The sequence below is a fragment of the Marmota monax genome, unplaced genomic scaffold (assembly GCF_021218885.2).
Source record: "Marmota monax isolate L192 unplaced genomic scaffold, Marmota_monax_Labrador192_F-V1.1 WCK01_AAM20220418_F8-fsc00045, whole genome shotgun sequence".
In the NCBI taxonomy this organism is placed as follows: Eukaryota; Metazoa; Chordata; class Mammalia; order Rodentia; family Sciuridae; genus Marmota; species Marmota monax.
In genome coordinates this window covers 3,604,327-3,892,684 of record NW_026692132.1, presented here as the reverse complement: position 1 = coordinate 3,892,684, position 288,358 = coordinate 3,604,327, and the positions used below count along the sequence as shown (strand labels likewise).

The window sequence follows — 288,358 nt, the reverse complement described above, 5'->3', positions numbered from 1 at the left end:
CATCACTACTATCTAATTACATAATATTTTCACTTCTCCACAAAGAACCCACTACCTGTTGGTGGTCACTCCTTACATGAGCACCAGCCAACCACCAATCTGCTTTTCTGCACATTCCTTATAAATGAGATCCATAAAATGTATGGTCTTCCATTCTCTATCTTTTTTCACTTTTTAAGTGTATTCAAGGTTGTATGTAGCATGTATCAGGACTTCATTGCTATTTTTGGTAATCATCTCTTCACTTTTATACATAGTTTTATTAACTAAGTATGAATACCTAAACAAGATAATTTCCTTTTGTCTCTTTTTATAATTGTGGTAAAATAACCATAAGACAAATTTATCATTCTGATCCTTTTAAAGTGCATAATTCAGTGGTATTAAGTTCATTGGTATTGTTTTGCATTCCATTGCCACTATCCATACCTAGAACCTTTTTACCACCTTTAATGAAACTCTGTGTCCTGTTAACAACAATGACTTTCCATTCTCCCTTCCTCCTATCCTCTGCCACCCACCTTTCTAGTTACTTCATTAAAGTGTTTTTGTTTGTTTGTTTGTTTGTTTTGTTTTGTTTTGCTTTTGATACCAGGATTGAACCCAGGGGCAGATAACCACTGAGCCACATCCCCAGCCATTTTTATTTATTATTTTGAGACAAGGTCTTGCTAAATTTCTTAGGGCTTCACTAAGGTGCTGACGCTGGCTTTGAACTTGCAGTCTTCCTTCCTTAGTCTTCTGAGCCTCTGGGCATACAGGTGTGAGCCACCGCTCCCAATCTTTCATTTAAGTGAAATCATACAATGTTTGTCCTAATCTTTCATTTAAGTGAAATCATACAATGTTTGTCCGTTTGTGGTTGGCTTATTTCATTTAGCATAATGTCTTCAAGTTTCATCCATGTTGTAGAACACGTCAGAATTTCCCATTGTAGGGTATATACTACATTTTGTTTATACTTTCCTTTGTTGGTGAACATTTGGGCTGCTTCCACTTTTGGGCTGTGGTGAAGAGTGGTATTCTGTAAAAACACTGGTATCTGTTGAGTCCCTGTTTGCAATTTTCTTGGGCCTATGTCTATTGATAAAATTTCTGGATCATATGGCACATTCTCACTTAATTTTTTGAGGAACCATCAAACTTTTCCAAAGCTGCCTTTCTCTGAGGCACAAAAGCTTTTAAATTTTGCTAAGTCTTATTGGTATATTCTCTTTTTTTTTCTTTTTAGTTGTAGATGGACAAATACCTTTATTTTGTTTATTTATTTTTATGGTGCTGAGGATCAAACCCAGGGCCCCACATATGCTAAGGCAAGCGCTCTATCACTAAGCCGCAACCTCAGCCCTATTATTTGTCTAGTCTTTCTCTTATTGTCTGTGTTTTTGGTGTCATTTCCAACAAATCATTGTCAGATACAATGTCATGATTTCTCTATGTTTTAGTCTAAGTGTTTTATAATTTGAAACCTTAGGTCTCTGATCCACTTTTATTTGATTTTTGCAAATAGTGGTAAGCAAGGATCCAACTCTATTCTTTTGCATGTGGATATTCAGTCTCCCCAGTACAATTTATGGAAAAGATTGCCTTATCCCCATTGAATGATCTTAGAACTCTTATTGAAAATGGTTTGACCATATATGTGAGGTTTTATTTCTGGTCTTTCGATTCTGTCCCACTGGTCTGTATATCTGTCTTCATGCCAGTGCCACAGAGTTTGGATTATTACTGTAGCTATGTAGCAAAATTTGAAATCAGGTAGTTTGAATCATTCAATTTTATTATTTTTAGAGATTGTATTAGCTATTTAGGGATCTAGGAGGTTCCCTATGAATTTTAGGAGAGTTATCTATTACTGCAAAAAATGTGTTGGGGATTTTGAATCATAGATTGCTTGGGTTATCTGTACAATGTTTAATAGGAGTGGTGAAACAGGCATCCTTGTCTGATTCCTGATTTAAGAAGAAATGCTTTCAGTCTCTAGTCACTGAATACGACTCCATGTGTTATACTAATAAAACATAAATGTTGAAGGAATTTCTATTCCTATTTTTTTGAGTGTTTTTTAAATCATGGAAGAATGTGGAACTGTGTCAAATGACTGAGATAATCATTTGGGGTTTTTCCCTTTGTTTTGTTTTGTTATTGCATTGGTTCATTTTTGTTTGCTGAAATCATCCTTGCATTCCAGGAATAAATCCCACTTGGTCATGATGAGTAATTTTTTAAACACAGAAGAATTTGAGTTTTTTTTAAATTGTTCTATCCTTACTCTAAATAAGGGATACCAATCTGTACATTTTTGTCTGGCTCTTGTGGTCTCCTAGAATGAATTGGGAAGAGTTTCCTCCTATTCATTTGTTTTTGAAAATCTTGTAAAGGATTGGTGTTAATTATTCTTTAAATGTTTTATAGAAATCAGTAGGGAAGCTATCTAGTCCAGGAATTTTCTTTGTTGCGAGATTTGTGATTATGAATTCAGTCTTAATAGTTATAGGTCTATTCAGATTTTTCTTATTTCTTCATAATTCGGTCTAGGTTTTGTGTTTGTGGGAATTTTTCTGTTTCATCTAGATTACTCAGTTTGTTGGTACATAATTGTCCATAGTTTTCTCCTATAATCTTTCATTTCTGATTTGAGTGATTTGAGTCTTCCTTTTTTCTTAGTCAATCTAGGTGAAGGTTTGTCAATTTTTTTGATATCTTCAAAGAGGATTAGGTCTGGAGATTGAGGTACCATCTACAGAAGAAAAATTATAGTAATAATGATGACTGCAGGGACCATTTATTGAATCTTTTACCTGGAACTGTGTATATACAACATGTGCATTAATTCATGTCCTACATTTTTTAGATGCACATTATGGCCCTCATTTTCTCACTGAGAAAACGAAGGCTCAGAAATGGCATGTGGTCTGCCCAGCTACCCAGCCAGCAAGACAGAGCAAGGACTTAAAAACAGATTTTCTGATTTCAAATTCCAGCCTCTTATAGGAGGAAGGTGCAACCAATAGGATTTTCCTTCTGTCACCAGTGTGCTCAGGCTCAGCCTTGCATATCACTTAGGCATTATGTGCTAAAATTCAAAGTAGGGGAAAAAACCTGACCATCCCCTCAGTGTGTGAGATGTGTGGGATTTGGGGGCTGGTCAGAGGAAAGATGTGACCACTTGGTGGCAGTAGCATGCACAGGCTTTATTCAGGCAGTGCTTTGACAGGTCTGCCTGTTGGGGAAATCCCTGACAACGTGAAACTCTCTGGGAGAGGCAACAGTGCAGGGGCCACCATCCAGAAGAGGAGGAAGGTACAGAAGATCTCATGGAAGGGGCTTACATGTCTAGGTGATGTGGAGGTGCAGCCTAGCAGAGTCTCTGGGTTAGAGAGCTCAGAAGGACTGCTTGGGATCTTCATAGTAATGGGGTGGGTCTTATTTATGCTGGTAGATGTTGGGTGAAGCTTCCTGAGGTAGGTGAAGCTGACAGACCCTAAATGGCTAGAAGGCTCTATATGGACTGTGTTTGAATCATTGACATGTAAACATTTTAGTTTAGTTCCAGTGGACTTTCGAGCTCACGGGTCTAAGCCTGTGTGAAGAAGTGTCTTTGGCTCATTTGTATTACACTCAGGGAACTTGAATCCCCAGGAGAGGATAAGGCCAACATAATAGGCCACAGAAACTCATCCACGGTTGAATCAGCCCTGTCATCCAGGGGTCCTTAGGAAAGGAAATATGTATCCTCCAGAGACCACTAAAAATGTAGAAATTACACAATTCTGAATAAAAATGCCAAGAAATTTAAGCAATAACTTTTAGTCAGAGTCTTGCCAGTAAAAAGTAAACAAACAGTGTCATTGATTAGGAGATTATTTTTCTCTCTCCCAGTGCATTTGCTTGATGGAACTTTATGACTGGCCAACTCTTTTTTTTTCCCTTTATTTTTTGAGATGCCAAAGATTGAACCCAGGGCATCATGCATGCTGGGAGAGCACTCTACCACTGAGATACAGTGCCAGCCCACAAAAGGCCAACATTCTATCTCTGCATGTACAAGGGAACTCATAATAAATAATCATAGCAGCTGACACGTACTCACCCTTACTCTGTGCTAGGTGCTATGCTTCTTAGAGTGGGATCTGTGGGTTGGTGCTGAAACCATTTTTAAATGGTTCATGATTATAAGTGCACAGGTTTAGAATAAGCATTTAAACATTTTTCTTAGCAATTTGATATTGCTGCAACCTCCAAGGGTGTGATAATCGCTCTGGTATTTTATTTATTTTTTTATCCTTAAAAAAAATCTGACCAAGTTTGAAAAATAACAGTAAACAAAAATTTGACATTAAGGTCCGACTAGTTTGAGGAGTTCTGTTCTATGATGTTATTTCCATTTTACCAACAAGGAAACAGAGGTACAAAGAGATGAAATACTTGTCCCAGGTTACAAAATTAAGAAGTAAATGCTGGGATTTGGATCTTGGTGATCAGACTTCATGATCTGATGTCAGGGACCATGCCACAAGCCCTCAGATGCTGTCTCTCACCCCATTCATAGACATTTGGCCTCTGGTTGTGGTTGTAGCAGCTTTTAGCAGAGACCTCCATCTAATGACTCCTAGATAGACAGGGGCAGCTGACCTAGTCCTGGCACCAAGGTGGAAGACTGGGGCATAGGTATTTGTGTTAATAATCACTTGTGTCCTGAAAGCCAGGGGTTCTGAGCCACAGAAATGAGAGTTTCAGCACAATGCACTAATTACCGTGGTTTCACAGCTGTGATCAATTCACATTTTCTCACTTTGTGCTCAGGCCTGGTCTGTGGGGACTAATGTGAAGAGGTGTAAAAATAAGTTCTGTTTCCAGCCAGATTAATTACAGGTCCTGCTAAGGCCCCAGTGTAGATTGCCTGGGATGCAAGATTGATGGGCTTAGCCGCAGGTCCAGCTGAAGGCAGGCCACACTGGCTGACCCAAGGCTGCTGAAGGACTTGCAACTGAAGCCAGAGAGGCAGCCCGACCTGCCCAGCACCCAGCCTTGACTCATACTGCAGTGTCCTCTTGATAGCTGCCCCTTCCTTTCCCACCATCCGGCTCAGAGATGTGCTGAAACAGTGTCTGTAAAATGACTATGATAGGATGCAGGATGTAGGAGATGTTCAACAAAAGGTAATCATAATGTTGTTGATAGTGTTCTTTATTTTTAGTTATTAATATTTTACACATTTGCCTCCTGTTAAAACCTGAGTTCTTTGAGAGCAGGGACTTTTCTTATTTCTTTCCTCATGGGGTTCTAACATTAGGCTAGGCACTCTATAGATGCTTGGTAAATGCTTTCTGAATGAATAAGTTGGTTGATTTAATTGGCTCCTATTAGCACTGTTTCCTCCTTATCACTAATCCATTTTACTTATTACTGGTGTCCTTCACCATAATATTCATCTCCTGTGAATGAATAGTTCTCAGGTGGGCTTGTTCTGCTGTTCTGAGAATGTAGCTTCAAGTCCTCTTGTGAAGAAAACCATCTTTCGGTATAGCGATGCCCATTCCTACCATGCTTATTCATTCACACAATTCAGTCAGTAATCACAAAGAAGCTATTTGGATTAGGCACTGGGTTAGTAACTGGGGCTACAGCTGAGAAGGACATAGGCCCTGTGTTCAGGTTGTGTTCTGACTGGAGTGAGGGAAGTGACCCAAACCCAGGCTTGAGAGTTTGGGGGAGAGGCCAAAGCAAAGATGCGCACACACCACTGGATGAACTGGAGGAGGTGAGGGAAGAGGTGGAGGAGGGCAGGAGCCAGAACATAACGTCTGGTAAGGAATTTGAACTGCTGGGACAAAGGAAAAGCCTGGATTTGCAGGGGTTGGGATAGGGATCATGGAGTGGGAAGCATGCAGAGAAGTTGAGAGGTAGACACCATCAGATCTGCACTGTAGACAGCTTTCATTGCAAAATGGGGGAGGGACTGAAAGGAGGAATCCTGGAGGTCATACACAAATTTTGAAGGGTCAGATTTTGGTGAACTGGGTTTACTTAAACAGAAAGATTGAAAACCTGGCATCCTCTTTGTTTCTATGGTCAGAATTATAACAGGTTCATTTGAACTGTACAAACGGTTGCACAAACCCTGATCTACAAACTGCTTAAATTATGTATGTCAATACTCCAATATGGCACTGTGTATTTCATAATGTGGAGAAGAAAGGAGGCATTATGGGCGACACACACACATACACAACACACACACGCACACGTGTGTGTGTGTGTTTAAAGGAGGTCTCTTTTTATGCAGTAGAATAAGACAGTGGATTTGCTGCTTTCAATTAGCCAAAGAAGCAGACCAGAGTGGGAGCAGTGGTGAAAAGGTGATCAAGCTAGTGAAATATTGAACATTGGAGCTTTCTGAGAGTCAGATGTCTGTGAGACAAAGGGCAATGGCTAACAGAACTCCTGGAACCGAGAAGGCACTGTGGACATCTGCATCTGTGTTAGGGCAGAGCAGAAGTCTGTGTGCATGCCTTGGATGCATGATTTCCCAAGCTGCTAAATGAATTATGAAGTTAAGAAACAACACCTCTGAGAAATAGCTCAAGAGATTTGTTCATTTTGCCTGGAGATAGCAGAGGCACAGGTGGTGGGGCAGGGGGCAGCTGGGGCATGTTTATAGCCTTCTGTGTGAAGAGAGAGATTATGGGTGACTGTGACTGATGTAAATCAGGTTTTCTGTTCCTGCTGACAAGAGGGGATCAACATACTAAAATACAATTGTTGGAATGAATGATTTTATTTTCCAAAACGGAAGGTGTTGCTAGGAACTTGAGGTGGGGGTGGGGATCCTTCAGGGACATCCCAAGGAAAAAACAGGGATGTTGAGACTCACTTTTGAAGAACAGGGATCCCTCTCCCTGATGGGATGTGTAGTGGGATCTGGCAGGAGTAGTGACCACAGAACCTATTCCTGGGCTCTGAGAGGTCAAAATGAACCAGACCACCTTGCAACAACATTGCCCTTCTAGAAGCTCCAGGAAAACAGCAGCCCCAGGCAGACAGAGGGCCTCAGATTGGAGGTTTGGTCCAATTGAGAATCCAAACTACTAACAAGAGGAGCTAAGATGTGCCAAGGACTAACTTTCTGCCAAGCACTGAGCATCTGCCCTGCCTTATTTCATTAATTCCTGACAACAACCTTGTGGTAAATACTAGTAATCATTTTACATGTGAAGAAACTGAGACTTAGGTAAGGAAAGTAGCTTATTCAATCCTACTAAGGTAAACATATATGGGGATTTTGTAACCCTCAGCTCGAGTCTCCTCCCAGGCTTGGGCAGCTCTGGTATGAGTGCTAATCATGTTTCCCACCTTTCCCTGGTCTAGGGGGTAGACGAGCAACCAGTCTGGATAAGCAAACTCTCCTCCCTGGGCTTCTAGAGAGAGAGAGATCCATGGGGAAAATGGTGGGAGAGGATTCACTCCAGCAGCAGCTCCAGGATAAGATGACATCGGGGCCATCCTGGCTCCTGTCCTACCTGATTCCAGAGCCACTATCCAGCATCCGTCTAATAAATTTTGTTTGGGTTAAAGTTAACCAGAATTGGTTTCTGTCACTTGTGACCATTGAACCCTGACTGACACAATCACAGGCTGGCAAGCAGAGGTCTTGGATTCCGGCAGCTGGCCCCACAGCTTGCCCTCTTAACAGCCCCAGGCGGTCTCAGGGGCAGTGACTGCTGTAGAGCCACTCTTGTGGAAACTTCACCATGGAAGGAAGGACTGAAAGAGCTGAGGAGGCACTGAAAGTTGGCCGATGAGAGCCACTGCAGCTCTTCCCAATGAAGTGCACCAAGAGCAAAGAATCCTAGTTTCCAAGTGACGTGCTCACCATTCCAGCTGTATTTACATCTTCTGAGTGAAGCACAGAGGGGTAGACTTGGTCCTACCTCTTGATGGCTGTGGTGTGCTCAAGTAAACAGTTTTCCTCCTAGCATGGTCCCTGGAAGCCATACCCCATGGTCCACCCTTTCCCAGGACTTGACTCTGATTTTCTCTCTGTACAGCCCCCTTTGGCTTCTATGCTCTCTCCCTCCTGCTCTTAGAAGGGCCTGATACTGATCAGGTAAGTTGTGAGGTGGTGCAGCTCCCTGCTCAGCAGCTTCTTCTCCGTCATTCATCCTGGAATAGTTCCCAGGTAAGGGAATGCAAAGTTTCATGAACAGGTGAGAGAGCACATGGCTACAGTCGGGGGCTGCAGCCACACCTGTGTGGAGGCTGGCCTGTGCTCTGCTCACAATGGCTGCCTCCAAGCACTTATTCTCCGCTTACATTGGCTTCTTTGATTCCTTTGAGATAGTTCTGCCCAGTTGGGCAGATCTGCTGTACATCAAGCCAATTTGGTCAGGAAAATGTCAGCCTGATCATTTCCAATCTGGTATGCTTCCTTACTCAATGTGAGATTCTTCCATCTGACTGAATTTTTTCCTATTTTTTCTGGCTTATTATACAGTTCTTTGGCCTATTTCTTGGGTACCAGACCTCCTGGAGTCCTGCATTCAGTGTCCCAGGAAGCCAGCAAAAAGAAGATAGGGGGGGAAAAAAAGCAAAGAATGTGTGTGATTTTTGTGAACTCATTCAGCAATGTGGAAGACATTAGTTTTCAGTTACTTTAAACTTGAAAAGCAAAATAAATACTAATGGTCCGAAGCAATCAATTTATTAATCCTATGATGACTTTTCATTTGATACACAGCAGAATTGATTATATTTTGTTTTTTTTTTTTGAATAAATGAAAAATACACATGGTTCACAAACCAATAATTATAAAAACTTATACAGAGACAATTTTCCTTTCCAACTTTACTTCTCATCTGTCCTGCTCTGTAAATAATCACAATTTGAATGTTTTTCGATGACCAAAGCCTTTCAAACCAATATGTTATCTTCCCCTAAGCTTAGTTTTAACCTACAGATTCAAACAAAGAAACTATTTTCTCACATTAGCTTTTGAGATGAATCCTGCCTTAAAAATAACGGAAAGTGTATGATAAGTCACTGAGGCCGTGTTGCCATCTTTAAAGTTCTTGTCTCTGGTGGTTTTTCTCTTTGTTTTGTTTTTGTTTTTCAGCCAGACTCCCCTTCGACTTCAGATGGCCTACTTAGTATTGTGTCTCAAAATCCCAGAGAGATTTGTTGAGTATCAATTTGAATCTTAAGGCCCACCTAATCAATGATAAATACATGTAAAAACATATTCCCAATGTCAATCAAGTGTTAAAAGCACCAAGAAGAAGCATCAAGAAGAATCCCTGGCCAGTCATGCTTTCTCTCCCAATTGATTGTGGTTTTTTTTTTTTTGTTGTTGTTGTGGATGTTGTTTTTTTGGTACCAGGAATTGAACCTAGTGGTGCTTAACCACTGAGCAACATCCTCAGCCCTATTTATTTATTTTTGATTGTTTAGAGACAGAGTCTTGCTAAGTTGCTTAGGATCTCACTTGTTGCTGAGGCTGGCTTTGAACTCATGATCTTCCTGCCTCAGCCTCCGGAGCTGCTGGGATTACAGGCTTATAGACATGAGCCACTGCCTGATTGTGTTCTTTTAGACTAAAATCAGGGAAATGGCAGGGGGTAATGGTGCTCTTTGGGAAAAGCATGCAACTCAAATCAACAACTATGCACCAAGCAAAACAACATGTCAGGTCCTGAGAAGAGAAAAATAGTTTTAAGGTTATTATAAACCTTGGTGCTTTGGCTCAGGGTAACATCTGGAAGAGAAGGGAGAGAGAGAATATTCTGGAACAAGAGCAATAGGAAGAACAGTTTTAAATTCTGGCTGCTCATTAGAATCACCTAGGGGAGATTTTAAAAACTAATGGTCTCTGAGCTTCACATCCTAGAGATTCTGGATTCTGATTTAGTTGACCTGGAGTGAAGCCCAGGTATGACTCTGTTTTAATATTGTTTCTAGGTGATTCTACTGTGTAGCCTGGTAATGAACTCTAAGACTGTTAGAGTTTAAAATATTTACATTGAATTGCATTGAGGTGCAAAAGCACAGGATTACAACTTGTATACCGTAGGCTTTACATTGTAACATCAGTTTACTCTCAGAATAAACTGAACAATAACAATGGGTCTCCCCTGAGGGATCTGGATAAAGACATCTACTGAAGATGTGAGTGTGACTACATAGCCTACTAAAATAAGCAGTGCAGAGCCCAGACCTCTGACAGTTTGGCCAGTATAATTTAGATAGTTCTACATTTGTGGCTATTCTCCTCTGATTTCTCTCCCTGTTCTTCTCTGTAAAGTGATCATTAACTTCTCTTTCCAGCTCAGAACACTTCTATCCAGAGCTTTCAGCAGTTTAGAGAAGACACTACTTCCCAACTTGATCTCAAGGTTACATTATGCTTGGAGAGTCACAATGAGGAGAAAGTGGATAACTTTTTAAATCCAATGTTTCCTAAACTCATTTGACCACAGAACATTTCTGTGTTTACAGGAGTGAATAAATATTTATTGTTGATTTAAGCCACTGTATTTTAGGTTTATTTGGCAATATGTAACTAATACACTTAAGAGATTTTACTTTTGGGTCTCAGTTTCCTTATCTGTAAAGTGGATATGACTGTGCCATCTGACAATGTCAGGAAAACAGTATTCTAAAGTATAGACAATAATAGGTGGGTGGGTTCTGATTCCCAGCAACACACACACACACACACACACACACACACTCATGGTGGGTTCTTTAAAGGCTTGCTTTTTTATATCTCTCAAGAGTCTCTTTTGGGGCTTTTTGCCAACGGTCTCTCCCTGCTACGTTCATCCTACAGACAAGCCTGGGGCCTGACCACTTGCATATATCATGTGCTTGAGAGCTGGAACACCCTGGTTGGTATGCCAGGCCTTGAGGCTCTTGTCTTGCCAGGTAAATGTAGGTGGAGATCTCAGGTGATAGAGATGTCTTAGTGCTTCAGGGGACTTACTACTCAAAAATCCTATAGTTCCCACTTTTTTTGTCATTTAATTATTTTAATCATGGTATCGAAATTTGTATATTGAAAATGTGCAAACAGATATAAAAAACATTGAGAACTACCGCTATAGATTAAACTTTCAACAAAAAGAAAGAGATCATACCCATGGGACACAGCACTGAAGGAAATCTTTTAGGTTGACACTGAAGTTTAATTGCCAAAGAATCTGGTCTAAATCCAGCAAATTCTATCATAAGCAAGTCTGTGTGCTGTTTGTCCACAATTGTATCCTCTGAAATAAAGATATATTTTCAGTGTTACCTATTCTGATCTTTGAAATCAGGATTAGCACTACTTAATTTTCTTCTTCTCCTCTCCTCCTCCTCCTCCTCCTCCTCCTCCTCATCCTTCTTTTTAAAGGAGGAAAGAAAGATTTATTTTGGGTGAAGTTTTCAAAGTTTCAGTTCACGGTAGCTTTGTCCCCTTGCTTCAGGTCTTTGGCAGGGCAGAACATCATGGTGGAAAGGATGTGGTAGATTAGACCTGCTGACTTCAGGGCTGCAGTTGTAGCTCAGTGGTAGAGCACTTATCTAGCACAGGTTAGGTACTGGGTTTGATCCTCAGCACCACATTAAAGAAATAAAATAAAGGTACTGTGTCCATCTACAACTAAAATTAAACAAAGAATCAATTCATGAGGAACAGGGAGGAAGGGAGAGGGGGAAGAGAGAGAGAGAGAGAGAGAGAGAGAGAGAGAGAGAGAGAGAAACACACACTTTTCAAAGACACTTTCCCAGTGCCTACTTCTTCCAACTAGGCCTTACTTCCTGAAGTTTCCAACACCTCCTGATAGAAGCGCCACCAACTTGGGATCATGTCTTCAACACATGAAACTTTTGGAGACATTCCTGATCCAAACTAAGATTTTCTTAACTAAGAATAGATTTTAAATTCTATCAAAATGCTTCCCTAGTATCTATGATAATACTTGTATTTTTCTATTTATGTAAATCAATGGAGTATCTTTCCTACTAGTGACCCATCTTTGCATTCTTAGCATAAAGTCCACTTGGGCACTTTTTGAAAAACTCTCAAGTCTCTCCATTTTTCTCTGTCCTCAAGGCTGCCACCCTCGGCCAGGTCATCATTATTTCTTGCCTGAACTATTACAACAGCTTTCTGCTTGGTCTTCAGTTTCTGGATTTATCCCCTCTGCCTGAAATTGTGCCATAATGTTGAAGTTAGAGTAATTTTCCTAAAGTTTAAGTTGAGTCATGCTACTTCTCTGTTCCAAAATATTTATGATAATTTATAAGACATTGCAAAACCTCATGTCTATTTACCACTTCTGTCCCACCTCCTCACAATATCTATTTACAGTCCCAAATGTGCTAATATCTTTCTAGTGTCTTGAGCTTTGCACATAATTTTCCCTTTGCTTTAGGTCACGTCACATCTGAAATACCAACAGAACACCACCACCATGAAAACAAACAAACAAACAAACAAACAAACTCATAACTCTCTCACCCCAGATTGGCTGTGGCTGCATAAAATCTCATCATTACCAACTGGAAATAGCCCAGAGTTTAATAGATATTTTCTCCTGTTAAATTGCAGATAATTGGCATGGGATCAGTAGGAGAGGTTTGGGGAGTTGCACAGAAATTTGGTGTTGAGGCATTGAAGACCTTACGATCTGTGTCATTTTTCAACCCATTCTAATGAATTGGGGCTGTGTGACAAAAGCAGGTAGAAGTGGAGGAAAAAGACCTGATTAGAAATCTGGAATCCAAGAGTGAACCCATGGACTACCACCTAACTTGGACTCTTCTTCTGAGCTCCAGACCCAGACAGCCAGTTACCAACTGGATATCTCCACCTGCATGTCCTACAGGTACCTCAGACTCCCCATACCCATAATAAGACTCGGCATGGGCTCTCCCAAGACTTATCCTCTGGTATTTCCTATCCCTATGAATTAAATTGGGACATAAACCACCTAGAGCCAGAAACCTAGATGCTACCCTATGCTTACCTCTAAACCTCAGACACAGGTTACTGAATCCTGTACTTCCCACATGTTAATTCTCTTCCCACTCATCTTTCCCTTTCCATATGCACCACTCCTGCCTTGATTCTGATGATCAACATCACCTTCCTATACCACCACTATCTGAGTTTCCCAAGAGTTTCTCAGCTTCCAGTGAACCTTTGACTGTATGCTCCCATAATGATCTTTGGAAAGTGCAAAACTTTCCTGATTAAAATCCCTCCATGACTTCTCTAGTATGTAAGAGTGAGTCCCAAATTCTTGCCATCACAGAGGAATCCTGACACTGGGCTCTGCTCTCCTCAGCTCTCTCACCTTTGTCCTGTATTCTACTTACACCCACAATCTGGATGTGATAAGCTCCATGCTCCTGTACCATTTATGCATCAGGCAACAAGGTGCCCCATCCCAAGTGCCTATCTCATACCACCCTTTCCAGGCAGAGGCCTCAAAAGTTCTCTCTCACCAGGTGTTCCACCCACCCACAAAGGCACCTTAAAGCCTTAAAAGATCTCCTAAGACTCAGTTCAAACGAAGTCTTACAAAAACCTTTTCTGATCACCACTACGTCTTTTCCTCTTTGGATAAGTATTTTTATTTAGTGGGTGTTCCCTATTTTAGCATTGACTGGCTGACTGGGGTAGGAGTGTGGGGGATAGGGTTGAGCCTGTAGGTAACAATATGAAAACTCTGCAGAAATCACCAGTGGAAGGGAGTCTGATTTAGGATTAACTCTACTTTGAATTTGGCACCAACACTTTGGCCCTTGGCCTACACAGAACTGGAGCAAAGCAGGAGATGAGACTGTTGGCTGAAATAAATCAGTCTGAAGGATAATAAAGGGTGGTAGACATGGTCTGGAATCTTCCAACCTTAGTGCTTTTTGCTTTAGTGTTTTGGGCAATCTCATTGAGAATGTGAATGTGTGTGCGGGGTGGCTATAGAGAGAAAGAGACAGACTTCTGAGCTAAAGGAGGGGAGAGAAGAAGAGCAGATGCTCTGGGTGGGAAGAGGAAAGGAGCTATCAAAACTCTTTACCAGCCTTCTTGACATTAGGGTTTACCCCTCCTGGAACCACCATTCTAGAATCCTACTTCCAGATTGCTTAGGAAAGCACAGGAGTGAAGGTGAGGCTGGGGGTGGGGTACACCCACACTTCCTGCCTCCAGCCATTTACCCAAGACACAGTGACCACAGATCCATTTCCCTGCCACAGACACCCTATCTTGCCCACAAATGGGAGAAATTGAACATAAAAAATAAACCCTGCGTGCAGCCAAATCCCTCCGCAGACTGGGAGGGAGTCCAGGGAAGCCACAGCTGGGTGCGCTTGCTCATTTTGTTCCCTGGGATTTGCTCCTATAGCGCCAGGGGTGCTTTCCAAGAGACCACATTTTGATTGAACCAATTCAAAAAGGAGTTAACTTCTCCTGAAGAGTTTCACATAATTGGAAACATGCATTCTGGCAAAGACAGATGGAGAAATTCTTGGTACAACTCCAGCAAAAGGCCAATCTATCAAGCGTGGTGGGACAGACAAAGGCTGCTTCACTGGAGCCTAGGAATTGAAACAGGAGGACGCATCATCCCTGGCCCCACCTGTGGGTGCACAGGTAGCCTGAGTAGCACTGGAGGGAAAGGAAGGAGAGAGATTTATAAATAAAAGGAGCAGGAAGGACCAACAAAATAGAATCATTTTCCTTGAAGCCGTAACAAGCTTTTTTTCCAGTGAGAAATGCAACTCAGACAGGTGTCATGTCAACTAACAGCTTAGCATCATGCTCAGGTGTCTGGATGATAAATGTTTGGTTCACAGTGTGTGTGGTGGGGGACAGAAGATGCGTTCTTTCTGCCACTTTCCATTGCATTTCTTAGCTCCCGGAAACCTAGATAGAGCTGTCATAGTGGTCATAAAAATTATTTATAAAATATGCCTAGCATAGTTTCTGGCACTCTATGTTTAAAGGACAACCTTGCAAGTAACTTTTGATGGCTTGAATTCCTCCTAATATTGATAAATCTTGTTGGCTAACTAATGAAGGGAGAGGAGACACCATCAGATCAAACATTCAAGGTCCCTGGGCCATTTTGTTCAGTAACCTCTGTGACCCTCAGCTGGTCTGGGGCTCTCAGTGGGGACATCTGGGTGTGCTTGCTGCCTGGGATGCTCCCTTGATGTTCTGCTTGGCCTGCTCTTCCAGGCTCCTGACCTCATCCTCAGAGCTCTGGCTGAGTCTCCCCAGGTCCCTATCTCTGTCCTCTGACCCTAACTAGACTGCTCCCTGTTTCCAAAGACTTGGGTGTTTTTATTCACTGCTTTCTTTGACTCCTCCCTTCCCCTGGATTTGCAAAAAGCTTCTAGGAATTATTATGATGACTCAATTTCTGTTGAAACAGAAAGTTCTCCAGTAGCAGCCTGCTGTTTGCAGCACAACTTCATTCCCAAATTTGAGAGAGTTTTTATAGTGGTGAAGAGAAAGGCTTTGGGACTCTCAGGCTTGAAGATCTAATTGTGGCTCAGTCACTCACTGGCTAAATGACTTTGGACAAGTGACTTAACTTTGAACTTTAGTTTCTTCAACTCTAAAGTAAGAACAACAACAACAACACAAAACCAACCTCATAGTATTATCATGAAGATTTAATGAGGATCTAGCATTGGGAAATGTTTAGTAAATGGTCGTCATGATAAAAAGGGACATTCATATCTATATACATATAGATATCCTATAGGCATATCTATAATTATATCCTCCATTCATCCTCCAATGCTTGTCTTTATCCCTGGTCATAGAAGGTTAGAAAACACTTAAAAATCCTGTTATTCTGTGGGTACCTGGCTTCTAATGCTGGAACAGCTTCTACCTAGCTGAATGACCCTCATGTAGCTGGTTGTCTGGGTATTTCCATAAGGTTTGTGCTTAAAATAGTCATTCATGAGAAACTGAGAGAGAAAGAGAGCACTGCGCTGGGGGAGGCAGGTATCTGGAAGCTCTATGAGTTTCACACATGTCAAGAATGAACGATGGGATCATTACAGAAAACAGTATGGAGGCTCCCCACAAAGTACAAATAGAACTACCCTGTGATATAGCAATCCCACTACTGAGCGTATATCCAAAGGAAAGGAAGTCAGTATATCAATGAGATATCTGCACTCCCATGTTTATTGTGGCAATATTTGCAGTAACCAAGATATGAAATAAGCCTATGTATCCTTCACTGGATGAATGGGTAAAGAAAATGTGGTAAATATTATATACATAATGAAATATTATTGAACCATAAAAAGGAATATCATCCTGTTATTTGGAGCAACTTGGATGGAACTGGAGGACATTATGTTAAGTAAAATATATCAGGCACAGAAAGACAGATTCTGCATGTTCTTACTTCTATGTGGAAGCTTAAACACTTGATCTTAAGGAAATAGAGAGTAGAATAGTGGTCACTAGTGTTTGGGAAAAATAGGAGGGAGGGGCATGGAGATAATGATTAATGGGTACAGGGATGCCGTTGGATAGGGGGAACAACTTTTAATGCTCTGTTGCATAGTAGCATAGCTATGGATAACAATTAATTGTATAATTCAAAATGGCTAGTAGAGAGGATTGTGAATGTTCCCAAAACAAAGAAATAACAAATGTATGAAGTAATGGATGTGCCAATTACCCTGATCTAATTATTACACATTGCATATATGCATTATACATATGCGCAACTTACAATGAAATATTACACTATACACCAAAAATATGTACAATTTTAATTAAACTTTTTAAATATTATAAAAGAATGCTCTGTGGGAAAGAATGAGGAGGGGTCCCCTTTTTGTCCTCTAGCTTCTTTGGCCACAGCAATCACGTGGACGACTGGAGAGGGGCCTTTCCAATCTGCTTTTCCCTCTGTGAGCCTGAGACTGATGCCAATCTGAGTCTGGTTGTTTCTTCAGAATTCCCTACTTTTGTCCACATGGTGGACTTCCCAGATAAAAGCAGGGACCTCTGTGGCCCAGGGAGCCAGACGTGTGCTGTGCATGGGCTCTTGCCACTTAGATCAGGCCCCGTGGCTGTAGTCATATTGTTTAAACATTCACACCCCAGAAAACACAGCTGGGATGCAGGGACAGTGCGATCCAGAAGATCATGAACTAAAAGAAAGGAGGGGAGCGAGTGTGTGTATCCAGATGTGCTGTGTGCCTGGCATTGAGCTCGAAGTTTTACGTAGACTCTGACCCCATTGACATTCTACCACAGCACTGTGACATAAGCACTATAACTGGTCTTAGGGTAGTGATGAAGAAAATAAGGCTGAGAGCTTAACTGATTTACCCAAGGTCACCCAACTAGCAAGTCTTGGTGACAGGATTTGAATTTAAGTCTTTCCAAAGTCACAGTTTAAGCACTGAACCATATGAGGCATCCTGGAGAGATTCAATTCTCTCAACTATCTTGTCAAGTGTAGGCATCATTATCCTTATTTTACTATTGAGAGAATAAGACTCAAAGACTTTTCCCAGGATTCCCAGCAAGGATTTGAATCTGAGTCCCTCTTGTGAGAGTAGTCCCTCCTTCCCCCATGGATCCAGGCAGGGCTGGCAGGGCTTCTCCCAGAGCATGCACAATTGGAATTTTGTGGTCTTTGCATGGCTGAAAACTTAATCATTTTCAAAACCACTGACAACTTCTGTCCATTTACAAAAAGAAAATCAACATCATGTGCAAGCATAAAATTTGTGAGGGATTTGTTTAATCTGGTACTATAGAAAGAGAGCCATTTCATCTGACTGAAAATATGAAAAGCATTTTGCATATAAGCAAATAAAAGCTTCATGAGTGCACTGGTAATTATGCGATTCCAAATTTATAGTTCTTGGGTCTCATTGGATGAAATGTGAAGTAGGAAAGCAAACTTGTTAGATCATGACACATTAGAAGAGGAATGTGGACTATTTATTAAGGAAACAGGCCATGATGAAATAGCTAGGGGTGTGATAGTTGAGGATGAGAGTAAAAATTTTGAGCAAACACTAGCCTTACTTTCTTGTTATATCCATTAACATCTGTCACAAAAGGTCAAGGGAGCCAGAAAATTAGCACACAAAAAATAAGTAATGAACCCAGGTGGAAGAGAGCAGGGGAACCAAGCCAGAGGACAATGTAAAATTCCTCTAGAGTGTCAGGAAGTCTTTCTTTTCAATAGGTATGGGCAAGGGCTGAGAGTCAATGGGAGCCATTCCCCAGGCAAATATGACACATATAAAGCAGCACTATGAAGGCCCTGAAAAGATGGATTTTCACCAATGCCTCTGTTTGAGACTGATGGAGAACAATTTCAAGCCTGTGTGTTTGCATCATTGCACTCTTACCATTTAAGAAATATAATTTCAAAACTCCTTTTAAAGTGATTAAGTTCTATCTGATTTACTTTTAGTTAATACATTTTAAATAAACAGGAGCTCATTTATACTAAACTTGGGAAGCCAGGTGATAGGATTACTCTGAGCAGTACCCCCAGGTAGCTCTTCAAGTACCCCAGCCATTTCATTTGCTGCTGTCCCAGCTTCAAGAAGCAGAGAGAGAGACAAGCGACTCACATTGTACCCTGTCCAAAATTGTGACCTATGTGAGTGTGCCAAAGGGCTGTGTTCTATGCCACTAAATTTGGTGGGTTTGTCACGAACAATAGATAACCAGAGCATTGTGGAGTCTCTTAAATTTTAAGTGCAACACTTAATTCAAGATTTTAAAATAATAGCTCATTTTAAAATTGGATGATTTGGCTTTTTGATATTGAGTTATTTGAGTTCCTTACATATTCTGGACGTTGTCACCTTGTCAGGTGCATAGTTTGCAAATATTTTCTTCCATTCTCTTCACTCCATGGATTCTTTCCTTTGCTGTGCAGAAGGTTTTTACTTGGATGTAATCCCATTGGTCTATTTTTGCTTTTGTTATCGGTGCTTTTGAGGTCTTACCGCCAACTTTCTTGCCCAAACCAATGTCATAAAACATTTCCCTCATGCAGTAGTTTCATAGTTAGGGGTCTTACATTTAAGCATAAGTAAGTTTCAATTTTCTACATGTGAATATCCAGTTTTCTCAGCACCATGTATTAAAGAGACTGACCTTTTCACAATATATTGGTGCTGATGCCAAAATCATTTGGCTATAAATGTGTGAATTTTTTTCTGGGCCTATTCTATTCTATTGGACTGTGTGTCTGTTTTCATGCCAGTACCATGCTGTTTTTGTTACCATAGCTTTGTAGTATATTTTGAAGTCAGTGTGATGCCTTCAGTTTTGTTCTTTTTACTCCAGATTGGTTTGGCTGTTCATAGCCTTTTGTGATCTCTTATGAATTTTAAGATTGTTTATTTTTCTATTTCTGTGATGAAGAATTTCCAGAGATTGCACTAAGTCTTAGATTTCTTTAAATAGTATAGACAATTTGGGTGGGGGGTACTGGGAATTTAACCCAGTAGTGCTTTACACCTGAGCCCACACCCACAGCCCTTGTTATTTTATTTTTTATTTTGAGATGGAGCCTTGAAAAGTTGCTCAGGTCTCACTAAATTTCTGAGGCTGGCCTCAAGTTTGGGATCCCCCTGTCTCAGCTTCCCGAGTTGGGATTATGGGCATGAGCCACGGAGTCCTGATGAGTAGTGTAGACAAGTTAACAATATTAATTCTTCCAATCCTAGAAAATGGGATTTGCAGGGTGTGGTGACACAAATCTGTAATCCCAGAAATTCCTTAAGAGGCAGGGGGATCACAAGTTTAAGATTAGCACCTTAGCAACTTAGTGAGATCCTGTCTCAAAATAAAAAATGAAAAGCACTGGGGATGTAGTTCAGTGGTTGAGTACCCTGAATTCAATCCCCAATACTTAAAAAAGTGGGGAGAGGGGTTGCCGCAAGGGGTGTCATTCTATTTATTGTGTCCTCTTCAATTTCTTTTATCGATGTTTTAAAGTTTTGATTGCAGAGCTCTTACACCTCCTTGGTTAAATTTATTCCTAGGTATTTTACCTTATTTTTTGGTAGTTATTATAAATGTAATTGCTTTCTTGTTTTATTTTTAGAGAGTTCATTATTGGCATATAGAAATGCTAATGATTTTTTTCCCACAAATGAATAAAATGCTTATTTTTTAATTCAAATCTGGATATTGAAGTGAAAGTTATTTATTTATTTTTTTTCCTGTGGTGCTGGGGATTGAACCCAGTGTCTTGTGCATGCTAGGCAAGCACTTACCACTGAGCCACAACCCCAGCCTGTGAAAGTTATTGTTGATATTTTATTTCCTTAACTATATTACACTATTCTTCTTCTTCTTATTATTATTATTATCAGTTATAATTGGCAAAGAACTCAGGCCACTCACAAACACATTGAATACCAGAGCAAGAAAAGATCTGATCATTCAGTCTTCTTGTTTAATTATTTTATTATTATTATTTGTTCTACTTAGTTGTTCAAGACAGTAGAATGCAAGAAATGCTACTGATATTTTATGTTGATTTTATAACCTTCATTTTACTGAATTCTTGTATTAGTTCTGATCTTTTTTTTTTTTGAGTGTCTGAGAATTTCTCTATATAGAATTATGTCAGTGGCAAACAGGGACAATATGGTTTTCTCCATTCTAAAATAGAAGACTTTTATTTTTTTGTTTTCCCTAATTTCTCTGGCTAGTACTTTCAGTATAAAAACTGGTGGAAATGTTTTATTGAACAGTAGAGTGACTACAGTTAACAAGAATATATTGCATGTACCAAAACATCTATCTAGAAGTGAGGATTTTTAATGTTCTTACCACAAAGACATTACAAATATTTGAAATAGTGAATATGATAATTATCCTAATTGGATCATTATACATTTATTTGTGTATGGAAACATCATGTTGTACCCCATGAATAATACATAATTATTATGTATCAATTAAAAATGAAACAAAACTAAAATAACAATAGCAACAACAGCAATACTACTTGTTAGCCAATACTGTGCCAGCCAAAAAAATTACTAAGTTTGTTTCATAGGATGCCAGTTTAGAGAAATTACAAATGGTAGATGGTTGGTACAAATGAACCTAAAGAGAACCATCATGGAGGGCAGAGATTTCTTTGTGGAGAAGTGGCAGACACAATGCTTGGTAAAATACTTAGAATTATGGCATATTTTCAAAAGTGAACATTAAAGGAATGAAGGTTGAGAGGCCAGTGACATCAAACCAGCCTGGAATAGTTTGGCCTCTCATCACTATATTCTTAAGCCTTTTGGATCCTATTCAAGAAAATTGCTGATAGCTATTTTTAATCCATGAGTAGCAAGCAAATATTTTCTCCTTGCAGGAAACCTTAGTCTGGAGAGTCCCATTTGTTTCATCCTTACCTGGAAGCATATATGCACTGAGTTTTCCCAGGTTGAGTTGTGAAAAAAACATTATAATAGTCAGGGAAGAGGCAGAGATCATAAGGACTACAGCCAGGTAGCACTTGGAATCTGTGTAAACAGAGCTGTGGACTCAGAAGGCATAGCAGATTCCTGAACAGGCACGCTCTGCTGACTGTATGGGCAGCTTGTTTCCAGTCACTCCTAGGATTGTGAAATCCATGTATAGGAGATTGCCCATCAGTTATAATTAGCAAAGAACTCAGGCCATTCACAAACACATTGAATACCAGAGAAAGAAAAGATCTTATCATTCAGTCTTCTTGTTTTATAGACTGGGAGAGAAAGAACCAGAGAATAAAGTCCTGCCCAAGGTCACTGTAGTTAGTGAATGATTGGAACTGAACTCAGCTTGCCTGACTTTGATTGTGTAACCTACACATTTTTCTACATTTTCTCTAACTTTCTGTTTGATTTCTGTTTTCAGTTCATAGTTATATGCTTCTTCATGATTTTAATAATATGTGAAAACAGTATAGTTTTCTCAAAAGTCTGATTTTTTTCTAAACCACAACTTTTGGCTCCTTTTTATACAATACTATCTGTATAGGACAGACATAGGAATGTCTTATGTGGCATTCTTAGGTTTCATTGTCTCTGGGGAGTGGGGGCAGGCTTATGTAGTCATGTTTGCTTCACAAGAACCACTTTGCTTTTAATCCACTTTCTTTTAAAAATTATATATATATATATATATATTAGTCGATGATGGACCTTTATTTAATTTATTTATTTACATGTGGTGCTGAGAATCAAACCCAATGCCTCACATGTGCTAGGCAAGTGCTCTACCACTGAGCCACAACCCCAGCCCTCAATCCACTTTTTAAAAAATGGTGTCATTTTTTAAATACTTTTGTTTATTTATTTATTTATTTATTTATATATGGTGCTGGGGATAAAACCCAGTGCCTCACACATGCTAGGCAATCATTCTACCACTGAGCCACAACCCCAGCCCCTCAATCCATTTTAACTGATAACTTATTTGACCCAGGACAGTTAGTCCACCAGTTGGGTAGAAATCAGGAATTCATTCTCAAAACTTGTTACCAAGAGACACATGGCTGCATGACAATGAGCACTTGAATTAAAAAGTTATGTAGAGTAACAGTTATTATTATTATTATTATTATTATTATTAGCTATGTGAAACTTGAAACAGTCAGACTTAGTCTGCCTCAAAAAGGAGGTGGGGAACACACAATAAGAGGGTGGGGAGGGAAGAATAGAAGTTCATTAGATTAGACAAAAAATGAAGGGAAGGGGGCAATGAATAGGAAAGACAGTAAAATGAATTGGACATAACTTTCCTGTGTTCGTATATGAATACATGACCAGTGTAACTCCACATCATGTATAACCACAGGAATGGGAAGTTATACTCCATGTATGTATAACATGCCAAAATACCCTCTACTGTCATGGATATCTAAAAAGAACAAAAAAAGAACAAATAAAAAAAAAAGAGGAGATGTGGAAGAGGAAGATCAAACCTGAGGGGTAAAGCTAGCATGAGACAAAGATCATGTGACTCAGAGTAGGCAAAGGAAAGCCCAGCTGTCCCATTGAGGCTCCACAATACTAACTCTATGCTTTTGGGGCCTGGATGATCACCTCTCTACTCAAACCAGCTGTTTGTAAAAACCAACTGAACCATAATTCAAAGCGTATTTTCTCAATAGTGTTCAACCTAACAGTGGAGATAAATTATGTTATTGGATACCTATAGATTCTAATATGACAAGTCTGAAAAGATACTGGAAGTGTGTGTGTGTGTGTGTGTTTTCATACATTTACTTAGGCTAATGATGTCCATCTCATTCCACCACCTTTCCCATCCCCATGTCCCCCCCTTTGCCTCCCTCCCCTTTGCCCCATCTAAATTTTTTCCATTTCTCCCACACTCCCCCCACCCTCAAATGGATAGGCATCCACATATCAAAGAAAACATTCAGCATCTGTTTTTTTTTGGGGGGATTGGCTTACTTCACTTAGCATGATTTCTCCAACTCTGTCCATTTATCTGCAAATGCCACGATTTTATTCCCTTTTAATGCTGAGTAACATTCCATTATGTATATATACCACAGTTTCTTTATCCATTCATCTATTGAAGGGCATCAAGTTTGGTTCCATAATTTAGCTATTGTGAATTGTGCTGCTATAAACATTGATGTGGCTGTGTCCCTATAGTGTGCTGTTTTTAAGTCCTTTGGGTATAAACCAAAGAGTGGGATAGCTGGGTCAAATGGTGGTTTCATTCCAAGTTTTTCAAGGAATTTCCATACTGCTTTCCATATTGGCTGCACCAATTTGTAGTCCCACCAGCACTGTATGAGTGTGCCTTTTCCCCCACATCCATTGCCAACACTTATTGTTTATATTCTTAATAGCTGCCATTCTGACTGGAGTGGGATGAAATCTTAGAGCAATTTTGATTTGCATTTCTCTAGTTGCTAGAGATGTTGAACACTTTTTTAATATATTTGTTGATTCACTGTATATTATCTTATAAGAAGGGTCTGTTCAGTTCCTTGGTTCATTTATTGGTTGGGTTATTTGCTTTTCTGGTGTTAAGTTTTTTGAGTTCCTTATATATCCTAGAGATTAGTGCTTGTGGTAAAATTTGCTCCCATTCTGTAGGCTTTCTGTTTATCTCACTGATTATGTCTTTTGCTGAGAAGAAGCTTTTTAGTTTGAATCCATTCCATTTATTGATTCTTGATTTTATTTCTTACACTAGAGGAATCTTGTTAAGGAAGTCAAGGCCTAATCCAACATGATGGAGATTTGGGTCTATTTTTTCTTCTATTATGTGCAGAGTCTCTGGTCTAATACCTACGCCTTTGATCCACTTTGAGTTGAGTTTTGTGCATGGTGAGAGATAGGAGTTTAGTTTCATTTTGCTGCATATGGATTTCCAACAAAATCCATTTGTTGAAGGGCTATCTTTTCTCCAATGTATGTTTTTGACACCTTTGTCTAGTATGAGATAACTTTATTTATATGGGTTAGTCTCTGTGTCCTCTATTCTGTACCATTGGTCTGTAAGTTTAATTTGGTGTCAGTACTATGCTATTTTTGTTACGATTGCTCAGTAGTATATTTAAGGTCTGGTACAGTGATACCTTCTGCTTCACTCTTCTTGCTAAGGATTGTTTTGTCTATTCTGGGTCTCTTATTTTTCCAAATGAATTTCATGATTGCTTTTTCTATTTCTATGAGGAATGTAATTGGGATTTTGCATTTCTGTACATCAGTGACAAGTCCTCTGAAAGAGAAACTAGGAAAACTAACCCATTTACAGTAGCCTCAAAAAACAAACAACCAACCTTGGGAATCAATTTAAAGAAAGACCTCTACAATGAAAACTACTAAAGAATGAAATTAAAAAAGACCTTGGAATGATCTCCCTTGTTCTTGGATAGGCAGAATTAATATTGTCAAAATGACCATACTACCAAAAGCACTGCATTGATTTAATGCAATTCCAATAAAAATCCCAGTGACATTCCTCATAGAAATAGAAAAGGCAATCATGGATGGTATATTTTTAAAGACCTCCCTTCACAATTCAGCCCAGATCCAGAATATTGTCCTGCCTAGGAAGAATATCCTCACCCCCTGCAGCTACATCACCTCCTGCCTGCCTCCTTACTGTCACCCCTCCCCAAGTCCTGCCTCAGAGCTTAGGTTCTTGACACTCAGATATTGCTGCCAAATCTTTCTCCTTCCAGCGAGAGACTTTGTCTAAAATACAGGACTAAGTACAATGGGATCCCCTAGGGATATCCTTGATGGGGGAGGGGGAGACTCTATCTCCTGCTGCCAGTTGTATGTGCCCCCTCCCCTCAAGCTACAGCCTAGAGTAAAAATGACCAGGGTCAGGAGAAGGATTGCTAGGAGACTACAGTATGATTATTGATGTCCTTTTCTAATGTGTTTTCTGTTACTATATAAAGCACTTGAAATTTGGTAATTTATAAAGAAAAGAGATTTATTTTCTTAGGGTTCTGAATGCTTGGAAGTCTAAGGTCAAGGGGCTTCCCCTGATTAGACTCCTTTACTGGTGGGGACTCTCCGCAGAGTCCCCAGGTGGCACAGGGCAGCACATGGCAAGACAGAGCAAGCATGGCAGAGACACTAGATTTTACTGCAAAGCCACTTCCTTAACAACCCATTAATCCAAGAACAGATTAATCCACTTATGAGGACAAAACCCTCATAATCCAATCACTGCCAAAAGGTCAAAAACCTTCAAATACCATTAACATATGATTTTAGGGATTCAGTTTCCAACACATGAATTATAGGGAACCAACATTCAAACCATAGGACCCAGAAGGAGCCTCTGGGACAGCCTGGGGGATAGAGAAGCAGAGGATGATTGACAGGTGAGAGCAGAGAGGGAGGAGCCACAGCCTGTGATAGGGCCAGCCTGGGGAAGGAAGACTATAGTGAAGATAGAGGACTCAGGAAAGACCTGGAATAGAGATGCTTTGTAGAGAAGAGGAGAGGAAGGACAGTGCCTCACGTGATGGATGCCTTTGGTCCTACAGGCCAGTAGCTTCCAAATGTGTTTGAACTGTAAGTCAGAAAAACCTTTTACTTCACAACCCAGAAAATACACATCCACATCCTATCTGAAAACAGGTTTCACAGGGTAGTACTTAGTCTTATTGCATGTGAAGCACTGATATTCTATTCTATTCTATTCTATTCTCTCTGTGTGTTTTCTAACATTTTTTTCAGTTGTAGGTGGAAAGAATACCTTTATTTTATTTATTTATATGTAGTGCTGAGGATCGAACCCAGTGCCTCACACATGCTAGGAAAGCATTCTACCACTGAGCCACAACCCCAGCTTCTTCAATATTTCCTTTTGAAAAAATTAAATCCACAAAATATAAAAGAGGGAAAAATCAAAATCCATATACTCTTCATTTAGATTCACCAACTTTCAACATTTACCACATTTGTGCATACTGTGTGAATATAGTATACACATACTTGTATATAAGTGTATACATGTACAACACATACACAAACAATTCCTGCTAGTCACAGTAACAGTATTTCATAAAGCCATAGCAAACATGAATTAGGAGAATGTGGAACCTTGCTCCTAAGGGAGAAGCAAGGTTGGATTCCCATGAACCTCTTGCTCATGTTTTTCTTAATCTTGTTTTATATGTTTTGTATTTAAGGACATCTTACTTGATATGTATTGTTGGTTCATTAACACTGGGTCCATGGTCAACAGCACTATAATTTATGCCTGAACTAAACAAATCTAGCACATATATTTTCTCCATGAGCACATCAGCCTTTTTGCACGTGGAGACCCTAGACAGTACTTCAGCACTGTGCTTGAGATTATTCTAAACAACAAAATCATCAAATAAAACACAAAAATGCCAGCAAACAAACAATACAGCATGGCAGTACACAGACCATGAAAAGAACACTTACTTATAGTGTGAAACAAGACAGCAGAGAGTTGGTCACCTTGTGATCTCACCTGGGAACACACACACTAGTAACTTCAATTTCTCACTGCTCCATGCTATGCATGTCTGTGAATGACCACCGAAGCACCATAAATCTTGATTTGAGAAGTAAAATTTGAAAATACAATTTAGCAAGTAAGCAAATCTGCATATACAGAATCTGTATATATATATATATATATATATATATATATATATATATATATATATATATATGAAAGTTGTAGACACTGTATGTCTTGTGTCTTCACCCCAAATGTGTCTCTCTCTTTTTTTTGGGGGGGGTGTGGGCGGTTGCGGTAGTGGGGATTGAACTCAGGGGCACTTGACCACTGAGTCACATCCCCAGCCCTATTTTTTTTAATATATTTTTTTAATTGTTGAGAGGCCTTTATTGTTATTTATTTATATGTGGTGCTAAGAATCAAACCCAGTGCCTCACACATGCCAGGTAAGTGTGCTGCTATTGCTGAGCCCCAGCCCCAGTCTCCCCAGCCCTATTTTGTATTTTATTTAGAGAAAGTGTCTCACTGAGTTCCCTAGCACTTTGCTTTTGCTGAGGCTGGCTTTGAACTTGCAATCCTCCTGCCTCAGTCTCCTGAGCCACTGGGATTGCAGGCATGCACCACTGAGCCCAGCCTGAATGTGTGTCTCTTAAGAATAAGGAACATTCTCCAAAACAACTACAGTACCCTTATGCCACCCAGGAAAAGCAACCTTCATCGAATAGTATCATCTAATGCGTAGTTTATATTGAAACTTCTCCAATTTTCCTCAAAAATTTTAAAGAGATATGTTTTAGGGGGCTGGAATTGAACTGAGATTCACTCACACATTGCAATTAGTTATGTCTCTTTGATATTTTTTTTAAATATTTTTTTGAACTTTCTTTTATTTATTTATATGCCTAGTGTCTCACACATGCTAGGTGAGCGCTCTACCACTGAGCCACAACCCCAGCCCCATCTTTGGTCTTCTTTAACTTGTGATGTCTCCTCCCTTTTTGTAATAATGATGCTGACACATGTGTAGAGTTCAAGCCAGTTGTGTTTCAGAATGTCTCAGATCCTAGATTCACCTGGTTGCTTCTTTGTGATCCTATTATGTTGAAGTATTTTTGTGGGATTAGAGCACAGGTGAGTTGCCTGAAAGGAGAAGGCTTATGTCCCTCTGCTGGTAATGCCACACTTGATTCCCTGCTCTAGGTGATGTGGAGGCAGTGCTGTCTGGAGGCAGTGTGTTTGCCGCCAGAGACAGGAGATATGAGGAAGGAATGTCTTCCTCCCAAGGGGGCCTACATTTGCCCTGGAGTCTTTCTCTTGCCAAGAGCATGAAGAAACCAAGTGTCAGTGTCCTGGGGCCTAATTTTAATTTTCAGTGAAATTAGGATAAAGTTCCTTTAAGCTTGGTATAATTTATCTTAAGCCCTGGGCTTGACATTGAAGCATTCTAAATGCTTAGGAAATTGTTGTGAATAATAACTAAAGGCAGAATAGCTAACGCCTGACATAGCTTTTTTTCTTTGCCATCGCCACTGGATGATTTAATATTTAATATGATTGTGGTCAAACCAAGTCTGAACGTAGCAAGCCCCTAGCATTTCTAGCACTACAGCCAGGTGGCCAGGAGCCCAAAGTGATATAAGTGCGGTTACTCACCAGCCGCCAGAGTAACCTTTAGGGCTAGCTGGACTCACAGGCACAGCTTAGCGTTTCCTAACAATGATCTGTAATACATTTGGGAAGGCTGCCTGAATCGCCCGATTAGATCATCTTTTCTAAGGGGCCTCGATATAGAAATGCTGCCAACGGCTTTGGCAGAGCCCCGCAGAGCACCCTTCACTTAACACGTCATCTCCCACTCTCAGGCTCTCTTCTGATCCTCAAGGCAGCACCATACTGAATCCTGAGCAAAATCCCTCGTCCCATCTGCAGATAGGAAAATGGAGGCTCATTGAAGTTAAGCGGCTTGGGCAAAGTCACAAAACCATTAAATTGTTGCCATGCACCCCAGACCTTGACTTTCCACTCAGGTACCTTTTCTATTGTGGCTTTTGGAGTTAAGCAGGAGCTGGGGTGGGAAATGCCCCTACAGCCATTGCCAACTGTGTTTTTGTGTTGGATTCCAGAAGCACTTGTCTGGTGAGAGAGGGTCTGGGGGTGCAGAACGAAGCAGAAGCACCCACTAAATACATTCCGTGAAGTCAAAGGAGCCTTCTCCACTTGTCCCCTGCAAGTGGCCCCATAGCTTGGGGGTTAAGACTACAAGCTTAGAATTCAACTGACACTGGAAACCCAGCTCTGCCTTTTACTAATGTGAGGCCTTGAGCAGGTTTAACTTTCGAGCTGTAAACCTTCCCATCTGTAAAATATAGAACACCATAGAAACTACCTCTAGGTTTTTTTCTTCTTCTTTATTCAGATCAATTTATTATACGTAAAGTACCTAAATCAGTAATTAGCCCTTTATAACTACTAATATGCAATGTACTTAGCACTTAGTGGGCGGGTATTTACCCTGTGATGGTGCTGAGACATTTTCACACACAGTGGCTATTTGCAGATGATGTCATTGAGGACTACAAACATTTTATGACAGAATCTCTAAGAGCCTAAAAACTTCCCAAGCACAGAAGCCCGTGATCTGCACTTACTTCTATGATGTGCTCCATGGGCTGTTATTGCATTGTGCCTTCAGGAGTGGATTGAGGCAAGTGCTGGGTAAACAGAGGTAAGAGATGTGTTTCCAGCCCTTGTGATACTTACAGTCTGCCTAGGGCTGGCAGGTGGGGATGAGGTATAAAAATCCATGCATAAAAGATAAAAGCCTGGTGTGGTGACACTGAGAACATGGAGAGAATAGGGGATGGAGGGAAATAAGAACCAGGACAGCAGAGCAAGACCTGACAGAGAAGGTGGACTTACACAGCAGTCCTGGGTTTATATGAAAAACCTTCTTCTTGCTGACCAGGTACAAGAGAGTCAACTCCTAGTGACAGGGTTCAAATTGGTATGACTTCAGAGGAACCCCCTGCCCCAGGCCCTCCTGGGTGGGTGTTACCCTGTGCTCACTATAGTTTCCACAGAGGTTCCAGGCAAGTGTTAGAGTCAGGCTTTACATAGGTCAGGGCAGCTCTGTCCTTCTATTTCTCTGTCTGCCCATCTAATTGTCTGCTCAATTACCCATCTGTTTGTCCATCTATGCACACATCTGTTCATTTTTCTATCCACCTCTTCATTTTTCTGTGTGTATTCATCCATCCATTCATCCATAGTGCAATCGTCCATCTGTCTGCCATCTCTCTGTGCATTCACTTGTCTTTTTTTTTCCATGTTTCTGTTTCTACTTCATTCCATAAAATATTTAGAGGATCACAGGAAACACATACTCTCTGTCTCCCTCTTCTCTCTCTCTCTCTCTCTCTCTCTCTCTCTCTCTCTCTCTCATAATCACACACGAAGATGTGTGAGGTCAACAAGTGGAGAATTGGAAGAGGGAAATAAAACTTAGACTATGTCGGAAAGATATAACTGAGCCACAAAATTTGTGTCCTTTGTGTGTTTTTACAGTTATCTTCTTTGAAGTAGAGACAATCTACCTCTTGTCCAAGGCAATAAAACCTTTTCTTGTTCTCAGTTCAAAAAAGACTTTATCTCATGAGACTTCCTTCAGGTTCAGGGGAGAGGCAGCAGTCTGGTAGTTTCATATGATGATTTCTCAGTCATACTGCATAGAGTTCGAACCCTGCATCCACCAATCATCAATTGCATAGCCTTGTATAAATCACTGAGTCAGTCTGGGCCTCATTTGCCTTTTCTGTACAAATGGGATAAGTGAAGTACCTGGCCTCAAATTGCTCAAGCAAAGATTAACTGAAATTGTGTGTACCCAGAATCTTGCAAGGTGTGGGATATATAATTAGCTGTCAATGTATGTAGCATTTGTTATTAAATTTAAATAGGTTTTGAAAAAAAAATCTCTTTAATGTGATTACACATTTGCATTTGCTTAGCTTCTGCATGTAGAACCATGGGGAGAGTCAAGACCAGGACAGCCGTGATCAGGACAGTGCTAGCCAGCCCTGACAGGCAGAGAAGACGCTCTCATTCCCCACTTTCCTGTTGATTACCAATCTGCTTTTCTATGCCCCCAAGGTCCAGTCATCATGGGGGTGGGAGGAGTTGGTCAAACTGCTCTGACCCCTTGGCCCCAGCTGGAAAGTAGAGATTAAATAAGCTGCTGAGATTCACCTATCTTCCCTGCAGTCATCCCTTTGCACTTAAGGATGATTAATTGCATTGAAGGGCAAGTATGCATCCTTCCCCTTGGCTGAGATTCCCTCTATCCCAGAAGCCCCTTATAGCTGACAATATTTCACTCTTAACCTTGCAGTCTGTCTGGGCCTGATTTGCATCCACAAAGTCTATATGTCACAAATATAAGTTGAACCATCTCTCCTTAGAGATAGAGGGGTATAAGGCTGAGGACAAGCAGGAGGTGTTGTGGCTTATTCAATCTGAAAGCAAGAGTCTGTGACTTGGTTGTGATTGCACATATTTCTGTGTGAGGGAGAATAGGGAGAGAATCAAACCATTCTGCTTTGTTTTTACTTTTAAGTATCGTACAAATGGTCTCTGGAATCCCCTGGCAGCTGGTGGACTTTGATTCTGCAAGCAATGAATTATATCCTCCAGTTGTGAGTAGAATTACAAATATCTTCAAGATGTTCTTTGCTTTGAGAAAGAGCAGCCAAGTCATGCTGGCTCTGTGGGATGCCTCCATCTAAAGAGCACAGCATCTCTCTCTCCAGAAGGGAAATGGGAAATGGGGAGAAGACTGTGGGGAGCAGGCACCCACAATCCAGAGACCAGAGAGAAGTATGATTTAGTGACACAGCCTGGGCCAAGCATGGGGTAGGCAGGGATGGGAAGTCTCTGCAGATAAAATCCACTCAAATTAGTGTCTGAGGAGCAGCTGCTTGGTCAGGAGCACTAGGTAGAATTGAAACTGCTTTTTGAAGCTCCCTCATCTCAGAAGCAAATATTTACCAAGTACCTACAATGTAGGAATAGATAGCCAAGAATTTGTAGTTATCAGTGCAAGACCCAAGCTTATGCAGGCTTCCAACAGATCAAATATTCATTTATTTATTCATGTGTCAAAAATTTACTAAGGATAAGATCCCTAAACAGATGCTAATATTGAATAACACTGTTAATTTCTATGGTTTGAAGAACTCGCACAATTGAGGCTGGTGTTCACCTGGGTTTCCAGAGTACTGTTTCCTACTTCTGTTGAGTATCCACCATGTTATTTTGAGGCTGGTTATGATATGACCATTTGGGATTCATCTTTCCATTAATCTATGAAAAACCCAGGGCAAAGATTGAGTTTTGTTTATCTGGCATCACAATGCCTTTTCTCTCTTTAGCAATTTTCCTGGCTTGGTTAAATAGTAGCACTTAATACAGTTTGCTCAGTGAGTAAAAGGAAGTTGACTTTTCTTTGTCTCTGTCTATGAGGTCAAGTAGAGGCAAGATAAAGCAGTGTAGGTGAATCACTGAACATTTGCGTTTGACTTTTTTTTTTTTTTTTTTGTACCAGTGATTGAACTCAGAGGCACTTGGCCACTGAGCCATATCTCCAGCCCTATTTTTGTGTTTTTTTTAAGAGACAGGGTCTCACTGAGTTGCTTAGCACCTCGCTTTTGCTGAGGCTGGCTTTGAACTCACTATCCTCCTACCTCAGCCTCCTGATCTGCTGGTATTACAGGTGTATGCAAAAGCCCTGGCATTTGCATTTGACTTTGACACCCAGAGTTTTAATAGGCTGCATCTCCTTCCTGTAGCTGTATTGGACCCTACTTCTCACCCCCTAGCTAGATTTTACCTCTTATCTCTTAGCACCTGTTTGGGAAGAAAGGGGAAGGGGCCATGAATTCTGCAGTTGATGATGAGGTTGTCTCAGCAAGCGTTTATTGACTCAAACCTTGGGTCCACATTGTGCTGGTTACTATTAGGCTAAGAGAAGTGGCTTTTTTTTTTTTTTTGACACTAGTTCTTGGTTCTTGTGTGTTGAATTCTTAAGCTGGGCCTGGCATCTTCATCTGAGCCTCAGTGCAATATTTTGAAGCATGTTCAACCAGTGTTGTTGAGGAAATTCCATCTTCCTGGTACAGTTGAGAGTAGTGTGAAAAAGGGTTAAAGAAAGATATTTGGTTGGGGAAGAAAACCAAAGGGAAAGGTGGCTGGTAAGATAGTCAGGTCTTATATGTTTCAATATTCTCTCCTTGATGAGAAAGGAATCTGACTTTTATTGGCAAAACAAAAACTAAACAAAAAGATGCAGTTTTCTGTGTAAACTAACATTCTTCCCTGCCAGGGAATGGTGTGAAGACTGGTCATTTTTATTGTTAGCTATGCTAATTATTTTTATATTGCTCCAGTGTTGGGCAGCCTTTCTCACATGATAGCAGTGTTTCTTTTTTTAAAAAAAAATTTAACATAATAATTGCACATAGCACAGTGTATTATTTCAATACATATATACATTATGCACACAGCAGTGTTTCTTAAGCAGGTATCTATAAGCTGGATTTCAAAATATTTTTATTTTTGGTGATAAATAGATGGTTCCAAGTCTTTATTGCTCTCTATAGAATTACATGTGCACTCTCATGGTCAGGTAACCTCTCACAAGAGGGGAATCCCCTCCCTCCTATGTTGAGGTTGGCCGTGTGCTTTCTTACTTGTAAATTAGCTTCTAGGTTTGCCCTGAAGAATAAAGATGATGTCTAGAAACATCTAGTAAGAAGAACACCTCACAGTCAAATCAGTGGGGCATGCTAAGGAACACTAGGTACCTGTAAGAAATAATGAGTATGAAGAGATTTGTCTGAGTATTTAAAAAAGGTATCTACTTACTAACTAAACAATTTCTAAAAACAATAAAATTTCACCAAACACATTTAATATGTGAAATTTCATAATTTGCTATATGAAAATAAAAATAGGGAAATATGTGTAAACACACACATGCATATACTTAAGTGGTCTGGGTCATTCTCTCTGAAAATTCACCCAATGGTTATAGACAAGTGAGCACAAATGGTAGATTAAAATATGGGCTTTCTTCATTTGGTCCCAGTTTTTAGGAACCTTATACAGAGTAAGTATTTTGTCATTTTGGTGTTGAAATTTGTTTTCATGAGACCCATCTACTCCATTTCATGCTCAACTGAAGCAATAGATCTGTTATAAACATGGAGGAAATCTTGACTCTGTTGGATGGACCAAGAGACTTTGACTTTTCAACGTGTTGCGGTCCTAAGGAATTTTTAAAAGGTTACCTCATGACCCAGGATGACTACTGAAAAATGTGATCTTACAGTTCACGTTCTAGGCAAGAAAGAGGAAGGAAGGAAGGAGAAATGGGACTCACTTCAAATGCTTTCCCAGCAGCTTTACCCAATGACTAGCTTTTATGTCACTGGTCACACCTAACTTCAAGGAGATTGGGGAATATGATCCTTTAGCAGGTATACTGTGATCCAGAATAGAATTGAAGTTCTATGAATTTGGAAGAAAGGTGGAATGAATGTTGGGGAAGCAAATACCAGTCTCTGCCATGATTTTTTGCCTTATGAGCTGACTTTAAAACCCGATCTTGCCAATGTAACTTAGAGGTCTTCATGTCTTCCTGGGCTGCATCTGATTTCTTGGTTTCTGGAAGGCACAGGTAGGTGTTGACCTTAGTTAATCCAGAATACACTAGAAGTCTGAGCTTGCTCTGCAGTTTGGATGAAGAAAATCTGGGCCTAAGGCCTCTTGCTTTATAGTGGAAGAAAGCAAGTATGGCAGTGATAGTTTCTCAGGGTAAGAAGAGTAGAAACAGGATGGGGGCGGGAAGGAAGAGGTTCATTGGAGGCAGGGGTAGGTAGGGTTTTTGGCATTGTGGATAACCAGTGGTGAGTTCTGGGAGCCTTCTGTCAATGGTGTGCCAGAAAATGTTGACCCAGCTGTACCTGTCCTCAGTCTATATCCATAGGACTTAAAAACAGCATACTACTGGGACACAGCCACATCAATGTTTATAGCAGCACAATTCACAATTGTTCTAATTTAATCAATGTATGGAACCAACCTAGATGTCCTTTAATAGATAAATGGATAAAAAATTGGCATATATACACAAAGGAATATTACTCAGCAATAAAAGAGAATAAAATCATGGCATTTGAAGGTAAATGGATGGAGTTAGAGAATATAATGCTAAATGAAGTTAGCCAATCCCAAAAAACCAAATGCCGAATGTTTTCTGTGATATCAGGAGGCTGATTCATGGTGGGATAGGGTGGGGAGCATGGGAAGAATAGACAAACTCTAGATAGGGCAGAGGGGTTGGAGGGGAAGGAATAGGGCATGGGGTTATTAATGATGGTGGAATGTGATGGTCATTATTATCCAAAGTACGTGTATGAAGACATGAATTGATATGAATATACTTTGTATACAACCAGAGATGTGAAAAATTGTGCTCTATATGAGTAATAAGAATTGTAGGGGGCTAGGGTTGTGGCTCAGTGGTAGAGCGCTCGCCTAACACATGCGAGGCCCTGGGTTTGATCCTCAGCACCACATATAAATAAATAAATAAAATAAAAGATATTGTGTACAACTACAACTAAAAAATAAATATTTAAGAAAACAAACAAACAAAAAAGAATTGTAATGCATTCTGCTGTCATATATAAGTAAAAAGATTCTAAAAAAATGTTTTAAGAGTACACGGCCCTCTTATGAAGTAGGTGTTTTTCCTGTTCTGAAGAGCTTTTCTGCCCATATGTAAAATGTGTCCTTGTTACATCAACTACTGGAATTAGCCCACTTCCTTTTATCCAATTTACCACTCTAGTCTGCTTTTGGTCTGATCTTTTCTTAGAGTTATCCTGAGAAAATATATGCTGAGAAAATAAGCAGACAAGTATGCAAAGACCCATGACTATGAACATTTTTTGGTGGTGCTGAGGATTGAGCCCAGTGCAGAAGTATAAATGCGTTCAATGGAGTATTGTTCAGAAAGTAAAAAAATTGGACCCAACCTAAATGTTCTAAATGTCCCTCAATAGCATATCCGGTAAATTTGAAATAGCCATCTAAAGAATACTATGGGGCCCAGAGCAGTGGTGCATACCTGTAATCCCAGCAGCTCAGGAGGCTGAGGCAGGAGGATTGGGAGCTAAAAGCAAGGCCCTAATCAACTCAAGAAGACCCTAAATAAAATACAATAAAGGGCTGTGGATGTGGCTCAGTGTTTAAGCAAATCCCTGGGTTCAATCCCCGGTACCAAAAATGAAAAGAATACTATGGGGTCATTAAAGAAAAAGACAATAATAATATGCTCACTGGCATAAAATGAGTTCTGTAATAAGTGAAGAGGGTCACAAGTCACCCATTTATAGTAGCCCTCATTTATATAAAATGTTAAAAAATTTATGCATATTTATGTATAGAGCAATGTCACAAAGGATGTGTTCTAAAATGTTTGAAACAATGACTTTCTTTTACAATATTTTATTCTTTCTTATGTTTTCCTATATTGCTTGATCATGATAATAGCATATTATCTTTGCAATTGGAAGAAATTAGTGATTTTCATTTAGGAAAAGATACTCATAAAGAAACAACTGGAAGGAAACCCTCAATGACCACATTTTTATGTTGGGATTATAGATTTTTTCCCTCAGATTTTCTATAGAGTGATTATGATATTTATAATTGGAAAAATGAATAAAACTAATTCTAAGAGGATAACAGCGATTGCTTTCTAAAAGAAGATTATAGATGCATTTGTGTCCATAATCTTATATCTACAAACTGTGTATCTGATCAAGTCAACAGTGGGGTAGGCAGGGATGGGAAATGATTATAAAAGAATGTTCATTTACAAATCAAGGAGTGAAGAGAAGCCTTATAGGTCATTTCCTATCAATGCAGGGACCCTCCTTTGCATATCCATCAGAGGGATGGTCTTTCATTGACCAGTTAGAGCAGCCAGCAAGCTCCAAACCATGGAAGTCTGCTAAGATTTTTGTCAAATAGCTCTACTTATTAGAAAGTCCCCGGTTGTGCTGATCTCTAGTCTGTCTCCTTGAAACTTGTACTTATTGTCCCTCATTTTATTCTGTGAGGTAACAAGAGGCAGGTCTCTTCTGCCACTGCTGAGGGCCCAGTCAGAGGCTCTCAGACTGCCCTGTGAAAGTCAGGTTTACTGGAGGTGCCTCTCGACACTTGTTTAGAACTGTGCCTTTAAAAAGCAAGGCGGGCACTTCAGCTCAGGCCTGGCTCAGCCAGAACCTAATAGGAATTTTGCTTCTCTGGACCTGGTCCTGCCTCATTGTCTACAGCGGTTACTCAGTCCCTGCCAGATCTGCTACCTAGGTTCTCCAGGAGCTGTGGCTTTCCAGTTTGACACTGTAGCATCCTGCCAACTCTGAGCAGTGATAGTTTTCCAATAAATTCTTCTTTCTGCTTCAGTTAGTAGAAGTTGGCTTCTGTTGTTTGCAATCACAGAGCCCTGGCTGGTTCACATAGCATGACCTCCTCTTTATTACCAAAAGTATCACACTGATGGCTCGCATTAAGATTTTCATCATTCAAACCTGTCCTTACCCGCTCTACCTCAGTTTCTTTATACTGAAGCTGTTACTAAGCCAGATCTCACTAACTTGTACAAGTGAAGGTGATCTTTTGCTTTTTGGGGGGTGGGTGGGTGGGTACTGGGGATTGAACTCAGGGGCACTCAACCACTGAGCCACATCCCTAACCCTATTTTTGTATTTAGAGACAGGGTCCCACTGAGTTGCTTAGGGCCTTGCATTTACTGAGGCTGGCTTTGAACTTGCAATCCTCCTGCCTCCCCCTCCTGAGTGCTGGGATTATAGGCATGTGCCAGTGTGCCCGATTTGGTGATCTTTTACTTTTAACCTTTATCTGATCCATTAAATTTAATTTTGTAGGTCTGATTAATTGTTGCTGAGGTTAACTTTTTTTTTTTTTGTACCAGAGACTGAATCCAGGGGTGCTTAACCACTGAGTTATATCCCTAGCCCTTTTTTATTTTGAGACAGTGTCTCACTAAATTGCTAAATTGCTTAGCACTTTACTAATTTTCTGAGGCTGGCTTTGAACTGTGATCCTCCTACCTTAGCCTCCAAAGCCATGGAATTACAGGTGTTTGCTGTCGAGCCCTTATACAGACATATTTTTAAATACTTTAATAAACAACTCTTCATTAGTTATTAAAGCACTTGGTATTGTAGATGACCTTTGGGGTCATACTAACATAGATGACTTTGGGGTCAAATCCTGACTTTAAGCTGGAAAACCACATGTATATTGCATAAACTCCCTGAAAGCCAGTTTTCTCATCCATTAAATGGGGATGATAATTATACCTATTTTATAGACTTGCTGTGAGGATTGTTTTAGGTATGTAAATTGTTCAGGGCAGTATCTGATCTGTAGTAAGCACTAAACAAGCATTAAATGTTAGTTCCTTTCCTCTTTCTGAGGCTAATGGAAAAGGGCAGGTGTCGATAATGGCAGACAGAGGTGGGGAGGAAGCCAAATCAGAGTTGTATTCCCAACTGGTGCTCTGAATTCTATCACCACAGAGAAGAGCCCGCAACTGAGAAAGTGCACATGAGCAGAGGGCAGGGAGTAAAACAGCTGGAAGCATTCATGGCAAAACAACCCAACATAGCAGGTAACCCAATACAGTCCAAGGAGCTGCGAGTCTTGCAAACTGGAGACCAAGAGAAGAAAACACATTTTATGGTCCTGGAAGGAAATGCAAATGGGACAACAAATCACCACGCCAGAGTAAGCCGGCTTTTCCTGCATCCCTGCCTCTTCCCAGCCCCTGGGTTTGTCTATTGCAGGTTGTATCTTTCTTATTCCTTTCCATCTTTACTCAGGTTTTGTCTGGAAACCAGAGAAATGGGATAATGCATATTTCTCTTAGAAAAATCTTCATTCTCAGCACATCACTCTGTGCTTTTGGAAATGCTATGGTTCGAATGACTGCCTCCTTCAAAGCAGGTGTTAAAATTTAATGGCCAATGTGATGTTATTCACTGGTGGGTCCTTTAAGAGGTGATTGTGTCCCAAAGACTCCTCCCTCAGGAATGGGATTGAACCCTAATAAGAAGGCTTTAGGGCGTGGGATTGCTGGTGTTCTCTTGCCCTTCTGTTGTGGTGTGAGGACATAGCAAGAAGCCTCCCCGGTTGCTGGTGCCTTGATTTTGGACTTCCTAGACTCCAGAACTGTGAGGAAATGCCCTTCTACTCTTTCAGTTACCCAGTCTCGAGTACTTTGTCATAATAGGACAAAAAATAGACGAGGATGCAGGGAATGTATAAATTGTGGCAATCTTACAGAGTTGAGGGCAGAAACAGAGGCTTTGGAGGTAACTCATTGCTTTAGGTGGAGAAGTCTAAAAGCTGTTCCTGGTGAGTCTAGTTATATTTTACCTCAAATACCACACTTCATTCTTCACTTTCCTCGTTTCCACTCTCTCCCCACTCCAGTGACTTCCAGTCTTATTTTTCTGAGATATAATTAAAATTGTATCATTTCCTCTGCTCCAAAACATCCAATAGCTCCCCCTGTGAACTCAAAATTAAAGACCAGTTTCTCAACTCAGCCTTTAAGAAACTGCCATAATTTTACCCCGACCCATCTTTCTAATCTTTCAACTGATTTTTCTGCTGCTTCCAGTCCTGCAGGCTGATTGCTGCATCCCTATACCCACCTCCATGTTTATTGATCTCACATTGGTTCCTTTCAATACACTGTTCCCTCCACCCTTCCACTCCCACGGGTCCCAATTTTCCCATCCTCCATGGGCTACTTCAAATTGCTTTCTAGAACCTTCCTGGATCTACATACCTTTCTTCCCTAGCTGGATATGACTATTCAATTTTATTTAAGAAATTATTGAGCTTGGTAGATGTGAAGAAGACAAAAGAGAAAAATGCAGGGTCTCTGTCAGCACCCACTCAGGCAGGAAGACGGGCACAAACAACAAACCTCAAACCATGGTGACAAATGAGATGCCAGTAATGAGAACAAGGCCCTGTGGGGCCACCAGGGAGGCACCAGCATCTCTGGCTTCTAACTTGTCTCTGGTTCTACTCTTGCCACCCCATCCCCCAACTTCAAAATTCCTTCTCCACACAGCAGCCAGAATGCTAAAACAGGGAATGTTTCTTCCCTAGTTGATCCCCAGAGCCTGGCCACCGGGGAAAATCTACACTTACCATCCTGACTTCTAAGGCCTTTAGAACCAGCTATTCCCATATTTTTTGGAACATTTTAGACCTTCTCAGCTTCATTATCTGCCTGTTTTTATTCTGCTCCTTAATTAGGTTAAATGCTTCCCTTTTTAAAAAATTTCTTTTTAGTTATATACAACACCAGGATACACCCTGACATAATCATAAAATCATGGAATACAACCCGTGCCAGTTCAAATGTTTCTCTTCTTGAGACTTTGAACCCTTTCCCTCTTTCACATCCAATGCTTTCGCTTGTCATTTAGGCATCAGTCTACCACCTGCTTGGCAAGCACTTCTCTGACCCATCCAGCCTCGGTCAGCTATCCAACCACTCTCAGGAATGTTATCATTGGCATTTTTCCTACTTGGCTGTTGCTCATCTGTTTCGGATCCATCAAGGCAGAGGCCACGCTGTATTGTTCACAGCTGCAGCCTCAGTACTCCAAGGGAACAGGGCAGAGCTCAGAGGAGACCCTTGGCAAATGTTTGATGAATGAATGAATGCCCGGAAGATTTTATGGAAGTGTGGAGAGTGGGAGTTCATCAGTGCTGGGAAGGGTATCTTGAGCACAGGGAGCAGACAAATGAGAAGGAATAAAAAGGAGAATGAGTAGACAGCATCTGCACTTCTAGCTGTGGTATTTGGCTCACTTGGCTGGAATGGGCTATTCCCCAAAGAACAAGTTTCTGAGGGCAGGGGACTTGTCTATTTTGCTCACCACTGAATCTTCAATGTCCTGGCCCAGCATGGGTTTTCAGTATGTACTTAATGAATAAATAAGAGTTTAGAAGGAAAAGCAAGAGGAAGCAAGTTTGGAAAGACAGTGTGAAGCTTTATTGTTAAGGGCCTTGCTATGTTGAGCAAAGGAATTTGTATTTTCTATAAAAAGATGGGGAGTCATTGAAGGTTTTTCTTCTGTTTAGTTTTTAAAATCATAATTATGTATTTACTTTTTAACTTTAAGATTGAATAGATTCCTAAGAGGTTGTGAAGAAAGGTATAGTGAAGTCCCCTGTGCCCTTTAATCATCCTTTCTCAATGTTTGTATCTTATACAACCATCACACAATATCAAAACCAAGAAATTGACATTAGTAAATTATGAAACTTAGATCTCACCAGTTTATATACATTAATCTCTCTCTCTCTCTCACAAGATTCCCTTGTTTTTACCCCCTTGTAGGCACATCCATCTCTCCAATCCTAATGCTTGGCAACTAATAATCTGTCCTTCATCTAACTAGGTTATTTCATGATAGCTTCATAAAAGAAATCATGCAATATGTATCCTTTTGAGATTGACTTTTTTCCCTAGTCAGCACAACTTCCTTGGGCTTCATCCAAGTTGTGGTGTCTACCAGGAATCTGTTCCTTTCTGTGACAGAGTAGCATTCCATGGTTTGGATACCTACAGTTTGTTCAGCAACTCACTATTTATTTTTAATTTTATTAATTTTATTTTTTAAATTCTTTTTAGTTATACATGACAGTAGAATGTGTTTTAATGCATAAATACCTGGAGTATAACCTCCCATTCTTGATAACCACTCACTATTTAAAGGTTATTTGGGTAGTTTCCAGAAGATTTTAAATCAAAATGGAATAGCATACTGAATTTTATTCTCTAAGAGGAAAATTTTAGTGACTGGGAGAAGAGGAATTGGATTAAAGTTGGAGTTAGCTTAAAGAAGAGAGAGGCAATGGTCATTTCAATAATACAATAGAGAGGAAGACTAGAACTAAGGAAATAACAATGAAATGGAGAAGAGGTAATTAATTTAAAAAGATCCTGAAGTAAAATTGACAGAAATATGTTGGTGATGGATTTGATATAGAAACTAAGGGAGAATTCAGAAGTCTGTTCAACTATTCTGGTTTGGGTAACTGTAAAATTTGTGATGCTACAAACTATTATATGGCGAGGGGAGAATGAGTCCAATTTTGGGTACTTAGAGTTTGATTGATATGCCTTGCTAGAGATCCAAGTTAAAGTGTCCAGTGGCTCAAGAGGGCATTCTGGGAAGAAATGGAATAATGGAGCGTCCAGAATACAAGGACTATTTGAATGCATATGAGATGGTTGAGATAGTCCAAGGAGTGACAGAAAGCTTAGCAGAGGGTTGAGAATACCAACATTTAAAGCTATCAAGACATCAAATGGGGAAAGTCGTTATGGGATATTTGTGTGATCAATCTCAGTAGACTGAAGCATGGAGGAAAGATGAGGTAATAAAGGAGAGATGAAATAGAGGCATAATGTGCATTTTAATAAGCTTGGCAACAAAGGTAGAGAGTGTTGGGTGGGACAAAATCTGTGGTACTCCTCAGGAGCCCCATAGCACTTGGTGCTTCTGTGACCATGGGCATACACACTAATCCATCAAGTTTCTCCCTTCTGTGATTCCATACATGATACTGAGATTGGTCCAAATTACTCACCATCCTGGGAATAGTCAAGGACTTGCTTTAGAACGGTGAGAAGTGAGAGTGTATGAACTAAGGACATGCTACTGAATGAAGAGAGGGAAGGTGAGGAGCAGAGGGGCTGGAGTAAGTGATGGAGCAAGGCCCTGAGGAAGGAGAGTAAATGGAGAGGTCAGTCTGAGAGGAAGTATGTTTCTTTCCTCTGAATCAGAATTGGGTCAGGATGGGGAGAGATGATGGCAGTTGGGATGTAGGATTGGATTGAAGCTGAGGTCACACTTATCTCAGTGATGTAGAAGGTCATTGCAGCTAAAAGCAAAAAAGGTAGGGGCTGTTGATTGTTCAATGGCAGAAAGATTCAGAGCAATCCTGTTTCTCTCCAGTACTGGTTACCACCTGCCATATTATAATATCAGCTTGCCTTTTGGCTATCTTTTTTCTCATTAGGATATAAACTCTATGTAGGCAAATTGTTTTGTTCATTCTGTATTCCCAGCACTTGTAATAATACCTGGGACATAGTAGGACTCAATGAGTTTTTTTTTTATATATTTTAAAATGCTTTATTTTTGTAATTTAGGGTTTTTTTCATTTGTTTTACTTTTATCTATATTTATTGTTTTTTTGTGATGCTGAGGATTGAATCCAGGGCTTCCTATGTGTTAGACAAGTGCTCTGCCCCTGAGCTACATCTCAGCCCCCTCTGTGAATATGTATTGAGTGGAGAGGAAGAATGAATGAGGAGCAAAATGACTAGCGAGGGTTCTGGCTGGGCCAGCTGTGGTTGTGAATAATCCTCTCTCCCCTGATCTTGCCCTCTCACCTGTGCTTGTCTCTTGCTGCCTTGTACCTAAGTTATTTGAAGTCAGACTTTGTCTCCTGTCCTGCACCGAACACTCTTTGGGGTCAAGTCTGCAACTGACCCGTCCTGGTGGATAAACAACATAGTAGGTGCTCAAGAATTATTGGCTGAATAAATGGCTATGTGAATGGAAAGCTAAGTGGCTATGGAGTTACAAAATCCATTTTGTGTTACATTAAAATCCAGCTTCTTATGACTTCTACACATTAGTTGAAATTTTGCAGTTTAGAATAAACAAGGCCATTTCTCCCACCCTTAGGCAAACTTTCAAGTATTTGAATGGTGATGGGTGGGGGTGTCTTCTCATACTTTGTCTTAGGTAAAGACCTGTGAGTCTTGTGACCATCCTCAAAAGATCAGTTTCCAAATTCTCTGATGTCTCTCTGGGATAGGAAACCCTGGCCCCAGGGTTGTTTGGATACCAGCAAACTATAGTTCAGTGGGGAACCCCAGCATCTTGGTCTATAAACATATGTGGGTACAGCCTGAAGCCCTGTTTTTATTATCCCTTCCTAAAGTTTTTAAAGTCATCTTCTCTGTGAGGCCTACTGAACCTTAAAATTGGGAGCCAATCTGTCATTGGAGCTGACTTCTATTCTAACAATGAGTACATCTTCCTTGCCCAAAATGACCAGTGACCCTGAGTGTGTTAAACCAGCCGCACTCTGGAGATGTGCTCTATTCTTTTTTTGGAAGATGAACTAGCAAGTTCCTCTGGTATTCTTCCTCTGTGTTTTAACAGATGAAGATAATAAATAAGGGGTCACTCTATCCCTGAGGTAAAGGGAAGAAAAAAGTAGTCTTTTCAGCACCACTATGTGAAAAGGGTTTTTGGTTGATTTTTCTTTTCTTTTTCTTTCTTTCTTTTTTTTTTTTTTTTTTTTTTGCTGAAATTCTTTACTGCCTTCACCCCTTAGGTGCAGGCTATTTGGGGGAGTTCATTAGCTCAAGTTTCAGGTTTCACTAAAAGGAGAAGAAACTGGCCTACTAGGACCAAGCTTATGACCCTGTAGCTAGCTCAGCAGGGTCGATTTTCTAATTTAGTGAGATAAAATTAACATGCAATAAAATATATAGATCTCAAGTGTTAAGTTCAAAGGGTTCCGGCTGTCGTGAACACTTATATAACCATTTTCCCAAACAAAATGAAGAGAATATTTACTGAAGTTACCTTGAAGTAAGTTACCTTGTGCCCTTTCCAATTTATTTCTTCTACCTACTTTGACTTTTATTAAGTAGATTAGTATTTCCTATTTTTTGCACTTCATATAAATGGAATCCTACAGTGTGTACTTTTGGGGGCCTATCTTTTGCTCAACATAATGTGTTTTAGATTCTACCATATTGTTGTATGTATTAGTGATTTATCCATTTTATTTATTTTTATTAGTTCTAATCAGTTATATATGATAGTAGAAAGCTCTTCAATTCACTGTACACATTGTACACAATGGAGCAGGATTTTTCACTTCTCTGGTTGTACATGAAGTAGAGTCACACCATTCATGCAATCATACATATACCTAGGGTAATGTCCTCTCATTCCACCATCTTTCCTACCCCTTTGCCCCCTCCTCCTCTCCCTTTTGCCCCATTCAAAGTTTCTCCACTCATCCCATGCCCCCCCCCCCGCCGCCCATATTATGGATTAGCATTCACTTATCAGAGAAAAACATTCAGTGCCTGTGTTTTTGAGATTGACTTATTTCACTTAGCATGATATTCTCCAACTCCATCCATTTACCTGCAAATGCCATAATTTTATTCTCTTTTAATGCTGAGTAATATTCCATTGTATATATGTACCACAGATTCTTTATCCATTAATCTATTGAAGGACATCTAGGTTGATTCCACAGTTTAGCTATTGTGAATTGTGCTGCTATAAATATTGATGTGGCTGTGTCACTGCAGTGTGCTGTTTTTAGGTCCTTATGGTATAAACCAAGGAGTGGGATAGCTGGGTCAAATGGTGGTTCCATTCCAAGTTTTCTAAGGAATCTCCATATTACTTTCCATAATGGTCGAACCAATTTGCAGTCCCACCAGCAATGTATGAGTGTACCTTTTTCCCCACATCCTCACCAACATTTATTGTTACTTGTATTCTGGCAATTGCCATTCTGACTGAAGTGAGATGGAATCCTAGTATAGTTTTAATTTGCATTTCTCTAATTCCTAGAGATGTTGAACATTTTTTAATATATTTGTCAACAATTCATATTTCTTCTTTTGGAAATGTCTGTTCAGTTCCTTAGTCCATTTGATTGAGTTACCTTTTTGTGTGTGTGTGTGTGTGTGTGTGTGTATGTGTATGTTGTGTTCTTTGTATATCCTGGAGATTGGTGCCCTATCTGAGGTGTAGGTGGCAAAGATTTTCTCCCATTCTGTAGGTGTGAAGCAACTTTTTAGTTTGATGCCAACCCATTTATTGACTCTTGATTTTACTTCTTGTGCTTTAGGAATCTTGTTAAGGAAGTCAGTTCCTGAGCTGATATGTTGGAGTGTTGGGCCTACATTTTTTTCTAGTATGTGCTGCAGTGAATCTTTATGTACAAAAATTCATTTCTGCTAAGTAGGTATGTAGAGAAAATATATATTTATAAGAAATTGTCAAAACCTTTTCCAAAGTTAATGTAGTATTTTATATCTTGACCTGGCAATGTATGAGCACTCCAGTTGTTCCATATCCTTTAGAGATTTTTAGAGGTGTCAGTCTTTCAACTTTTAGCCATTCTAGTAGGTATATAATGTGATCTCACTGTGGTTTTCATTTGCATTTTCTTATTTAATCATGTTAAGCATTTCTCAAGTGTTTACTAGCCATGTGCCTCTCCCCTTTGTGAAGTGTACTTTCAGGTCTTTTACCTATTTTGTAAACTGGATTGCTTGTCTTTGTGCTTGATTTGTAGGATTTCTTTATTTTGGATTGGTTGAGTATGTGCTATATATACTTTCCTCCCAGTCTGTGGCCTATCTACTCATCATCTTAATGGTATTATTTGATGAGACATGTTTAATTTTGATGATAATTTATCATTTTCTTTCATGGGTAGTACTGGTTGATCTGTTTTCAGACACAAGACAGCAGGTCTGAGATCCCCAAAGAACTTTGGAATAACTGGGAAATGAATAGGTGTTAGAACTGTACATTATAAGTGCACAAGAACCCTGCAGCTTGGTGCCTTGACACAAGGATAGTGAATAATCAAGATTTAAATCTAGTCCTGCCTCAGTTATTTACTAGCTGAGTGACCAGTTTATTTACCTGTAAGGTGTGGGCAATCATCCATGTCATAATGGGTTTTGAAAAATAATATGAATAAACTAACAACTATAAGGTGCTAACAGATGATCATGGTTTTTGTAATATTAGTGAAGACCACTTTTATTATCATCAACCCTACATTATCCTCTTCATGTTATTTAATCCCTCCTCCTCCCCAACCCTCAATCCTGAGTGTTACATTTTTCTTGGGGGACAGGCAGGTAGGAAAGATTACAAAACTCAAACCCTCTCTTCTCACTTTTTTTTTTTTTGCATTTCTAGAAATATATCCTTGAGTTGTATTAGTCCCATGAAACAGTATTCCAGGCATTGATCTCTTCGTAGTGGGAAGTCCACATGAGAGTCTGAGGGATTGGCAGCTGAATGGAACACAGAACAAAGTCCTGAGCAAATACCAAAGGCATGCCTCCTTTTTACCTCTAATGGCTATTTTTGTTATCCCTCCATATCCCAATTTGAACATACTTTTCCAACAAAAACCTTATGTAAATGATTATATGTAGTTTATTTTTTTAGGAGCCAGACCTTATTTTCCCACAAGTCAGCATACTAAGTTCATGAATTACACACAATGGAAATGCTATGATACTGCCAGTAGACTGTGCAGTTTTATTTGGCTTTTTCTTTTAGTGTTGAAAAATTTGTGGGCATCTGTGTTCCTATCTCTGAGAAACCCAAGCACTTGGGAACCACTGAAGGGCAGTCCCTGATCTCTCCATTAATATCTTTGTGAAAAGCTACCTGGGGGCAAACTTTTTATTTATTTATTTATTTATTTTGCCTCAAATCAGACTGCCTTCTTGGAAAGAACAAAGGAAGCAAGCAAGAAATCTTTTTATAAAGTAAATTATCAGTTTATGGTGAGTCTGGTCTGTTTTCCAAGGTTGGGATACTTAGAAAACACCTCCATGGGGTCTTGGGGTTCTTTAGACACAGGATGTTAGGCTAGTGTACATGCCACAGCTCACCATGCTGCTGCCCCTAGTCAAACCTGGAGACCCAGTGAAGGTGTTAACCCCAGAAGTTTCCCCACAGGGGAAAACTGCCATCTTTCCTGGGCTGGGCCTGTTAACTCAGGGCTCTTCATTATTCCCTTTGGGAGGATGCTTATGAAGATAAAAGCTAAGGAGGTCAACACTCTTGTCTTTGGCATCTCCTGCATTGACAGAAGAGTGAAAAAACTCTGGACCAAGTATGCAAACTCAAGCCCTGTCTCCACCCCCAGGATGGGCCCTCCGGAGCCTATGAGGGCATGTGGCCTGCCTGCCAGAGACCCTTCTTACTGGGAGAGAGGAAATGACGTTGGCTGTGGGAGGTGGGCAGGCGAAGCTCCTCACATGGCTACAGCATCACTAAACAATGAGTCCAGCAAACAAAGGGTGTTAAAGGAAATGACAAGATTCTTAAGGCTTCAAAGCAGGAATGGTTTTCTGTGTGTATCTGAGAGGAGAGGTAGGAGGTGGGGGGTGGGGGTGGGCAGACAGCAAAGATAAGAAGCTAGTGGCTGAGTGTTGTATTACAAAGCTGAAAGGGAGAAGTGGAGAAACTAGGAACTCGTACCAGAAAGATCAGAGGAAGCCAGTATTATGCAATATGCCTGTTGCAGACAGACAGGCGGCTCTGGCCCTTCATCTTTCTTAACCTCAGATTCTGAGAAAGCCTTTGTTGTAGGCTGGTCAGTCACATGCTGGCACGGGCTTGGGCGAATGTCAAAGCCTTGGCAGGTCCACTGTGGACAGGGGAGCCCGGGAGTCTTTTCCAGGTTAGGGAACTAACAGTCCCCATCCTATTTATCAGCTACCTGAAATTACCCCCATTCTGTTGCCCCCACTCTCCAAACTACCTCATGCAGAGGAAGGACAGTGGGAAGGTAGGGCTGCTCCGGCTCTGTAAAGGGAACATGCAGGGCCCCAACTGGCCCCATCCAGACTCATGCCACCCAGAGCCAAGTGAAAAGTGAAAACTGCCCACCAGACAGTTCTGTCTACATGACTGTAAGTTGACCAGTTGTTGAGGTTGGTGCCAAGAGATCTTTTAACTGAGACCAGCTACTTGGACAATGTGCGTAGCCCACACTGGACACCACATGGAGGGAAGGTAAAGCCTCGTGGATGGAAGAAAATTCCTCAGACCTCGATGGAGTCAAACTTCACTGTCCTTGGGAGACTGAGCACTGTTTCTGTGTGTCCTGGTAATAAAGGACCAATGTTTTTGTCCACTGCCACAGCTCTGGGTATGAATGACCTCAGTGTATATTCATGGATGGAAGACACTGCAGAAGACAGACAAATAACACAGTGCTGTCCTTACAACTAAGAGGATGAGAAGCCAAAGCAGAATAGGTACAGATCCTAGGGAAGGGAGCATTTGGCATTTGAGAAATGCGTTGAGAAAGCCAGTCTTTGGCTCACTACCTGGACATGGCTTAACCTGGTGTTGGGTTCTAAGTAAGCATCCAATGACCAGCTTCTCAGGTCGGCCAATGCCAGGGATGGACGGGGGCTGTGGAGAAAACACGACAAACGCCCTGCTGCCTAACTGTGGAGCTTTTGCCAAATGTGGCCTCTTGGGGTCATTTGAGCTTGGCCTGTGACTCTCTCAGGTCACATCAAACAGATCTGATTTTAGATATTTTTAAATCTTTTGACAAAACCTGGAGGCAACAAAAAGAAAAAAGACCACAAGTGCATAAAATATCAGATGAACCCTCCCTGACCCGTGTACATGGAGGGCTTTTCACTCTGTGGCAGGCCCCTGTTCTTCACATAGCCACATGCTCTTGCTCTAGGTGCCCTCAGTGCTGGCTGCCTGGACTTCTGACCTGACATTTCACCACCACGCTTGGCTCCTGTCACTCCCCTCTCTCTTCTGTGCTTTAGTTTTCTCCTTAGCACTTCTTATCATCTACTCTAAATATCCCCAATTGTCTCCTTGATTGTCTGCTGTGCCCACTACAATGTAGCCTCCAGGAGGGCAAGGAGGACAGGGATGTCCCTGGGCCTGTGGGCCCAGTAAGGACAGCACCTGACAGTGAGAGATCTCACATATTTGTGGAAAAAATAAATGCTTTCTGTCAGGTGAGTAGGTCTTTCCATTTTACAGATGAGGCAACTGAGGCAGAGTGTATTTATGCTCCTGGCCCCCAATGTTTTAAGAAACCCCCTTCCAATGACTAGGTTTGGGGTGGGCAGGAAGCTGTGCTTTCTAATGAAAAACTGTCCTCAAGTTTGCTAAGCAACCTTATCTCTGAGAGGTGGTCAAATGTGTATTTATGCCAATTGATACTCAGGATGCTCTTCTTTATGCTGCTGGTAGGGTAGATCCTGACTGGTTTTCGGATGTTGCACCACCCCGCATACCTGGAAAAAGAAAAAAAAAAAAACCTGCCTGACCATAGCAGAGCACATAATTCTTTTTATTCATTGTCAGATTCAGTTTTTGGTTAATTTATTTGTTTAAAATCTTGCATTAGCTATATTGATCCAAAATTTTGTTATTTGGTACTGTCTTTGTTTAGAATTTATATCAGGGTAGTACTAGTTTCATAAAATGACTTAAGAAAGTTCTTTACCTGTTATCTGGAAGAGATCATATAAAATTGGTCTTAGTTTCATCAGAGGATTCTAATGTTTAAAGAGAAACTATCTGGAAATAGAAGATTTTTTTCTTCATGAGCTTTAAATTTTGATTTTAGTTAGTTCAAAAGTCCTATAATTGTTAAACAATCTGTTTCATCTTGGTGGAGTGTCGGTAATTTGTAGTTTTTGAGGAATTGTTCCATCTCTCAGCTTGTCAAACGTGTAAATATGAAATTTCTCGATATTCTCTTATTACCCTCTTAATGGCTGCAGGATCTGTACTGGTGTCCTGTGTTTTATTTCTGATGTTAGTGACTTGTGCTTGCACGTGTGTGCTGTCATCAGCCTTGCTAAAGGTTTACCAATCTTTTTTTCTTGAGTGAAGTAAACTTTTTCCCCCTTTATTTTCTTGTGTTTAGTTTCATTGATTTCTGCTCTGATCTTCATTATTCCCTGTTGCTTGCTTTGAATTTATTTTTTTCTAATTCCTTTAAGCAGAAACTTAGGCTTTTGGTTTGAGGTTCTTCCTCTTTTTAAATGCAAGCACTTAGTGTTATAAAATTTTCTCTCAGTTGCCTTAGAAGCATCCCACATATTTTAATCTGTTTCATTTTTATTTAGTTCTTTGAGTTAAAAAAAAAAAGTCTTTTGTAACTGCCTCTTGATGGTATTGAGTTCTATTTTCTTACTGGTTTTTGTCTAGTTCTATCAGTTATTGGGAGGAATGTTGAGGTCTCTAATTATGGCTGGAGTTGTCTAGTTCTCATTTCAGTTGTATAATTATTTTGCTTTGCTTATGTTGAGGCTCAGTTTGCGTATAGACATTTACACATTTATGGTGATTGCGTCTTCCTGGTGGATTGATCATTTTATTGTCATATACTGTCTCTTTCTGTCTTCAGCAATTTTCTTTGCTTTGAGGCCTGCCTTAACCAATTTTAACACAGCCACTCCTGCTTTCTTTTGGTTAATGTTTGCATAGTATGTATTTTTCAACGTCCATCCTTTTCCTATTACCTGTGTCGTTGAGTTTGAAGTGAGTTTCCTGTAGACAGGGCATAGTGAACTAGGTGTTTTTGCTTTTCTTCTTCTTTCCACTCCCTGCCAATTTGTCTTTGTCAATCTGTCTTTTGGTCAGTGCACGCAGGTCATTTACATTTAGAGCAATCTTGATATGTTAAAGCTTATATATGCCATCATATCATTTCCTGGTTTTTTTCCCCTCTAGTTTTGTTCCTGTTTCCCATTTTTGCCTTTCTGTGACTTATTTAAACTTTTTTTAATATTTATTTTTTAGCTTTAGGTGGACACAATATCTTTATTTTATTTTTATGTGGTGCTAAGGATCGAATCCAGTGCCCCACGCATGCAAGGCGAGTGCACTATTACTTGAGCCATATCCCCAGCCCCTAAACTTTTTTTTTTATAGGTTTCATCTTGATTTATTTCTGGAGTCTTAGAGAAATAAACTAACAATATAGTTTATAGTAGTTGCTATGGACATTATAATATATACATGTATCATATCCTACTGGTCTCAGCATTTGCCACTTTGAAGTTTAGATTACTTTGTGTGTGTATGTGTGCAGGGGTACCAGGATTGAACACAAGGGCACTTAACCACTGAGCCACATCCTCAGCCCTTTTTAAATTTTAGTTAGAGACAGGGTGTTGCTAACTTGCTTAGGACCTCACTTTGAACTTGCAACCCTCCTGCCTCAGCCTCCTGAGCTGCTGGATTATAGGTATGTACCACCATGCCGGGCTTGGATCACTTTCATTTAGGATTCTTTGTTTCTCACTTTTATTATAATTTTATTATTATTATTTTATTTTTTCAACTGATGCATAAAAACATAAAAATTACACATAATAATGGGTGCCATGTAATTTCTCAATATGTTTACACATTGTGTAATATTTAAATTGAGTTAAACATCTTCTAAACCTGTGTTGTGGGGCACACTTGGAATCACAGTGATTCAGGAGGCTGAGAAGGAAGAACTGCAAGTTCAAGCCCAACCTTGGAAACTTAGTGGGACTCTTGTCTTAAAAAATGAAAAGAACAAGGGACTGGTAATGTAGCTCAATGGCAAGGTGCCCCTAGGTTCAATCCTCAGTGGAAAAAAAAAATCTTATTGTTATCTATGGTCACCCTACTGTGAAATACCACACCAAAGCTTCTTACTCTGTCACTTAGTACCTATCAATCAACTTCTCTCCATCTTTCCCTTTTTCTTATTCTTCCCCAGCATCTGGCAACCACCATTCTATTCTCAATTTCTAGGAGGAAATCTCTTTTATATTCCACATATGAGTGAGATTATGCAGTACCTGTTGTTCTGTTCCTAGTGTATTTCATTTAACATGATGGTCCACTTCCATTTAGTTGTCACAAATGACAATTTCATTCTTTTATATGACTGAATATTATTCCATTGTGAATGTGGAACACATTTTCTTTAACCAGTCATCAACTGATGGACACTTAAGTTGATTAAATATCTTGGCTCTTGTGAATAGTCCACAGTAAACATGGGAGTGCAGATGTCTTTTCAATATACTGACCTCATTTCTTCAGGATATATAGCCAATAGTGGGATTGCTATACTAATTTACATTTCTACCAACAGTGTGCAAGGGCTTCCTTTTTCTATATCTTCACTAGCATTTATATTTTATCTTTTTTGTAATAGCCATTCTTACTGGAAGTGGGTGATACCTCATTGTGGTTTTGATTTGCATTTCCCTGGTGATTAGTGATGTTGAACATTTTTTCATGTATCTGTTGGCCATTGTGTGTTTTCCTAGAAGTGTCTACTTAGATATATTGCCCATTTTTTAAACTGAATTATTGTTTTTTAAAAAATATTATTTTTTATAATTTTATTTTATTTTTATGTGGTGTTGAGGATCAAACCCAGCACCTTGCACATGCTAGGCAAGCACTCTACCACTGAGCAACAACCTCAAACCATTAACTGAATTATTGTTTTGCAATTTAGTTTGAGTTCATTATGTCTTCAAGATATTAACCTCCTGTCAAACATATGTTTGCAAACATTTTCTCCCATTCTGTAGGTTTGTTTCTTATATGCTTTGATTCTTTTTGATGTAGAAGCTTTTCAGTTTCAATGAAATCTCATTTGTCTCTTTTTGTTTCCTGTGCATTTAGGGTCTTGTTCAAAATATCCTCTCTCATTCCAAAGTCCAGACGCATATTCCCTATATTTTCTTCCAGTGTTTCATTGCTTCATGTCTTAAATTTAAATTTTCAATATGTTTTCAGTTGATTTTTGTAACTGCTGAGATTGGAACTTAGAAGCACATTTCCCAAGTACTATCTATTGAAAGGAATGTCCTTTCTCAAATGCATGTTCTTAGCACTTTTGCCAAAGGTATTTTTCTGTTCTATTGCATTATATGTCTGTTTTTATGTCAAGAACATGCTATTTTGTTTACAATGGTTTTGTAGTATGTATTTTTTAAGTCAGGTAATATGATATCTCCGGTTTTCGTTTTCTTTTCTTTGTTGTGCTAGGGATAAATCCAGGGCCTAGCACATGCTAAAACTGAGTTACATCTCTAACCCCAGCTTTCTTCTTTTTGCACAAGGTTGCTTTGGCTAATTTTGGATCTTTTGTGTTTCCAGAGGTGTAGGATTTTCTTTTCCAGTTCTATGAAGAATATCCTTGGTATTTTGATGGGGATTGTATTCAATTGATAATTTGCTTTGGGATGTATGGACTTTTTTTTTTTTTTTTTGGTACTGGGTATTGAACCCAAGGATACTTAACCACTGAATGACATCCCCAGCAATTTTAATTTTTATTTTAAGACAGGGTCTTGCCAAGTTGCTTCAGGCCTTGCTAAATTTCTGAGGCTGGCTTTTAACTTGTGATCCTCCTGCTTCAGCCTCCAGACCCACTGCCACCATGCCCAGCTAGATATTTTTAACAATATTATTTCTTCCAATTCATGAATACTGATGTCTTTCCATTGTCTTGTGACTTCTTAAATTTGTTTATTTTTTAATTAAAAAATTTTGTTATATATGACAATAGAATTCATTACAATTTATATTACACATATAGAGCACAATTTTTCATCTGTCTGGTTGTACACAAAGTAGAATCACATCCTTCGAGTCTTCATACATGTACTTAGTGTAATGATGGCCATCTCATTCCACTGTCTTTCCTACCCCTGTGGCAGCTATTCAGAATACAAACAACAATAAATGTTGGTGAGGATGTGGGGGAAAAGGCACACTCATACATTGCTAGTGGGACTGCAAATTGGTACAGTATGGAAATCAGTATGGAGAATCCTTGGAAAACTAGGAACGGAACCACATTTGACCCAGCTATCCTACTCCTCAGTCTATACCCAAAGGACTTTTTTTTTTTTTTTTTAAATCAGTTTTGTCACTTCCATCGCATAGAACTTCATTTCTGTGGTGGTAGGTTTATTTGCTGGTAAGTGGATGGAACTGGAGACTTTCATGCTAAGTAAGTCAGACCCAGAAAGCCAAAGGTCAGATGTTTTCCCTGATATTTGAAGCTACACCAAAATAAGGCAGAAAAAAATCTGTGTGTTTGTGTATGTGTGTGTCAATTCCTTGAGAATAGAAATCAGTTGAGTAGAAGAAGGAAGTTGAGGTAGGAGGAGGAGGGATGGGACAGGGAAGAACAGTGGAATGAATCTGACCTCATTTTCCTATGTACATACATGAATATACCACAGTGAATATCACCTTCATGTACACCTACAATATACTAATTAAAAAAAAAAAACTACAAATAGAAGATTAGTATAAGGAAGGGAACAGTGGTAGGGAGGAAGGGAGACTGTTATGGTTTGGATGTAAGGTATTCCCTAAAAGCTCACATGTGAAACAGTGAAAGAAGGTTTGGAGGAGAAATGATTGGGTTTTGAGTCTTAACCCAATCATTGAATTAATCCCAATAAGATTATCTGAGTGATAACTGAAGTAGTAGGATGTGGCTAGAGAAGGTAGGAATTGGGGGAATGGCTTTGGGGTATATATTTGTGTCTGGCAAGTGGAGATCTCTCTCTGCATTCTGATCACCAGGTGAGTTGCTTCCCTCTGCGACACTCTTCTGCCATGATGTTCTGCTTCACTACAAAAACCCTGTGGAATGGAGCTGGCCTTCTATGGACTAAGACCTCTGAAACCATGAGCCCTCAAACTTTTCCTTCCTGATATGTTCTGGTTGGGTTCTTTTGGTCACAGCAGTGAAAAAGTTTACTAACACAGAGACAAAGAGTGTTTGGGATTGAATTAGAACAAATTATAGACCATACTTGTATAATTATGTCAAAATGAGCCCTAATATTATGTATAACTAAAATAGACTAATAAAGAATTATTGTGAATGGGCTTCCTTTCACAATTTCTTCCTCAATAATCTCATTATCAGCATTATCAGTAGCACTGTGAAAAATAAAAATTATTATGTTAATTTTTGTATCTTATAAATATCAATTCTAATTTTCTTTCAGTGCAGACTTTAGTTTTTTTTTAAAATATAGAATAATGTCCTCTGCAAACAGGAATGATTTAACTTCCTCCCTTCCTACTTGTGTGCCTTTCATTTCTTTCTCCTGCCTGCATGCACTGGTGAAGACTTCCAGAACTATTTTAAGTAAGTGTTGTGAGAGGGCACATCTTGCAAAAAAGCTTTTTCTTTTCATTCATGATATTGGCTGTGGGTTTGTTATCTATAGTCTCTTGTCACATTGAAACATATTCCTCTAATTAGGTTTTCTTTGTGTGTGTGTGTGTGTGTTTAGTTTTTGGTTTCCTTTCCAGTTTTTTATTGGTACATTATAGTTGTATATTATGATGGGATTTGCTGTTGAATTACTGAGGGTTTTTAAAATGAGTAATGGATTGTGAATTTTATCAAATGCCTTTTTGAATCTATTGAGATAATTGTGATTTTTCATTTTCTTGATGTGATGCGTTGTGTTTATTGATTAACATATATTGAACCATCCTTGCATCCCTGGGATAAATCCCACTTGATCACAGTGAATGATCTTTTTGATATGCTGGTTATTTTGATCTGCTAGTAATTTTATTGAGAATTTTTGCATCTATATTTATTAGAGAAACAGTCTATAGTTTTCTTTTGTGTCCTTGTTTGGTTTTGATATCAGGGTAATGTTTGCCTCCTAAAATGAGTTTGGAAGAATTCCCTCCCTTTCACTTTTTGCAACAGTTTGAGAAGAATGGTTACGAGTTTTTCCTTAATAGTTTGATGGAATTCTGGGAAGCTATCTGGTCCTGTACTTTTGTTTGGAGTCTTTTATTACTGATTCAGTCTTACTATTTGTCATTGGTCTGTTTAGTTTTTTGGTTTCATGGTTTGATTTTGGTAGATTACGCATGTCCAAAAGTTTATCTGTTTCTTCTGGGTTTTACAATTTGTTGGCATGTATTTGTTTTTAATAGTCTCTAATGATCCTTTATCTTTCTGTGTTGTTAGTTGTAATGTCTCCTTTTTTATTTCTAATTTTATTTGGGTCTCTTTTTCTTAGCCTACCTAAAGATTTGTTGATTTATTTATCTTTTAAAACAAGTAACACTTTGTTTCATTGGTATTTTTCATTTTTGATTTTGGTATCAAATTCTGCTGTGATGTCATTTCTTATAATTTTGAATTTGATTTGCTTTTGATTTTTATATATCCTTAAGATTTATCATTAGGTTGGTTGTTTGAAAAAAATTTAATATATTTAATTGGTATAAAATTTCCTTAGTATTGCTTTTGTTGCATCCTGTAAGCTTTGGTATGTATCTTTTTTCATTTCTTTCAACAAATTTTAAAACATCCTTTTTGATTTCTTCAATCACCCACTGTTTGTTTAGTAACATGTTAAATCTACATGGATTTATACCATTTCTGAAATTTCTTTTTTTTTTCCTAGTTTTATTCCATTGTGGTCAGAGTTGATGCATAATATTTTTATTTTTTTTGAAACTTATTTTATGCAATAATATATGGTCTATTCTGGAGAACATCCCATGTATGATGAAACAAATATATAAGCTATTGGGTTCTGAAATGTTCTATAAATGTCTAAGTCCATTTGATTTATTATGTGATTCCTTTCTTTTTTTGGTGGGGAAAATCTAGATGATCTATTGATGAAACTTAATTATATATCAATGAAATACAGTGTGATATTTCCAAACATGCATACAGCATGCATCGATCAAATCCACAACTCCTAGTCTCTAGTAGTCACTATTCTACTTACAGATTGTTTTTTTTTTTTTTTTGATTCCACAAGAGAATGTCTTTTTTTGTCTGGATTATTTCATTGAACATAATGTCTTTTACTTCCATCCATTTTGCTGCAAATGACAGGGTTTCATTCTGTTTTATAGCAGAATAATACTCCATTGCATATATATATATATATATATATATATATATATATATATATATATATATATATACTTTTAATATATATTATATATGTTATATATAATATATATACTTTTAATCATTTATTTGATAGGCACCTAGGTTAATTCCATATCTTTGCTATTGTGAATAGTACTGCAACAAATACAGACATATAGGTATCTCTTTGGTGTGTTATGGTTTAAATGTGAGGTGTCCCTCCAAAGCTCATGTATGACACAATGAAAGAATGTTTAGAGGAGAAATGATTGGGTTGTGAGAGTCTTAACCCAATCAATGAAATAATCCCCTGATAGGGATTAACTGATTGATAACTGAAGTAGTAGGGTATGGCTGGAGGAGGTGGAAATTGGGGGCATGGCTTTGGGTTATATATTTGTATCTGGAAAGTGGAATCTCTTGAGAGATCTTTCTGATTACAATGTGAGCTGCTATCCTTTGCAACACTCTTCCACCATAATGTTCAGTCTCACCTAAAGCCCAGAAGAATGGATTCTGCTGTCTATAGATTGAGACCTCTTAAACTGTGAGCCCTAAAATAATCCTTTTCTCCTTTACAGTTGTTTTGGTTGGCTCTTTCAGTCAGAGCAGCAAAAGAGCTGACTAAAACAGTATGCTTTTTCATTTCCTTTGGATATATACCCAGATATGAGACATATGGATCATATGATAGCTCCAGTTTTACTTAAGAACCATAATGGCTTTACTAAATTACCAGCAACAACATATAAAAGTTCCCTTTTCTCCAAACCTTTCTCAGTATGTTATTTAATTTTTGTGATATTAGTCATCTGGAGTGAGAGGGTATGTCATTGTAGTTTTGATTTGTACTTATCTGATGGCTAATTATATTGACACATTCTTTTGTGTATTTGTCAGCATTATTCTTTTTTTTGAGATGTGTTTATTCAGATCATATGTACACTTTTGAATTGGATTACGGATTTCTTTTAAGAATTTGGCATCCTTATATATACTGGATATTAGCCCTCTGTCAGATGTATAGTTGGCAAATGTTTTCTCCCATTATGTAGCTTGTCTATTTGTTGTTTGTTGTCTTTGCTGTGCAGATTTGTAGGCTGTCAATTTTTGCTTTTGTTTCTTGTGTATTTGAGGTTGTGTCCAGAAAATCACTGACTTTAGCAATGTCTTGAAATGTTTCCCCACATGTTCTTCTGGTAATTTCAGTTCTGACATTTAGGTATTTGAACCATTTTTGAATTGTTTTTTGTATAAGATGAATGATAGGGGTTTGTTTTAATTAAGTCTGAATGTGGACATTTATAATTTTCCCAAAACAATTTATTAAAGAGGCTGTACTTTCTCCAGTGCATAATTTGGGTAACTTATTCGAGAACTAGTTGGCTGTAGACGTTTGGGTTTATTTTTTGGATCTCCACCCTTTTTTATTGGTCTGTTTTTATGCCAATACCATGCTATTTTGATTACTATGGCTCTTAGTATGTTTTGAAATCAAGTTTTTTTTTTTTAATGCATCCAGTGTTGTCCTTTTTGCTCAAGGGTCTTTTGTGCTTTCACATAAATTTAGAGTTGTCTTCTAGTTCTGTGAAGAATGTCATTGGTATTGCTTTGAGTAGTGTAGGCATATTAACATTAATCTTTCCAATCCAAGAACATGGGAGGTACTTCTTTTTCTTGGCTAAGTTTATTCCTAGGTGTTTTTTTTTGTTTGTTTGCTTTTTTTGAAGTAAAACTGCTGTCATAATTTCTCAGGAAATTTATTATATAATTCATTATATAAAAGCTACTGATTTTTAAAATTTTTGTACCCAGCTATTTTACTGAATTTGTCAGTCCTAATAGTCTTTGGCTTTTTCTGAATATACAATCATGTCATTTGCAAACAGAGCTAAATTGACTTCCTCCCTTCCTATTTGTATGCCTCCCCCCTGCCCATTTCTCTGAAAATTTGAGTCTCAAACTTTCAGTTCTAAATCCGATCTTGTCAGGTCTTTTGGTCACAGCAATGACAAAGCTGATTAAAATACATTATTATGGGAGAAGTATTATCTCTATTTTAAGGTAGAATGGAAGGGAAACAACCTGGTATCAGATTAGGGTTTCAGCTGAAGGTGTCTACTAAACAAGAGATATTATAAGTATTAAATAAAATATTACATATACTTATTATCAATACATGCAAGCAACAGTGCCATTTTTTTTATGTAGCCTTATTTTCCCCTTAGTTGTTTAAAGACAGAAAACATTTCTTTTTTAATCTCTATCACCAAGGTCTATGTTATGGTTTGGATGTGAGGTATCTCCCAAAGGGTATTGTGATACAATGCAAAAAGTTTCAGAGAAGAAATAGTTGGGTCACAGAAGTCTTAACCCAATAAGTGAATTAATCTTCTGATGGGATTGAGTGGTAACTGAAGCAGCATGTGGGGTATGGCTGGAGGTGAGGGCGTATCTGGCAAGCAAAGATCTTTCACTTTGCTTCCTGATCATCATGTGAGCTGCTCTCCTCCACTGAACTCTTCCACCATGGTGTTCCACCTCACCTTAAGCCCTGAGGAATGAAGTCTGCTGTGGATTAAGATCTCTGAAACTGTGAGCCCCCAAATAAACTTTTCCTACCCTATAGTTGTTCTGGGCAGATCCTTTTGTCACAGTGGTGAAAAAGCTGACCAAGACAGTCTAGAATAGCATGTAGCAATAAAAACTTAATTGCCTGAATAGCATTTTTACATTTTACCACTTGTTTTCCCTTACCATTATCTTTCAATTTTTTTTTGGAGCCCCCTGTGATTCAGTTTCTTGTTTGTATTATCTCATCTAAAATTTTCCTTCTACTCATTTACAGTGCCACCAACCATTAAGCTTCTCTGTATTCATGCATTTTAATGACTTTCTGCTAACCATTCATCCCATTTTGGGCAAAGGTATTAAATATTTTTATTCCTGAAAATTTTAGGCATTAACAATAGTAGTTACTGTGAGCTGCAGAGAAAGGGGTATTTCTTTCTTTTTTTTAAATAATTTTTTTTTAAAATATTTATTTATTTATTTATTTATTTTTTAGTTTTTGGCAGACACAACATCTTTGTTTGTATGTGGTGCTGAGGATCGAACCCGGGCCACGCGCATGCCAGGCGAGCGCGCTACCACTTGAGCCACATCCCCAGCCCCATAAAGGGGTATTTCTTGATGGCATCCATTTTATTTGCTCATGCTATTTCATACTTTCAGCCAGTTCATTCACTTCTTATCAAGAGGTCACAAGTTCTAAATTTGATTCCAAGTTATTACAATGTAAAATCAAGCCTAAATGAAAACAATTACCATTTAAATCCTTATGTCTATAAACCTGCATCTTATAAAATGTAAGATTAAACTACAGAAGATATATTTTCTTTGCCTTGATGACAATGTTAGGAAACACTTTGAACTGTGTGAAAATATATTTTTTTCTTTGCTGTACAATGAGAACAAATTAAAGGATAGTCATTTAATACCATTGAGACACATATATATGTATGTGTGTGTACACACACACACACACACACACTCAACCCCCTTCAGGGGGATTTTAAAGATAAATTTTCCAAATTACACCTCCAAGCCTTCTACCAATTCTGCCATAACCTCTGACATTATGCAAAACTGAAGCTCAAGGAGTTCATTGTATTAAAAAAAAAAAAAAGTTGGGCTGGAGTTGTGGCTCAGTGGTAGAGTACTTGCCTAGAATGTGTGAGGCACTGGGTTCAATCCTCAGTGCCACATAAAAATAAATAAAGGTATTGTGTCCATCTAAAAAACTAAAAACATTTAAAAACAATTAAAAATATATACTGAAAAAATTAGAAAGCAATTGAATGCAATGTTTAACGGTAACTCAGAAGCCGAACAGGATTAACTAAGGGCAGGCAACATGGAACTCATGAGCACTCTTCATTTCAGCAGGAAATCTTCATAACTAGAATAGATATTAAAGGAAGTGAACATTTTACCCAACTTTATTATTCAGGGAATAGAACTTGTTTACTAACAGTATCTTGGTGATGAATTTTTCTTTGCATTAAAATAGGCCGTTTTCAAAATACAACCTGGTAGGAAAATAGAAGTTAAACACTTCCCAGCAGAATTGATGAAGATATGTTTAAAAGTTTTTCGACAGAAAAAACAAGTCATTGGGTAAAGGATATATTACATCCTTTTGATTTAATGTTATGTCACACAAAGTATAAAAACATAAAAAAGGTAACTTCTAAATCTACTGAAAACAATGAGTTTAAGTCTTTTTAAAGGCAAAATTCTTATTTCTTTAAAATTTAGGTATAAATTAGTATCAGTATATGTACATATTGCCCAAACATAAATATTTACACTTCTGAAAGTGGAATTGTGGTCCTTGCTACCAAGTTAGAGCACATAATTTTCTGAACTAAGGTAATATACTTTTTTTGAATCCCCTTGAAATGAATTAAATTTGTACAAATGAGACTTCAATGAGTTTGAAGAAGGCAAACATACAGCACTCATGAAAAACCGGTCATATTTAACACATTAACCTGAAGAGCACTAATGTCATGGTGTGTCTAAGGTCAACTGGGTACTCTGGTTGAAATGATTCACACTTAGACCATTAGAAGGTCTCACACAGTCAATTAATTTGAACTGATGATTCTTTGATAGATAACTTCTAAAACTACTAAAAACTAGGAGTTGAGTCTTTTTAAAGGCAAAATTATCTTATTTCTATAAAATTTAGGTATAAATTAGTATCAGTGTATGTACATATTGCCCAAACATAACTATTCACACTTCTGAAAGTGGAATTGTGGTCCTCACTACCAAGTTAGAGCACCTGATAGGATATGTCATTCCTGGGGTTCAATAAAAATAACTCCTGATAAATATGCAGATTCTGCATCTAAAACATGACTCATTTGGTAAATAAGATTTTAAAAATATAAAAGAGAAAAAACCCTACTCTAAACGCTCAAAGATCAAATCAGCATTAACTATATCCCAAGAAATTTCACTGTGAGGCAGAGATAAAGTTCATAGACTAAAACAACTCCCCAATGTCAATATTTCTCTGATGGGACTGTGAACTCTGTAGAATGGCATTTTATTTAACAGACAGCATGTAATTCATACATATCCATTATCAGTGCCTTGAAAATCAAACAACTTTAAAAGTTAGCAGCAGTTTCTGCAAGTACAAAAATACACATTTATTACATAACATGTGGTAATAAAATTTGTCAAGATATATTATACAAACTCAAAGCATTTTAAAGCATCAGTCTAATATATTACAGATTGATGATGTATAATAAAATGACATGTAACCTGCTTCAAATCATATAATACTTTACAGCAATATTAACAGACTATTCACATTAAGTATCTAAGGGAGCAGAGTGGGAATAGTCATTAAAGAACCTAAGCAACTATTTTCTTCTATGCTTCAAATTAGGTGGGTAATTTTTCTATTTGTCAATATGAAAGAAAAAAGGCTATAACTATTATTTTTGGTAAGTACAGAAGTAAGTTATTCCAGAAAGACACTCTAAAAGCTTCATTCACATCTTGCAATTCTGCCAGTAGTATGCCTAAGGGTAAGGGGAGTCCCTGCTGACTTAATATATTAATTATACCATAAAAGATGCATATGGACATATAGTATTAATATGGGAGTGGTTGGTTATAATATTAATATGGGAGTGGTTGGTTATAAGGTGAAATCTACTTCACACATCTGTGACTGAGATGGCCAGTGTCATAAGCTCTTTGGACCTACAGGTGCTACCTCTAAGGGACATGACCCTGTTTGCCCTAATCATTTTAATCATACTCTTTCCCCCACACCATGTTCTTGTCTCTTGACTCATGGTTTATAGATCTCTATTTCATATTATATCCATAGACCTTTCTTCTCTTTCTTTAAAGGTTATAACGGTTACATCCCCTCACCTGGAAATAAATTATCAGGCCTCCCTAACCAATTTGGAGGCATATCACTAAAAAGAGATGTGCATCTAACTATTCACCTATAAGAAGTTGCTTAGAACCAACAGGTTTGGATTTAGGGAAAGGTTTTACATGATTTCCTCCATTACCATACATGCTTTTCTTCTTAATGCTTTGATTAGTGGTCTTTTTTCTTGCCTACTTATTTAAAAACATTCCACAGAAAGTGGATGGTTTCTTTATACCATTCCCTTTTCTCTCTGTCTCTGATTCTTCAATTTATGATATGTTGGTCTTCTCACAACACTGATCTCAGACTTGTTGACACAGGTAGGCTTCTACAGAGGGCACTTTCTCTAGCCCTGTGCATGCATCTCTTAAAATCTCATGACAGGATCAATCCCACGTTTTAAAAAGGAAAAACCTCCAAAATATTAGATGCTGAAAATTTTAGTATACAGTTTTTGACAAGTTGTCTCAATAGAAAGAAGTGTTTTGTTGTCCTAAGTATTAGCAATGATTATCCTTATATTACCTATCCCAGATATTTTATAAAAAGAGGTCATAATAATTACTGTCTTTATGTTATTATTAGCTAAGTTTCTGTTCTTGCAGACATCAGACTCTTACTGTGGTTAAATGTCTTTGGTTAAATGTCTGTCCCCATCATCACACACCACTACAGGCCCTGCATCTGGGCTGTCCACATCTTCCACAGTTATAGAGTTGGTTGAGGCCCTTCCCCAAGCCATGGGACCAGCAGAAGAGTGCCCTCCCCTCTCTCCTCTCTCGTGGGACTTTGTACAAAGCTTGAGTTTGCTTTCCACTAGGCTGAATGGAGAGCCACAGAGTTTCTCTGAATCATGACAGGGATAAGAACTATACCATTGGGCTGTCTGCATAGCTCCAAATCCTTCAGCTACCTGGAAGGGTATGTCTTTCTGTCTTTCTTGCAGTGAGTTGGCATGAGAAGCATGAGGAGGTAACTCCAAGGGTCCTTTTAGGGAACAGATTTTCTTTTCCTCTGGTCTGGCTGCCTTTACTTTCTTTTTGAGAGACCAGTTTTTCAAACTGGCCACACCATTTCTCAACCATGTGCTGGGATGAAGAGTTACAGAATGCATTTGTGAATGCCACTCTACAGTATTGTCCTTTTTTGTATAAGCTGGTTGATTGCTGGCCTGCCCTGTTGAGGGACCAGGCATTCCAGAAATGAAGCTAGAACTACTAAAGTCAGAAGAAAGCTCTTCTTGCTTTCTTTGAGCCTGAAAAGTGCAATCTATTGGAGAGGAAGTTTCAGTGGGCGTGAACACAGACTGTTCAGAAATTTGAGAAAAAGCACTGTCCTGGGAGCTTACTGAAGAGCCAGATGGGGAAGTGCCTGGCGAAGATAAGCTGGAATAGCTGGCTCGGGGGCCAAGGTTTAGTCTAGGGGGTAAAACCTTCTCAGTGCTTTGGTTTGTGGAACTGCTCTTGCCCACCTCAATCCCCATGACTAAACTCTGATTTATAAGCTTTTGCCCCTCCATTTGCAAAGACTTATGCCGTTTGAGATAATCCTCCTCTCCATGCAAGAGACCAGCTTCACAGCTGGTTTTATGTTGTTTCTTTGAATAAATCCCTCGGAGATAGGTCAGTTTGCAGTTCTGGTCATCTATGTTAGGCTCTGAGCAGCGCCGATGTGTCCTTGAACTCTTGGGGGCATCTGCTGTGTGTGGTGGGGAGTATCCAGATGAATCTGGATCAAAGGTTTGGTTCCTGGAATGATCCCGGGAGGGTATATGACTATAAGATGCCACAGAAATGGCCATGGGCTTAGACTTAGTGAAAAGTTTCACATGATTTCCTTCATTACCAGAGAAGCTTTTCTTCTTAATGTTCTGATTTGTGGCATTCTTCTCATTGACATCAGTGCCTGTTACTGAACATGTCCTACCCTCTTCCTGGAGAGACTGATTCTGCTTCAGACAGTCCTCATCTTTTTGAGAAAGGATTACATCACAGCTGGACTTGCGTAGCTTTTTCTGGTAAAACTCCCTGAGATAGGAAAGCTTTGAGTCTAGGTAGTCAATGCTCGGTTCTGAACAGCGGCGGTGTCGCCGCAGGATTTTTGGAGCATCTGTTGTAGTTGTGGACAGGTAGCTGGGTAAACAAGTGCCAGATGGGGCCCTGGCATGTTCCCCCAGTGCAGCCTTTCTATACATTCCTGAAATGTTCACCGGCTTTGTCTCAAGAGGCTGCTTCATTTGAATGTCTTCATCTTTAGAATGGTCTAAGTCAAAATCACTCAAGGTTAAAAGACCTTCCACCTCAGGCTGATCAAGGTCATAGTCACTTAGGGTTAAGACAGAGTCCATACTTCTGCTACCCTGACCAAGTTTCTTTACCAAATCACTACATGGAGCATCAACATCCTCATTTAATTCATTTTCCAAGCTGTCATAGGAGGAGTCATTCAGTTGGAAGCAAGAGATATCTGTCAAAAAAAGCAAACTATAATCAACAAATTTACTTACCACAAATATAGCCCATGCTGCCATCAAACTATGCTTAGATTAATGTTCTTTACATGTAGTGTTCAAATTCCTACTCTCAAGAAGGAAAAAGGATGTTTTGCAGTCTTCCCAACTGCTAGTGCAGAAGAAATAAAAACCTGTTTGGTATACTAGATTTATCTCAGTTACTAATGAAATGGAATTTCAACAAACTAAGACCAAAAATGTTGAAAAATAGGAAGGAATTAATGGCAGGTATACTTATATTTGAATAAGACTATCTTCTAACATAGATTGCTGGTGATTACACATAATTAACTCTAGTCTTGAGGACATCATTAATTAACCCTACCAATTTCTCTTTTTCAAAGTTCTTTAAAGTTAAGTTCATTACCTTACTTAATCTTTACAACAACCATAGACATTATTATCCACATTTAGATATTGTTATCTACATTTTATAAATGAAGGTATTGATGTGTGGAGGCACAGAATAACTGGCCAAAGATATATAAGAATTCATACTTTAGAGATTATATACCTTTGAATTAAGATTCCCCCAATGATCTAGTTGCTTTCAAATAGTTTCATAGAACAAAGAATAGCATCTCAGGATCTACTAGAAGGAAGAAAAAACTCAGGCCTGGCTCTGGGCCTTCTATTCCAGTTTCAATCACTGCAGTCTATACATATATATATAAAATACACACACACACATATATAAATTATACACACATATAAAATCTGTATGTGTGTGTGTGTATACACAAACACACACACACACAGGTATATGTGTATGCATAAGAATGTGTTAGGTTTCCTCAAAGTTTTATTTAAAATAAAGGCTTCAACCATCATGGCACAGCACGCAACTCACTTCCTGAACTTCTTAACCCCAACATGCTGTTAACATACCCTGACCTACTAGCAGGCCTTCTAAAGAAGGAAAGAGAGCCCAGAGCCTTACTGATCTAGGTCAGAGGCTCCCTTCATTCTCAGAGCATCAGGACAACCACTGTCCTAGCATCTTCACAGACATCTGTCTAGTTCTTACATAAACCAATCCACTTCCTCACAATACCTGGGACATTCTCTCTAGTGTCACATCTCACTGAAACTTCTCCCAGGAGGGAAGTGATTTCTTCTCCAAATATCCTACAGCAATTTTCAATCAGAAATTGTATAAGCAGGGAAACCTAAACAAAAAAGGACAAAATTAAAGTGCCACTTTTCATGTCATATGTTTATAAATGTTCATATATGAATCCTGATTTTTTTAAAATAAGAAAATGCAAAAATTCTGAGAAATTCCTTTTTTTTAAAAGTATATAAAAGCATACTACTTGTATATTTTAAAAGTTTCTCCTAAAAATCTATAATACTTTCAAGAGTAGTATGGACACAGAAACTAATTTTAGTGCACTAGTTAAAATTATTATTTTTGGTTTTGGTTTAATGATAACCCTTAATACCAGTAGCTCCTTCTTCAAAATGAGGGTAATTTCAAGTATTCTCTATAGGGCATTTGGGAGTAGAGAAATATATATTGCTATTAAACTTCATAAAATACCAAGAGATAAAGATTTATAAAAGTATTTCTTGTATAAAGAGCAGGTTTGTTATAAGTTTGGGAGGAGAGTTCATGAAGGAGAGAACTTGAGAGAAAACTTATGGTTTTACTATCTAGTCTATATCCATGTACTGTCTTGTATTATACTCCCTAACTGGAGGCACTTTGGGGAAGAGGAAAGAGTTACTACTGAACTTTGTGCCTCCCCTGAGACGTATTAGAACCTTTCTGTATTTCCTTATCCTAAGAGCTAAGGCCAAGGGGCAGGAGAAATGTTGGGAGCAAAGGGAACTGATATTTCCAAACCCCTTATTAATAACTAGGCATTACAGGGGTATGATTTCTAGCAACTATTATGTCATCACCACCTCCTTATTTTAGATGAGGATGTTGTATATTTGGTAAGAGGTGGGTCTGAAAATTGAACTCTGGCTTGTCTTACTCCAAAGTCCTTATTTATTTTTTAAACAACTGCTTTCTTATCATCCTGTGGTTTCAGTTAGTTCTACTGGTTAGCTTCCTTAAAGGGAAAAGAGAAATAACCGCTATAACTTTTCTGCTTACATCACCTTCCTATAGTCTATCAGAATAGGAAAGAACACTCCATAGTCAGTAACTGAAACTTATAACTCAAATTTCAGTGTAACTATATACATAAGCTATTTTAAAAATTGTCTTTCAGAGTACATTTTCAAAATGGGGACACAGTCCCCAGTCCCTTAAGGCATAAAAATGAAAAATTTAATTACCTTTTTTGTAAATTCACTTTCTAGTTCTGCGCTGGAGGAAGTAGGAGGCCAAAGAATGCTTGGAGCTACACATACTGCTAAATTAAATGCAGTCATCTGATTGGATGAGGAATGTTGCTCAATGTTACGTAATACCCCAAACAGATACTTTAGGAGAACAACATTGGCTCTTGGAAGCTGGTCTAGTAGCCTAAAGACAGAAAAGAAATACACTTTTTAAGCAAGATATTTTATTAAAAATCCTATAATAAAGACAAGGCAACCCTTATTTTTTATGGGGAACCATGAAAATCAAAAGGATTTTCCAGAGTTTCAGTCATGTGGTACTATGCAAAGAAAGTACAGAAAAAGGGAGAAAATAAGCACTGGAAATTTTTTTGTTTATATATTATCTTTATAATTTAATGAAAAACTGTAGAAAAATGTCTCAGAAAAATGCTGCCTGAAATATTTCCCCTGAAACTAGTACAATGTGTTTTAACTTAGGTAAATATTGCAACATTTCAAAATATTCTCACAAAAAGCTTTTTGATAATGTGCTTCATTATTTTCAAGTAGCAACACAGGAATGCTTTCTGTTGGTGAGAACCCAAAATTAATCCAGTAGGACTTCTAGGTCTGTGAGCCCGGGCCCTGTTCTAGTTGCTTCCAAGGTCAGTCTTCTTCTACATCTGTTATTGGTATTACTCTCACATATAAGCCAAGCTTATATTGGTGTATTTTCTATTGTTCCCATTTTAAGGACTTTTAAGTGATCATTCACTGAAAATTATTTTTACTACCAGTGTGAGTGTGCATATGTATGATATACATGCTGATACTCACGACTCTTTTTTTCTATAAGAACCTGAAAACTTGAAGAAGGTAGTCTAATTACTACTGTACAAATAACAAAGGCCTTTCTTCAGCACAGAGGACTGACAAAGAGCAAGGTGATAGGGATGTTATGAAAGACTGTGAGATAGATCAGAAGATAGGGTGTAAATCAAACATCTAGCATATGATTTTGGGTTACCTGATTTTATAAGGGCCTTTGAGCTATTTTACAAAACTCTTTAAATTGAAGATAACTGACAACAGTTACCTAGTACTTGTTTATAGAATAAAATCCTGTCTGGTGGAGAAAAAGATTGACTTATCTTCATCACTGCCCTGGTAGAAAAAGCCAGATTTGTATGTCTCTGTAAATTCATTTCAGTATTTCTGATCCAACTGTTATTAAGTTTTGGTACTTTGAAATCTTCTTTGAACTGGATGTAACATCTTAATGATTCCTTCATTAATAATTTAAATAAAATCTTTCATAGGTTTCTTTTATATTTGCACTAGTGTTATGATTTTATCTTTTTTTAAAATAAACATCATTTATCAATTTGTAGAACATAATGTTTTGGACAAAGTATAAAATTTGAAGCTTACTATATATTATTGGTTCACACCAAACTATAATGAAAATGGATGCAGCATTTTGTTATGGCTTTTGTTTCTGGTGTCTTCAATAACTATACAACATTATACTGTTAAAAGATCTTAATAGTAGCATGTAACTGAAAGTTGTTCTAGATAAAACTAAATATACAAATAAATGATTAGGATTCAAGAATTTTCACAGTACTGGCATATTGCTTTTGTTAGTGGACACTTCTTTCCTGTTTTCGTATAATGTAGGACATGTGGGTAGAAATGCAGTAGAGAATTCTACTGGAAATCTCTGTGTATGAGAATAGAAGTGCGTTCTTTGTGATCAGACTGTTACTTGGCTACTCCCTTTTTTCCACAGTACTTCTTAAGGAGTCAACTGCCCTCCAAATACATTTTTATAGCACTGATTAAACTGTATTGTTGTTGTTATTCTCAGTTTACCTCTATACTCTACCAGTCTGTGATTACCTACAGAGGAAACAAATCATTTTATCTGCATGACTCCAGTTACTGAATTTAATGTATGTGGAGTTTTCTGATTAGTTAAATAAGTTCCCAGATTCAGATCATAAATTACATACTGGACATACAATACTAACTAGTAGAATAATGAATTTTAGCTCCTATCAGATTCAGATATATAGAAGGTATATAATGTTCAAGTATTCCATGTTAATAAGATTAGGGAGAAAGAAACAGCCACAACAGATTGAACCCAGGGGCATTTTACCACTGAATTACATCCCAAGTTGTGTGTGTGTGTGTGTGTGTGTGTGTGACACAGGGCATTGCTAAATTGCTAAGGCAGGACTTGAATTTGCTATCCTCTTGTTTCAGTCTCCCAAATCACTGTTAACAGGGTGTGTACCACTGTGCCCGGCAGAAAAAAAAAAAAAAACCTATTTTAAAACTGGTCCCCATGGATAAGACTTTAAAAATTGTCATTTTAATAAACAAGCTTAAAAATAAGTATTTCTATTTTTGAGAATGACCAAATTATAAAAACTACCTTTGAATTGTATTTATTTTCTCTTCATCGTTTCCTTGATCCATTACACAGACCCAGTGATCATAGAGATCTGATGAAAAAATACTTCCTGGAATATTTCGTAGAAAATCCTTAAACAAACAAACAAAAAACCAAATATTTTAAATCATTCTCATTGAAAATAGGTGTTGGATAAATTAGAAAAGTTAAGTCTTCTGGTTCTTTTAAGTACACAGAACTCTGTGCCAACTCTCTATTAACTTGTACACACAGATCACATGCTTTGATTTTTTTTTCCTAACAAGAAACCACTGGGATAATTAAAGTTGGGATTATGGTAGGAAAAATAAAAGGCAATCTATTTGTGATGAAACCTCCTATTTTGTATACATTTTAGCAAATTAGTACAATGTGACAGGATCTGGCAGTAAACTATCCTAAATCCTTTTTTCTATTTTTCCTTTTTTTAAATAGCTAGTTCAAGGAAAGGCACCAAGATATCTGTGAGGTTCATAAGTTGGTAACATTCAGTCACTCTATATGTAATTATTTATATATGTGAGACAATGTTTGATGTGCTTGGAATAGAGAAATAAATAAAAGTCTGTTATTTTAAAACAATACCAATGGTGGTAATAATGTTCTACAACTTTTCTTCCTGTATTACCCCACAGAAGGTATCTCACGTATTTCAGGCGAGACAGAATTCTAGGTGATGTCTGGGTTCTAGGAACTTGGGAACAGTACTCCTAGTATATTATTTTCCTGGAAACTCTATTCTGCTGTCATCTTGGCAGGGCTAGGTGTGTAGTAAGACAGACTGTAACACAAGCAGGATATAACCATGGGCATTGCTGTTTGACCTTTATTTACAAAAAGTTTAAAGTAAACTAAATGTGGTCCTGGTCCTAAAGAGTTGGTTGTGGCTAATTCTGTGTTGATTTTTGGAATGGCATTAATAAGACCAAGGTTTCAGTCTGATCTCCACCTTGGTAAACTGTAGGCAGAGAGAACTCCATTTAGTATCTGAGTACTATACCCATGGTTGATGATCCTCTTGAAAATTCCTGTTTTAAATATTGAGACATGAAAATCTGAAATTGGGCAATTTTAACTTGCTAGGAAAATAAATCAATAATTTTAACCATGTGCCTTACAGAAGGCAGCAATGTACAACCTGTTACTTACAGCTCAAATATTATTACTAATACAGGAATTGTGGCAGCTTATTGCTACAGTCAGCTAATTATGTGGGCATCTCCTCCTTTGCTAGAAGCTCTTCCAGGACTGGGACAGATCCTCACCTACTTTCTGCACATCATCATCAAGTTCGGTCCCAGCCAGAGAAGAGGCCATTAGTGAACTCTTTACTGTGTCATATGGTTAAATATTAATGAGGGACAAGGAAGTCAATCAACTATAATTGAGATGCTCAGATAACTTTAAGAACTTCTTTGTGGTCATGTTACTCTACTACCATAATTTTAAAAAATAGAGTGGCTAATAAGAAAAGGGAGTAATTCAAAGTCTTCCTCTGTCTAGCTGTTTTATTATATCTTCCAGTAAAAAATGTGATTCAGCTATGTCGTCACAAAAGTTACCTCTTTTTGGGTAAATCTACTGAGTTTTCATAATTCCAAACTAATTTTAGTTGCTGTATCCACTTTAAAATTCAGATTGGGAGAGGAAAAATCTGTTTCTTAAAAATGGGGTAGTGACAATAGCTCTTTTTAAATCTCGGTGGAAAACACTCTTATGATCTGTCTTGAAGAAAAACATCATTAAATCTTAAACCTACACTTGAAAGATAATAACTCGCAACATCTCAATGAACTCTCCCACAGCTGGAATAACAAGTTACGAAATAAAACCACCATTACAGCTGACAGGAATGTGAGAGCTGGTTCTGAATTACAACTAGTAACTTAAAGCATTGAACTGAAATTCTCCCTTTCAAAACCAGGACCTAGGTAATGAAAACTTTCTAATTCATCTGAGATTCTATAGATTAAATATGAACTTTTCATCAAAGATCTGAGAGATCAAAGTTATAGTGCCTCAAGAAATTTTTGTCCAATTTTAGTTTGAAGAGTTAAGCTTATATTTGAACAAAACCAATTGAATTGAAAAAATTAAAGGAATACCTAAGTACCGCTTCAAAATAGTCTTAAAAACAAGAAAACTTTTGCAAAACAAATTTTAAATTGATAGTTATCTTCTTTCCTAGAAACTATTTTGAATTAGATGGGAGTAAAACAATTACATAACAAAACGAGTTACTCAGAACCCATTTAACGCGACTCTTTAACCATTAGTGTCATTGTTTTTGTGTTTTGCATGTTTTTGGACAATTAATATTCCTGTAATTTGAAACACAACTTAGCTCTTCTAGAACATGCTTTGCAATAGACTTAATAATTCAGCAAGGAACTATTAAGAATTGTGGTGATGCAAAGAACATGGCAAGAAAAATTTTCTAACTTAGGCTTTACCTTTCTAAATTAAGAGATGGGTGAAAATCCAATTAAATGAAAAAAATTCATGATACACACACACACACACGCACGCACAGCATGCCATGTATATCTTTATTGTATTCCAGGTTTGGACAGTAATTAAAACTCTGTGCAAAACAGATTAGATTACTCTAGTTCAAATACCTCTCAAATGATATTTTATTGCATAAATTGACAGCAGGGTTTGTTTAAGGGTAGACTTGGCCCATTTATCAAGAAATGCCTGATTTTTAATATGAAGTTGGTTATATAAGCAGCTGGCCACTCAGCTGGAGTATGAGTTTTCCTTTGTTTTTATTCTGTAGGTCCTAGGCTTGCAAGGTGGGACCATTACTACCCCTGGCCTAAATATATCCCAACCTCTTGAGAGATGGGAGTCTGAGACATGTGTTTGGCAACCATTGCTGGGGTCAAAAGCTCTGCTTAAAGTTGATTTTTTGACCTGAGGTTTCCCAAAAATATAGGGCATTTCCAGGAGTGTAGGGAAGAAAATATTAGAACTCTCTATAGGTGTGACTTAAGTAAACATGGGTGAAGAGTAAGAATCAATGCGGTAAAGAGAAAAGAAGGTCCAGATGTTGCAGTCATTCCTACTCCACTTATAAAGTAGAAAGAATTAGAGAATGAAGGGAAGGAATATTTGTGGGCATGATTATGGAAATAGAATTTTCAGTGGCCTTACTAACTTTGTTTTAGTTGTAAGGCAAATATTTGTTTATTATGGTAAACTTCCGTGACTATCTTCAACAGCTTAATTAAAGTTTACTTTTTAAAACATTGTCTTCATTAGGAAAGCAGTGAGATAAGAAAACATGGTAAACATACTGTGTGTATTTTGACTATTTTAAATTTTAATTAAATTTTCATTTTGTGGCAGAAGTGAAGATTATTGTAGGAGGGAAATAATTAAAGCATATCTGATATGTCATATTGGTGATAGCTTTAAATGTTGTAATGTTTTTTTAACACTTACATCCCACAGGTATTATGTCTCTTTGCAAACAGAAATAATGTTAATAATGAAACAAACCATGTATCTTGTGCCTATGTGATGGGGTGCATAAAGGGTGAACTTTTCTTACCTTTAAGACAGACGCTATCACAAAAATAGATTCACAGTCTAGGTGCACTTCAATTCCAGAATTCAGTTTCTCTTTTAGCTCTCTGCAGGACTTCATATTGGCTGACTGTCTGAAGATGCCTTTTGTGAGGGGGCCTTTTTGATTAAGAAAGAAAAGCATGTCCTATGGGAAAACAAAGGGAAAAAACCCTAAATGGTACTTCATACATACAGAGGTCAGTTTGAAAGCCCTGAAGGATTAGAGCCAGATGGATAGCTAGAAGGATTCAGAATCACCAACTTTTTAGAGCATAAAGCAGTGATTACTAGGGGCTGGGAACATGGTGGGGCTGGGAACATGGTTGAGGAGATATTGACCCAAGCATACAAAATTTTAGTTAGACAGGAAGAATGAGTTCAATTGATTTATTGTATAACATGGCAACTATAGTTAATAACGATGTATTCTTGAAAAATTGCTGAGTAGTTTTTAGTGTTCTCTAATTTTGCTTCTATCTGTGTACCCTGTACTTTTAGTGTAGGAAGTAAAGGGAGTTTTGGGCACAAGCAATCTATGAGATTTGAAAGCTATGCCACTGATTTACTGTGTAATCTTGGGTAAGATTCTAAAGTTTCTTTCCTTTTTAATTTGTAAAGTAAGAATGATGATGATAATAATTATTCCTCCCTTAATTTGTTGTGAAGGATAAACAATAAAGTGACTTGTCCTAGTGTCTGGTACTTAGAGTGCACAATATAGCATAAAATGCCACACATTTACTACAATGTTAGAATACTGGATATTCAATAAATGTTATTTATCAGTGATTACTTAATACACCAACTGGAGAAGATGCAAACTTAGTGCTTTTTGTTAGACTCTTTCTATAAGAAAAGATAACTAAATGCCAGGGGATACATCTTGATGTACAAACACTTGAAATATAAGTAAACCAGTTTTTAAAACTTCAAGAAAGGAAAGATTGTGAAGTTTCTTCTATTAAAATGTTAAAAATAAGGCTTTTCAGAACATTCTGGAGTTCAAGAAAGGATTTGTGGGGATAATGTAGATTCTTTGTCTACAGAGCAAATTCTAATTTATCTGAACAGGTTTAATATTGCTATTTCTTGAGCCAGTCGACTAGATCATCTCTTCCTTATGATTCTATAATCGCTCAATCATATTTTAAATTTTTTCAGTAAAAATGAAGATTCTTAGCAAAAGGCAGGGTTATCTATAATTTTCCAATTTGAGGAGAGATTTACCTCCTAGGGTTCTCCCTTCCCAAACTTTCCCATTAGCTTACCTTCCCAAACAACACTCACCAAGACAGGTTTTGGCAGGTTGTCATTCTCACAAACATCTGGGAGAGACACTCCAAAGAGCTGTCCCGACATAGGAGATGTTGGTGACGTAGGCAAGTTGTCCAGATGAGTGCTAGAACCCCGCCAAAAGGCCCAGTGTATGATAGATCTTCTCCTTTTAAATGTCTTCTGACCAGAATCTAAGAAGTGAAATTATTAAGAAAACTTGTTTAATTCACTTAACCTTATTTCTAGAATTTCTATTTTATACTGTTACAATGGCTCAAAGAGAGAAAATGCTTATAGATGTTCTTTATTACTGACAATACAGTCTATAAAATTTCACTATAGTATTTTACAAATTAAGGAAGAATTAAGTGTTTGGGTTCTTTTTCTACCTGTTTTTGGGACGTTACCAGACTGTTGGCTTGAGTTTTGGCACTAAATTTTCAAAGGTGAAAATTTCAACTGTAAAACTTAAAGCAAAAAGTAATTCATACCAATACATTTTCCCACTTTATTTATTTTTGTGGTACTAGGAATAGAATTAAGGACCTCACACATGGTAGGCAAGTGCAGTATTACTATGCTATACCCCAGCTCACATTTTTTCCAGTTTAAAGATTAGGGGCTGGGATTGTGGCTCAGTGGTAGAGCACATTTGTGAGGCGCACTGGGTTCAATTCTCAGCACTGCATATAAATAAATAAATAAATAAATATCCATCGACAACTAATAAAAAATATTAAAAACAACGAGTAGGGGCTGGCTCAACAGTAGGGCGCTCATGTAGCACGTGCGAGGAGGCCCTGGGTTCGATCCTCAGCACCACATAAAAATAAACAAAATAAAGGCACTGTGCCCAACTACAACTAAAAAAATAAATATTTTTTAAAAAATGAGTAGTCATACAAAAAAAGCTGAGGATTGCATTAGAATTAAATAGTGAGAAAAAGCAAGGAGGAAGAGCGAAGGAAAAGGGGGAAAGGAGCTGGGAGAAGGAATTATTTCTATTAAGTTGTTTTCCAGAAAAAAACAAAGCTTTATCATGGATGTCTCACCACTCTACATTTGAAAACAGAGATAGAAAGCTGATGTCCTAAAATTTTTCCTTTCTTTGCAAATGTAAAAACTCTCACCTATTTTTTCAGTTCCTAACTTTATGCACAGCTACAAACATGAGTGAATCTTGTCCTGGCCGCAGTGAATTTATAATCTAATAAGAAACAAGGCTGGTGGTGGTGAGGAGAAAAACAGTATATTAATAAATAAAATGTTAAAAGGGGGAAACAAAATATCAAAGGCATTCAGATGAAAGCAAATCACATCTACCCAGTAGGAGGGAGAGGAGTAATTCTGGAGGCATTTGCATTCCATTTGGATTTTGAAAGATCAAGATTTCAACAGATGGAACATCTGGCACCATGCTCTGCATTAAAATTGAGAAGAACTTTATGTGGAAAAAGATATCATTAGCAAAATAAGCAGAAGAAAGAAAGATGGACAATGAATTATGACTTCACGACACCATAGTGCCAAAACATTTTTGGTGTCATTTGTGTTTAACTTTAATATGAAAGCTAATGGGTTTTCATATAATATGAAAATAAAAAAGACCTTTAAAGTTCCTTTATAAAAGTGCATACAGCACTGAGTTTCTTCTTATGGCTTTTAGCATGAGGATAGGCGGTAAGAGAGAGTGCCAGAAAGAAAACCTGATAGTGGAAGCCCAAGTACTGTAAATAAATTCTGTCCACATTCTGGCTGCTACCTGAAGTAGGCATTTGTGGGGCAGATTCTAAACCGCTTGCAATTAAGGTTAACAGAGCCACAATGCCACTCATGGTACGATGCAAGATGCAAGTGAGAGTGAATGGGATTGGTCATCAAACTCTGGCTGTGTGGCATTGTTTATGTGACAGACATACCTAGCACTGATGCTTAACTCTCCAAAATTCCCTGATAATGCAACTGAAGAAGATGATCCAAGAACAGAGTCAGCAGTGTCAAATACTAATTTCAATAAGTCTTTTATACTATTTGCTATAAAGTGATGCAGTACTTCATTTGTTTCAAAATAGCCAAAAATGAAAAAGGCCAAGTTTTGTGAGGATAAGCTAACAAGCAACACCTTATCAAATGGCCTTATGATGACCATGATTCACCTTACTCTTATTTAGATTACAGTAAGTATGTCATCTCTGTACACTCAGGTGTGCAAAAGTTCGAAAGTCTGTAGCCTGGTCTGACTCCTGGTTCAGACACTCATTTGGGCAAGTCATTTAACCTCTTTCTTCAACTTTAAAAGGAAAAGGATCTGACTTATCTCTCAAAAGTCTTATTGAGAGGGTTATGTAAGATAATGTGTGAAAAACACTATTTTGCATAGGGCATGGGTCAAAGTGATCTTGAGTAAAGCTGTCATAATACCAATCTCCTCTCAGCACCCACTCTCCATTCATTTAGAAGCCTTTAAGAGGTATGCAGACATGAAACAATATCATTCTTCTCCTCAACTAAAGCATTTTCTTCCTATTCTGACACTCCCAATATCCACATAAACACACACACACACACGAAACCCTTTCTAAGGTCAGGGAGTTTCTGTATGTCTAACAATTTGTGCAAATGTTTGTTTAATATATATGTTATATATACATTTAGTACCTGTACTCAAGTCTGGTATGTGCATATTTAACCTGGTTTTACTATTTCTAAAACTATCATATTAGGCTTTTAGCTTTCAGGCACTTTAAAAAAAATTTAGTTGTAAATGGATCTTTTATTTCATTTATTTATTTATATGCAGTGCCGGGGATCAAACCCAGGGCCTCACACATGCCAGGCAAGTGCTGTACCACTGAGCCACAACTCTAGTCCCTAATGCACTTTTAAAGAATGTTCTATCAATAAATTACATACTCAGATATCTCATGAATGTAGACAGAGGATAAAGTAGAAACTGAGTCCTTTATTTTATTCTAAAGACTTTCAGCTGCAGCCTTGCCTTTTGTTATGTTGTGTACAACATTCAATATGAAAGTTCAGATTCCCTCTGGGAATGAGAAGAAAATTTCATTAAAGTTTACTTTCTTGCAGAGCTTACAGAGCATAGTGCTTACCTTCTAAATGTTGAAGGCTGATGAAAAAAACATGCTATTGCCATAAAAAGGGTGATATAAATGTAAAGCAAGCTAAATTCATATAAATATGACTTTCCTAAATAACTCTGGCAAGATTTTGGCTTAGTGTTTTTTCATGCTTAAATTAGAAAACTGAATATTTGTATTACAATTCATAAAACCTTATAGGTCACAACACCAAAAGGTTTTAATTAGAATTCTAGTCTGGCCATATGACTTTCTAAATTAAGAATATCACCCCCCCCCCCATGCTGCCCAGAGTAGGAAATTCACATAGGAGAAAAAACCGAAATAATGGATCAAAAAGGTAGAAGAAAAATACGTGTTCTATATTTTACTATCTACCATAAAAGTCCATTTCAATTCCAGTTTAGTCCTGAGTCTCAAGCAGATGTGGAAAGTCAGCCTGGGGGGTGAGGTGGGGATTAAAACTGGGAATCAGTTCAGGATGGAACCTCAAGAGCTACTTCAGACCCTACTCAGATCCTACTTAACCTCTGGAACTATTTCACTCCCCTATAGTTTTTCCATATTAGATGTACCTATGCCATTCAATCTTTGACTTTTGCTCTGTCCTATACACTAGACTAAGCCCTGAGATAAGTTCCCATGCTTAAGAGGCTAACAGTCTTAAAGATACATGTAGACACATAAACAATCATAATGTAATTTTTTTGTGTGGTGCTGGGGATTGAAACCAAGGGTCTTGTGCATGCGAAGCAAACACTCTACCAACTAAGCTATATCCCCAACCCATAATGTAAATTTTTTATGTTGCAATATGAAGTGCTCTGGAGACATTACAGAAGGGGCAGCTACATGTCTGAAGAAACAAAGATACCCTAGAAATGATGTCTGAGTTGGGTTTTGAGATCAAATATTTGAATGTTTATATCCCCATTTACTCTAGAGCTGTCTCACTGAGGATCAACCACCCCAAAGATGAGTGACACTAATCTAAGTCTCAAGGGTAGCCTTCTGAGAGACCAACTGCTATTCAGTTTTCAGTGTAAGACTATCTAGTAGTAGATCTTCTCCATACGAAGTAGTCATTACCAACCTTTTTTTTTTTCAAATTTCTATATTCACTTAACAGGGAAATTTTTCTTAAGCTAATTAGAGAAGGCATCTCTCAGAATGAATATATGGAGCTTTATCTGTCTAATGGGGGCTTATTTTATTCAGGAAACGTAGAAGTATAATTATTGTTCTCAGCTAACACTAACAGAAATTATCTTTTTTATGCCTTTACTAGCCATAGAAACAAGATACAATTTTCCACATTGGAGACCATGAAAACTATCCAATTCCTTGGACTAAGCAACTTAAGAATTTGAGTTGTATGGATTTCAAATATATAGGCCACAGGCAGAGTGTGATGGACAGAGACTATAACAAAGCTACACTTGGTAAATAAGGCCAAATTCTATAGTATGTGCTAAAAAAGAAGTAAATATCAGTTCATTTTCCCTAGTAGAAGTCAGATCACTAGGCTGCTATATATGTGAAAAGGGAAGGGAGAGGAAATGAAGAATTTATTGTTGTTAAACTCATTTCCTCCTAAACCTCTTATGTTAGGGATGATGAGTGGGTCACAGAGGATGGGGAAGGTAGTAACAGAGAAGGGAATTTAAAATACATTAAATTTTGATAATCATATAGTCATATTTTCTATATCACAATGAAGCTGTGGGAGTACTACAAATAATCTCAATTTCTACAGTAGCATGTTGGCTTTAAATAAAAACAAATATCAAGCGCAGTAATAGTAGCAGTGGGAATGCTGACAGAAAGATAAGCAATAACTATGTAAATAAAGTAGCCTGTTTTATGAAGTGAGTTAGTGTTAACAGACTCTCATAATGGAGTCGTTAGGTTTCCTGTTCTTGAATCTCCGCTCTTGTGACTAGACCTATGTGAGGTTTCAGCTTTATAATGCTGGGCACAGTCTGTCTGATCAGAGTAAATGAGTAATAAGGTTACCTTAAATGGTTGTTTTGAAGCACAAAAAATGTTCTATAAACTATTCAGTTCTGTGTAGAAATAACTTGATAACATTATGAAGAGTATCATCCAGGGGCCAATTTCATTTGTAGAATTTCTTGATTCTTTAGTCTTTCTAGATACCTCATAGCTTTTCTACTTCTAATTAAAATATTCCCAAAGACAAACAGGAATGAAGACAAATTAAAAGAGATGATTATATTATTTATGGGAAGCTCTTGTTTCTGTTACAAAGTCTGGTAGAATATTTCAGCTGGAATGTTTTTGACTAAATGTTCATTTTAATCCTCTAAATCACAAGGAAACAAACAATGTTCCCTGGGCAAATCTTTTTTGTGTAGCCTGTGATTCAAGTATGGTTTTGCTTTTTCAAAAAGTTGAAAAACAATTCAAAAGGGGTAAAACTAGTCTTATATAAAATTAAATTGAAAATTGTCCCTAACAGTTTTACTGGAATACCACACCCCACTCAATTGTTCATGTACTGTCTATGGCTACTCTTACTTCACATTCTAGGTAGAGTTGAGTAACTGAGACAAGGGATGATATGTGGTGTTTTCATTGCTTTGCCCTGCTTCCTTATGGCACTACAAATTGCAATGAGTCCATTTTATCTCAATATTGTTTCAAGAGACAAATGAACCATCGTACTATAATATCTTGTATTTTTCACTAATTATCACATTGAAACAGGAGAAAAGTGTACTTCTTATGTAGAGTGAAGTGTGGATGACTTTGTAATCGAGTTAAATGGCAAAGCATTGAGCTTACTATGTAATGGTATAATACCTATAGTAAAATAATATATTATGTCAACTTTACCAGATTAAACTCACATCAATATATCCTAATGTTATCAGACTAAGAACTAGTCATAATATTTCTAACTCATAAGAAAGCAAATGATCAGAAGAATTAGAATATTTAATATGGAAATCTCATAATTGCAGAATTTCTTCACAAAAATAAAAAATGAAAATGAGACTACACAAAAGAAGTTTCAAAGTGGCTCATTTGCTACCCAATTCAAGGAAAATCATTTACCAATAGTGAGCTGATTTTATAGCATGCTTGTAGTAGATAATGAAATGTATCCAGAGAAACTAAATTTAAGATTATTAGTGTTTTGATGAGAATTGATTAAACCACTGAAGACATGAGATTAATATCAACAATAAACTAAATAACAGGCCAGTGACTTTCCTTAGCTCTTGATAAGCAGACAATCAAAATTTTATTCAGAAAGTAAATGCTAAGTTTGAAGTAACTAAAAAATTAGATTCTAACACAGGATAACTATAGGAGAAAATTTTTTCAAAGAAATTGAGAAGACAATAATTCAGTACCACTTGAAGTAGAATCTAAGATATATCAGATGGTGGTGAAAATGTGTGAAAAAACGGTGTAATTTGAACATTACATAAGTTTGTGAAAATTTAAAGAAATAATAATGGTTATTCTGCGTTGTACTGATCAATGGAACTGCATGGAAAATATCTGAAACTATCATGTATTACTGCATCAGTAGTGTCAATAGTGAACTTCACTTACTCTTATGGACTTAATCATTGTTCCATGAATTTTTGTGAAAACACAAATCAAGCTAATTGTTAGCTTATCACACAACCATTGAATAGCTCAACAGTGGTAGTTTTATGGTGATATTCTGAATTCAGCTATGAATGAACTTTTTATGAATGAGAAAACTACCCTCAACTAGTATTAAACACTGAATAGCTCTGTGAATATTTTTTTTAATGAACCTAACTTAAAATTATAAAGGCAAATCTGTGCTTACACATAAAAACTTTCACTGTATAATGTCACTTTTAAAACAACACAAATAATATAAAGCTTCTCCATATACAAAAGTTAAAACATGAAGCAAGCTCTCGATTCCCACGTGTTTACAGCAGATAAATTTTCTGAGCTCAAACTAATTTCAGTAGTGTTTTACTAATCTTGATGCAAGAGCAAAGGAAATTTCAATATCTCAAAATCCATTTAGCCATTCAATTGAGGAATTTCCACCTAATCTTCAGTTGGGAGCAATTAATCTGCAATGAAATGATATACTAAAAGGCAAATTAATAAGAAGAGAATCTAACAAAATTCTACAAATGTCATTCAAGAGAAATATACACAATTAAATTATGTGTATAGAATGATATCAGTACTTGGCAGTATTTACTATGTAAAAAGGAGTTTTTAAAGATGAAATATAAAAAGTTCATTACAGATTTACCATCAGTTTTATTATCACCCCCCCAATTCTTCTCATTAGTAGGCCTGTATTATATTTTACTGAATTATATTTTAAATTTAATCAATAAAAATGTTGTGGAATTTGGTTTTATGATTTGTTACATTAGCATCTATATAATATCCTCATCATGCTATATCAATTAAATCTCACAGATAAGAGTTTTAGAATTTCATCAGTATCCTTTATACTGAAGTTCAAATTTTACTGTCAGTGGGGAGGGTACAAGATAGTGGAATAGAGGTGTCACTTCCCTAGTGACTCTGTGGGTGAATGATCAAGAATTAGGGGAGACTTTACTATAATTTAGTACTGGACACTTGAAATAGATGGGGACTCAGAAGAAATTGTATAATAAAATAAGGGAGAAAGATCCTCAGCTCCACAGCTGCAACAGTGACTGGAGGCATAAACTAGAACAGTCCCTACATTAACACAGTAAAGCAATAAAGGAATTAAAGGAACTCCCATTCTCAGGAAGTCTGAGGTATGTCAGGGAGCTTAGAGATCAGAGACACTGCTTGAAAAAATGAGTGTGCTGTATAGTATCCACGTAAGAAAGGGAAGCCACCATCTTTCTTGGAGGACAGCAGAAAGGACCATTTTACAGCTGTGGGCCAGCAGCTGGGGGAGCCAATTACTGGCAGACCCAAGTCTGGCTGGCAAACCCACACTGTGTGAAAGAGTGACCAGGAGAAAATCAAAGTGAAGAGAGGTTTTACAAAGGGGAATACTGGTCTTGAAAACCCACCTGGGCTCCCCCTTCCCCTTTCAATCCAGCTGCTTGCAGGATTGGCTTGAGAAGAAGTGCCTGACTGGGAATTCGAAAGTATAGTGGGCAGGAGACAAGGAGCTCAGAGACTAAATAAGAGACAAGGAGTTAAGGGGTGGGTCCATAGGTAGGGTAATGGGCGAAGAATAGGCTCCTATACCGCATGAGTGAAACCCAAAGGAAATTCCTGGGGTGCACTCTTCCAATGCTACGCCTTGGAATTGTGCTGCCTTAAAATCTCCAGACCAACTGGCAACCATAGAAGAGAGGAGACCAGAGCATACCTAAGCCTATACCCCGCCTCTGGGAGCACCACCTCCAGGACTAACCCTCTCACCCTAATAACCCCAATCATTCTGAGCATGGAGCTAGCATCAAACTCCAAACAACTCCACCTAACTGCTGAGAAGGGAAGCTGAGCAACTCATTAACTCCAATGGAAACAATTGTTCATTTTTTCATTGAGATACTTTATTTCTTTTCTCTCACATTTCTACCACTTTTGAAACCAAGTATTTTTCATGCATCAGTTAGAGGGCTGGGATCTCTGAATAGCATATTACAGTTTTATTGTGCATTCCTTCATTTTTGCTTTTTTCCTCCTCCTCTTTAAAATTTTTATTGTACATATATGTTTTCCTCTCACTTATCTGTTTCCCTAAATTCTTTCTCTCTTTTCTCTTGCTAACAACAGTCAATCTCTATTAATTCCTCTTTCACTCCTCCTATAATTTTTTACTTCTGACTTCTCTCCTCTTTCCTCACAAACATTATATCCTACAACACTTCTGTTCTCTCTTTGTCCACCATTTGAAATTGTAAACCCTTTTTGTAAATTTACTATTTATATTGTAGACAATAATTGAATATATAATTTCTGTTGATTGTCCCAAAACTGTAGACATCTTAATAGGGGCTATCTGGTTTAAGTCTGCATATTGTTTGCATTGGGTGCTGTTATTATTTGTCTCCCCCTTAAAGGAAAGGTACTGGAAACCTTCAGGGACACAATAAGTTTATAGGGCAGAAACTGTACTTCCTCAGATCCACACTGCTAGATGGGAAGACACACAAACAACATGAAAAACCAAGGAAAAAAATAATTCCGAACAAACAAGATGGTCCAATAATAGAATCCACTGATACCACAGTAGAAGAAATGCAAGAGAAGGAATTTAGAATATACATAGTTAAGTTGATCTGAGACAAAAAGGATAATGTAAGGAGTGAAATCAGAGATAAAATTCAGGAGATGAAAGATCACTTCATTAAAGAGATAAAGATTCTGAAAAGAAATTAAGCAGAAATCCTAGAAATGAAGTAATCAATAAAAAATTAAAAATTCAATGGAAAGCATCACCAATAGACAAGAACACTTGGAAGACAGAATCTCAGGCAACGAAGACAAAATATATAATCTTGAAAACAGAGTTGACCACAGAGAGAAGATGTTAAGAAACCATGAACAGAACTTCCAAGAATTATGGGATAACATGAAAAGACCAAATTTAAGGTTTATGGAGATAGATGAAGGTGCAGAGATACAAGCCAAAGGAATGCATGATCTTCAAAATAAAATAATATCAGAAAATTTCCCCAATCTAAAGAATAAAATGAAAAATTAAGTACAAGATGTTTACAGAACCATAAATGTACAAAATTACAACAGGCCCACACCAAGGCACATTATAAAGAAAATGCCCAACATACAGACTAAGGACAGAATTTTAAAGGTGATGGGAGAAAAATATCAGATTATACACAGGGGAAACCAATTCAGATCTGAGCTGATTTCTCAACCCAGACCCTCAAAGCTAGATGGTCCTAGAATAATGTATACCAAACTCTGAAAGAAAACGAATGCCAACCAACAATTCTACAACCAACAAAATTAACTTCAGTTTTGAAGATGAAATAAAAATCTTCACTGACAAATAAAAGTTAAAAGAAAGCCTGACTAGAAAGTCTGAGCTATAGAACATTCTTAACAAAATATTCCATGAAGATGAAATGGAAAAAAAGTGAAAACCAGCAAAGAAAGGAACTACACTATAGGAATAGTCAACCAAAAGAGAAATTCAAATTAATAACCAGAAACAAACAAAAATGAATGGGAATACAAATCATTTCTAAATAATAACACTGAACATTAATGGCCTATATTCATCAATTAAAAGACATAGGACTGGCAGATTGAAATAAAAAACAAGACCCAACAATATACTGTCTCCAAGAGACTCACCTCATCGTTAAAGATATCCATAGACTGAAGGTGAAAGGATGGGAAAAAACATATCACTCCATGGATAGCATAAACAACAGGGGTTTCTATCTCATGTCAGATTAACTTTTCTGATAAAGTGGACTTCATGCCAAAGAAGGACATTTCACACTGCTTAAAGGAATGATAAATCAATAAGATATAATAAACAATTGTAAATATTTATGCCCCAACAATGGAGCATCTACGTATATCAAACAAACCCTTCTCAATTTCAATAATCAAATATACCACAACACAATAATACTTGGTGACTTTAACATACCTTTCTTATCACTGGATAGATCCTCCAAACAAAAACTTATCAAAGAAACTACAGAACTAAATAATACAATCAATAATTTAGACTTAACAGACATATATAGAATATTTCATCCATCAATGATGGAATACACTTTCTTCTCAGCAGCTCATGGATCCTTCTCTAAAACAGACCACATCTTAAGCCACAAAGCAACTCTTAGCAAATACAAAAAAATAGAGATAATACCCTGCATTCTATCACATTATAATGGAATGAAATTAGAAATCAATGATAAAACAAAAAAATAGAAGCTCTAACACCTGGAGACTCAAAAAACTTAACACACACACACAAACACACACACCCCATTTAATAAATGGGCTAAAGAACAGAATAGATACTTCACAGATGAAGAAATACAACTGATAACAAATATATGAAAAAATGTTCAACATCTCTAGAAATCAGAGAAATGCAAATCAGAACTACATGAGATTTCATCTCACTAAAGTTAGAATGGCAATTATTAAGAATACAAGCAACAATAAATCTTGGTGAGTCTGTGGGGGAAAAAGCTGGTGGGACTGCAAATTGGTGCAACCACTCTGCAAAGCAGTATGGAGATTCCTTATAAAACCTGGAATGGAATCACCATTTGGTTTATACCCAAAGGAATTAAAATCAGCATACTATAATGACACAACCACATCAGTGTTTATAGCACAATTCACAATAGCTAAGCTATGGAACCAAACTAGGTACCCTTCAATGGATAAATGAATAAAGAAAATGTGGTGTATAAAGACAATGGAATATTACTCAGCCCTAAAGAATAATTAAATGATGGTATTTTCCTGTAAATGGATGGAGCTGGAAAATATCATGCGCTAAGTGAAATAAGCCAATCATAAAGAACCAAAGGCCTTGGGCTGGGAATGTGGCTCAAGCAGTAGCGCGCTCGCCTGGCATGCGTGTGGCCCAGGTTCGATCCTCAGCACCACATACAAACAAAGATGTTGTGTCCGCCAATAACTGAAAAATAAATATTAAAAAAATTCTCTCTCTCTCTTTAAAAAAAAAAAGAACCAAAGGCCAAATATTATCTTTGATATACAGATGCTAATTCACAATGTGGAGAGCCGGGGAAGATTAGAGGTATTCTGGATTGCACAGAGGGCAGTGAAGAGGGTATAAAGGTAGGAAGGATAATATAATCAACTGGACATAGTTACCCTATGTGCAAATATTATTACATGACTGGTGTCATTCTACATCATGTCCAACCAGAAGAATGATACTCCATTTATGATGTGCCAAAATACATTCTACTGTCATGTATAACTAATTTGAACCCATTCATCTCTCCCAAATTTTACCCCATACAGAAATTCTGCTGATTAAGATCTGATTAAACTAGTGATTTCAAAAGCTGTTGTTAATCAAAATCTTCTTTTTTTTTTCTTTTTTTATTAGCTGTTCAAAACATTACATAGCTCTTGACATATCATATTTCATACATTTGATTCAAGTGGGTTATGAACTCTCATTTTTCCCCCGAATCAAAATCTTATGAATTGAAAAAAATAAGTGGTTCATCTGTAATCTTTAATTACACAGGTGATTTGGATGCTTAGCTTTGGCATTAGTGGCATGTATTCATTCCTTTACCCATTTGCTACAAATCCTCTAAAGTGGGAACTACTACTATCCTAACTTCTAATAGACAAGTACTAAGCAGAACAGACAGGAACTAAGCAGAGGATGCCTGAAATTAAACTGAGCAAGTCAATGGCAAAATTGGGCAAAACTCTTAGGATTTCTGACTTGTGATTATTAATTAAACTAAATTGACATGAGAAATAGTTTTAATAAAACATGGGTGTAAAAGTAGAATAGTCAGATATTATTCTCTTCAGCTAACAGATCTATTATTTTGTTTAACAACTATTTATTGAATACTGGTTTGTATGTGCCAATTGCTAATCCAGGCTGGGAAAAATGGGCCAGAATATCTGCCTTCTCATTTTAATGAAAGGAACACCATATCACTGTAGCATCCTCAAAATGGCCCATGAATGTGAACAAATAGCCTCAGAATCCAAAATTCAATTTACCATTATAGGAGAGAAAATGATAACTAATGCAAGACAACTGACCTATTGACAACTTCAGTAAAGTATAAAGTTTGAGCTAAGGTCATCCTCAGAAAATGGCAAGGTTGACTGTGTGTGTGTGTGTGTGTGTGTGTGTGTGTGTGTGTGTGTGTCTGTATAAAACAGGTCAAAGATTTGAACTGGAAAATATTTTAGGAAAGCAAAGTTAAGATTGCCCAGCTAATATGGAGTGGGCATTTGAGGTTGGTCAATAGTGGTACCAAACTACCCTTCTGCTATATGGTTTTATCTAGCAGTACTCAGAGTTCATTGAGAGATGGAATATTATTAGGTGCACAGGAAAGCAGGAAGAAGGATGAAGAAAGATGAGGTTGTCTGTAAGAAAGATTATCATGATCACCATAGAATTTAAGTTGGATATGGAGGGAAGAGTAAAAATAGGAGGTAACTAATATAATAGATGGAGAAAGTGGTAGAGCTCAATGGATTAGAAAAAGAAGTAATATGAGCTTCTATAAAGGAAGAATAAAGAACAGAGGCTGAATAAAAAGGAGAAAAGGTTGTTACAACTTGCCCCAATAAAAATCAAAGAGATTAACAGTTAAATTAAGTTTCACACTTATGCTGCAATTATTTTAAAAACTAGTTATTTTAGTATGAAAATAAAAATATGAATTAAATTTAAAATGCATTAGAGGAAGATGATGTTATCAATACTTAAAGCAAGAAAAACCTTTATAATAAGTAAAGATTTAATTTGTTGGATCGTTACAAATTTTTCTTAAAGTAAGCGTATTATGTAATGAGATTAAAAACAGTATCAGCTACTTTCTCATTAATGCTACACTAATTGGATCACACACAGATAAGAGTTTCAGAATTTCATCTGGCATTCAGATGATGCTAATAATCTGACATGTGGCAGGGCGGGTGGAAAGTGATCTCCCAAGGTCCATGCTTTCTCTTAGACTTATTACTTATCTGTAAAAACCAATGGCACTGTTCACTGGATTTCTCAGAAGGTTTAAATTGACAAAGGCAGTATCAATTTTCTATCACACATTTTTTGTTATCATTTTTTTGTTTTTTATACATCTTACTTTCAGAATAAGCTTCAGCTCAAGCTTGGATGAAGACAAATTATGTTGCTTTTACATTGAACATCACTGTTACCATGCTAGGACCTTTTTATGAAGTAGTTAAAAGAAAAAGGAAACACATATCAGAATGAGTAGGCCAATGAGAGACTTCTGTAGAAATTCACGTTAGTATTCCCATACTTATCAGTACCAAGATCCATGTAAGGCATCATAGTCTTCTGACTCACATCACTGACAACCTCCTTTTTATGATGTGACCACTTAGGGGAAACACACAGTGGCATGTGTTAGAATACAAAGAAAGCATTGAAACACCTGTAGCATTGCCTATGCCTTTGACTCTGCACTGGGCCTAAGGTTACAGGGGGAAAGAAAAAAGAAGGGACTGACTGTATTATTACTTGCTGCTGAATATAAGTAAATGATGCCTATTGCTGATTTATAAAACTAACTTTTTTCCCCCTAAAATGCCACCTTTTCTTTTTAAAACACTTATTAGCAAATTCAAAAGAAAGTATTTCACCTGGGTGGAAATTTGGTTTGGGTCTTTGTATTAAATTCATGTTCAAGAGTGAAAACTTTTTAATCCTCAAAAATCAAAGGCTGAATGTTCTCCCTGATAAGTGGATTCTGATCCATAATGGGGATGGGGGGTGGGCATGGAAAGAATGGAGGAACTTTGGGTAAAGGGGAGGGAGTGGAAGGGAGGGGACATGGGGGCAGGAAAGATGGTAGGATGAGATGAACATCATTATGCTAGGTACATGTATTACTGCACATTTGGTGCAACTCTACTACCAGAGAAATGAAAAGCTGTGCTTCATTTGTGTACAACGAACTGAAATGCATTCTGCTGTCATGTACAACTAATTAGAACAAATAAAAAATGATAAAAAAGAATGAAAACTTTTGCTGAGAGAAGACTCTATGAAGGAGGAGAAACAACTCACCACTCAGTTGATGGGCCACAGCCAGGCGGCTGGGCTTCAGGATGAACTGACACTGCATCTCTCGGGGCAGCTGTTCCATAAGGAAGGGCTCTTGCAGGTTGGCAGGGGAGGCAGAGTCCTTTGATCCCTGTGCCAGAAGAATAGTGTCTCGAAGATGGCTCATTTTAATTCCATAGGGATATTCATGCCCTACAAAGAGAAAAATCTAAATGTATTCTTCAGGTTGACTAATACAATACTGTGAACATGTTTGTTACAAACTTATATGTATTGCAATTTATACTCCCGGGACTTGTAGTATAAAGAATCCTTTTGTTGACTGAATGACCACCACGCACAGGTGGACCTACCAAAATACTTTTATGGTGAGAAGGGAAAGAAGGGAAAAAATCTTTAATGAATATCTTATTTCAAATGATTACATGGAAAGTGAATCTCATACAATAAAAATTTTAGATCAAAATTCAGTGCAGAAAATGATTGCAATGATCAGTCTGTCTTTCAATTTTTTTTAAATTTTTTTTAGTTGTACATGAACACAATGCCTATATTTATTTATTTATGTCTATGTGGTGCTAAGGATTGAACCCAGTGCCTCACACATGCTAGGCAAGTGCTCTACTACTGAGCCACAACCCCAACCCTCTGTTTGTATCTATCATTTAGAGGCATTTGAGTTTCTCATTTGATACTAACTAGATCTGTCAATCTTCAGAAATCTATTGTCACTCTTCAGCCTCAAATTCACGATTTAAAATTTTTACATAACTATCACAAGTATTACGAGGATCAAATAAGTAAACATTAGTGGCTAATAGTTAAATAGGGACAAAAAACTACATATGTCAAGTATCACTACTACTATTATCTAGCATGTTCACCAAAGACATTTCATTCACTTTTAATAATTATAAAACTTGTTATTCAAGAGCCTTGGGACTAATTTGTTTTATTTATGTTTCCCTTCCAGTGCTAGGCTAGGTTGGTGTTCATAGGCTAAAGTCAGAAGACTGCAGATTAGAAACACAGACACAGGTATAACAAGAAATTTATAAACTAGAAAAACTAAACCTTGGAGACATGACTGCAATGTGATTTTTGCTCTGCAGTACTCTAAGGAAATATCCCCTTGTAATCCTCAAGTTAACATCATGTTATTGACTTTTTAAATACACAGAGTAAGTTCTATTTTTAATACTGAATATAACTTAATGAATTCTTACTCTTCCTTTCCAGTGGCATAGGCATACAATGTAAATGTTATCAATATTTCCACATTACAGTAACTTCCAGGGATTAAGACAAATATGGTTTCTATTACAGCAGTAATACAAAATTCATTTATCAAAATAGCCAACTACTAATGTACAGCTGTTTTGCAAGTCATATTTAAAATGTATAATTAAAAAAATCACATGTAAATCATGTCCCATGATTTTTCAGTAAGAGCTGGTAATGAAAATTTGAAACTGTTTAAGTTACTATCATCCACCTAGATTTAATGAATTTATTAAAATAACAATTTAAGTATATATTTGATTTTGTAATGACTACTTTCATTGTTGCTCATTCACTTTTACAAAAATGACAAGATAAAAAATAAACCCTGAAGTGTAAGCAGTTTTGTCTTTAGTTATATGCATGACAACTTTCTATATTCTAAGTATAAGCATTAGAATACATAGAAAGATTTCACAGAAAAGTCTGGCTTTAGATGACTCAGCTTACTTGAAACAGTCTGAATTATACAACAGTGATCATCATTGATGATGGAAGGATTACATAAGACATGATTTAAACAATGTTGAAAAATATCATCTCAAGAGCTGCTATAGATACTGTCCCTTACTTTAATACCTGTATTTCTAAGGCAATAAATGAAATTACTTATCAAGAAATTTTTTTAGCTAATTAGTTAAAATAAGGTGAAGTGTAACCTATTAATAATTCCCCAAAACAAAGGCTGAAAAATTTAGCTAGAGTAATAGTAGTAAGTGAAATAGTAGTTAGCAAATTAAGACTTTTAGTAGTCATAAAGATTTAATCTATTTTTCTTTGATACCTAGGAAAGGTAAAAAGTGGCACAGACAGGTATTATACATCTAATGTTGGATGAGATGCATGATTGCATTATGGTCTTCCACCGAGCCAATGTAGTAAAATGTGAGAAAGGGAATAGGAACTTTGAGAAATTAATATGGGATACTAATATTTATTGCTTTCTTATAGTGATAATTAGCTTGGCAAGATAGCTTTAATTGTAAAGTGAAAAAGCAAAGAGGAAAATTTACACTTGTCCTCCTGACTATACCATTAGTTGCTTGAGTAAAAAGATACTACTGTCAAGCACAAAGCAAATGTTTAATATACATTTAATGAATGCACAACACCTGAGATTTGATAGTATTTAAGCTTAGGATCATATGACGAGCTCTGAGACACTTAGAATTATAATTAAAATATATTATAATTAAAACATATTAGTGTCTTAGATTTTCACAGAACTTACCAATGAGTGGATATGGTGCTGCTTCTTTTCCAGAATTGACCCATAACTGGTAATCTCTCTCAGAGCCCTTGGAGATAAAAAAACTAAAAGTCACAATTAATCTTCTGTCTAGTACTTGAATGAAGACACAGTATTGGCATTTTTAAGCTTTGCAAAGAGGAAGATTTAGAAAAATTATAAATGCTATTCAGGTTCCTGGGACAGTGGATATTATTATTTTTTTTAAAGATGGCAGTGCTGATTCCTACAACCCATCTCCCATTCCCCAAAAGGACTTGGAAATTCTGCCCCCACCACTGATGTCTAGGGATCCACAAACATAATGGAATTGGACATTCACTATAAAGGTAAGCCCATGGAAGGTGAAATTGAAGCCAGGTCCTTTTACAAAGAACAAACTTCCTTTTTCTACAAAGCTAATCTTTAGTTCTTTAGAGTCCTCACTTCAGTAATATCTCTGGACTTCTCAAAGAATGTAACACGCTTCTGCAAAGTCAACCTGTTACCCAGCAAGCCACAAACACCTCTGTATCTATGATTAAAAAGTAAAATATCAGAGGTGATTATTAATTAGAATGACCAAAAGGCTTTGAGGAGATAGGTAGTTGGCAGTTGTATTGGCTTTGGTTTGGGCAAGTCCAGTCCTGGAACAGAAAGGATAAGAATTCTACCTAGAGACTAGGCCCAGTCATGGAAAATAATAAAATTGTTCACTAGGAGAATTTAAACCCAGCAAGACTATAAATCCCACTTCAAAGAAATAAAACTAAATTTTATAGACTTTGCTGAGTCCTGTGGAATAAATCAAAATGTTTTAAATGGAAGTTGGAACAAAAATAATCAACTCTGTTATCAATATTTCATATGCTTGTCTTTAACCTCTAATAAAAAATCATGTTAAGATAGGTGAACAAATAATTGTCAAATGACTATCAAAAGGCAAATATAATAAAAGGTCCTAGGTATATAGAATACCATACAAACTGCTATCTGCTCATCCCCTAATAAAAGAGTAAGAACAACCTAATCTTTTTACGTAGTCTGAAAACACTTAAAAATATGTTATAACTAACAGCCTCAATTCTTAAGTTAATGTGACTTCTTTTTTTCAATTTTTTTTTGGTCTGAGCAGATTGATCACTTTATTTAGAGGAGAATACAAAAAAGAAATTGAGTTATGAATTATATATGTAAGTAGGAAATCAATGCCGATGTACCTGCTTTACCTGGTGTAAATAAAATTTAATTACATTTTAAATGTTACTAAATTTTACTAATGAAATATATTTCTTATCTCGAATTTTGGTTGCCTTGAATTCTTTTTTTTGTTGACATTATGATTTATTGGTTTGTATTATTACAATATGGTTTCATAATATACATTAATGTCACATAACAATAACTATGAAATATGATATGTCAAGAGCTTTGTAATGTTTTGAACAACCAATAAAAAAAAAAGAAGGTTGGGAATATTTTACGTATTTTACTTCCCAGATAAATTTTAGAAAAAAAAATTGTATTTGGTTTGATTTATTGAAAAAAAAAACATGATAAAATTTTTATGGGGAAATACTATACATCAAATGAGATAAAATGGTTGTCTTTGCAATTATGAGTTTTATTTACACACATAGTGTGCAGAATGAAATACATTATGTCCTCCATAATTTTTTATTTTGTTATAAGTTCTACATATTTCTCTTGTAAGTCTTTATACATGTGATATGTTACACTGATATTACTTCTATTTAATACTTATATGATATTTTGTTCTGTTAGTTAAACTGGATGTAATGAAACTAAAATTAAAATTGTGTTTGGTCCCTAGAAACCAATTTTTCTCAAACTTTATTATTTATTTCATTTTGAAAGTATGTCCTCTTTCCTCCTAGCACCCAGATTTCAACTGTATGGATCAACACAGCTGTAGTCTTATGCTATCATATAAGTATATGCTATCATGATTCAAAGGTACAGCAGTTTCTATAGGTCTATGCTACTTGTTGAGGAGTACCATATATATTAAATAAACAATTTTCACTAATAAATAACAGCAATTTACATTACCTTTCTAATTCATGAGAATTTGTTTCATGTCCGTATCAATACTGTGTAATTTTTTTAAAAAAATTCTGATTTGTTATACATGATGGCAGAATGCATGCCCTGAATTCTTAGTGGCCTTTGTACAGTACTATGTAAGAGAAAATATAAATTCAATAATGTCTTAAATGTGTCATGTCATAACTTAATAGAGTGTTTTAATAATTTAAAAATGTTCTAATGTTTTCATATGTTGTGGTTTAGATATGAAGTATCCCCTGAAATCTAATGTGTGAGATGGTGCAAGAATGAAATGATTAGATTTTGAGAGGTGTAACCTAATCAGTGGGTTAATCCATTGAGATGGATTAACTGGGTGGTAACTGTAGGATGATGGGAGGAGGTTAGTGGAAATCTGGTCACTGGGGGCAAGTCTTTGGAGTATATAATTTGTCCTGGTAAAGGGAGCTCTCACTCTACTTTCTGGCGTCATGTTCTGAGCTGCTTTCCTCCACCTCTCCCTTCCACGATGACATTCTGCCTCACCTTGAGCCAAGAGATAAGGAGTCAGACAATCATGGACTGAACCTCTGATACCATGAGCCAAAGTAAACTTTTTCTTCTCTATGTTGTTGTCATGCAGTCTTTTGGTCACAGTAATGAAAAGTTGAGTAAAACATCACCCTTCTAAAAATTACTCTTTTTACTAAAATTACTAATTGCGTGGTGTTTATGTAACATGTAGGAAAGCAATAAGGAAAACTTTCCTAATCTTTTTCCCCTATACCTCATCCTTGAATATTCCAATCTTTTCCAACAATAAAATTTCAAAAACTTGCCTCTGCCCCAGAAAAGAAGGAAGAGTATGATATGTACACTAAGGCTTTCCAAACCCATGATCTAATTCAAAGCTATTATTTTATTAACTAGCAGAATCAGCCATCTTAACCTCAGGACCTGCAGCCAGTCAATATGGCTCACAGCAAATCCTTCAGTACGCTTCGTCATCAGTACGCTAATAATGAGCCATCTTATGATAGAAGGGATAATTTACATCTAAATTACTAAATGTTACTTTGAATTTACAGTATCAAAGTTTCTTTATAATTAGGAATATCTATCATAGTAACTTACAGTTATCCCTAGCATTGATAATGACATGTTGATAACTTCACTCGCTGTATCTGAATTCATTACTGTTATAGTTTTAGACTGTGGGGAAAAAAAGAAATACAGCTATAAATAAAGGATATTAAAATAGATGAACAAATAATTGTCAAATGACTATCAAAAGGCAAATTCTGATTTCAAGTGTGGCCATAGTAAAGCACAAGACTTAAACAGAACATAAACATTTGACTGTAATTTACTTTCACTCCTTGATATATTATGCCTTCTGATAAAACATTTATTTTTCTTAAAGGATATGTGGCCTCACAAAATATAAGAACTTAAGTAAGTAAAAAAAATACTATTTCAGAGAGAGTACATAAACCCCGATCTCCCAATCACATACCCACAAAAATCAGCTATTCTTCTGTTTCACTGCCATAATTGTATTTCCATAATGCAAAGGAAATAAAAAAACGAAAAGCGATGTATTTCTATTTCTTCCTAAATACTGTTTTCACTATAGTTTATTTCTTTGCATGGTGTAAAATTGGAATAAGAACTGGTTACAAACTACATTTAAAACTTATTGAGTACTTTCTATGTCTGGCATTGTGGCTACTAAGATTTTCAATGTTGAAAATATTTAGAGTACTTAAAATTGAATCTAAAAAAATTAAAATTTTAGAAAGCTCAATTCTTTTATCAACTCTGTCTTTGAGTACCTATAATAGTTCTGTGCTCAACTTCATTGAGAACTGCTAATTAAAAATAATCACAACAGCTGGGTATGGTGGCATACCCTGTAATCCCAGCAGCTGGGAGGCTGAGGCATGAGGAAAGTGAGTTCAAACCTAGCCTCAGCAAAAGCAAGGCACTAAGTAACTCAGTAAGACCCTGCCACTAAATAAAATACAAAATAGGGATGGGGATTACCCCTGAGTTCAAATTCCAGTATCAGAAACAAACAAACAAACAAACAAACAAACCCACCTCCCCAAATAATTACAACAAATAAAAGGATTTATTTACATACAGAGTTCAATAAATTCTCAAAAGAGATTATATACAATACTATCCTATCACGAATAAGTTTGCTATGCATTTAAGTTTTACATAATTATCAGATAAATTGGCAATTAAGACTGTGTCTCTTGATAGAACACAAATAAGAAGCATAGATGGAAACAAAATGATATAAAACACAAAAAGGATATATTACAAATAAGCTAAGCGAAATCCACTAATAATTTGTCACATGTTCTTCTGTTATACTGTTTCTTCCCTCTGAGCCAATTAGTTGACAGGACAAACTTCTTCTAAAAGTTGTTATTAAATTTCAGTTTTTAAATAAAAGCATTTTAAATGCATTGATTTTTAAACAAGTGTTCCTTGCTAAACCCAGCAGCTCCAAGTTCAAGGTTAGCCTTAGCAACTCAGTGAGGCCCTAAGCAATTTAGTGAGATCCTGTTTCAAAATAAAATACTAGGATGTGGCTCAGTGGTTAAGCGCTCTTGGGTTCAATTCCTGAAACAAACAAAAAATTAACCAAACAAAAACTCCTAGTAGCTCCAAGGATTATGCAAAAATGTCTACGGTGTCTCACAATCCAACAGGGAGGTCCTGAAGTACCCAATCCAGAATCTGTTTTCCACCACAAGAGCATAGGAATGTTACATGCCAGGCTTAAACTTGAAGTACCATTTCAGAAAGGGCATCTGGCTTTTTTTTTTTTTTTTAAACATCTGAAAGAGCTCCCCTTCAGTTTAAAGAAACTCATGTTGTCTTTTGTATAGTGAAGAATCTATCCTGTTTCTAAGATAATTTTTCTTAACATTAGGCATATATTTTCAAAACAGTAATTATAGGAAATGTATTTTTGTCTACATACCTTTATGGGAAAGAAAACAAATTAGTTTCAGAAGAAAGAGCTCATTGGGTATAAACAAATAACAAAAGAGAAAAAAACTGAAAATATGGGTATTCCATTCCATATTAGCTGACAGGTTGTGTATCACTAAAGATAAAGGATGGGTTAAAAAACAAAGCCCTTGTTGGGGGAATCATTCTTCCCTGAAGTAGGGCTCTCTCAAAGAAACTCTTTCCATAAAATCTACTTCAGAGAACCAAAGAGTTGTCCTCACTTCATTCTTGATTTATCCATGGTCCTAGTGATAGAAGCAGAGCACCCCACCTTCATCACATCTTTTGTCAAAATGATTGGGAATTGGTTCTTTCTCAAGCATATACCTTCCATACATAAAATGTTAAAAAAAAATTTTCCCATGATATCTACACCTCAGGAATTGGTCAGAATTTTGCATTTTTTTTTTTTTTTTTTTTGCGGGGTGGCGGGGATACTGGGGATTGAATTCAGAATTCAGGGCATTCAACCACTGAGCCACATCCCCAGCCCTATTTTGTATTATTCAGTGACAGGATCTTATTTATTTTGAATAAAATACAAAATAGGCTGGCTTTGAACTCACAATCCTCCTGCCTCAGCCTCCTAAACCACTGGGATTACAGGCATGTGCCACTGGGCCCAGCTGGCTTAACTTTTGCTTTTGGTCAGAAGTGTGAAATATGACAATCCATAGTATCATAAAAATATATGTTTTTATTTTGTTTATCATTGATAACATTTTGGCTCTTGTACTACAATTTCAGTCAACAAATTACACATAGGAACATGGGTTAAAAACTAAACATTTAACAATATGATAAACATTATGAGGTAGAAGCATGCCAATTCCTTAAAAATCTAATTTCTCCCAGACCATCCACTTTTTAACTTGAGGGATTCAATCTCTAGAAACTCAAAGAATAAGCTTTAAAAATTATTTTAAGTTGAAGAAGTGACAAGTTTAAAGAAAACCTGCTTAATACTAATAAGGAAATACCTCCTTATGGAAATAATTTTACTACAAATCTCTGCAGCTGCTACTGAAAAGATCTCAGAGAAATATGACAGAGGAAGAAGAGACATCTGACAAACAGTATTCTTTACAAGCTTAAATGTTAAGTACTGTAGTTAATACAAATTCCTTGTTTCCTTTTCTTGAGCCTTTACTTCTCATACATACAAAGACACAAACCCAGGAGAAAGCATCTTCCTTTATATGCTATTTCCAGACACCTACCTTCTATAGTATGTACATTACCTGCCTGCCTGTCTCTTTTTAACCATGGAGTTTTCTGCCTTATACATAGACTTGGAGTTTAATTTTCTCACTTAGAACACTTACATAAGCACAGTTCCCAATGTCTTTGGCGAAGATTTTGAGGGGAATACTCTTCGGATAGTCCTTTTCTTTCTCTAGATTGATGTATCTAATCAAATGCAATGACAATCCAAAATGACAGTCAGATGGTATTCACTAATGGCTTGTTTTTTAATTTATTTTTACTAATATTTTCAATTTATTTACATGCTACTCTTAAAAAGACACGTGAAAGACTCAGCAAAGTCAGATTACATTATGGGTTGAAAGATAAATACAAAAGATTGCAAGACATTAGGCATGGGCATGGAAAAAAAATCCATGTCAAGTGAGGATTGAGAAGTATAATCAAGTTCAGGCACCTCTGGATGACATTTTTATCTTTAAAGCCTCCTTGTCTTCTCTGAAAAGGTCTGATACAAGAATATACATAACATTTTACTAAGTCAAACCAAAGCAAATGTTTTTTTACTTCTCATTTCATTCTCCAGTGGAGTATAAATCTTGGTTATCTCACTGCTTAGGGAGAGGGAAAAAAGAAGTAACAAGGAAAGGACTATGGGTTCTAACCAATGAGCTTAAGTTGACCATGTTAGTCTGTATGCTCAATGGTAGGCATAACTGATTTTTGTGGAGCTCCACAGAAATCCTTGCATTTTTGGAAACAATACATATTTTGGAGAAAATTATCTCCAATTGGTAGCAGCTTGGAGACAACAGCAAGAGATGGAAAAGATTACTAATATTTGTCTAAAATGATCTATTTGGACTTCAGTGTTCTCCTTCCTAGAAAGAAGAAACACTGTAATGAGAAGGAATTATTTTTAGCAAGGAGTAGTGGGTGGTCTAAATGAGAATTTATTTTGAGGGCAAATGAACAATTTATACTAAGGGGAAGAGTTTGGGGCACATTTCTGAAGAATATGGTTTAATTCAATTTCTACAGGCTAAAGATTAAAAATAAGTATACTTAAAAAATACCTCTGAAGAAGTGAGAGCCATTTGTCCTTCTGTTCTGGAGAACTGCAAAGAAAATGGGAGAGAAAAATTAAACCACATAAAATAATTATGCTAACATTTTTGAGGCTGCCAATCCAGATGAAAATATCAACAAGCCTGTTGTTACTGAAGAAGTTATACATGTAAGCTGCAAACCAGCATAATTTTGTCCTGGAAGACCCTGAAATGCCCTTGTAGGTTTGTTAAATTCTTTTGGATGGATCCAAGATAGACCCCTTTTTATACTTTACTGGTCTTTTACATGAAAAGTAGGTCTTGTAGTGAAAAGAGTACTTGATTTGTAATCCAAACAGCTGGTTTCCAAATTATATGCAATCTAGATGATAATCATGGGCAAGGTACTTATCCTAATCCTCAGTTCCTACACATATAAAACTAGATTAATCATTCTCACTCAGTGTTTAATCAGTTATAAGTATCATAATAGATAGAAAGTATGCTAAATATTGAGATGAAAGAGAAATTTGGCACATGGATAAAAATGTCTTGGCCCAGAAACCAGTTCTTTATCAGGAAAAGAAGCATTGTTTTCTTTTATATACATAGAGAAAAACTGTAATTTAAGAAATTAGTTTATAGAAAACTTACTACTTACTATAACCTTTTGATCAATGTGAATTTATTCACAACTAAATTACTATTAATAATTTTTTGATGTGAATGTTGCATTTAATTCACAAAGTTAAAAATAATTTCAAGTTTATTTTTCCAAAGTGTTATCTCTCACAGCCTTAAAAATCATATTTCCAATTTTCAGAGAAATTGGAAAAATTTTCTTATTTCAGGAAAATGTATTTCATAAATATTTGTAATTTATTTCAAACTTTGTTGCTTAATATTTTTCTTCATAAATGATCTTTCAGAATTGGTCAACGATTTTTTTTACCACCAGCCACACAATTTCTATCTTTAACAATTTCTTATTACTTCCTGGTATATTTTCTTTTCTAAAACAGATTTTCTAGTTTCATTTATGTCAAATATTTATTTATTTATCTATCAAAAATCTGTGTTGAAAAATAGACTAGATGTTTTCTTTGGGCTCATTAACTTTTTCAAAGCAGTGAAAGAAAACAGCACATTTAAGATACTTTTTTTAAAAAAACTTTTAACTGACAAATATATAGAGAAAACAGCATAGCTTTTAAGTGTACAGCTTGAGAAATTTTATGAATTGAATACATCCATGTAACCAGCACTCAGATTATAAAACAGAAAATAACCTTGGAAAATCCTCTGCTCCTTTTTAGCCACTAACCTCCACTATCTTACTTTCCAGTTGCATAGAAGAGTTAACCATACCAATAAAAAAAGTAAACGTATTAACTGCATGTAGTTTTAGAACCATTATTATTATTGCAATATAGTGTTCATTGTTTGAATAGATAGCAAAATAAACTAATTATGAACGTGTCAGGTTAATTTATGGAGATTGATTTGTTTAATTTTGTGTTGTTTTGCCTTTCCCCCTTGCTCTATACAAGAATCCAGAACTCCCCTTTCTTCTGGAATTCTTTATCCTAGTCATTTCTACAGGACACAAGTCCTCAGTACTCCAAAATCAATGGTTATCTCAGAGTTTCATAAACACCTAAGAACATTAAAAAAGACAATAAGATCCAAAGGAGAAGAATATAGTAGTGGAGGTAAGAAAAAGGTCAAGACAGATTGCAAGATTCTCTCAAATTATGGAGGGGATGGAGATCTATCATCCCTCAGTGTGAGGTGGGAACCAGATGTCAGTTCAGATGCCCTAAGAAAACAGAAAGAACTCGAAGAAATTGTTTTAAGGAACAACTAGGGAGGCTGAGTCCTACACACGAAGGAATTTGCATCAGCAAAGATACCTTACTGTACTTGCTGGAACATCTCTGGATGTAAAGCAACAACTATGGGCATAGCAAAAAGATGATGTTAGCAATGATTACAATAAATTGAAAGTTAGAGGTGGCTTTCAACTGTTTTGGAGGCATCTCAAAAATCTCCTGTATTCTGGTTTCACCTTAAGAAAAAAGTTTTGTTTTCTACCAGCATGTCAACATGTGAACTTAAAGTGAGTTTTAATTTGATCTATAAATAAACCCGAACACGAGTTTGTAGTCTATGACTACATTATAGTCTAAGACTCATACTTCAGTTAAAATATTATTCTGATTCCTATTATAGATAAATCATTGTCAGATTTAAGTATTTCCTTTAAAATAAGCATCATTTTTTCTGGTAGGCATAGATCCTAGGGTGTTTTTCTGTTTGTTTGTTTTGCAAAGGGGGTTGAACCCAGGGGCACTTTACCACTGAGCTACATCCTATGTTCTTTTTATTTTTTCAACTTTGAGACAGGGTCTTGATAAATTGTTCAGGTCCTCACTAAATTTCTGAGGCTGCCTCAAACTTGCAATCATCCTGTCTCAGTCTCCCAAGTCCTGGGATTACAGGAGTGCTCTACTGAGCCTGGCTTAGGTACTAGGTTTGTTAATAGAATATGAAGGCTGATAGAGATTTGAAATTCCTTTTAGTCCTTTTTAAGAGTTGTTTATCGTGTTCCCCAAAGTATGGGAAGTTCACATTGTTTCTCCCAGTTTGACCTAACTAAGAAATTCTCATAGATTTAGGCAGTTGTCAAGTATTAAATTTCAAAGCTGTAAGTTTTTATTTTTTGTTTCATTATAGATAGTGTAGTAACTGAGCCCAAGTGATTGCTTCTTGAGCTACTAGTCTAATGGTATTTAAAACTGATCATAGCCTAGAGTCTCCTTAATATTTAGTAAGTATGTGTGCATGTAGAAATATGTAAATATATGGTATATATTTAAAGATCCAAGCTTCCCTCTGATATAATATCACTTAAAGATCCAAGCTTCCCTCTGATATAATATCACTTCAGCCTGAAAGACTTCATTTTTTTTTTGTAGAGAAGGTCTGCTGGCAATAAATTTTTATGGTTAAAGAATATCTTTATTTTACTATCACTTTTGAGGAATATTTTTGCTGGATATTATACACTAGGTTAAAGTTTTCTCTTCCAATACATGAAAGACTGAAAAATTCAACATTCGAAGTTGTTTTTTAACTATCCTCTGACCTCCATAGTTTCTAATGAAAAGTCTACAATAATTCAAATTGTTATTCTCCATATGTAATATATTGTTTTTCTCTGACTACTTTCAAGATTTTCTGAGTACTTTCTCAGATATGATTTATAGTCGTTTGTCTATAATGACAAGATGTAGTTTTCTTCTGTGCTCTGTACTTATGTACTCTGGAGTTCACTGAACTTAAGAAATCTGTACATTTAGTCTTTTACCAAATTTGGGAGGTTTTTAACCATTATTTCTTCAAGTATTTCTTCTCCATTCCTTCTCTTTCCTCTTTCTGCAATTCCAATTACTTGTATATTATACCATTTTATGCCATCCCACAAGTCCCTGATACATTTTCCATTTTTTAAAAAAAGTTTTGGTTTCTCTGATCTTCATATTGTACAATTTGAATTGATGCATCTTCAAATTCACTGACTGTCATTTCCATTCTTAAGTAAGGCCATACAGAAGATTTTTATTTAAGATTTTATAGTTTTTTAATTTTTTTTCTTTTAACATTTTTTTAGTTTTCAACATTTTATTTATTTATATGTGGTGCTGAGAATTGAACCTAGGCCCTCACATGTGCGAGGCAAGTGCTCTATCACTGAGCCACAACCCCAGCCTAAGATGTTATAGTTTTTAATTTCAGATTTTTTCATTGACCCTTTAAAAATATTTCCTATCTCTCTGCCAAGATTTCTTATCTTTTCATTACTGTCAACTGGATTCTCTATTTACCTACCATGCTAAGGTGCTAAGTTCTTTTCTGGTAATTTAATATATGGGTCCATCTAAAAGTTGGCTTTTTGATTATTTTTTTCTCATTCCTTGTTATTTATATGTCAAGGAATTTTAGATTGGATTCTGGATATTATGAATGCTTTGTTTCAGAGATTGCCTTCTATTCTATTTTCAAAACAGTGTTGATATTTCTGTTTTAGCAGATAATTAATTTGATCAGGTTAAGTTACAAGCTCTATCCCACCTGTGATGATCAGCAGCTCAGTTCAATTCTTTTAGTTTCAAGCTGCTCTCTATGTATCCCATGCATGTAGGGTCCAGCATTTGGCTAGATGCTTGGAGGGCATCTGTACACAGAATGTGGAGCTTTCTTTTTCTGACATGCTTCTTTTTGAGTCCCCTCACACCCCATTTTTCACTCACTTTTCATTAGTTGTACTGACTTAGACTCTGTACTCTGCTTCTTCAGGCAAAAGATCGTGGGGTTTTGTAAGTTTTAGCTACCCTGCATCACAGTGTGAGTGCAGCATGCCCTAGACTAAAGCCTTAAAAGTGGGAAACTCACCGGGTGTTGGTGGCTTCTTTGAAGTTTCAATTCCTCTCCAAAATCTCCCAAGTTTTGTCCACTCTCCAGAACCCTTAGGTAGTTGTTGTTGTTTGTACTTTGTTCAGATTTTACAGTTATCTGTAGGGTGGTCAGTCTGTTAAGATCTCACTCTGCCATACTGGAGGTAGAACTCCTCAACACTTCTTTTTAAATAAACTTAATTTTGAAATAATTTTAGATATACAGAAAAGTTACATATATATAAGAGTACTTGTATACTTCTCACCCAGATTCAGTTTCCTGGAATGTTATCTTCTTACATTATCATGGCCCATTTGTCAAAGCTAAGAAATATTGGTATCTACTATAAGCTAAACTCTTGACTTTGACTTTATTCAGATGTTACCAGTTTTTTTCTTTTAATTAGGGACCTTTTTCTGTTCTGGAGCCAATTTATTACATTTAGTTCTTATGTCTTGTTAGTGAATGGTCTAGGCAAACTTCTCTATCTTTCCTGTTTCTGACCTTGACTATTTTGAGAAGAACTGGTCAGGTATACTATTAAAACCTTCCTCAATTTGTGGTTGTTGGAGGTTTCCTCATAAGATTAGGGTTATGGGTTTTGGGTGGGAGGGGAGAACACCACAGAGGTAAATTATTCTTCTTTTACATTATTATATTAAGGGGTACATGACATCCACATAATACCACTGGTGATGCTAATCTTTGTCACTTGGTAAAAGAACCATAGTTTGAGCAACACAGTACATATAAAACATGTTTTCACATTCTCCCTTCTTAAAATGAAGTTTAATGAAAATTATTTGATTAAAAACATCATGTAGATACTCCTTACTTGAAATTTCTCTTTTTAACTTTTAACTCCAAAGAGATTAAACAATAGAAAATGATAGTATCTACAGAAATCTGTCATGGGAAAGAAGATATGCAGAGAATGATACAAACACATGCTTCTTCCAAATAAGTTCTTAAAATCTGTGGTAGGCCAATAATGCATAACAGAATTTAATGGCATGCCTATCCTTTATTAGAAGAACAACAGCTTGGAAATTTTTAGCAATCTGGATTCAGGATGATGCCCAAGTAGTTTGCTAGTAGTGGGAAGAGAAAAAGAATGAAAATCCTCATATACATTTGATGAACAATATCTCTCAGTGTAAAATAAACATTGGAGTTGAGGTGCAACCACTGAATATCATGGGTGTGAGAGTTTTGGTATATTCACCTTGAACTAAAAAGTACCCACTAAGCATGTTCAGGATAGGAGGACAAAAATTCTGTATGCTATATATTCTCCAACCACCCCATCCCTACCTAGGAATGAGTCTCGGGAAACTAATTTGTCACATCTTTACAGATAACAAATCAAAACCAGACACACGATTCAAGAAACTCAGTATTTCATTATATCATTTTTATTTGTATAATAAACATACTATTCCCTTACAAAATCTGGGAGTACAAACCCATATTCAAACTTAATTGTACTATTTTATAAAATTTGATTCTGTTCTGTGAAGATCTGTTTCAGTGGTTTGAAAGATTGTTTATACATATTGAGCTTTTGAAATGCATCAAACAACTAGACCCTAGGGAAAAGAGATATTGGACCTAGGAGCTTCCTAAAAATCTGACTCTCTTATTCCACTTCCCATTCCTGGAAGTTCCTTTCTTTCCATTTGTTTCAGTAAAACCCCTTTAAAAATCACTGGTGAAATCACTCTAAGAGTTTCTGGTATTTATAATTTTCATATGTTGTAATCAAAAGGTCGTTAGGTAAAACACAAGACACAGAAGAAGTATTTTTGTTGGATGTTTGTGTCACCAAAGACATTGACTAAACAATCAGAATAAAATATTTTCCTTTAAAAATCCAGGCAACAAAATGATTAAATTGTTTCTGTCATCCTAGACATCATTACAGTAGCTAAGCCAGGCAAAAATAGGACAGTGAGATGGTTCTTACCTGAAAGTGGCCACAAAGTTCACTGTGGGCCAGCCCAGGACAAAGGATTTCATGGCATTGGTGTTACCTTCTCCCACTTCATCCACACAGCTTGCTGTCCACATATCAGTTAATTTAATTTTATTTTTTATCTTAAAGTTATTATTATATCTAGAGAGAGGAAAAAAATAAAACAGGACTTCTCATTATTTTCTTCAAATTTCACAGGAGCTTCTGTACTTATTATAAGAGGACATTTCTACTTATCACAGGCAAAGAATGTCTTATTGTTTTTATCTTTAGCACTTAGCACAGTGAACTTGACATGCTTAGCTACCTAGGCCCATGAAACAGGCTTTGAAATATCTGGTGATACATTTAGTAGGTGTATTTTTAATATATTTTTTTTTTCTTTTTAAACTAGCTACTTCATTTTTCTATATGTTAAGTGTTGTATTTGGATCAAAACCCTAATTTAAATGTACTGCTATTACCAAAATTAGTTCATTTATTATTTGTATCTTGCTTACTTTAAAAAAAGATTTGAGTGGCTGGTGATTTATAAAAATGTTTATACAATTATGGCACATAAGAACCTGGAATTAGAGTAACTTTTAACTAAATGGCTGCAAGACTTTCTAGTCTTTAAAAGTGTAGGTTGTTTTAAATTTCCTCACTTATGATTCTGCTTAACCATTTTCCTTTATAATCTGGCAAAACTGAATAAATATAGGCTAAAATCAGAACCTACACTAGAAAAGAAAAAAGAATGAAGTTGACACAGTTAACACTCATCTCTGGGAACCTAGAAGATGACCTATTTTAAGTCACCAGTAAAACTGCTTTTAGATAATTTCAATTGTATCTCCCTTAGACCTCGGATACCACCATATCTTTTGACTTAATTGATAGATTTAATACTCATGATAGATCTGAGACTTAAGTAGTTGGAAAGCACTGAGAAGGATAAAGAAAGCCCCAGGAAACTTAGAATTTTCTAGCATCCAGAACCATTTGTGTAAATACTAAAAGTTAAAATGAAATAAAAAATACTTTATATGGAATGGTTCTAAAACTTCTCTAATATATGGAATATTTAAAGCTATAACTCTTTGGTGGGATTTATAAAATGAAAATGGATTTGCAGGAACTATACATAAAGACTAACCTAAATTCTAAGCCTCATTTATGCTTCCCTTTGGGTACAATACCTTTGTGATTTGAGATTAATGGCTTCTTTAAATATTTTCAACCCACTGCTATGAATCTTTAATTTTTATAAAAACAGATCTGATTACAGACAAAATCTTATTTTAATGGCAATCATTTAATCATTCCCAAGCATATTTATATTTATGCTGTTAAACATAATGCATCTATGAAAAGCCTTAAAACTGAACATGGATGTGAGAATCTTTCCATTAAATTTCCTATAGCTTTTCTCTCTTTGGCCTACTTTTTTTTTTTTTTGGTCTTTCCAAAGATACAAGGCTTTCTGATGAGACTGTGTGTGCTAATTATAGTGATAGGAGACAAATCTCACAAACATTTATGGATATAAAGCTGAAGGGATTAGCTTGTAAGTATTTAAAACAAGTCTTCCAATAAAGCTTTATATTGAAATGGTTGGTACTGGCATCATAGTGTTCTTCTTCCAATTTTTCATTCTCAATCTCTAACAGTATTAGATTACAAAAATTAATCTGAATCCAACTTGAACTGGCTCCTAAAGTATTATTTATTATCTCCCTTAGTACCATTTTGATAAAAGTCTAAATCTAATAGTAACTGGATGAAAACACAAAACAACCCTTTCAAATCAATTCCTTATTTCTCTATTACTATAAAATTAAGATGGCAAGCATACCTTGTTTTCCTACCCTCTGACTTTTATACTGGAATGAATTCCAGTGAAGTTTTAAAATACACAGGTTTCTATGAAGATTCTCCCCCTCATTATAAAATATAGATGTGTTATAGTCATATTTTGGGATAAAATCATGATATAGTCTATAACTATCTAATGGTAATTTTAGTGATAATGAATCAATAATCAAGACTTTTGTTAAATATCCTTTTATCTAAACAGAACTCATGGTTTATCATTTGATTAAGAAATGAAAGGACTAGAGATAGCTTAAGTGTGTGTGAGGTCATTTCTTTTCTAAAAATTACGCATGGTTGTTTTATGGCTATTAACAGAACATCCTCCTCCTTGTAAATATTTTCATGTTTGTAAACACATCCTGTTTTTAAAAATGAAAAGCCACAATTTTATTAGAAAAATAACTTATTTATCTTTCTAGTGAATTTTAAAAAATGGATTTTAGGGTCCATTTGGCTTTAATACTTGTTCTAATCTTGTATAAAAATGACAATAACCTCAAAATAATTCTCTGCTAATATTATCACAACATCCAGCACAAAATGGAACACATATAATACTTCAGCAAATAAAAGAAAGCACTTAAACTCTCCAATTTACTTACTAAAATTCACCTAGTGTGATTAAATAAGTAAGTGGCAGCTGAGAAATAATTTATCCCATTTGCATTTATTTCTATAAGCTCAACCTAATGACTGAAATAAGTTTTCAAATAAAACCTAAAGATGAACTAATATGGAACCCAAGATCTCCCTTTAAACAAAAGTACAAAGCATCAAATACTAAGTTCTAGTCTCAGATTATTTCAACAAATTAAATGATCCAGGGTACCACCTAATCCTTCATCCAAGAATGAGAGGTGATAGGACAGACATATGTTTGGCATTACAGGGGGATATTTCTTCCTGGTGCTGATTATTTTAGAAAAAAATTAAATTCATATTAAAATGGACTTGTGAATACATCTTCATGTTTGCTATGGGAAATAATCATATAAGTAATTTCCTGAAAAATTGTGGATAAAATATTTTCAAGGTGGCAGGATTCCATAATAATAATTATTTCCTCAAATATCTATGCTGTGTTTCAAGGGTATTGGGTTCTGCTAAAAAATGAAATAACTTAAGATAACTCATGCTTTTAAAAAACTCTAATGGATATGTAAAATACAATAATTTTTTATGAACCAAATCTCTTAAATAACAGCATTTAAATTAACTGATAGTTTGTTACTTCATAAAAACATTTAAGTGAACCCACAGAGTCATCTTGAAAGCAGTATGTAGATAAAACATGGTATAAACCTTACATGAGAAAGGTTTTTTTAAAAAAATTTTTTAGTTGTCAATGGACTTAATATTTTTATTTATTTATATGCAGTGCTGAGAATCAAACCCTCACACATAGGCAAGCACTCTACCAACTGAGTTACAACCCCAGCCCAGTTTTTTTTTTTTTTTGATTGTAGCTCAGTGGTAGCACATTTGTCTGGCATCTGTGAGGCACTAGGTTTAATCCTCAGCACCACATAAACATAAATAAATAAAGGTATTGTGTTCATCTACAATTAAAAAATATTTAAAAAAATAAAAACTCAGCTATAGAAGTAGATGATGGACATAGATTTTGCCAATGTATCTAAGAATAGTGATTTTCTAATAGAAAAGAAACTAACAGGCTTTTAGCAAAACATAAGATACATAAAACCATTTAAATGTATGCAATACAACAACAGATAACTTCAGGTAAGAAAACAAAGGTCCCCTTCTCTGAACATTATCATAATTTCTAAGAGAATAATAATCCAAGAAAGGCACAGGAAAATGCATTCCTTACTAACAAGTATGTTACAAATAAATATCTCTGGGACCCCAGAGTTAAAAAATTTGGTTATTTTAGGTTTTTGATATCTGCTTACAGGTTAAGCACAGGTCAGGCACCTAATAAGTACAACGTGGTCAAGTAGAAGGAACTAGCTGCTAGAATTAAGGCCTACATTCAAATCCCAGCTGTGAGAACTCCTAGTATGTGACAAACCTTCCTGAGCTTCAGTGTTTGATATCTAAAACAACTCTTAGGTTGGGGAATTATTAGGAAAATTAAATTATACCTCTGTGATTCTCCTATTGTAATACCTAGCATATAGAATCATCTAATTAAATTTAAATAAAGGCATGATAGCTAATCTACATTTAAAAAATGATTTGTTTTTCTTTGAATAGAATCAAGTGTACCTAGTGCAAAGGTTGGATAAGGAGACTTTTCTTTCTCTATATTACTCATAACATCATATTCATTTCCAAAGCTATAGGCATTACTTCTATTTAAAACATTCTGAAAGTCTTATATTTATTTTTGCTTTGAGTTTTTAAAAAATATTTGAACAGTTCAGTAAACCTTATATACCATTTTTTTTTACTAGATAGGTGTTTAGCTGGAGCATTTAACTCATCACAAAGGAAAGACTAATTATGAAACAACTACACAGTTGGAAAATCTTCTAGCAAATTCAGAAAAATACACTGGTTCAAAGATGGACTTTGAAATAAAATAGACCTATGTTCAAATGTGGTCTCAACTAATTACTAAATTTTTAATACTAGGAAAGTCACTTAGCTTCTCTGACTATATAAATTGCTTTGTAAAATGAGGAAAGTAATATCTCAGGGTAGTTATAAAGATTAAAGTATTTGTAATAATATCCAACATACAATAAGATCCATGCTATTTTTCATTGTTAATACCACTCCAATGAGATATAATGTTTTGCCAAATTAAATACTTCTCTACCATGCCTTATTTATGACATAGCATAACTTAGGTGTTAAAGTATTGGTAGTAAAAATAAAGTGTTTACTATTCTCTAGTGACTAAAAATCTCTGTTGATAATTGATTTATTAAAATGCCATTTGTTTCTCATGATGTTTCACAACTCATAAGAATGAGGGATGGAGGAAGTAGCAGCTACCACCTTTTAGGCTAGGTGTTAATTGCACTGGCATGTAGCATTGAGCAATAGATGAGTTTTCTTGGGTACCTCTAAGGCATACTTGAAATGTTGTATCCTTAACTGTCATCTCCAGAGATAATGTCCTCATTATCTCTCATTGGGACTACAATAACCTCTGTCTAGTCTATTTGCTTCCACTCTTGCCTGCCTTTCAACCTAACATGAGCAAATATATAAAAAATATCACATTATGACTGCAGAAGAAAATCAAACTCCTTATATCCTTCATGGTTCCAAACCTCCCTGCTTCTTGATACACCCTCATATAGTTGCCATATCTACTACACTAAGGTTGGTCTATGTTGCTAGTAGCATACATTATAAATGATGGTACATCACTTCCAAAAGATCTTTCACCCTAAAGTAGGCAACTGACCATATTATGAGTAGCACTGTGGAAAGGCTCACGTGGAAAGGAATCCAAACCTATCCTATTTTCTTCACAGTACTAATCATAATTTGTAATTCCCCTCATACATATAAAAATATAAGCTCTCACATTAGAATGTAAGCTTCAAAAGGGACAATACCCACCACATTCTTCACTGTGTCTTCTATATTTATTCAGGGTGTGGCACAAATAGGACCTAAATGAACATATTTTTAATGAAGAAGCAATGGAAACTTTTTTTCAGAAACAAAACAAACATAAAACTCACTTCATATATTAGCTATGGTAATAGAGACCAGATATTCTTACTGTAAGCACAGAATAGAAAGGGTATGTTAGTGGAAATGCAATTGTATAATTATATGTGGGACAGAGTATGCAATATACTTACTTGATTTTGGCCACAACAAACAGATCATTGAATAGAAAAAGATGCCTCTCCTGCCTCTGCAGGCCTCTTTTGAGTTCTGCCCGACCATCAATTAGCAGAGTCCTACTGGAGCACATAAATGATGACAGAAATGCACATGTGTCAACACTAGCAGAAGGACTTTCCCTGTAACAGATTACATGACACAGATAAGTTAGTCAAATGATCAACTACAGGACTAAGTTTTATGAAAATAAAACTTATAGTTGGTCAAGAAATATAAAACAGTGAAATATTTTTTTCATGCAATGGCATAGTGTTCTCAATGGTCCCCCAGCCTATTCTCCACACAGAAAACTTTAATACTTCATCAAAACATTTTGAAACATAAAGAAAAGTTGAAATAGTTTTACAATAAACACAAGTAAACCTCAACCTTGATTTTATCATTATACACCTAATCCAACTATTTATTCATTTAATCATTTTATTTTGGCATGTCAGTGTTAACTGCATAAAGCAGTTCATATCCCCCTACATACTTCAGCATGCATATCACTAATTAGAGGCTCAATATTTATTTGGAATTTTTCTCTTGCTATAAAACTTATCCAATGAAATGCACAAATGTATAAACCAAGTATATATTCTGACAAATGAATTCACTTGTGTAACCTAAATTCCTATCATGGTAAATGAAACTATCACTCCAAAAATTTCCCTTTAGTTCTTTGCCAATTATTATATAAATTAGCCCAGAATGGCCTCCATGTATTGACCCTTGGGTTATTTATTTCTTTACTGCAGGTTGAGGCCAACTTGCTCAAACGCTCATTAATGCCAAATCCAAATTTCTACGTACTTGATTATTTCAAAAACAGTTTAAAATGAGAAAATTTTTAGCCACTACTAGCCTGCCTGCTCTGTATAGCCAGTGTTTGCTGGACAATGTAACAGAGTTTGTGGTTATAAGACCCTAAGTTGCTACTACTCTTGAGCTCTCTGATCCCTTCCAAGCTATTAACATCAACTGAATAACTAATCTCCAGAGACAACCTCTCTAATCCTCTTCTTCCCCATGAATTCCCTTGTCCTCCTTTCTTTCTGGATAATGATTTCTTGCCATAAGTCTCTAGACAATCTCATTCTGTGATGAACTTCCTTTCTTATGCAAGCCTGTCCCATGTTCCCTGATCATACTTTGGTACTGGGAAATGAACCTACTGGTACTCTGCCATTGAGCTACATCCTCAATCCTTTTTATTTTGAAACAAGTTGCACTAAGTTTCTGAGGATGGCCTTGAACTTGAAATCCTCCTATTTCAGCTTCCTGAGTTGCTGTAATTATAGGCATGTGTCACTGTGTCTGGCCCATGGACATATCTTTTTAGCTGACTAAAAATCAATCCTTCAAACTACTTACAAACCAGTCAATCCCGACTCCATCACTCCAGACACAACCACTATTCTGATTCTTCCCCCCAACTGAAGATTAGTTGTAACTGTTCTCAAATTTTATAAAATGACAGCACAGTCTATCTTCTTTTGTGTAAGATATCTTGTAATGTGTTTTGGGGATTTATTCATGTTACATTTGTCAATAATCCACTAAATGATTTTACTTAATCCTATTCAATATATAACTATACCAGATTTTATCTATTCTCCTATTAATTAATACCTAGCTGTTTCCAGTTTTTAACCATTATGAATAAAATTGCTACTAAATGTTACACTGGTCTTTTTTTGTGATGTATGTTTTCATTTCTCCTGGGTAAATACCTAAGAGTGGAATTACTGGGTCATAGAATAGATGTCTATTTTTAATATCAGAAAAAAATGTCAGCTTGTTTCCCAAAGTGTAAACCATTTTGTATTCTTAGAAATACTACAGGAGAATTCCAGTTGCTCTGCAGTGTTACCTACATGTTGTGTTGTCAGTGTTTTGAATTTTAGTCAGTCTAGTGAATATATAGTAACGTATCACTAAGATTTTAATTTGCATTTCTGTGATGTTGAGTTTCTTTCATGTTCTTACTGGCCATTTGTGTATCTTCCCAGTAAACTGTTATCAGATGTTTTACCCATTAAAAAATGGGGTTTGCATCTTTTTATTCTTGAAATGTAGGAATTTTTTGTGTATCCTAAATATCAGTCCTTTCTCAGATATTTATTTTAGAATATATTTTTTCTCAGGCTGGGGATGTGGCTCAAGTGGTAGCGTGCTCGCCTGGCATGCGTGTGGCCCGGGTTCAATCCTCAGCATCACATATAAACAAAGATGTTGTGTCCGCCGATAACTAAAAAATAAATATTAAAATTCTCTGTCTCTCTCTCTCTCTCTTTAAAAAAGAATATATTTTCTCCTAGTCTGTTCTTTGCCTATAAATTGTCTTAACTATGTTTCTGACAAAAAGTTTATAATTTTGATGAAGTTTATCAATTTTTGCATATGGTGTTTACTTTCTATAAGTTTTCTACGAAATCTCCACTTACCCAAGAATACAATATTATATTATATTCTACCAACATTATTATATTTAGTTCTTAAATGTATGATCTGTCTCAAATTAATTTTGATTGTTTTTCTATATGACAATTCCTCATTTTTAGTATCATTTGCACAAGACTTTCCCTTTCTCCATTTTAGGCAAACACCTAGTACTTGAAAGAAATTTCAGAAGTAGAGATGCAGTTGCTTTAGCATATTTATTGAAAATTAAATTATATAAAGCACATATATTATTTAACTTTAATCTTCTAGGCTCTTTATTCTGCTGCACTAATCTGCTTGTAAATTCTTACGTTAGAATCAATCACATTGTTTTATTGTTTTTCTGCTGTAGATCATGAAATTAGGTAGTGTAAGACTACCATATTTTTATTTTTTAATACTGCTTTAGGTAATTTAGGTTCTTTGCACTTTTATATACACTGTACAGATGAACAAAAATGAAGAACAAAGAAAAAAAAGCCTATAATGGTCAGAGAAGGAGAGATGAACTCAGTTTCTAATATACTGACCCTGAAGTTATCAGTAGGGTAGATAGTGAGGAATCAGGCAAGCACCTAGCATTCAGAAGAGATTCCAGAAGTAGAGATACAGATTTGGTGATCATACAAAGATTTGTAAATAAAACCATGTGAATGACTAGAATTCCCCAGGAAATAAACACAGAATAAATAAAAAAGCAGAGACACATCCCTGAGAAACATGTAAGTAGAAGAAATGAAGGAAAGAGAACTTGTGAACAAGGTAAGGGCTGGTGAATAACTTGGCAGAAACAGCCTGCTGTGGTGGTCTGGAGTACTGACATTGGCAGAGGGGGAATAAAAAGTTGAGGTCTGAGAAGATGTCTGGGAGAAAGTCATCAGCTGGTCATTTAGGCCTTTAAAAAAAAAATTTCCAGGAGAGAGGTAAAGGCAGAACTCAAATGGCCTGGTGTCTGAGAAGAAATAGTGTATCTCTGGTGAAGAAGAAAAGGTAGGAAGAAAGAAACAATCAGCCCTGAAAGTAGGTTTTATTATACCTCATTTTACACATGCAAAATATTAAGAGTAGCCAAAAATGCTGCACTTCAGTGTAAGTGACTTAAAAGCAAGTATGATTTTAAAACATGTACTTAAAAAATTCCATGTAGCCTTCCAAATGGGCAAATACTTTATATTGACTCAGTAACCTCCACTGATGGTTACTGAGCTCAGTGGTTTAGGACTTCATGGCCTGTGGAAGGAGAAGCTAACCCAAGTTCCCTGTCCCTCTATAAATAGCATTATATGGCAAGTAATTTGATGACCTCAATTTCCTTATCTCTAAAGTAAGGTAGTCAAACAAGGACTATAAAATCTTTAAATTCCATTTATAATTAATACATGGGACTAACTATAATAACATGTACCTGAAAGGTAAAATTAATATGGGTGATGAAAGGTAAACAGATAATGGATACCATTAACCATCTCTGTGAAAACAATACTGTTATATGAATAAAAAAATGTCCCCCCAAAAGCTCATGTATTAGGCAATGCAGGAATGTTATGAGGCGAAGTTATTAAATTATGAAAGCTGTAATTTTATCAGTTAATTAATCCATTTGATGAATTAATACTCTGAATGGACTACAGGGTGGTAAATATAGGCATGTAGGATTGGGTTTGAATAATATGGGTCATGGTGTTTTATCTTTCCTGGACATACTAAAAGTCTTAGGATCATATATTATTGTGATAACTCTGAGATAATGCTTGAATGGCTGGCTATCATCTCCTCTAATATAATTGTTCTTGAGGTGTGGTCCATTGAATAGAAGTATCAGCATCAACTGGGAACTTACAATGCAAATTCTCAGGCCCACCAGACTTTCTGATCAGAAACTCAAGCGTTGGTTGAACATTCTGTATTTCTGTATGATGAATATAATAAGGCTGCTTCAGAAAATTTACATGTGCATTGATTACAAAGAGATGTAGACATATGTTAGTTTGTTTACTGATCAATAAACCAAGTCACCAATATGCTCATTAGAAACTCCAATATTTTGAATTAGTGTCATATTTAGATATGAGGTGTCCCCCAAAAGCTTATCCATGAGAAACAAAAAGGTATAGAAATGATTGGGTTATGAGAACCTTAACCCCATCAGTGCATTAATTACTTGATAGAGATTAACTGAGTGGTGACTGTAGGCAGACAGGGTGTAGCTGGAGAAGGTGGGTCATTTGTGGGATGACTTTGGTGTACATCATGTCCTGAGCTGCTTTTCTCTACCACATCCTTCCACCATGATGTCTGCCACACCTGGAGTCCCAAGGAACACAGCTGGCCTTCTATGGGCTAAGACCTCTGAAGCTGTAAGTTCCAAAATAAATTTTTCCTCCTCTAAAATCATTTTTGTCAGATCTTTTTAGTCACAGTGGTGAAAAAGCTTACTAAAACAAGTAGTCTGGTTTAGGTAATAATTATATAATGGCATACTGAGAAGAACAAAACACTTTTTCCTGATTAGAAGTAGTTTGATAACTTAGGGGTTTGCAAACGTTAAAAAATATCATCTAATAACTGTTTTCTTTTTTCTTTTTGAGGCAAGGTCTTGCTATGTTGCCCATGTTGATCTCTTAATTCATGTGACCTAGTAATTCTTGGGCTTCAGCCTCCTGAGTAACTACAACAGGTATGTGACACTGAGAATGTCTAAATTCTAAATAGAAAATTAAGAAATATACCCACAAATTGAAAAATAATCAAGGAGGTATACTCCCAGCAGTGACTTAAGCTATCTACTACTTCTAGCTCATTTATGGCAAAACGTTAAAATTCAGGTTAATATAAAATGAGTTTGATTCAATTAGATGATTCATAGCTAATAGGTAAGAGTTAACTGTGACAGATAACTAACTGCTATTCTGCCAAAATACTTAAGAGTACATTTCACAATGAGGAAAAATCACATAATAAAAATAGAAGTCCCCTATTATCCACAGTTTTAGTTAACTGGTCCAAAAATATTAAATGGAAAATTCCAGAACAAACAGCTCCTAAGTTTTCAATTACACGTCATTCTGAGTTGTGTGCTCTGTCTTATCACCCTGGCCTTCCTGGGACATGACTCATGCCTTTGTGTAGCATATCTGTGCTGTATGTACTACCCATCTTTAGCAATTTAGTCTTCATTATCAGATTGATTACTGTTGTATTACAGTGCTTGTGCTCAAGTAACCACTGTGTAATAGCCTAATGCTACATTACAATGCCTACATTACTCATCTCACTTCACCTTATCACACTGTATCATCTCACATCATTATAAGCAACATTAAGTACAGTACAATAATATATTTTAAGGGATCACTTTCATACAACTTTTATTACAATATAATTATTATATTTAATTATTTTTTTGTTGACCTCTTACTGCCTAATTTATAAATATTATAGTTATGTGTGTATAGGAAAAAAACCTAGTATATATAGGGTTCCATACTATCCATTTTTTCAAGTATCCCCTGGGGGTCTTGCATGTAGTTCCCTCATGATAAGGGAGGAACTATTGTACTTTAAGACGTTTTTAGGAAAAGAAAATCATAGAAATGAATTGACTGAAATTGACTCATTAGAGGATGGAAATACATTTTTGAGCATATCCTTATTTTGATAGTTGTACTTCAAACTGAATATTTAAGAAATAAAAATAACTTTTAGTGGGTGATAAATGTTGAATATAAAAGAATATTAATTCAGTATGTTGAGATAGCTAAACTATTCAAAGGAAGTTTAAATCATCAATCATTCTATATCTGTAAATAATTTATTTAATCTGTTATGTATTAATGATTGTCTATAGAGCTTTAAAGTGCTATTCACAGTGCTGGGTCAGAATAGCAAATGAAGTAGCCAAGGTCCATGCAAAGAATTTCACCTTTTGTTCTGAGTAAGACAGGACAAGGGGACGACTCAAATGGAGAAGTGACAGAATCTATATGGTGAAGTTACTGAGGAGAGACAAGAGTATAAGCATGTAATAAATGTTTGCTTCAAGAAAAATTTCAAAGAAAATCATAGTGATGAGTTGGTTAAAATTCTTTAAATGAAAACTTATTTCAGGTTTTTTGCAACACTGTAACTTAGTAGTGAGACTAGTGATTAGAAAAGGATAATAGATGTGAAGGTGGCAAATTGTTCTATTCTGGATATATTTCAAAGTTAGAGCTTAATAGGATTTGATGCTAGATTAATTCTTGATATTAGCAAGTAGGATAGAGATAAGACATTTGTCTTCTGACATGTTAACTTTGAAACACCTATTAGATATCAAGATGGAGACTTTAAAACTATGGAGAGAGACCAGTTCACCTAGGAAGCTGATTATAGACAGAGAATGGGTTCAGTGCTGAACCCTGAGGCATTCTAAACTTTTAGAATTCAGAAAAGAGAGAAACTAATAAATTTAGAATGAATCCTAGCCCCCAGCCCAGTGAACAGAACCAAGGAGCCAAGAGGAGGAGGAGACAAGAGTTTCTAATGCTTAAGTAAGGCCAGGGAAGATGATCTGACCACTGGAACAAGCGTTACAAAACTATCCAGTAATTGTAACAAGAATAATTTTATGGGTATTTATTAAGAAATTATTTCATTTTGAGTTTATGATGGTATCAAATTTTAAGTAAGTGATGATTCTGCAAGGTTACCAGCTAACTTGCTCAAAACTCTATTCAATTTTTAGGAAAATTTGCTTATAAGATATTAAATAAAACTGGAAATATATCAAGTTTATAAATCCAAATAAATTCTTGACTTACAGACAAAAATCACATTAGTATCTCAATGCATACAAAGAAAAAGCATTTGACAAAATAGAGCATCCATCTATCTTTAAAACACTAGAAAAACTAAGAATAGTAGGAACATACCTTGACAATGTAAAAGCTACATATGTTAAAGCCAAGGCCAACATCATAAAGACAAAAAACTGAAAGCATTCCCTCTAAAAACTGGAACAAGACAAGGATTCCCACTTTCACTTCTAGTCATCAACATAGTCCTTAAAACAGAGCAATTGGGCAAAAGAAAGAAATTAGAGGGATATGAATAGGAAAAGAAGAGCTCAAATTATCCCTATGTGTCAATGGTATGATCTTATATTTAAGACCCCTAAAAAACTCCTTTAGAAGGCTTCTAGAACTTAAACAAATTCAGCAAAGTACCAGGATATAAAATCAGCACCCATAAATCAATGGTGTTCCTGTACAGCAATGATGAATCAATCAGTTGAAAGAGAAATTAGATTCCTAAATCATTGATCCATTTTGAGTTAACTTTGGTGCATGGTGAGAGATAGGGATTAAATTTCATTTTGTTGCATATGGATTTCCAGTTCTCCCAGCACCATTTGTTGAAGATGCTATCCTTTCTCCATTGCATGCTTTCAGCACCTTTGTCTAATATAAGACAGTAGTAATTTTGTGGGTTGTTCTCTGTGTCCTCTATTCTATACCATTGGTCTACCAGCCTGTTTTGGTGCTAGTACCATGCTATTTTTGTTACTATTGCTCTGTAGTATAGTTTAAGATCTGGTATAGTGATACCACCTGTTTCACGCTTCCTGCTTAGAATTGCTTTAGCTATTCTGGGTCTCTTATTTTTCCAGATGAATTTCATGATTGCTTTTTCTATTTCTGCAAGGAATGCCACTGGGATTTTGATTGGAATCTCATTGAATCTGTAAAGTGCTTTTGGTAATATGGCCATTTTCATGCCTATCCATGAGCAAGGTATATCTTTCCATTTTATAAAGTCGTCTTCTATTTCTCTCTTTAGGGTTCTGTAGTTTTCATTGTATTGATCTTTCACCTCTTTTGTTAAGTTGATTCCCAAGTATTTTATTTTTTTTTTGAGGATATTGTGAATAAGGTAGTTTTCCTCATTTCCATTTCAGAGGATTTGTCACTGATATACAGGAATGCCTTTGATTTATGGGTGTTGATTTTATATCCTGCCACTTTGCTGAATTCATTTACTAGTTCTAGAAGTTTCTTGGTAGAACCTTTTGGGTCTGCTAGGTATAGGATCATGTCATCAGCAAACAGTGCTAATTTAAGTTCTTCTTTTCCTATAGTTATACCTTTAATTTCTTTCATCTGTCTAATTGCTCTGGCTAGTGCTTACAGAACTATGTTGAATAGAAGTGGTGAGAGAGGGCTGTCTTCTCTGATATAAGGAAGGTGATTCGAAATGGGGTAGGGAGGAAGAGCATGAGAAGAAAATTACCTCTAGATAGGGAAGAGAGGTGGGAAGGAAATCGAGGGAGAAGGGGAATTGCACAAAAGATGGAAGGAGACCCTCATCATTATACAGATTACATCTATGATGATGTGAGGGAAAAAATAAGAAGTGTGTCACATTAGATTGGGTAGAGAGAAGTGAGGGGAGGGGAAGGAGGGATAGGAAGGACAGCAGAATACAATAGACACTACTATTGCTGTATGTATATACGTGACTGTACGACCAATGTGATTCAGCAATCTATACACTCAGAAAAAGGAGTAATTATACCCCATTTGATTCAAATGTATGATATGTCAATGTATTATATGTGTAACTAATTAAAACAAATTAAAAAAGATTAACAGAAAAAATATATTATTCCAATTTAATAAAAAGTACACCAGATGTAAAAAAAAGAATAATTAAAACAAATTTTAAAAATTAAAAAAATTATGTAACCATCAAAATAAAAAAGAGAAATTAGAAAAACTGTCCATTCACAATGGCCTCAAACAAACAAACAAACAAAAAAGCAAAACAAAACTAACAATCAATGTACCTAAAGAGGTGAAGGTCCCCCACAGTGAAAACTACAGAACACTACTAAAGAAAGAAACTGAAGAAGACCTTAGAAGATGAAAGGATCTCAAATGTTCTAGGGTGGGCAAATTAATATTGTCAAAATGGCCATAATGCTATATATATTTAGTGCAATTCCAAAAATGGTATATAGATTTGGTGCAATTCCTATTAAAATTTCAATAATGTTCTTCATAGAAACAGCAAAAGCAATCATAAAACACATTTGGAAAAAGAAGATGCCTAGAATAGCTAAAACAATCCACAGTGAGAAAAATGATGCAGGAGGCATCACAATACCAGACCTTAAAATTATACTACAGATACAATAATAAAAACAGCTCAGCTTTGGTACCAAAACAGATATGTAGACCAATGGTACTGACAAACCCACATAAATACAGTTATTTCATACTAGACACAGGCACCATAAACACACACTGGAGAAAAGATATAGACTATTTAACAAATGGTGCTGGAAAAATTGGAAATCCATATTTAACAGAATTAAATTCAATCCTATCTATCACCCTGCACAAAATCCACCTCAAAGTGGATCAAAGACCTAGGCATTAGATCAGAAACCCTACACCTACTAGGAAAAAAATGTAGCCCCAACACTCCATTATGTCAGCATAGAAACTGAATTCCTCAATAAGGTTCCTAAACCACAAGAAGTAAAAATCAGGAATCAATAAATGGGATGGTATCAAACTAAAAAGCTTCTTCACAGCAAAGAAAACAATCAAGAACGTGAAGAGAGAACTTACAGAATGGGAGAAAATCTTTGCCTCCACCCCTCAGATAGGGCATTAATATCCAGGATATATAAAGAATCCAAAAAGCTTAACACCAAAACAAATAGACCAACCAATAAATGGGCAAAGGAACTGAACAGGCACTTCACAGAAAGAGAAATACAGTCAAAATATATGAAAAAATGTTCAACAACTCTAGCAATTACAGAAATGCAAATTAAACTACATAGATTTCATCTCCAGTCAGAATGGCAATCATCAAGAATACAAGTAACAACAAATGTTGATGAGGATGTGGGGGGAAAGGCACACTCATACATTGCTGGTGGGACTACAAATTGGTGTAACCACTTTGGAAAACAGTATGGAGATTCCTCAGAAAACTTGGAAAAAGAAGATGCCTATAATAGCTAAAACAATCCACAGTGAGAAATGGATGGAACTACCATCTGACCCAGTTGTCACACTCCTCAATTTATACCCAAGGAATTAAAATCAGCATACGCTATAATGACAAAGCCACATCAGTGTTTATAGCAGCTTAATTTACAATAGCTAATCTATGAAACCAAACTAGGTGCCCTTCGATGGATGAATGAATAAAGAAAATGTGGTATATAACCATAATGGAATATATTACTCAGCCATAAAGAGAATACTTCATAACTTTTTGCCAGTAAATGGAAAGATATGCTAAGGAAAATAAGCCAATCTTCTAAAACTAAAGGTCAAATGTTCTCTGATATGTGGATGCTAACATACAACAAAAGCGGGGACGGTGGGGGTGGCGTGGGAAGACCACAGAAGTTCATTGGATTGGACAAAGAATGAAAGGAAGGGATAGGAGACAGAAAGATGAAAAAGAGTAGAATGATTCTGACATAACTTTCCTATGTATATATTATGAATACACCACAGGGAAGGTCCACATCGTGTACAACCACAAGAGTAGGATCCTAATTTAGAATAAGATGTACTCCATGTTTGTATAAATATGTCAAAATACACTCTGCTCTCATGTATAACTAAAAATAAAAAATAAAATATCCAAATAAATGCTTAATAAATGGTCTTGTCCATTGTTTAGTAGAACTATTACAGTATTGTGTATAGGTAGTAAGTACTATTTACAGTATTTTCACTGTATCAGATAAAATCCACATGTGTGAATTTCATGATTAGAGGAGGAATTTTCATGTATCCCAGAAAGTTCTCACCCCTCTGAGAATGCAACACATGATTTTTCTTTTGATTATAAAGCAGTAATTTATGAAACAATAGCAGCTTCTTATAAACCAGTGCTAAGAATCAGTTGATAACAAGATAAGATAATGTTGACAGCTGTCTATTTCAGTTTTCCACAAGTGTATTTTAAAACTATCTTATACATTAAAGACTTGAGTAATTACCAAAAAAAAATCTGGGTTGTTTTTCAACTTCTGGGACTGTGCAACTTTTCTGTCTACCAAATCCAAACTCAATTGTGTGTGTGTGTGCGCATGAGTGCATGTGCATAACTAAATCCTGGATAAATGCAGATTAAGAAGTTATCAGAAACACCAGCAATTATAATCTAGATAAAGGAATGGACTCACTCCACATCAGAACATGAAAGGCTTTTTAAATCAGTACATTTCTTATGTTAGCCCAACCAAATATTTTTGATAGAAGTACCACAAAATTCAATTGGTAACTGAGGTTTATTGATACTTACACTAAAACTATACTAAATCTCACTTGTTCCAGATAGATTAAAAGCAATAACATATTAAATAGAAGTTGTAGTTTTAAATAGGGCTGCCTGAAGTGTTTCACACAATCCTCTGCTGGGAAATCTAATCTTGACATTCAACCTTTGAAGTATTCAAATTTAAAATATATTTTCAAAGGAAAGTCAACCCAAATCTTAAAATAAAGCATACCATATATTTAGAAGACCAAAAAACTTTACCAGAAATCTTTTAGAGTTGATAAACAAAATTTAATAAAGTAGCAGGATACAAGATCAAAATATATAATAAATTGCTATCATATATGCCAGTGATAAATCTGTTATCAATCTGCTTAAAAAGAAATTAGGAAAACCATCCCATTAACAATAACCTCAAAAAATACTTGGGAATTAATATAAAAAAGTAGGGAAGGACCTCTACAATGAAAATCACAGAACCATGAAGAAAAAGATTGAAGAAGACTTTAGAAGATGAAAAGACCTCCTATGTTCTTGGATAGGCAGAAGTAATACTGTCAAAATGACCACACAACCAAAAGCATTATCAATGCAATTCCCATCAAACTACCAATAGCATTCTTCACAGAACTAGAAATAACAGTCCAAAAATTCATTTTGAAAAACAAGACATCCAGAACAGCCAAAGCAATCCTGAGCAAAAAGAGCAATGATGGAGGCATGATCACAATATCAGACCTCAAATTATACAACAGACCTATAGTAAAAAAAAAGTATGGTATTGACACCAAAACAGACATGGAGACCAATAGAGTAGAAGACACAGAGGCAAAATCATGTTCTCACAGTCATCTGATATTTGACAAAGATGCCAAATATATATGTAGGAGAAGAGACAGTCTTTTTAACAAATGGTACTGGGAAAATTGGATATCCACATGGAGAAGAATGAAACCTGATCTCTATCACTCACCCTGCACAAAGTCAACTCAAAATAGATCAAAGATATATAGGGAGTAGACCAGATAACCTGCAGCTGCTAGAATAAAATGTAGGCCCAACACTTCAACATGTTTGACACAGGGAAAAAAAAGTACACTCATACATTTTTGGTGGGATTGCAAATTAGTGCAACTACTCTGAAAAGCAGTATGGAGACTCCTAAAAAACTAGGAACAGAACCACCATATGACCTAGCTATCCCCACTCCTTGGTACATATCCAAAAGATCTAAACTCAGCATACTATAGGGATGCTGCCACATCAATGTTTATAGCAGCATAATTCACAACAGCCAAGGTATGGAGCCAACATATGAAAGAATCAAAAACATGTGGCATATGCACACAATGTAGTGTTACTCAGTTAAGAAGAAAAAATAGAATTTTGGCATTTGCCAGTAAAATGGGCAGAAATGAAGACCATCATGCTAAGTGAAAAAAGCTAGATCCACAAAGTCCCAGGTCAAATGTTTTCTCTGGTATGTGGAACCTAGTCCCAAATCAGGGAAACAAAAGAGAGAAAATAAAAGAAGTGTGCGTGGGGTGGGGATTCCATCCAAAAGGAAGAAAGATCAGTAGAGAAGAGTAGGGGGAGGGATAGGATAGGATTGGATAAGAGAAGAATGGTACAATGAATCTGACCTAACTTTCCTATGAACATATATAAATATGCCACAGAAAATCTCAATTTCATGTCTATACACAAGGCACTAATTTAAAAAAAAACCCTCTAATAGCATAAAGATGAGTAGACAGGAGAGAACAGGGGGAGGCAGAAGGGGAGGAAAAGAGGAAGTACTGGGGACTGAATTAGACTAAATTACATTCCATGTTTTTATAATTAAGTTAAAATGAATCCTAATGTTATGTATAACTAAAAAGAATAAAAATAAATAGAAAAGCTTTAGATAGAACATATAAAATGTATACTCTCAATACTTGTTGTGCTAAAAGATTTATAAATAGTAAAGAGTAAGAGTGTTTATGTGTAATGTTGTATAGAAATTATTTTCCAATTATTAATCCTTTCATCTGGTGCTATCACCAGGTGCAAATATCTAAATGACATATAACAGTATATTTGAAAGACAAAAAAAGTCATTTCACTGTTAACAAAACAACAAATAAAACAAAAATCATCTAAATTACCAGGCATGTGTTAGCAATCTTTACTGAAAATACTGTAATTAGATATAAAAATGACAGAAGGTTAAAAGTGAAAAGACACATAAGTCAAGTATTAAGTGAGTTTAGGAAACAAATTGTCCTTTCAAATAAGTATATGGTAAAATGGGAAGATAAGGGGGTGGGCAGGGAAGAAGAAATCAGAAAAAGTTTCACAAAGAAATAGCAAAGATCTGAGTCTAAAAGTTATGTTTTGGATTAAAGAGAAAAGCTGTAGCATAAAAAGATTAGGTGACTTGCTAAAGGTCACAAAGCTACTTATTGCAAAGTCAGACCTGGAACAATGGTTTCCTGATGTCTAAAGCAAGTAGGCCTTGGATTAGACACAAATATTTGTACAGAAAGAGCAGTTTGGAAGTATTTTCATCTAGTTTTACTCACTGTAAGTGATTTTGCTTATTTTTTACATTTTTCTGGTTGGAACAGATCACAGTTACAAAATATTTTCTAAAGGGACATTAAAGTCAGAAAAAATTCTATGGTTTATGTTTAAATTATCTTTATTACTTGATCTTTGATTTCTCCTTTCTAAAAACAGAAACCTATATGAGACCTTTTCAAAAATTCTCCATCACTGGTATATTAGCAATATCTCATTTATAAGAGTTACTTGCTGACTTCACATACTTATATCCTACAAATGTGCTACTTAGCATTTATATATTTTCTCTTATGTTCTCTACTTATTTTGTGTCTGTATGCTATGTTTCATAGCAGGCTCACAGTAGGTGCTTAAGTAATACTGTGTAGCAAGGCGTAATCTATATCTTATTTATTATCCTCTGTTCCAAAATTGTGCTTAGTAGGGAGAGAACTTGAATGTTTGCAGAATGAAGACCTAAACAAACAATTCCTTATTTTCTTTCCTAACTATAAAAAGTGGAGAAGCCAATTTATTTGGCTCATTCAGAAACCCATTTTGCTATGAATCTGTGGCAGTCCTAATACTTTTAGCTGGAGTTGGGTGGATGAGGAAGGAAAGATTTTCTTTTCTTTTGGCTAATGACTACCAGTTTCAGTAACCCAGCTGAGCATACAGGTAAAGAAAGTTACTAACTCTCTTGGTGGAGACAGAACTATCTGATTATCTGTTCCTATTTTCTACTTTTATTATTATACTTACACCTTTATACACATGCCACTCTATTTCTGGGATTCTTTTCCATTAGAGCTTCTAATTAATAATAAAAGAGCAGGGGAGGGGAATTCTAGATAGAATTTAGTTCATAGTAGCAGGGCTTTTTTTCAAAAGATTAAAACATTCCAAAAATTGAGAAAAGCCTAAAAGCTATCATTAATAAACTAAGCCAATTGTCTCTCTTGACCAGGCTGGTGTTGAGAGCCACAGCCGAAGGGGCCCCAGCAAACTTCCAGCTGCCAGCAAACTTCCAGCTGCCGGCTGATGATTGGCTCACAGCGGCCCCAGCAACATCTAGCTGATTGGCTCCTCTGCAGTGATGCACATTGGGCTGTTTCCCTGCCCTTTCAGACCACGGAGCTGCTCATTGGGGGACTTTTTTGCCTCAGCCCACGTGACCCAGCCAATCGGCCTCAAGAGCAGGAGGATTGTGGGAGGTGGAGAGAAGCTTGTGTGGGAGAGAGAGGCTTGTGGAAAGCCGGTGGTGGCAGTTGAGGCTCTGAGGGTTTTTTCCTGAGAGGCTGTTTTGTTTGGCGTGTGTGGTTCTAAAAATAAAGTTAGTTTCTTTTGACAAGTGGCTCCTGATTATGCCCAGCCAGACTGCGGCATTTGGTGGCCCGTACGGGGAGCGACTGAGGGTAAGTGAAACTGCTCGCCCCTGAGGGCAGGGCGAGAGGATGGGTAGCCATTTTAAGATTCCTCTTTTATTTTGCTTCACTTTTGTTTTAAGTTGCCTGTCCCTGGAGATGAGTGAGACGGAAGAAAAACCGCTCACATCTGAGGAAAAACTATTTACGTCTGAGGAACAGATAGGGAGAAAGGACGGATGCACATGTCAGGAGGATAGAAAGGCTATAATGACTTTTTGTTGTTCCCTTTTGTTTGGCGTCATCTTGTTGGGTTGTATTATAGTAGAAATACAGGATCAGAAATTAGCAAAAAACAAACTGAAAGAGTGTTAAGTAAATTGTTAGAGGAAGGAGGCATCTCAGTAAAACCAAGAACAGTCAGGGCATACGTTGATACAATACAAAAATGTAGCCCATGGCTTTTTAAGGAGGAGTTGTTAAATATATCACAATGGAACCATCATGGTGAAGATTTAAAAAGAATAGAAAAGAAAAGCCCAGGGACTCTGCCAGTTGGCACATTGCCATTGTGGACGTTCGTATCTTGTTTGCTTAGTCCAAAGCCTTCAGTTCAGACAATGGTAGAGGAAGGAGAAGACATAATGATTCAAGTAAAAGAGAAGGTCTCTCAAGTTAGTCAGACAGAGGAAAAGATTCAAGTAAAAGAGAAGGCCTCTCAAGCTAGTCAGACAGAGAAAGAAAGTGTAAAACAGAAAAAGCCATCAGGGGGAAAGTTACAACAGGAGACTGCTACTAACACCTTTCTATCACCAGAGGGTGTAAGTGTCCAACCAACAGCACCACCTCTACAGGAGACTGCTACTAACACCTTTCTATCACCAGAGGACGTAAGTGTCCAACTAACAAGGCCACCTCCATATGCTGGGAGGTCCCCAACCCCCGCAGTTGATAGTTGGGATCCTGAGACAAGATCTCAAATATTAACATGCCCTGTATTTGAGGCAGGAGGGCAGCGATTTTACCAAGTTTTAAATTTCAAAACAGTGAAGCAGCTAAAAGAGGCTGTAACAACCTATGGTCCTCAAGCACCCTTCACTGTAAGCATGGTCGAATCCATTAACAACTTGAACATGACGCCAGCAGATTGGGCTAATATGTGTAAAGCTGTGCTAAATGGAGGACAATACCTGTTATGGAAGGTTGCCAATGAGGAATTTTGCAAGGAGACGGCTAGGCGAAATGCAGCAGCTGGTTATCCTCAGAGAAATCTAGATATGTTGTTAGGAAAGGGACCTTATGAGGATCAGCAGCAACAAATTGCATATGATCCTGGCGTATACGCACAAATTGCTGCAGATGCAATTAAGGCATGGAAGACTTTACAAGGACATGGAGGTTTACAAGGTCAATTATCTAAGGTAATACAAGGAGCTAATGAACCTTATGCTGAATTTGTAGATAGGCTTATTCAAACAGCTACCAGAGTTTTTGGGAATACAGAACAAGCAATGCCATTACTAAAACACCTGGCTTATGAGCAAGCGAATCGTTGGTGCAGAGATATCATTAGACCATGGAAACATGAAGATTTAAACACATATATTAAATTATGTAGATACATTAATGAACAAGAGCAAGTCGTGGCAGCTGCAGTCAAACAGGCTTTAGATGCCAGAGACATTAATGAACAAGGGCAAATTGTGGCAGCTGCAGTAAAACAGGCTTTAGATGCCAGGCCAAGAACATGCTACAATTGTGAACAAACAGGACATTTTAAAAGGAATTGCCCCATTGGAGGAGGGTTTAACAAAACTAGGTATCAAAGGAGTAGAATACCAGGTATTTGCCCACGATGCCGTAGAGGGAGACATTGGGCTAATGAATGCCGTTCTCAAACCACCATAGAGGGTACTCCATTATCAAAAAACGAACAAGGACCAGGTGTTTATCCACGATATCGTGGAGAAAGGCATCGGGCTCCATTGCCAAAAAATGGACAGGGGGGCCCAATGCTCCGGGGCCCAAAACCACAAATATACGGAGCCCTGGAGGAACCCAGCAACCCCATCAGGGTAGTGCCCAGGACACACTGTCCATCAGATCCCTCATCAGACAAACCAGAGGGAGCGCAGGGTTGGACATCTGCGCCTCCGCCAGAGCAGTACTAACTCCAGAGATGGGAGTTCAAATCATTCCCACAGGGGTGAAAGGACCTCTTCCCAAAGGAACAGTAGGCTTATTATTGGGACGCAGATCTTCTACTCTAAAAGGACTTATGATAAGTCCTGGGGTAATTGATCCCGATTATGAAGGTGAAATAAAAATTATAGCCAGTTCTCCAAAGGGTATATCAGTAATTTCACCAGGAGATAGAATAGCACAGTTACTAATAATACCCAGCCTACATGATAAATTTTCCAGTCGTACTGTAGAAAGAGGTTCCAAGGGATTAGGCTCCACAGGTGTAGATTGGGCTATGCTTTCTTTAAATTTAGATTCTCGCCCCATGCTAAAACTAAATATTCAAGGACATGAATTTAATGGGCTACTGGATACAGGTGCAGACCTTAGCATCATCTCTCGTCAAGAATGGCCAAAACATTGGCCATTACAACAAGCCACTCAAACGCTTCGAGGCCTAGGAGTGGCAACTAATCCCCATAGAAGTGCAATGGTATTAGATTGGAAGGATCCTGAAGGATGTGAAGGAACTATACAGCCATATGTATTGGATCATCTTCCCGTAAATTTATGGGGACGAGATGTCCTAGATCAATTAGGTTTGACATTAACAAATAACATCAACCAAAATGCACCCACTATTATGACTAGACAAGGTTTTAGGAAAGGAAAAAGATTAGAAAAACAAGAACAAGGTATAGCAGCACCAATACAAATAGATCAAGGAACAGACAGACATGGGTTGGATTTTCAGAAAGGGCCACTGAGACAATAAAAATTACTTGGAAATCAGAAAGACCAGTATGGGTTCCTCAGTGGCCCCTGACTAAAGAAAAGATACAAGCAGCCCATGACCTGGTCAAACAACAATTAGCAGAAGGACATATACAACCTTCTGTATCTCCCCATAATACTCCCATTTTTGTCATCAAAAAGAAATCTGGTAAATGGAGATTATTGCAAGATTTAAGAGCCATTAATAATGAGATGGTTATTATGGGACCTGCTCAATCAGGGATTCCTCAGTTGTCTGCTTTGCCAAAAACCTGGTATGTTTTAGTTATAGATATTAAAGATTGTTTTTTTTTCAATTCCAATTCATCCTGAGGATAGTCCACGTTTTGCATTTACTGTCCCTGCACTGAATCATGAAGGTCCTGATCAGAGATATGAATGGAAAGTACTCCCTCAAGGGATGGCTAACAGCCCAACTATGTGTCAAATTTATGTTAACAAAGTAATCCAGCCACTTAGAAATCAAAATCCTGAACTACAAATATTTCACTATATGGACGATGTATTGTTAGCACACAAAGATAAAAAAGTTATAATCTAGAACATTTGGCCTTTGGTTTGGGGGACTGGCTTATTTCATTTAGCATGATAGCCTCTAATTTCATCCATTTACTGGCAAATGCCATAATTTCATTTTTCTTTGCAGCACATTCCATAAGATGTTTTAAGAGTTGCACTTATGTTAAAAGAGGTGGGGCAAATAATTAATTTTAGTACATATTGATGAAAAATTTTTGTCATACTATTTAACACTAAGCACAAAAAATAAAATCCTTATAAACAAAAATGATAGGGTTGCAAGGACCATCTGTATTATTTCCAACTCTTTGTGACTATTTCCATGATAATTAAAAAAAAAATTATAGAACTGGGAGCTGACAGAGAAAGAACATAAAGCATTTAGTTAACTTCACTTCCTCCTGTCTCCCTTCAACCCTGCCACATCATGAGAAAAAGGTCCTGGTTATGGAAAGAATGGATAACTCTACCAGGATCTACAGCAGGAAACTATAATCCTTCCTGTCTTCTCATTACACTACTAGTTATGGACAGAAGAACCAATGGCAATAACTCCTAATAGAGAAGACATAGTAAATATGTGAGGATTGAATCAACATACATTAAACAGCTAGTCACTCCAGAATTGATCTGTTAGGGTAGTTTTTTAACACTGACTGTTACACTTTCTCTGGCAGTAGTGGGCTTCTGTTCTTCTTTTCACTCCAACTAAGAGCTGACCTACTTAGCCAGGAGTAGAATGGAATCATCCATTTGGCTCAGCTAGTATTTAAGCACTGAGCATATAGATTTTGAAAAGTAGAAATTATGGCCCCTGAACTCAAAAAGCAGATGGTTAAGTTGGCAAGAGAAGACTAAAGTCTGGAACATTCAGAAAGTTAGACATTATATGACAGGTGACAACACAGATTTATATATTTTAATAATTGTATTTAACCACAATTTATATAACACAATATTTAAAACACATTATAACATTGACTCTTTTAATAGATCATGCCCATTTTACAGATAAGGAAAGTGAGACAATGAAGAAGTTATGTAACTTGCAAAAGTTCTTAAAGATATTAAGAAGGAACAGGGCTCAAACACAGGAAAGGATAGTTCCAGAGTCCACACTCACTTCAGCACAATAATCTGAAGCTTCTCAATAGTAGTAATAACTATTATTCTGCTTCCTTCATGTCATTTTTTAAAGGTTCTGAAGAAAAGTCAATAAGAGAATAACAAAACTACTCTGGGAAATTTTAGCTTTCAAGTTGTACAGAGGAAAGGAATATGTACCAGGTCTTAGGACAGTCTGCTATCCCTGTGGACAAGGACTAGGATGAGCAAATAAACATGCACTAATGAGGTAATGCTTTCCTGGTGCCAAAATGAAAGACAAAATTGAATTATAACTGCAATTAGCAAATTAAACTAAAGTTGGAATGAAGAAACTAAACGATATGTTTTTCTGCAAGAACAACAGTAATTTGACTCTGTCAAAGCCCACTAGAACATACAGGGACTTAATATAATCTCCTAAAGATCTCCTCCCAGTACCATGAAATAGCATACTGCACCAGGAACAGACAGATCTGATTTTTTTTTCTTTAATGAGTGCTGGGTGCAGTGGTACACACCTGTAATCACAGCAACTCCAGAGGGTTGAGGCAAGAGGATTGCAAGTTTGAGGTTAGCCTCAGCAACTTAGGAGACCCTGTCTCAAAATAAAACATAAAAAAGGAATAGAGATACAGCTGAATGGTAAAGTGCCCCTGGATTTAATTCCTAGTAACTATCACCACCAAATATGAAAAGTAGTTTGCATTAAGAATAAAGCAATACATGGGCCTGGAAAGTATTTTGCCTAATAAAGCAAGGAATTTTATTTGGTAAAATTTTGCCACCTTATAAAACAGCTACTTTCCTTTATATTTGAACTTTACACTTTGAAAGATTTTTTTTTCCTTGCAAGGAAATAAAAGGATCTTGTAGAATGCTGATCCTCATGTATTAAATTTCTGCTTTGGTATTCTTTTCATTACATATCTTGGATCATCCATGGATCACGAATTAAAACCCTCAGAACACTTACTCAAAAACTTTAGGAATAAATATTTTCTAGAGCTAACTGATATGTAATGTAAGACAGTAAAAGAAATAGTGTTTAGCATAGGTTCCCCCTTGTCCTGAGATAACATGTTAGTATAGTTTATTGTAATTCTGAAAAAAATATTAAAAATTCCTCTAAAATTCAAAACTTTATTTAAAAGTCTTATACCAGGGGCTGGGTTGTGGCTCAGAGGTAGAGAGCTTGCTTAGTGTATGTGAGGCATTGGTTCAATCCTCAGCACCACATAAAAATAAAATAATGATATTGTGTTCATATATAGCTAAAAAGTAAATATTTAACAAAAAGTCTTATACCAAGAAAATGTAAAATTTCAAAACAAAATCTAGAAATTTCTCTTAAATTAACTTTTTCTTTAAGTTATATCCCACTGTTACTGCTACTAATTTAGAGGATTAGCTTAAGAGAGGCTTTTACTCATGCCACTCACTTCATTACCATTACTATATTTGGAAGTTTCAATCTGTCAAAGGTATAGGCAGTTCTTCATTTTGTTATGAGAACAAATTTTGCCATAGTCCTCAATAAACTACTCTATAGTATGAATGCACTCCCTTCATTTGAATGTCTGATGTTATTCATTTGAAGCTACTATTAAAATCACGATGCTAAACATGACAGAAAAAAGGAAATGAAATAATAAGGTATTCATAAAACACAATGGAGATAATAATAATAATAACAACAACAACAGGATAATGTGAGCATCTATATATGTGTGTGTGGTCATGTACAACTGGAATAAACTGACTAAAAGGAAACAGAATCCAGAAGCAAATGGATGCTTTCCTAGTTATCCAATGTCTTCTGATTGGGCTCTGTCAACCTACCATCTTCACTCCAAATTATCCAATTATCTATCTATCTAATTCATAGCTTTGGCATATAAGAATTACTTAGAGCTTCTTCATCTTAAGTAGCTGTGCAAATAGATCAATACTCCATGGCTCAAGCCCTCATTTTCCAGAAGTTCTAGGTATACAATCCTCAAGAGTTGTCAGGGTCTATCAAGAAAAAGCTCAAACTGTTCAGAGCTTCAGGCTAAAAATAAATTATCTACCAAAAATAAATCAATACTAGACTCTAGCTAAGTTTCTGGATTTTATATCTTACATCTTTTTAAATTTCTCATCTGCTTTCATCCTCAAAAAGTCTCTCCACAAGGATAATGTGTATTTCTAGTTAATCTTTTTACTATTGCTATTAAATATTGCTACTACCACTAGTAATAATACCAATGTTTGTATGTCTATATATCTTTCTCTCTCTCTACACACACACAAAAGAAAAGATAAAAAAATCTGATCATGTATCACAGACAAATTTGTGAACTTTTCATATATAAGATCTATTTAGTCCTCATTAAACTCCATGAGCTGGTACTGTTATTATCCCTGGTTAAAAACATACTCAAGATCACACAGCTATTAAGAAAAGCATGGGATTCAGGTCTGGCAACTGGTTCCTGAGTCCATACGCTTACAATACTGGAGCATACTCCTTTTGCTTATATAATACAAAGAATATTCTTGTATTAGAACCTGAGTTCTAGTCCTTCTCTGACAATTAATCAACTATGAGATCTAGGTAAAGCCATTTTCACTATACATTGAGCTAGGTTCAACAATCAGCTTCTAGAAGTACTACTGTGTGACGATAAAGTAGGTGCTTTTTATTTTATAAAAAATGACATTATTAGATGATCTGGGAGCTTTAAGGCTTGAAAATGAAATATATCTAAGGGAAGGGAGGATGGCAACTGGCAATAATCAAGTTAATCTTCTAAATATTTTGTCATTTTATATTCTGTGATATGAGCATTATGATCCGTCTTGAGAGTCAGAGATCAGATAACAAATCCCAAGATCATAGAGACAATCAGGATGGAGAGTCAATATTTGAACAGCAACTAAAGCCCAAGCACTTTCTGCTATACCACAGTGCCTTCCTGGTTTCACTATTCATGCTCTCCTCAGCAGCAGTAAGCAGAGATTTAAAGATATATATGTAAAGTACATAGCACAAAAAGTCTTGCAAAAAGAACAAATACAACAAACTAGTTTGGAGGTAAAAATAAGAGATAGGTAATACCAATTTAATGGCAATAGATTATTATCTAAAACAAAAACAAATATTCCTTTGTACAAGTTCTACAAGGTGGGTGGAGTACCATATCAAAACTATGAATTTTTGGAGGGAAAATCTGTATGACCTCAATTCATTCTTAAATACAGAAAACACTATAAGAATGGCAATATATGTGGCATTTCCAGACTACACATATGTAGAGTTTTTATGGTATTTTGCTGCATGAAATTACTTCCTAACAATAATGCAGAATCACTTTATTAAAAGGAATCACCATTTTTACCTAGAGAGAATTTCACAGATAATACCAATGAGCAAGGGGAGTCTCTTATGTATTGTCACTTCAAGGAAGGCAGAAGAGTTAGAAATTTTACTGTGCTAACTTATTAAATTCCTCTTTTGGTTTAGAAATGGAGCCATTCATTCATTCACTAAATCATCAGACAAGTAATAATTGAGCACCAGTTTAACATGGTTAACTTGCTACTTAATAACAAGATGATAAAGTTTTTACTCAAAGTTTAACAAAACATCTGCAGGGGATTTAAAAGAGTTCTTTCATTTAACAGCTCCTACATGCCAGTTTTTTAAATTTAATGAATAAGCTAGACTTAAAGAAGAGGAAAAAATTGGGCTTTATTATTTTGTTACTATTATTGTTTGTTATTACTTCATTATTCTTTGTTTTTTATTGATTTTATTTTTTTAATACATGACAGCAGAATGCATTACAAATCTTCTTACACATATAGAGCACAATTTTTCATATCTTTGTATATAAAGTATGTTCACACCAATTCATGCCTTTATACGTGTACTTTTTTGCATTACAATTCTTATTAACCCATATATACCACAATTTTTCATATCTCTGTATATAAAGTATGTTGACACCCAATTTGAGTCTTCATACATGTGCTTTGGATAATGATGTCCATCACATTCCACCATCCTTGCTAATCCTTTTTATTTTGTTAAAATTATTATTTTATCTTATTACTAAATGCATGCTAAGACACTAAAGAGAGTGACATATAAGTGCCATGATTAAAAGATATACAAGGTGCTATAAGAAGATAAATGTTATTTATAAAGGTTGGTTCCTGAAGGAACTGAAATTTGAACCAAGACTAGAAAGTGTGGTGTGTTTAGAATTCAGGGTATAGGTAATGAAGTCTTGATTTACTGAATTTTAACAAATCATAATATATAACTATAGGATTATAAGGGTTTTTAACAAATAATATAGTTCAACATCTCATTTTACTTTCAAGAAAACTGAACCCTTTAATATATGTGCCCAGCATTTTAACAGGAGAATGACTATGATACAAGGTGAGGTCATTCTTAAAGAACTGAACACCACTGTGTTGAAGAAGAAAAGGAGCTGAATGTAGCCATGTTATAACTACTCACCTTAGAAAACCTCCAACCTTCTTAGTATGAAAGATGTCTATAATCTGCTATCCCAAATATATAACTTAGAGAAACCACCTTCAGATAATTTGAATGGTGTCCATAGACAAAAAAATGTTAAAAATCTGTAAAGTGCCTCTGCATACTCTATAGGTTCATCAAAGAACACTGGTGATAAAACTGTTTAAGACATGCATAAACACAGTCAACTCATCAATTCACCCAATTCTTTCCTCTTCTTTCAATTTAGCTTGTTCATTAAATTAAAAAAATCGCAATGTAACAGCTGTTAAATGAAACTATTCTTTTAAATCCTCTGCAGATATTTTGTTAAACTTTGGGAAAAGCTTTATTATTATTAAGTAGCAAATTAACCATGGGACAATAGTAGAAATAGGTCTACCAAAAAGCCAAGAAAAATGAAATGCCAATATATAAAATACTGTTTCTTTGATGTCTGCCCCATTGTTGCATACAAATCTTTTGCAAGCTAGTTCCCATTTTGCATTTCAAGAGACAATGACTTCTGGGGAGGTACTATAATTTTTCTGTGTAACATTCTACACGAAATAGGGGTACTACCATCTTAGACTTTAGAAACTTCACATTTCTGGCATGTAACATATATAAAAGCAAAAGTCTAATTATAAAAATCTTTGACAACTTTGAAAAAAAATAAAAGTACATTACTTAATTAAAAAAATTTACTACATATTTCTTTAAAATAGCAAACAATAATTTATAAAAATCTGATTAATGTAATTTTTCAGGAACATGTATTATATAGACAAAATTCATATTTTTTGAATGTCTGTTGTAATAAGATTTGAACTCCAATTACAAAATAGTGCAAGAGACTTGAAAATGAAAATGACTAACATATGTATGCTAAAATGAGAATTTAAACACAAGGGAAAGCAAATCAAAATTCCAGTGACTTGTGCATACATAAAAACTGAAAAGAATTGCTGGGCACAGTGGTGCACGCCTGTAATCCCAGCAGCTCAGGAGGCTGAGGCAGGAAGATCGTGAGTTCAAAGCCAGCCTCAGCAAAATCAAGGTGCTAAGCAACTCAGTGAGAACTTGTCTCTAAATAAAATACAAAATAGGGCTGGGGATGTGGCTTACTGGTCTAGTGCCCCTGAGTTCAATCTCTGGCACCTTCCCACACGCCAAAAATAGAATATACAAATTATTAATAGTGGCTACACCTTGGGATGAAGTGGGGACTTTCTTTTTGTTTTATACATATCCCTATTGTTTGCTTTATAAGAAATATGTACTACTTTTATTAATTTAAAATACTTTCTTAAAACTGTTTTGGTATTTTTTTGTAAGCAAATAAGTACAAAAGGACAGTGGTTCTCCACTAAGACTACATCAGAATCCTATAGACAGCAGTAATACACTGTATACTTAAAAATCTGTAAAGTGGTAGAACTCATACTTAGTGTTCCTGCCAAAATAATTTTTGTATTTTTAAAAAGGAGTGCAACAGAGTCAACTAAAGAGTGTTTTTGAAAGAAAATATGCAGATGCTTGAGTCCCACTGCAGAATACCAAGTTAGAAAGGTTTGGGAATTATCAATCTAGGTTACCTTTAAAGCTCTTTCCAAAACTAAAATTATACGTACAAATATTCTGTACAGATTCAGAGTCTAACCACCAACAGCTACATACACAGAGTTTAAAAACATCATTTCTCTAAGAATGTCCTGTTCCCCAGCGCTACACTCATTATTGACCTATAGAAACTAATAGGAAATAAGCTGATTTAAAACACATACAACTTTAACTGAAAGCATTTTTCCTTAGGGCTATTTTGACACAAACCCATTATTTTTTGTGACTACTGAGACAGGAATTTGGGAACTGGCTCTAAGATAAACACCAGTTATTGCAGAGGTAAAAGGGAAGCGGGGAGGGACATGGCTGTATATTATTGGACTAATTCTCTAACCCCAAACAATAATAAATGAACTTTCCTAGTGAGTCAGGTAAGTGTTAGCACTTTTCCTAACCTGGCACTTCATCTATACTGGTGGTTCTTGGTTCTACTAAATCCAATGCCCTTTTGTTATATAAAAAAGTCTATATACACACAATTATTTTAATTTCTCCTTTTATATCCTAAAATGAAATTCGTGGGTATTTAAAATAATTTCAAACATACTAATAAAATATTCTAACAGCAATATAAAGGAAAAATAAAATGAAAATAATTTGTATTTCTCAATATGTATATGTTTAAGCATGACTATCAAAAGATGATGAAATAGATGCTCACATCTACTTATAAGTGATACATTCAAATTTAAGAGAGGTAGGATAAAAAACTATCTTACGCAACAAGTAAACAAAAATGAAGTATAGCAAGTGATTTCTGGAAAAGGTTCCAAACCATATGAAGTACAATTATCTCTTGATGTATGAAGGTGCATTTCTAGGAAATTTAGTATTTATTAAAATGTATGAAATACTTTTGTGTTCATAAATAAAACAAGCTTAGGCATAGAAAACTACATAAAGGTTTTCCCCCTTCACAAATATTCCATACATAGAACATTCAAAAGCTATGAAGGAACTTCACAGCTCTTTGCTACATAGGATGTTCTGTGCTTTACATTTTTGGCTACTGCCCAATAATTCCCTGTGAAAAACTCAATGCTCCACACAATTCCAAAGTGCCTCCTAGAGGTTAGCACCACTTATTTCGGAGCCATTGGTTTATAAATAAGTGAATTTAGTATTTAATAAGTTTCAGTACCTATGTGGATACTAATATGTATTCTAGCCTTGGGTTGGGGAGAAAGTGACTACTGATCCCTAAGATCAGGTTGAAGATACTTTATAAATGATATTAGTACTACTTTTAACTAAAAAGCCTAGTGCATTTCCAATCTAGAAGCCTCTACTAAATTTCACCTAAAACTGTACCTGCTTAAAAAAAAAGACAACAAATCTTTACATACACAAAAGAAAATTAAAGACAGATATACTGATAATTTTGCCTCCTTTGTGTATCCACCTCCTTTTAAAATACTTTCTACTACATTTTAGGCAATCAAGCTCAAATTGTGAAGACATAACAATTCTTTCATCTATACTAATGCAAATACAATGCTGAAGCAAATAATCCAAAGTCATTTACATATGCTTCTCATATGTATTTTGATAAATTTCACTAATTGAGATTGGGAAATATAATTTATTTTGGCACTGAAAAACTTCCATGTGTCCACATATATTTTGTTAAAGTAGCAGATAATTCATAGGACTAATAATTACTGGTGTACCCTGACTTTAAATAAAGATGATAATGGCTTCACTTTATATAAAAGGATTCATTGCTTAGAGGAATGTCATCACAGGGCTTGAACATAAAAACTCCTGAGTTAAAATGCCATTTAATAAATAAATTAATGACTGAATATCCATTCAATTTCTATATACTACAAAAGACTTTCTGAAAATTTCAATCAAAGTAATAATTAGTCTTAATAGGTGAAGTGATCATTAGTCGCTATTTAGCCTGTTTTTCCATTTCAAACTTCACTAATTAACCAATACTACTTAAAAGAAATCAATATTCATTTTAAAAAAATCTTACTTCATATCTTTCTTCATATCTAAAATTGGTTAAAATATTCATGTACGGCATCACCTTGTGACAAAAATAAGTAAATTTTTATACATAACTGAAATCCATTTTTGAGTATTGTGCTTTCTAATTGTTCTACAAATAAAGTTTGACAAACACGGAATCTTCGTATCTCTACGATGTAAGATTCATTTCTGAATCAGTTTTAAAGCAACCAAACACATATACTCACTCCAAAGGGCTCTGATTATCATAAAGAATAGTCTTATCACCAGGTATGGTGACCCACGCCTGAAATCCCAGCTGCTCAGGAGGCTGAGGCAGGAGATTCTTGAGTTCAAAGCCAGCCTTAGGAACTTAGTGAGGCCCTAAGCGACTTAGCAAGACCCTGTCTCTAAATAAAATATTTTAAAAAGGGCTGGGGATGTGTGGCTCAGTGGTTAAGCACCCCTGGGTTCAATCTCTAGTACCAAAAAAAAAAAAAAAAAAAGAATATGTCTTATCAAATAATTTCAGAACAGAAGTCATGTTTTCTATTATTAAACATAGAATTCTAATGCTGATAAACAAATAATCCCCTCCTTTACAAAATAGCACATGATCCCAAAACACATCTAACATAAATTTCTAAGCACAAACCAAATGTGTATATAAAGTTGTGTACCTACCTGGTACTAGGCCGTTTTTGCAGAGCTTTATCCAAGATAAGAGATGGAGCACTCCTTCTCCTTTCTGCTAGTGTTTTCATTTTCTGGTGAGGGGGAAAAAAAAAACAAAAATCAAAATGAAGGCCATATGGCTTGTAAGGGAAGTATTATTGAAACTATAACATCTAAAATAGGAGAGTTAAGTGTCAAAAAGTAGTGTAAGCAGTAAGTGGTTTTTGTGGTCAGAGAATAAAGAAGTTAAAGGTTGACTAGACTATCTTGGAAAAAGCACCATTATTACCATTAGTATTGTGTGTCTGCTACTATAACTAGAGACTGGGCATAGATTATCTCATTCATATCAAAAAATATCATTAGTTTAGCCTCTACTAACTCTACTTCATAGGTCCCTAATTAGGTTTCACAGAAAGAAAGGACTTGGAGAGGTCAAGTAAAGGGGAGGAAAACAGTTAAAACAAAAACATAGCAACCAATATTCTCAAATATGTAATAAACCTTTAATTTTTTAAAAATGTAAATATGTCCATATTTGGGAATTTCTTCTTCTAAACATTATTTTGTTACAACTTACAAAAGGAAAAAGAAAAAAAATTTCTTCCTTTTGGGAAATGTAAGATATTCTGGATGCTGTTTCCAGAGATCTAAAATTTGTGGTAAATGAGGTGTTATTCAAATTAAATTTTCTGGATTAATTACTTTAATCTTACAGTTTTACATATAGCCAGAAGGATCTGGTTCTAGAGATTGATAAGTAAGATTAACAATATAGTAACAAATAACAATAATTCTTCTAGTTATACCCTCTTGCACTATCCTATTAGACTCAGAGGTTTTACCCACTGCCCAAGGGCCCAGGCCAGCCATGCTTGAGAAGTGGATGGTGCTCTAACAGGAACCATTTAAAACTGATGGTGCATTGCATCCTATTACACAATTCATAGAGGAATAATTTCTTAAAAAGTAAAAAATAGGACCTAGATCCGAATGCAGGAATTGAAGAAAAATCATCCAGATAGAGATGCTGAATTTCTCTGACACAATTCTCATCCCACAAATTGACTACGCTCCCAGGGATCTGTCCCAAATTATTGCTGCCACTACTCTGGCCTTATTAGCAGTGTTTCCCTCATTAATCTTTTGGCTGACATGTGGAAACTATATTCTCAAATCTCCTTAGCAGATGAGACATCAGTTAAAGTAATTCTATAAAACATTAATAAAGGACAGGAAACAAATGAGTTAAGAAATACAGAATATTTAAACACCTCCATCAGGTGTTTTTAACCATGAATCAGTTTTAGACCGACAGATTACTTGTATAAAAGTGTTCTGCATGATTTATATTTGGCCTGCCTTAGAGAGAAACAGCCCACATTGCCATCAGATTCACAGAAGAGTCTAAATCTTCCCAACTTTAGTGATTTTAATAACCTAGTTTATATATTTTATCTTGCAAGCTCCACCTCACTGTTTCCATTAGTCATACCCCTTAGAAACAACCCTCAGGAATCTAAAGCCTTGAGGCTGCTGTGAGTTCAGAAGTTGCAAGGAGAAAGGAAACCTTAAGAGACAAGTATTTGTATTGCAATCTATAGCAGCCATCTCCCCAAAGAGCCTCAATATTGGAAATGAAGTGACATAATAATGGGGGCAGTTTGCTCATATGCATCAAGTTATGTTTTAGATCTTTTGCAGGATTCTATTGCTTAATTTGGGGTCCAAAGAGCCCTAACAAATCCATTTTATGGGTGTTTCTGAACTCTCTGAAGTTGTGTGTAAAACTTAATTCACAAATTCTCAAAGATCCAGTCCTCAAGGTCAACCTGGATTCTCATTCTACTGTTCTGACTCATTTGTTTTTGGCTTATCTTGGGCTTGAGCTTGATTCCTACTCCCTATCATGGTTCCTTTTATTCAGGACCTGTATTTTTCTTACTTCAAAAACTGAAATGTGCCCAATCCTGTTAATTTTACCTGAACCCCTGGCCCTATCTGCTTTGACCTAAAGGGTCTAAACTATCTTGTGGGGCTGTTCCAGGATCTATCTTTACAGCTTTATGTCTGCTTCCCCTAACCCTCTGACATTACTGTCACTAGATCCAAGATCCTAAACTAGATGTTCATTAGTACACGATTTCTAATTCTGAGGTTCTTAACATTCAGGTTTATAAAGAATTTGGAAAGGGTTCAAAAGAGCCTATAAAAAAATTAAAATGATCTGACATTTTTAATTTGGGAACAGTAATAATTTCTAAAATTAATGTAGCCCTATCTGTGGAGGAAAGTAAGTATTTTCCAATGTGAGACAAAAAGAAATGAAGCAAAATTGTAGAATGAGAATACAGGTTGACCTTGAAGACTGGATCTTTGAGAATCTGTGAACTAAGTTTTACACACAATTTTAGTGGGTTCAGAAATGCCTATAAAATGGATTTGTAAGGACCCTATGGTCTCCAAATTAAGCAACTTTCTGATTTAAGGATATATTTCATGGAGTGATGGCAGTTAAACATAGAAGAGATAATCAAAGAAAGGTGACAAATATTTCTCTTAAAGATACTATTAAAATAGGAATTTTTCACCATAAGCTAATGATCAATTGTGTACACAGTGATTAGTCTGAGTAATAAAACTGTCAGATACATAAATAGGGTCAAATACTAAGCGTGTCCACTCATTTAAACCGGATTCATAATGAAGAGAAAGCAATCAAAATATAGGCAAAATACGGTTTTTATTTGAGGTCCTACTATGTGTACTCAGACTTACCCTACCACTAATGAAATATGAAACCTAAGATGATTCAGCCATTTCTCCAAGCCTCTATTTCCTTGCCAAGAAAATTTGGTCTACAAATTCTATTTGTGATATTATCCTGTATATGCAAGAAAACAAATAATATGTGCACTAGGCATTTAGGATTTGCGGCCTTCATTTTGCTTATAAGCAATAAAAGAGCACCAAATAGAATGAAATTTAATCAGATTTACGTATTAATTCTTTCAAAATATATAAATCTCATTTGCTTGAACAGTAAAACAAAGGGATATGGGAACTTTGAAACAAATTCACTGATCTTCACTCAGAAAAAAACTTGGATTTTCTTCTTGTTTATAACAACTACATAAAATAAAATACATCAAGACACACTGAGACAGACTATTGATCCCTTTACAAATGTACAGTAGAACAAACTTATCAGGATAGGTTGAGGTTATGCTTATACTACCACCAACAAATTTCAGTTATTCTGTGACGATTAATTATGATTCATTGCCTCACAAGAAACAGAAGGTAAACTTTAAGCTGTGTTACCTTAAAAAATCATTATCCAGGGGCTGGGGTTATCAGTGGTAGAGCACTTGCCTAATACGTGTGAGGCACTGGGTTTGATTCTCAGCACTGCATAAACAAACAAACAAACAAATAAAGGTACTGTGTCTACCTACAACTAAGACTATTAGAAAAAAAATTATCTACTGTGTGACTTTATTCTTCAGAATTGCTAAGTGCTTGATATTTTTATCTAGATAAAATCAATAAATAGTAGATACTGTTCTGGAAGGAAATATTTGTAAAGGTAATCTTTTTTAAAAAATTGGTAAGCTACTCCAATTTTTTTTACAAGAGAGAAAACACTATTTTTGCAATCTCAAAAATAGATAAATGGGGCTGGGGATGTGGCTTAAGCGGTAGCGCGCTTGCCTGGCATTGCCGGGCACTGGGTTCCATCCTCAGCACCACATAAAAAATAAAATAAAGATGTTGTGTCTACCGAAAACTAAAAAATAAATATTAAAAAAATTTTCTCTCTAAAAAAAATAGATAAAGGTTTTTAGATCTTCAAGGTATAGAATTATATCGTCAGCAAAAAGTGCTAGTTTAAGTTCTTCTTTTCCTATAGTTATTCCTTTAATTTCTTTCTTATAATTGCTCTGGCCACTGTTTCCAGAACTATGTTGAATAGACGTGGTGAGAGAGGACATCCCTGTCTTGTTCCAGATTTTAGAGGGAATGCCTTCAGTTTTTCTCCGTTTTGAATGATGCTGGCTTGAGGCTTAGCATAGAAAGCTTTTACAATGTTGAGGTAAGTTCCTATTATCCCTAGTTTTTCTAGTGTTTTGAACATAAAGGGATGCTGTATTTTGTCAAATGCTTTTTCTGCATCTATCGAGATGATCATATGGTTCTTATCTTTAAGTTTATTGATGTGATGAATTACATTTATTGATTTCCTTATGTTGAACCAACCTTGCATCCCGGGGATGAATCCCACTTGATCATGGTGCACGATCTTTTTGATATGTTTTTGTATCCGATTTTCCAGAATTTTATTGAGGATTTTTACATCTATATTCATTAGAGATATTGGTCTGAAGTTTTCTTTCTTTGAGTTGTCTTTGTTTGGTTTTGGAATCAGGGTGATATTGGCCTCATAGAATGAATTTGGAAGTCCTCTACATAGGGAAGAGGAAAGGGAGGGAGAAATGGAATTGCATGGATGGTGGAACGAGACCCTCATTGTTATACAAAACACATGTATGAAGATGTGAGGAAAAAAAAAAGAATAGCATTACCCTAGATTAAGTTAAGAGAAGTGGAGGGAGGGGAGGGATGGGGTTGGGGAGATAGGAAGGATAGTAGAATGAAACAGACATTATTACTGTGTGTATATATGTGACTGCATGACCAATGTGATTCTGCAACCTATATACTCAGAAAAATGAGAAATTATATCCCATCTGATTCAAATTTATGATATGTCAAGATCACTGTACTGTCATGTGTAACTAAGTAAAACAAAAATAAATAAATAAAATAAAAGAAATATACTATTTCATTTATCTTTTGGAAATGATTTTCTTGATATCAAACTATTTACTAAGTGTTAAGCAGCCCCCAAAATAAATTTTATGTACACTAAAAAAACAAACACAAAGTACCAGATAACTAAGTGCAAAAGAATAAAGTTGGGAGAGAGGACCTGATTGTGCTGCAGATTCCAATCTATTAACATATGGCTCCCCCCAGACTGCCTCCATCTTGGGACACTACAGCCACTGCCATCGTCCTTTCCACATGGTAGAATCCACAGTGGGACAATGGACGGGGCCTGGAGGCAGCTGCCTGCTGCAGCACCGCATGCCACAGCACTGCATCGCCACACAGGCTGCCCAACGTCATCACAGGGCCTGTTCTTCCATCTCCATTTCTGAAAGTGGTCACCTCCATCTTCAGACATCACTGCTCCCATCTTGGGTTACCTCCGTGGCCACCTCCACCATCTTTAGTTGAGGCAGCATCTATCTTTGTACACCAACTGGAGACTGGAAGCCCAACAGCAAAGTACCTACATGTTTGATGCTAATGCTGCCATCAACTAGGGTCATGACCACTTTCATCTAGGGACAAATGACAGGACCTGAAAGAACCTCACCAAGGTCCTGCAGGCCTGGTTACACCAGAGGTATCCCTACAAGATGTGCTAACAGATTACTATCTTGTTGCAGAGGCAAAAGAGCCCTGCATGGGGGCACCCCTTTCTCTTTATTCTCCTGATAACAGCCAACTTATTTTGATTCCCCTTTCACTCTTCCTATAATCTAATACCTCTATAATCTCATATCCTACCTCACAAACATCTAATTCTACCCCCCCACCCCCGTTTCTTTCTCAGTCCACCATTAGAAACTGTAAACTCCTATGCAAACCCACTGACTATATGGTTAATGATAATCGAACACATCACTACTGTTTTCAGCAACAAAACTGTAATTGTCTAAATAGGAGCTACTGGATTTATGGCTGCATATTGTTTGCACTGGGTATTGTAAACAGTGATCTCCCCCTTAAAGGTGAGGTATTGGTAACCTACAGGGATTCTACAAGATTATAGGGTAGAAACTGTAATATCTCAGATCTGCATTGCAAGAGATGAAGACACATGGACATCATGAGAAAATAATAAGATGCTACAATAGAACCCACTGACAGCACAGTAGATGAAATGTTAGAGAAGGAGCTCAGAATGTACATAATTAAAATGACCTGTGAATCAAAAAATTATGTAAGAGAGCAAATACAGGCAACAATTGATCACTCCCAACAAAGAGATAAGAGAGCAAATACAAAGAGCAAAAGATTACTTCAAGAGAGATTCTAAAAAACAAAAAAACAGAAATCCTTGAAATGAAGGAAAAAACAAAACAGATAAAAAAACAACAAAAAAAGAAAGCATCACTAACAGACTAGATCATTTGGAAGACAGAACCTCAGACAATGAAGACAAAATTTTTTATATAATCTTGAAAATAAAATTTACTATACAGTGAAGATGGTAAGAAACAATGAACAGAACATCCAAGAATTATGAGATAATGTCAAAAGACCAAATCTAAGATTTAGCAGGATAGAGAGAGACACATAGAGATTCAAACCAAAGTAAATGCACAATCTCTTCAATGAAATAATATCAGAAAATTCCCCAAAATTAAAGAATGAATTGGAAAATCAAATACAAGAGGCTTACAGGACACCAAATGTACAAAATTACAAAAGATCTACACCAAGACACATTATAATGAAAATGCCTAACATACAGATTAAGGATAAAATTTTAAAGGTCACAAGAGAAAGAAATAAAATTATATATATGGGGAGACCAATTTGGATCTCAGCAGATTTTTCAACTCAGACTCTAAAACAAGAAAAGCCTGGGGCTGGGGATGTGGCTCAAGCGGTAGCGTGCTCGCCTGGCATGCGTGTGGACCGGGTTCCATCCTCAGCACCACATACAAACAAAGATGTTGTGTCCGCCGAGAACTAAAAAATAAATATTAAAAAATTTTTTTCTCTCTGTCTCCCTCTCTCTCTCTTAAAAAAAAAAGAAAAGAAAAGAAAGGAAAAGAAAGAAAAGCCTGGAACAAAATATACCAAGCTCTGAAAGAAAATGGATGCCAATCAATAATCTTATATCCAGCAAAATTAAGCTTAAGATTTGATAATAAAATAAAAACTTTCCATGATAAACAAAAGTTAAAAGAATTTACAGTGAGAAAGCCTGCACTATAGAACATTCTTGGCAAAAATATTCCATGAGGAGGAAATGAAAAACAAGAATGAAAATCAGTAAAAGGAGGAACTATACTAAAAGAAAAGCCAATCTAAGAAGAAACCAAGTCAAGTTAAAAACCAAAAACAAACCAAAATGACCAGGAATGCGAACCATATCTCAATAATACCCCTGAATGTTAATGGCCTAAACTCATCAATAAAAAGACACAGACCAGCAGACTGGATTAAAAAAAAAACCAACAATATACTGTCTTCAAGAGACTCATCTCACAGGAAAAGACAATCACAGACTGAAGGTGAAAAGATGGGGAAAAATATACCACTCACATGGACTGTATAAACAGGTGAGGGTTTCCATCCTCTTATCAGATAAAGTATACTTCTAACCAAAGTTAGTGAAGAGAGATAAAGAAGAACATTTCATACTGCTTAAGGAAATCATACTTCAACAAGACATAACAATCATAAATATCTATTCCCCAACAAATGGTGCATTGACATACATCAAACAAACCCTTCTCAACTTAAGAATCAAATAGACCACAATACAATAATACTGGGTGATTTTAATCACCCAGAATCTCCAAACAACAACTAAACAAAAAAACCACAGACCTCAATAATACAATCAATAATTTAGATATACAGATATATATAGAATATTTCATCCATCAACGAACAAATAAACTTTTTCTCGGCAGCACATGGATACTTCTCTAAAATAGACCATATGTTAAAAGCCACAAGAGAGACAAAGCAGATTACATTTAGGGGTAAACCAATCAGGATAATTGCTGATCTTTCAACACAGACTCTGAAAGCTAGAAGATCCTGGAACAACATATTTCAAACACTGAAAGAAAAAGGGTTCCAACCAAGAATCATGTATCCAGTGAATTAAGCTTCAGGATTGAAGATGAAATAAAAATCTTCCAAGATAAACAAAAGCTAAAAGAATTTGCAGCTAGAAAACCAGCTCTTCAAAACATCCTTGGCAAAACATTACAGGAAGAGGAAATGAAAAATAACAATGAAAACCAACAGCGGGAGGTAGTACAGTAAAGAAAAAACTAATCATAGAGAAAAAACAAATCATTTTAAGTAACACACATAATCAAATATGGCTGGAAATACAAACCATATCTCAATAGTAACCCTAACTGTTAATGGCTTAAATGCACCAATCAAAAGACATAGGCCAGTAGAATGGATTAAAAAAAAAGATCCAACAATTTGCTGCCTACAGGAGACTCATCTGATAGGAAAAGACATACACAGACTGAAGGTGAGAGGTTGGGAAAAATCATATCACTCATATGGACCCCGGAAGCAAGCAGGGGTGTCCATACTTGTATCAAATAAAATAGACTTCAAGCCAAAGTTAATCAAAAGGGATAAACAAGGACACTACATACTGCTCAAGGGAACCATACACCAACAAGACTTGACGATCATTAATATATATGCCCCAAACAATGGTGCAGCTACATTCATCAAACAAACTCTTCTCAAGTTCAAGAGTCAAATAGACCACAACACAATAATCATGGGAGATTTTAACACACCTCTCTCACCACTGGACAGATCTTCCAAACAAAAGTTGAATAAAGAAACCATAAAGCTCAATAATACAATTAATAATTTAGACTTAATTGATATATACAGAATATACCACCCAACATCAAGCGGATACACTTTCTTCTCAGCAGCACATGGATCCTTCTCAAAAATAGACCATATATTATGTCACAGGGCAAATCTTAGCAATTACAAAGGAGTAGAGATACTATCATGCATTTTATATGATCATAATGGAATGAAATTGGAAATCAATAATAAAATGAAAAAGGAAAAATCCTACATCACATGGAGATTAAACAATATGCTACTGAATGAACAAAGGGTTACAGAAGACATCAAAGAGGAAATTAAAAAATTCTTAGAGGTAAATGAAAACTCAGACACAACATATCGAAATCTCTGGGACACTATGAAAGCAGTACTAAGAGGAAAATTCATTTCATGGAGTTCATTCCTTAAAAGAAGGAAAAGCCAACAAATAAATGACCTCACACTACACCTCAAAGCCTTAGAAAAAGAAGAACAAATCAGCAGCAAATACAGTAGAAGGCAAGAAATAATTAAAATTAGAGCTGAAAGCAATGAAATCGAAACAAAAGAAACAATCGAAAAAATTGACAAAACTAAAAGTTGGTTCTTTCCAAAAATAAATAAGATTGATAGACCACTAGCCATGCTAACAAAGAGAAGAAGAGAGAGAACCCAAATTACTAGCTTACGGGATGAAAAAGGCAACATCACAACAGACAATTCAGAAATACAGAAGATAATTAGAAATTATTTTGAAACCCTATACCCTAATAAAATAGAAGATAGTGAAGGCATCGATAAATTCCTTAAGACATATGAACTACCCAGATTGAGTCAGCATGATATAAACCTAAACAGATCAATATCAAGTGAGGAAATAGAAGAAGCCAACAAAAGACTACCAACCAAGAAAAGCCCAGGACCGGATGGATATACAGCAGAGTTTTACAAGAGCTTTAAAGAAGAACTAATACCAATACTCTACAATGTATTTCAGGAGATAGAAAAAGAGGAAGAACTTCCAAATTCATTCTATGAGGCCAATATCACCCTGATTCCCAAACCAGATAAAGACACCTCAAAGAAAGAAAACTACAGACTAATATCCCTAATGAATTTAGATGCAAAAATCCTCAATAAAATTCTGGCAAATCAGATACAAAAGCATATCAAAAAGATCATGCACCATGATCAAGTAGGATTCATCCCTGGGATGCAAGGCTGGTTCAATATACGGAAATCAATAAACGTTATTCACCACATCATTAGACTTAAAGATAAGAACCATATGATCATCTCAATAGACGCAGAAAAAGCATTTGACAAAATACAGCATCCTTTTATGTTCAAAACATTATAAAAACTAGGGATAACAGGAACTTACCTCAACATTGTAAAAGCTATATATGATATATGCTAAGCCTCAGGCTAGCATCATTCTAAATGGAGAAAAACTGAAGGCATTCTCTCTAAAATCTGAAACAAGACAGGGATGACCTCTCTCACCACTTCTATTCAATATAGTTCTCGAAATACTGGCCAGAGCAATTAGACTGAAAAAAGAAATTAAAGGCATTAAGATAGGAAAAGAAGAACTTAAATTATCACTATTTGTGGATGATATGATCCTATACCTAAAAGACACAAAAGGGTCTACACAGAAACTACTAGAGCTAATAAATGAATTCAGCAAAGTGGCAGGATATAAAATCAATACGCATAAATCAAAGGCATTCCTGTATATCAGCGACAAATCTTCTGAAATGGAAATGAGGAAAACCACCCCATTCACAATATCCTCAAAAAAATAAAAATAAAATACTTGGGAATCAACCTAACAAAAGAGGTGAAAGATTTATACAATGAAAACTATAGAACCCTAAAGAGAGAAAGAGAAGAAGATCTAAGAAAATGGAAAAATATACCCTGTTCATGGATAGGCAGAACTAACATCATCAAAATGGCGATATTACCAAAAGTTCTCTATAGGTTTAATGCAATGCCAATCAAAATCCCAACAGCATTTCTTATAGAAATAGATAAAGCAACCATGAAATTCATATGGAAAAATAAAAGACCCAGAATTTCTAAGTAGGAAGTGTGAATCAGGAGGTGTAGCGATACCAGATTTCAAACTGTACTACAGAGCAATAGTAACGAAAACAGCATGGTACTGGTACCAAAACAGGTGGGTGGACCAATGGTACAGAATAGAGGACACAGAAACCAATCCACAAAATTACAACTATCTTATATTTGATAAAGGGGCTAAAAGCATGCAATGGAGGAAGGATAGCATCTTCAACAAATGGTGCTGGGAAAACTGGAAATCCATATGCAACAAAATGAAACTGAATCCCTTTCTCTCACCATGCACAAAAGTGAATTCAAAATGGATCAAGGAGCTTGATATCAAATCAGAGACACGCCATGTGATAGAAGAAAAAGTTGTCTCCGATCTACATATTGTGGGGTCGGGCTCCAAATTCCTTAATAGGACACCCATAGCACAAGAGATAAAAACAAGAATCAACAAATGGGACTTACTCAAACTAAAAAGTTTTTTCTCAGCAAAAGAAACAATAAGAGAGGTAAATAGGGAGCCTACATCCTGGGAACAAATCTTTACTCCTCACACTTCAGATAGAGCCCTAATATCCAGAGTATACAAAGAACTCAAAAAATTAGACAATAAGATAACAAATAACCCAATCAACAAATGGGCCAAGGACCTGAACAGACACTTCTCAGAGGAGGACATACAATCAATCAACAAGTACATGAAAAAATGCTCACCATCTCTAGCAGTCAGAGAAATGCAAATCAAAACCACCCTAAGATACCATCTCACTCCAGTAAGATGGACAGCCATTATGAATTCAAACAACAGCAAGTGCTGGCGAGGATGTGGGGAAAAGTCTACACTTGTACATTGCTGGTGGGACTGCAAATTTGTGCAGCCAATTTGGAAAGCAGTATGGAGATTCCTGGGAAAGCTGGGAATGGAACCACCATTTGACCCAGCTATTCCCCTTCTCGGTCTATTCCCTAAAGACCTAAAAAGAGCATGCTACAGGGACACTGCTACATCGATGTTCATAGCAGCACAATTCACAGTAGCAAGACTGTGGAAATAACCTAGATGCCCTTCAATAGACGAATGGATAAAAAAAATGTGGCAGTTATACACAATGGAGTATTACTCTGCATTAAAAAATGACAAAATCATAGAATTTGCAGGGAAATGGATGGCATTATAACAGATTATGCCAAGTGAAGCTAGCCAATCGCTAAAAAAACAAATGCCAAATGTTTTCTTTGATATAAGGAGAGTAACTAAGAACAGAGTTGGGAGGAAGAGCATGAGAAGAATATTAACATTAAACAGGGGTGAGAGGTGGGAGGGAAAAGGAAAGAGAAGGGAAATTGCATGGAAATGGAAGGAGACCCTCATGGTTATACAAAATTACATACAAGAGGAAGTGAGGGGAAAGGGGGAAAAAAAACAAGGGAGAGAAATTAATTACAGTAGATGGCATAGAGAGAGAAGATGGGAGGGGAGGGGAGGGGAGGGGGGATAGTAGAGGATAGGAAAGGCAGCAGAATACAACAGACACTAGTGTAGCAATATGTAAAACAGTGGATGTGTAACCGATGTGATGCTGCAATCTGTATACGGGGTAAAAATGGGAGTTCATAACCCACTTGAATCAAAGTGTGAAATATGATTTGTCAAGAACTATGTAATGTTTTGAACAACCAACAATAAAAATTAAAGAAAAAAAAACAAACCACCCTAAGATACCATCCCACTCCAGTAAGATTGGCAGCCATTATGAAGTCAAAACAACAACAAGTGCTGGCGGGACTGCAAATTGGTGTGGCCAAGTTGGAAAGCAGTATGGAGATTCCTGGGAAAGCTGGGAATGGAACCACCATTTGACCCAGCTATTGCCCTTCTCGGACTATTCCCTGAAGACCTTAAAAGAGCGTACTATAGGGATACTGCTACATAGATGTTCATAGCAGCACAATTCACAATAGCTAGACTGTGGAACCAACTTATATGCCCTTCAATAGATGAATGGATTAAAAAAATGTGGCATTTATACACAATGGAGTATTACTTGGCACTAAAAAATGACAAAATCATGGAATTTGCAGGGAAATGGATGGCATTAGAGCAGATTATGCTGAGTGAAGCTAGCCAATCCCTAAAAAACAAATGCCAAATGTCTTCTTTGATATAAGGAGAGCAACTAAAAACAGAGCAGGGAGGAAGAGCATGAGAAAAAGATTAACATTAAACAGGGACGAGAGGTGGGAGGGAAAGGAAGAGAGAAGGGAAACTGCATGGAAATGGAAGGAGACCCTGATTGTTATACAAAATTACATATAAGAGGATGTGAGGAGAAAGGGAAAAAAAATCAAGGGAGAGAAATGAATTACAGTAGATGGGGTAGAGAGAGAAGATGGGAGGGGAGGGGAGGGGGGATAGTAGAGGATAGGAAAGATAGCAGAATACAACAGTCACTAGTATGGCAATATGTAAAAACGTGGATGTGTAATCGATGTGATTCTGCAATCTGTATATGGGGTAAAAATGGGAGTTCATAACCCACTTGAATCAAATGTATGAAATATGATATGTAAAGAGCTTTGTAATGTTTTGAATAACCAATAAAAAAAAATAAAAAATAAAATAAAATAGACCATATGTTATGCCACAAAGCAAGTCTTATCAAATACAAAAAATTAGAGAGCTACTGCCTTTCATTCTATCTGACCATAATGGAATGAAATTAGAAATCTATGATAAAATAAAAAATAGAAGTTACTCGAACACCTGGAGACTAAATAACATGCTACTGAATGATGCATGGATAACAGAAGACATTAGCAGGGTGATAAAAAAATTCTTAGAGGCAAATGAGGACTCCGATACAACATATCAAAATCTCTGTGACACTATGAAGACAATGCTAAAAGGAAAGTTCATTGCATTGGCTCATTCATTAAAATTAGAAAAAAATCAACAAATATACCACCTGAAATTACATCTTAAAGCCCTAGAAAAAGAAGGACACACCATCACCAAAAGTAATAGAAGAGAGGAAATAATTAAAATCAGGCCTGAAATTAATGAAATTGAAACAACAACAACAAAACAATTGATATAATTGACAATACACAAAAAGCTGGTTCTTTTAAAAAATAAATAAAATTGATAAATCCTCACTCCCCTAGCAAAAAGGGGAAAGAAAACACAAATTACAAAAATTTTGGATGAAAAAGGAAACATTACAACAGACACTACTGAAATATAGAAGAAAATTAGAAACTATTTTAAAAGTATATACTCTAGTAAAATAGAAAATTTTGAAGGCATCAACAAATTTCTAGAGGCATATGATCTGCCCAAACTGAATCAGAAGGACATACACAATCCTTTAAACAAATCAATTTCAAGCAAGGAAATAGAAGATGCCATAAAAAGCCTACCAACCAAGAAAAGCTGGGACCACAGGAATTCTCAGCCAAATTCTACAAGACCTGCAGAGAAGAATTAATACCAATACTTCTCAAATTATTCCATGAAATAGAAAAGGAGGAAACCCTTTCAAACTCATTCTAATGAAGCTAATATCACCCTACTACCAAAGGTAGACAATTCTCATCAAGGAAAGTAAACATCATACCAATATCCTTGATGAACATAGATGAAAAAATTCTCAATAAAATTCTGACAAATCGCATACAAAAATAGCATGATCAAGTAGGATTCATCCCAGGGATACAAGGTTGGTTCAACATAATGGAAATCAATGAATATAATTCACCACATCAACAGACTCAAAGATAAGAATCATATGATTATATCAATAGATGCAGAGAGAGCATTTAACAGAATATAGCACCCTTTCATGTTCAAAACACTAAAAAACCCCCAAAAACTAGGGATAGTAGGAATATACCTCAACATTGTAAAAGCTATCTATGCTCAGTCCAAGGCCAATATCATTCTAAAAGGAGAAAAATTGGAAGCATTCCCTCTAAATATAGGAACAAGAAAGGGATAACCTTTTTCACTGCTTCTATTTAACACAGTCCTTGAAATTCCAGCCAGAGCAATTAAGACAGACAAACGAAATTAAAGAGATAAAAATAGGAAACAAAGAACTGGAACTATCACTATTTGCCACCACATGATTCTATACTTAGATGATCCAAAAGATTCCACCAGAAAACTTCTAGAAATTAATAAATGAATTCAGCAAAGTATCAGGATATAAAATCAATACCCATAAATCAAATGCATTTGTCTACATCACTGATGAATCCTCTAAAAGAGAAATTAGGAAAACCAACCCATTCATAATAGAAAGAAGGAAGGAAGGAAGGAAGCAAGGAAGGAAGGAAGGAAGGAAGGAAGGAAATTAAAAAACCCAACAACTTGGGAATCAATTTAACAAAAGAGGTGAAAGACCTCTACAAGGAAAACTACAGAACACTAAAAAGAAAGACATTGAAGAAGACCTTAGGAGATGGAAAGATATCCCATATTCTTGGATAGGCAAAAATTAATGTTGCCAAAATGTTCATATTACCAAAAGCACTACACAGATTTAATGCAATCCCAATTAAAATCCCAACATCATACATTATAGAAATAGAAAAGCAATCATGAAATTCATTTGGAAAGGCTCTTGAATCCACGGTTGGAGCAGCCGTCGGAGCCGCCCTCGCGCCACCTTGGGCCAACACAGAGCAGCCCAGCTTCTGGGCGCTGCTGTGGTTGCCCGCAGAGAGCTAGGGAGGGAGCCGCGTGTCTTTGTGTGCATCGCGGCATATTTAGGTCACTAGAAGAAGGTCTGTTGCCAATGTTCAAGTTTTAATATAGCCTGGCTCTGCCCCCGGCCGCGGTGGGACCAGAGACAAACTGCTGTGACTCAGCACTAAACGATCCCGCTTTAACAACTGGTCGGCGCGTCTGAACCTGCAGAAGTTAATACCAACCGAGCCTTCATAGGCAGTGGCCACAGGATTGAGACGGGGCTTGGGAGAGCCAGTCAGGACCCACCCGTTGCATTGGTCACCCGGCAAAGAGAACGAACTGTCGCCATTTGCATGGGATACCACCATGGCAGAGAACTGATGTCACCAGAATGCGGCGGAGGAGATAACTTCATTGAAACCGGTGGCGACAGGTGTGTAACCCCCTAGCCATCCCTCTCCACACAGCGGGGAAACCTTAAGGGCCCCTCCCAGCTCTCCCCTGAGGGAATCAGGAGTGGCGCGGGACCCGCGGCGCTGAACTCCCGGCTACCGCTCCCACCAGTGTGACAACTAAGGTCTCTTGCACCAGCTACCGGGGGCGTGGCTACCGGAGGGCAAGCAAAATTCGCTGAGGGTTCTCAGCCAGAAGCTCCACAAACTTAGGGTCTGAGGGAATGGCAAACAGGGAGAGTATGCCCAGTCGTTCAAGAAAATAGGACTCCCGGGAGCAGCAGACCTGGCGTGTAGCCAGTATTGTGGTGAGCATCACCGGTGAGCGGGGCCTGGCTTGAGGAAACGTGGGGAAGTGACTAGACACAAGAGAAGGCCCTAGGCACTCAGGATTGGAGACCTGCCAAGTCTGCGAGGAGGAGATGCTGCACAGTGATTGGTTCCCGCGTATTGAGAGGAGAAGCTTGGTCCGGTGGGCACAGCTCCACCTACTGGAAGAGAAGTTAATCAAACTCTAAGACTGCATTTATTAATTTTTTTTTATTATTATTTGGGTTTTTTTTCATTTTCATTTTTTTTGTTTTTTAAATTTTTTAAAATATTTTTTTAATTATTTAATTTTAATTTTAATTTTTTTAAAATTTTTTTTCTTTTTTCTTTTCTATTTTTTTCTTTTATCTTTCATTTCTTTTCAATTTCCTTATTCCCCCTTCCTTAAATTCTACCTGCTTACTCTCATTCTCTTTAGCGACTTCTTCCCTTCCCTTCTAATACCTTTCCTCCCAAGCATCAAATAAATTTATAGGAGTAAACAGTAACTCAGCAGTCAAACAGAACAAGAAGTAACATGAGCAGCATGAAAAACCAAGGAAGAAAAGGAGTACAAACCATGCAGGACAGCCTAAATATTCAGGAGGACCTAGAGGGCATCAGAAAAAATGGTCAAATAAAGAACTCCAGGAATAACTTAGACAGATGGAATGGAACCTTAAAGAGGATATGAGACAGCAAATTCAAACAGTGAAAGAACACATTAAAAATGAATTACATAAACAGATAAAAGAAGCAAATAAGCATCTTTATCAGGAGATAGAGATTATTAAAAAAATCAAACAAGAATTCTAGAAATGAAGGAAACTATAAACCAAATTAAAAACTCAAATGAGAGTATCACTAACAGAGTAGAGCAAGTAGAAGCCAGATAATGAAGACAAAATATATCATCTTGAAAAGAGTCTAGCCAACTCAGAAATGCTGGTAAAAAATCACGAGAGAAACATCCAAGAGTTATGGGATAACATAAAAAAAACCAAACTTAAGAGTGATCGAGATAGAGGAAGGTATAGGGGTTCAAACCAAGGGAATGAGCAACCTGCTGAATGAAATAATTATAGAAAACTTTCCAGAAATAAAAAAGGAAACGGATATACAAATTGTAGATGCATACAGGACACTGAGCATACAAAATCACAATAGACCAACGCCAAGACACATTGTTATGAAGATATCCAATACACAGAACAAAGAGAAAATATTAAAAGCTACAAGAGAAAGGAGGCAGATTACATTCAGGGGTAAACCAATAAGGTTAACAACGGATTTTGCATCACAGACGCTGAAAGCGAGAAGATCCTGGAACAACGTATTTCAAACACTGAAAGACAATGGATGCCAACCAAGAATTTTGTATCCAGCAAAATTAAGCTTCAGGTACGACAACGAAATAAAAATCTTTCACGATAAACAAAAGTTAAAAGAATTTGCAGCCAGAAAACCAGCACTGCAAAGCATCTTGAGCAAAACACTATACAAGGAAGAAATGAAAAACAATAACCAAAACCAACAGTGGGAAGTACCTCAGTAAAGACAGAGGGCGGGGGGAAAGCTAATCATGGAGAAACAAACTAAATTTAAAAAAAAGATAAATAATCAAACATGGCTGAAAGTACAAACCATATATCAATAGTAACTCTAAATGTTAACGGCTTAAACTCTCCAATAAAGCGACATAGGCTGATAACATGGATTAAAAAAACAAATCCAACAATATGCTGCCTCCAGGAGACACATCTGATTGGAAAAGACATACACAGGCTGAAGGTGAAAGGTTGGGAAAAAATATACCACGCACACGGTCCTCGTAAGCAAGCAGGGGTGGCCATCCTCATATCGAATAAAATCGACTTCAAGACTAAGTTAATCAAAAGGGATAAGGAAGGACATTATATACTGTTAAAAGGAACCATTCACCAACAAGACATAACAATTATCAATATTTATGCACCAAATAATGGTGCTGCAACGTTCATAAGACAAACTCTCCTCAAGTTCAAGAATCAAATAGACCACAACACAATAATTATGGGTGACTTCAACACACCTCTCTCACCATTGGACAGATCCTCCAAACAAAAGTTGAATAAAGAAACTATAGAACTCAATATCATAATCAATAACCTAGACTTAACTGACATATATAGAATATATTAACCATCATCAAGTGGATATACTTTTTTCTCAGCAGCACATGGATCCTTCTCAAAAATAGACCATATATTATGCCATAGGGCAACCCTCAGTAAATATAAAGGGGTGGAGATAATACCATGCATTTTATCTGATCATAATGGAATGAAACTGGAAATCAATGATAAAAGAAGGAAGTAAAAATCCTACATCACATGGAAAATGAACAATATGTTACTGAATGATCAATGGGTTACAGAAGACATAAAGGAGGAAATCAAAAAATTCTTAGAGATAAATGAAAATACAGACACAACATATCGGAATCTATGGGACACAATGAAAGCAGTTTTAAGAGGGAAATTCATTTCCTGGAGGTCATTCCTCAAAAAAGGAAAAAAATCAACAAATAAATGAGCTCACACTTCATCTCAAAGCCCTAGAAAAGGAAGAGAAAAACAACAGCAGAATACAACAGTTACTAATATGGCATTATGTAAAATTGTGGATGTGTAACCGATATGATTCTGCAATCTGTATTGGGGGTAAAAATGGGAGTTCATAACCCACTTGAATCTAATGTATGAAATATGATATGTCAAGAGCTTTGTAATGTTTTGAACAACCAATAAAAAAAATTCATTTGGAAAAATAAGAGACCCAGAATAGCCAAAGCAATTCTTAGCTAAAAGAATGAAGCAGGAAGCATAGTAATACCAGACCTTAAACTATACTACAGACCCATAATAACAAAACAGCATAACACTGGCACCAAAACAGACTTGTAGACGAATGGTACAGAATAGAGGGCACAGAGACTAACCCACAAAATTACAATTATCTTATATTAGACAAAGGTGCCAAAAACATATTGGAGAAAAGATAGCCTCTTCACAAATGGTGCTGAGAAAACTGGAAATTTATATGCAGCAAAATGAAACTACATGCCTATCTCTCGCCATGCACAAAACTCAACTCAGAGTGGATCAAGGACCTAGGAATTAGACTAGAGATACTATGCCTAATAGAAGAAAAAGTAGACCCAAATCTTCATCATGTCGGATTAGGCCCTGACTTCCTTAACAAGACTCCTGAAGTGCAAGAAATAAAATCAAGAGTCAATAAATGGGATGGATTCAAACTAAAAAAACTTCTTCTGAGAAAAAAAAAATCAGTGAAGAGAGAGCCTACAGAATGGGAGAAAATTTTTACCACATGCATATCAGATAGAGCACTAATCTCCAAGATATAAAGAACTCAAAAAACTTAACACCAAAAACAAAACAAAACAAAACAAAAACAACCAAACAACCCAATCAATAAATAGGCTAAGGAACTGAACAGACACTTCTCAGAAGATAATCAACAAATATATGAAAAAATATTCAATGTCTCTAGCAATTAGAAAAATGTAAATGAAAACTAAGATTTCATCTCACTCCTGTCAGAATGGCAGTTATCAAGAAAACAAACAATAAGTGTTGGCAACGATGTGGGGGAAAGGCACACTCATACACTGCTGGTGGGAATGAAAATTGGTGCAGCCAATTTGGAAAGTAGTATGGACATTCCTTAAACTTCGAATGGAACCACCACTTGAGCCAGCTATTCCACTCCCTGGTCGATACCCAAAGGACTTAAAAAACAGCATACTACAGTGACTCAGCTACATCAGTGTTTATAGCAGCACAATTCACAATAGCCAAACTGTGGAACCAACATAGATGCCCTTCAATTGATGAATGGATAAAGAAACTGTGATATATATACACAATGCAATATTACTTAGCAATAAAATAGAATAATGTTATTGCACTTTCAGGTAAATGGATGGGGTTGGAGAGTATCATGCTAAGCGAAATAAGCGAATCACAAAAAACCAAAGGACAAATGTTTTCTCTGATAAGTGGATGCCAATCCATAATGAGGGGTCATGAGATGAGTGGAGGAACTTTGTATTGGACAAAAGGGAGGGGGGGGACAGGAAAGATGGGGGAATGAGAGGAACATCATTACTCTAGGTACATGTATGATTTACATGAATGGTATGACTTTATTTCCTGTACAACCAGAGTAGTAAAAAATTGTGCTCCATTTGTGTACAATGAATTGAAGAACATTCTGCTATCATGTACAACTGATTAGAACAATAAAAAAATAAAAGAATAAACTTGGACTTCTAACTCACACCAAACACAAAAAAATAACTAAAAATCAATTTAAAGATCTAAAAGGAAAGAGCTAAAATTATAAAAATCTTAGGAAAAAACACCCATGACCATAAATATTGGCTATCTGGGAATGAGGCAATCAATGATTTTCTAGACATGTCACCTAACACATGAAAGAAAATAAAAGCCCAGACAAACTAGACAATTCCAAGATTTGAAGTAAATATCACAATGAGAAGTCACTCCATGCAAATTAGGATGACTAAAATAAAAAGTGATACATAATTTATTGGTGAGGGCTTAGAAAAGTTGGACTCATACACTACTGGTGGGCATATAAAACAATGCAGTCACTTTGGAAAATAACTCGACAGTTCCTCAAATGGTTACATGATCCTGCAATTCCAGTCCTAGGTGCATATTCATGAGAAATGAGAACATTTCTCATTTTTTTGAACATATGTTCAACAAAGACTTGCACAAAAGTGTTTACTGCAGCACTATTCATATAGTCAAAAGTAAAAACAGCCTCAACATCCATCAACTTATGAACAGATAAACAAATATTTTATATATTTATACAATAAAGTATAATTTGGCAACAAAAGAAATAAAATACTGATACATGTCATAACATGAATGAACCTGAAAACATCCTAATTTAGAGAAAAGTCACAAAAGACCATATATGATTCCATTAATATAAATGCTACAGAATAAGCAAATGAGACAGCATAAATTTTATACTTTACTGAATGTTATAATTCAATTATTGAATATTATTTCAATTTATGTATATTGAATTGATTTTTTTAGAATTAAAAATTTATTTGTTCTTTTTAGTTATACATAACAGTAGAATATATTTTGATATATCATACATACATGAAGTATAACTTCCCATTTTTGTGGTTGCACATAATGTGGAATTACATTGGTCGTGTCGTGTATTCATATATGAACATAAGAAGGTCACGTCCAACTCATTTTACCACAAGAGACAGCATAAATTAATGTTTATCTAAGGTTTGGGGAGATGGGATTAGGAGATCATGACTAAGAAGTATGGTGATGGATGCACAATTCTACAAATATTCTAAAAGTTATTGAATTGGACACTTTAAGTGGGTAAACTGTATGGCATATTAATTAAGTTTGTTAAAAAAAAAAAAAAAAAAAACTTAACTACCTAACTACTAAACCTTTTGGGCACACTGGTTCATAGCCAGAAGCTGTAATTTTCTTCTTCCTTATAGCAATCATCTGAAGTATAATAAATGAAAATGAAAAATTACTTGTCTTTTTTGACCAGTATATTTTTATGCAAAATGTTTCAGTGACTCTCCATCTGAATTTCTCAGAGATATGTGGAATGTGCCCACCTGCTTATTGTGGCTTGCCACCATTCTTCCCATTCCCTATTTAGGGTTTTCACACAGTAAATTCAAGAGTTGTGTGTTATGTGAATGAATTAACATCCTCTACATATGATTTTTAAGATGCTAGCCCAAGTGTGTCGATGTAGAAAAATGAAGTTATACACACGTTAAATGAAGAAAAAAGAGTTTCGTATTTTTATTCTTAACTCAGAAAACACTTGTTTCATAAAAACCTGCCTGTAAACTCTCATTGGAATTTTAACTTCTGGTTACACAAGATACACAACACTATTTTTGTAATGTCTAAATTATTCTGACTCTAGACATTTCTTAGCTCTCAAAGTAATTATATGAAAATAAAGCATCAACAAAAGGAATGGGATGAAAGATTTAAGTCAGAGGTGAACTGCAATTTTTCATATTTTGCTTAGAAACAAAATCCAAGCATTTCAAGCAAAGTCAAATGAAATGGTGGACAAGTCACTTTCAGGCATGTAAAATAAATAAGAATAGGATTAAAATAAGGACTTTGCAGAAAGTGTTTAAAGAACTCCAGATTTTCAAGGCTAGAAAAAAAAATGTTTAATAAAATTTATAAATTAGTTTATTTAAATTTGACCTTATTTAAATCAGTCCTTTTCTGACTAGTCTGTGCAATTTAGTGAGCAATAAACTTTCTTTTTTGCCTCCCCTGCCTGCCTGCAACATTTATTTTTGAAGACATAGCCAAGTCACTGAACAATTATAGTTCAAAGACACTGGCTCTACAAGCGAAAAAGAGGCTTATTTTTAACCTTGCACCTTGCTTCTGGCTCCTATTATCTGAGTGATATTTTGACCACTGGGTAAGCTAAAGCATTCTGCCCAGTGTCAGTCTGCACTGTGATAAATAAGTATAATATTTTTTCATTCATAAACCATTCCATCCAGAATCAGTTTGAACATTTAACTGAAATAAATACCACAGTACAGACTACTGTGGCGGGATATAAACTCCTTTATGAGTTTAAGAAAAAGTGCTTTTATTTTGGCTCTTCCCTCTTTCCACAAGAGATTTACCACTTTGATGTACAATAAACATGAAAATCTATGTAATGTAGAATGGGCACTGGACTAGAAGACAGACACTGGGCTTTAATTCTAGGCCCTAGTTCTATCATATAATTTCTCAGATTCTCTTTAAAATAAATATCTGTCTTATTTACCACAAAGAATCAAAAGGTATTATGAAAGTCCTTTGAAATAAAAAGTTCTGTGAAAATGTAACATACATAGTAAGCTTCGAAGTGTTTAAATGTATGCCTAAGTAAATATGAGAATATCAGAATTTCTCTTATACATTATTCTTTATTCCTCTGCTTCCACTCCTGCCCATGAGGAAATCTGGGCCTTCAACTTGGCTGGATTTTCTTCCTGAGCAAAGCTACCAGTTTCAAATTTTGCTCATGATTTCCTTTTAGCAGTATTTGAGTATATAGGGTGGATCATCAATGCTCTCTACATAATAATCCCATACAGGGCAGAGTTCCTCTACATTTTTTCACATTATGGCCCACACAAAATGATATTATTTGTACAACCATGGCACACTAAGATAAACAGGCATTCTGGCTACCCCAGTACCCATTCATTTGCCTGAGGGCCAAGGGGTTGAATGTATCAGACACATCTGCAATGGTTCGGAAGATCTGCTTTATATAGGTAGCCTGTCATTTTCCTCATGCAGAGGGGAAAAGTACTGTGATCAAATCCGAAAGACTTAATGGTAAAAAAACAGTATATCAAATAAGAATAAAAAACAGACCCAAGTCTATATAGATTCACACATAGTGTCACCTAGTAACAACTATTTTCAAAGTTGAGGTTCAAGTGGGTCCATACAGGGATAGAAGAAGGAATGCAGACACTCCTAGGTGTAAATTAGGTCCCAGGTAAATAAGGAAAGCAAAAGGCCACAGAACAGCTGGGTGTTCCAGATCTTTGATATGTGACCTGATGTGGTCACACATAAATTCCATTTTCAGATGCCACAAACAAGTGACCAGACGTCCAAAAACAGGTTTTACATTTCAGTTATGCCACTTGACAGGTGTCTATCAAAATTAGGTCAAGACTACTCAGCACACCACTGACATACAGTGCTGATAGGGCTGCTCCTCCTGTCAGTTGGAAGTTTCTAATCTAAACTTGTCCTAGATAAATAAGATTAAAAAATTATAAAATAAACTGGGTTGTGTTGCTTGCAAGCCCCATATATATACACATATGTAAACTTAACATTATATAGGTACTTTTGTGACACTTTATAGTTTATAACATGTTTTAGCAGCAAATTAAATTAACAAGCAGGCAAATTATATAATTACATGTTTGGGTTAATTTTGTATGTGGTCCTATAAGGCACAAGATGCCTCTATATTGAAAAGAACATACACCACATCCAGAACAGAAGGATAAGAACTGTGAAAGAATTCAGAAATCTAAGTCATTGATTGGAGTCTATTTCATTTTCTGTAGGTACCATCAGTTTTCTCACTTTTCAGCCCATTGAACATATGCCATTTGTCTTGCAGAATTTTCACCAAATCATAACCTGGGAGAATTCTGAAGTCACAGGGAATTTTAGACAAATACATAAAATAAAGATTACCTTTGATTTTATAAAAACTGTGATTTATTCTATTCTAATATATGAATTTTAGAGTTACAAAAAGTTAAATATTTTTTCTTCCATGTTAAAATAAATTATTGTGCTCATATTTTAAGTAAGAAAAATTGGATATAACAGTGTTTCTTAGACTCAAGATATATAATAAAAAAGCCTATTGAATTGAAAGTTTTATCTGGGTTTCCCATACACAGGATTTTCCACAGCAGAATTATCTGAGGTACAGGATTCAGAGCACCCACACATAAATTTGAAATATAGTCCTATGTATCTATCTGGGAAATAAGTCAAGTTTTCCAACAAAGCAAGGCTGAGGTATCAGCATGGAAATCAGGTCTGGCCAAAAAGCTCTTAAAATACAACTGCCTCATACAAAAAATTGAAAAATAACAGATACCAAGGTCTAAACCTCATAAGGTACCAAAGTAATTATACCAGGGATTGTATCACTGATTGTCACTATTAGTCAATGTTTACTAAACATTTACCTAGTGGCTACAGTGAATGTTAACAAAACATCTTATGCACCTGATTTAATGCAACTTATTTTGTGAATAACACCAGAGATGGGCTTAGCAGGATACTGGCTGAAGTACGGGCATAGTGTTTTTCTCAATACAGAAAAGTAAAACTAAAGCTTATTCACTAGGAGGTTTCACTCAAGCCCCAGTATCAGACACACACGTGGCCCAAGTCAGTTCTTGGGGGTGTTCTATCATGAAGCACTATAAATGATATCAACCCAGAGAATGTAGACAGAAAAGAATGGAGTTTATAACAGCAGCTGCATTTTAAGATGTTAAAACTAACTGGTTTTCTGTCTCTTCCCTATTCCCAAACTCACCTATTTTAACAGTTTTCAATTAATAAGTGAAACCAGAGAGTCAATGTGTTTGAGTCTGCTTTAGTCAGCAGTTTTTTGTCTCTAAGACCAAAATACCTGACAAGAACAACTTAGAGGAGGAAAAGTTTATTTGGAGCTCATGGTTTCTGAGGTCTCAGTCCATACATGGCTGACTCCATTGCTCTGGGTCCAAGGAAAGGCAGTACCCAAGAAAGGGCCCAAAGAAGAAGGATGCTCAAATCATGGTGGCCAGGAAGCAGAGAAGAGGGGAGGGGGCCACAAGGAAGATGCACATTTCTGGTGCATTCCCCCAGTGACTCACCTCCTTCAGCCATGCCTCACCAGTCTACAATTACTCTCAAGTCAGTCCATTCAAACTAGGATGGATTGATTAGTTACATCTCTCATAATCCGAATTTTACCTCTAAATATTCCTGCATTAACAGGAGCTTCTGGGAGGATAACTCACATCCAAATCATAACATCCTGACACATATCGTCCCATGATTCAAATATGTGCTTCCAGACATTAAAACTGTTCTGCACAAATGTGGTTATCAGCATTATCTGTATGATGCCATTTTATTTAGAACACTGTTTTTTTGTAATTATTATGTGAATTTATTGTATATTCTTTTGAAGAGCCTCAAATTTTCAATGGAAAATCTTTGTCCTTTGAGGGTGGATTTGATTTTTAGAAATGGTCAAATCCTTTGACAAATATGGTAAGTGATCCAGCCAGTTAACTCTACTTGAGGTTAAAATAAATGTAATTATTAAATAAAGATAGTAACGTCTTATATAGTATCTACACATTAGTACCTCAAACATACCTGTCTTAAGACCTTTGAATTTCCTGAAATCTTTTTATAGCATACTATTTTTTCACTCATAGAAGAATTAAGGGTAATTTCAAAAAGGTCTTCTCTTGAATACCCTAATGCAGACTGATCTGGCTCAACACCCATATTTGTCCACATAAGGGTTTTGTCTATTTCTTTAATAAGTTATTATCATTTACTATTATTTTTTTGTACCAAATATTGAACTCAGGGACACTTAACCACTAGGTCATATTCCCAGTCCTTTTTTGTATTTTATTTAGAGACAGGTCTTGCTGATTTGCCAAAGGCCTTGCTAAGTTGCTAAGACTGGCTTTGAACTCGAGATCCTCCTGCCTCAGCCTCCCAAGTTGCTAGGAATACAGGTGTGTGCCACCACAGCCAGTAATTTTTGTTACTGTTTATCTCTCCTTCTGGATCTGTGCTGTCCAATATAGCAACCATTAAAAAATGGTTATTTAAATTTAAATTAATTACAATTATATAAAATTAAAGGAAAAAAATTAACAAATTAGGTACCACTAAAATGAAAGAAATTCTTTTCTTTGGAAGATGCTATTTGGAGACTGAAAGACAAGTCACAGACAGAGAAAACATTTTACAAATCTCATATATATGACAAAGGATTTGGAACCAGAATATATCAATTACTCTCAAAACTCAATAATAAAGCTAACAGCAATTAAAACTGAGCAAAATATTAAAATAAACACTCAACCAAAGATAACATATGGCTCAAGATAAGCACATGAAAGATGCTCAAAATCATAGTTATTAAGGAAACACAAATCAAAACCACTGAATACTAATTTACACCCCACTAGTACAACTATAAATAAAAACATAGATGATAACAAGTGTGGGGAAAATGTGGAAAAATCGAACTCCAAAACACTACTCATGAGACTGTGAAATCACTTTGGGGGAAAAAAAAACAAAAAACCCTTAACACTGTCTTAGAAGTTAAGTATATACTAAAAAATGACCCAGTAATTTTATACTAAGTGTTTACCTCAAACAAAATCAAAGTTCCATGTAGATTTGTACATGAACATTCACATTGTAACAGTCAAAAACTGGAAATAATGCAAATGATAAATGATAAATAACTAAACACACTTTGTTCTACAGGTTGAATATCTCTATTTTAAAAATCTGAAATCCAAAATGCTCTAAAATCAGAAACTTTTTGAGCACTGATATTAAGCTACAAGTGCAAAGTTCCAGGCTAACCCTCATGTAACAGACTGCAATCAAACCACAGGTGCACTAAAATTATTGTACAAAATTAACTGCGAGCTATGCATATAAACTACACAAAACATAAATGAATTTCATGTTGAGATTTGAGTGCCTTCTCTGAGATATCTCATTATGCATTCTAGGCACTGAGAAGAGAGCCTAAAACAATATAGATAATGTGTCCATCCTAAAGGTTTTCAAAATCTGGTGAGGGGTGCAGGTAACAGATGAGAAAGCAAATAAGAAAATACCAGGCAAAGTGTAATGCTAATGAAGATAAAGCTGAAGGTACAGAGTATGACCAAAGGCAACTTTCTTTTAGATAATCAGAACAGGCCTCTGGGAAACCTAAGATCTAAACATTAAGAGTAAACAACATAAAGACCTGAGGCAGGTACAGAAGAAATAGCAAGGCCTTAAAAATAGGCATGAATGTGATAGCTTTACCTTTGAAAAAGAAGACCTACTTGGTGGAAGAATACACAAATAAGGGAAAGGGGGAAGGCAGGTAAGTGGGAGAAGCAGATGCGGCCAAGAAAAGATTTTAATTATAAAAGTGATGGAAAACCACTTCAGGATTTTAAGCAGGTGAGCAACATGATAAATTCACATTTAAAAAAAAATATCATTTGGTACTGCTAAATGAAGACTGGATTATGGAAGGACAAGAAAGGTGTTAAGACAATGAGTTTCTGCAAAGGTACAAGTGAGAGATGAAGCAGAAATTCAAGATACATTTCCAGTGACAGTAGCTTTTCTGATGGAGGTTGTTGCAGAGTAAGGAAATGAGTTGAAAATGAATCCTAGATTTTTGGCCTGAACAACTGGGACACAATGCTTTGAATTACAGATACGGGAAAAAATTACAAACAATAAGTGCTAGCATTTAAATAGACCCTTAAGTAGACACTTATATGTCATCATTTACTCATTTCATATTTATTTTTTCCAGCAAACTTGGAGAAGTAGGCACTGGCTTGGTAATATATCAACCCATTATGTTTTATAATGAAGGACACCATCTTGGAGACAGGAGACTATTCTGAGTAAAAGGAACATGGGAAAAAAGGGCAAAGCAACCCTTCATTGACTGGACAAGTACTACTTCACAAATGATGAAGCTACTTTTAATGCTTGCTCCCTTTACCAGCATGATTAGTTAACCTTGATTAAAAAAAAAAAAAGAAAAAGAAAGAAAATTGTTCAGGAATATAAATCGGATTTTTTTCCAATTCCTTAAGTTTACAAAAATAAACAATGCTTTAAAATCTATATCAATTACTGAACATTCATTTACCTTCCTAAATGTGCTGCTAACTTGGTAAATTCACAGGTGTTTATTTAGATAGAGTTGATCACACACATCCTCCCTCCATTTCTAAAGAGGAAAAAACGACAAGGACAAACGGCAGTCTCAATACATCAAAGGCTGAGCCGGCACTAAAGCCCATACATCAAGTTCACAGACACCCCTAGATTGCTCTGCGACATGGTCAAGGTCCTTGGGAGCTCACATACACGTCTATACCTGATGCACCCATCTCCCTTCTCTTCAGCTGACCTCTAGACAACCCACCATCCCGATGGGAAGATTTATGAAAGGCCATAAAATCTGGACAAGCAGGGAGCCTATGTAATGTGTAACCCCTTCCTGAGTCTCTAGTTATAGCAGCAACGCAATGCCTTAACATTTTTCTTAAGAGCTAGATGATCCCCTCTAATCGCAACTTGTTTCCAGAAACGCTGCAAAGGCACCACCATGACAAGGAACGAAAATGGCCAAATATCCGAAGGTCTTGGGCTGCAGAAGGGGGAAGCAGATATCACTAAAAACACCCAAAACAACTCCAGAGAAAGACTAAGCCGCAGCCAGCAGCTCGTTGCCCACGTGCACTTGCTCAGCTAACTGTTCCAAAGAAACCTGACCCGGGTCGGAATCCTCCCACCTCTGCGCGCCGCCTTTATGGCAAGGCAACGCTACAAGTTGTTACCCGCAACCCTTCTCCCACCTTTGAAAGAAACGCGCGCTGATCCCACATTCACACGACACCCCGTCCCTCTCCTGCATGGCCGGCCCCAACCGCGCGCTGGGAGCTCAGGTCGCAGGCCCGCGCCTCCGCCTTCCACCACAGCCCACCGGGCTCGCACCCAGCCCGGCTCTAGGCCGGGCCAAATTTCCTGCCCGTAGCTTGGACTGTTAGCATCCTACATCTGCACCTCCAACTCTGACCACCACCCTGGAGCCGGGTATCGCCGAGACCTTGGCGCCCGGCGTGGGAGCACACCCTTCCCCGCTCCGCCGCGCCAGGTGAGGGGCCGAGCCCGCAGCCCCGCAACCCCGCAGCCGCCTACCTTCCTAATCGCCGGCTGTGGCGCCCGGGCAGGCGCCACCGGCCCTGATGACATCAGAGCTGACCCCGCCAAGGCCACCTCGGTGATCCGGTGCCCAGCCCCCGGAGGGAAAGGCGACCCCCAATCCGAGTCGGCGCTCGGGAACCGAGGGAGATGCTGGGCTGCGGTTCCAGCGGCGGATGAAGACGGGGAGCGGGGGCTGCGGTCCGCTGCAAAGGGAATCAAGACTCTAGATACCGCGAACAGGGGGCTTCGCGGATAACTCGGGGGGGGGGGGGGGCGACAGCGCGGCGCGGCGCGGCGTGAGGGGCGAGCGAAGGCGGGAATGTCTGCTCGAGGCCCCCAGCTTAGCCTCCTCACCTTCTTGGTGCCGGGGCCTCCCGCGATTCGTGACACTCCTGTCAGGGAAGAGGAGCGCCCAGGCTGCCCACCTAGAGTCTCCTGCTGGGGGGACATCGCTTCCATGAAGAAAATCTGCAAGCAAATCCCAGCCTAGGAAGAGGCTAATTGGTCATGTCCGCGGCCGGCAGCTGGAGGGGCGACGACGCGCGTGCCGAGGCGCCACCGTCGTGCTCAGGTAGGGAGCCGAGCTCCGGTGAGGGCGGCTCGCCTCCCGTCGGGGCCATGTACCGCAGCCTGCGCGCGGCGCCGCGGGCTGCAGGCGATTACAGCCGCGACCGCCAGTCAGAACCACGGCCCGCCCCGCCTCGGGCCCGCCCCCTCCGCTCCGGGCGCGGGAGCCGGGACCGCCCCCCGCCTCCCTCTTCAGGCTTCCGCCGTCCCCTGAGGGCGGGCAGCGCGGGTGCCCGAGTGCATATAATATTAGGGACCGGGCGACTGACAGTATCGGACCTATGCTCCCAGTGGGCCCTGCCCTAAGAAGCTCACCCACTCAGGTCATGCACGAGGGCCTGAAATGCATAACAGTCGGCTCTCACGCAGCCCTGCCCACTCCCACCCGACCCCTTCCTTTCCCGCGGCGTCCGGGGGAAAGGCGCCCCTTCAGCGCTTGCATCTGTGGAGCGGTGGCGACCTCAGCCTGAAACAGAGGAGTTGCAGTGATTCCCCGCCCGCTTTCAGCGGACTGCGGAGAACCCCCACCCCCACCCTACGCCCCAGGGCTCGGGATGGGGTTGCACGGCTCAGAGTGCAGCGGCTGTTTAAATTTGGAAGCCCCATGTCATCGCTTGACTTCTTGTGCAGTTCTCAATCGCTAAGGCTAGACTGGTAACACGGCTGGCTTAGGCAGCCGCTGGGCAGCAGCCCTTGCACGTTTACACCCGCGGTTTCCGCTGTCTGTGGATGCAAAGATGCGGGCTTTCCGAATGTGAAAGCGCAATTAAGGAAAATGCAGGCAGTGAGGACGTTGAAATCTGGCTTAGCTATTGAGAAGGCTACAATATGTGGAAGTGTTTATCAGATATCTGCGCTGAGAGCATAGTTTCCTGTTAGCCCAAATACTGGCTTTTTCACCCCCTTCCTGCCTGAAGAGTAATCAGAGGAGGGGATTTGGAGCCAACCTGGGTTGAGTTAGTATTGCTGCGCTTCGCAGGACTGGCCGACTGGTGCGGAGGATTCGGTAGGTGGCATTCTTCCCTTGGAGTCAGGACTAGAAAAAAAAAAAAATCCGGCAGCAGATTAATGAGGGGAAGGATACCACTCTATGATACTACGTGGTTGCGGGATTGGTTTGTTTTTATGATAAGAAGGAAAAAAAGCAAGGTTCCTGCCGGGTTGGGCTGTTATTAGGAGAGGTTGTAGAAGAATAGAACTCTGGCAGGCTCTGTTCCAAGCAAGGGATTCTGTCCAACACACACACACACACACACACACATACACACACAACCAGCAACACCACCAACCACCAGGTTTCTTATTGTGAAAATAATGGAGATACAGTGTTCCAGTTCATTTTAAGCCTTGTCCATATCACATTGTTTAAAGTAGGCTTGTATAGGCCTTTATGAATCATATGAATATGCACACACATATATGGGATTTATAATGCATATATAACTGGAAACACTCAGTTTTTAAGGGGGACTCTTTGCAGCTGAAACCAGTGTGCAGCTACTGGACTTTGCATCCACCGTAGAGTTTTATCATGAATTTTGCACTGCAGAGCCTTGCATTTCCTCTATTTCGTGTTTAAATCATCCTTTTATGACTTGTTTGTCTTGTTTAATTCCTATCATGAATGGACATTCCCAATTTTTCGAACTATGCTTCATTTTTTAATTTCAGTAACATTTATCTCAATACCTAAGGTAACATTATATTTAATGTATATTCCCTATACCTCAGAGGAATGTAAGCTTCCAGAGAACAGGAATCTTTTGTCCTTTTTTGTTCATTTTTTTTTAACTTTTTTTTTGTTCTAAATGTTTATTTTTTTTTATTGCCCTAACGCAGTATCAGGCGAAATCATTGTTTGTTGTTAAATCAATCAATGAAACACACAAAGAATATGAGAGATCTGGAAGGGCCGGACTAGAGTTGGTTGTTTCACTCAGAAATCTCCATGAATCATAGAATATTTTTGTGTGTGTGACAAATGCCTTGTGCTCCTTCAAAGTATTATTTTTACTACACATGTGGAAAACTCACTTTCACTTCTTAATTTGGAAGTGCTTTTATTCTGAAATCGGTTAGTTTGGGTTTGCAGAGAAAACCATCTCACCCCTCCCCCATGAGGAGTTTTGAGGCAAGTTTCACTTCCTAAAGAAATTTGGGCTACTTCAAATTATCACCAGAGTAATGTTTGAGCACAAATCCAGTCACATCACTCCCTTTGGCTTCTTATGTTTATAGGATAAATTTCAAATGCCATAGTATGATGTAAAAGGCTGCTCAATAATCTCATCCCCCCAGTTCTTTCTCACTGTCCCACTCAACTTTTTCTCCTTTTAAGAACTCACCCTGACTTTTCACATCTTCATGAGTTTGAACCTGCTATTCTCATTGTCTCTTATATTTTCATCCCCATTACACTAGTACATGGTGCTTAGAAAATACCCAATAAATATTTGTTGAGGAAATCTTTAGGACTTCAATTAGAAATTACCTCAGAGAAAGTTTTTTTCTTTATTTCAAGGTTAAGTGCATCTCTTTAATTGTAACATAACATTTTGGGGGTGCTTACTTTATACCAGATACTGTCCTAAGCATTATATATCTATGAATTCACTTTTTTTTTTTTAATACCAGAGATGATTGAATTCAGGGGCACCAACCACTGAGCCATTTTGTATTTTACTTAGAGACAGGGTCTCATTGAGTTGTTTAAGATTTCACTGAGTTGCTTAGCGCCTCACAGTTCTGAGACTGGCTTTGAACTTGCAATACTCAGCCTCTGGGATTTCAGGTGTGCAGCATTACGCCAGGCTGAATTCACTTTTGTCTTTATAATAAACCTATTCGATAGATTCTCTAACACCCCCATTTACAGATGGAAAAACCAACAGCTGGTAATTAATCAAGCCAAACTTGAACCTGAGAAGTCTGCTTCAGAAACTGTATTCTTAATCATTTGGCCAACTGCCTCCTATAAAGTGTGTGTTTCCTTCTCCTTATAACTCTACTGTAACTTCTTATAACTATATTATTTTCTGCATTATTTGCCTTAAAATAAAGAATTGTATTTTATTTGTCTTTTCTTCTTTATACCAGGAACACAAGTGTGCTCTCAATGACTTTTTTCTTAATCTCTTACATTTGAGTGAATGAATATAATATTAGAAACCACTATCTTCACTTCCATTATTAGGCTGCATAGTTTTAAGGACGATATTCTGATGGGTGAAGAAACAATTTTGGACTAGTACATTAATTCTTTAGACAATGAAACTACTGTGCACTGGAAATGCTATGTTGTAAAAAAGAGTGATGCCAGAAAACAGAAGTCATGATAAAACAACCAAAGAAGTGTGATGTCCAATACAAGCAGGACACATCTAGAATATTTTGAAACAAGCCTTAAAGCAAAGTACTAAGAACAGCAACAGTTAACAGTTGGGAAACAACACCAGCAGACCTTAGGATAAACTAATCTAATAATGAAGCCAATATTTGACCAACTATTGGCTTTTAAATGACAAGATGTTTAACTATAAAAGGAAATGTTCATGCAACCAATTCATTCAATCAATATATATGTGTAGGACACAGTGCCAGGCAATATAAGTCAGGGCATTATGGGTATACAGAAATAGTCCTTGTAAACCTCAAAATGCACACAGGAACCATCTTCAGTGCTATCCAAATTCCCTAAAACAGACTGCAAATGCAATACCTAACAGATGCCCTAGAGGGTAATTCAGGGATGTTTTTCAATATTTGCACCCTAACTCCCTTAAAAGTCAGAATATTTCACATCTAATTCTTGGTTTTCTGCGGGGGGGGGGATCAAGAATTGATAAAACTGGGCTCAACTTCTCTGAAAAAACCAATAAACTAAAACTGAGTCATAGCTATGTTACTTCATTTAATGCTCACAACAATCCTATGGGATATTTACTGTCAGAGTTACTACTGCCTCTGGTGCTGAGGAACTACTAACAGGTAAGGTCATGGAAAGCGAAAAAGTAGAAAGAGAGAACAGAGAAGAATGAGCAACATCATGTAGGTACGCTAAAAAAAAAAGAAAAAAAAGCCAACATAATGGTATGTTTCAAGAAGAGAAATAGTTGATAGTGTCTCATGTTGCAAGAGTTGAAGCTGGTGAAGACTAAGGTGTAATTTGAATAGGAAAGGTTAAGATTGCTCTTTGAAGAAATTTAATTGACAATAGGGATAAGAAAGGGCAGTCCCCATGAGAAGAAGGTAGGATCTATTTTATTACTAAAGTAGGAGGTAGATCTGTTAAGGTTGAGGTAGGTGAGAGATGCTAATCTTCACTTACAGAACAAGGCCAGGGGAAGTTATCCATAATGCCAAGAAATAGAAGACTGAAAAACATATATTAGGAAGTCATTGGTGACCTTATCTAGAATAGCATGAGTGAAATGAGTGGGCTAGGGATTGAGGACAGGGGTGAGAGGTTAGAATGAATGGATACAACTCCCTTGGGAAATATGAAAGGAAGCAGAGAAGGTAGCAGCTGCAGGTGGGGAATGAGAAGGATTTGAAGGGAACCCACATGAGTCTAGCTATGGATACAATTATGTTTAAATACTGAAGGGAAGGCATTAGGGTGACAGAGAAATAGAAGATACTGGGACCCTGGGTAGTAATGGGATCTCTAGAGCAAAATTCTGCAGAGAATTAGGGGAGGAATCTAAGAACTGAGATTGAAGGGGAGCTGAATGTTCTAAATAGACACTGAAGAATGAGAATAAACAAGGACAAGTGTGTGTACCCTGCAGCCAGGGCATACAACCATGAATTTATAATGGCTGCCTGCACAGCATATGACTTCTCTTTAAGGATTCCAGAAAACAGGCTGGATTCATTCTGGAAGAGGGTTTGCTAGCTAAGAGTGATGAAGTTCAATAGGTCAAGAGGGTAGAGACTACTGCAGTAACCTTGGGAGCAGATTTTTACACTTGCACATCAGAGCACTAATCTCTAGTATATATAAAGAACTCAAAAAGCTAAACACCAAAAAACAAATAACCCAATCAATAAATGGGCCAAGGAACTGAACAGACACTTCTCAGAAGGTGATATACAATCAATCAACAAATATATGAAAAAATGTTCAACATCTCTAGCAATTAGAGAAATGAAAACCAAAACTACTCTAAGATACTATCTCACTCCAGTCAGAATGGCAGCTATTAAGAATACAAACAACAATAAGTGTTGGTGAGGGTGGGGGGAAAAGGCATACTCATACATTGCTGGTGGGACTACAAAATGGTGCTGCCAATATGAAAAGCAGTATGGAGGTTTCTTTGAAAATTGGGAATGGAATCACTATTTGACCCAGCTATCCCACTTCTTGGTTTATACACAAAGGACTTAAAATCAGAATATTACAGGGACACAGCCACATCAATGTTTATAGCAGCACAATTCATAATAGCTACACTGTGGAACCAACCTAGATGCCCCTCAGTAGATGAATGGCTAAATAAAATATGGTATATATACACAATGGAATATTACTCAGCATTAAAAGAGAATAAAATCATGGCATTTGCAGGTAAATGGTGGAGTTATAGAGAAGATAATGCTAAGTGAAGTTAGCCAATCCCAAAAAACCAAATGCCGAATGTTTTCTCTGATATAAGGAGGCTGATTCATAGTGGAGTTGGGAGGGAGAGCATGGGAAGATGAGGTGAATTCTAGATAGGGCAAAGAGGTGGGATGGGAAGGGGGGGCATAGGGGTAAAAATGAGGGTGGAATGAGATGAACATCATTATCCTGAGAACATGTATGAAGACATGAATGGTGTGAATATACTTTGTATATAACCAGAGATATGAAAAATTGTGCTTTATATGTGTAATATGAATTGTAATGCATTCTGCTGTCATGTATAACAAATTAGAATTTTTTTAAAAAAGTAGTCAATATGGTAGACCACAATGGGTCCTTCCTCTTTCATTCTAGAAAATCCCTGACTCATCTTTCTCCTGGTCTCCTCCTCAAGGATCTTTATTGTCATATTTCTTTTTTTCCCCATCCCTGAAACACTTAAGAGATTTGCCCTGTCATCATGTTGTGCTTGGACTTTCTGTGATCTTGTCCATATTCCTTGCATGTGATACTAATTGGGTCCTCATTAATTAGTTCCCTGTCTGTATCCAAAATTAATCTAATGAACACCCCCATGGACTCACTTATAAGCCTCATGAACACCTCAAACTCAATAGGTCTCAGACTGAATTCATTAATTCCTGTCATCTTCACCCACCCCTACCAGTTCTCTGTAACTTCTGCTGTTGTCTACCTTTGTAGTTCAAATTCAAAATCCTAGATTTCTCCCACTTTTCAAACCCAGTCCACAGCCTCCCACCCCACCCAGCACAGTCACTCACATACACAGAGGCACGTGGTTGACCACCAAATCTTCTTCACTCTTATCCTGCACACTTGAGATATTTTCCTTTGTCTTCTTTCTCAGCCATGCCCACCAGAAATTTTCTGACTACACTCGACTGAAGAGTTTTCTTTCTCCCTTATACATGACTGGTAGGCATGGAAAATGGTGCAGTTAGTGGTTCCTCAAAAAGTTAAACATAGAATCACTACATGATCCTGGAGAACCACTCTATCTGCACCCAAGGAATTGAAAACAGGGACTCAAATATTTATATGTCAATGTTAATAGCAGCATTATTCACAATAGCCCAAAGGGCAAACATCCCAAGTATCTAAACATATGAATGAATAAATAAATGTGATATATCCATACAACATAATATTTGATCATTGTATTAGGGTTCTCTGGAGGAACAGAACCAACAACAGAAGTATGATTATAAAAAGGGATTTAATAGATGGCTTACATGAACCAGAAGCTGGATATTCCACAATGGTCGTTTGCAGGCTAGAGAGCTGGAGGAATCCATAACTGCACAGTCCAGAAGCTGAAGCCTCGGAACAAGAGGGATCAATGTTCTCAGACTGTCTTCTAGTCTGAGACAGAAGACTTCTGGAAACTCCCTGGAGAATCACTGGCAGAGTCCTCTTTGGAGGAGTAAAGAAATAAGAGGATATTGTGATTGAAGCAGCAATCAAGAAGAATAGAGCTTGCATCTGCTGATACTTCTTTGTTCTTCCAACTTTTATTGCATCCAAGCCACCATCCTATTGCAGGTGCTGCCCAGGTTTAAGGAGGGTCTCCCCTTCAGTTCACTATCCCACATACCAACCATTCCTAGACACACCCTCATGGACACACCTAGAAATCTCTTAATCCTCATCATCTCTTAATCTAATCAAGTTAACAATTGAAATTAACCAGTACAGTAGTAAAAAGAATGAAGCGTTGATATATGCTACAACATTATTACCCTTGAAAACATTATGCTAAGTGAAATAAGCCAGACGTAAAAGGACAATTATTGAAGTATTCCACTTATATGAAATATCTAGAATAGGCAATTTCATATAGACACAAAGTACATTCGAGGTTACTAGGAATTGAGGGAAGAAGGAATAGTTTAAGGTTAATGGTTTCAGAGATTCTGTTTGAGGTGATGGAGGGGTTTTTGGAAGTGGAGGTGTTGATGGCTACTTATTAATGTGAATATAATTAATGATAATAGTTCACTTAAGATGGGTAAAATTGTAATAAGAATCTTCTTGCCTCTAATCTCACCTTACCGTCAGCAATAACACATATTCTATCGTTTTCAAACACCAATCTTATCATGTTTCTCTGTTCCCTGAAAACTTCAGTGGCACTTCCTTACTCTCATCACTAAATACAAACTCAAGAAGGTCCTAGATCTTCCTGCCTGCATCTCAAGCATGAATCCTTGCTTCTCTCTGACCTACTCTCAACTGTGGTACAGAAGCTGCTCTAAGCAATCTAGGTGATGCACAGAAAGTTTTGTGATTTTTTTTTTCTCATTTGGAGGCATTGATGACTTTTCTCTCTGAGCTGACATAAGCCTTAATATAAGAAGCTTTTCAAATTATCAAGACCAGATGTGAGGTTTTATTTCTCTTCCCTCAGTTAGAATGTAAAAAAGGGGCATAATATATAAAGAATGTAATCCCAGTTCTAAGAGTGGAAGATTATGCAGTATTGTAGAAAGGAGGTAGGGAAAGGAGAGGAGGAAGGTAAGAAGAAAGAATAATAGGGAAGCCTGGAAAAAAGAGTTTGGTGTATGGTTGTGAAGGATCTTGGATTCCATTGTCAAAAATTGGACGCTATTCTCTAGGAAAGGTGGGAGAAAGGGAACTGATACCTATTGAGTGCCTGCTTATTGTAGGTACACCTAATATACCTCATTTATCCTTCAGTGTTACCAAAGAAGTAGGTATTATTATACTCATTTTAAATATAAAAACAAGTCTCAAAAAAGTTCAGTTACTTTCTGAGATTACACAAGCAAAAAGCAGAAGATCTAGGATGTGAACCCAGATATGACTGGGTCCCAAACCCAATCAGATCATATTTATAATGTTAATAGTATTATAGTATTAATTATAGTGATTACTTATTGGAAATTAACTTTGAAGGGTAGAGAGATAAAGATTTGGGAGGCACTGTTACATACTATCATAATCTTCACAATAATCCCAATTCTTATATAATAAAGATGAAGAGCATATTACTTAAAAATATTAAGGTACTTTTAAAAGATTATTTAGCTATAGAGTACAGGAGCCAGCATCAAACCAGGACACAAAGTCCATGTTCTTAACCACTAAACTTAATGGCACTATCTTCTTTTTTGTTGTTTATGTCTTAGATGTGTTGGATCCATCTTCATGATGTGAGATAAAAATAGATATGACCCTAGACCTTCTACTTAGACAATGCTCAGCTTTCTGGTCAGAGGTTTAGCTTAATCATTTAAAAAATGTATTTTACAAGGCAACTTGATATACAAAAACCAGTTAAAAGGGGGGTGCGCGGGGGGGGAGGGGAGAGGGGATGGATTTTTTTTCCATCAAAGTTTAGGTTGATCTGTGATCCAGACCAAATTAATGGACTAATCATCAATCATTGTTTACTCTATGGTTCATTCTCTTGTCTGTTCTTCAAGGGAAAGCACAGCCTGTGACACTCTCCTTCCTGCAAATCACTGTGTGTTTCTTTTCATTCTCCTTTGGTTTTTCCTGGATATTTCAATTTACTACATGTTTGTTAGTAGGTCTACATATTTATGTTACAGTCCTCTTGAGAGATAATGTGAAAATAAGCCCATTTAAGTATATTCCTAATTCAATGCTTTCTATCTGCTGCAAAGTTGTTATTGTCTCAGCTGATAAGGTAATTAGAGAACTAACTATGGACTAGCTATGGACATTATTATGTTTAAATACTGATTCCCAAGTATTTTATTTTCTTTGAGGCTATTGTGAATGGGACAATTTTCCTTATTTCTCTTTCAGCTAATTTGTCATTGGTGTATAGGAATGCAATTGATTTGTGGATAATGATTTTTGTATCCTGCTAATTTGTTGAATTCATTTATGAGTTCTAGAAGCTTTCTGGTGAAGTTTTTTGGAACTTCTAAATATAGAATCATGTAGTAGACAAATAGAGATAGTTTGAGTTCTTCTTTTCCTATTTATATCCTTTTAATTTCTTTCTTTTGTCTAATTGCTCTGGCTAGGGTTTCAAGGACTATGCTGAATAGAAGTGGTGAAAGAGGATATCCCTGTCTTGTTCCTGTTTTTAGAGAAAATGCTTTCAGTTTTTCTCCTTAGAATGATGTTGGCCATGGGTTTAGCATATATAGCTTTTACAATGTTGAGGTATGTTCCTACTATCCCTAGTTTTTCTAATATTTTGAGCCTGAATGGATGCTGAATTTTGTCAATTTTTTTTCACTCTATTGAGATAATCACGTGGTTCTTGTCTTTAGGTCTATTGATGTGATGAATTACATTTATTTATTTCTATATGTGGAACTTACCTTGCATCCCTGGTATGAACCCCACTTGATCGTGGTGCACTACCTTTTTAATATGTATTGATATACAAATTTTGCATCTATGTTCATCAGGTATATTAGTCTGAAGTTTTCATTCCTCAATGTGTCTTTGTCTGGTTTTGGTGTCAGTGTGATACTAGCTTCATAGAATGAATTTGGAAGGGTTCCCTCCTTTACTTTTCATGGAATAATTTGAGGAGTATTGGAGTCAGTTTTTCTTTGAGGGTCTGGTAGAACTTTGCTGAGATTCCATCTGATTCTGGCCTTTTCTTTGTTGGTAGGCTTTTGATGGTGTCTTCAATTTCATTGCTTGAAACTGATCTGTTTAAATTGTCTATGTTCTCCTGATTCAATTTGGGTAGGTCATATGTATAAAAATTTGTTGATGTCTATATGATTTTCTATTTTATTGGAGTATAGATTTTCAAAGTAGTTTCTGATTGTCATCTGTATTTAAGTAGTGTCTGTCATGATATTTCCTTTTAATTATGAATTTTAATGATTTGAATTTTTTTCTCTCTTTTTCTTTGTTAGCTTGGTTAAGAGTTCATCAATTTTATATATTTTTTCAAAGAACCAACTTTTTGTTTCTTTGATTTTTTGAATTTTTTATTTCAATTTCATTGATTTTGCTCTGATTTTAATTAGTTCCTGTTTTCTGCTTATCTTGATGTTGATTTGTTCTTCTCTCTCTAGAGCTTTGAGATATAATGTTAGGTTATTTATTTTGTGTCTTTCTATTCTTTAAAAGAATGTGCTCAATGCAATGAACTTTCCTCTTAGAACTGCCTTCATAGTGTCTAAGAGATTTTGGTAAGTTGGGTTGCTATTCTCATTTACCTCTAGATATTTTTTTACATTTCATCCTTGATTTCTTGTACTATCCATTGATCAATCAATAGTATATTATTTAGTCTCCAGGTGTTAGAGTAGCATCAATTTTTTATTTTATAATTGATTTCTAATTTCATTCCATTATAATCTGATAGAATACAAGGTATTATCTCCACTTATTTTTTATATTTGTTAAGAGTTGCTTTGTGGCCTAAGATATGGTCTATTTTAGAGAAGGTCTCTTGTGCTGATGAAAATAAAGCGTATTCAGTCATTGATGGATGAAATATTCTATATATGTCTGTTAAGTCTAAATTATTAATTGTAATTTTTAGTTCTATAGCTTCTTTATTTAGTTTTGGTTTCGAGGATCTTAGTGCCTTGCTTTTGCTGAGGCTGGCTTTGAACTTGCGATCCTCTTGTCTCAGCCTCCCAAGCCCTTGGGATTACAGGCATGCACCACTTGCCTGGCTTTATTTATTGATAAGATGAAGTGATTTCCTAGATCCTTACATGCAGAACCAGAAACCAGAAATCCAAGTCTTTACAATTTTAAAATAAAAATTTCTTCCCTTCTGCTTTCCTCTTAAGTTTGCACTTATCACCACCCCAACATACTTTCTTTTTCTAGTTTACCAACTTTTGGAGAAAATACATATTTATTGCCTCCACTTTCTCACTGCCATCTTTCCTGCTAACACTAGTTCTCTTCCACGATTCCCTAATGTTCAAATGCAAAGTTTCTGTATTCAAGGATGACTCTTTGTAGTATATGACCTACCACTTCTCTTGACAGATATAATACCACTCTTTTACCCAACCATTCATTCACATAAAAAAGATACACATGCACACATATACACACATATGTGCCACTCATAATCTTGGGCATTAGCAGTACAGAATGAACAACTGAGACATGTAATTCTACCTAAACTTTGCATTACAATTGTTCTTTCATATATCTCTTGACTTCTCTAATACAACTTCACTAGATCCTCTTTTCCTACTCACGTTTAATGTAAACATCAAAAGTTTTTTCATTTCTATTTTCCAACATACACATGTGTACACACACATGCACATATATTCAAAGTGTTCAGGAGAAGAATCATGATATTAATCACACACATTTGTTGAATAACTGAATTTATTACTTTCCTAATAGCAGGTATAACTATAGCACTTGGGTTACACTTATTTTTGTTAAAAATAATAATTGTAGGGCTGGGGCTGTAGCTCAGTGGCAGAGTGCTTGCCTTCACATGTGGGGCACTGGGTTTGATCCTCAACATCACATAAAAATAAACAAATAAAATAAAGGTGTGCTGTCCATCTACAACTAAAATAATAATAATAATAATAATAATAATAATAATAATAATAATATAATCCATAAATTAATAGTTCTGTAATCCATAAACTAAATACAGAGGTTTGGTTTTATTTCTCTGGGACAAATAAATAAATGTTGAATAAAGTAAGGGCAGAATTGAGTTTTAGAGGGCTATATCATACATATAAAAATGTTATTAAACTATTATACTTCAAGTTTTCACTACAATGCAAGCTCTATGAAGGCAGGGGGTTTGATTTTCACTGCTATAATTTCAGTGCCTATGCCCTGTCTGGGAAGTTGTAGGTGCCCAGTAGATGTTTGTTGCATGAACGAAAGGATGAAGAAAGATATCTTCACTGATTTATGAGTAAAAAACAATTGATCTACAAGGCGGGAAGTGTTGAGTCTGACCTCAGACTTCTGCACAGTCAGAAGAAAGCCAACAAATGTCAACAAAATTTTGAAGATAAAAGTAACTCCAGAATTAACTCCAGAAGATAAAATTAACTCCAGAATGGCATTCTGAAGTCAAGGCAGACTTCAGGATTGAGTTTTTTTGAGAGATCCAAGGAGTAGAGAGAAATTAACGATCATTAAAAGTCTTCTTTAAAGCACATCATCTGTGGACAGTGACTAAAATAGATAATTGTGGGGATTTAAAATATCATAGTTTTTATGAATATTTTATAGCCTCTCTTTGTCTTCCTCAATCCCTACAGAGAGAGAATTCTTTAAGCAAATAATGTCTCATGTGAGGAAATATTTTATTTGAATATGGCAATTTCTCTAATTTACTTATAAAATTCACGGAAAATTAAACTAAATTAAAACCATTTCTCTATCCATCTATAAAAACATGTATACATTCACCCACCCATCTGTAGTTCTATAGAAAATATCCAAAGTTATCTGCTTCTAATATTAATAATAGTGATTTGTGGGTAATGGGGTTTAAAGTGATTTTAAAACTTTTTGTTTTCTGCATTGCTTTATCTCTTATAATTAGGATGTATCATCTTTACAAAAAATAGAGTAATTTTTCTTTAAAATAAAGAAATAAAAATAGAAGTTTATCTGAAAAAATTTTAACAGTAATTAATTCTGAGTTTGGAAATCTTTTATTTTCATTTCTCATTTTACTTAAGATTTCACTTCTATTTCTAAAAAATGTTAGCAAAAGATTTTTTAAAAAGAAAACATCTTTAGAAGTTCATTTAATTTAAAAATGTTAACAAATAAGCATATTAGTTCTACTCTTTTCTTCAGAATGAAGTTTCAAATGAATTTTTGTCTTAAGTTTCTAAATTCTAATAATAGAATATTTGATAAAAAAAAATTCATAGAATATTTAATAAGAATAATTACAAGGTAGAAAGATGCATTGGGTACTGAAGTGGGAAGGACAATGACCATTTCATAAATCCTTCCATGTGCTTGGCACTGGACTAAGTCCTTTATTCATTTTCTCATTTAGTCTTCTTAATAAACCTATGAAATGGGCAGTAGTATTATTTCTGCTTTTAAAAATAAGAATTATGAAATTCTGTGATGTTAAATCACTTGCCAGGTTCCTGTGAGCTAGGATTCTGACGTTATATGACTTCAGAGCTCCTTAAATTCATTCTCTCATTTATCCTCATAATAATTCTGTCCTGAGTGTTTCCCCCCACAGATCAAAAAACACTGAAGTTTTAAAAGGTGAAATAGGGAGGAAGAGGGACAGGAAAAGGGAGTAACTGCAAAATGAAATTGACTAAGTTATGTTATGGATATATATGAATACAGTACCGTGAATTTCACCTTTATATATATATCTATAAAGCACCAATTTTAAAAATAAATAAATAAATAGAAGGAAGACCAGTAGAGGAGACTAAGGGGAATGGGTGAGTTGGGAGGGAAAGAGGAAACACTGGAGACTGAAATGCAATAAATTATATTCCATGTGTGTATGATTATGTCAAAGTGAACCACACTATTAGATATAACTATAATGCACTAATTAAAACATGATTAAAAAAATAAATATGAAATAAATTTCCACAATCACATAATAGTGCTGGGATCCAGTCCAGGCCTACATGATTCTACTACTCAAGGGCTTTCCCGTGTGACACTTTTTGTGTATATGTGTGTACAGTCACATATGATGTAACATAAATTTTTAAATTTTTACTAATTAATTTGATTTTATTTTTGTCTACTCTCTTTCTTAATTTACCTTTTCTTGGAAAATATACTATATAGAAAATGTCTTGATTCCTAAGACCTTACCAACCCAATGTTAAGATCTAGTAAACATGTCTGAGGTGATTTTCACTCAAGATCAGAACTGAACTCTGTGGCTACAGAGCTAGATGTGTTCCAGAAGCACAAGCAATTGGAGAGGGACAGAGAGAATGGGGTTCTCAAAATACAACTAAACATTAGTTTACTCCTTAATCCTCAGCCTAGAGAAAATTTTTCCTGAGGAAAACAAAACAAAATGAATCTAATTCCAGTTTTTGTCTTTTCAGAAACTATTTTTTTTATTCTTTTGCTTGCTTATCTTCCTTCCTTCCTTCAGTATGCATGTGCACAATTGTGCGTGCGCGCACACACACACACACACACTTTTAAGCTTTAGAATGAAAGGCTTCAAATTATTGTGAGATGAATAGATCTGGAGATGTTTTACAGTAAAATTCTATGAAGCAATAGTGAAGTGCTAGTGCTTGTGAACTAGAAAATAGAGAGTAACCTTGATAAGGCAATTGCTTTGGATTGGGTTCTATAGAAATAAGTGTTTGATAGATCTACAGAATTTTATACTACACATAATCATGTTGCTTCAGGGATAAGCAAATAAATGAATATAGGTTTTATTGTTGTGGAAGAGACCAATGTATCAGTTAATAATTTGTGCTGTGATTGTATCCTACTATGTTATGAACTGTGGAAAGAAACTCCCACCATGGTTTGAATTTGGTCTTCAGTTTCTTGGAGGGACTCATAGAATCTTAGAATAATAAAATCATAGATTAAAAAAATAACATCAGAGATGTATAATATTTGGTTTTTTGTTTAAATTTTATTAGAAAAATAATAAAATTTAGATTATCCAGTAATGGATCCAGCATATAAGTAATCCCAAACTGTAGATGAGCCAAAAATCAATTTACATTGGGTTTAGGGATGTGTTAATTTTGTGTGATAATACAAGCAGAGTTTCTTTGCTAATTATATTATATTTAGATTAATGCAAAAATTGATTTCCTAGAATAGTAAATGTTGACTAACTGATTCAAGGAGGCAAATGGCATGGGCTTATGGCTTTGTAAATATGTCCTTTGATGAGTAACAATTAATCCTTTTACTTGTACACTTCATTACTTTTCTACCTAGAAGTAAGTTTGGCTAACAGAAATATTGCATGAAGTAGCCATTTGGGAACATTTTATAGTTGATTTAAAGTATGATTACTAAATTCTGGGTTTTTTTTTTCCCTAAAACACTCAACAGAAAAACTGGAAGTGTTTATGCTGAAGAGAACAAGTATCTAGTCCAAAAATATTTTTTAAACTCTACAAGCATATTTACATGTTTTGGCAGTTACTGTATGTTCCTGGCATTTTCATGTACAATAAAGAACACTTTACTACTTAGCATTTTATTTAAACTAGAAATTATTAATATTTAACAACAGAAACTAAAACAAAACCGAACAAAACCTAAATTTGTGAATTAGGTACTGGTTCTTTCTTTTAAGAACCATTAGCACAAAGCAGAGAAACTCCATTTGGGGTCAGAGATCTAAGCTTGCTTGCTGGTTCTGTTTCTCAACTGTGTAAACATTGGCAAGTTACTTAACCGCTCTGAGCTTTCATTCAAATGTATTTAGTGCTTACTTCAAGTGTTTGTTAGCCTGGTATATATGAGGTAAATATAGGTAAATACACTTTATATAATGTAAAGCACTATACAAGTGACTCTTATTATCTGAGATTTTATACAAACATTGGCATTCTTGAACCTTACCATAGGTTGGAAGGCTCAAGTTAATTTTAGAGTTCCTGGACTCCAAGTCTTGTAACAGTTATCTGCTATGTTCCTGAAAGTGGAATGGGATATGGATGAGGGAAAGAGTGGAAGAAGGAGGAAAGGGGGAAGAAAAGATCCTTCCATTCATCTTTCCCAAACTGCAAAAGGGCCTTACAAACCAGAGTATACAAATAAAAGTGAAACAATAGGAATTAACTCCTATGTAAATTAGATTTGGAAGACTTTGGTTTCATTATGAATTGATCATTAAGTCACTGAAGGGTATCTCCATAATTCCTGTGATAAAATACTGCAATGTTAAGTTACTGAATGGTACCTTAACTCAGAACAGAGCAGGAAGAAGAAACTGATGAGAAAAGAAAATGCTTATGTTGACACACAAAAATGCTTAGTAATCATCAAAGAATGAAAGGAAATAAAGTATATGTGAACATTTAATGGGGTTTTCAGCAAGTTAAATTTCACAGAAATGTGCTTAAGCATGTAGCATTGCTTAAGGTCTAGATTCATCAAGACAGGGGATCAGAAAGAGCCCTTGTTTTGTACACTGTGGCAGGGAAGGGAGAGAAATACACAGTCATTTTCAGTGGAACATTGGATGGCTTCATCTGCTGCAGTCTGGCTGGGCACAAAATCACGAGCCACTCAAGCAGGAACAAACTTTATTTCCCAAACTCCCGCAAACCGCGTTCTCCCTGCGAGAGCTCCAAAGTAAGCAGGCTGAGGCTGACAGCTGGGGTCTAATATCCAATTGAATGCAGATCTTAACATAATCATTATCATCTCAATGGCTTGCTGGCATCACCTTTCTTTTTTTTTTAAATATATATTTTTTTAATATTTATTTTTTAGTTTTCGGCGGACACAACATCTTTGTTTGTATGTGGTGCTGAGGATCGAACCCGGGCCGCACGCATGCCAGGCGAGCGCGATACTGCTTGAGCCACATCCCCAGCCCCTGGCATCATCTTTCAACCAAAGATGCCATGCGTCATTCCTACTCGGCTATAGCTCTTAGCATTCATCAAAGCAGTAATATACTTTCTTTTCAATCTTTCAGTTGGGCAAGGTGAGAAAATAATGTTTTGTAGAAAGAGAACATCCAGTGAAGATATACATTCAGTGTTTCACAGACTATTGCTATAAACACACTATTGCTTCATAGGATGATATTAAGAAGAGACAGAGAAACAATTATAACTGATACTACATTTTTTGTTATTTTGACAAAAGCATAAGCAGTGCTTATCTTAAATAAATATTAATATTCTCCCTAAATACTAATGAAATAAAAGTAGAGAAATTGAGGAACTCTGAATTTCAGTATTTCATTGGCTGATGCTTTCTATTCTAGAACATAGATATGGATACAGCATTATTCCCTCACATGATCACATTTTACAAACTATCAATGTCAACTTGCTGTCCTTTAGGCCTCTAGATATATGTTTAGGATATATGTTTAGGAAGGAGAAGGAAAAGGAGACAGGAGAGAAAAAGGGAAAAGGAGACAGAAAGGGAGAGGGGAACAGAGAAGAAAAGAGATTTACAAGTAAGAATTGGTTTTCTAAACCTTTAAGTAGCATGTGAAGGACTGAGATTAGGTGGTTGAATAAGGTTAGGCCTTTAATCACATTAGCTAGAAATCACCCTTAGTAGAAGAGTAACATACCCAAACACTTTAAGCCCTCTTATGCAGTACACTGTGCAAACTGATTGCAATACTCTTTGTGACTACTGTGGTTGCCTTTCTCTAAGGAAGAAAATCTATTGCAGATGAATAGCTTAACAGCTAAAAGAGCATTTGAGAGAAAGATCCAGCATAAATAAATTCCAAAAATAGAGTTTTCCCAAACTTCAGATGGGTTGAGGAAAGAAATATGTAACAGGATAGACTGTCTTGATCAGATTGTCTTATAGAATATTTTTGAGTAGACTGATGTCAGTGTGAATGCCTCTCATAGTTCTCTGCTACTGAAAAGTCTATTCTTTTCAAAACAAAGATATTCTACTTAGACTTCAGAGGAATATCTTTATGTATCTTTCCATTGAAACTAAGGTCTGAATTGTTAAATATTTTTCTTTTTACAAGTCTATCTAGTATATTGTGCCATCATATTATGGCCCATTTTATTTCTTGAAAAAATATAATAAAGACTGATAATCTCTCAAACCATTCTGGCTATCACATCCCAAATCTGGAAATGAGAACAATGAAGAGAAGAGAGCTTAGTGTTATATTTTCCTTTCAATTGTGATCCAGTGAAGCTCCCTTGGTTACCTATAGGACTGGTGTAGGAAAATCTGTTCACAAGGATAGCTGAGGAATTGGAACTCACTCCATTCAGATGTTGTCCTTAACATATATTAAAGAAATTATATCTCCTCAAATGCAAAGGTCTAAGTGGAGCTCTTCCTCTTCTCCATTATCTGGTTGTCCTTCTCTTTCTCAATTATACTGTTTTTCTGTCAATCATGCAAAGGTCTAAACTTGTGTCACTCCCATCTCTCTCAATCTCCAAGTTGAATCGGTATGGAATACTTCTTTTACTTTTGAAATACCATCTATATCTGTATCTATATATATCATATATATATCACATATAGATATATTACATATATATATATATCTTCTCCCTCCCCCTCCCCCATTACTTCCCTGCCCTCTCCCCCCCACCCCCACGCAAATATACTTTACTAATTCAGACCTTGAGCCTCTATTGTTTGGCTTCTTAAAGTTTCTAGTTGATTTTCATATCCCCTTTCTGTGTTCCAACCATCCTATAACCTACTTACAGTAGTATCTGCTCTTTAGGAATGCACTATAAGATGCTGAGATTTTTATGCAGGAGATTGATGGAGAAGAACTCATAGAAGAAAATCTGAGGAAATAGGATTTGGAAGGTAGAAATGTAGGATTGGGAAGGTAGAAATGTAGAATTGAGGTGCAGTTTCAACAGAGGCCTCAGTCTCTTGGGGAACTCCAAAAGGCTGATCCACAGTTAAGACAAGAGAGCTGAGCCCTTGTAACGCTGTTTGGAGTAGATGTTAAATGTGAGCTGCCTTGGGTGAGGCAGCTTTCTTCTTCTGAGGGTAAGGTCTGGAGATAGCTAGATGTGAATCATTAGTAGCAAGTACTCCTGGCTATTGGAAGCATGCATGTCTTAATTATGAAGAAGATTCTGGATGGTATATCAGAGAATCCTCTAGAATCCACTTTTCAGAATGCTCAGGTCTCTTGCTTCATACAGGATGTTCACACCACCTGGGAAACTCTCCAGGATTCTAGTTTGTCTCTTTTTCTGAAAGATAGTAGGATGCAATACAGTCCTTGTCTCTATGGCTGGTGTGAAGTTCACACCTCATATCCCTCTACTACCAATTCTAGATTCCCTGACCCTCATTCTAGCCCTACTACATGTCTAAATGGCCCAACTGGTAGGCTGAAAGTCCCTCATATCTAAGAGGTCTATGTCTTGGTCACCATGCTCTTCTCATATTACACCTGTAGTACTTGTACATTTACAATAAAAATGGGGTGGAGGAGTACCAGGGGATATCCCAGATGATCACCAAAGATCCTTATAAGAGTTTCTATTGGCCTAGAAAATGGCATTTCATGTTTTTAGGGTATTGCCTCTGTAAACCCACATATGGTGGTACTGGCTGAGACTTTGTGGCAAGAAAAGGTAAACCCTATCTGGAATATGTGGCAATTCTTCTCAAGATGAATTTCTGCCCTTTCCAGTGTCAAGAGACTCCTTTGTAATAAACTTGCTAAGTATCTGGCTGAAATCTAAGAAACAGTGATACATCAGGGACTCGGCATTGGTGTCTATTGCTGGCAGGTGGGACTCTCATCTACAGCTGTACTGAGTCAGCAACTGGACCCATTAGTAGCCTCTTTGGCCTCTATTCATTATAAAACAACTGTGCTAGCATTTGTTTATCTGGTGGCAGAGGTTTGTTGACATTAAAAGGGAGAAATCTGTTTACTTGGTTATTAAATGCCTCCTCTGTGGATGGTACTTTCTGGTGGCCATTAATGTATAATACAAAGATCTTCCCATTTTGTGCTCTCTCCCATATACCTACCCATATGCTTATTTTCCAGAATTGTGATTAATAGTCTAATCTATCTTCCATGGGCACCTGATCAACCAGTTAGGTCAATCATCACTACCTACCAATTTATGTTCTCACCTAGTTTTACTTCTCTTTCCATACAAATTAGATGGCCAAGGTGTTACCCAAAGATTATTCATCACCAGTTTATGTTTTCTGGCCTTGCTTGTGCTCAATTCAAAATGTACTACTTCCCTCTTAAAATGGGTTGATGCTGGGAGAACCTAATTTTATGACTTCATGGATCTGACAGAGGATGATTAAAGTTAGGTCACTGAAGAATAGTGAACTAATTAGAGTAGATGGAGGGTAGGCAGAGAAGTGGATGAGAGGTAGGTAGGGACAGGAGTATAGACAGTTTGAGGAGTTTTCGTAAGAAGTGGACCCAAGAAGTGGAGGGGTTGCTAGAGAGATGTGGAATCAAGGAAGTTAAGTTTCCTTATTAAGATGGGAGACATTAATGAAGGTACATTTGTATACCTGAGAATTATTCATTTATAAAAGAAGAAATCTGTGTAGGAAAGAAAAAAGTACAAATGCAAGGAGGTTGGTAGAGGGATTATTAAGCACTAAGGTGTTTCTTTTTTATTGTATTTATGTTTTCTTAGAAAGTATGAAGCAATGTCTGTAGCTGTAGGGAGGAAAAGGAGGAGTAAAGATATTTGAGGTGGAAGAGAAAGTGTGAAATAGGTGCCAGAAACCATAAAAACTGAATTTCTTAAAACATTACAATAGGATTATTTTCTGAATAAGTATCCCATTTGAGTCTTCAGACACTCGCTCAATAAATTGTATTAGGTATCAGGATTGTCTTCAGCCCACTCTTGTCCAGATAAATGTTATGTATTAATACTGGAGGCAATATGTGGTTCTAGAATCCTTTCTGTTCTTCCCCATGTTACAGGCCATGTTTCAGGAAAAGCACAGAGGGCAAGACTGCACCATAACTGATAATAAAAAGCATTCTTCTAAGCCTACAAAACTAGATTCTGTGGGCAAGAGTTTTGTCATACAGATTATTTAAGAATCCTAGAAGTGTTTAAGTGCTTAACAATAATCAATTTTCTCAGGTTTTCTCTAAGCCACACTCTACTTTCACCACCTCCCCAAATATTGATTATGTTTTGACAGCAGTTTCCATTCATAACTGGCTGTTTATGATTAGCTAGTTTCAAGGTATGGACCATCACTGAAATGTCATGAACACTTACTTTTGACATCTTTAAGTTAATAAGAGGATGATTACTGAGCCTTTTTTTTTTTTTTAATAATGCATCCTGCTGATTAGGAGTGATGGGAAAGGAAACACTGGAAAAGCACATGATGGCTTAATGAAGTTTTAGACAAAGAAGTCAGTCTGTTTGCAGCAGCAATTCTTCCAAAAAATGGCTCATTTGGCTTTGGTCAATCATATCTAGATTTTATTTTTAGAAAATAAAATTAACCTAACAGCTGTGGTCTACTGGTCAGCTGGGGCATCCATTTTATCAGTGGTCCTGTTGTATCAGGACCCCATATGCTTCCATTCCTAGTATATCCTCCTAAATCACAATCTCTTAGTGTTGAGGGGCTTAAGATTTAATGTCTTGAGACAGTTTTCAAAAAATCTCACTGGTTTTAAATCTAGGATTAACTTTTCTAACACTTGGTGGATTAGTTGTGAGACTTTTATGTCTTCTAAACTTGAAAATATGCCTTTAATATGACTAAATGCAATTTCTAGAGGACACAGCTTCTGTATCACACTCAAAAGACTAGAGCTGAAATAAACATTAACATTTATGATTTTCTGGATTTTGAGTTATCACTGACCAGTAAATTTTTTAAAATGTGGGAATGCTGGGAAGTGATGAACAGAAAAAAAATTGCCAATTTCTAATTTTGCCAATTAAGAACATTAAACCAAATGAAATAAACAATATCCATCCCCTAAATACTGATATACTATTATCCTCTTCATTGTTTAAAGAAGTATAATTCATCATAAACGGACACTTGGGAAGTGTACATCTCATCCAACATTGCTTATCTAATGTTCTCCACGATTCTATCCAATGTCTGACATTTGTGTAAAGAAATTTAGAGAGGACACACCATTTCTGTAGATGTTTCTGAAGATTATATTAGGTCTTTTAGAATTCACATCACATTATTTTTCATGACTATATAACAAGCATTGCTAAATTGAGAGATTTAAAGATGCAATACAGTTCCTGCCTTCGGAGTTCACAATTTAGTAAGATACATATATAAGCAATTAAAATTCATGTGGTAAGAGCAAGTGTAGAATTCGACATACTCAGGATGCACCAGGGATTGGGCAGGGGCATCTGGGTCAATTAAGCTTTCTGGAAGTAGCTCTTTAGCTAGGGTAAGAGTAAGGAGGTGGGCTGAAACATGTGGCTCTATGATATGTGTCAATTATGATCAATACTACTCATGGAGCTTACTAAGGGTCTTTATATGCATTATCTCATCTGACCCTTATATCAATCCAAAGAAGTAGATATTACTGCCTAAAATTTACTGAAGCTCAGGGACCTTCAGCATCAACCCTCAAAGCCACTCAGCTAGGAAGGGGGAAGAAAAATCTGTGTTGGAAACCAAGCCAATTAAACTTGTCCCAAAACCCATGCTTATAATAGCTACAAAATATTGTTTAAGCACAGTGTGTTAAGGTTTTATGCAATTCATGAAAACCCCTATAAATGCTAAGCTAAATATTCCTTTTCTGTACTTGGTAGTTGTTCCTCAGTTTGGAAAGCAGGAGTCTGCATTAATTGCCATCAAATGCTTTTTGTTAGTAGAGGTCAAGGTAACTGGTATTGTAGAAGACTTCTCATTCAGGGAAAATGAAATTTCAAAATGGAATATTTGTCTTGTGTTCAATATTTGGTATAATTTTAAAATTTTTTCATAAGCAATAAATCCCCATCCCCTTTTCCCAAGCCCCTAAAATCCACTTGGTATAGCTGTAAAATAATTATTTTTGAAAACAAGCAAACAGGCTAGTATGAAAGTAACATAAATAATAACAAAAAGTCCATTTTATTCTGGTAAATGGATGGAACTGGAGACTCATGCTAAGTGAAATAAGTCAATCCCCCCAAACCAAAAGCTGAAAGTTCTCTCTGATATGCGGATGCTAACACACAATAAGGGAGTGGGGGATAAAAGTTAATTGAATTAGACAAAAGAGAATGAAAGGAAAGGAGGGAGGTTGGGAATAGGAAAGATACTAGAATGAATCGGATGTAACTTTCCTATGTTCATATGTGAGTACACCACCAGTGTAACACCACATCATGTACAACCATGAGAATGGGAAGTTATACTCCCTATGTATAATATGGCAAAATACATTCTACTGTCATGTATCACTATAAAGAATAAATTAAAAAGTTCATTTTAAATTTTGCCTTATAGATATCTAGCTGTTTTGTTATATTTGGGTTTTGGGAATGAATCCTAACTTTTTTCATATTATGTATTTGCTTTCTTTTCCAGATTCAAGTAAAGTACACATTGTTGTTGACGTGTGTGTGTGTGTGTGAGTGCGTGTGTGTGCATGTGTGTGTATGTGTTGGTCATCTATACATGTGAAGAAATGTAAACAGATGTGAAGAAATGCCCAAGTAGGTTGCCCCTTATTGTGTCAAGATCCTTTGCCAAGAGAATTACATAAGCTTGAGGTCAATGGAAAAGCAATGCTCAGTTTCATTTGGGGGAGACTGAAGGACTGCTGACTTTGCAGCAGGCATTATAGCTCTTAATCATGGAGGATCAATTAGCTTCCTTGGAGGCAGGGTGACCATTTTATCTTCTTTTGGTCCCTAAAGTCACCTTACACAATGGGAGACCTACACAAGATGTTGAAAGAAAATGTATTAAATCAAAATGAATTAAACACAGACTACGAACCATAACTGTTTTGCTACTTTGGAAAAATATAGTGACTTCCTCAGGTTTATTTCTTTGCTATTATATTGCTAAAACTTCTAAACACTGTACTGGTTCTTAAAAACAGCAAGAGGAGAACAAGTGAAACTACATTTCACTCTGGAGCAAATCTTTGCTGAAGAAGAGTATCAGGGAGAAAGTGAATGAAATAGAGTTTAAATAACTATGTCAAGAAGGTGAAGAAATATAGGGAATCAGAAGAATTATAAAAGTTTCTGGAGAGCTCTCTTTCACTGTTCTTTTTCATATCATGACAAATATGTTGAAGAGGCAAGGCTGAACTCCGGAGCCAGCACCTACAGACCTTTCTAGGTAAGATGCTGATCTTGCTCCTTTTAAATATGATTATTTATCCCTGTATATGCTGTTTTTAGGTCTTTTGGGTATAGTCCAAGAAGAGGAATAGCTGGGTCAAATGGTGGTTCCATTCCCAGCTTTCCAAGGAATCTCCATACTGCTTTCCAAATAGGCTGCACCAATTTGCAGTCCCACCAGCAGTGTATGAGTGTACCTTTTTCCTCGCATCCTCGCCAGCACTTGTTGTTTGTCTTCATAATGGCTTCCATTCTTACTGAAGTGAGATGGTATCTTACAGTAGTTTTAATTTGCATTTCTCTGATTGCTAGAGATGATGAGAATTTTTCATATATTTGTTGATTGATTGTACATTCTCTTCTGAGAAGTGTCTGTTCAGGTCCTTGGTCCATTTATTGATTGGATTATTTGTTTTTTTTGGTGCTTATCTTGTTGAGCTCTTTATTTACCCTAGAGATTAGAGCTCTATCTGATGTGTGAGGGGTAAAAATTTGTTCCCAGGATGTAGGCTCCCTATTCACCTCACATATTATTTCTTTTGCTGAGAAAAAACTTTTTAGTTTGAATCCATCCCATTTGTTGATTCTTGGTTTTAATTCTTGTGCTATACGTGTCTTATTAAGGAAGTTGGGGTCTAGCCCCATGTGATGGAGGTTATAGCCTACTTTTTCTTCTGTTAGACACGGAGTCTCTGGTTTAATCCCTAGATCCTTGATCCATTTTGAGTTAACTTTTGTGCATGGTGAGAGATAGGGATTCAGTTTCATTTTGTTGCATATGGATTTCCAGTTTTCCCAGAACCATTTGTTGAAGATGCTATCATTTCCCCAGTGCATGCTTTTGGCACCTTTGTCTAATATAAGGTAGTTGTAATTTTGTGGGTTAGTCTCTGTGTCCTCTATTCTGTACCATTGTTCTACCAGCCCATTTTGGTGCCAGTACCATGCTGTTTTTGTTACTATTGCTCTGTAGTATAGTTTAAGGTCTGGTATAGCAATACCACCTGTTTCACTCCTCCTGCTTAGAATTGCTTTAGCTATTCTGGGTCTGTTATTTTTCCATATGAATTTCATGATTGCTTTTTCTGTTTCTATGAGGAATGCCACAGCTACATCAATGTTTATAGCAGCACAATTCACAATAGCTAAACTGTGGAGCCAACCTAGATGTCATTCAGTGGATTAATGGATAAAAAAAATGTGGCATTTATACACAATGAAATATTACCCAGCAATAAAAAAGAATAAGATCTTGGCATTTGCAGGGAAATGGATGGCATTAGAGAAGATTATGCTAAGTGAAGTTAGCCAATCCTCAAAAAACAAATGCTGAATGTCTTCTCTGATATATGGAGGGGTGACTCAAAATGGGGTTGGGAGGGAGAGCAAGGGAGGAAGATTACCTCTAGATAGGGAATAGGGGTGGGAGGAAAGGGTGGAAGAAGGGAATTAGCATGGATGATGGAAGGAAACCCTCATCATTATACAAAATACACGTATGAAGATGTGAATTTGGTGTCAACATACCTTATATACAATCAGAGATATGATAAATTGTGGTATAAAGTAGTATTAAGAATTGTAATGCAAAAAAATAATAATAATAAGAGAGCTCATGTATAATGGCATAATTTGGCATGAACACACTTTATATACAGAGTTATGAAAAATGGTGTTGTGAGTGGATAATTTTGATTATAATGCATTCCACTATTGTCATGTATGTAAGAAATAAAAAAATGATAATTTAACTAGTTAGTCTATATGATTATTTAACTAGTTATATCTTTTAAAAATGTTGTAGGTTTATAGTTTATTATGATGAAATAAAATTCCTATTATAGACTATTCCATAAGTGATTTGGTTTTTGTTTTGTATTTATATATATTTTATAAATATATATATGAAGCAGAATGCATAATAATTCTTATTACACTTATAGAGCACAATTTTTCATATATCTCTGGTTTTATTCAAACTATATTCACACCAATTTGTGTCTTCATACATGTACTTTGGATAATAATGTCCATCACATTCCACCATCATTTATAACCCCACGCCCCCTCCCTTCCCCTCCAACCCCTCTGTCCTATCTAGAGTTCGTCTAATCTTCCCATGCTCTCCCTCCTAACCCCTCTACAAATCAGCCTCCTTATATCAGAGAAAACATTTGGCATTTGGTATTTTGGGATTGGCTAACTTCTTTTAGCATTATCTTCTCTATAACTCCACCATTTACCTGCAAATGCCATGGTTTTATTCTCTTATTGCGGAGTAATATTCCATTATTTATATATGCCATATTTTAAATCCATTCATCTATACTTTATTTCTTTAAAAATTTTTATAGTATCCCAACAATTCAAGAGCATATGCAATTAATTCTTATTATTCCTTGTAATATTCTATAATGTCCCTATGAATACTGAATTAGTTAATTCTGAATCACTAGGTCCTAGAGGAAACACAAGTTCTTGCAAACCTCTAATCACAATAATTTCATTGTCTAATCAATACATAACTTTGTTTTATGTGTATTTATGTTTAAAGACACCTTATTTAACATATTATTAATACATTAAAATTGATCTCATATATAGTGCAAATAGCACTACAGCACACCTGGAGGAAGTTTATTCAATACACATATTTTCTCCATAAGGCACATCACAGACTACTTGCATTTAGGATGTTAGTCAGTGCTACACTTTGGGTCAGTTTCAGAATTTTAGATAGCAGAATCCTCAACAAAGTGCAAAAGAAAAGAAAAGAAAAATGGCACTGAATTGATTGTGCATGGTGAGAGATAGGGATTCAGTTTCATTTTGTTGCATATGGATGTCTAACCCCAAGAGTATAAGAGATGAAACAAGAGAACAGTGTGTTCCCATTTCTTATCTCAGCTGGGAACATGTGCATTGGGTTACCCAAATTTTTCACCACTCTATTTAGACTTACATTCAAATGCCTGAATGCCCAGTACTGATTTACAGGGCCACAAAGATATTTCTATAAGTTGGTAAATTCACAAATATGATATCTGCAAATGATGATTAAGCATGTTTTCTTTTATTATCTCACTGCTTTTACTCTCCTTAGATCAATGAACTATTCTAGTCTTCTAAAACCTCTTGTCAACATCTCTAGAAATGACTGGTATGTATATTGTGATTCTGTTTGCCATATTTATAAGTTTCCTGTTTTGAATCTACTGAGGAACTTGAAGTCATTAGGAGCAAACAGATTAATTCTTACATTCTCTGTATCTAGCTCACCAATTTTATTCTATTCTTTTCAACATGGAGATATTTTTTCCTTGAAAAGATAGAAATAAAACATAATTTGAGCCCTGTTTTCTCTTTGTTATCCATTAGTATTACACCATCATTCCTAAGTTAATGCCTAAGGTCATTAGTATTAATAACTCATTATTTAATAAATTCCAAAGAATGATTACGTACTTGGCTTGGAATTATTATTGCAATTTAGCAAAGGAATAACCTGGATAAAACTTGAACCTAAACCAAATAGGCCAGATGGTTCCATTCATTTATTCAACAACTATTTATTGATCATCTGTTATATGTCAGGAAGTATGCTAGGTTCCGTAGACAAAGAAATATATAACTATATATTTCTGGATTTGAAGGCACTCACACATTTAGGTGGTGGGGAGAGAGTGGAATTTTGAGTTGGAGAGGTGGAATAATCTTCAGTCAGTTTAGCACTAGAAAGAATATGGTCAAAAGAAGATTGTTAGGAGTCAAAATTTAAACTTGATTTATTTTCATTCTTTGGTAGAGTTATTGGCTTAGTAAATCAAGGAATACTATACAGGGGATATATTTTGATTTTAGCAAAATACTATAATCTCTTATTACCTAATGTGACAGAACACCTCAGTAAAATATTCAGGTCAGCACAACTGACCAAAACAGAATGAATACAGTGAGGTAAAATTTATAGTTGGTTGGATAACAAAAGTGTGATTAATTCCTAAGTACTTAGTAGAAGACATGTGTTTCATGATGCCATGGGGCTTTGTCCTTGACACTGTCCTTTTCATTAAGCTTGGTAAAGATGTGGAAGACACACTCATCAAATATATAGATAATACAAACCTGAGAGGGTGAGAGAGGGTCAGGGACAATACTCAAGATTAAAAGCAATGCTAACAAGTTGGATCCCTAGGCTTAAAATATCCCTTATCTGAAATGCTTGAGACCAGAAGTGTTTCAGATTTTGGATGTTTTTCATATTATGGAATATTTACATATAAATAATCTTAGATATGTGACTCAAGTCTAAACACAAAATTCATTTATGTTTTCTACATATATTTTATAACTAACCCAAAGGTAATTTTATATAATATTTTTAATGTGCTCATGTTCTGATTGCAACTTGTCACATGAGACCAAGTGTACTTGGTACTCAAAAAGTTAGGGATGCTTAATCAAGAAAACATTTTTAAAAATGGATTGCATAATATGAGATGGAGAAGATTTGAATAACCAATGGTTTACATAACAAAATCCAGATGCTTTAGTTGACCACGAGTTCAATTTTAGATAAAGATTGATGTGACTCATCAATGTTTTTCATTGATACTCCAAGACTTACTTTTAGCCAGGGCACTCTGCACTTCCTGAAGTGATGCTTGCCACAAACCATGCTCATAGAAGATAATGAAGTACCACATGATTGCAAGATAAAGAATGTCTAACCCCAAGAAACACCCAATGGAACTGGTAAAAAAGTTAATCTATTGTTATGCTGCACTAATAAAGTGCAATATGCATAAAAGTGTGCTTTGCATGCTTACTTAGCAAATACCAAAACTATATTAAAATAATTTGTTTAGCTTATCTTCCACTAGACTATCAATTCTTCAGTGTGGAAACTCAACTTGTTTATTTATATATTCCCAGAATTTAGTTCAATTCTTAGATTATATTTAATTTTCAAGAAATAACTGTTGAATGTCTTAACAATTATGTGTAGAGGCTGCTTTAAGCACTTTAATATAATTAGCTCATTTAATCCTCTCAATATACATAATGAGGAAAGAATTATTATTATTTCCGTTTGATAGATGAGACAACTGAGCCCTCACAATGTGGCCCTTGAAGGGGACATAGAAAGGCAAAATACACAAAAGCTTCCAAAATCTCTACATAGAAAATAGTTTCAGATTTCTCTCTTCAATAAGTGGCAGAGCTGAGAATTCAATCTTTGAAGTCTAGTATTTAAGTTTATGTTCTTATCTACTTTGCTTTGCTGCAGTATTTACATAAAAATATGCCTTGGGCCCCTGGGTTCAGATGCTTGCAGTAATAATTCATAGCTATATGATTTTGGATAAGACATTTATTTCTCTGTGCCTCAGCCTCATTATCCATAAAATGGGGAAATATCTAAGAGGGCTGTAAGTGAATTAACTAAAGACACATGACTAAGAAAGAGTTGAAAATGGTGCCTAGTATATAGAAAGTATTATAGAAGTATTTTCTATTATTATAAACCATGTTTATGAAAAATTGAATTTCTCCTCTTGTACTACATAGTCTGTAATACCAGCTACTATTAAAGTGTTAACTTCCCTTTGGAACTGGAAGTTCCCTTTGGAATACTCCAAGACTTACTTTTAGCCAGGGCACTCTGCATTTCCTGGAGTGATGCTTACCGCAAACCAATGCTCATAGAAGATAATGAAATACCACATGATTGCAAAATAAAGAATGTCTAACTCCAAGAAACACCCAATGGAACTGGGTTTAGATTTTCCCTATGTTTGGGAACATAATTGGTATGTGGCAGGCAAATATTCAACTAATGAGTGATTCAGGCTATGGAGAGAAGACCCTGGGATGGGAGGATGGCCTTACAGAAAACCCTGACTCAGCTGCAATATTCTTGACAGCTAGATAGGGGAGCTGGCTCCAGGACCCAAATTCAAGTTTACATACTTTATATACAGAGTTACGAAAACTTGTGCTGTAAATGGGTAATAATGAGTGTAATGAATTCCACTATTGTCATGTATGTAAAAAATAAATAAGTAAAATCCACCCACCAAAAAAAAAAGTTAGGGAAGCAAATGAAGCCACACTACATTTTTATAGCAACATAACTTTGGAAGTCTTTCAAAGTTTTCAAAAACTGTTTATGTTATCTCATTGATTTGCCTATATAAGAGAAAGGGCAAATATCTTTATTAAATATCCATAATCTAAACACAAGTATCAAAGGGAAAGAACCAATTCACATAATACCCTCAAAAGTCATTTCTAGTCTTTCTTACCCGAGGGGTACAGATTTTCTTAGAGATAAGGAAATATGATTGTGGGGGATGGGGGGGTCCAAAAGTAGAGAAATAGGTCAGGAAAGACAGAATTATTGAAAGGCTCATTTTAGTTAAGTAAAATAGTAGTAGCACCCAGAATATGGCTCAAATATTGGATTTGAGTACACAGCTTCAACCTATGTAGTAAGTCATGGTAGATGTACTCCTCCAACCCTATGGTTTGCTGCTTCCACCCAGCCCAAATCGAATCCACTAGATCCCTCATACTTGTGCTACCCAACCCTGTCTACTGCCCAATTCAGATACTCTTAGCAGAAAGTGGTAGTTGAGGGGAAAGTAGGACAGCAAATTCAATTATATTCAAATCAATTTAATTGAACTAAGTTCAGTTGAACATACATTATATAAATCATATATAATTTATTTATATATAAATTATATAACTGCATGAATACATATAAATGAATAAGGTTCAGGACTGGATTTACAAACAATATAAGGTATTATTCCTGCTTTCAAAAAACTAACAATTTAATGAGATAGATTTATATAACATTAATAATAAGAGCCACATTGTAGGGTGTCCTATAAGAGCATATAGATATAAATAAAATGGTCAATGAGAGCACAGAAGAAAGAGCAATTATTTCTGATGGGGAAAGCCAACTGCCTTGACATACAATAAATGTTTCATTTAATCCTGCAAAGCCATCAAGGTAGAAACTGACTACCTTGGCTTGAGAAATGGGTTTACTGAGCCTGAGACATGTTGCTCAAAGTTATGCAGGAAGTAAGTGGGTAAGCTTGAACTTGAACTCAGGCCTTTCAAAGTCCAAGCTGGGGTCTGTCCACCACAGCTCACTGACAATCCCAATTCTTGATGGCAGATCTGTAAATTTCCACTTAAGGCTCTTAAAAGCTTATATATTCCATGGAAAGGCAAATGTCTGTGTTTAGATGGGCCGGAGCCTATTTTGACGCTACTTAAGGCAGGAAGTGTAACATATTAGTGACCTCATGCAGCTGGATTACAGTAAAGTTCAACTAGGGAAATATGCGTCTATACTTGGAGTATACTTAATAAGAAAGAGGTATAAAATCCTAGAAATCAGTCCCAGATCTGGGCTTTGGTCCCTGATCTCACATAAGCTTCTGTATCTGCAATCCCCAGTGCACGTCTATACCATAGCCAACACTGCCGCTTTTTTCTCAAGTAGAACAGTGAATGCTTCTGAACCCTGAGTCTGCTCTGGAATAGTTGTTCTGCAAGCTCTTGTGTTTAGCACTCACCTTAGGAAGCTAATGCTTCTAAGTGATGCCTAGGCAAACTGCCAATTGTTTTTGCCTGCCATTAATGTGTGCTTCTGATTTGGTTACCATGGTTACAGGAAACTCCAGAACTGGCTTTCACTCAAATCAGAGATCCAGTCTTTTATCCATGGGGAATGCCGAACTCTGAGCCAGCATTCCAATCCAGTCCTGTGTAAGCAAGGCCCCACATCCTTATTGCCTTGTAGTGCAGTAAGCTGGGTAAGAGACACCCATTTTTGAAACAATTAAGTGAAATGCTACTCCTTGAAACTAAGAGGATATTTGCTTCTAAATGGGAACCTGGGACTTGCTTCAGGAGGGGCCTTTTTCCTCCAATGGTGAGTATATTACTCACAAGGGAAAAATTTGTTTTCTATTTTTTATTCAGTGTGACTAGAATTTATCAGAATTGCTTTTATCCATCACTACAAAGTAGGAGATTCTAGATATTGTGATTGTTCTCAACTTTGTCTATCATTACCCAAGGCAGAATCACCACCAGCCCATGAAATTACTTTCCATATTAGTAGGATGATCTCTAGAATTGCCAGTGTCTAGGGAATCCTTAGCCCAATCTCTTGATCAGTTACTTATCTGCCACTGCCTCTCACAAATTACAAATTCACAGAGGACATCAGCTAATGTTGTGGGCTTCCAAACAGGCTTGTGCTTCAAGGACCTAAAATCAGCTCTTCAAGGCTTTCTTGGGCTACTGCTTCTCTAATTCTGTACATGCTATTCATGGAGGTTTTAAGCAGGGTCTCTAGTGAACCTCCCATTCTCAAACTGTTCTTTGATATTCATTTTTTTAACCCATTTCATCTGCATACAGATGTTGGGCAGGGAAGATGAGGAATCTACTCAGAATAATTGGCCCTGAGATCTACCTATTCTTTGGTCATTATAAAAAATGTTCTTTCTCATTATATACATTTTATTTTGATTCATCTCTGTTGTTTCAGTGGCTACATTTTGTTCTTTCTGAAAAGAATCACAGAGAATTATTTTACTCTGAGTCCTTATTCTACACCCCTAAAACGCAGGGAGCAGGCAGTTCTGATAGTCCCCAGAGCAAATAATGACTCATTCTGAACACTGTCTATTACCCTGGGCAGTGAGCACAGGGTCCTTTGGAAATCAAACAGCAGTAAGATCCAGTTTGAACTAGTTAGTTAAGACATTTAAGGCACTGTGGCTTGTTTTTTTTTCCTGCAAGCATAAACCTGAGCATCTCCTCAAGGACTTAAAAGTAAAGTTGTCATATGCAGGGATGGATCTGACTTAAGAAAAGGCTTTCATTAATTATTTCCTTTCTTGAAAATAAAAATATTTCCCAGAGCCAAAGTCACAGTAAAGATACTTAGTGAGGAAAGAATAGGTAACAATTCTTCTTTGCCTGCATCCTGATTTCACTTGGGAAAAGTTTAATTTAGTGCTTGTGTGGGTGGCCATGTGCAAATTTTCAAAATAACATGCATTAACTGTTTATTTACTTGTCCTTTTGGAATTTGGCTGGCAGCCTGATAGTCAGTCACTGGCCAACACTTAGTAAAAGTGAGGAGTAATTAAAGTTTATTTTAGTCAACCTCATTGCTGCTTTTTGCTCCTTCTTTCCACATATGTGGCATCCCCTCCCCCACATACCCTGAGCTCATTCTTTCTCTCTTAAAATTTTCTCAGGCAAAAAAATCTGAATAAGTCATTTGTTCTAAGTTATGAGACATTATCCCAGTAGAACAAAAATGTCTTTTTTATTCAGCAGTATTAGAAAATGTAGCATCTTCCATAAATTAAATTTCCAGCTAAATGAAAATTATTATTTGAAGTACCAATTAAAAAGTTAATTGACTTGGATAGAAGCATTTAAAAAAATGCAGTCTATGTATCACTGCCTTTATACATAGAGGATATCAAAATATTAATTAACCAATTGTGTAGCATTTTACACATTACAAGTGCTTTCTTATGCATTTTCTCATTGATTTTCACAATTTTAAAGGAAGATATTTGGTTCCTGTTTGTGGTATAGGAGTCATTGTTTCAATTATGAATTGCCATACAATAATTCACTCCACAGCATTATGTGTGATATCTTACCTATCTGTTAAGGGGCATGCGATATTTCCTAAGGTTCCCCATTGTTTGCTGTGCTTTTTCTGTGGTCTGTGCTTATTGCCTTTGTTAAATCAGTTTCTATTTTTCATTGGTGGAGAAAATGTATCTAGCAACTTGGGCCATCTAAACATGTTTATTGTATATATTTTCTTCAGTTAACTGTTCCTAACCTCCTGTAGGTTGGGAAATCAGGTGAATTAGCTTCTTAGAATAATGTTTTATAAGTCCAAACAAACTATCCATTAATTTCAACTTGACTGTTAGAATGACTTCATTTCTAAGACATAAAGCCTTAAAATTCTCTGTCCACAATTTCTCAGATTGTGACCTTATGCTGGCTTGTGTATACCTCTTCACCCATTGTCAGCCACACCCACAATGCTTTAATTAGAATCCTCAAATCTCTTCACTTCTGAGAAAATTCAACTCTTAAGTTTTCTCCGATCCTGTCTCTAGGCTGCTGAAAACTCCTAGGGAAATTTAGGAAACTATGCTAAGTAGTACATTATAATTTTAAAACTTTGCAAAACCAATACATTATTTATAGAAAATTCAAAAGATAAATTTTGAAATGGTATTTTCCCTAATAATGGAAATAGATCTCATTAGATTACCCGTATCCCTGAATTCTAACCCCAGCTCTGTTACACAATTTGTTGTGTTTCCTTCCAATCCCCTTTTCTTTTCTTTTTTTCTTCTTCTTCTTCTTCTTTTTTTTTTTTTTTTTTGGTACCAGGGACACTTAACCACTGATCTACATTAAATTAAAAATTTAATTTTTTAAAATTTTGGGACAGGGTCTCCCTAAGTTGCTGAGGCTTTGAACTTCTGATCCTGTTGCCTTAACTTCCCCACTGCTAGGACCTTCCAATCCCTTTTCTATGTGTATATGTGTAAGTCTTTGTATTTACATAATAATTTTAATTTTTTCATTCAGTTTACATCATTGCCAAGTTCCCTTATCATTGTATAGCTTTTATATTCATCACATGTAATGATTGCACAGGAATTCATCAAGTAGTTATATTGCACCTATTTCCATGATAATCATGTATTTATTATTACCTAAATTCTTTTTATGGTTGGGGATATTATAAATAACACTTTAAAAATTTTACATTTATAAATTTTTTTCTAATTAGGATTATTTCATAATTAACTCAAAAAGTTGGATTTACCAGATCAAATGTCAAGAAGATCAAAACACTATAGTCTGCTAGAATTTTAAATCTTTCCTTCTCACTTTAATTTGTATCTTTTCCTATTAAATATGCTCACTAATTGAACATTTATCTTGGATCTACTCTGCATTGGGCACTGGGTATGCCAAGAGGAAAAACATATGCTTCCCACCTCAAGGGACCCTCAGTTTTATGTTATCTTGTGATCAGTACTAAAATGAAGTATTACATGGAATAGTTAGTGACAAAGAGGAGAGCACGTCTAACTCTTGACAGAGATACAGATGTGTGCATTACATTTTGAAAATTGAGTAAGAACTCACAAGGCAGAGACACAAATCCTGGAAAATCATGTTGTGTTCAGAAAACTGTCAGTACTTCATTATCATTGGAACATAGCAGGGAATCAATAATACCATTAACACCTGCTACAATTTATTGCAAGTTATATATCAAGTATTTGTTAAATGTTTTATTGAAATCATCTCCATCAATATTCATAACATTTGAGGTAGGGAGTATTAGCACCATTCTTCAAATTAAGAATGGTCATCAAATACTCATAAGTAGCAGAGTGTGTGTCTGAACCCATGTCCATGTAACTACAAAGAATATGCCCCTAAACATCATGTTATGCTACCACTTTGACATAAGTAGAAGAGTTATAGGAGCTGAGGCTGGTGAATAAGAAGAGATCACCTAATAGAAGTTTTTATTGTTTATACTAGGGAGTATGACCTCCCCCCACCTTCGGTGCAGCAGGGTTACTTATTTCCTCTTTCACACTTTTGTCAGATCTGTTTAGACTTGTATTATAACATAGTTATAGGAAGTGTTTATTTACAAATATATCTCCCTCATTTACCTGAGATTCTCAAGTATAAAATTTCTCTTATTTATACTTATCTTCCCAGCAGTTAGTTTAGAACTTAGCAAAGAGCAGGCATGGAATCAATGTGAATGAGTGAATTGAGGATTTTTAAGCCAGATCACTTCAGCCTGTGTTGGAGCAGGTTCTTTCTGGCTTGCAATTGTCAGACATTTTATTTTCAGAAATTATCTGACCTGGTTAAACACAACTATTATTAAAATTTAAAGGACATAGACTTATAAGTAAATGCATAATTGTTAAAGCAATAGTTTCATTGTCAAAATTCACAACTGGTTTTTCCAATATTTATGTTCTTAAGGTTATTTCACCTATTGTCTGTATATGATGGAAAAAATTTCCAATGAGAGTTTTTTCAATTCTGCACTCATGTTAATAACTTGAAATTGTCCATAGTGCCAATCATCTTTTCTCTTTTGAAACACCTCTTTAGCTTTTGTGATATTCATTGCGCTGATTTTCCAGTTTCTTTGACTATTTGTCTTTCCTTTGCTTGTTCTTTCCCACTTGTGTCAGTCAGCTTTTGTTCACTATGACAAATACTTGAGAAAAATGACTTAGAGAAAGAAGATTTATTTTAGCTCATGGTTTCAGAGGTTTCAGTCCATTGTCAGCTGGCTCCATTTTTTTTCTGGGCCTGAGGTGGGACGGTGCATCATGGTGGAAGGGCAAGGAGGAGCAAAGCTATGTAATCCCCAAGGATGTGCCTCCAAGGACCCACTCTCTCCAACTTGGTTCCATTTCCAAGAATTCCCACCACCTCCCAATTAATCCATTCAGCTATGAAACCATGAATACATTAATCTATTGATGAGGTCAGAGCACTCACGATCAATCACTTCCCAAGGGCCCTACTTCTGAACATTGCTGTATTGGGAACCAAGACTTCAATATATGAGACTTTGGGGAACATTCCGGATCCAAACCATAACACACCTGTCTTTTAGATGTCTTTCTTTAGTCCTCTCAAATATTTTTACATTTGGTGATTTCACCTACTTCCAAGGTGTCAACTTCTATTGCTATAAAAATTCCTTTCATATTTATATCTCCAGTGCTGGTATCTCTTTTTGGCTCCATAAGCATATCTCATTTCTAATTGTTGGGTGTCCTGAGGTAGATATTTTAGAATATGTCTTAAACTTAACCCTTTATTTAACTCAGACCAGCTCCCATCCCTTGCTGACAGTCTGATTTCCATGATTATACAACTTGATTTTACTTAGTTACCTGGATTTGAGTTCTTAATGTCATTTTTATTTCTGTCTCATTTTTCCTTGATATTTTCTTTTTAAAAACTCCACAAGATACTTGCCTTCCTTGTTTCCCTTCCTACCAAATATTGTCAAATGAGATAGATTGACCATCTTTTGCCTTGTTTTGCAGTTATTTATGGCACTTGTCTTATACTTTTTTCATAATAAGTCTTTTAAAAGGCTAAAAAGCAGCAATCAATTTTTAGAATATGCCGTCTTACATGGTGAAAGGGACTTTTCACATCCAATTAAGGATCCTGAGACGGGGAGCTCTCCTGAGTTAGAGTGAACCCAGTGTCATCACAGGGTCGTGGTAAGAGGGAGACAGAGAAGTCAGAGTCAGAAAAGAAGATATGACAACAGATGGAGAACTCCAACACTACTGTGGGGCCATAAGCCAAGAATGCAAGTGGCTTCTGGAAGCTGGAAATAGCAAGGAAATGGATCCTTTCCTAGAGATTGCAGAAAGAATGCAGTTCTAATGTCATCATGATTTTAGCACATTGAGACTGATTGTGAAAATCTGGCCTCTTGACCTGTAAGACAATGGAGATAATAAAGTTGTAGATGAATGGATAAAGAAAATATGGTGTATATGCATAATGAAGTTCTTGTTATAAAGAAGAATGAAAAATTATATAACTTATGGATAAATAGATGGAACTGGAGAACATTATGCTAACCAAGCCAGACTCAGAAAGTAAAAGTTTTAATATTTTCCCTCAAATGTGAGAGCTAGAGAGAAAAAAAGAATTTTATAAAAATGGTATATCAAAATAGAAGGTAGATCAGTAGAGGAGAGGTAGGGGATGAAGGCAGAAGGAAGAAGGAAGAACGGAGGGAAAGAGGAAGGAGCTGGGGGAAAATTGTCCAAATTATGCTATGTGCATGTATGAATATACCACAATGAATCCAACTTCTATGTATAAATATAATGCACTAGTTTAAAAATTATATGTAAATAAATAGAAGACCAGAAAAGGAGAGGAAAGAGAATAGGGGGAGAGAGGAAAGGAAGAGAGGGGAAAGGGAAGTACTCAGGAGTGAATTGGAGCAAATTATGTTATGTGTATATATTAATATGTCACAGTGAATCTCACTGTTACATACAACTATAATGCAATAATAAAGACATTAAATACAAAATTAAAAAATAGAATTACAGTTTTTGGTGTCTAAGTATGATAATATGTTATAGTAGCTACAGATAACTAATACAAAGGAACTTTCTGTAATATTTATTTTAATATTATGAAATATCAGAAGAATCAGATCTTAAGGGTGGGCAGGTAGATATTGACTACTTATTTTAGTCAGCTTTTTTATTGTCAGGTGATTGACCAAATCATCTGACAAGGGAAATTAGAGTAGTAAAAGTCTATCTGGGGCTCACAGTTTCAGAGACCTCACTCCATAAATGACCAACTCCATAGCTCTGGGCCTGAGTCAAGGGAGACATCGTAGTAGAAGGGTGTGGCAGAGGAAAGCAGTGTAGAACATGGCAACAGGAAGCAGTGAGAGAGCTCTGCTCTCCAGGGGCAAAATAAAAACCTCAAAGACATGCCCCTAGTGACTTATCTCCTTCAGCCACACCCTACCTGCCTACAATTAATCTGTATCAGTGGATCAATCCACTGATTAGGTTTACAACTCTCCTAATCTAATCACTTCACCTCTGAAAAATTCTTGCCTTGTTTTACATTGAGTTTTGGGGGACACCTCATATCTAAAACATAACACTGATACATAGAGAGTTTATAAAACTGGGTGGCCCATTGGCAATGAAGTAGTAGTGTAAGGGCCTCAAAAGCAGAAAGTGTTCAATTGGTAACATGATGTTCTAGTAAAGAAACAATTCTTCTTAACCTCAGGAGCCATATTAGGTTTCAGAGATTCTGCCAAGTGTATAGCAAGGAGAAGTAGTATTTATTAATCATATGATATGTCCCAGATAGAGTGCTAATTACATACTGGTCAATTCTTTGACATTGATGCTCAGTCAGCTTTGTAATTTTATTTTTTTCCAAACGCTAACAAGTGGAATTCCAGAGAGCTTGATTCTTGCACTTTCTCTCTTTTCCAGCTGTACTAACTTTTGGATTTATCTCATCCAGCTATAACTCCAAGTGCAATCCATATTCTGATGGCTCTCAAACTTATATCATCAACCCTAACCTTTCTCTAGAATACTACACTCACAGATCCAGGTGCCTACTAGTCATCCTTCCTTAGCCTCTTAAACCCAGCCTATATAGCTGGACATGGTGGCTCACTCCTATAATCCCAGTGGCTTAGGAGGCTGAGGCAGAAGGATTGCAAGTTCAAAGCTTGCCTCAGCAAATTAGTGAAGCCCTAAGCAATTTAACAAGACCCTGTTTCAAAATATAAAAAAATAAAAAGGGCTGAAGATGTGGCTCAGTGGTTATGCACAGCTGGGTTCAATCTCTGGTATGAAAAAACAAACAAAAACCAGCCTATACAAACTTAATTTTTGACTTCCTTTCCCCATAAACCTCTGTCTTCGAATAATTGTAAATAAAATCAATGTTCATCCACTTGTTTAGACCAAAAAACTTGGAGTCCTTTCTGACCTCTTTGTCTCATACTTAACTTCATCAGAAAATTCTATTAATTTTATCTTCAAAATATGCCCTCAACCCAACCACTTCTAGGCATCTCTGTCACTAGCTCCCAGTCCTAGTCATCATTCTCCTTTAAACCTGTTCTAATTCCTCCTCCTTCCATTCTCATCTGCCTCTTGTTATCTCCAGTTTGTTCCCCCATGAAACAGAGTGATCTTTTAAAAACAGAAATAATATTTTTGTCATTCTATGGACAAAATCTTCTAGTGACTTCCTACAATGTTAGAAGAAGACCTAAGCCTTTTTCCAATGCCTCTAAGGCTCCTCTAATTTGGTCCTTACCTACCTCTCTGACCTTATTTCCTATCACAGTCACCCTTATTTACTATGCTTCAACCTCAGGGCAACCTAGCTGTTCTTGAACATGCCAAGTGTATTCCTGCTACAGTACTTCATAACTTCTGTCCCCTCTGCCACATATCACCTTCTCAGAGTGGGCCTGCTTTTTTTCCTATAATTCTCTCTACTCTTACCCCACTCTGTTTTTCTTTATAGCACATATTTATGCCTGGAATTATACATATTTACTGGGTTAGGTATGTTTTTAAATATTTCCTTCAATAGAACATAAGCAAGAGCTTTATTTTATTCATTAGGCAAATAGTAGGTACTTAGTAAACATTTTCTGAATGAATGAATAAATTAACCTTTGTACCTCTTATACTAGTACCACATTCCAAGTCTGAAACATAGGGACTGCTCAATAATGTTTTATTGAATTTTCTCAATTAAGTATCCAAATTTGAGATGTAAATGACCTTCTTATTTCACAGACAGACTATATAATTTTCTTAAGGGCATTCAACTGAGCACAAACTTAATTCCAGATCTCTGAACATCAGAGCCTCTGTCATTTCCACTTCCCCCTAGAATATCCACTTTTCTATGCTGTGTCTGAAGTCTTGGAATGGCTCAAATGACAACAAAAAGTCTCCTCCACATTTTTTTTCACTTGAGAAGACCAAGAAGAACTCAGGTAGATGGGATTTGTGTCTGGTTTCCAGAGACCCAAAGAAACAAATTTGACAAATTCCAAGTACCAAGTACCACAGGTGAAGGTGATAGAATTTCTACCACTTTCTCCCTCAAAGAGCTGTTTCAGAATGCATACTGGGAGTGTTTCCCAGGCAATCAACAAAACACCCCAGAATGTGACCGAGGGCAGGAATTTTCAGAGCCCACATCCTGAGATCAGAAGATCTCAGGAGAGGGGAGGTGGAGAAAGAGGGTAAATATTAAATGATAACTGTATGCCACCTTGCCCGTTTCAGTATCCTTAGAAAGCTATAGTTAGGGACATTGAGGTTCTTCACAGTTATAGGAAACATAAGTGAACCAAATTAGTTACTCTTCCAAAGGTCTTCATGTCAATAAATCTTTCAAATAAGATATATACTAAAGTTATTATGTGCTTTGTACTACTACTTCCAAGGCTGCCCAATATATTAAAGGGCTGGAAAGTCATTCTCAGTTACTCTACCCCAACTTAGCCCTCCATCACCTGTTATTGAGCTTTATAGTTTGGCCTTCAGTTTTAAAGTTCTTTGATATTGTTTTTGACTCTTTAGTGTATGCACAGCATACCTTCCTTATTGGATTGCCAGCTCCTTGAATGGAGGGACCACAGCATAAATTCCTCTGTTGTCTTTACAAAGCTCCTTCCTTTATCTCTTTCTTCCTCTCATATAAGATCATCTATGTGATAGTTCCTAAAATAACCCAGGCCCAGGTAAAGAATATATTAGGAGGAATGAGGAAGAGTTGAAAATGTTTCCTCTAAGATGTGGAACAAAATAAGGATGTCAACTCTCCTTGTTCTTATTCAATATACTATTGAAAGTCTAGCTAGAGTAATGAGAAGAGAGAATAAAATAAAAGTCAGATAAATAGAAAGGGAAATAATAAAATTACGCCTGTTGGCAGATGGTGTTAGTCAGCATTTCATCACTGTGACCAAAATACCTAACAAGAACAACTTAGAGAGGGTAACATTTATTTTGTTTCATAGTTTGAGAAATCTCAGTCCATGGACAGTGAACTCCATTACTCTGGACCCAAGGTGAGGCTGAGCATCATGGTGGAAGGCCATAGCAAATGAAAGCTGTTGAGCTCATGGCATCCAGGAAGCAGGGAAGGGCAGCCACACCCCACCTGCCTTCAGTTACTACCCAGTAGTTGATTCAAATTATTAATCCATCAAATAGATTAACCTATTGATAAGATTATAGCTCTCATAATTCAGTCTTTTCAACTCTGAACATTGCTGCATTGACTAACACATGAGCTCTGAGGGGGATATTCTTGGATCCAAACTGTAACACAGATAATATGATAGTATATATAGAAAAAATTAAAGACTACAACAAAAGGCTATTAGAAAAGGTAAATAAATTTAGTAAAGTTGAAGGATTCAAAATCAACACACAAAAATCAGTAGCATGTTTCTACACCAATAATGAGACTTCTGAAAAATGAAACCATTCACAATAGCTACAAAAATATGTAGGAATAAATTTAACCAAGGATGTAAAAAACATCTACAATAAAAATTACCAAAAAATGATGAAAGAAATTGAAGACACACACACATGCTAATGAAAAGATCTCTCATGTTCACGGATTGGAAGAATTAATATTGTTAAAATGTCCATATTGCCCCAAACAATTTACAGACTTACTGCAGTCTCTACCAAAATACCAATGACATTTTTCACAGAATAGAATTCATATAGGAAGCACACAAGACCTGAATAGTCAAAGGAATCTTGAACAAAAATAACAAAGATGGAGGCATCACAATACCTGATTTAAGATATAATATAGAGCTCTAGTAACCCAAACTGTCTATTATTGGCATAAAAACAGAAACATAGACCAATGGAACAGAGTAGAGGTCCCAGAAATAAATTCACACATCTACAACCAACTGATGCTCAACAAATGAAAAAGCATCAAAAACATCCTGGAGAATGGACAGCCTTTTCAATAAATGGTGCTGGAAAAACTGAATATCCACATGCAGAAAACTGAAACTTGACCCCCTTCTCTCACTCTTTAGGAAAATCAACTCAAAATGTATCAAAAACTTCAATGTAACATCTAAAACTATGAACATATGTTAAGAAAGCATAGGGGAAATACTTCAGGACACTGGTGTGAGGAATGATTTTCTGGATGTGAACCCCAAACACAGGAAGCAAAAGCAAAAATAGACATGGGATTATATCAAACTAAAAATCTTCTGAATAGCAAAGGAAGCAATCAACAAAGTGAAGTGACAACATAAAGAAGGGAGAAAATATTTGCCAACTATTCATATGATAAAAGATTAATATGTATAATTATATAAGGAACTCAAAAAACTACAACAAAAAACAATTAGGGAATCAAATAAAAATAAGCAAATGATCTGAATAGACACTTCTCAAGAATACAAATAACCAGAGCTGGGGTAGTGGCTCAAGTGATAGAGTGCTTACCTAGCACACGTGAGACACTGAGTTTGATCCTCAGCATCACATAAAAATAAAGATATTGTGTCCACCTAAAAAAAATAAACTAAAAAAAATATTAAAAAAATACAAATATCCAACAAATAAATGCAAATTAACTACAGTGAGATACCATCTCACCCCAGTTAGAATGGCAAACAGGAAAACAAACAAACAAGCAACAAAAAATAACAAATGCTGTCATGGATGTGAAGAAAAAGGAACTCTTATATACTGTTGGTGGAAATGTAAATTAGTACAGCCATTATGGAGAAGAGTATGGAGGTTCCTCATAAACTAAATATAATCTAGCTATCTTACTTCTGTATATATAGACAAAGGAAATGATATAACAGCATACCAAAGAGATATCTGCACACCTGTTCATAATAGCTAAGATATGGAATCAGCCCATGTGCCCATCAACAGATGGATGGATAAAGAAAATGTGATTGATGTGTGTGTGTGTGTGTGCACATACACACAATGTAGTATTTTTCAGCCATACATTTGTAATAACATGAATGGCTCTGGAGGACACTACATTAAGCAAAATAAGTCAGACACTGAAAGATAAGTATCATGTGTTCTCTCTCACGTGTAGAAGTTAAAAAAGGGTCAACCTCAAAGTAGAATGCTGATTACTGAGATTTCAGGGGTTGGGGAGTAGGGTGGGTAAAGGGAGGTTGGATTCGATCAATGCATACTGTTTGCAATGTATTGAAATATTACTCCGAACCTCATTAATATGTACAATTAATACATGTAAATAAACATTTTTAATATATAAAAATATTAAGGAAAATAATGCAGAAATGAGTAATTAGCAAGCTTCCTAATCTACTCTCCTGTATTCCATCTCAACAAAGTTTTATAGACTAGGATTAATTGGACTGCATTCACCCATTGATTTATATGCCTGGAAGGAGCTCTGAACATTTGCCCACCTAGCCACAGCTTTCCCAAAGATCTCCTATGCAGGTCATGTTAGAAAAATTACGTCTATGCTGTTTGGGTTTCCTGCCCAACTGTCCACTTCCCTGCTGGGACTAAAGCCCTCTCACCCAGTTCTGAATGGAATTTTGTAGTGACTAGAATTGTTTGCCCATACCCACTTGAACATACTCTTAACTTTATCTGGGCTTTATGGTTGCTGGGTCTGCCTCGTGGTTTGATTCTAAAGCATCCCATAGTTTTGGACACTGGTGTTTAGACAGCCAACTCTTAGTCTCAGGAACCTGTTGCCTCAGACCTGATATCAGTTTCCTCTTTTCATCTCTGTTCTATGCAGTTGAGTTCTTTGCATGCCAATAGCTGAGCTTACCACAGTTATAACAGCAGTAGAGCAGGTACTCAGCAGTGCTATCCAAAATAAAGAATAAGCATTTTCACATATTAAGAAACATTGGCAATAGGGGTTGATATTACAGGTTCACTTTGTGGAGGAGAAACTAAAGCTTCCCTTCAAAGAGAAAAGAGGATGCTGGAGGAGTCAGGAGTTGGGCTGTTCCTGGTGTCCTATGGCTGCAATATTTGTTCACATTTCTGAATTTTTTAATGCCTCTGACTTAATGCCCTTAAAGTTGGTCTATCAATATACTTTAGATTTTCATGGCATTCTAGGGTGATGTGGAACAATAAAACTGAGATGATACTGAGTGTTCACTTAGCCTCTTTCCTCAGCACACTACCATTTAAGTTCTTTCCAGAGGAGTTAATCAACAACCATTGTCTCAGTTTAAAAAGGCATCTTGAAAAATTCACTTTTGTAGACAGAGATGGTAACAGGAGATAGCATCAGGACAACTTTTACTTAGAGTCACTTTTTCAAAATTGGGGAGATGCTATAGGCAATGCCTTATCCGGCTGTCTGGAGGTACTAGGGCAAGCATATGATCTGTTTGGTTTTGAGATTATAGTCCTAAAAGACACAGTCCTGAATACCATAATCCTAAATGTTCTAATCCCAAAAGATCAAAACTCTAAATATCTAAAATCCTAAGTCTTAGATCCTCAAAATCACAATCCCAAAAGGGAAAGATCCCAAATGTTGAAACCTGAAAGCCACAACCCCTAACTCCAGTTCCCATGGGGACGAAAACAAAAACAAAAACACAACAACAACCACCACCACCAACAACAACTATTTAAAACAGGTAGAAAGCTAAATTCTAGGGAAGAAATTGGCCACAAGATATGGAAATGATGAACACTTCAGTTTAAAAATGCATCATTTGATCATTTGTCTGTAGTGGCTTTCCTTTCAGTTTCCCCTTTTTCATTTCTGTTCTATGCTGATGAAATTCCAGGAGCTCTTAATGAATTAAAGCATTTGCCTGAAGAAGCCAGTGAACTTTCTGACTAGTTCCAAAATAATTATGTGCACAGTAGGATAAGAAGACATTCAATGGTAGTGACCACTACTATCGTTTTCCCTAAATTTGTTGTGTGCATATGAGCACATGTGGAATAGATTTGCACATGCCCAAAACAACACAGAAGCATGGCACAGAAGATGGGACCATTAAATAGAGAATGCTAATATTGGTGTATGTTGAATCATAAAAGAATTTCCAAAAGAGCAGTGCCATATAGAAAAGGAATGTGCCTGGCATCCAGTGTATAGACTGAATTGGAGTGGGTTGTGTTCCATGCTTTTGTGATTATGTCAGGCTGTATCCTGATATTTTATGTAATTAAAAGAATGAAAATAAAAATAAGAAAATGAATGTGAACATATTCTTCAATGAGAGCCACGCCCTAAGAGGAAAAAAACAAACAAAAAAGCCACCAGCCATTCCCTGTAACTCAATACCTAAAAATATAGTTAATAATTGTGAAAGTCAGCTAGCTCTTCAGAACTACCATTGTTTATTTGCCCATAATCTGTCCCTGTGATATACTTTTTCATATGCTAAATTTTCTTTCTAGTTTTTTTTTTATATTTTAAATTGCAAGCATTATTTTTATGTAGTTTTCTATGCTATGTATTTTATCTTCACATCATCTCCAGTACTAGAGATTTAAAATATATACAAACTTGTGAAGAATTCTAATTCATTTAATGAATATTTCTGTGAAAGTATATTATCACATTGTGTAATTGACCTTGTGTAAGCATTGTTCATATTCTAAAAATTTTGAAACTTTTTGAATAAATAAGGAAATTTGTCCATATGCATTTGTGAAAAATAAAATTTCTCCAGATATTGGCTTTTTGTGTGACTGCATATGCAGTGGTGATCTATTGTGAGTTTTGATCTATGTCATGAAAATATTCAGGTTTCAATCATAGTATTTCATATGATTATAGTTTTAAAGCCACATGTATACAATTATCAACCATAATGACATACACTTATGTATTTTGCTTTTTGACCTATTTCTTTTTGAATACAGTTAGTCTGCTTATAACCGTTATATCCATGTGAGCATCATTAGTATGCCTAGCTATATTTGCAAAAAATGTATGCTATTTTGCATGCTTATTGCATAAAGTGGCCTATGAAAGCTTCTGTCATGTTTTTATGTTTCTCAAATAAATCTCTTTTTTAAAATGTAAATATGTGTCTTTAAATATTTTATTTTTGTAACTATCATCTTTTGGGATTTCACCTTTCAGTACTATGGCATTCAGGATTGTGTCTTTCAGAATTATGACCCCAAACCAGTTTGAGATTGAGTGTTTTTATTTACTGATGCTTTAGCTTTTGGAAAGACATTTAACTACCTCTGGTCTCAATTTTCTAAATGTCAGTCGTATGAAGATTAAACATTGTAGGATATATTAAAGAATTTTAAAAAATACAAATTTGTTTACTATGTTTTTAGATATTTATAAGATAATAATAATTGTCAATATCTATGAGGCAGTTGTGCCAATGAAATGGAGTTTTCATTTTGTGCAAAGCTGGCTGGCTTGTCTGGGAATTAAAAACCATAATTTTTTAAGGAAGAAAATTATCTCAGAATGAGTTTTTCCCTGGAAGTAGTCTCTGTGACAAGGACTGAAGTGCAAGTACTTTATCTAGAAGGTGATTCCATGAAACACTAACAGGGAAAAGGGAGAGAATGCAGGAAAGGTAAAGCAGAGAAAAGGACTATGCTAGGAAGCCAGCTGCCAAAGTGGGTAACTGAAGCATATACCAATGGGAAAACTCTAGAAACAATATAAAATACAGGCTATTTTATAGTCATGGGTTGAGTGAGCCGAGGAGTACTTGTGTACTCACTCCCTCAGCTTGAAGACTGTTGGAGGTGGGATGTTAATTCTTAGTACTCCCAACTTGCCCTTATTGTGTGTAGGGGAGCAGTGGATGCTATGTGTGTAGAGGGTTGGGAGGTATTGTGCAGCCTTCTAGAAAAACTCTTAGGCATAGAACTGGGACTCCATGCCAGGCAGAGAATTAAGTTTTTTCTGCCAATTAGTGATGAATAATCCATGACTCCACGAGGACACCTATCTGGTTTCTGTACTGAGTTGTAATCCCCTTGAGATAGGGATTCTCTACTATTTTATAGTCCCAGTGATAGGTACTGGACCCTGAACTTAACTGATGCTTTTTAAAATCTGAGCTTGAAGCGGGCTTGGTGGTGTACACCTGTAGTCCCAACAGCTGGGGAGACTGAGGAGGAGGGTCACAAGTTTGAGGGCAGCCTGAAAAATTTAGCAAGACAATAGTCAACTTAGCAAGTTCTAGAAATAAAAAATAAAAATGATTGGAGACGTGTTCAGAGTTAAGCATCCTTCAGTTCAATCCAAAAAAGTTTGATCTTGAGGATCATGATGATGATAATTTATACAAGGCAATTGGTTAATGAATGGGTTAAAAGTGTATTTTATATCTATGATACAATTATATCAGGGTTTTGTAACAAATGTATAACTTACTTATCAGCAAGTATAATTATTAGAAGCCAAATTCTTCAGATGATAAAATAAGTCATGAAGTAGAATAAAAAGGCAGAAAATGAAGAGTTAATTCTTTTTATTTGGAATACATGATTTATAGAAAACCTATAGTAATGATAAAAGCTAATAGGTAGCTATTTAAAAGATCATATAGTCAACAATGCCTGGAAATTAGAAGCAAAATTCTTTTTTATTTAGTAAAGGTCCTTTATAAAGGATATTTAAAAAAATGGTTATATGTGCTTTAATTGTTCTTAAACTGTTGCCACATTTCCAGCATTTTTATGGAAACTTAAGGGGAAAAATTACCCTGTGAACTTTTTCTTTTCTTATTAAGGCAAGTAAATAAATAAAGATGAAACTTTGTGTATGCATCTAAAATCCAGATAAGGGTTCCTTTGTGATTTTCACTAATATAGAAAAGTCTATTTAAATTTTCTCACTTCCCCTTTCCTTTCAAACCAGATCCAGTTAGCCTTGGCTTCCACCCCCTCTTTCCCCAGTTATAAAACCAAATGGAATGTTTGTACTGAAGGGACAAGTCTGTGCAGTGACTCAGAGGAAACAAGCATTTATAAACCATGTTTCCCTAAAGCCTAAGTACAAACATGGCTATGGCCCAATTCCAGCTTGGACAGGGCAACATTCACTGGTGTGGCCCCTGGCAATACTGAGTCTTGAAGGGGCCTAGCCAGAAACAAGACCTGGGCTGCAAATGGCCTTGAGGCAATACCACTCCTTGGTGATCTTTCATCTCCAAGAGTCAAAACAATAATGGCTGAAATGAAAGCACACAAAGAAATGTTGGACTTTACTGGAATGGAATATTCTCTATGAATTTTCAATGTAGTTTGGCCAGGTTGCAATTTCCTTAGTGGTTAATCCATTCTTAATGGTGTCCAGGAGCTGTCTTCTTTATATGATATCTTTTGCCTTAAGGCCTATGTTGACCATACCTGCCCTGAATACATAGAGTTACAGGGATAGTTCAGTTTTGGTTCTGGAGTCAGTGAGATTTAATTTTGAGTTCCAATTTTTCACTTCATATTTTCACTTGACAAATATTTATGAAGGACTAATTTTGTGCCAGGGATGGTTCTAAGCGTTTCAAATGAGGGAGTGAACTGGATAGAAAAGGTCCCTGTTTTGTTCTTACATTTTAATTGCAAGAAAAATGCCTCCCAAACCTCCAAAAGCAGAGATTATCTGATAGTAATGGCAATAATGTTATGGAAATAAATTAGAGAGCTAGGTTGTATGACAGAAAAGGCCTTCACAAAATGGTAAAGCAGTGACTTCTGTGAAAAAGTGGCATTTAAGCTGAGATCTTAATGACAGAAAAACACCAGCCAGGATAAGAGCACATCTTACATAGACCCACACAAAGTCTTGAAAGAATAGTCTGGCTTGTTTGAGGAACAAAAAGAAAACCCATATGGTGAGTAAGGAGAGAATAGTAAGAGAGGACGATGGAGGGTATAGTGATCAAAGATGGCCAGCCATTCCTTGAGATGTCTCACAGACAGAGGTGGGTGTGTTTCCTCATCCCTTATATCTAGGATGACTTCTGACTGTTGTGAACATGACAAAATGGCATAGCAGTCCTAAGCCTAGCCTTTAAGATGACTGGCAGCTTCTGTCTTGGTCCTCGGTACCCCTAAACTGGCATGTAGAAAGACTGACCACCCACTGGAGAGGCCATATGGAGGGGGAATACACACAAAAAAGAGTGGTTTAACCAAGTCTAATCTTCTAGCTGTCCCTGACAAGGTCTCAGACAAATGAGGAGAGCCACACTGGGCCACCTTAGCTGCCAGATGAACACCAAGTTACTCGAGTATATGCCTCTTGAAACAGAACCATCTAGCTAAGCCTTGCCCAAAGTCCTCCACACACAAAATAATGAATACAATTCAGTGGTGATTGCTTTAAGTCACTAATTTGGGTATAGTTTCTTTCTCAGCAAGAGATATCCAGAATAGAGAGAGAGGCTGGAGACAGAGTACTTTGATCTTGAGCCAGGATACAGAGTTTGGCTTGAGATGGATCAAAAACCACAAGAGGGCTTAGGAAGGAGGTATAGGAGCTACATTATATTTGAAAACTTAGTTACAGGTATTTATTCTTGACTTCCTAATTCTTTGATCTTATACAAGAAAATTGAACTCTCTGTGAATTGGTTTCTTCAACTGAAAAGTATAAAAACTGAAAATAATAATACTGTCTACATCATAGGATTGAAGAGTAAAAGATATAAAATCATTACATAGTGCATAGCACCTGCTTAATTGCTCAATAAATCATAACTGCATTTGCTGCTATTTTTATGGCTCAGTTTCTACCTGAGGAATTAAGAGACTCCAGCTTCATTCAAATTCCTCTCAACTAGTTCAGGGAGTTCTTCAGGGAATCATGTATGTACTCATATTAGGGACCTTTGTAATTCCAGTTTAAGATTCACCAGAACTGACCCACAAAGCTGCCATTTGCCACCCTCCATAGTTTCCTCTTCTTTTTTGATGGTGGTTCCATGGATTCTTCACAATGACAAGCCATATTAGCATGATGGTAGCCTAGGCCTTTGCAATCCTCTGCTGTAGCAGCTTTGTCACCTCTAATATAAGATGTGCCAGGCTGTTGCCTTCCAAGCTACAAGTTGGAGGACTTTAGCCATCATCATGCTTAACTGGGATAAGCAACATCACTACTACCCTCTTGGATAATAAACTGTAAGAAGAGTCATTCCTTGACCTTCCTTGCCCAAAGTCCCCCCCCCATACACACACACTCACACACACACACACACAATCATGAAATTCAACTCAATGATAGATGCATTAAGCCACTAAATTTGGGAGTAGTTCTAGAGAACTTTCTGTGGTATTATATCTACAGAACTTTCTCTGGTATTTAAATGACACCTACTATAAGGGGAAATCCACCTGTCCCAGTGACTGTGAGTGAGATTCCTCATTGACCTTCCAGATAAACTGTATACTTGGTTTCTGCCACCCCTCCCCATACTTAGCTTCTATTTCCCTTGGTTGTCCATTAGATTAGTTTTTCTCAAAGTTGTGTTAGAGAACTCACTTCTTAAGGCATGCACCATAAAAAGAAAACTGCACTTGGTTAAATCACTTTTTTTTCCTGTTTCATTGAAGGGACTCATAGTATATATCAGCAATATTAGTACCTGACACATACTCTAGCGTGGAATGTTCTTACTGGCTTAATCTAGTTTCATAAACCTACTTAATAATGGACTCTTGTTTTGGAGCCTCTCATCTGAAGAAGCAGTGTTCAATACAATATTATTTAAGAAGTGCTACTTTAAATTTAGTAGTAGAACATTTGCCTACCATACACATGCAAGCTCCTGTTTCAAGCCCTAATACTGCTCCTGACCCCCGCCCAAAAGAGAGAGAGAGAAAAGTCATTTGTGTTTAGAATATTCCAGCCATAACACATCAAATAAGAGTTATTGGAGAGGTGTAAGCCAAGTATTACCCAATTGTTTATTCTAAGCACTTAGCATTCTCTGGTTCATCCGTTCTCATGATCAGGAGAGCTGTAAGTGTTAGAGCAGGAATCACCATTAACCCCATTTCCTAAATGAAGTCTTCAAGGAACATGGAATTTTTTTTTTTATATTTATGGTAGTGGAAGTGGATAGTTATCAGGGTGGAAGAAAACATGAGGAGGACCTTCCCAGGGTTAGCAGGCACTATCAAGACCCTTTTGTATGGGCAGTCAGAACTAGCTTTAAAAAACGAGAGCAGCACCTGTTTAAATCCCAGTCACTAAAAACACGTGTTCAGAGTGGGATATTTTGACTTCATATTAGAAAATTAAGACCACAATTTTCTCTTTGAAGTGAAGTAGGAAAGATAAGGGTTTAACTGAAAAAGGATAAGTGAAACTCTATCATTAATCAAAGTTTAGTGATAGAAGAAATGCTTTACATAGATTCCCTAAATCCTGCTCTATATGGTGGTCGTCTTTGAATTATGTCTCTACAGTCACCATTCATATTTGTGGGTTCTGCATCTATGAATTAAAACAACCACAGATTGAAAGTATTTTAGAAAGTTTTTACATCTGTCCTGAACATGTGTAGACATTTTCCTATTATTATTCACTAAACAATACAGTGTAGCAATTACATAGCTATTAGCATAGCATTTACATTGCATTAAGTAAATAATAAGGAGATGATTTAAAGTACACTGGATGATGTACATAGGTTATATGCAAATACTATGATATTTTATATGAGCGATTTTACTGTATTTTATCAGAGGATTTTGGAATTGCCAGGGATCTTGGAACCAACCCCTTGAGGACAGATACTGAAGTATGAGTATATTTCCAACAAAGGAAAAGCAGGATAGAAGTTCTATTTAACTTCCCATGCCTTGGCCAACAGGCTGCTGCTCAAATGGAAATAATTCTGTATTTGAAGAAATATTTTATAAGGTTATCCTTGAAAACTTAAACCTATACTAATGGCAAATGTACAAAGTACAATCTTTTAATAATCAGCTTTAATTGTCCTTTTAAGCCTCTGATTTTAAAGCAATAAGCTTTCAGGCAAATGTTCTTTTGGCTAATGTAATGACAGAAGTGATTTTGTAACACAAAGCACAAGTGCTTCTTAGAGCACAGTTATTATTATTATCATTACTTTTGGCTGGCTTTCTTGGCTGCATCTGTGCACAGAATATGATTTTTGTATGCTTGGGAAGAGTGGGAGTGCTAAGGGGATCATTTAGCATCCAGTGGGAAGGGCTGTGCTTATCTAGTTCACCACTGGGCTGAATAGATGCCTGGCACAAGGTAGCCTCAGGAAGTGTTTGTTGAATGAATGGATGAAGAAGTGAGTAAATGAAGTATTTTCTCCTTGAATTTTCCAAGTTAACTCTTTAGAATTCAAATTACTGGGTAATTTCCCAGTTGTCCACTCTGTCTGGGCACTGAAGACTGCTTTCAAAAAGTCAAAAAGTCAATTTAGAGCACTTTTCAGAATATTCTTTTTTAGAATACAAGATGTGATGTAAATATAATGAGATTTTTTTCTTTTGATTGCTTGGCATTTCTTCCTTCATGGAGTTATCAATATTCACTCTCTAAGATATGGGTTTTATCTTCTTTTGTACAAAGTTATATCATAAAATAATTGTTTACATAATATAAATAGCTCTTAATTACTGGAGTTCTTCTTAAAAAGTTGAAGAAGATTTATCTTAAGGGAATAAAAACAAAGTTATAAAATATTTCTATTCCCAATATATTTTTCCTGCTGTTTCATAGTACCAAAGAGTAGAAATAAAATTCACTGGGATTTCATTTGATAATAATTTTCACATAGAATATCTTGGAATAATTTTTTTCTACAAATGACATCATATTGGGGGTAATTCTTCCTTTACCTTCTAATTCAAGCCATATATTCTGGATTTAATAGTAGGATTCTCTCTTTTTAATTATCTTGCATAAAGGTGAGGGAATAAATCAAAAATCTCTCTGATAATAATGAAATATAGTGACAAGAACTCAAAACCAAAAGAAAGATTTTACCATAGACTTATAGACTTTAATATATATATATATATATATATATATATATATATATATATATATATATATATATACATATACTTTAATATATATTATAGACTTTACTATTATATATTTTATACACATAAAATATATAATAGTAAATTTTATATATTTTTATATCTAATATGTAACATATTATATATAATAGTAAATATATGGAAAATTATATATATATATATATATATATATATATATATATATATATAAAATTTGGCACTGAGCTTGTTGCTTTGAGTATCCATGCATTCATGTTAAAAGCTTTTCATATGAAAAAAAATTTTAAAAAATTCAAGTAAAGAAATCCTTGCATGTATGATTTTGTCAGAATGAACCTAATTACTACGTATATTTATGATACACTCATAAAATATTTTTAAAAATTCAAGCAAAGTTTTATTTCCAATTTTTTTGTTGTTGTTTTGTCATTATTAACAACCAGAACATAAATCACATGCCAGCTTTCAAGAGCAAGTCTTGCTTTCCTTTTCTGTGTGTGTGTGTGTGTGTGTATGTGTGAATATGTGAAGTTTGTGTTCTTTCCAAATGAAATTAATAATTCATTTTGCTTTGAAAAATACAAAACACAGGCCTTATGAGAAAAATGGTAGTTTATTGAAAAACTCAGTGGCTTCTACATTGCAACAGCTTCATTAATTTTAAAGCATTTTTTCTTTCAGATTTTTTTTATTCCCTGCTCTATTTTATGGGTAACATACTCAAAGCTTCTCTTAAAATACATCAGCAACTCATGTCTTCAACCTTCACTATGGGCTCAGAACAGCCTTAGGCTCTGCAAGCCATGATCGAGGTCCTAAACAATCTCATTGTATGGGGGTTTTGTAGGTGTGCAAGGGAGAACACTGGTAACTGATGCAACTTTGTGCAAAACCAGGTGCCTACGTCAGAGGCAAACACTGATGGCCCAGTGATCATGGAAAGTGTGCTTTTGTTTCTAAGCCCTGTTTCATGGTTTTTCCTCCTCTTGCAATTCCATCGTCCTCCTCTGGAAATCCTACCCATACTTAAAAATGAGTCTGATTTTACTTTGTTTAGGAAACCCCTTATCAGTCTGGTTAGAACTAGTCTCTCTGAGCCCTGTACTTTTCTTTTTTCTGTACTAATCCTATGGGAAGTATCATGTACAGGTTCATATTACAGTTATGTACATTAGCAAAAAGGGGGGTGGAAATCCCTTCCGTTCCTAAAAGGCCAAAACCTGACCTTTGGTATCCTGGCATGCTTCATAACATCAATAGCAGTGCCATTCATTCATTCCTTAAATGGTGCTCAATATATGTTTATTGAATGGATAATTGTGTGGTTATCATTACTACCTTACATATTAGTAAACCAAAGATCAAAGAGGTAAAGTAACTTTTAAATCTCTGAGTAAGCAAATGACAGAGGTGGCATTCAAACCCAGATCTTTTGACTCCAAGTCTAGTACTCTTTCTATTTCCTAATCATTCTCTATATACCATCAGGTTTATTTAAATGCACTTAAAATCTTTAGAACTTTGTAGATTGCAAGTAATTTGAGGAAAGAGTTTCTTAGCACTCTTAAAGGAGTAATGTAACACTTTACTTTTATGTTTTACTTAAACTTGTTCTCATTAAACAGCCAGTTACACTATTGTTTCATCAGATGTTGAATACCTCAGCTTGTGGGCCTCTTCAGATGATAAGATCCTTTATTTCTCTCCAGAAAGCAGTTATTTGGTCATTCTTTATTTATTTTAGGAGTATTTCCTTTGTAAACTCAGTGTACTTTTCAAATATCCTTGGACTTCTGCTGCTCAAACATAAAATGCTACTTTGTAATATAAACAATATAAATGACACATTCCTTATTCTTGCTGTTCCAGTTTTTCATGTTTTATTATTATATAATATTTGATATGTATATATATTTGTAAAGTTTTGAAGCCTAATGATAAAATGAATATCCATGAACCCATCACCTATCTTAAGCATTAGAACACTGTCAACATGATTGAAACAGCCCTATGTATTTTTCTCTGATCTAACCCTCTGCTTTCACAGTTGTGTTTTAACTTTTAAAAATAACTTTGCCACATATGTATGTATCCCTGAACAATGTGGTGTTTAGTTTGATTTATTTTTTAGGTTTTTTTTAAGAATGACATCATACTTTTACATGTATCTTTCCAGAACTTTCTGCTCTTCTGTACTTCATGTTATTATTTTTATTTTTATCATGACTCCCTTTTAGCTTGTAGAGATGTATGCACCCACACATAAATTATATTCCAGTTATGGACCCAGTTAGTTATACTGGATCCATAACTGGAATATAAGATTTTTGTCCATTTTTTCTCTGCTTTATCATTACTATCTAGAAGAGCATATATTAAGGGCTCAAAAATATTTGTTCAAAGAATGAATGGGCAAATGAATAGAGTTTTATTGTTAAGTAAATTATATTGTTAGAATTTTCTATTGATACAGAAATCATAATGGAATGTTGAAGACACTGAACCAGCTAGCTATTCAGGGAACTGGGTTCTGGTGCCAGATTTGTCACTAACTGGCTGTGAAACTCTGTGCAAGTTACTCAATCCTTCTAATTCTGAGTAGCAACATTTATGCAAAAGAAATAGCAATATTTCTGAGGATTAGTATTTAATATTTATATAAATATTTTATAAATAATAAATTGATACATATGTGTTAACTATCATTGTTCCTATGGTAAAAATCTCATACATTTACTGATATTAAAAATGAGCCTATCAAATAGGTGGGGGCGACACTTATAGGAGCTTACACCGAGCACAGAGCGGCCGAGTTCCGGCTCCCGGAACCGTCCCGGAACCGCCCTGGCTCAGGGCTGCGGAGCCCGCGGAGGCTGCTTCTTGGACCCTGCTACTATCAGAGCATACACCAAGCATTAAGCGGCCGAATTCCGGCTCCCGGAACTGAGCCCGCGGGGGCTGCTTCTTGGAGCTTACACTTATAGGAGCTTACACCGAGCACGGAGCGGCCGAGTTCCGGCTCCCGGAACTTCCCTGGACCGGGGCTAGGAGCCCGCGGAAACTGTGTCTCGGTCCGGGTCCTGCTGAGGGCAGGTCAGGACTCACCCATTGCTTGGGTTGCCTGGCAAGGGGAACGAAATGCTGCCATTCGCATAGGATACCAACATGGCAGAGATCTGATGTCAGCAGAAAGCGGTGGAGGAGAGATCTTCATCAATACCAGCGGTGACATAAGCAGTTGGTCTCCTGGTAAGGGGGGTGAGGCTCAGTCACCCGAGTCTCCTCAATTTGTCCTCGAGCCAGAGGGAAGGAGCCGGGCCGCCGCCAGCCCCCGGAGCAGGCCCAGCGGCTCGCCAGCGTGGTGACCGCGTGACCCCAATTGGAGAGGGGGCGGAGCGGAGCCGCCACCCACACCCACCAGGTGGGCAGACCCACGACCCAGTAGTACATGGGCGTGGTAGGAGGGGCAGGGCAGAGCCGCCCTTCGCGCTTGCAAGGTAAACAGACCTGTGACAGCCTGGCGGGTCAGGCCCAGTGGCCTGCCAGTGTGGTACACACGTCACCCCAACTCGAGTAGGGGCAGAGCAGATCCTTATCCCACGCCCGGATCAGGCCCTGCCGGTGTGGTGGTCACGTGACCCCAATTGGAGTGGGGGTGGAGCGGAACCGCCACCCGTGCCCGCAGGGTGAGCAGACCAGTGATCAACCTGCAGATCAGGCCCAGGGGTCCGCAGGCGTGGTAGGAGGGGCAGGGCAGATCCGCCGCCCGCGCCTTCAAGGTAGACAGACCTACAACAGACCGGCGGATCAGGCCCAGGAGCCTGCCGGCGGGGTACAAACACCACCCTAATTGGAGTAGTGACACAGCAGAGTCGCCTCCCTTGCCAGGAACAGACCCAGCATCCTGCAGGCGGGGTAGTCACGACACCCCAATTGGAGTAGGGGCAAAGCAGAGCCTCCACCCGTGCCCGAAAGGTGGGCAGATCTGCGACCGACCAGCGGGACAGGCCCAGTGGCCTGCTGGTACGACAGACACGTCACCCCAATTGGAGTAGGGGCAGAACAGAGCCGCCACCAGCTCCCAGAACAGGCCCAGTGACCTGCCGGCGTGGTAGCCACGACACCCCAATTGGAATAAGGAGAGAGCAGAGCCGCCGCCCGCACCTGCAGGAAAGATACGCAAGCAGTATGAAAAGACAAGGAAAGAAAGGACCACAAGCAATGCAGGTCAACGCAACTTTAGAAGAGGTAACAGCTGCAGCAGATGGAATGTCAGATAAAGAATTCAGGATATACATGCTTCAGATGATCTGGAGTATCAAGGAAGACATTAAACAGCAAAATCAGACAATGAAAGATCACTTCGACAACGAATTACGCAAACAAATCCAGGAAGCAAAGGATCAACTATACAGGGAGATAGAGGTTATAAAAAACAAGCAATCAGAAATCCTAGAAATGCAGGAAGCAATAAACCAACTTAAAAACTCAATGGAGAATACTACCAACAGAGTAGAACACTTAGAAGATAGAACATCAGACAATGAAGACAAAGTATTTCAACTGGAAAAGAACATAGACAGCTCAGCAAGACTGTTAAGAAACCATGAGCAGAACATCCAAGAAATATGGGATAACATTAAGAGACCAAACTTAAGGGTCATTGGGATACAGGAAGGTACAGAGCTCCAAACCAAAGGAATGAGCAGCCTATTCAATGAAATAATACAAGAAAACTTCCCAGACTTGAAGAATGAGACAGAATCCCAAATCCTAGAAGCCTACAGGACGCCGAATGTGCAAAATCATAAGAGATCCACACCTAGACACATTATAATGAAGATGCCCAACATACAGAATAAGGAGAGAATTTTAAAAGCTACAAGAGAAAGGAAGCAGATTACATTTAGGGGCAAGCCAATCAGGATAACAGCTGATCTTTCAACACAGACTCTGAAAGCTAGAAGATCCTGGAATAACATATTTCAAACACTGAAAGATAATGGGTTCCAACCAAGAATTGTGTATCCAGCGAAATTAAGCTTCAGGATGGAGAATGAAATTAAAACCTTCCACGATAAACAAAAGTTTAAAGAATTCGCAGCTAGAAAACCATCTCTTCAAAACATCCTAGCCAAAGTATTACAGGAAGAGGAAATGGAAAATAACAATGAAAACCAACAGTGGGAGGTAGGACAGTAAAGGGAGGGGGGAAACAATCAAAGAGGAAAACAAACAATGTTTAGTAACAGAAATAAACAAATATGGCTGGAAGAACAACCCATATCTCAATAATAACCCTAAATGTTAATGGCTTAAACTCACCAATTAAGAGACACAGGCTAGTAGAATGGATCACAAAACAAGACCCAACAATATGCTGCCTACAGGAGACGCATTTGATAGGAAAAGACATACATAGGCTGAAGGTGAAAGGTTGGGAAAAATCATATCACTCATATGGACTTCGGAAACAAGCAGGCGTGTCCATACTCATATCAAATAAAATAGATTTCAAGCCAAAGTTAATCAAAAGAGATAAAGAGGGACACTACATACTGCTTAAGGGAACCATACACCAACAAGACATAACAATCATAAATATTTATGCCCCAAACAATGGTGCAGCTATGTTCGTCAAACAAACTCTTCTCAAGTTCAAGAGTCTAATAGACCACCACACCATAATCATGGGAGACTTCAACACACCTCTCTCGCCACTGGACAGATCTTCCAAACAAAAGTTGAATAAGGAAACTATAGAACTCAATAACACTATTAATAACCTAGACCTAATTGACATATATAGAGTATACCACCCAACATCAAGCAGTTACACTTTTTTCTCAGCAGCACATGGATCCTTCTCAAAAATAGATCATATATTATGTCACAGGGCAACTCTTAGACAATATAAAGGAGTAGAGATATTACCATGCATCTTATCTGATCATAATGGAATGAAACTGAAAATCAACGATAAAAGAAGGAAGGAAAAAGCATACATCAATTGGAGAATGAACAATAGGTTACTGAATGATCAATGGGTTATAGAAGACATCAAGGAGGAAATTAAAAAATTCTTAGAGATAAATGAAAACACAGACACAACATATCGGAATCTATGGGACACATTGAAAGCAGTTCTAAGAGGAAAATTCATTGCTTGGAGTTCATTCCTTAAAAAAAGGAAAAACCAACAAATAAATGATCTCATACTTCATCTCAAAATCCTTGAAAAAGAAGAGCAAAACAACAGCAAAAGAAGTAGAAGGCAAGAAATAATTAAAATCAGAGCTGAAATTAATGAAATCGAAACAAAAGAAACAATTGAAAAAATTGACAAAACTAAAAGTTGGTTCTTTGAAAAAATAAACAAAATCGACAGACCCTTAGCGATGCTAGTGAAGAGAAGAAGAGAGAGAACTCAAATTACTAGCATACGGGATGAAAAAGGCAATATCACAACAGACACTTCAGAAATACAGAAGATAATCAAAAACTATTTTGAATCCTTATACTCCAATAAATTAGAAGATAGTGAAGGCATAGATAAATTTCTTAAGTCATATGATCTGCCCAGATTGAGTCAGGAGGATATAGAAAACCTAAACAGACCAATATCAATTGAGGAGATAGAAGAAACCATCAAAAGACTACCAACTAAGAAAAGCCCAGGTCCCGATGGGTATACAGCAGAATTTTACAAAACCTTTAAAGAAGAACTAATACCAATACTTTTCAAGCTACTTCAGGAAATAGAAAAGGAGGGAGAACTTCCAAATTCATTCTATGAGGCCAACATCACCCTGATACCTAAACCAGACAAAGACACTTCAAAGAAAGAAAACTACAGACCAATATCTCTAATGAACCTAGATGCAAAAATCCTCAATAAAATTCTGGCAAATCGGATACAAAAACATATAAAAAAAATTGTACACCATGATCAAGTAGATGAACCTAGATGCAAAAATCCTCAATAAAATTCTGGCAAATCGGATACAAAAACATATAAAAAAAATTGTACACCATGATCAAGTAGGATTCATCCCTGGGATGCAAGGCTGGTTCAATATACGGAAATCAATAAATGTTATTCACCACATCAATAGACTTAAAAATAAGAACCATATGATCATCTCGATAGATGCGGAAAAAGCATTTGACAAAGTACAGCATCCCTTTATGTTCAAAACTCTAGAAAAACTAGGGATAACAGGAACATACCTCAATATTGTAAAAGCAATCTATGCTAAGCCTCAGGCTAGCATTATTCTGAATGGAGAAAAACTGAAGGCATTCCCTCTAAAATCTGGAACAAGACAGGGATGCCCTCTCTCTCCACTTCTCTTCAACATAGTTCTCGAAACCCTGGCCAGAGCAATTAGACAGACGAAAGAAATTAAAGGCATAAAAATAGGAAAAGAAGAAATTAAATTATCACTATTTGCAGATGATATGATTCTATATCTAGCAGACCCAAAAGGCTCTACAAAGAAACTATTAGAGCTAATAAATGAATTCAGCAAAGTGGCAGGATTTAAAATCAACACGCATAAATCAAAGGCATTCCTGTATATCAGCGACAAATCCTCTGAAATGGAAATGAGGACAACCACTCCATTCAAAATATCTTCAAAAAAAATAAAATACTTGGGAATCAACCTAACAAAAGAGGTGAAAGACTTATACAATGAAAACTACAGAACCCTAAAGAGAGAAATAGAAGAAGATCTTAGAAGATGGAAAAATATACCCTGTTCATGGATAGGCAGAACTAACATCATCAAAATGGTGATATTACCAAAAGTTCTCTATAGGTTTAATGCAATGCCAATCAAAATCCCAATGGCATTTCTTGTAGAAATAGAGAAAGCAATCATGAAATTCATATGGAAAAATAAAAGACCCAGAATAGCAAAAACAATGCTAAGCAAGAAGTGTGAATCAGGCGGTATAGCGATACCAGACTTCAAACTATACTACAGAGCAATAGTAACAAAAACAGCATGGTACTGGTACCAAAACAGGCGTGTGGACCAATGGTACAGAATAGAGGACACAGAAACCAATCCACAAAACTACAACTATCTTATATTTGATAAAGGGGCTAAAAGCATGCAATGGAGGAAGGATAGCATCTTCAACAAATGGTGCTGGGAAAACTGGAAATCCATATGCAACAAAATGAAACTGAATCCCTTTCTCTCGCCATGCACAAAAGTGAATTCAAAATGGATCAAGGAACTTGATATCAAATCAGAGACGCGCCGTCTGATAGAAGAAAAAGTTGGCTACGATCTACAGTCGGTGGGGTCGGGCTGCAAATTCCTCAATAGAACACCCATAGCACAAAAGTTAATAACTAGAATCAACAAATGGGACTTACTCAAACTAAGAAGTTTTTTCTCAGCAAAAGAAACAATAAGAGAGGTAAATAGGGAGCCTACATCCTGGGAACAAATCTTTACTCCTCACACTTCAGATAGAGCCCTAATATCCAGAGTATACAAAGAACTCAAAAAATTAGACAATAAGAGAACAAACAACCCAATCAACAAATGGGCCAAGGACCTGAACAGACACTTCACAGAGGAGGACATACAGTCAATCAACAAGTACATGAAAAAATGCTCAACATCTCTAGCTGTCAGAGAAATGCAAATCAAAACCACCCTAAGATACCATCTCACTCCAGTAAGATTGGCAGCCATTAGGAAGTCAAACAACAACAAGTGCTGGCGAGGATGTGGGGAAAAGGGTACACTTGTACATTGCTGGTGGGACTGCAAATTGGTGCAGCCAATTTGGAAAGCAGTATGGAGATTTCTTGGAAAGCTGGGAATGGAGCCACCATTTGACCCAGCTATTCCCCTTCTTGGTCTATTCCCTAAAGACCTAAAAAGAGCATGCTACAGGGACACTGCTACATCGATGTTCATAGCAGCACAGTTCACAATAGCAAGACTGTGGAACCAACCTAGATGCCCTTCAATAGACGAATGGATAAAAAAAATGTGGCATTTATACACAATGGAGTATTACTCTGCATTAAAAAATGACAAAATCATAGAATTTACAGGGAAATGGATGGCATTAGAGCAGATTATGCTAAGTGAAGCTAGCCAATCCCTAAAAAACAAATGCCAAATGTCTTCTTTGATATAAGGAAAGTAACTAAGAACAGAGTAGGGACGAAGAACAGGAGAAGAAGATTAACATTTAACAGGGATGAGAGGTGGGAGGGAAAGGGAGAGAGAAGGTAAATTGCACGGTAATGGAAGGAGACCCTCAGGGTTATACAGTGGAGGGGGTAGAGAGAGAGGAGGGGAGGGGAGGGGAGAGGTGGGGAGGGGGGAGGGTGGATGATGGGAAAGGCAGCGGAGCACAACAGACACTAGTATGGCAATTTGTAAATCAATGGATGTGTAACTGATGTGAATCTGCAATCTGTGTATGGGGTGAAGGTGGGAGTTCATAACCCACTAGAAGCAAAGTGTGGAATATGATATGTCAAGAGATTTGTAATGTTTTGAACAACCCACAATAAAAAATTAAAAAAAAAAGTAAAAAAAAAAAAAATAGGTGGGGGCAGGAGAAGAGGAGGTTTACTGGATTGGACAGGGCAGAGTGGGGGAATGAGAGCAGAAATGGGAATGGAAAAGACAGTAGAGTGAACTGGACATAACTTTCCTATATTCATATATGAATGCATGACCAGAGTAACTCCACATCATGTACAACCACAAATATGGGAGGTTATACTTCATGTATATATGATATGTCAAAATACATTCCACTGTCATGTATAATTAAAAAGAACCAATAAAAATTAAAAAACAAACAAAAGATGAACCTAAAATACAATGATTTGTTTTGTATCAGGAATTTCTGAGACAGGGCCTTAAAGATAATAAGAGTCAGGAGAGAGTGCAGTTCTAGGGGGTAATCTGGTATACTATATGCATTGGATATGCAGTATTGGGCTTTTGCTGCAAAATTGAGCTATTTTTAGCTTTGAGTAAGCATAAAGAATCTATTTTTAATTAGGGCAACCAAGAGAGTGTGTTATCCTTTCCAGTGAGCCTGCCTAAATTAAATATTCATCTTTTGTGCCAAAATAAGAATGATGTATATCATTGGACACTAAGAAGAGATAAAGACTTCTGTGCAAGTGAATCCTTCAAAAGTCTTGGGTATAAAATAACTGTAGTAGAAATATCCATTTATATTGCATTAAGGAGTGATGTTTTCTTTTCTTCTTCTATCTCAGAGTCTCATGTCTGGGCATAGGCAGAGGTGTTGCTTTCTGGGGGAAGACTTTTATCTGCCTGTTTCCAAATGGTAAAATGGAACTGACCCTTGGATTTGGAATTGGTTTTTCCCCATGTTGCGCAAAATCAATAACCTGGGCCTCTATTTTGTCATTGATAAAATGGATTAATAATATTATCCCACTCTTGTGTTGTAAAAGTAAGTATGCTTATGTGAGAGAAAGCCTCATGTTAACTTTAAAATCTGATGTAAATGTTGATGTTATAAAGTTTGAGTTATGGAGTTAATCATCAAAAAACAATGATGAGAAACCAACCCTCTTGCAAAAACATAAAGTGAGTATGTTGTCTTCTTTCACTGTCACTTTTTTTTTGGGTGGGGGGGTACTGTGGATTGAACATTTTATCACTGAGCTACATCCCTAGTCCTTCCTATGTTTTACTTTGAGATAGGGTCTTGCTGAGTTGCTGAGGCTGGCCTTGAGCTTATGATTCTCCTGCCTCAGCCTCCATAGTTGTTGGGATTATAGTCATGTGCCATGCCTGACTATGCTCTGACTTTTAATCTGTATTCCCTCTTCCTTCCTAGCCCTGTATTTTTATGCATCACCAGTACACCTGTTCAGCCATATGCTAAAATTCTCCCACACTCCAGAATTGGTGCTTTTTTTCCCCTGGAAACTCACATCCCTCTGCCTTACATAATCATTCTGTGTCTCTTTCCACTTGGTGTGGCTCTGCCTTCTCATTCCTAAAACAATATCAGAGCTTGGCAGAGTGAGTGGAAGCCAAAAGATTATTTAAATTCATATTCTCTCAGAGCCTAAAGCACTGAGTTTCAAGATAAATTCTGGACAAAATTTACATGACCACAGAGATCCACTGATAAGACTGAGGAAGAAAAGGTCCACCAGGAGCTTTAATTTTTCTACAAAGTGGGTGAAGGTGTTATGTTATTTTCACATATACTTGGAATCCTCTGGAAAAAGCACAGGTCTCTTTCACCCTTTGACCAGGTCTGAGTGACACAGTTATCATGAGATCATTGTTAATACATGCTCATGGAGTAGTGTCTATGGTTTTAACTCAGTGTTTCATGTCTATAGTGAGAATTTAAATAGGCAACTTACGAGAAGAAACAATGAAATCCTTAAGGAAAAAAGCTAGTGTTTAATATTTTTAGTTAAATATGGATAAGCATGCATGGATTGAAACTGGAACAGAAAACTACTTCTAGGAGGCTTTGGACCTACCTTGTTTCTCTCTTGTTGTCCTATATAGTTTCTCTCTTAACATCTCAACTTTTCTACATTCTTCTTCATTATCTTCTTTATATTTTTGAAGCCAAATCCTGGAGGAACTGATCTTGGCTGGCTTAGCTCACCATTACTACCCTTGTTGAAAAAGACACTTCGAATAAAGCCACCCAGTAGATTTCCAGTCCACCTACTTTGGATTTAGCTAGCAGCCAGGTCTCCGTGGGCACCCGAGGGTCTGCAGATTTTCAACAGAAGAGAAAAGTAACTGACAGATCCAGGACAATGAAGTGTCAGGGCCCATTGAACACTAGGGAGAAAAATTGCTTTGAACAGATGAACATCTTAGCTTGAGTGGCTCCTGCAGACTCACAATTGCATACCACCCTCCTCCTCCCACCTCTACCTTGAAGAGGACTGCTGAAGTAGATGAGGCACAAATCTCTCTCTCAAATACATACTAAATTTCTCAATACTCCAAAAAAACCATAGGCAAATAATTTTTGTTTTGGGGGTGGGGAGAGAAGTTTCTTTAATAAGAACAAAGTAGCACAAAGGATTTCCCTTAAGATTGTTAGAATTTACACCAGTGTTGACTTTTATTTCCCATCTCAACTTTAATATGATGTTCTTTCACTGCCTACCTGTGAGACCTGGGAAAAGTTACATCTCAGCATTTTCATTTGTGTAGTGAGTATAATGCTAGTATGTACCTCTATACTCTTTGAGAATTAAATGAGAACATGCACATGGAGTGATAAGCTCTGCTCTAAGCACATAACAGGTACTCATTAATTTTAACTATTTTTATTACTTCTTTTGATTATTTCATTTATGAACTCTTCAAACATATTAATTAATTAACATATATTGAAGGCTTACTTTGTGTGAGGTCTTTTACTAAAACCACATAAGTCATCTCCAAAATGACTTAAAACTTCCAAAATTCATAATATTTAACCACCACCTAATTTACAATTTCTAACTTTTATTTTTTAACTTTTATTTTTATTTTTTCACTACAGAGGAAGTATCTTAAAAGTGAGTTTTGGTAGTGCTCTAAGCTATAGACTAAAGGAAAAATTTTCAAAAGTTCATGATAAACCATGCACAACTATAAGCCCAGGTACTGAGAAGACTGAAGAAGGAAGATAGCAAGTTCAAGCCTGGCCTGCACAACTTAGTAAGACCTGGCCTCAAAATAAAAATAAAAGGGCTAAAAATATAGCTCAGTGGTAGAGAGCTTACCTAGCATACATGAGGTCCTGGGTTCTGTCCCCAGTAGAGGGGCAGAGGTTTGATGATAATGAATCTAAGTAATTAAGATGGAGTTCTACTTAAAAATAAATTTCTGAACAATGTTAAAGATTTATAGCATTTAAATAGAATGAGAATTTGTGCCAAAGAGATATCAGCAAGCTTTAGAAAGCATACACTGCTTCAAGGTTACAAATTTGTGTAATTTCTATGTGACATTTCTTCTCAAAACAAATATAACAATATTTTCCCCTTGAATGAAAATTCTGTGCTAACTCATATCCTTCCCAAACACTCCTTGCCCTGCAATAACTTATCAGTGTGTATACAGGATGGAGGAAAAATAGGTTAGGAAGTAGTTTTCAGTTTCAAGTTTCCAAAAGGTTATTATAAATAAACTGGTGTGTTTGAACAATGGGGTTTTCTAGTTAATTTATTTTTTGCTTACCTTTGAATTAACGCAAATACCCTTTTCATTTTGACCCATGTTGTAATTTATGATGGTGAGCATAAGTGAATTTTAGATAGTTTTAGATAGTTCAGGGTGCTCAATCATAAGTAAGAATGTTAATTCTTATTTAGACATTCAAGAAGCATTTATTGACTATACTGAATATACAGTAACAAACTTTTTATAAAGCTTTGGATTTCACAAACTTTTTATTAAGCAACTCACTGTAAAAAATACATTTTATATCACAACTCATTGCCAATAAATGTGTATATGTACCCATATAAATGGTTGAAAAAAAACTTTGCAAATGTATATTTATCAGTAGCAATGAATGGGGATTGAGCCCGGGGGTGCTTTACCACTGAGCTACATTCCCAGTCCTTTTGATTTTGCAACAGAGTCTCATGAATTGCTTAGGGCCTTTCTAAATCACTGAGGCTGATCTTAAACTTTGATCCTTCTGCCTTAGCCTCCGGAGTTGCTAAGAGTATAGGTGTACTGTGGTGCTCAGCAAAACAAATTTCTTATATCAGCATGTTTTGTTATTATCTGGCATAATTCACCTAAATGAACTTGGGGAAAAATATTTTTGTATCTACTTTCTTTAATTTCAGAAAAATAGAATTGAATTTCTTGATGGGTTCACAATTTCTCTCTGGTGTCTGCTCCCATTACTGTCACACAGAGTCACAGGGTATTAGTGACTTCCATGTAGGGTACAACAATGTAGTGTGGAGTCAGCAGCTCTAGGCTTGGAGGGGTTGATTCTAGTTTGCATATCACTTGTGCTGTGCCACCTCTGGGAAGCCAGGTATGTTACTTGAATTTTCCAAGCACCGGTTTCCTTATGCATAGAGTAGACAATATTACAGTCAGCCCTCTATGTCTATTGTCATTATTCCTTAAACAATTCAATTATTTACATTGTACTAGATATTACAAGTAATCTAGAGTTCCCCTAGATTTGAAGTGTACATGAAGATATGCATAAGTTATGTGCAAATACTGTGCTATTTTATATAAGGGACTTGAGCATCCTTGGGTTTGGGTATCTGCTAGAGTCCTGAAACCAAACATCCATCAATTCTGAAGAATGACTGTACCTCAAGTAAAATTGTTGAGAAAACTAAATAAAAATAAGAATATGTATCAAATGCTTATTATGTACCAGGCACTGTTTTGAGCACTTCTTTATATATTAACTCTATGAATCCTCCCAATGGATCTAGGAGGCAGACATTATCATCATCTCCATCTTACAAAGGAGGAAACTGAGACTGATTTACATATGGTCACAGAACAGGGATTAGAATTCAGGAAGCCTAATGCCAGAACCTATCCTCTTAATGAGGAGCATTCATGTAGGAATTTAGGATATAAAACTGTTAAAAATTGTTCAGCAGCATTCAAATCCATTCAATGAATACTCAACAATTTCTTCCATGCCAACTTGGTGCAAAGCCCTGTGCTAGGTGCCATGGGAGAGCAGAGATAAGAGACTGTTGTCACATTCAATAGGGAAGAAAGATCCTTATAAAGTGGGTAGCGAACAGTGATTATTTCAGGAATTTGGGAGTAGGTGAGCAGAGACTAGTTGCTCCTGGTGCTGCCTGCTATTGACTGAGGGTGGGGTGGAGCAAGTGGAGAGGGCAAAGATACTCCTGAGGTGTCAAGCTTGGGAGCTCAGAATGTTATCCTATTCACAGCATGGGAGGGATGGAGAGCGCTGGAGTGACAGGGGAGAAGATTCAGCTGCATGCAGAACCTATCTCCCTGGGCTGGGAAGTGGTGCTATCACGCTGAGCTTCCCTGTATATCACAAATTACATCATGCACACAGTGCTATTTATGGAATAGGAAATGAGCATGTTTGTTCCCATTCATTGATTCCACAAGTGCTTAATAAACACTTATTTTGTGTCATGTGTTCTTGAGCAAGCTCTTGAGTCCTTCTCATCTTAGATTATACATTTACTGTGAATTTAGAGAGAAAGGGCTTTTAATCTGCTTACCTTCTTACATGGTTTTAGATTCTTCTTTCTCAATTTTACTTACAGACTATTGTCATTACTATTAGTCATTACTGACTGATGCTTGGTGTAAGAATATAAATGGAAGTCTAAATTCTATGTCTGCCTTAATTTTTAATTTATTAATCAGGATAACCAGCTACTAAGTAAAAAATGTTCTGTCTCCCTGCTTTGACAAAAATACCATATAATTACTTGAAAGGCCAGGTTTGAGTTTATACTTGTTAGTCAGCTTGGGGAACTTCCTTGAAGTAAAAACAGTGTGGAGAGAGAGCAGCAGCCTGTGGCTCATCTTCCTCTGTGCCATGTGTTCCCAATAAGGGACCATAAGAACTTGTAGGGGCACATTCCCACCCACATATTTAAGCTTTGTTAACCTCACATGCCACTAGAAGCCCCGTATTGACCATCCTTTGGGCCTATCTCAAATTGTGATGGAAAGGACTGACCCTTTAAGAAAGAAGCTACAATTAGCCCTAAAAATAGGATTAAGGCCATTTGCATAGGAACGTCAGAATTCCAAGGACCCGAGTCATGGTCTAGAAGTGGAGACATGGGCTTTGAGTAGACACAAACTACAAACTAGTAAACTAAAACTTTGTATGTGTGTGTGTGTGTGTGTGTATGTTTAAATATTACTAATGAGGGCTTTGTCAGTTCAAAACCATGTTCCACACCTGTAGTGTCAGGTATTATGCTTGCTCCTAGAAAGATCTAAAAGAATTTAAACCCAGTTACTATTGTCAGGTTGTTCACACTCTGGTAATTGAGAAGATATATAAGCAGATCAATTGCAATGAAACACAATATATACTAGTATTGGGGTATAAGTGGGAACTGAAGACTGAGGAGTCGATACCTAGGGGAGTCTGAGACTGTTTTACCCAGGAGTTGACATTTCAGCAGTGGCTTAATAATGAGTAGGAGTATACTTGACAAGTAAGATGATCATTATTATTTATTTTCATTTTGATTAATTTGTCTTTGCTATTTAAGTTCACAAGATGTCTGGACTTTATACCCTACTGCTCATAATAACTAGATTTTCTGTTTTACTAATTTTTACCCCAGTGCCTCATGCTTGTGAGATAATTAGTCTCAGTGTTCTAGTCTATACATTGGGAACTAAGGCTATTGATTATATGCATAAGTGTTTAGACATGCCTGCTTATGATACAGAATCATTTGGCCTTGTATCTCAGAACTCCAGCTCTCAAGGCTTAATCAAGCTGGGTGTATTTTCCTGAGTCATTTGGAAGGCCTCACAAAGCAGCTCAGGACTGGTGCAGAGATACAATGAAAGGGCTGGTATGCATGCTCTGGCTCACTTTCTGCTCTGCCTTTTTGAGCATATAGTTCTCTTGGTAAATTATAATTAAAAAATGGCCATTCTATCTCCAGCCTCATGTCTAGTTCAGGAAGAAGAAAGAGGGAAGGAAAAAAGAAAGGGTACTCTATTTATTAAGAATGAAAAAATTTACTTAGAAATCTCCATCAAATTTCTGCTTTATGTGTCCATAAGCCAAAACTTTTTAACATAGCCTCTCCTGACTTTCAGGGAACCTGAGAGGGCAAATATTGTAACAGTGTGTTCCCACAAGACTGGGATTCTAACACTAAAGAAAAGGAAGATGGGTGTCATGTAGGTGATCAGGGGCCTATGCTACAGTCTGGCACAAAATTAGCACTTACTAATGAAGAAGAAGACACTCAGGAAATGTTTGTTCAGTACAACTGCACCACATCTATGCTGTCACTCCCTATTTATTTCTACAGAAAGAGCCTCCTTACCCATTTTTCTGTCTCCATTCTTGCCTGCCTATAATCAATCCATTTCCTACCAGAAGTCAAAGTGATCTTTTAAAAATGTAAGTAAACTAAATGGAGAGCTACCACTAGTCAACTCCTGGAGGAAAATACAGGAGAAAAGCTTTATTACACTGGATTTGGCAGTGATTTCTTGGATATGATACCAAAATTCAGGCAACAAAAGAACAAATAAAGTACATAAAAATGAAAAACCTCTGTGCACCAAAGGACAAAATCAACAGAGTGAAAAGTCAGCCTACATTCGGGAAGGAAATATTTGTAAATCATGTATCTGATAAAAAGTTAATACCCAAAATGTATAAAGAACTACAATTTGATAACAACAACAAACCCAAAAAATAACCCTATTTAAAATGGGAAAATGATTTGAATGGGCTTTACCCACAAAACGATATATACAAATGGACAATGAGGAGTTTCAAGATGGCGGCCTAGAGGAAGGTTGCATTCCCACTTGCTCGGTTGCTTGGGATTCAAACAGCGGGAATACTGCTTCTCAACGAGCCTTTTGAAAATATAGTTCAGAAATTCCACTGAAGAGAGACCTGCCGGCAATTGGTAGGATTTTTGGAGGTGACAGTTTGCCCCAGACGAGTGAATCTCTGCCACACAGCTCAGCGTAGAGGTCCGGACCCGCCAGCCGCTGCCTGCACGACTCGACTCGGTGACCGCCCGCCCGCCGGCGACTGCCCGCCCGCGGCCCCCGCGACTTAGTGGCTAGAGACCGCCCGCCTGCCGGCGACCGCGCGTCTAGACCCAGAGGCGCGGCCCAGCAGGTGCGGCGCAGGGACTCTAGGAAGAGGTCTCTAGCCAGGCCTTCATGAAGTAGCGAATCGGGAGCTGAAACCAACCAGAGACAGACCAGTCCCACCCCTCCCTTCGGACACTCCTGCAAGGAGCCTGGGGCCCGCCATAGCAGAGAGGTGATGTCACCGGAGTTCGGACGACAGAATTCCTTCCCAGCGGAATCCACTTTAGCAGGTGTGTGACTCCAATCCCCTCCAGATACAAGCAGCCAGGAAACCTCGGGATTCTCCCTGGGGGCGTGTCTGTAGGGAAGCAGAGGGGATTCCCGATCCCCAACTCCCCTTACCACCAGCGGCGACACCCAAGGTCTTAGGCGCCAATTTCCGGGGACAGGCCCACCAAAGGGGTCCAGAAAAATTAAAACTGTTGGTCCCCAGATCACCACACCACAGCACTGGGGCTTAGATGAATGACAGAGAGAGCGCTCAGTCGTTCGGGAATTAGGACATGCGGTGGGGCTTAAAGTGTAACCGGATCTTTGGGGAACCACCTCCAGTGAACAGGACCTGGCTGGCTGGCTGGCAGGAGGAAGGGGGGAGGGGCCGTGTTAGAGTCTGTAAACAAGTCAAAATAACACCTGGCATTTAGCCAGGGGAATGTTAGAGTTCGTAAACAAGTCTGGATGGTGCCTGGCAAAATGCCAGAGGGAGTGGTTTGAGAAGTAACAAAAGCGAGCCATTAAGTGTGGAGATTCCTGATTGGTTGACTGCTGTATCTAGTTTATGCTAATTAGATAAGCTGTGTGGAATGTATAAATACTGTTCCTGTCCTGCAATAAACGGCTCCCACTCCTGCTGTATCAAGGTACACAAGTTGTTCGTCACCCCCCCGTTATTTTGCTGCAGCCGGACTGCGGCAGGGCCGGAGAAGTGAAATGGCTCTGGACTAACAGGACTGAGAGACTCTCAGGAGCCGCCTTACAGGAATTGCTTTCGGCACATAGAGGGCAGAAGCTTGGTGCGGAGGGCACAGCTCCGCCTACTGGAAGAGAAGAAAACGGATCTCTAAGACTTCAATTTTTTTTCTCTCTTTGTTCTTTTCTCCCCCTTTCCTTCTTTCTTTCTTTCCTGTTTCAAGTTTTATTGTTCTTTCCATTCTCCTCTAATCTATCTATCTCTCTCTCCTTCTTTCTTTTTAAGAGCACCTTCCTTCCCCTACCCCCCAACTTTCATCCCAAGCATTACGTCTTCCATTACGTGTAATTGTCTAAATGCAAATAGGTGAATGTTTCGAGGCTGTCTATAGGGCTCCTAAATACCTAGCTACTACCAACACCCTGATCCAATCGCCTGTTAGTATCCCCCTTCAGTAGAGCAATCTTATAAAGTAGCCAAGACATACTAACCCTGATACCATCATAGCACCTAACCTAAACATAAAGTCCTAAGAACAAACAACAAATCACTATATGCATACAGAATCCGGAAGCCTTTTATGAATTGAATGAATCAGCTTTAAAGTACAACAAAGCCCAACATTTCTAGGCATAGTCTACCACCACAAAGGAGAGACAACAGAGATATACAAAACCAAAACAAATTTATAGGAGAAAGCAGAAACACAGCAGTCAAACAGAGCTGGAAAGTAACGTGAACAACATGAAAAAACAAGGGAAAAAAGGATTACAAACAATGCAGGACAACTTAAATCTACAGGAGGACCTAGAAGCATCAGAAACATGGACAGAGAAAGAACTCAAGGCATACCTAACTTAGATGGAACGGAATATTAGAGAAGACATGAGACAGCAAGTCCAAGCAATGAAAGTATATTTCGAAAATGAATTAAACAAACAAATTCAAATGGCAAAGAATGAGCTTTACCAGGAGATAGAGATTCTAAAAAAAATCAAACAGTAATCCTAGAAATGCAGGAAACCATAAACCAAATTAAAAACTCAAACGAGAATATTACAAATAGACTAGATCAAGTAGAAGTCAGAACATCAGATAATGAAGACAAAGTTTATCAACTTGAAAAGAATATAGTCAACACAGAAAGGATGCTTAAAACTCACGAGCAATCTATCCAAGAGATATGGGATGTCATAAAAAAAACAAACTTGAGAGTCATTGGGATAGAAGAAGGTATAGAGGTTCAAACCAAAGGAATGGACAACCTATTAAATGAAATAATCCTAGAAAACTTCCCAGATATGAAAGATGGAATGGATGGCCAAATCCTGGAAGCCTACAGGACCCCAAACATTCAAAACCGTAATAGACCAACTCCAAGACATATAATTATGAAGATAGCCAACATACAGAACAAGGAGAGAATATTAAAAGCTATGAGAGAAAGGAGGCAGATTACATTGAGGGGTAAACCAATTAGGTTAATGACAGATTTTTCATCACAGACTTTGAAAGCGAGAAGATCCTGGAACAACGTATTTCAAATGCTGAAAAATAATGGATTCCAACCAAGAATACTGTATCCAGCAAAATTAAGCTTCAGATTTGACAATGAAATTAAAATATTTCACGATAAACAAAAGCTAAAAGAATTCACAGCCAGAAAACCAGCACTGCAAAGCATTTTGAGCAAAATACTACAAGAAGAGGAATTGAAAAATAGTGCCCAAAACTAACAGTGGGAGGTATCTCAGTAAAGGGGGAGAAAAATAACCAAAGAGGAAAAACTAGCCAAACTAAAATAAATAAATAAATAAACATGACTAGAAGTACAAACCATATTTCAATTGTAACCTTAAATGTTAATGGCCTAAATTCACCAATCAAGAGACATAGACTAGTAACCTGGATTAAAAAAACAAATCCAACAATATGCTGCCTTCAGGAGACTCATATGATAGGAAAAGACATACACAGGCTGAAGGTGAAAGGTTGGGAAAAATCATACCACTCACATGGCCCTCGGAAGCAAGCAGGAGTGGCCATACTCATATCGAATAAAATCAACTTCAAACCTAAGTTAATCAAAAGGGATAAAGAAGGACACTATATACTGTTAAAAGGAACCATCCACCAAATAAGACATAACAATTATCAATTTGTATGAACCAAACAATGGTGCTGCAATGTTCATAAAACAAACTCTCCTCAAGTTCAAGAGTCAAATAGACCACAACACAATAATTATGGGTGACTTCAACACACCGCTCTCGTCATTAGACAGATCCTCTAGACAAAAGCTGAATAAAGAAACTATAGAACTCAATAACACAATCAATAACCTAGACTTAACCAACATATATAGAATATATCAAACATCATCAAGTGGATACACATTCTTCTCAACAGCACATGGATCCTACTCAAAGATAGATCATATATTATGCCATAGGGCAACTCTTAGTAAATATAAAGGTGTGGAGATAATACCATGCACCATATCTGATCATAATGGAATGAAACTGGAAATCAATGGTAAAAGAAGGAAGGAAAAATCCTGCATCACCTGGAAAATGAACAATATGTTACTGAATGATCAATGGGTTACAGAAGACATAAAGGAGGAAATAAAAAAATTCTTAGAGATAAATGACAATACAGACACAACATACCGGAATCTATGGGACACAATGAAAGCAGTTTTAAGAGGGAAATTCATTTCCTGGAGTTCATTCCTCAAAAAAAGAAAAAAACCAACAAATAAATGAACTCACACTACATCTCAAAACCCTAGAAAAGGAAGAGCAAAACAACAGCAAATGTAGCAGAAGACAAGAAATAATTAAAATCAGAGTGGAAATCAACGAAATTGAAACAAAAAAAACCATTGAAAAAATTGATAAAACTAAAAGTTGGTTCTTTGAAAAAATAAATAAGATCGACAGATCCTTAGCCATGCTAACGAAGAGAAGAAGAAAGAGAACTCAAATTACTAACACATGGGATGAAAAAGGCAATATCACAACAGACACTACAGAAATACAGAAGATAATTAGAAAGTATTTTGAAGCCCTATATTCCAATAAAATAGAAGATAGTGAAGATATCGATAAATTTCTTAAGTCATACGATCTGCCCAGATTGAGTAAGGAAGACACACACAATTTAAACAGACCAATAACAAAGGTAGAAATAGAAGAAGCCATCAAAAGGCTAACAACCAAGAAAAGCCCTGGACCGGATGGGTATACAGCGGAGTTTTACAAAACCTTCAAAGAAGAATTAATACCAATACCTTTCAAGCTATTTCAAGAAATAGAAAAAGAAGGAGCTCTTCCAAATTCATTCTATGAGGCCAACATCACCCTGATCCCGAAACCAGACAAAGACACTTCAAAGAAAGAAAACCACAGACCAATATCTCTAATGAACTTAGATGCAAAAATTCTCAATAAAATCCTAGCGAATTGAATACAAAAACATATCAAAAAAAATTGTGTACCATGATCAAGTAGGATTCATCCCTGGGATGCAAGGCTGATTCAATATACGGAAATCAATAAATGTTATTCACCACATCAATAGACTTAAAGATAAGAACCATATGATCATCTTGATAGATGCAGAAAAAGCATTCGACAAAGTATAGCATCCCTTTATGTTCAAAACATTAGAAAAACTAGGGATAACAGGAACTTACCTCAACATTGTAAAAGCTATATATGCTAAGCCTCAGGCTAGCATCATCCTAAATGGAGAAAAACTGAAGGCATTCCCTCTAAAATCTGGAACAAGACAGGGATGCCCTCTCTCACCACTTATATTCAATTTAGTTCTTGAAATACTAGCCAGAGCAATTAGACAGACAAAAGAAATTAAAGGCATAAAAATAGGAAAAGAAGAACTTAAATTATCACTATTTGCGGATGATATGATAATATATCTAACAGACCCAAAAGGGTCTACAAAGAAACTGCTAGAGTTAATAAATGAATTCAGCAAAGTGGCAGGATATAAAATCAACACGCACAAATCAAAGGCATTCCTGTATATCAGCAACAAAACTTCTGAAATGGAAATGAGGAAAACCACTCCATTCACAATATCCTCAAAGAAAATAAGATACTTGGGAATTAACCTAACAAAAGAGGTGAAAGATTTATACAATGAAAACTACAGAACTCTAAGGAGAGAGAGAGAAGAGGATCTTAGAAGATGGAAAAATGTACCCTGTTCATGGATAGGCAGAACTAACATCATCAAAATGGCGATATTACCCAAAGTTCTCTACAGGTTTAATGCAATGCCAATCAAAATCCCAACGGCATTTCTTGTAGAAATAGATAAAGCAATCATGAAATTCATATGGAAAAACAAAAGACCCAGAATAGCAAAAGCAATTCTAAGCAGGAAGTGTGAATCTGGAGGTATAGCGATACCAAATTTCAAACTGTACTACAGAGCAATAGTAACAAAAACAGCTTGGTACTGGTACCAAAACAGGCAGGTGGACCAATGGTACAGAATAGAGGACACAGAGACCAATCCACAAAATTACAACTTTCTTATATTTGATAAAGGGGCTAAAAGCATGCAATGGAGGAAGGATAGCATCTTCAACAAATGGTGCTGGGAAAACTGGAAATCCATATGCAACAAAATGAAGCTGAACCCCTTTCTCTCGCCATGCACAAAAGTTAACTCAAAATGGATCAAAGAGCTAGATATCAAATCAGAGACTCTGCACCTGATAGAAGAAAAAGTTGGCTCCGATCTACATATTGTGGGGTCGGGCTCCAAATTCCTTAATAGGACGCCCATAGCCCAAGAGTTAATAACTAGAATCAACAAATGGGACTTACTCAAACTAAAAAGTTTTTTCTCAGCAAGAGAAACAATAAGAGAGGTAAATAGGGAGCCTACATCCTGGGAACAAATTTTTACTCCTCACACTTCAGATAGAGCTCTAATATCCAGAATATACAAAGAACTCAAAAAATTAAACAATAAGATAACAAATAACCCAATCAACAAATGGGCCAAGGACCTGAACAGACACTTCTCAGAGGAGGATATACAATCAATCAACAAGTACATGAAAAAATGCTCACCATCTCTAGCAGTCAGAGAAATGCAAATCAAAACCACCCTAAGATACCATCTCACTCCAGTAAGATTGGCAGCCATTATGAAGTCAAACTACAATAAGTGCTGGCGAGGATGTGGGGAAAAGGGTACACTTGTACATTGCTGGTGGGACTGCAAATTGGTGAGGCCAATTTGGAAAGCAGTATGGAGATTCCTGGGAAAGCTGGGAATGGAACCACCATTTGACCCAGCTATCGCCCTTCTCGGACTATTCCCTGAGGATCTTAAAAGAGCGTACTATAGGGATACTGCCACATCAATGATCATAGCAGCACAATTCACAACAGCTAGACTGTGGAACCAACCTAGATGCCCTTCAATAGATGAATGGATAAAAAAAATGTGGCATTTATACACAATGGAGTATTATGCAGCACTAAAAAATGACAAAATCATGGAATTTGCAGGGAAATGGATGGCATTAGAGCAGATTATGCTAAGTGAAGCAAGCCAATCCTTAAAAAACAAATGCCAAATGTCTTCTTTGATATAAGGAGAGCAACTAAGAACAGAACAGGGAGGAAGAGCATGAGGAAAAGATTAACATTAAACAGAGACGAGTGGGGGGAGGGAAAGGGAGAGAGAAGGGAAATCGTATGGAAATGGAAGGAGACCCTCAATGTTACACAAAATTACATATAAGAGGTTGTGAGGGGAAAGGGGGAGGGAAAACAAGGGAGAGAATTGAACAACAGCAGATGAGGTAGAGAGGGAAGATGGGAGGGGAGGGGTGGGGGGATAGTAGGGGATAGGAAAGGTAGCAGAATACAACAGTCACTAATATGGCATTATGTAAAAATGTGAATGTGTAACTGATGTGATTCTGCAATTTGTATTTGGGGTAAAAATGGGAGTTCATAACCCACTTGAGTCAAATGTATGAAAGATGATATGTCACGAGCTTTGTAATGTTTTGAACAACCAATAAAAAAATAAAAAATAAATAAAAAATATACCTTATTCAAAAAAAAAAAAAACAAATGGACAATGAGTACATGAAAAGATATTCAACATCACTAGTCATTAGAGGATTGAGATACCAACTCATATTCATTAGAATGGCTACTAAACAATAAATAACAAGTGTGGGTAAGGATGTAGCAAAATTACAACCCTTAAACACCATTGGGGGGAACATAAAATGGTGTAGCTACTATGTAAAATAGCATGGGGATTCCTTAAAAATTTAAAAACAGAATTACCATTTTGATATAGCAATTCCACTTCAGATTATTTATTCAAAAGAAAGCAGAGTCTCAAGGAGCAATTTGTCTACTCATGTTCATAGAGGCATTGTTTACAGGAGCCCAGAATACTGATAACCCAAATATCTGTCAACAGATGAATAGATAAACAAAATGTGGCTCATACACACAATGATGTATTATTCAGCCTTGAAAAGCAAGGCAATTTTGACACGTCGCAACATGAATGAACCTTATTCGAAATGAATAAAGAGTCACAAGAGGATAAACACTGTATGATTCCACTTATATGAGGTACCTAGAGTAACTGAATTCATAGAGAGGAAGTAGAATGGTGGTTGACAGGGGCAAGAGGAAAAGGGTGAAGGGAAAGTATTTAATGGATATAGAGTTTTAGTTTTTCTAGATGAAAATTTCCTGGAGTTTAATTGTAGAGCAAGATGAACATACTTAACAGTATTGAACACTACATTTAAAATTGATTAAGAAGGTAAATTTTTATATTATGCATAATTAAACAAAAGTAAGTCAAATCACATCATTGCCATGTAGAATCTTCTGGTAGTTTCTCACTGCATTAAAATAAAATTAAAATGACTTCTTACAACCTATAGTCCCAATGATTTGGCTGCTGCCAACCTTCCTGACCTTAAGTGGTAGCATTCTCCCTGTTCATTGTGTTCCAGTGTCCCCAACCTTCTCTTCTGCATTCACTCTGATAAACTCACCCCTGCCACAGGGCACTTATTTGCCCTTGCTTGGAACATTCTTCTGAATCTTCAAATTGAGAATTTCTTATCATTCAGGTCTAAACTCAAATATTTCTTCAAACAGATCCTTCCCATAGCCTAAAAGGTGCCCTCTGCCACACCTCAGTCACTGCCACATTGTCTTATTTAAATTATTCATAGCCTTTTCACTATGTGAAGTTGTCTAACTTCTTTATCATTTCCTTTTGCAAAGTATAAGCCAGATGTATCCAGAAACGTGTCTGGTTTACTAATGCATTCTCAAGTACTAAAAGGCTGACATACTATGTATGTAAAGGATATCAGTTAAACACAAATGAATTTGGCAAGTACATATTGGGTCTTCATTATATTTCAAGCAACATACTAGACTATAAAAGAATATATGAGCTTTATGTAAACAACTTCCTACCTTTCCAGGACTGACTGTCTTAAGGGCCACCATATAGTGAGGACCTGCCTTGGAGGAAGGCAGGACAGCTTGATGTGATTACTGAGTTGCTGTCCACTGCACTCATTTGCACTTCTGTGTCAAGCTTCCCCTGAGGTTGGCGTACTCTTAGATTTTTTAATCTCACAAATCAGTGGGTGCTGTTTGGGGCTTAAACCTTGGGAAACCTAAGAGTTTAATTTCATAAACATGTAGCAGAGTTGCAAAGAGCCATAGACTTTTCCTGCGTTGTCAATGGATCACATGCGTATATGAAAGAAGACAGGGATAAATTTTATTTTCCAGAGTCCCTCTTAGAAAGGAGACAACATTTATCATTTATCTGAGAGGGACAGAATAGAGATAGCTGAGGTATAAATGTGTAACTGTTCTTCATGTGAAACTAGGATTGAATCAAAGCCTGCTTGGGTGCAGTTGGATTTGAGGGTTGGGGTGGAAGGGTCAAGGGAACCTGGTACAGGGAATGGGCATAGTGTATGGACTGACATAATGTGGAATTTAGGCAGTGCAGATGCAGAGGCAGAGGAAGGCCTGATGAACAATATTCTAGAAGTCACAGAAAATGTGAGATGTGCTGGACACGCCCCAGGCTCTAAATTTGGGGTTCAAGTCATGCTGGTCCACATCTCTCAGGGGCAAGGCCCCAAGATATCTGGTCTACATGTGTGTACTTTCTTGTATTAAAATAATTAGAGTCTCAGTTCACCACATTTCATTCATGTGTTAAGTGAATAAATATCCACGTATATGAATACATATTCTATTATTTTGCTTTTATGTATAATTTTTTTAAATTTTACATAGAACTTTCCTTCCCTACATAGTTTTTCAGGCTGTTTCAGAAGATCCAGTGTATTTTATAAACTCTGACCTATTTTAGAAGCACCATCCTTATGTTCTATAATTGTCATGGTGTTGTTATGATCACATCCCCTTGAATGCTTTCACAGGAAATTGTTTTCCTTCTACAAACATGGCCTAATGCCAAAACCTGATATAGATAGCCAAGCCAATGGTCAACATCAACTCTGGAAATAAATGTTATGAATTTCCAACATATTGTATAATCTAACTTTCTGAAATGACTGATGCTGTTTTAAAAGAGATAAGTAATCACAGTATATGCTGTGTTCCATGGCTTATCATCATCAGGAATCAGACGAGAGACACTGGCCAGATCCTAGAAATACATCCCCATGAAATCAGACCTGAGCACAAGATGCTATTCTCTGTGTGGAGTGGCTCACAGATCTGGGGCTGGAAGATAACAGCATTTGGGGATGCTGGTTGTGCCAATTTCATCCTTATTATTCAGCCCTTTGGCACAGTCCTTTGTGCTACAGAGTATAAAAAGACAGAAAAAATGTGATATTAATGATTCATGGATATGGTAGAGAGTAATTAAAGACATGGACTTTTATTCAGTCCTAGTTTCTTCTTCTTTAAAACCCTTTCCTGTTTGACTTTACCCTTCAAGTCACAGTTTCTGTAAATCGGTGGGGATTTACGACTGTCCCATGAAATTGGTGTAAAAATTAAGTAGAGATGATGAATATGGTGTCAGTACTTAGGAAATTCTCAACAAGAAAAATATTTGTATCTTATTACTGTTACCACCAATACATCAGTGAACTTATTCATTGGTATAAGAAGCACTTGTGCAGAAATAATGTGAGCAAAATGTAGCAAAATCATTTACATAAAAATAACATGCACCATATAGATGACTCATATAAACATTTTGATTTTTATCTCATTGCTACATCTAAAGTGACCCAAGTATCTAGTAGATGAAATTAAAATTGTTTAAAAGATGAAATTCTCACAATTACTTAGTTACGCTTAAAAAATCATCATCATATTGTTATAATAAGAAATCATGATTTTACATACCACCCCGCTCCACTTCTCACCTCCACTTTGCCCCCATTTCCATCCTGTCTCAAAGGAGACCTAAGTTGAAATGTACACAATTGCACATATTTTATGGATCTTTTCTCTTGTTGAAAACTGAGGACACTTCACCTCCAGTATTGTTGTAAAAATATATTACAAAAATGCCTCTTAAGTCTTTCACAAAGAGACTACCATGTATAAAGCATTTAGTAAGTGGTTGCTATTATTTTTACCACTGAAAATTTATGCTGCATGCTAATGAATGACAACATTCTAGCCTTTCAGTTAGCTTATTAAAAATGTACTCAAACATCTTGAAAGTATTGATATTGTCAAGATGCAGTTTATATAAAACACAGATGTTCACAAATTGAGCATTGGCTGTATCAGCATTTCTCAATATGTGGTACAGGGATTCATGGGGGTCCTGTAAACCCATTTAGGGGGACCCTAAGTTACTTTCAGGGGATCTGGAACATCAAGTTTTTAATAATACTATGACATCATTTTCCTTTTTATTCTCATTTTTTCATGAGTACTAAATGGAATTTTTAAGAGGCTACATGACATTTGATATCACAACAGATCAAATTTAGAAGCAGATATGAGAATTCAGCTGTCTTCTTCTTTTTTTTTTTAAAGAGAGAGTGAGAGGGAGAGAGAGAGAATTGTTTAATATTTATTTTTTAGTTTTTTCGGCGGACACAACAACTTTGTTTGTATGTGGTGCTGAGGATCGAACCCGGGCCGCACGCATGCGAGGCGAGCGCGCTACCGCTTGAGCCACATCCCCAGCCCTCAGCTGTCTTCTTTTAAGCCAAACTTTAGAGACAATTTGAAAAAAGTAAAACTGTGCCACTCATCTCACCAAATTTAATTTTGGAAAATATAGTTGTCTTTCAGAAAATATTATCTATGTTAACATGTAATTGATTTATTATTGTTATTTTTGCATGAATAACTAACTAGCATATTTAAATTTTTCTGTTTTAATTTCTAATATGGTAAATATTATTACATAATAAAAGTGCTTTTGAGTTCTCAATAATTATCAACTGTAAAAGAGTCCTGAGACTACCGGATTTGATAAAGTGTAGTCCATATACTATGAAATATTTTGCCATCATTAAAAATGTCACAGAGGGCTGGGGTTGTGGCTCAGAGGTAGAGTGTTTGCCTAGCATGCGTGGGGCATTGGGTTCGATCCTCAGCACCACATAAAAATAAAATATTTGTGTCCACCTATAACTAAAAAATAAATGTTAAAAAAAATTTTTTAAATGTCACAGAAATATATTTGTAAATATGGAAAAATATTTATCTCATATTAAGTAATAACATTAGGTTACTAATGATATGTGATTTTTATCCTATGCTTAACAGTATATGAGAATATAACTTACAAGATGATTCTAATTGTTTTATGCTTTTCTTGTTTATCTAAATTTTCTATCTTTTCCCATTATTTGGATTACTTTAATAAAAAGGGGGAAAATAAATAAAACTTGTTTCTGAAAAAAATTCAGAAGTATCCACAGTTTGCTATAACTCATGACTAAAGATGTGTATTTCTTCCCATATCTAGCCCTAATAAAACAAATCGTTTGAAAACAGTATATTCTAAATTCTAGTCAGAATCTGCTACATAGTTTTAGGATAATGGATTTGCAACATTTTAAAATAATGAAAATAAAATGTTCACTTGGAAAACCTTGAAATATGCCAAGGTGTTTTAAAATGAACTGAACCAAATTTTTATACTCTGGAAAGATATCACATTGTGAGGTTAAAACAAGTTGTTCATTGTTTAGTCTCATGTCCTGCTTTGGGGATTTATTTATTTTTCTTGCCTTTGATACTATAGAATGGAACCTTTATTATTCTCCAGCAATATTATGTGTATTTGTTTTATCAGCAGAACAAGATTATATACTCCTCCAGTGCAGAAGCCAAATCTTAAAATTCTTTTGCCACAATTATAGTATCTGGTAGAGAGTTCAGTATGTTCATTCAAGTACTGAGTGAACATCGATAAAATATTTAAATGTTTCACTTTCTTGCCGAAGCATTATTCCATTAACTGGTTCTCATTGCACATAAAAGCCATTAAATGCCTTTATTATTATATCAGGAGAGAAGTCTAGAAGGAGCTGGAGAATTCTTAATAACAAAGTAATTATTCTTGCATTTAAAAAATAAAACAAGATCCTCTTCTATGATCAAATATAGATGTTAATACTTAAATGCAAAATAAAATGAACACAGCCTTCTCACTGATTCAGTAGCTGACAGATTTCATATTCTGTGGTGCTATTTGCCTTCTTTATGTCTGTTTTTCGTTTGAAATAGTACTAAAGTGAATGCCAGAGCAAACTCAGCCTATCCTGAAGAATTGTCAGTCTTAAATATCTGCTCTCATGCTCTGATGGCTTCAGAAAGAGAAGGGTATAAGGCAGAAACCTGCTGGAGGGTTCAAATTCAAAGGAAAGCTAACCCAATAGGAGACTGCTGAAGGGGCTTGCCCAAGAGAGGAGACCCATGCTTGATGGGGCCAAGGCAGTGGGGATGGCAAGCAGAGCTAGTTTCCAAATCTGGATTCAATTTTCAGGTTGGAGCATCAGAATTTGGTGATGACTGGATGTGAGGGAGAAGGAGAGCTGAAGGAGAGGCCGAGGTTTCTAACTTGGATGATGAGAGATAGAACAAGCCATCAACAGGTTAATGGGGCTTGGTGAAGAAGTGGATACCAGGGATTCAGATAAGGAACATGGAGCATAAGCTGGGTTGGGGACTTGTGTGTGATGTGAGTACCTAAATTCTTAGGATTTTCTCTACTTTAATGGTTATTGTCCTCCTGCAGACTTTTCTCCATAATACTCCCTAAGAGTAGAAGACATTTCTAGTCCCATCTTCCCTTGATTTTTTTTTGGGGGGGAAGTACTGCGGATTGAACTCAGGGGCACTCAACCACTGAGCCACATCCCCAGCCCTATTTTGTATTTTATTTAGAGACATGGTCTCACTGATTTGCTTAGCACCTTGCTTTTGCTGAGGCTGGCTTTGAACTTGCAATCCTCCTGTCTCACCATCCCAAGTTGCTTGGATTACAGAAGTGCACCACCACACCTGGCTTCCCTTGATTTTATTTACACACATCTTGAAAGTCTACCTTTTCCATCTTCCAAGACCTATTCAAAAGGTGTCAGTTTACCTCTAGCTTCTCTGTATGGACATTTGCTTGGATATCATATCAAAACATCTGTCCACTTCTGTATATGATCTGTGTTTCCACTTATTTCTGTATTGAAAGGTCTTAGGTAGTGCTTAAATTATAAAAGTCTTGAATACAATGCTAGCGTCTCTCTTATAATCTGTGTGAAAGTCTTAAAAGCAAATAACTCTGTATTCCAAAACAGTTTCTGATTTCCAAAACCTGAAGCATGAAAATAAATTGTATATTGTGGTGAGAAGAGCTCCAGAGACTCAAAATAATCTAATTTGTTCCAGTTGCTCTCATTCTCACCAGGTCAGTTCATTTGGGAAAAGATCATATGACAAGCAAGATGATACTAATAATAGTCATCATAGATAACATGTGTTGATTTTTTTTGCTATATAACAGGCACAGTGATGAGCACATACATCATCATGCTTTTTTTTCACAAGCAGACTGCTTCTACTGCCCCTTGACAGATGAGAAATCTGAGGCTCAGAGAGTTTAAGACATGAGCCAGAATTCATCAGGGTAGTAAGTGATGCATCTGAATTCAAATCTATGTCTATCAAACCCCAAGTATTTTCCCTTATCAACTGAACCACTGCTTCTCAAGGATCTTCTTTTTAAATACTTCTTTTTGAAATTCACATGTTTGAGGCACCACAAGCAAAAAAAATTGTAGCAAAGAGAATCATGTTAATATCCCTGCCTCCCTGGCCCAACTTAAATGACAGTGGTGGAGAGCCAAAATAGTTTCTTAAAAATTTTAACAAGGCCAATACTTGATTTTAGTTGATCCTCCAGTAGTCTGGAAGCCTATTCCTGTGCCTTGGAAAGGTGGGCACTGCCTTTACTCCTGTTGGCACTGAGAAGAGACCAAGCTGTGCAAGTGTGTCCATGAGGCTCCATGAGGTGGTGCGCCACCACAGTCCCTGCATCCAGTTAGAGCTGTGGTTAATACTGAATAAAGCACTGTGTATATCTAGTGGACACCACAGCACTGTTCCGAGGCTTAGGTGGCTACACCCGTGACTGAGAACTGTTGCCCAGGAAATGTTCTTAAAGTAAGTTTAAGCTACTACTTGTAGTTTTGGGATATTGTTTAATGGGCACAACAACTACACAAGAATCTAATCTCCATGTTAAAGTAGTAAGTTTAGAAATCTAAAACTTCTTCCAAAGAAAAATTAATTCAAGTCCCTGTGTACTTTCTAGGGATCAGTCACAATGCTAGGTGTTGGGAACATGTTTTAGTGAGATTTTTCACTGCTATGACCAAAAGACCTGGCAAGAACAATTTTAGAGGAGGAAAAGTTTATTTGGAGGCTTGCGGTTTCAGAGGTTTCCCTCCATTCATAGATGGCCAACTCCATTCCTTGAGTCTGGAGTTGAGGCAGAACATCATGGCAGAAGAGTGTGGTTGAGGAAAACAGTTTGAAACATGGTACCAGGAAGGAGGAGAAGGGATGCTGAGAGACAGACAGACAGACAGAAGAGTGCTCCACTCTACCAGGACAAAATATATCCCAGAAAGGAACCAGGGACCCATCTCCTCCAGCCACACTCTATCTGCCTTCAGTTAGCACTCAGTTAATCCCTAACAGGGGATTAATTTACTGATTGGGCTAAGGCTCTCATAACCCAATCATTTCACCTCACCTCTACACCTTCTTATATTGTCTCACACATGGGCTTTTGGGGGACACCACAAATCTAAACCATAACAGGACACAGTACTGAATGAGACATCAAGGGAACCTTCAGGAGCCTGCAGGGAAGAGAAAGACACATATCAAAGATACAGTGAGATATGTACTTTTCCCAGGGACACTCAGTACAATGAGAGCACAGAATAAGTTGAATCTAAAAATGATTTCAAGGAGGAGTTAAGTTTGTGGATGAAGTTCTCTAAATAGAAGCCCTATGTTTACCTCCCAGGTACTCATCACTGAACTAGACTGTAATTCAGCATATTGATCTTTATGCTGCTGTCTAAAAAAATTGGCTTGAAGGCAGAGGCAGCTAGAAACTTAAAAACCTGCTATCAAACCAGAGGGTCCCTTAGGGTCTTATGAGTATTTATTATAGTTTTTCTATGAAGGATTATGTATTTTCCCAAAATCTTGATTTTTAATTTAATAATATCATGCATCATTATGTTAGGAAAGGCTAACTGTTGTAGCAGGTAGAGTTTCAAGGCCAAAATAGTTCCAGATAGGCCCAAAGGACTCTGCAAATCAATTAGGATCCAGATCAATGGAAGTCCCATCATTTAGAGACCCAGGTTAATGGTGGTCAACAAATGGCTTCCTAGATTGCTCTGGGCATGGATATGTGGCTAGTGTAGGGGAGAAGAATATGGAAGACCTGATATCAGTGTATTTTATGAAATAGGCTGGCCAGGAATGGAACTGCTTATACCCAGTTTTTGGACCACTGCTAAGTGGCCTAGGGTGGTTGGGAAGAGAAATCCAACTGTCAGCCTCGGAGAAAGAGTATTAATTTGGTAAACAGCTAACAGTTTCTGTTGCAACCATTGATGGGGATTATAGCACTAGACTAGATAGTCCCTTAGGAGACACAATAGGAGAGAAGGAAAAGTTGAAGAGAAGTAAAAGAAATGACAACCACTATTGAAACACTATTTGAGTTTTCTACTTATCACATGGAATAAGGCCAAGTGACAAAATAGCATAAACCTCCAGATTTTGCAAGTACATCTTGCAGATTGAAGTCTGCAGAAAATCTGTGTATCTTTATGAAATTTAGATTTTAATGTAAGCTATGAATATTATATAGTATATTATAATAATTATATTTATTATAACAGCATGTCCAAATGTCATAATTTTACATATTTCTAAGTGTGTCCAGCATCTGAGATGATTCACAAAAGTTTGTATTGATGAAGATGATACATTGCTTTTTAAAAATAAACTTTATTTTAAAACACTTTTAGATTTACAGAAAAATTGTGAAAAAAGTTCAGAAAGTTCCCATATATCCACATCCAGTTATCCCTACTTTTCAAATCTCATATTAGTTTGGCATACTTGTAACCATTAATGAATGAATGCTGACATGTTATCATTAGTGAAAGCCCGACTTCATGTAGATTTCCTTAAACTTACCTAATGTCCTTTTCTGTGTCAGGATCCCATCTGCTATATAATACTGTATGTAGTCAGCATGTCTTCTTAGGCTTCTCTGGACTGTAACAGTTTCTTAAGACTTTCTCTGTTTTCCATGACCTTGACAATTTTGAGTGTTCATCGGATATTTTGTAGCATGCCCCTCGCCTGGTATATGTCTTTTATTTCTCTCATGATTAGACTGTTATTGTTTTAGGGAGACACACCACATATGTAAAGTGCATCAGATCCCAGGTTTATACCATTGACGTGATTTATTACTATCAATGTTAATCTTGGTTATCTGGTTCAGGTAGTGTCTATCAGGTTTCTCCACTGTAAATTTACTCTTTTTTTTCGCCTTTCTGTATTGGACTTTCTTGAAGAAAGTCCCTATGCACAACCCACACCTAAAAAATGGAAAATTATGCTTACTTCCTGGAGGACAGATTATCTGTGTACATTATTTGAAATTTTTCTACATGATAGATTTATGTTGTATTTTTAAAAGAAGCAAAAGTACAGAAAGATTTAAATTAATTCTGTGAACTAGTAAATTGTCAGGCACATAGACATGTCTTTCATTTTTAAAATTCTTCCACTATACCCATTATTTAATAATAATAATAATAATAATAATAATAATAATAATAGCCAATACATGCTGAGTTGTTGTTAAGCATATTTGATCTTCTCTACAAACCTATTGAGGGTACTATTATTACAATAATTTTGCAAATGAGGAAACTGAAGCTTAGAGAGGTTGAATTATGAGCCATTAGTATAACTCAAAAAAGTTAATCTCCTGCTTAAAAAAATGTAATGGTTTCTGATTTCAATTAGAATAAAATTTAATCTCCTTACCTTGGCCTATAGGCCCTATATACTCAATCTAAATTATTTCTCACCTACCAATCTACCCTTTTTCACTGTGCTCCAGTCTTAGGGTCTTTCTTTCTGTTTCAAACCTCAAATTAATCTTGGTTTTAGCCTCTGGATTTTCTGTTGCTTTAACTCCATGTCTTTGAATGTCCAGATGCTGTCAATCATGTTGCAGGACAAACTTTACCTCTTAGGAGAGCATTTCCTGACTGTCCAAGTCAAATTCATTTTCTCCTTCTCCAAGAATTTTTCTCTATCACTTCCTTACATCATTTCTTCATAGCAGTTGTGATTCTCTGGGATTATTTTTGGTAATGCATCTTACTTCCATCTTCTCTGCTAGGTTGCAAATTCCGAGTGAGTGATGTCCACATCCGCTTTGTTCACTACTGTGTTCCCAGACCCTATGATACCTGGCACTTTGTAAATATTTCTAAAGGAAAGGATAATAGAGTAATGTTATCCAAGGAACAAGACAAGCAAGTGGCAGAGCTGGCATCCAAAATAATGTCTTTCTGATATCGAAACAGCTTGTAACATTTGTTATAAAGTCTAAAAGGTATCCAGTAAATAGTGGTTGAATCCAGCAAATAAAATGCTCAGAGACTAAAGACAAGGACTTGAGCATTCTTTACTCCTTTGAGTGACCTCCGGTCAGGATGCTCCATTCTCCAGTGGTCATTTGCAGGAAGCTATGTAATCCTCCAAGTCTGAGTTTCTTTCTCTATTAAAAGGGATGAAAATATCATGTGTCTCACATAGCTTTGTGAGAATTAAACAAGCTAAACTGTGAAAACTGCATTGAGGTTTATAACACTTAATTTAAAGATGAGTTTTTAATCAAAAAGAGAAATATTCCGTCCCTCCTATGATCTGGATTTCTATAGGAGGATGTGGCAGTGAGGAGAGGAGGACCAGGCTGAGAGGGAGATGCTGAGGTCTGCATGGACTGTCTTAGATGATAGTACCACAAGCCTGTATGCTGAGGATGGGGCTCAAATACAGTTTGTCACTGTGTTTACTTTAGCAGAGAGCAGAACATCCTACACATGTTTAAATCTGATTTTCTCCTCTGGATTTTGGAGATAAACCTTCCTGCTATGAACTGAATTTGTAACCACCCCTCAACCTTCTGCCAGCCTGCAGAAATTCATATATTGAAGCACTAACGCCCAGTATTTCAGAATGTGACTATATTTGGAGATAGGGTCTTTAAAGGTGTGATCAAAGTAAAATAAGACCATTCAGATGGCTACTAATTCCACATGAATGGTGTTCTTTAAAAGGAAATTGGCATAAAGAGAGACACCAGAGATGCTCACACACAGAGGAAAAACCAGGTGAAAACACACTAAGAAGGTAGCTAGCCTTCAGCAAGCCAAGCAGAGAGGCCTCTGGAGAAACTAAACCTACCAATACTTTGAGCTTGGATTTCCAGTGTCTAGAACTATGAGAAAGTAAATTTTTGTTATTTAACCCACCTACCCAGGCTGTGGTATTTTGTATCAGCAGCCCAAGCTGATTACCCAAGTGAAAAATTAATCTCTCTAAGAACTAGCTACTACTTATGATTCACTCTGTACTGCATAGAAGTCCACATATCTCAAAGTATGGGAATAATTCTCTTCAAAAGGAATATGTAACAGGATGTGTAGATAATTGGGTTTGTGACAACAGGCTCTGGTTTACAATCATACAGCTTAAGATGAATCTGAAATTGCACTAATAGTGTTCAAGGATAGATGGATTTTTGTTAGATGTTTTTAAAGAATTCAGTATACTGAATTGCCTTTGCTGCTCCAAGTTCATTAATACACAAGTAAGATTATTAATTTCTTCTTTAGACAGATGTTTAAAATGTTCTCCTGTGTGTTGAGAAGGAATGGGCAAAGTCCTTAGTAATTTGGCCCATTTATCTCACTTTACAAAGGAGATACTAAGGAGATTGTTCAAGCTTGGTCAGCTCTTTTTTTTTGCCATCATAATAGGAATTGAAACTCAAATCCTCTGACTTTCAGAGCAGTGCTCTGGCCACACCATATTTTTTACTACATATATGTTGGAAAAGAGTCACATTTTAGATTATTTTTTTCCAACATTTGCACTGTTCCCATATTTTTTTCATGTGCCAATCACACAGGTGATATGAGGATCACATGTTGATCCTCAGTTTAACACTAAATTCAGTTGAAAAGTACATAGAGTCTGTCTTGTAAGTCTATGTGTATTCTCCTTTCTTCAGATAACTTTGTATGCAGAAGTTTGCTTGTAGCAAATCTTTTGTAGTTGTGGCTTTAAAGCACAAAGATGGCTTCTTCTATCACAGATGACTCTGCAATAGGAAGCTCGTGAAGTTCCATCCCAGGTCACACAACGCTATTCCATGCAAGAGTTTCTGAGGGTCTTAAAGACACTAGGTTATGATGTCTCTGTACCTGCTTCACTGATTTTTCTAACTACGCTGTTGGTGTCTGGCTTTGCCTCCTCTGTTAGCCCGTAAATAGAACATCTCCAGTCTGAAAACAAAAAGGATGATACAGAGGACCAGCACACACTGTTGGTTATGGAGATGAGCCTGGTTTTAAACTTAAAGACTAGATAATTCTAGTATAGGCTCTTCCTACACATTGGTGAAGATTCAAGAAGCTATAGACTACATGCCATTTCTTCAATGTTCTCTTTTCTCTTAGTGGCCCAGTCACATTTACACTATTCATGTTCACACTAAATGTAGGACACTAAAGTTTTCATCCACAGAGATGGCTTTCCTGGGTCTACCTCCCTCAGCTTGGAAGTAATGTCCAGCATTTGTGGTGGCACACAACTTCCTGAGCTCTTGAGCCATGACATCTTATTATGAATAATAAGATGTTATCTTAATCCAACTCTTCAGTGATTTTTGAATCTTCCTTACAATTTGCTGGTCATTCAGTGATTGAGTAAGCCCATGAGGAGATTTCACTGCTTCCTAAGATAGGTGATTCACTTCAATCTTCAAATGACTCTGTGTTGGACAGAATTTCTCTGCATCAAGTAAATAGCTATCTCCCAATAATATCCGCCCAATTGTCCCTACTTCTTTTCTGTTCTCTGTTCCAATAGGTACAAAACTGGAATTCTGGCCAATTTTACGTGTGGTATTTAAACAACACTGACAGCTTGTTCTCTTCCCTGGCATAACAATTCATAAAACAACACTTCCATACAAATGTTACAAACATTATCTGCCTAGAAAGTTAAAAAAATTCAAAGACAAGAAGCAAAACAAACAATACCACCACCACCACCACAAAACTCCACAGCACTATTAAATCACCATAAGAATGTATTTCTTCCACTGCAAGTACTTTATCATACTGAAGGACTGTATGGGAGACCTAGCTGACCAAAACCATGGCAAGCTGAAGCACAGAACTAGATACAGAAAGAAAAGTTATATTAGAGTAATAGATTATGTTGAATTAAGTTCTTTATTGGATCAATGGTACAAGCAGAAAGAAAGGTACATTTCAGAGGAGAGACAACCAGAGCAAGTGTCTTTCTAAAAGCAGAAGATTCTTTCTCACATTAGTAGGAGTAAAAGCATACATTTGGTGAGAAATAATTTAGCTATGCCAAACATAGAACATCCTACACAAATGCTTGTATTTAAGAATGGCTATCTAAATACCAAATATACATTCATTATAATCATTAAACAAAAAAAAAACCCACAGAAATATAGGTAACAAATTTTAAACTTAGTTCAAGAAAGTTATTTTAATTCCATTTTTTCAGCAATGTAGCTTCTTAGAACTAAGGTGAAAATTTTGCATTATAACACTAATTCTTAAAATGAATCTTTGACCTATACAGTTTTTCTCAGGATCATTCTGATAGCTTAATTTTATTAAAGAGTCTATGAATCAATATCTTTACATCATCCCACATAAGCCTCAGTGTAAAAATGAGTGTAATTTTTTTATTTTATAGAATGAAACCAAGCTTTATGAAAATAAAAACATTATTCAAGTTCAAACACTCAATAATCAATGGATCCAGTCTTTGAACTCAGGAATGCTGAGTTTTTGCTTGGATGTCCACCCACCACCATCCAGCTATTGGTAAGCAAAGGGACTAAAGGGGAGAAAAACAGGATGAGTGGGTAGACACCTGTGTTTCTCCTTATGAAATAAAGGTATCTGAGATGAGACTTGAAGGCTAAAGAGAAGTTAGAGTTAAAAATCAGATAGCGGTGGTAAGCTACAAAGCAGAAAAAAGCACCCACATATGTGCACTAGCATGAAGGAAAAAGAGTATATGTGGCACTAGGAATACATCCATATACATGGAACAGTATGTGAGAATGGGTGAGAATGGGTATTGAAGGGATATGACAGATTTCACTTTCCAAATATCACTGCATTCTTATCTTCTGTTCAACATGCTCTCTATAGCTTTGCCACTGCCCCCATTACAAAGGAGTCTAATTTCTCTTCCTTTTATACGAGTGTGTGACTCATTTGGAACTAATATACAATATGTGACACTGAGTGATTTCTAAGGTTAGGTCATAAAATGTGCTACAACTTCTCCATTATTAGCTGGGACACTCATCTTTGGGGTCCTGAGCTTCCAGAAAAGAAGTTCTATGGTCTTGAGGCTGTCATGCTAGAAGGAATTTTGAGCCTCATAGAATAGCCATTAGTAGGCTTTGACTGACAATCCCAAAGGAGGTCCTACCTAAGAGACAGCATCAACCAGTAGACATGCACATGGAGATATTTTTAGAGCCCAATCTCCAACTGCTTAAAGTCTTCCCAGCTGAGACCCCAGACATCATATGTTAGAAACAACTGCCCTTGCTGTATATTTGCTGAGTTCCTGAGTGGTTGTTTATGTCTCTGAGTTTGGAGATGATTGTTATGCAGCTATAGTAACTGAAACATGTAGTTGTATTTTGTAAAAAGTTGATCAATCATGTCTGGAGTTCAAAAGAGAGACAGATTAGAAATTTATCCTTGGAGTTTTCTGCATTATAAATGATTGTTGAAGGCTTAAGAAGAGAAGAAGTAATCCAGGGAACTATGTAGAATTTAAAAAGAAAGTGGTAAAAGAATACAACTCTGGAAAATGCCAATATTGAAGAGCAGAAAAAGGACAAGTATCAAAAGGAACCCAAAAAAAATCTATCTATCTATCTATCTATCTATCTATCTATCTATCTCTTTTATATATAAAAGGGGATATACCTCAGTTGGTAGAATGTTTGCCTTGCATGCACAAGGCCCTGGGTTCGATCCCCAGCACCACACACACACACAAAAAAAAAAGAAGAAAGAAAAGAAAAGAAAGAAAGGAAGAAAAGAAAGAAAGAAAAAAAGAAGGAAATATCAAAGGAAGGAGCAATCCTGGAAAGGGGGAAATTAAGGAAAGCAATGGATGAGAATGTTTTATGAAATGCAAAAACGTCAACAGATGCTGTAGAGAAAGCACTAGAAATATGGCTTAATAACAAACAGGTGACCTTGTCCCAAGCAGTTTCAGAGAAAAGTGAGGATGTAGGGTTCAGAATGAGGTGTGGTGCAGTAGGTGTTCAACGTATATGTGTTGAATGAATGCTTCTGAGATGATGAAATAGTGACAAGTTGGTTGTAGGTAGAAGGAGGAATAGCTGAAGGAAAGTGAAAATCTAGGGAATTTTGGTGTGGGGGGAAGGAGGCAAGCAGAGATTTTAGCATTGTGTTGGGAGCTGCAAGCATCTCCAGCAGCAGCTGTTCTTGCTGCCTTCTCCCACATTGGCAATTGAGACTAGGCTTGAACTGAGCATGCTGTGCATTTCCCTTGGGGGTCAGAGTTGCTCTAAGTTCCAATTTGGGGCTCTTTTCCTCACATCACAGCACTGCCTGGAGGACTGTGATATGGGTGAGTTGTTAACATTTCCCAGAATTTTCAAGGTTTTGTTTAATAAAGAGACAGGGATTGGGGGAAGAGTAAGCAGTCAGCGAACTACAAAAGAGGATCACAAACTATGGACTCTATACAAGTGCTGAAGATGAAGTTAAGAACAACATCTTTTATTCTGACAGTACTTTCCTTCTTCCAAAAGCTCATAACACTTTATAATTTAGATTTGTTCCCCAAATCACTTAATCCAGCATAGCACAAACATGCCAACTCCTTTGTAGTACTAGATGAGGTGGAAGGTGGAGGTGGGGTAAGAGAAGGGAGAAGAGATGCAGAATAATCCTTTCAGATAACTTCATATTCTGATTTTACCTTATGGTCAGGTGTAGAACCAAGTACTTGGCTGTTTTTCCATAAAAGACAGACTTTTATTGACCTTACAGCTTCTATTTTATATTTTCAATTTAAGCTGATATTGAGGTACATTTGCCTGCTACTGATTTTTCACAAGTTGACTTAGGGATGACTTATGCTGGAAAACCAATATTTATTAAGTAAGGAGAATCCTTGTCTGAGTATACATTGTAATATAGTATTAAAAGGCTTCAACATTTTAATTACCTGCCATTCAAGCCTCACTGATTCTTGGTTGGGCTGAGGTCTATTCTGGACTGGAGAAATTCTAGGTCAATGGAAAATTATGATTGCTTGAAGCAAGTGAGAAAAATGAGTGAATTATGGGCCTTTGCCAAATCATGTGCCCAAGAGGCCAAACTAGACAAACCAGGACATTGAAAATCCTTTTAAAATTTATCATTAAAGTTCTCCTTCCTTACAATTGCACGGCAATATTGCAAGGGTCTCAAATCCTGTAGGCTATTATATTCTGAAGCAGATTCTTATGAAAAACGGTTAGAAGCTCAATTTTAAATATAGAATAATCAACTTTTTCTGAAGAAAAACCAGCCTTTGATCCCTCTCCATGCCCTGGAACCCTATTTGCAGATGAATGCATGACACTGACTCTACTTTCTTTTAAAAGTTCAATTTTATTTTGGAGTATCTTATATTTCCAGATTAGTATTACATCTCAAAGATCCCAAAGTTGAAGATAATTCTTTTAACCATTTGGCATACTTATTAGTACAAATGGGAGAGAATTCCCTGACACTTCAGCTATAGAAGCTAAAATTACATTTCATACACAATGTCTCACTCGGGACAACTCAGCAATCTCATATGCCTTCTTTTCTCCAGGTGCGCTTAAAATTCTGAGTCTTGCCAGTGGGAAGAAATATAAATCTTGTCTTGCCATTTTTTGCCATAAAAATTTGATGTTTTAAAAAATATGGAATCTTTTATCCTTGTATTACAATTATTCTTAATTCTCTTAGTGTTTGTTTCTTTTAATATACTGTCTATTAAAGAAATGAGCCAAGTCTATGTTTTAAAGAATACCTTCAGGTATATGTCTCCAAATGCCATTGTTGCTTAAAAAATAGAGTGAATCTTTTTTTTTTGTTGTTGTTGTTGTTTAAATGTCCTTTAAAAATGTCATAAAGTAAAAAAAAGTAAACTCTGTCCTCTGGCTTTTAGATGATTTTATTTTTTCTTCTAAAGTTCTGTAATATTGCCCTCATTGACCAGGACAAAATGTGGGAAAGATACATTCATTCATTTCTGAGAACCACCTTCTATTTGACTTTAGCTCCTGGGCAGGCGTGGCTGCTGATAACCTACTCTTCTTCATGCAACTCTTTCCAATCTCACAGCCACAAATGGAGTCATTAGATGTAGTAGGGAGCAAAGTCCTTCTTGTAAGACCACTCAGGAATAAAAATCAACCTGAGGGAAGGCATATATGACTATATCCATACTCACTTTATCTGTCTACATCTGTCTGTCTATCCATCCATCCAAACATCTGTGTATCTCTGTACTTACCTCCTCATTCTGCTATAAATCTCAGGAGTACAGAGGCATTATTTATGCATTTCTATAGAACTTAACAACAACAAAACAATTCAATTACATACTGTCATTTTCCACATGTCTTAAAACAAAGTCCAAGATACAGAGAGACAGCTCAGTAGACTTCTCAATCCCATTGATACCATTTCGGATCAGATAAATTAAGATAGATATAGTCTCAAGAAATCATAGCATTAAAATAAGCTATTGCTTATAAAAAGTGCTACAATAAAAATGTCACCATACATTATCATTTTATAATTTGATCTTCTTAATGTGGTATAAGCACTATCCTTCTCAATTTACAGATTAGAAATCTAAGACTAACAGACAATAGATGGCTCTTCTTCAAAGACACAGCTAGCAAGTGTTCTTTAGAATCATCTGCAGACTAAACACTCTTCTATTCATGATGCCCTAAGTAAGATCAGGGGAAAACATAGGTTTTCGGTGTGAACTCAAGTATACATTAGCTTTAAATAAATGTTTTATCTACATAATGTTTTTTTTTCTAAAATCCTGGGCATTATGAGTTACTGTCAAAGTGACGCAAAACCCATTAATATCTGGATACTCTCTACCAAACCATGGTTATTTAAAATGTAGATAACTGAAACAAAAATGGGTTCTAAGCCATTTGTATTTCCCACTTACTACAGTAAAGGAGTTCCTAGATGGTTATATCTTCCCAAAGCATATAATGTTAAGTGATTATATGGTTCAAACCCTAACAGCTCATCTAAAGCCAAAACTATACTGTGAACACGGACATTGTATGGTACTGTGACTTTACAGTAACTCTTCACTCAGGAATATTCCTTTGATGACATTTTAGCACTTGGCTTACTGCAGCCACAATACCCCTAAATCTTTTCCTCTCCTTTGGACATTCTTCAAAGACTTTCAGCAGTTAGAACCTGACTGAAAGGTTTTAATGTGAATTTACTGGAATCATCTGATGAGTCTTGTGTACTGGAGTCTAGACTGTAGAAGCTGCACATTCTAAACTTCCATAAGGACAAACACACACACACACACACACACACAAAATCTCTGATAAGAGGCTTGGTTCACTGTGGCCTAATAAAGATAAGTGCTACCTAAAAGTTAGAGCTAATAGACAAATAAATAGAAAATAGACGAGAGACAAATAAATAGAAAATCTCACTCCAAGAAAAGAGAAGACAATCCAAAGTTGTAGAACCAACCAGCCCTCAGGAGTCTGGGCTGTGACAGCATGGTGTATATTACACGGCAGGTTTCGCTTTTTCAACAATGTGCCTTAATTTTTTGGCATCAGTTGCTAAACTAATTAGTTGGTGGACTGAATTTTTAACTCAGCCTTAACTGGGTTTTTAAAGTCTAGGGAAAGAAGGCAACATGAGGGTAGGTCTGGAAAAGAACTTCTTGAATGACCTGGCTTATTTAGGTTTAAACAGAGGGGAAAACTTTTCAGCAGCCACTCTTTCCATACAATGACACTCTCATTCCCCTCCTCCCATGGGGTCTGCACTCTCCACCCTCTGTCTAGAGAAGTGACCTCTCTGAGAATGAACAATGCTTGTGCTTCAGTGTCCCCTGAATAAAACTCATCCACAGAGCATTTCAGGCTGGTTCTTCAGAGTCCAACTCACCCTGTAGCATTATTTCCCCCTCCCTATGTTAATATTTCAAGCAGAGTCATTAATTATTCCTCATATATGCACCCTCCCTTGCCCCAATAGACTTTTGTGTGTTTTTGCAATATTGTTTATTCTTTCTGAAAATACCTCCATCTTGGATCTGTAGATCCTGTCTCCTCTTTCTCAGTGAAGGTCTCCCTGATTCCCAGGTTCACCTTAGTCCACAATATACCTGTAAACTGGAAGTTCTCGGCCTCATCAGGAATCTGTTGTTTATGTATGTGTTTTATCTTGCTCTGCTGGTTTGCACCATCTCTTCCTCTACTCAGATACATCCTTTGCCTTCTTCTACCTTGTTCCGCTCCCTGAGATGCTGATCTTTAAACCAATTTTGGTTCTTCCAGCTTCCATTTGGGTTCAGCCAATGGGAGATACCAGCAAGAAGACCAGAGGCTGGGGGAGATGATTTTCCTTTTTCCTCCCTGTTTTAGCATTGCATTATCTGCCTCCCTCCAAGATGACAGTCTCCGAAAAGCAGCCTTTATTCTACTTTTTGGCTCCCATCAAGCTCCAATTACACTTTTCCCCACTCCTTTCTCCTTTGAACATAGAAACAGTAACAGTTCACCACCATTGCTCATGTCTGGCTGCCTCCACAGCCTGTTTATTCCTGAAACATACACCTCTAGAGGCAGCCCCTTCATGAAAATCTGTTCATATACACCATCAGAATGAATTGTGCTTCCTACTGGGACCAAACTGATAAATTCCTATTTTGAAAGTATTCTTTGCATGCCACAGGTAAGGCTAGGGAAAGGGGTGTTTTTTGAGGGGTCCAGCTATACCTCTCACTATCCAAGGAATATTGGGCATTTATGAAATGAAACTGTACATGTAATCTTGCCAGTTTGTTCAGAAGATTAAATGAAATTGAATGTGGGGAAGAATTTTGCATGTCTTTGTGCAAGATTCAGTGTTGTTATGATTCATCAGACTCCTCCACAATGAGTTATTTATTATAGATTTGTTAGATGAATGGATGGAATAGATAATTTTCCATGTGTTTCACAGAGTCAGCTACCCAGAAGCACAGGAAGCAGAGGACTTGCTTAGGAAGAGAAGACCAACATGTATTCATACATTACATTCATGTTTCTAGCAGGACTTGCCAAAATATATTTTTTATTCAAATAATCTATAACCATATTTTTTCCTTATTTATTATGATTTTCAAGACTGAAGTAGTATGGAAACTCATTTTGAACTTAAATTGTGGGTGAAATAGAAGAAAATAAGAGGCTTCTGAATATTGGCCGGGACACAGGAGAGAACTAACATGTCTGTAGAGAAGACCTGGGCTTTACCCAAACCTTAAAAAGGGAAGAATTTGTGAGGGAAAATTGGCTTCCTACTAATACCTCTAAGCAACCCTGTCCCAGTTCCGCAGCTACTAGCATCTCTAACTGCTTTTATCTGAAGAGATGAACTGTGAAAAGCTGGTACCAGAATCTCATTTGGGTTTAAAATGTGTGTTTGAGGACCACTGTGAGTGTGTGAGGGTGAGTGTTAGTTGTTTGTAAAGACTTTTTATCAGACTACAGGTGTAGTGGGTTGAATTGTGACCCCCTAAGGAATAGGTCCATGTCCTAATACGCAGTCACTGTGAATGTTACTATATTTGGTAATTACATTAAGGACTTTGAGATGAGATCATCCAGGATTACCTGAGTGGGCCCTAAATCCAATGACAAATGTTCTTATAAGAGAGAGAATAGAAGACAAACAAATGAAAAAGAGTGTTGAAATGACTACCTAGGCAAAGATTGTCAACTAAACAATGCTACCAGCCACCAGAAGCCTAAGGAGGTGAGGAAGGATCCTCCCTACAGCCTTCATGGAGCATGTGGTCCTGCCCACACCTTGATTTTGTACTCCTGGCTTCTAGAATTATGAGGTAATAAATTGATATTTTGAGCCACCAAGTTTTCTTGCAGTCCTGGGAAATTCATACACAGGATGAGTAATGTTTGTATAAATTCCAGAGGAAAATTCACTGAAGGCCTTTGTCATCAGTAAGCCTAGATGTACTAGAAAAATTTAGACCACTAAAAATGACAATGTAATTTCCCCAAAAGGCCCCCTCAATCTCTTGGGCAAATAGGAAAAAAAATGCAATTCTCAGAGCAGATAAGCAAGTTATGTAAAGAACATGGGATTTGGAAACTCTGTCCAACCCACGGCCAGCAGTGTTTGGAGAAATGACCATAGTGTCATTTGGTTAGAGCATCTTTATGAGCCACATATAAGTACATGTTTAGGTATAAAACAAATAGTTTTAAGAGCTAAGTTGCCCTAATAAAGAAAGCTAAAACTATTGAGAAATGCCTGAGATGAGGTCAGAATGAAGCACCTCTAAGACATAGAAAAATGCTACAGAAAATTCAGGGAAGCTCTGTTTAAGGATAGGAAGTGCTAAAACAGTGCTTAGTATAAGGAATAGATAGAGCTAGCATACTTGGTGATTTATCATTTGTGTGGGGAAGAAAGTTACCACATTCCATGTGAACGTCTTCATAAAGGTGTTTTGTAATCTAGAATCACTAGTTTCTATACTATTTCTTACTTTCATTGCAAAGCTAGGAAGCTGTCCATCATTTCTACCTCCTCATTTTCCCTCTTCTAAGCCAAAGATAATATCTAAGGGAATTTGTGCCATCTCCCCCTACAATAATTTATCATTAGAGAATCTCAAATATTTCTTTTATTGAAGAGGAATGCTCCACAATTTTCTGAATCAGTCCTAAACCATTAAAACTTTTCAGCATTGAACAATACATAAACAGAAGACTTCATCCTCCTTTTTCCTTGCCTTTTCTTGGTTTTCAAAATTCACAATTATAGCATCATATTTATTGTGTTCTTACGATTTGTTAACCATATGGAAAAAAGGGACAGCTTCTGAAGTTTATTTGGGACATATTAAATAAGTTTATTTATAATGGGGTTGAAGGCTGAACCAGCTAGAGTCCCAGAGGCCAACACTGGTTTTAGAGTGGGATGATCACCTAGAAATGAATGCAAGGCTAATGTGAAACTTGGCCTAAGAGAAGAATGAAACATGGACAACCAGGAAAACCTTTTCAGGCATCAAATTTGAAAGCTGAGAATGGGAGGGGGTAAGAGCTTCAGTTGGGGCCTCTAATAGATGGGAGCTGGTAGCAAGTTAGGAATAGAGCATTCAGTTTTTTTATTTTTATGTTTTTAAGGGGGCGAGGTGCTAGCCATTTGGGTAGAGCAGCTGGACTTAAAGGAGCAATTGTGGGTGGGACAGACAAGAACAGTGCAATGTTCTATCCTGTGTCGCACCCAGTGAGAAACGGTGCTCCTTGGTTGAACTTACTAAAGCATCTACTATATCAAAGGCTGGTGAAATAACATTAATTAATTGGCTTTCAAACATGAAATAACAAATGATGTTTGATTCGGAGACTAACATAACTGAATTTATTTACATTCTTTGAGAATTAACAATTTTTATGAGGTCATTCAGTTAATGGCATATGATTAATCAGAGCTACTAAGCCACACCATTTACTCTCCATGCTAGCTCAACAAAAGTTACTATTAATATTACAATAATACCTTTTAATTTGTTCTCATTTTAAAAAATTTAGTTGTAGATAGATACAATACTTTATTTATTTATGTATTAATTTTATGTGGTGTTGAGGATCAAACCCAGTGCCTCACATGTGCCAGGTGAGTGCTGTACCACTAAGCCACAACCCCAGTCCCTTGTTCTCATTTTTTACATTGATCAATTTTGAATTCTTACATGTGTGAGTAATAGTCAACAAAAATCTTAGCTGATTTTTTTTAAAAAGTGCAAAATCTCTCTCAAACCTCCATACAAAAAGTGCTTTGCATAACTCTAAAGGGTTCCTTTCCTATTGCTATTGTTACCTTTGCCACATGTTCTCAGCATGATTTTCTGAGTGCCTTTGAAATGAGATCACCTCTGACATATCCATAAAATAAAAATCAAGAGACATCTCATCTAGTTGCCATAAGGCAATCTAATTGCCATAAGCTCCCTTTGGAGACACTGAGAATGTCTAGACCCAGATGGGGAGGTATAATCTGAACTGCTGGTGAGGCCAAGAATTAATAGATAAAGCAGGAAAAAGAAGGCAGAGAAGCAAAATGATGCATGGCATGCAGTAGAGAGGAGGCCACAGCTGGGGTTCAATGGAGCACTGAACTGTTGGCTGTCGAAGCCGTTGGGCAGACCGTGCTGAACAGCACTTGTTTCTATATACTAAATCGTATACAAGGCCAAACTAGAGACAAAAACAAAACTCACTGCCAAGTTGTGGCAGCAGCCCCTTGAGTTACAAAATTACCATAGGAAAAGAAATTTAATAAAAAGAAGCATTTTGGAGGTCATTTATACTTCAGAGGATTTCATAAAGAGCCACCTACAGTAAAATGCCCCCAGATATTTCTAAAGGTTTTGTGTCTCAGGGATCTCAATGCCATTCATTTGAATTAGGTCCTGAGTCTCAGGAAATGTCATGTTTTATTGCAGATCCACTACTTGGGAGGAGAAGATGGGGGGCCTCCATAAAGACACTGGCAGAGACAGTGGTTCTAGTTGGTGCCTAGAGTAAACCATATCGTGTTTCCAACATTCTCTAAAACAAATATCCAATAAGCACCATCAAATTCCTTCTAGGCATCTGGTCCTAGGCTAGGCATCTGGGGTGTAACCGTGAGCACCCCAGATAGTTTCCATCTTGGAGGAGCTTGCAGTTGGAGTAGGAGACAAAACAGGACATTGGAGGTAGTTTTGCCTATTTTGAGAAGAAGTATAGCGTGGATAAGAAGAAAGCAGACTTGGAGCCACATTCCTGGGTTTGCATCTTGGCTCTGTCACTTCCCAGGGTGAATTAACCTCTGTTTGGAGATTTTTTTACTCATCTGTGAACTGGGGATGATAAGAATAGTGTATAAACTAGTGGAGAGGATAAAAGAGTTAATATTACATCTATCAGGCAGATCCTAGCTGGGTTCTTAGCATGTAGGTCTCTCCATGATGCAGAGACAATAGGTGCTCTGGAAATATGCAGGATAAGCAGAGCCCTTTGTCATGTGGGAGTGAGAGAGGATTTCCTCCCAGAAAATGACATCTTAATCAAGAGTGAAGGGTGAACAGGGGTGAGTAGGTGGGTGGGGTGTTGGAGCTGAGGAAAGGGGGAGCTGGTATGTGTAAAACCCCGAGGCAGGAATAATGTTGGCTAACATTCCCTCAAATAATTTAATGCTCTCATGTTGCCTGATTCACTTGGCAAGAAAAATAGGTTCACAAGTTTGCTGCCTTCACCAGATGACAGATGACCGTTTCTCCAACACCTCTTCTGTGCAATCGTCCCTGATAGCTTTGGTTTGCTATTCTCCTTGCTGTATTTCCATACCCAGTAAAGACACTTATCATATGATACTGATTGTTTACTTGTCTGTCTCTCCAACCAGTCTGTCAGCTCTAGGATGGCTGGGACTCTTTGCCCACTTCTTTTCCCTTCCTCTTCCTCTTCTTCCTTCTTTTTTGGTGCTGGGGATTAAACCCAGGGGCACTTTACCACTGAGCTCTATCCCCAGCCCTTTTTACTTTTAATTTTAAGCCATGGTCTCACTAAGTTGCTTAGGGCTTCACTAACTTGCTGAGGCTGGCGTAGGACTTGTGATTCTCCTGCCTTAGCCTCCAGAGTAGCTGAGGTTACAGGTGTGCACTACTGCCCCCAGCTGAAGCTGTTTCTTTTATATATATCCTGGTGTTCTCATCCTCTGAGACACTATCTGGTTTATAATAGGTGCTCAAGAAAAATGTACTGATCAAATAACACAGCCCCTTTGTGACAGAACAGAGACTCACTCTAAGATTGTACTTCTAATCCTGTGGTCCTTCACCAGAATCCATTATCATACAATTTACCCATTTCTAGAAGCTCTATCCTTTTCAAATAGAACATTTAATCTCTGCTTTCTTCCAGGTACAAAGGGCATGATTTCTCCTACTAACTAAATAGCTAGTAGTTGCGACAATGAAGGAAGCATAATGAAAGCAAAACAATTAAAGAAATATATTTAATTTCAGCGAGTCTCAAATTGCTGGGAAGCATGGCATTCATGAGGAATCTCTTGCTCACTATACAGCAGCAATGCAGAAGTAAACCTCACATTGAATTCCCTTGCTAACTCTGATCTAAAATTTGGGAGCCTTTCCTTAGCATTCTTTAGGTTGTGTCAGCTGATTTTCTAGTCATTTGTTTTCTAAGGGCCTGTGCCAGAAGCCCATGGAAGGTTCACTCATGGACATTGTTCTTGGTCTTACTCTTTCCTCTCTTCTTGAGACTAAAGGTTGGGAGTTCAAACCTGCATAGTGCTGCTAGTCAAGGGATGTTTGTCTCCTCACTTGGATCACTTAGCACCTTAACACAGTTCCCTGAGAGACCATTCAGAGCCCAGGGACACCTCTGTGCATAACTACAAGGTCCACTTTTACATCATAAATATTAGATCATGTGAAATGGGGGCAACACCCCAACATGGAGGGAAGCTATCTTCTAAATCCTTTGTGTGGGGTGTTGGAATCAGGAAAGTCTGGCTGCCATTGCCACAGGGAGGATGCTTCAGGCTTGCCAGGACTATGGCCGAAGCAGAAGATTCAGGAATGACTAACTCATTTATTTAGGAAAGATATATTGAGTGCCCACTTTGTCCCAGATGCTGAGGATGTAGCACAAGCGAGAGAGACAAGGACACTGTACTCATAAGGGTTACAGTATCATTGAGAGAGACAGATGATAAACACAGATGGAGATAAACAAAACAATTCCAGAAAGTGACAACTGCTCTGAAACATGTAATTCAGGGAAATAGCTTTGAGTGGTTAAGCCAGGGAGGCTCTTAAAGTGGGGCAGTCAGGAAAAGCGTCTCTGTGGAGGTGACATTCAACTCAGATGGAATGTTGAGAAGGATCCAGCCATATGAAGACCTGTGGGGAGGAGAACATTCCAGGCAGAAGATGTTGACTGAACAGGAACTAGCTCTGTGGTTCCAATATGTCTGATTGACCTACAATCACACCAGAAAAATCTCATGTTGACCATTATCAAATTATCTAGTTGGGTGACACAACGCCAGAGGCTTCATGCACATTATACTCTGATGCTGTTTTCTCCTTTCACTGGGTAAATTGGGGAGGGAGTAGAACAGAAGGCTGTTGTGGCTGGAGAAGAAGGAATACCAGTAGAGTGGTTTGGACTGATTGCTGTTGTTTGAACCTAACAACATAGTAATACAAACAGCTAGGTTACTACATGTCACTCAAGTTCAAGATTCCTTCAAACGCGTTATCTTATTTGTTACAAAAACCCTTTAAGATGGGTACTGTTATGTCTTCCTCTTATGGATGAGGAACAAAACTTTAGACAAGATAAGAACTGGAGTTTAGAAAACAAAAATGATAAGGCCACAACAAATTATAGAAGAGTTGTGGAAACAGGCAGTGAGGGTCCAGCTCGCCCTTTTCATCCTGAGTTTCTGGAAGTTCATTTCTTCTCTTGGAAGGACTTTCCCTGAAGCTGCTCACGTTAGCCCTGCTGCATCAGAGTGAGTCAGGGTGGATGATGCTTCCTGGCATTTGACTCAAGAGCCCTGGCAGCATCACAAAAAGCATTTTTACCATCTTTGAACTCTGTTAGATGTGGTGACACTGACATCCACTAAAAACACATCACACACAAACTAAACTTAGAAAGGAACTTCTTTAGGTAGATACATATATATATACACATAAAATCCTACATAGTGGAATCCATGGGACATCACAGAAGTAAAAGCCATAGGCTGATTGGAATGAACCCTGATGGGATTAACTGATTATTATCTATCTTCTTTAGTCATTTTTTTTTTTTTGTAGTAGGGATTGAACTCAGGGGCACTTAAACTCTGAACCACAACCCCAGCCCTTTTAGAGACAGGGTTCCACTGAGTTGTTTAGGGGCTTTCTAAATTGCTGAGGCTGGCTTTGAACTTGCAGTTTTACTGCCTCAGCCTTCCAAGCTGCTGTGATTACAGGCATGCCCCACAACGCCTGGCTAGTCATTCTTTATTAACAACCATGTAGTACCTTTTCTCTATAGCCATGGTTCTCCTTAACCCCCATGCTTTCTTTTTACTTACAGAGAACTTTGGAAGAAAAGGCAGTCTCTGCAGGTTATATGGACTACATACCAACGCCTAACCTCATAGCAGAAAAATCCAGAAGGCTCTGGATGGTCCTGGATTAATATCTTGGAGTAAAACAGCTCCAAGTAAAACTGTCTAGAGAAAGCCCAATAATCACTCACCCATATTAAAACGTCTGATTGAAGGAAAAGCGTTTTAGGGTACTCAAAGACACACTCTGACTTGCCAAGGAAAGTAAAGGCATTTTGCCATGACCTTCTTTCCCAAAGTGCTCTTTCCCATAAGAAAGTGGAAATGAACTTCAAAGAACTTGGGCCACAGGCAAGAACTTTGTCAGGAGCAAACGTCATAGGATGTGCTTCTTCTCTTCTGACATTTATTGTTATTTTTTTTCCAAAGGCATAGACAGAAGTTTATTTAGAAAGTAGATACATATTCAAGGGAGAATGGGGGTGATCTCCATCGGGAGAGAGACAGCCCCCTGTTGGAGTGGGGTGTTAATATTTACAGAGGGCTCATGCTAGGAGTTGGACCAGAGGTGGAGGAAGGGTGAAGCTATATAATTTCATGCCAGTTTTCCCTTTGTTTGCTTATTTTCCTTATTTTATAAGGGCAAGGGCCAAGGGCATGTCACTCAAGAGTTACAACTATTCTTTTTGCATCTCAATGGCTTTTGGGCGTTCCTTTAAAATTCAGTATCCCTCTCTATATCATAAATTCTTATCTCACCCCCCCACAAATATTTTGATCCCTTAATCTTAAGGATTGCTGAGGGTGAAGATGTGCCTTCTATGACTGCTTCCGGCAAGGGGTGATGGCCCTGCCTAGTCAGGTATCAAAAGTCTCATCCTGACAGATCTGAAGGAGATAGACGCTGGTCTCAAGTGTGGGGATGGGTTGAAATTCTTGTCTTACCATCCTCTTAACATCGTATTGTTGTAATCTGAAAGATATAAACTTTATTAGAAGATTTAAAATATAAGGGCTGGAGGCATAAGTATAGTTACCAGGTAAGGCTAAGCAAGTAATTTTTAATAATTTTACCTGCCTATATATACTGTAGGGTCTGGGGTTTACTTCCTCAAAAGGATGTCTGTCAGATCAGACAAATCAACTCAGGGCAAACTTATGATTTTAGAGTCTTTCTACATTTATAATCACCAATTATTCATATTTTATTTAGGGGCCTTGGTTGTATAAATTTGTCCAAGCTGCAGGCTGCTAATATCCAAAAATGAAAATATAGCCCGGTGCAGTGGTGCACACCTGTAATCCCAGCAGCTCTGGTAGGCTGAGGCAGGAGGACTGAGAGTTCAATGCCAGCCTCAGTAATGGTGAGGCACTAAGCAACTCAGAGACCCTGTCTCTAACTAAAATACAAAATAGGGCTGGGGATGTAGTTCAATGGTTGAATGCCCCTGAGTTAAATCCCTGGTACCCACCCCCACCCAGCAAAACAAAAAAAAAAAAAAAAAAAAAAAACGTTAAAATGTAACTAAACTTGGTTGAAAGTTACATACATGATTTAATTTAACAACTGTCTAATTCTGTAATATTTATTTTAATTCAAGATCACTATTGCTTCCTAATTAATAAATTTATCTTTGAGATGCATTCTGTCTTTAAACACTGGTGGATTTGACATAATATTTTTCCTATTTACATGGCATATTTTGCCCACATTCCCCAGAATACCTCATGTGTAACTGAAATTGCTTAAAAGAAAAGAAAACTAAAAGTAAGTCCCAGTGCTGGATGGAGTGACACATTTGAAAACTGCAAGACTGAACATGTGACTTGAAGACAGGTTACATTTATATCCAGATAAATTAGCTCATTTAGTTCTCACAGTTCCTGTATGGCATGAGATGGTTATTAATGACATTAACTCCGTTTTACAGATGAGGACTCAGAGACTGAGGGAGATTAAATGACTTGCTCAAGGTCTTGCAGCTGGTGACCAGCAGAGTCAGTATTTGGAGGGACGTTGTCTGGATTCAGAGTCTTGGAGTTGGCACCACTATGCTAAGTGATTTTTCAATGTACCTTTCTCTTCTCCATCACAAAATGTGTGAAGCCATGCTTCCCCCAAATATCCAGGGGGTACTGTCATGCTACCCAAATACTCACTTTCAGATATCTGTCATTATAAATGATCTGTTCTTTATTTTGTTTAAAAACACTATAGGGCTGGCAATATATCTCATGGTAGAACACTTGCCTATCATGTGAGAGGCCTTGGGTTTTTTCCCCCAGAACCGCAGAACACAACAGAAATACTCCATGATAAAACAACAACAAATCAAATACAAAAATCATATATATATATATATATATATATATATATATATATAAAATTCAAATAATGAAGGTGTGTAAATTAACAAGCCATAGCCTGATTTTTAAAGAACTCATTTTACAGATGATGAATTGAAGTTTTAAAATAGTCTGTGTCTTGTTACTTGTTCCCAGTGATTATTAATAACCTGCTGCCCTTCAGCTGTTCCTCCCCACCTGCCTGCCTTCGCCACTGTTTCCTACCGGCTGGACTGCTTTCTGCAGAGGTCTGACTCCTTCCCTGCTGTGCAATGGCTAGACATGCTCCCTTTCTCACCTTTGTCTTGAAGGTCCCTGAAAACTAAAAACCACAGAGCATTTGGTACACTGGATGCTTCTTTGCCATAAAGACAGAAAGCAATTGAGTGGCACATGTGATGAGACTGCATCTAAGGAGCATCAACACATGTCTAAACAGAGGACATTTCTTCAAGTTTTGGCGACTTAGATGGAAGGTTTTAATATTTCAGATCTGAAAGTCATCTTACACATAATTTAATTCAAACTATTATTTTATACATGAGAAAACAGAGAACCAAAGAAATGTGAAGGAAAGAAAACCTGCTTTGGCATCATATAGATAGATACAGGTTTGAATTCTGGCTCAGTAATTAGCTGTCTGTGTAATCTCATCAATTTCCCTAACCTCTCTGAACCTCAGTTTCCTCTTCTACAAAACTGTGAGGATTAGCACACTTGATTCCACTGCCAACTGCTGTTACACTTTCTGATGGAAGTCACTACATCCCTTGCATGGCTTTGGAATAGGCTCCTGTTGTTTACTCTTTAAGATCTGTTCTCAGTAGCCAAAGTGGACTTTAAAACAAGAAATCAAATCATGTCACACTTAAAGTTCTTCACAGACTTTTCATTGGCTTTAGAATAAAACCCTGCAAAGCCTTGCATGAGCTGACCCCTGTCCTTCCTGGTCTCACTTCTCTTTTTGGCTTCCTTCCAGCCTTACAGACTTCCCTCCCTTCCTGGAACATGCAAAGCTTGGCTAAGGCCTCTGCATTAGCTATCTAGTGTTGGGGTTTCTCTCTGCCTAGTTCTTCCATTTTTCCTCTGGTTTTTCAGGTCTCAATTTAACCCCACCCCTGCCTACTCTGACCATTCTGTCTGCAAAGCCCTTCTTTATGTATCACATAATTCTGTATGTGACTTTCACAGCATCTATCATCAGTTATAATTATTCTTTTATTTAAATAAAGAAACCATGTTTTGCCTTAATTATCTATATCTCTTCCTACAATATAAGATTCCTGTGGAGAGGAGCATTTTTTTTGTAACCAGAATAAGATCTGATACACAGAAAATACTTCTCAACTGATAGATGTTTTTATTAGTAACAATAATAAACACCTTATCATTTGGTGTGAAATCACAGAAATCAGCTATTTGGTCCCAAGGGACTTCCTTTGGACTAGCAGAGTCCAGTTTTAGGTTTTTCTCTTTCAGGACTAGGCAAGCCAGGGAGGGGAGAGTGCTAGACTGGTATAATCAGATTGAAGAAATGGGTTATAAGAAGTCTGGTGGACACAGTTAGGGCTGAGGGGTCAGTGTCAGTAACGGTGAGCACAGCCAGGGCCTGGAGGCTCTGTCTTTATTTCCAATCCCTACCACCATGACTATGCCCCTGGGAGCTAGGACAAGCACTGCTTTGTATTATCTCAGTTAGTAGGCACTTTGGACTTCAGTTTTGGTGATCCAATGGCAAGTCCTTGTCCAAGCCTGAACTTTTCCACAATGGAGGTGATATGAGAAGGTAGGTCAAGGACAAAGGGCTGGCAATTCCAGGGTCACTAGGGAAGTGACAGCAAGTTGCCCTCTCAGCAAGAGGGCAACTGATGCTATATATCATTAGATTTTACATGGCCCTCCATAGTGGGACACTTGGTTATGTGGCTCCAGCTGGGGGCTTTTTTGAAGCCTTAGAAAAGTTGTATCTACCAGAATCATGGATAGAAGGGATAGGGGACAAAGTAATCCCTCCTAGTCACACTGCCATGCTTTACCAGACCCGGGATTTAATATTTATGTTTATTATTTCAAGTAAAATTTTAGCAGAAAAGAAGGAATTTACTAATTACATCTGCTAAAAACCTGGGAAACTTAGGCTAGGCTTGATTATCAAATCCTCCTTTTCCTACGACTAAGAAGGTCAGGAATTCTTAGTCTGGGCTCCAGGGTGGAATGGTGGTCAATAATTTGTATGAGCTGGAAGTGAGGAGAAGGTAAATTTGCTTTCTTTTTTTATTTGTGAAGTATTAGGGATGGAACCCTCCAGCTTGCACATGACCACATCCCCAGCCAAACTGTGCTCATGTAAACACCATATTAAAATTTATAGGCAAATGCCCACCTTTTCTCTTCCCCTCTTATTCTTTGAAGGGGATTTTCCTGGCTCTCTTCTCTGTATCCACTTGTATTATGAGTGGCTTTTGCATTCTGCACCTCAAATTCATCTCACTAGTCTCCAAAACTTTAGTTCTAATTACTTCTAATTACTGTCAGCAAAGAGGTTGTGGGCTTAGCCTGAGAGTATACTCTGGTCCTATATTGATTATTTATGATGAGTAGCTTGGAAGGATGAGCTGCAATCCCACCTGACTTTGTTCTGATTTTCCCCAAATTATTTAACCAGGAACATTTGGGCAGAGAGGGAGAAAAGGGACATCTGGTTGCACAGCATGGGTTACATATTCGACTCTCAATCACAGACAAAGTCAGTATTACAAAGGAGCATCCTTTAAGGGCACTTCCTATAGATAACCTGGGCTTAGAGCTTCCAGCATTCATTGGTATCATGACTGAGCAGAGCATGTGGATTTGAGACTTTCAGGACCAGGGTGGAGGTTAAGGAGGAACATGGAGGTAGACAGACTAGGTCGAGCTTTAGTGATATAAAGGTAAAAGTGCTTCTTTGAATTTCTTGGTCTGGCACTCTACTTCCTTCTCTCTATTTTTTTTAGAAACAAAGACTTCCCATAGCAAGACTGACACTTCTCCAATGAGATGCAGAAAGCAATATCAAAGCCTTCTCTGAATACTGCAGGTTTGGCAGAGCATCTCCATCACCATTACTCAAGAGATCATTCTCCTTATACTAGGTCCTGTTTCCAGGGGCCCCTTAATGTCTTTTGATATTCCTTTCCAAAATCTATTGCAAACAATTGACAGGTCCATGCTTTTGAGCTTGTTTTGAGCTTTTATTTGACTTCTTATGAAAATCTCAGTGGTTTTTGTTTATTTTGTAGTTTTGTTGTTGTTGTTTGTTTGTTTGTTTGTTTGTTTTGGAACTAGGGTTTGAACCGAGGGGCAAGCACTTAACCACTGAACCATATCCCAGCCATTTTTCAGTTTTTTATTTTGAGACAGGGTCTCACTAAGTTTCTTAGGGCCTCACTAAGTTGCTGAAGCTGGCATTAAATTTGCAATCCTCCTGCCTCAGCCTCCCGAGTCACTGGGATTACAGGTGTGTAAAATCCCAGGTGGTGAGAACAGTTGCTGCTTCAATTCTTCCTATGCCAGAAAGTGATCTCATTTGGAATAAAATCACACATAACAAAGCTAAAATTATTATAGTCTAGCCCCTACTAATTCTGCTTTACTCCTCACATATTAGTATGGAATTTTAATACCTCAAATATCCAGGATATGTTATTTTCTCAACCCACAAGAGGTTAATCAAAAGCTATCTCTTCACAAAAATGTTTTTATTTACTACCAGTTCTAAAGTCTTTTACATTATAATCACTCTTTTTCTTCATAATACTTCTTCTTACTGGGTAATTTAAAATATGCTGTGTATACAGAGTGCCTACTAATTTAAAGTCTCTTTCCTCATCTGGACTATACCCTCCTGGAGGGCATAGCCCATAGTCTTCATGTCCGTGGAAGGCAGGGGAGATCAGGCCAGGTGGGGTGGTGAGGACAGAGGCACATGGAGGGACCCAAGTCTGTAGAGGCATGGGCACATGTCAGCCTGGTGGAAAGAGGGGAGGCTCCTTCAGACAAGTGACTTCTGCTGTAATTCTGGCTCTCACCTTCTCTCTTGGTCACCATGTGTATGTTTGTGAATACTCAGCAGAGGCTTCTCATTATGACATCTCAAGCTCAGAATTGTTCTCAATTCTCTCTTCTCCCATTGAAATGGAACTACCTTGATCCTCAGTCCCTCAGAGCCTCAGTTGTTGCCAAAAGGCAAAACAGAAATATAGACTATCAAACTATCTAGTAAATATAAAATAATTCAGACTGTTAATTCCCTATCCCCCAAGGAATTCTCAAGCCTTTGGAAAGTTCAAAGGTGAGGCATTAAGGACAGGAATTCTGCTGATCATGTCATGCTAACAGGAGGATATTTCCTAGCAGGCAGGCTTATTTTTGGTATAAGTAGCAAGTGCTCAGTTAGAGATATAATGACCGCTAAGTATGTATAACAAACACTAAGTACTATGCACTCTAAAGTTTATGATGTTTTGGGGGTTGGTCTTCTGATTCGTATTTTATCTATGAAAAAACAGAGACTCAGAGAAGCTAACTCACAGATACTGCAGGGCCGAGCCGGTCCTCCTGCCCAAGACTGCTTGGTTCTGGATTATGGCTGACTCCTGTAGAAGACATGGGCCATACTTCCTCCCAGGCTGGACCATAAGTGCTTGTTGCTTTCAATTTAAGTAAAAGTTTCTGGTTAACAGCAAAGCTAATTTTAGTAACATCTTCAATTTCTGTGAACTGACAGAAGTGGAGTTGGGGGCTTCATCTCAAGGGCAATCCAATTTTCCATGTCTTATAAAACCCAAACAGGCTTGAGGATTTAAGACCGTATAAGGATATCTTGGATATACACTGAGTATTTCCATCTAACTTAATGTCATCTTCTAATTTCAGAAGAAATTATTTCTGAACAAGCTAGAAATGAGAGTTCTATTGCCTTTGTAGTAAGAACATTTAAATCGATCTTATGTCATTTTTCAACTACTTAAACTTGACACTCTAGTACAATCTCTACAATATGGTTTCACTTCTTTTACTTGGATAGCATTGGCCATAGTTCTTTGATATTTACATCTCCAAGATAAAAAGTAAGACAAGTAAAAATCACTCCATAATTTATTAGTTTTCATTTTCTCCAAGTTATTGCTCAGCAAAATTCACATTCTACAAATCTCATTTCCTCACTAGTTTTTTCCCCATGTTGGTCTGTTTCTTGGGGGAGGGGAGAGTTACTTTTAAAAAACGTGAAAAATAGGGGACATCTCTATACTATTTTTACAACTTTATACTAATTGAATCATTTCAATTTTTTTTAGAAAATTGTGAAATACACCAAGATTGCAACACTATTCACAATAACCAAATCACAGAATAAAAGTAGGTGCCCATTGTCAAATGAATGGATAGGGAAAATGTGGCAAATATACACAATGAAATACTATTTAGCCATAAAAATAATGAAATCCTGTCATTTGTGGAAACGTGGATTAAATTGGGAGGAGATCATATTTAGTGAAATAAACCAGGCACATAAAAATAAATATTTTCTCATTCATATGTGGAAGCTAATATAATTGATTTCATAAAAGTTGACAGTACAATAGTGATCATGAAAGGATAGGAAGGGTAGTAAGTAGGAAATGGAGAGAGTGGTCAGATAATCAGTTCCAAAATATAGTTTCATCAGAGGAATAAACTTCAGAGTTCCATAGCACAGTAGAGTTTACAACAACTTAATATATATTTTATAAAGAACCAGAAGAGATTCTCAATGCAAGGAACTAAAAAATGTAAGAAGATAAAACTCTAACCACTCTAATTTGATCATTATACATATGTTGTACACATATATCAAATTTTCAAGCTGTATGGGAAAACATATACAACTAAAAAATTAAAAATTGAAACAATTTAAGAAGTGAGATTCAGGAAAAACAAGATGATGTATAGCTCAAAGTGAACATCTATGTGTCTAGCAAACTGGTTACAAAATATACATGATCCCCACTCCATTAGAAACCCACTCTACACTGTGCCATGTGCCCCTTTCCAGTCCTATCCTCATGACTTTTATGTCCACCATATTTTTCTTTTTCATTAGAGACTTAACATGAATATTTGCGTCACTAAACATTTTTTTTGCATGTTTTTAGATTTAGGTCAATGGAATTATTACACATTTCCTACTTCATCCTTCTTATTGATGCAATTTATTT

The 288,358-nt window shown here is 36.8% G+C and overlaps 1 protein-coding gene across 4 annotated transcripts; it reads right to left on the bottom strand.

Annotated features, from left to right (window-relative positions):
• Positions 1 to 63,032: 63,032 nt before the first annotated feature.
• On the bottom strand, positions 63,033 to 172,355 carry Arhgap20 (Rho GTPase activating protein 20). Of its 4 annotated transcripts, none has more exons than XM_046467106.2 (15): positions 172,095 to 172,355; positions 141,859 to 141,941; positions 112,794 to 112,958; positions 107,137 to 107,286; positions 100,740 to 100,781; positions 99,783 to 99,867; positions 96,559 to 96,636; positions 93,379 to 93,445; positions 90,870 to 91,058; positions 76,020 to 76,198; positions 74,716 to 74,877; positions 71,139 to 71,248; positions 68,708 to 68,897; positions 67,470 to 67,584; positions 63,033 to 66,369 (listed from the first exon to the last, which is right to left on the bottom strand). In XM_046467106.2, exons 1-15 carry the CDS (start codon positions 172,197 to 172,199, stop codon positions 64,529 to 64,531), a joined length of 3,561 nt encoding a protein of 1,186 aa, XP_046323062.1. In that variant the 5' UTR covers positions 172,200 to 172,355; the 3' UTR covers positions 63,033 to 64,528. The 4 variants fall into 4 exon arrangements, with proteins under 4 accessions (XP_046323062.1, XP_058442436.1, XP_058442435.1 ...); XM_058586453.1 differs by having other exon boundaries at positions 172,166 to 172,342; XM_058586452.1 differs by lacking the exon at positions 172,095 to 172,355 and adding an exon at positions 171,735 to 171,937.
• Positions 172,356 to 288,358: the final 116,003 nt, after the last annotated feature.

Coding starts and splice junctions, on each gene's coding strand:
- Arhgap20 (XM_046467106.2), bottom strand. CDS start 172,199: ATGGAAGCGATGTCCCCCCAGCAGGAGACTCTAGGTGGGCAGCCTGGG. Junction 141,942..172,094: donor GAGGCCCCGGCACCAAGAAG/GTGAGGAGGCTA, acceptor CCCCCTCACCAG/AAAATGAAAACACTAGCAGA. Junction 71,249..74,715: donor TGATAGCGTCTGTCTTAAAG/GTAAGAAAAGTT, acceptor TGTTTGTTTAAG/GATTTTCTACGAAATATTCC.